The 262,500-nt window shown below is 43.9% G+C and overlaps 4 protein-coding genes across 7 annotated transcripts in view; 1 reads left to right on the top strand and 3 right to left on the bottom strand.

The window, feature by feature from the left end:
• The window catches only part of LOC121858887, a 167,203-nt gene extending 58,474 nt beyond the window's left edge, over window positions 1-108,729 (bottom strand). Inside the window, exons 1-2 of the mRNA XM_042355537.1 lie at window positions 108,677-108,729; window positions 106,009-106,064 (exon numbers count right to left, since the gene is read on the bottom strand). Coding sequence (XP_042211471.1) covers window positions 106,009-106,064; window positions 108,677-108,729 — 109 coding nt within the window. The remainder of the gene's footprint in view (window positions 1-106,008; window positions 106,065-108,676) is intronic.
• A 25,610-nt stretch (window positions 108,730-134,339) lies between these two features.
• LOC121858891 (protein dispatched homolog 1-like) lies at window positions 134,340-226,194 on the top strand. Of its 4 annotated transcripts, none has more exons than XM_042355543.1 (14): window positions 134,340-134,453; window positions 180,188-180,234; window positions 198,092-198,205; window positions 208,111-208,199; window positions 208,683-208,806; window positions 209,049-209,243; window positions 210,162-210,456; window positions 211,616-211,839; window positions 212,069-212,251; window positions 215,847-216,066; window positions 218,666-218,899; window positions 219,593-219,791; window positions 220,903-221,851; window positions 223,549-226,194. In XM_042355543.1, the coding sequence occupies exons 4-14, from the start codon at window positions 208,192-208,194 to the stop codon at window positions 224,743-224,745; spliced, it is 3,828 nt and encodes a 1,275-aa protein (XP_042211477.1). In that variant the 5' UTR covers window positions 134,340-134,453; window positions 180,188-180,234; window positions 198,092-198,205; window positions 208,111-208,191; the 3' UTR covers window positions 224,746-226,194. The 4 variants fall into 4 exon arrangements, with proteins under 4 accessions (XP_042211477.1, XP_042211479.1, XP_042211478.1 ...); XM_042355545.1 differs by lacking the exon at window positions 134,340-134,453 and adding an exon at window positions 159,283-159,443 and having other exon boundaries at window positions 215,889-216,066; XM_042355544.1 differs by lacking the exon at window positions 134,340-134,453 and adding an exon at window positions 159,283-159,443 and having other exon boundaries at window positions 215,865-216,066.
• Window positions 163,696-170,175, bottom strand: LOC121858886 (mucin-5AC-like). Its single transcript, XM_042355536.1, has 4 exons — window positions 170,080-170,175; window positions 166,787-169,081; window positions 165,074-166,652; window positions 163,696-163,754 (listed from the first exon to the last, which is right to left on the bottom strand). The coding sequence occupies exons 1-4, from the start codon at window positions 170,173-170,175 to the stop codon at window positions 163,696-163,698; spliced, it is 4,029 nt and encodes a 1,342-aa protein (XP_042211470.1).
• Window positions 226,195-230,750: 4,556 nt separating the features above from the next.
• Window positions 230,751-237,672, bottom strand: LOC121858890 (lipoyl synthase, mitochondrial-like). The gene is made up of 9 exons (XM_042355541.1): window positions 237,548-237,672; window positions 236,198-236,308; window positions 235,334-235,459; window positions 234,920-235,036; window positions 234,638-234,794; window positions 233,461-233,518; window positions 232,398-232,556; window positions 231,907-232,022; window positions 230,751-231,686 (listed from the first exon to the last, which is right to left on the bottom strand). The coding sequence occupies exons 1-9, from the start codon at window positions 237,638-237,640 to the stop codon at window positions 231,433-231,435; spliced, it is 1,191 nt and encodes a 396-aa protein (XP_042211475.1). The 5' UTR covers window positions 237,641-237,672; the 3' UTR covers window positions 230,751-231,432.
• Window positions 237,673-262,500: the final 24,828 nt, after the last annotated feature.

Below are 262,500 nucleotides of genomic sequence, written 5' to 3'. Positions count from 1 at the left end.
CTAATCCTCCCCTCAAGGCACTGTGCCACAAAGACTTCAACTCCACCCGGAAACATTCAACTGACTGACTGACTGACTGACAAACTAACTGACTGACTGACTGACTGACGTTAATGATACATAGAGTCGAGGATGTCATGTTATTGCTACAACATCTCGAGGTTAAACTTGAAGTATCATCTAAAGATTATCCCCCTCCCTCCCTCCCTCAGTTACTTCACTTGATTAAACACCTTCTGCTACCTGGTGGGAGAGAGGGGCGGGGCGGGGGGAGTGATTGGGTTATCGTTAAGGTGGTTTTAATCTTAAGGTGAAGACTTCCCTGGGACTATTCTCCTAAATGAGATAACCTTAACACCTTCTGGAACACCTGCCGGATTGAGTGAGGGTCAGGCTGGTCCACTTTACCATCTCTTCAAATATTAAGTAACTTCTTATAAGTAATTCACAACAGACCTACAGTCCTACTTTATCAACATTTGTAAGTACCCATTTCTCATCTCTCTGAAGTTTAACAATCAATAAAGTATTTATATTCCTGATACAACACTACAGCCTGCCGTCCAACGTCATCAATCCCACACATCTGTTACATGAACCCAGACACTCATTGGTCCCGGGAGAGGAAGCTACCACGCCTCCCCCACGACCAGAAAACAGAATCCCAAATTTTACACAAAGACCTTACTGAGGGAGGTACACTACTTGTAATGCATCTGTGTGGTGGTAACGTGTTTAGATGTGACAAATTTCTACTTTTAGCTATGCATTTTCTTAGAAAATGTAGATGTTCCTCCTAGAAGTAAATACATTTCCGTTTTCTTCTAATATATCATAAATTTGACGTCGACTATATATGTAAATGTATATACCTTTCGTCTTTTACCTGTACACGTGTAATATAGATAGAAAATAACAATGGACTTTACACGGACAGCACAGTCAACCAAACAATAAAACTATCCTGTGTAATCCTTCATCCAGGAGGGGACACACACACACACACACACACACACACATGGATGAACTGGGTCACGGGCGCTGCCTAGGGGTCGGAACAGAGTCAACAAGGCTCACAAGTGTCGTGTATGTGAGCAGGTAGCTACAGCGTACAGCCAGCCAGGTGTTGCTTGCTGCAGGGGATCCACATTAACCTTTGGAATCCACCTGACCCACCAGGTTAATTAATTCCAGGTTACCGCCTCTCCTAACACACTCCCAGCAATATACACAAGCGCCCACCTCCCCCCAGCAATATACACAAGCGCCCACCTCCCCCCCCAGCAATATACACAAGAGCCCACCTCCCCCAGCACACACAAGAGCCACCCCCCAGCAATATACACAAGAGCCCACCTCCCCCAGCAATATACACAAGAGCCCACCTCCCCAGCAGCAATATACACAAGAGCCACTTCTGGTAGCAATATACATAAGAGCCCACCTCTCTCAGCAATATACACAAGTGCCCACCTCCCCAGCAGCAACATACACAAGAGCCCACCTCCCCCCAGCAACATACACAAGAGCCCACCTTCCCCAGCATAATAAGAGCCCACTTCCAGTAATATAGTTGCCAATAAGAGCCCACTTCCCCAGTAATATATACACAAGAGCCCACTTCCAGCAATATACAATAAGAGCCCATAATTCTCCCCAGCAAGGAGCACACAAGAGCCCACCTTTCCCCAGTAATATAAAGAATAGCCACCCCCCAGCATAATATACACACAGGCGCCCACCCACCCCCAGCAATATAACGAGTCCCCCCCACCCCTCCTCTACGCCCACCTAACTGGGATAGCGTCCTTGGAGTGCAGGAAAAACATGCCTAAAAATAATCTGCTCTTCTGTAGCCGGGAAATTTGAATATTCCTCCTCCCCCTGACAGCTCCCCCTGACACAGCAACTGACATGTTTCCCGCGTATATCTCTTTACTTATGTATGTCTCTCACTTTAAAGATGAGAAAACTACATGAAATACTAAAACAATTCGATAATAATCTTCATGATGTTAGTAAAGCTTAAATGCATTACCCTTGCACCTGGTGACTGGCTGGCTGGCTGCAACACTCAACAGGATGACGAACGCAACAACAGGTATTTCCGAGCAGGTACACAAACACCTGTCACTGACCTCATATAATACAATCTCGAGTCTACGGTACAATTACATGACAAACTAACAGACATTAATTCATGCCACGTACACAGGAAAAAAGAGTAGCTTATATAATGTTTCTTGTCCAGTGTAGGAACAAAGTTTACGTGTTTAAAAGGCCGATGAAGCACAGATAGAGATAAAAACATTTCGTTCTTGTAATCTATTGTCTGTATAACCTGGGAAAAAACTCTCTCTCTCTCTCTCTCTCATGACAGTAGGGCCAAAACCTGAGATCTTGTCAATGGTGAGCGTCAGTCTTTTTTTTTCCTCTTCTCGTCTCCCTATTCTCTCCCTGTGTCGTCTCTCGTCTCTCTGGGGTCTTTCCATTCTCCTCCAAGCTCGTCTCGCATCTCTCAGGGGGGTCTTGACGACTGAGCTCTTCCTGGCTTCTGTCTCTGCACAAAGAGAAAGGAGGAGGAGAGGGAAAGGAGGAGGGGAGGGAGACGGGAAAGGGAGGGAGGGAGAGGGAGGGAGGAGGGTGGAGGGAGGGGAGGAGAGGAAAGGGGAGGGGAGGGGAGGGGAGGGGAGGGGAGGGAGAGAGGGCGTCACCGGAACCTAAATGAGTAAAATATTCAGCATCAATCGATCGTGCGACTCTGAATCCTTACGACCCCAGACTGAGTGATGCAGAGTCCTACCACTAAGAGAGGAATGCGGAAGTGTTGACCTGACCTAACTTAACCTAACCCAGGAATAAACCATTAGCGTTAAACACAAAACATGAGCCAATTGATACACTAATCATTTTTGTAAGGGTTAATGAACTTGTAGGATACGGCGTTTTAATTAATTCGTTACTAGTCAGGTAATGTCAGATTTTGGTGGTTCAACACTGGCTCGGCATAACTGAAAAGGGCAGCGGGGCAACCTGACTGTGAGCCCCGGGGGTGTGTGTGTGTGTGTGTGTGTGTGTGTGTGCCCACCCTAATTATAAGCATTACTCTGGTGCAAAATAAGTGTGAGTAATAAATTGAGGACATAATCATCTACTTGACATTTTTGGGGATTTTCCTACAAGTTGCTCATTTGCATTATTTCTCGGTGACAAAAATAATACAAATAGTTCAACGCACTAAATGGTTCTTAGGCTAATATACCTCCCCAGGCCATCCCGAGGGAGGGAGGAGGGTGTCAGTATGGGGCGTGGAGGATGGGGAGGTGGGGTACGAGCCTCACCTGGCCAACCCGTGACGAGGATGACATCAATACACGTACCACCTGCCGGTACTGTCAGCACGTTAGGAGACACCGATGACAGCCTTCAGCGTGTGAGAGAGAGAGAGAGAGGGAGAGAGAGAGAGAGAGTAGACACTCCCCCTGTCCTGACATTTACTGCTAAAAAATTAGTTGGCTCTCTCTCTCTCTCTCTCTCTCTCTCTCTCTCTCTCTCATCTTGTTTATGGAAGAACCTTTGTTGATAATACAAGACGCGGACGTCAACAGTTTTGCAAAGGGTGAAGGGGTGGCAGGGTAAAGGGGTAGGTGGGTGGGCGAAAGGGTAGGTGGTGGAAGGTTGCGATGTCAGCATCCGGAAGTCCAGCATGACACCCATCACGCAGGCTTCCATGTTGGCAACCTGCCCACATACATTGCTCCGCCCACACACGGAAATAACCAACCGTCCAACCATACACTCCCCAATCCCCAGCCGAGGTGATTCTATACCCCCCCCTCCCCAGGTAACTACACTAACTGTTAACGAAACTATATAGCAAGACAGATGCAGGTCTAATACTCATTGTCCTGTTGAATTGCGAAGTAAAAAAACAGGTCGTCTTCCCAGGGTGCCCTTATTACCTCATCAAATGTGTGTGTGTGTGTGGTGTGTGTGTGTGTGTGTGTGTGTGTGTCTTGGTAACAGCATACATCTACACCAGCCAAGACAAAGACCCCGGGTGCCCAATTTCTACACAGTACCAGTCCAGTAATTCGTTCCAGTGTCAACACAGGTGTGGTGATACGTCATACAGGTGAATTATATATCACAGGTGCAACAATATAGCCCCCACTAATTAAATGAACGCCAGTCCTATCACGCTCCAAATTGCCTTACGTCATAGTTTTTTGCAAATTTTGTCCAATATCTATTTCTACAAAACGTTCAACTAATTGTTCATTCCCCAATTAAATTATATTCTTAATTATCATATTAAACATTTCCCGTGTTGGCTATACTGAGTGTGGGACGTGACCGAGGGCGGGGTGTAGTGGGTGGAACAAGGGCGGGGTGTAGTGGGTGGAACAAGGGCGGGATGTAGTGAGAGAGAGTGTGTGTGTGTGTGTGTGTGTGTGTGTGTGTGTGTCATGTAAGGTGAAGGTGTGTCGTGTAGGTGGCAGATGGAAGTGACATTTAACTCTTTTTCACATTTGTTCAGTCGGAAAGTGATCACCACACTGCACCAGCGAACCCCCACCCCCCACACCTCACCCGACCTCAACCCACCCCCCACTCTGCTTCACCTCAATCCACCCCCACACCACCCCACCCCCCCCTGTCAATATGCATTCCCTCAACTTAACAATTCAGACTAACTTAAGGAACAACAACGACTACTACTACTACTACTACTACTACTATCGGGAGTCTATTCATAACCTCAGCCGATCAACATACCTGACTGACTGGACAACTGAAGGCGGAGATGAATTTCCAAGTGTATAAGGTGTGGACTTTCACTTACCTGGGCAATGAATCAGTAGAGTGAAGCCTAGAATATGATGTGGGAGGGTGAGTGGAAAGGGTGTGTGACAGGGTGAGGGATGGAAGGGAAAGAATGAAGGCTGCTGGACAAGAAGCTGGAGAAATAAATGCAAAGTGGAAAAGGAAGAGGCAGTGTGGGTGGGATGGAAGCACAGTGTGGATGGGATGGAAGCACAGTGTGGATGGGATGGAAGCACAGTGTGGATGGGATGGAAGCACAGTGTGGATGGGATGGAAGCACAGTGTGGATGGGATGGAAGCACAGTGTGGGTGGGATGGAAGTAAAATAAGCGGGATGGAGGCAGTGTGAGAGAGTGAAAGCAATGCGGGTGGGATGCAAGCAGTGTGGGCGGGTGGGCGGCTGGTGCTGCTTTAAGGCGAGACTCCCGGAGGTTCAACCCAACTGCTGCCTCCACCACAACACTGCTACTCTTGCCCGCCCTCCCTCCCTCCCTCACTCCACCATCCCCTCCTTCTCCTCAGTTACTAGCAACACTTCTTTCCTCCTCTCCCCCTTTTTTCCCTTTCCTCCTTCCTTCCTTCCTTCCCTCCCCCTTCTCTCTCTCTTCCCTTCCTTCCTTCCTCCACAAGTTCTCGCGACAATCATCTCCACCTTTTACCGCCGCCAGCACCACCATCTCTCCCCCACCCCCTCCATTATCACCACCACCTCCTCCTCCTCCTTTCATTCACTGGGTCCACCTCCCTCTTCCTGGTCTACTGTCGACATCCCTCCTTCCCTACCTACCTCTTAACCCACTGCCGACAGACCTGCCCAGGGGGACGGCCACACAGGTGACACTGTAACACACATCACTATCATCTCTTCTACAGTGTTGATAAGGACCCCTCTCCCGCCCCGCCCCGCCCCCAGTGTATAATTTATGCACATTCAAACTGCTTCCTCATCACTAAAGTTTTTTTTTTCTTTTCTTTGTTTTCCTTATAAAGTTATCAGTCTTCCTTGAGGCCTTTACTGTCTCCACACACACACACACACAGTAGGGTGGTGGGAGAGAGAGGATGAGACCACGGTACGTCCTTAAAGAGGTGTGTGTGTGTGTGCTCAACATTCCAGCCTAGGTCCTGTTCCCCTCTTCCTCCCACTCACCCTCCATCTCACCCAATCACTTCCCTCTCACCCACTCACTCCCCTCTCTCAACCCAATAACCCTGCTCCTCTAATCCAATCACCCTTACGACACACACACACACACACACACACACACACACACACACACACACTATCAGCGATGGGAAACTATTTACACAGATAATTACAAACAATTCACGAACAAACAAAAATAATCAAGAATAATACCAGCAGTTTTTTTATATATTTATTAACTATAAATTCTGGGCGTTGTAGTAATGCTCGGATGCTCATGAGTGTATACCGTATATCCGTGTATAAAATCCTGTATACATATCGTAATCGAGTATTTTTTGGGGGGTAGAAAGATTATTATTATGTTTTTGCTGTTATTATTATTATTATTACTATCATTATTATTTTCATTGTCATTTTAAACTTTTTTACTATTATTCCCCAAATGAGCCAACACACGTCACCAACCAGACTTATAAACACACCTTGAGGAGCCACGAGTGACGACAACAAAACCACAGGGACAGCAAACTTAGCACAGGGCAGCGAATATTGGACAAGAGAGAGACAAATTTACAGCATTGGGACCGGGAACATTGAACAGCAGGGAAGGTTAAAGTTTACAGCAAGGGGAGGGGAGATTAACAACAGATATAACAAAACTTAACAGCAACGGGGTGAGGGTGGGCAGAAATTTACACCCAGGAAACAGAAAATAACAGCATGGGGAGAGGGGGGGGGGGCAGCACAAATAACCACAACAGCAATAACAGCATCAAGACAGACAGACACTAGGAAGACTTTAATGGCTAGTATGGGCAAATTACCACCTCGTTTAATATAATGAAGGTCAGTCTGTCACCTTACCTCGACTACCATAGCCTGGAGAACACACCACCATCACCACGTAAACACAACTAACCTGAAATACAAGAAAAATCACATTATAAATAAACAAATCACATTACAAAGTTACTAATCAGTGTAAATAATAATAATAATAACAATTGGTGGTGTAATTAGTGACAAAGTACGTGAACGTATCGTGTATCGGTACCATTACACGATCGTTTAGTGGGATAATGGGGTAATTTAAGTCTCCATACGTCTCCCAGGATTAATACAGTGTCTTCCTCCTCCTTCTTCCTCCACTTCTTCCTCCTCCTCCTCCACCTCCTCCTTCTTCCTCCACTTCCTCCTGCTCCTCCATCTCCCCCTTCTTCCTCCTCCTCCTCCTCCTCACACATGACGACTGATTTTGGACCCCTGTCAAGTCAGCATCAGTGAGGTCCACATCACAAATTTATCTTACGAGAACTCATAAAAAAGGAGTTACGTCTCATCTTTACCTTTATTATGAGTAATGAAAAAATATGAGACAAATCCATTTTAATATTTTTGTTTTATTACTCGAGGATTATTTTTAAGTTCTCATGGAAATATATAATCAAGTACCTATCAAGGGGCTCTTATAAAGCATCTTATACATAGTAAATCAACGTACACATCAATGGAAGGAAGAGTTTCGTACTTGTCCGTGGCGAGGCGAGAGTGTGTGTGTGTGCACGTGTCTGAGCATGTGTAGCGACCACCTCACACCCGGCCATGTCCACTGGTGGCCTTGTATTGTTACCATGGTGATTATATTACTGTCCACCTCATTCACTAACTCAAAGGGGGGTGAGGGAGGGGTGACATTCCCCCCCCCCCCAGCAATTCCCCTGCCCTGGTCTCCCCTAATCCGTGCAATAAGGCAGCATCAGTAGGTAAGTAAAATGAGATTCCAAGAGAGAGAGAGAGAGAGTCGAAATTCTACTCGTTTACCACACTAATTACCTGTCAGTGGCGAATGGACGTCCAGAAACATCACCTGAAGATTAACCACCCTAACCTCACCTCACCTCCAATTAGTGTTGGGGTGGTTAATCTTCAGGTGAAATAAGCTAGGGTGGTCAGTCTTCAGGTGATGGGAATTAATTATAGTTTACTAATTAATCTAACTAGTGGGAGTGGTGGTGGAAATCCGGGAGTGGTGGTGGAAATCTACGAGCGACTCTTACCCAAATAACACGGGGACCTGCCTGCCTACCTGCCTGCCTGCCTCTGACCTAATTACCTTATAGAAATTAAGAGAGAAGGAAGTTGATAACAAGGAGGGAGGGAGGGAGGGAGCAAGGAGGACATGATAACGAGGTCGAGGAGGAAGAGGAGGAGGAAGAAGGAAGAGAAGTTAACAGAGGAGGAAGTTGATAACAAGGAGGAGGGAGGAAGGAAGAGAAGATAAAGCTGGAGAGGGAGAAGAAAAGATAAGGAGGAGTAGGAAGAAGGAAGAGAAGATAATAATGGAGGAGGAGGAAGGGGAAGGAGAAGAAGAAAAGATAAGAAGGAAGAGGGGGAAAAATAAGAGAAAAAGGAAGAGGAGGAAGAACGAAGAAAAGACAAAAATATGGAGGAGAAGGAAGAAGGAAGAGAAGATAATGATGAGGAAGAAGAAGAAGAGATAACAAGGAGGAGGAGAATATCAAGACTACACCAATTACATTTACCTGCTGCCGTAATTGAAGGAGACGAGGGGCGATAACAACAACAACAACAACTGGTCGAGTTTTAACCAGACTTAATGCCGTTAGCAGTGACCTAAATCAAGCTGGTCAAATCTTACAAGCTTAAAGCGGCGATGCTAAAACAATAATAATAATAAACTATAATAATAATAATAATAAATTGAAGGAAGAAGAACGATTGATGGAATAATAATAATAATGTGTAACCTCTCTGCAAACCATACAGAATTTCTTTCATATAATACCAAATATTTAGTTCATTTTGACTTTAAAAACAAACAGGTGACAGATTCTCATTTCCTGTAGTCTCTGGTGCAGATCAAACGACAAACACAGAAAAAATTGATTGATTTGTTTATCCGTAATACCCTGGAATGAGTGTGTGACCCCGTGACCTTTAGTATTGGGAAAGGTACATTATTTTTTCTGCCCTAGATATTAATTCCATAAACAACTCTAGTGAATGTCCCTGTTGCTAATCTGTATCTCGTGAATATATGGATGTTGGGGCGGGGTGGGGTGAGGGGGAGGGGGAGCTTGGTACACGACTCCCACCGACGTCTCATGGTATATCATTTAATTAAGAAGATTTATAATGACACTTCCTAACTTGTAAGATGACGATAAGGACGTCTTTAACAGTAAAACCTCCATTTAACGGATTATATAGAGGGAAGTCCGTTATATCGAGGTTTCACTATATATATATATATATATATATATATAAGTAGAGATGAATAATGAGGAACCAACGTGAAGGAAAACAATAACATCTTGACTAATACCTGTGTTGAACACGATCAGACGTGACAGGTAATTACTCTACTACACCATTCCAGTATTAACAACACTAAACCAATTAACCTAACTAACTCTCTTTGTTGCTTGGGCAGTTACAAATTACCTCACACGTCAAATACAAGTCTAATCATGTCTAATACAAGTCCAATCATGTTTAATACAAGTCTAATCACGTCTTTACAAGTCTCAATCATATATATATATATATATATATATATATATATATATATATATATATATATATATATATATATATATATATATATATATATATATATATATATACATATTTACCCCGGTATATATAAACTAGACAGTACATAAAGACACCATAAATTTTAATTGTCAGTACAGGTGAGCGCTTTCACACCTGAGAAATAATTAGATGAAAGTTGCCGCCACCAATAACACTTTACACACGATCCTGCTATGATAATTACCAACGATCATAAGTCTTTAGATTAATTTATATATATATATATATATATATATATATATATATATATATATATATATATATATATATATATATATATATATATATATATTTAGAGCGTTCGTGCATTAAAAACTGGATTAGATGCATGAAAAAATAATACCCTCCCAAGGCACTTATCGCAGTGTAGGGAGAGGAATGAGGGGAACTGAACGAACCATAAGCAATCAGGAGGACACACACACACACACACACCTTTGATCACCACCAAAGACCTTTTTTTTCCCCAAGACTTTAAGCATTTCACTTCACCCATCAAAACAACATCTAAAGCACTACTGTTTTTCTTACGACTACTGTGAACACTCTCTCTCTCTGTGTGTGTGTGTCGGCAGTCCTAAGGCTATAGTGTGACAGTAAACTGTGAGGGACGGTGTTGTGAGCGAGGTAGTGACAGGTTGGTGAGCTCAGCACACACGTTCTGCCCCAGAGAGAGAGAGAGAGAGAGAGAGAGAGCTGATGACCACGGCCCAAAATCTCCTCAGGTCCTCCCACGCATTTTCTTTCCAACACTCGTGGTGATCAATACTCACACACGCCCACGCCTACACACACGTACACGCCCACACGCCCGCCCGCACACACGCACGCACACAAAAGTGCCCGTACATACACACACACAAACTTGCACACAAACACACATTAAAACTCCTAACAAAACAAACAAACAAACGAATAAAAACAAACACACAGTCATATTAAGAAAGTAATGCACAGAGCAATGACAACCAACTATAAGTGTCAACCACCACCTATGTCAACCACCACCACCACCTGTGTCAACCAACCACCACCACCTGTGTCAACCACCACCACCTGTGTCAACCAAACCAACCACCACCACCTGTGTCAACCACCACCACCTGTGTCAACCAACCACCACCACCTGTGCTTCAACCACCACCACCATCTGTGCCCAACCAAATCCACTCTACCAATCTTGTGTCAACCCAACCACCACCTGTGTCAACCAACCACCACCACCACCTGTGTCAGAACCAACCACCACCACCTGTGTCAACCAACCACCACCACCAGGCCAACCAACAACCACCACCTGTGGCCAACCAACCACCACCTGTGTCAACCAACCACCACCACCTGTGTCAACCAACCACCACCACCACCTGTGCCAACCAACACCACACCACCAGGGCCAACCAACCACCAATACACCACCCGTGTCAACCAACCAACCACCACCACTCCAGGCCAATCCAACCAACCACCACCACCTGTGTGTCACCAACCAACCAACCACCACCACCTGTGTCAACCAACCAACCATACCACCAAATTGTGTCAACCAACCAACCACCACCACCTGCGGCCAACCAACAACCACCACCACCCAGGCCAACCAACAACCACACTCACCACCTGTGTCAACCAACCACCACCACCTGTGTCAACCAACAACCACCACCTGTGTCAACCAACCACCACCACCACCTGTGTCAACCAACCACCACACCACCTGTGCTGTCCAACCACCACCACCACCTGTGTCAACCAACCACCACCACCACCTGTGTCAACCAACCACCACCACCACTCCAAAGTCAACCAACCACCACCACCACCTGTGTCAACCAACCACCACCACCTGTGTCAACCAACCACCACCACCTGTGTCAACCAACCACCACTCACCACCTGTGTCAACCAACCACCACCACCTGTGTCAACCAACCACCACCACCTGTGTCAACCAACCACCACCACCTGTGTCAACCAACAACCACCACCTGTGTCAACCAACCACCACCACCTGTACCTCTATCTCAATTAACTACGTCACTAAGAGAAGATAGTAAACAAAGAGATGTGTCTAGTGTTAAAAGATACTAAAGAAGTTGAAGCGTTATAAACACCTGTGTGATTTAATTAACACAGGTAAGACTTCACACCGAGAGTTGTATCAGGTGAAAACTTCTCCCGGTAAGTTGTTGTTTTCTCTCTCTCTCTCTCTCTCTCCCCCGTTTAACATAGAGGGAAGGGGAGGAATAGCGACTAACTGAGGGTAGAGAAGAAGAGAGAAATCCCAACGCTGCCACCAACTAACACTCTCAATTACATTCTGTGAGTCACATTCCCACACAGACACATAAACAAACATTCCCACGACACTTCACTCGGCTCCGGCACCTCGGACTAGCGTGTGTGTCAGTACGTCTGAGCACCCCCTCCCCCCCACTGTGTAGCAGCTGCCCTCATTTTCTACTTACTATCATGCATTTTACTATCCTGCCACTGCCATCCTGCCTCTGGACAGCAGTACAGTATGGGTCCTCGATGAACCACACTTTTAATACCCCTATGCCTGTGAGTCAGTCTGTTTACTGTGTGTTGGGTGGAGAGAGAGAGAGAGAGAGAGAGAAAGGCCCAACACCGCAAGCTTTCAGGGCTATATCTTAAGAACCAAATTCAAACACTAAACGACATCAAGTAAGGTGGAGCACTACCCCCCCTTTTAGCGACACACTCACCCCCCTCATCCCCAGCAACACTTTTCGTCATCCTAACCCCGGCCCTCACCTACACCCAGGAACAAGTGTCAACTCGAACATGAAGTTGGATAGTTAACAAATGCTTACCCACTAACCTAACCGGGATATACTGTATATATAATTGACGTAATTTCACCACTATAAAACACACACACACACACACACACACACACACACTAAAATACTACCAGAAGAAGAACTAATTTCCCCCCTACCATCAGTTTAACGCGTCAGCAAGTACAGTACATTTCTAACACGGTTTTCACCTCCAGTTTACCTAACCTGCGGGGCATCACATCACGGTTGACGGCCGCCTACACCTGCTGGGTCTCGGGCGGGTGCTTAGACGTACGACCCGGGTAATATGAGGCTGTATGTTTGGTGGGTGATATCAGGGTGTGTCCGTGTGGTGGTCAGGAGAGTATACTGACTATACTGTAGCATATTCTAGGGAGCGAGGGACTCTTTTAGATTCATACACTGAGGGACACTGAACCGTCCTCCCATCTAACCATACGTCAGCCTTCCACTACACGTCCCCCCCCCCCTTCACCTATCCTCTTACAGTGATCAAGTGGATAGAGAAGTGATACACCAGAGTACAGCGGGAAGGTTCAGCTATTAATAACGGGGTGTGTGGCAGAGTAGTGTGTGATGGATGGCGGATGACTAGGGACAGAGAGGAGGCAGAGAGAGGATGGTGGGGGGACAGAGTAGTGTGATGGATGGTGGCGGATGACTAGGACAGGGAAGGGGTGGGCAGAGTAGTGTGTGATGGATGGTGGCGGATGACTAGGACAGGGAGGGGTGTGGCAGAGTAGTGTGTGATGGATGGTGGCGGATGACTAGGAACAGGGAGGGTGGCAGAGTAGTGTGTGATGGATGGCGGATGACTAGAACAGGAGGGGGCAGAGTAGTGTGTGATGGATGGTGATGACTAGGGGAGAGGAGGGGGGGAAGGTGATGAACTCGGAGGCACCCCCAAACTGTTTTAAGACTGACTGAGGACTGATCACCTCTTACCTGGCAGGTGTAAAAGAGGCTTAATCACAGGTGAGCCAGAGATAAGTTTCAAAAGCAGTGACATTACACCAGCGAAGGATTAGTTTAAGTGTTAAAAGTAGGGAAATAATAATAGACAGCTACCCTAACCTAACCCTGACTTAACCTATCCAAATAACAACTTCATCTATATTCACCCTAATATGTAATCTAGAACTTCCATAACAATGATTAAATGAAGTTATGTTTCTGTTCAATGACAAAACAAACATTATATAACAAAGGTAAGAACACGTTAATTAAATTGTCACTTCAAACATTTACTCATTCCAAATCTCTCTCTCTCTCACACACACACACACACACACACACACTAACACTAACACTTCATTTCCCTGCACTTGGTTATAAACTCGCGCTGGGGACAATTGAGAGAGAACCGGGAGAAAAATGAGACGAGAGAAACGGGAGAGAAGAAAAAAATGCAATAAACGAGCATCCAGAGAAACGTAGGTCAAGCGTGAGAGAGAGAGAGAGAGAGAGAGAGAGAGAGAGAGAGAGAGAATGAATTTATATTTTTCAACAATTTACAAAGACCATCATAAGAATTTAATACTTGGGTGTGGGCACTGACCCCTTAAGTGATCTGAGAGTGGGGGAGGGGTGGGAGGGGGGGGCAGAGGAGAGGAAAAGGAGGTGTTGGGGGGTGGGGGGTAGTTGTCTCCCTCATCTTCAAACTCGCCAAGTGAGAAGTAAATAACATGTGTTTTTACCAGGAGAAATTGTTGAACTCTTTTGGGAGGAAATATGAGGTAGGAGGGATGGAGAATTTTGTTGTCACGTTAAATAAAAATTTATTTGGTAGTTATATCATCTACATCAATAACCTATTTAAACATTATCCATCTAACTCAACCTGACCTGACATAACATAACCTAACCTGACATAACCTAACCTAACCTGACCTGACCTGACATGACATGACATAACCTAACCTGACATAACCTAACCTAACCTGACCTGACATAACATAACCTAACCTGACCTGACCTGACATAACCTAACCTAACCTGACCTGACCTGACATAACCTAACCTAACCTGACCTAATCCCAATCCAATCGAACCTAACCTATCCTATCCCAAGACACGCACAACAGCCTAAGACACAGATAACTTATCTAAGAAAAAAAACTAACTAATTAATTTGATAAGAGGAAGAAAAGATGTAGTGAGATAAGTAATAAGAAACGGAGAGAGAGAGAGAGGACGGCGCTCTCAATGAGGAAGGTGAGTTTAAGGACACAACAGATGCATAGGAAAGAACACTAAGGAACTAGACCCAAGGAAAGAGATTAATGGCGGAGGAATACACAAACACCCCCCGCCCCCATGAGCTGGAGATCACCTCCTCCCTTGAGCAAAGTTAAAACACGAATAAAATCCTATCCTCTTCACCCTACGAGCCGAGGCAAGGCGGGGGGGGAGGGGGGGCTGTATCCTCGGCGTTATAACAAAAACATGAATATACAGTTATCTTTCTTCACAGAGCCGCTCGAGTGCTTAGTAAATTAACAAGTGGTATATTACATAACCATTTGCAAGGGGGAAGGGCAAGAGGAGGGGGGGGGGTGTTCTTGGTCAGCCTCCGGGCATATGACAAAAGATCTCAGTATTTTAACCACGACGTTCATGTGTTTTTACTGGTCTTCTCGATAGTTTCTGGTTTATTCAGCAAACATGTTCTGCTTCCTGAGGGTTGGGTTGGATTAGACTGGGTTAGGTTAGGTTGGGTTATGACACTCTCTGGGATATCTTCCTGCACTGAGTTCTCACGGTTTTTTTGTACAGTCAATAATCCACATATGTTGAAACGAGGCCAGGGCGAACTAGTGTCAAAACAAAAACCCAACAACAATTACCGAGTTTAAACAGTAGCCTCGAGAACCATCGAGAGTATTATAACCGGTTAGTTATGGAGGCATAACTACACTCTGGTAATGAGATAAAACTTTACACACACTTATGATGACTGATGATATTTTGGTTCAAATATCTGGTCCCTGTCTTGTTAGTTCCTCAAATGGGGTTGTTGTTGTTGTAGTAGTAGTAATTAACGGTTTATTAACAAACACACAGTAAATAACATTAGTGGTGTGTGTAAGTGACTGACTAACGTACTGTGCCTATAAACAAGATCATAGGTTCCCCAGACACCTAAAGCCATCGTCATCATGCAAGGACACCCAGTCCCAACCATTGTAAAAATTATCAAATAACTCGTAATAAACCAGTGTATTCACTCCCAGTAAATACTACTTCTTGCACTGTCACTATGTTGAAATGCCCTGTAGTTTAAGCTTTTCCCCATCTAGTTATTATATATCTTATTTATATCACTTATGTTATTTGTAATTCGAAAAACATTCCCCAATTATGTAACTGTATATTTTCAGCCTTCTGGCTGCCAAGCTCTTTCAATAAACCGTTAATTATTATTATTATTATTATTATTATTATTATTATTATTACACACACACACACACACACACACACACACACACTTGGCTCTCACTGACCATCACCACGACCTCATATGCAAATTTGGTGAGAAGCTTCTGCACCATCCTCGACACCGGCTCCTACTACCACCCGAGATCCCTCGTCCGAGAATTGCTGTTCGACACCACAACCGCATCCACCCATACGTGCACGAACTGATCGCTATAAGAACAGCCCAGTCCCAACCATTGTAAAAATTATCAATATCTTGTAATCAACCAGTGTATTCACTCCCAGTCAATCTTACCTTTTGCACTGTCACTATGTTGAAATGCCCTGTAGTTTGAGCTTCTCCCCACCTAGTTATCATAGTTGTATCACTTATGTTACTTGTATATTATTTGTAAATCAAGAGACCCATTCCCCAATTATGTAACTATATTTTCAGCCTTCCGGCTGCCATGCTCTTTCAATAAACTTAATAATTATTATTATTATTACATACACACACACCTCCCTAAATCACTGTATAAAGGTTAATTTGTAGATCGTATTATGCGGGGTGGTGACACTAACGCTGCTGAGACTGTATTGTAAACATTACTTGGCTGGAGCCGACTCATGAGGTATAGTATGTCTGTCTGTCTGTCTGTCTGTCTGTCTGTCTGTCTCTCTCTCAAAGACTGACCCAGTTTTATATATCTCCAGCAAAACACTAACACGCCACCAGTAAATAATAAGTGCAAGATGAGATGTTAAGTGTGATTTGTTGGACAGCACTACACAGGGAGGAAGAGGAGGAGGAGGAGGAAGAAGAGGAGGAGGAGGAAGAAGAGGAGGAGGAGGAAAGCACTGTTACAGTTTTCAGAATTGTAAGCAACACACACTAACACTCGCCTTCCTTTCTCTCCCCTTTCTTTTTCACCTTGTCTCCTCCTTCCCTTACCTCCTCTCTCTCTCCTTTTCTTGCCTCCCTTCCTCCTCTTTCCCCTCCTTTTACCCCCATCTCCCCTAACCCCTAAAGGACCCACAGCCAGATGAAACCAAACTACAATAAACGACCACAGCATTTGACAGCGCCACGATAAAACACCCCGACACTGTTACGACTAGCGGGAGTATCAAGATTCATAAGATACCCCCAAGAAAACTCAGAGACGATAGAAAGAGGAAGATAAGAGGGACAGGAGGAGAGGAAGATAAGAAGGACAGGAGGAGGGATGGCAAAGGAAAAGGAGGGAGGATGTGAAGAAGAAGAGGAAGGGAGTGTGGAGGAGGAAGCAGGATGGAGGGAAGAGAGAGACGGAGGGAAGAAAATAGCTTGTAAGGGAAGCAGTATTGCCAAGGGCGGTATAAAGGGGAATGGAGGGGGAGTTAATAAGACATCACAGCAGAGGGGAGGGTGAAGGGGGTGTAGATGAGGAATAGGTTGGTAGTACTGGCCGACCCGGGAAGGAAGGAAGGAAGGAAGGAAGGGTTAAGGCGCAACCCAATATTAATAAAAATCAATGACCACCTCCGCCTTGAGCTTGTACACACACACACAAGTTAATGTCGGGTTTACATATTTAAATACTGATAAAACGATGGAATATGTCACCAGTTTTTTTTCCTAATTTGTTTTTTTACTGCGAGAGATTATTCCATTTTTTTCTTCAAGTTTCTCTTCCGGTCTTAATTATATTCCAGGAATGGGGTTATTTCTTCCACCAATTATATAGATTTACCTTAGTACCGCAGGTGAGTGGATATATGAAGTACCGCAGGTGAGTCACAGGGGCGCCACACTCCCTTACTGACCCACACACTACCGGCAGGGCCTTTCAACACTCCTATCGTGTTATCATACATAGTCCATACTGGGAGAGGGTGCAGTATGGGGCAGGGAAGAGGAGAGGAGAATAAAGAGCAAGGAGAAGGGAAGAGGAGTAGGAGTAAAGAGTCATTGAGGAATAAGGAAAGAAGAAAAGGTGGAGTAGGGAAGGAGTAGGCGGGAGGAGGAGGAGGACAAGGCGGCTGGTAAAATTTATGGGGGTGAAGACTTAAGGGGAAGAGAGGAGTCTCTCTCTCTCTCTCTCTCTCTCACGCACATAACCTACCCACATTGTCCTCTCCCTCCTTGACACGTGCCTCCCCCTCCTACGATATGGAACAGCCCATTATCGGAGCCAGGGGTAATAGCTTCCTCTCTTTACCCCTTCCTCCCCTTGTGTGGTTCTGTTCCCGTAGAGGCAGAAGGTCTGTTGGCGAGACTGACGGAACGCCCTTTCAAATGCATACTTAATAACGCCAGAAAAACACCCTTCCTGATTTCTCCCCTCCTCCTCCTCCTCCCCCCACAACAATTACTAATGTTTACATCTCCAAATAAGGTGTTTACATCAGGGGCGGGGCAGGGCGGGGCATGCAATGGAATGGGAGCTGTGTCCTATATTCTGGCACTATTATGTCCTAATATAAATAAGTCGATAAAGCATTACCTATATATTTATTGTGATGATCATTACTGTATAACTTTTATCATCGTGTTTATTATTTATTGTTGTCATCATTGTTATTATTTGGTTCCCCCGACTCACCATGAGAGACAAAACAGCCTTCAGCGGGCCAGAGCTCAGTCACCTGCAGCGAGCCAAGACAGGTACAAGCAATCATTATATACAGTATCCTCTCCCCCCCATGATAACCTCCCGAGGGGCTATAGTTTTTACACCTGAAACATCAATTAGTAAAGGTGTGTGTGTGTGTGTGTGAGGAGACAACCCCGGGTGCTACACGTGTATATCTCACGTCGGAAGTCATTTCATTCGGTTCAACTTTTCTAACTAAAACTATAAACAAATTACCGCCTCCGCCTCGTCGACACACTGAATGACGGCCCTAACACACGTTTACCCATTTCACTAAGTAGTTCATTTGTCACGTAGGAGATAATTACAGAAGTTGGGTATAGCATGCTTAGAGAGTGATTAATGATGCTGTTTATGCTGACTGGGTGGCATTAGTGGTGTAGAGGGGCGTGGTATGTGGTAGAGGGGCGTGGTATGTGGTGGTAGAGGGGCGTGGTATGTGGTGGTAGAGGGGCGTGGTATGTGGTGGTAGAGGGGCGTGGTATGTGGTGGTAGCGAGAGTATGAGAACACACCTCGTCCTGGCTTCTGGTCCCCACCCAGCCACCCACCCAGCGGCGACCCTCCGAGCGTGGAAGCAGCAGCAATACATTAACCACCTTCAGCTTCACACTACCTCAAGGTCGACCTCTTTACAACATTCCTGAGCTACCGCAAAATGTCGCAGTAACGGTGCTCCTGCTACTGCTAATACTCCAATATTTACCGTGTTCCTTCCTGCACCGCCGCCAAGCATGTAAACAAAACAAAACGCACAGAAAGCAAAAAAAAAAACTCCTATACTTAATTTTCTTCAACGTGTGCGTCCTACAAAACACGCCTTCCCGACATGCATCAGGATTATTAAGAAAGTTACTACAAACAGTCCTTCTCACCTGTCATTATCGTCTACAACACCTGACAACATCACAAGGTCTCGCCACTCCCTTAACCACTGACACACGAGAGAGAGAGAACGCTTGTATACACTGTCTTCACCTGTTGTGGGACACCTACCTGGGCACATCAACAGGTGAGTGTGGACAATGTTGCTGCTGTCATACAAGCATTCACCCAATCAACACACAACTTCTTTCTTTCTTCTCACAAACAATAGTCAAATTCTCTTCACTTCACGGACAATTACTATCTAACCCTTTAAGGAGACGATGTGGTTTAACCCTTTGAGGATCACGGCTTATATCCTCCTTGTTGACATGTCATATAAAGATTAAACCAACGTCCTTGAAATATATTATAGCTTAAACCATCGTCCTTAAGGGGATATAGCTTAAATCATCGTCCTTAGGGTTAAAACATCGTACTCGAGGGGTTATAGCTTAAACCATCGTCCTCAGAGGGTTAAACCATCGTCCTTAAGGGGATATAGCTTAAATCATCGTCCTCAGTGGATTAAACCATCGTCCTTGAGGGGTTATAAATTAAACCAACAACCTCAAAGTGTTATAATTTAATAACACGCTCGGGAATAATGTCGATTCCCCGCCGTTTTTATCAATTATAAAAAATATTACATTAATTACTGAAATTTCGTACTGCAGGTATAGCTAATGCCGTAGCATAAGTATTGTATCGCTGTACATCTTTCAACTGTCATTACCTCTGTCATCTGAGTAGACTTAGCTTAGTATATATTTCAAATGACATTTCTTTCGATTATTGATTGTTTGCCCGCAAAAAAGCCTTGTTTTAAATCTGGTTCACCACAGGATCTCAATGAAACTGTGTAGTATCCATTTCATAACTTATAATTCAAACATAAAGAAACATATGAATAAATAAAACATTATATATAAATTTCTATTTCCAATGCCTCACAGGGAATGTAAAATAAATAATGTCATTAAATAAACTTCATAGGACTGTTTCATTTATATAACTGCTCTTACACACACACACACACACACACACACACACACGCACACACACACATATATATATATATATTACAGGTAGCAGAGAACCGATGATTCTGCTTATTCCCACAGCGAATTAAAACAGCAGTTTGTGTTGCATGAAATCAGCGTCTTTAGAAAGAAGTCTGTTTAGCATCGGTTACACACAACTGGATTAATTACCCGAAATGGATTAAACGTTTGAAAATAACATTAGTATAAATTAATGACACAGGCAACCTCATACACAGCCTGCCCACAGCTGTGCCCGATGCATGGTGTTCTTTAACATACTTACCGATTTTTTCTTATGTTTAATTGTCTAAACATTAATTCATATAGGTTGGCCCATTGATCAATCCATTTTAAAATCAAATTAACAATACATACCTGCAGAAAGGTCTAATATAATACGAAACAACAAAGCCCAACCATTAATTAACGGGGAGCTAAGTAACCAATCACCGATCACTTCTACATTCATTCATAATATTTACTACGTACTATAGTAAACAAACGGCCTTGAGTTGCCAGCTGTCTCCAGCAGTGTTCGAAGAATCTTGAACGAGACTCCATATAACGTAGTACGGTGTCGCCTCTGAACTGACTAAAATCATCTGTCCTTAACCAAATAAAATATTAAAAATGGCGATTCTGTAGTGAAGAGGTTAATGTTGTGGAAAAATATAGTATGAAATATTTCAACTACCAAGACGAATCCCTTTTTAATTTTGTTTATTGTAGTTTATCTTGTGCTGCCTGTGTGTTGAGGACAATGTGTAGAAAATTGATCTGTAAATTTGTATGGCTTACACAGGAGTAGGATAGAGAAACAATTAACATATTTTATTATATTTTATTTAGTTTTTTACATATATAGACCTCACCCTCACCTCTCCCCTGTGAAGATGAGCTTGGCTTGAGGCAATTTTTTAGCCTTAAGCACCTGTGAGTATGACATCACAGGCCCATTTTCGGGTTTGGTTTGGGGTCCTTTTACGGCCTCAACCACCTTCGGCTTCTCTTGTGGTGTAGTTATAGGAGCGGGGTTTTCTGACACTGAACCACGATTTCCACGTTTCCGTGGAATCCTCTGGGGCTTTGGTGAGAGTTGGGGTCCTTTTACGGCCTCAACCACCTTAGGTTCCTCTTGTGTTGTGGTTTGAGGCTGTACTTTATCCTTAAGCACCTGAGAGTACGACATCACAGGCCCATTTTCGGGTTTGGTTTGGGGTCCTTTCATGGCCTCAACAACCTTAGGCTTCTCTTGTGGTGTAGTTATAGGAGCGGGGTTTTCTGACACTGAACCACGATTTCCACGTTTCCGTGGAATCCTCTGGGGCTTTGGTGAGAGTTGGGGTCCTTTTACGGCCTCAACCACCTTAGGCTTCTCTTGTGTTGTGGTTGGGGTCCTTTTATGGCCTCAACCACCTTAGGTTCCTCTTGTGTTGTGGTTTGAGGCTGTACTTTATCCTTAAGTACCTGTGGGTATGACATCACAGGCCCATTTTGTGGCTTGGGTTGGGGTTGTCTTGTAACCTGTGTTGGTTTGTTTCGCTCTTTCTCGTCAAGATCAACTAACTCGAGCCATGAGAGGCTCGAGTTAGCATAAGCGACAACGTCCAAAACTTCTGTATAAGTCATATTGTTCAAGTAATTTTTATTTTATAAAAACTGTTATACCGAAGTACATTACAGACTTTGCTCACCGAGCTTGAGGACATCATGAAAAAATATCGAGGTAAACGCGATTTTGTGACATAAAACCAAATAATGTAGGTTGGAACAGTGTAGTGTAGTGTAGAGGAGTAGTGCCGTGGTGAAGATACAGTATATAGTGATAGTAACGAACATAGAGTTTATAGTAACAGTAGTGAGGTACAGTATATAGTGATAGTAACGAACATAGGCTTACCAGGTGCTTGTAGTGAAGGTACAGGATATAGTGATATTAACGAACATAGAGTTATAAATGTGATAGTGAACATTATTATTATAGTAACAGTAATTAGACATTATTATTATGGTAACAGTGGTGAGACATTGTGTGTAAAGTGACAGTAGTGAACATTGTGTATAGTAAACAGTGAAATTGAACGTTGTGTATAGTAACAGTGAAATTGAACGTGTGTATCAATAACAGTAGTGAACATTGTGTATAGTAACAGTGAGTGAACATTGTGTATAGTAACAGTAGTAGACATTGTGTATAGTAACAGTAGTGAACATTGTGTATATTAACAGTAGTGAACATTGTATATAGTAACAGTAGTGAACATTGTGTATAGTAATAGTAGTGAACATTGTGTATAGTAACAGTAGTGAACATTGTGTATAGTAACAGTAGTGAACATTGTATATAGTAACAGTAGTGAACATTGTGTATAGTAACAGTAGTGAACATTGAGTATAGTAACAGTAGTGAACATTGTGTATAGTAACAGTAGTGAACATTGTGTATAGTAACAGTAGTGAACATTGTATAGTAACAGTAGTGAACAGTAACAGAAGTGAACATTGTGTATAGTAACAGTAGTGAACATTTTGTATAGTAACAGTAGTGAACATTGTGTAACAGTATGTGTGTATAGTAACAGTAGTGAACATTGTGTATAGTAACAGTAGTGAACATTGTGTATAGTAACAGTAGTGAACATTGTGTATAGTAACAGTAGTGAACATTGTGTATAGTAATAGTAGTGTAACATTGTGTATAGTAGTGTATTATAGTAACAGTAGTGAACATTGTGTATAGTAACAGTAGTGAACATTGTGTATAGTAACAGTAGTGAACATTGATTGTATAGTAACAGTAGTGAACATTGTGTATAGTAACAGTAGTGAACATTGTGTATAGTAACAGTAGTGTAGTATAGTAACAGTAGTGAACATTGTGTATAGTAACAGTAGTGAACATTGTGTATAGTAACAGTAGTAGTATAGTAACAGTAGTTGTGTATAGTAACAGTAGTGAACAATGTGTATAGTAACAGTAGTATTGTGTATAGTAACAATGTGTATAGTAACAGTAGTGAACACAGTAGTGTATAGTAACAGTAGTGAGCATTGTGTATAGTAACAGTAGTGAGCATTGTGTATAGTAACAGTAGTGAGCATTGTGTATAGTAACAGTACTGTTCACTACTGTTACTATCCATTTTAAAATCAAATTAACAGTACATACCTGCAGAAAGGTCTAATATAATACGAAACAACAAAGCCCAACCATTAATTAACGGGGAGCTAAGTAACCAATCACCGATCACTTCTACATTCATTCATAATATTTACTATTTAGTATAGTAAACAAACGGCCTTGAGTTGCCAGCTGTCTCCAGCAGTGTTCGAAGAATCTTGAACGAGACTGTCCAAGCGAGAAAAGAAAAAAAATATTGGTGGTTTTTTAAAGTGGTTTACATAAATAGCCAGGGGTGGGTGGGGAGGTAGGTGGGTGAAGGGTGGCCCAGATTAATATTTCCCCCAGGTAAGCACGTGGGGAGAGGGAGGGAAGGTACAGGTAATGAAGGAAGGACAGGTGTTAAAAGTGCATTGGATAGTGTCTGTACAGGTTTTTCGTGAGGTGAGGGGAGCTTATCTCTCTGCTTCCTCCCCAATATACTGAGGTAAAAACAGCGCCAGCCGCCAACCTCAACCAAGGACCCCCTCCCCTCCTTCTTCCACACACACACACACACACACACACACACACACACACACACACACACACACACACACACTTTAGACGAGTTACGAGTAGTATATGATGATAATACGTAAAAAAAACCACTAAACTTACATTATACGAATTACATCTTAGAGCAAATCGATCTTTAAATACTAACTGTCACGTTAATCACCACCAACCAGTTTATTTAGTCATTAGTGAGGTATACAGTCCAGGCATCATACAGCAAATTGTCTCTGTAGTTTTATAATAATGGTAAAACTTAAACGACAATTTACTCATATCAGGAGATTATTTTACATCCTGGACGATTATTAACTCTAATGTAATATTATTTTCGTATCATCACTATAATAAGTTTGTACTGGAGAGAGAGAGAGAGAGAGAGAGAGAGAGAGAGAGAGGATTCACTTTAACTGGATGAAAAAAACCGATAAAGTTAATGCAATGTTCTTTTAATCTTTATAAAATTAACAGTAACAATCGGGGACTTTTACACTAATTATATTAAGAGTTAACTTCTGCTGCCACCACCTACCGATTAATTACCCTCGACTGTACCTTCAGGAGCTCGTGTTGTGGTAGGTGGTGGTGGGTGTGGTGAGGTGGTGGTGGTGGTGGTGGTGGTGGTTGTGGTTGTGGTGGTTATAAATTAAAAGTCTCCGAATATAAGCTTTTTTTTCTGGTGTGTGTGTGTGTGTGTGTGTGTGTGTGTGTGTGTGTGTGAGCCTTCAGTATATATTCAGTAATCCATCTCATAGTGAATGTGCCATGCTCCTGACCCTGATCCATGCTCCTGACCCTGTGCCATACTCAAGAGGTTAAATCATCATACTCAAGAGGTTAAATCATCATACTCAAGGGGTTAAATCATCATACTCAAGGGGCTAAATCATCATACTCAAGGGGCTAAATCATCATACTCAAGGGGTTAAATCATCATACTCAAGGGTTAAATCATCATACTCAAGGGGCTAAATCATCATACTCAAGGGGTTAAATCATCATACTCAAGAGGTTAAATCATCATACTCAAGGGGCTACATCATCATACTCAAGGGTTTAACATCACAACAGGAGTTACTTATTCGTCTGAGTGTTAAACTTTGTCTCGAAATACTTCCAAGATCCTGTTATCAAATTACTCTTACTAAGTTGGGTGATGTACTAAGCCCTTGTGGACACGGACGTAGCACCAACCCAACTCAACCCAACCTAACCTAACCCAACTCAACCCAACCCAACCCAACCCAACCCAACCAGCCTCCTGCATATTCTCAAATCTGGTTCTCGTAAACACACAGTTGGGTTATTGTCTTGTAGTTCGTATAAAGATTTACTAAATATATATATATATATGTAGATGATCTTAAGACAGTGGTGATATTGTGTATGTGGTCTTGACTTTGTATCTTGAATCACACACACACACACACACACACACGGGCACCAGACTGAGGCGGATAACGGCAGAGACAGACAGACAGACAGAGACAGAGCTGCATGATGGGACGAGATGAGAGGAGGGGATGAACATGATGTAAGCTGCAAGAGGAACCAGCAAGCACCATGATGGAAGGGGTGGGGGAGAAGGAGGGGGAGGTGGGCGTAGGAGAGGTAGCTGGCATAACATGGGCGTAAGGTAAGGATGATTTATGTAAGAAACACTAAGGTAGGCTGTAGGTTAAGGTAGGCTGCAGGTTAAGGTAGGCTGCAGGTTAAAAGGTAAACAAGGTAAGATAAGACAGACTGAGTAGATTGAGAGGAAGAATCTGAGCCAGGGCAGGAAGGCAGGCTACAGTTTAATACTCTAGCGTGGGACATTACCATCACCAGGGGCGGGCGGGCAGGCAGGCACATACCTGTTCAACCGGTCCAATTTAAAGTAGTGAGGATGATGCCTTTTCCCAGGAGTGCCGCCCTTACTTAAACTTCAGGTATGCACAACATTCAACCTCCTCCCTCCCTCCTCCCAACCCCCCTCCCTCCTCAACCCCCCCCTCCTCCCCAACCCCCCGCTCACCTCATTATCAGGCCTGTGTCCACAAACTCAAACGTAACAGCGTGAGAAGAACGAGAAAATGGAAGTTTTTTTTTTAAGTTGACGGCACGTGAAGAATTTATTTAAACCTGAGAGTGGAGTGTATGATCTACATACATACACATGCATACTTTTACATACATACCTACATACATACATACATACATACATACATACATACATACATACATACATACAATAGGATGAGCGTCCGGTGCAACGAGTACGTCACTGGGCAAGCATGAACTCCGTGACCTAACAAAGGTTGGAACACACACAAACACACACACACACACACACACTAAAAAAAACCACTCGACATGTCTCCTGGGCGTCTTCATGCTCCGTGTACACGCTCATGTCCGGGTGTGTACATGACGACACAGACACAAATTATACCAACGCTTTGACCTGTCTTACAAGTTGCTAATGGCGAGGTTAGGTTAGGTGATCAAGGTAGCATTATCAGTCGGCGCTAAAACTGTAACTAATCTGGTCAACAGGGCAAGGGGGAGAAAGTGAGGATGGGAGAGAGAGGGTAAGGGGAAGGGAGAGGGGGAGTAGGGGGGAAGGAGAGGTAGGGGAAGGAGAAGGGGAGGAGAGGTGATGGGGAGAGGGGAGGAAGTGGGGGGGGTTGAATCTGAAAAGGGTGGGTGGAGGTGGGAAGGTAAACAGGTGGGGGGGAAGAAGAAGGAGGTGGGGAAGGAGAGGAGGAAGAGGAAGGGGTGGGTGGGTGGTGGGCATGTGGAGGTGACCTGCCCGTGACCCCGGCCACAGCTGGAGGAGGAAGGGCGGCCCGGGCGTTAACGGTTATACCGGCCGCTGGTCACACCACTTCGCCCTGCCCACACACACTACACCTGGCCAAAAAATCACCAATCAGTATCATCCCAACAAACACCTTAATTAACTCCTCCTACCTGTGTGACACCTGGATGATTGAAGCTTGACAACGGGGAACCAGGATAATGAAAGCTTGACAACGGGGAACCAGGATGATGAAAGCTTGACAACGGGGAACCAGGATGATGAAAGCTTGACAACAGGGAACCAGGATGATGAAAGCTTGACAACAGGGAACCAGGATGATAAAAGCTTGACAACAGGGAACCAGGATGATAAAAGCTTGACAACAGGGAGAACCGGAATGATGAAAGCTTGACAACAGGGAAAATGGATAATACACACACACTATATATACAACACAAACATACATACATACATACATACATACATACATACATACATACACACAACTAAAAAAAACGGAAGATCATACAACAAATATTAATAAGGAGATCAGGAATTAATGAATGTGTATATGTATCCATCAACAGCCATCACCACCACTGCACCACACCACCACCACCCCCGTCCCCAGCTGTGTAACCAAACCATCACCACATCTCCCATTAATTCCGAGGCCACTTACAGTATATTCCGGGTTACGTTACAGACACTTGAAGCTACTTAGGGCATAATTAGCACACTCATTGGTGGGCACATTGTTACGTGAGAGAGACAAGGTAAACTAAAACTCTTCACAAGTAACATGACACACACACACACACACACCTTCACATCTTGGTCTATAAACTATTCCAGATATTTACATTGGATTTATTTTGTTTTTTACTTTCACTGCAGAAGGACTAAGGCGTGTAACTGTCTGCCTGTCTGTCTGTCTCACAAAAACAAGCCCTCCGGTCAGTTCTCCACCGGGATCATCTTGCTTGTTCGATCAACCCCCCCCTCCCCTCCTCAGCATCGACAACGGGGCGGGGGATCAGATGGGTCAAAGCAGGTCGAAAGAACAAGTTAGCCAGAGGGAGGTCATTCGTGGTGGGGGGAGGGAGGAGGGAAGGGGATAACGGTGAGAGAAAGGAGTAAGAGGCATGGAGGAGAAGAGGAGACAAGGGAGAGGTCATGAGAGAGAGGGGGGGGTGGGGGTAACAGTAGAGTTTTAGTCGTGACTCAGTGAACTGAGACCAACTTTCATCGTCACTATCGCCTTCACACACACACACTGTTAAACATACAGGAAACGCGTTCTTCACTCATACACGGGGATCTAGACATCAGACATGCATCACGTAGAGGAGGAGGGAGGAGGGGAGGAGGGGGAGGGAGGGGGGAGGAGGAGGTGGTGGTGGTGGTGAATCCCAGGGAAGGAAGGAAGGAGGGGCGATAGAGGTGACAGAAGGAAAGTATTAACATAAATGTGTGTGTGTGTGTGTGTGTGTGTGTGTGTGCTTTTGACTGGACTCCTCTCTCCTGTGGGATGTTACCAATAATGGAGTACAGTTAAGATACACACCCCACACACACAGAAGCGAAGATGTTTGTGTTTCTCTCTTCCTGTCCACACTAATCACGTCCGTTCTGTGTGATTATTTTTATTCAATTACTTTCGCTATTATTATTTGGTGTATTTTTATTTTCCTCTTACAAGATTTAATTTAATTTATAACTTTTTCCTTTTGTATTTGGTTTCTGGATATAATTTACCTATTTTATTTACACCATTGAAAAATATATCAAATATTAAAACATTTTACTTAATTTTTTTAGTTTCAACTCCAGCCAGTGTCACAAGGTATTAGGTTGTTAGTGGATTAACAACCTGTGTATACTAACTCAATAACAAGCAATTAATACACGTTACGTCATTGATTCCGTAACAATAACAACAACACTACTACTACTACTACTACTACTACTACTAATAATAATAATAATAATAATAATAATAATAATAATAAACAGACGCAAAAATCCCAACCCACTTGAGCATTATGGGTCAGAGAGACAAGGCATTACCTGTCTTAAACACTCACCGACCTAACTAGCCATATTATAGAGTGCCTCAAGAAAGCATCAGGCACTCCAGGTATCTAAATAAACGTAAACTTTTAAGTGTCTCATGGTGTGCCAGAGTATACATGCGCGGTGTATACATGAAGATAAAGTATACACGCGTTCATACATACACAGGTAAGTTCCTCATTTGTCTCGTTGTATAATGAGCACTGCACTGTATAGTTTATTTGTCGGGATATACAACAACCCGGTCATGGCCTCACCTCTCGCACACTTAACACTGTCTCACCTGCCTCATTCACGACTCCTGTCACCACAACACTCCACACACCTCGGCCTCTTTCCGACACCTACACGAAGAACCATTTTCATACATACATACATACATACATACATACATACATTCATACATACATACATACACCTTTAAACATAACTGCCTTGACCTGTGGCCCTACAAACACGTCACACACAGGTCCTGAAACTAATCCAACTTTTACTATACGGTAGTTCAGTTACGAAACAGCGATAAATCAAACAAAATGAGACCTGCACATCGTAACGTGTATGTAAAACAAACTCTCTCTCTCTCTCTCTCTCTCTCCGTACTGCAGGGCCGCCGCCACCACCAACTGCTGGTCGTTAACTGGCTGCAGCATCTATCTAAAAACACACACACACACACACACACACACACACACAAAAGGCCACAACAATATAAACTCTTCTAATATTCTTTTTATCAATTAATTGCTTGCACACCTGCTTTACTAATTAACTCACCCAGTTACTACCCACCTGCTCCGCCGTGGGGGGGTTAGATGCATCAGTTGACGTACCTGTAGGAGAAAAACACACAAACGTTAGTGAAACAAGAACCATACGTGTTATAAACCGTATTAATAACCCTAATGAAATATACCTGTTTAAATATACATAGAAGAATAACAACAAACAATGGATAATAAACTAAAATTAACTTAAAGATAGAAATTAAAAAAAAACCAATAAGGTTTTAACACAAGCTGAACCCTTTAAAAACTGTCCCCCGTAAGTGCATCTGATAAAACACACTCAGAACTCGACTTTCCTACGGTATAATGTCGTGAGTGCGTCTACAGCTCTTATGAAAGTCACCAACCACTTCTCTCCTTCACCCACAACTTCACTACTTACAAATAACAAAAACATTATATAAATTCTCTCACTGTAGTTGATTCTCTTCCCTTAACAATAACGTCAAGTCACCATAGCTTTTGAAATATATTACGTAGTCTTGTCACCCTGATGAAAAATATACCAGTCTGAAATATATCAAGTCTCTCCGTCACACCGTCAAGCTAAGGCGTATCCCTATGAAAAATTACCAGTGACGTCATCTAAATCAATAACAACAAACAGTGACGTCACCTCATCGTAATACAACATCAAGCCTTATGGTGGTCACACACACACACACACACACACACACACACACACACGTAAATCATCACCATCATCGTATACAACACATTATTTAAGCACGTGTGTTACCTTGATAAAATAATACTGTACTATCGAGGTCACACACACTCCTGCATCGAATGAACCATTATTAACAACGCCTTCCTCAACACATACCGGCCCTCCCTCTACCCCCTCCCAGTAACAGCACTTGCCACAATCGTAACACCTGCCCTTTTTCACCACACATCCCCTCTAACCACAATCATTCACAACAACAACTACAAATGGTCTCGGGAATCCAAAAACAACACCCCCCCCACCACCCAGGTAATGATCTCAAATGGGCTCGGTGTATGTCAGGTCTCACACTACCTGCCAGGTGAGAGCCGGGGGGGGTGGGTGGTGTGGATTTGCATTCTGAAACTAAAACAGACAGGGAGAGTAATTGGGTGAGGCTTGTACATCGGCTCTAAGACTCCCCCTTGTGTGTGTGTGTGTGTGAATACTACTGTTATATCGGCACACACACACACACACAAGTACGTATCAAAAGGCATTTGTCTGACAGTTACCTAATTAGCCCACACGTTCTCTATGTACGGAGTTATTAATACAACAGCACCTTGCTCTGTACGCTTGGATGTATACATTAATTCAGTCCGACAGATCAACCAGTGAATATTAAACTTCAACCAACACTTACACACTCAGGTGACAGGTGCAATGAACACGAGTAAAAATAAACACAGGTGACACACACACACACACACGAGACTCCACACATGTACAGACGTTGATAATGGTGACTACACAACCCCAAGTTAGCTACAAGTCCCCCACACACACACAGAGCCAATACTGAAGCTTCCCACCGCGTCACTACTCGCTACTGTTAGCTGTTCACGCTGGGTTCTATTGTTGATTTGCGGTCAGACTCCAACAGTGGACCATTACTGTGTTAGTTGTCGTTAGTGCTGCTGCTAGATGGTCACTCCTGTCGTTAAGATCTAACAGCTTATTACCAGTTCAATGAGTTATCAACCATATTGCTCTCTCGTGTGTGTGTGTGTGAACTACTAGAAACATACTATTGACAGACAGTGTGTTGACCCCTGTCGTTGGTGTGCCCTGGAGGGTGTGTGTTGTGTGGACGCTATTGGCCTCAGGAGGACGCAGAGGTGAGAGAGAAGGGAGGGGGAAGAAGACACACATTCACTCCCCACATTCCCCTTAAACACCATGCTGAAGCTGGTAGTGGTAAGGCAGCCACCTGTTGTCTGACTCACCTGAATGCCCCCCCGTCTCCCCCCGACACACACTCACTCACTAGGTTGGCGTCAGTCAATGCTCGCCACCCTCATCTGTACACAATAAACCTCGCCTTCAGTACACAATTACCTACAACACTTCATCCTAAACGTCCCTCAGCATAACTTGTAAATAAACAGCTGATGTCTCTCCCAGGCGGTGAATTTAGTCAAGTTGAACACAAAGAACACTATCGATAAGATAATGATATCACATTATATCTATACACACAGCCTTCATATGTAAGCTATTCGGGGACATGACGGTATGATACAGTCAACATAATTATGATGGTGGTAGTAACTTACAGCTCAAACTCGGGGCTAAGAGAGGTCTATTGTGGAGGTCGAGGAAGAGGTAGGTGGAGGAAGAGGTAGGTGGAGGAAGAGGTAGGTGGAGGAAGAGGTAGGTCGAGGAAGAGGTAGGTCGAGGAAGAGGTAGGTCGAGGAAGAGGTAGGTCGAGGAAGAGGTAGGTCGAGGAAGAGGTAGGTCGAGGAAGAGGTAGGTCGAGGAAGAGGTAGGTCGAGGAGGAGCTGAGGCACAAAGACAATAAGACAAATTGATCATCGTTGACTGAGCATGGCCAGCTAACACACACACACACACTCGGTGAACATCTGGCTCAAGTTACCTGACAAACGTGACTACACCCCCCCCTCAACTAACACAAGACGCACCTCCACACCCACTTACACACAACTATAAATTACACCCCAGTTCCTTTGACTTCATGATGCACTTCAGATGTGTGTGTGTGTGTGTGTGGATGAGGTCTTTAATGTACACAGTCACTCTAGAATGATGTTTACATATTCGTCTCCATGCAGTGTACACACACACACACACACACACACACACACACACACACACACACACACTACAAAATAAAAGCCACATCTAAAATAATAACAACGTGCGTAAAAAAAAGTTGGGGTGAAAAAAGTACTGAACAAAATGTCAAAACAAACAATAAAATAATGGACTAACTAAAACCTTGTGGACTGAAATTTAGCGAGACATTATTATTGTTATTCCAGGTTATCAAACTAACCCGTAATTATCATAGTTATTTACGGAGTTTATTATATACATTATTTTTCATCACTACTTGATCAACCTGACGCTGCATCTCATTAGCACCGTCAACCATCTCATATTAAGCCCCCCCCCCGGCCACACACATCCACTACCTGTCCCTCTCCTCTTTCATCTCATTATCACGTTTTTATCCTCCTCCCTCCCCCTCCCCCCTCACACGCACAAGCTCCTTACTTCCCCTTGAAATACATAGATAAAACCTCACATCTCACCCCCAGAACCAAACACATCCTCCTCCTAAAGCCCTCACCCCTCACCTACGATCTCTCCTGTCTCCCCCCCTCATTCATCTCCCCATCACCCTCAACCCCATCACCACCAAGGCCCCCTCATCCTCACCCCTCACCTACGATCCTTCTCCTATATCTCGTCCCCTCACTCGGCATCACAGTTCCCCTCACCTGTTCACCATCCTCACCTTCCCCCCCCTGTCACATCACACCATCGTTATAACCTTTCACATTTAAGGCAAAGACCCATGTTCAAATATATACGAGGTGTTCAATATACTCTTTGTTCTAAGTCTTTGTCACAGATATCACTATTTTTCTAGTCTTTGTTATGGATGAAGGGCTTTTGTTAGACACTCTTTGTCACACACCTCTCTGTCACACCCTCTCTGTCACACACTCTCTTTGTCACACCCTCTCTGTCACACACCTTCTGTCACACCCTCTCTGTCACACACCTTCTGTCACACACTTTGTCACACCCTCTCTGTCACACACCTTCTGTCACACACTCTCTTTGTCACACTTATAAATGGACAAAATTCAGTATAAAAAGGTGTTTATATCCAGCTTTTGTTGCAGCAGTGGGCACCCTTCTGTTATTTTTCTTGACACGTTTTGTTAGACTTTTGTTAATAAAAGTTAAAAACCGGCTACAGTTTCCACGTATTTTATTCTGGTAGCGTAGCGGCGTCTCGTCACTAACTATCCAACAATGTGATCCAACGAGACCATCTACACTAACTATCCAACAATGTGATCCAACGAGACCATCTACATTCCCTCCAAAACTGCCATTACCCTCAACAAGGTACTTAACCGTGTCTGTCAATCACCCATCCCTCCCTGTGTGTGGACTCTCGCTCGATATCTCCACCAGCCATTGTTGACACACCGCATCTTCAACCTACAGTACACTAGCCGGGAGACGAGCTATCATTCAATTAACCCACGTAGCCACTCTCTCTCTCTCTCTCTCTCTCTCTCTCTCTCTCTCTCTCTCTCTCTCTCTCTCTCTCTCTCTCTCCTACCACCGTGAAGCAGAACTGTCCTACACACAGACAGCCGTGACCACAAACCAGCGTCCTCTCCTCATACACCACACGTGTTTTTATTTACCATTACACCACAGTTGCTCCCGGAAGACATATGTTTGGCCTGACAATGATATTAAGACCGTATGTATGAGGTGTCTCGCTGAGCTCTTAACCCCTCCCCTCACCCCCTCCCCTCCCCTCTCAAAAAAATAAAAGGTTTAAGATGTCGTCTAGTCAACAACACTCTAGAAAAACGAGTTGTGGTCTTAATGTCGGCAACAAGGCGTGAGAACCCAATCCTGTTTCAGTCCTGGCGCCGTATGTATGTATGTATGTATGTATGTGTATGTATGTATGTATGTATGTATGTATGTATACCAATGGCACAACACACTCCCAAAGGCACCCTTGTCACGTCCTCGTTGGCACTGATTATATTTACACCGCGTGAACACCAAATCACTCTGAACGGTATGGTACGCAGCCACCTCCCTCCTCCCCCGGCACCAAGGGAGAAGGAAAAAACCATCAGACCAGGTAAGGTGATTAAGACACTGGCACGATATAACACCTGAGCAGAGAGAGAGAGAGAGAGAGAGAGAGAGAGATATCATGCGTATGGGATGTACCATAACCAACTCTCTCTCTCTCTCTCTCTCTCATAACGACACCCACACCTGCCACACTCACACTACACTTAATAGCAACACACACACACACACACACACACACACACACACACACACACACAGGTGCTACACTGAAGGCTAACAAAGGACAGGAGTCAATGTGCTCACTTTAGCCGCTGTTGTCAAGGTGCAAGACGGAGGTGTGGAGGTGGTGGGTGTGGAAGGGGTGGTGGAATGTGGAGGTGGGGGAGTGTGGAAGGGGTGGGGGGAATGTGGAAGGGGGGAGGTGGAGTGTGGAAGTGGGGTGGTGATATATTGAAGGTGGAGAAAGAGTATAGAAGGGGATGTGGAGTATTGGAGTATAATGGGAGGGGAGGAGGAAGTATGGGGGGGGGAGGGAGTATGGAGGAGGAAGTGGAGTATGAAACGGGAGGTGGTGGAAGGTGAAAGGGGTGGCGTATGGAAAGCGGAGGAGTTGGAGTAATGGAGGTGGTAACAGGGAGTATTGGAGGAGTGAGAGCAGCAGGGCGATCAATGTACAGTAACGCTTCTATGACTACTGGTGGCGGTGGTGGGCGGCGTTATGTCTGGCTTCTTGCCGCCCACGCCCTCACCACCATCAAATACGCCATTTTCCTTCTCATTATCTCACATTGCCTCTCTCTCTTTTTTCCTTACATGGGCTGTGCATCTGTTGTCGGCATCTGCACCCGTGTTACTGTGTGTGGGTAGAGAAAGCAGTCACACACACAGTCAGTCAGTCAGTCACACACACACACACTAGGGTTGAATGGCTTGGCACCTTGACCTGGCTCCAAGTCGACCCTTGACGAGGAGGGCCAGATCCATAATGTAATGGGAGGGGAGGGGGGGGGTTCAAAAGTCCCTTCCCCCTTACATTCTCAAACACACATTCAGCTCCATTACGACATAACACGCAATACCACCACACCATCGGGAATATGTAACAGTAATATCTTCTGTAAATATATTCAAATGAGAATAAATGTACGGTCCATAAAATATAATCCTATTAATTTATGGTAGTAATTCTTTTAAGCTTCAAACGACCTTAATGAACACCAATGATCATTTTTGACCTAGTTTAAACCTGACCTAAACAAACCCACGGTCATCATCTCGCGGTAACAACTTACTAACCACAATGACCAGCTTGTGGGAGTTTCCAATGAGAAAATCAATCTTACACCTGCTGGGGAGGCAATGGTGTGTGCGTGTGTGACCCTGATGACTCACCTGTAACACCTGTAACCATCGAGGGCCAACACCTGTGCTCTCAAGGTCTGTCACGGCCCACTACTACTGCTGCTGTCTCAATCTGGGTCTAGTCCTTCTTACCTCCTTTATGTAAGTCTCTCTTTCTTTCTGTCCCTTTTCCCCGATAGATTACGCTCTCGATAGACAGACAGACAGGCGGCTATTATCTCAACAAACACACACACCTCTCTCCACCCACACACCGTAAGACTGCCGGCCACATTGGTAAAACACCGAGAACAAGTCAGAGAGAAAGAGGGGAGTCAGATGCAGCCGACACATTCATCTGATTCGAAAAGTTTGTGTCGTCTCTTTGACAAGTTACGGAAGCATCTTTTATCTCCTGATTGATGCTCCTACACCTACCCCTCCTTCCATCCATCCCACACACCACTCGTAGCGCCCACATACACCCTCCATCATCCCACACCCCCCTGTACCACCCCTCGTACCACCCACCCACTTATCCGTGACACCTGAAGCTCTCTCATCACCCGTCACAAGTGTCGTCATCATGTCGGAATGCCTCAGGACCTTAAGCACCAGCAAAGTCCACCTCGTGACCTCTCGCGATGAAGCCATGATTGTTGTGGTTACCCAAAATTAGTTCTTCTTGACGTAACGCGGCCTTGGATTTCCTCCACACTTGTGACGTGATTTGATTAAATGTTATTCCTTATGAAACTGTTTTTAAAAGTCATTCATTGTCCTACAGCGGTACTTGAGGCGTGTGTGTGAGAAAGAGAGGCTTTTATTATTTTGTCTTCCTCAATATTGGTGTAAACTTAATGATTTTTCTCAATTCAGATCCCTAACCTAGCTCGGTGGTTCAAACTCCTGTCAACATGTTGTGTACAGACGGTAAAAAAAAAAGCATAAACTACCTTACCACTCTTTGCCTGAAACAATATGACAACAGACGAAGGATTTTGATAACCCTACCGAGACAACAAGAATCGTATTGATCATTTCGAAATTCAATGGACATACCCGGGAGGATTTATTTTTTATTACACTCAAGAGCCTCACACAGTCTTCCTGCTGGTCATGGGATCTTGTCATGCATCCCCGATCAACAGCGTCACCAGCAAATCTATTGTAGTGATCCGGAGCAGCGATAAACTGGGCCACTATCCAACAAAGTTTAATTGAACTGCAGGAGGAATGTGGCCTCTCCTCCCCCCCTCTCCTCCAGGCTGCGTCCTTCCACTTCCAATAACACAGACACAATCACCGTCTGTATTGCCTTTGGCGAATAAAAAAAATTACAGTAACAGGATTCAATAACTTAAAATTCAATTCTTATTTTGATTGAATTTAAAACGAGGATTGAGTTAACAAAACACAGGTAAACATCTGGTAATTAGTAGTGAAATGATGAATAATATAACCGGTACTTAACAACATAGGTACACATTCAAACTCACATGTACAGTTGCCTCCACTTATACCTACTACAGTGGCTGGCGTGTTTTATGAGATGTGGCAACTCTGTAGGAATGTTTATTTAGCATATTTAATCCAGTTACTATTGTAAAGAAGTCTTAACCCGATGTAAACAAACACAGCATTGCCATATCTCCCAAAACACACGACCACACTGTACCAGATACAACTGAAGGCGACTCTACACAGCCAAAACAAACCTCAAAATCATTTAATATGAACCGTAAACAAACAAGTCTCCTCCACTCGTGTCTGTAACCCGAATAAAACATTTTAGTCACGCCACATTTTTCCCCTAATATTATATCATGTCCCCGAAAGTGGTACAAAAGTGCAGAGATAAATATTCATAAACACGAAAGTTGGGTTAAATATTACATGTAGCTCCAACACCCTCATGGAAAGTCTTTTATATGTGTTCAATGATTATATTAGCAATTCACTAAAATAACTCCTTAATCCCTTCCTCTATATTCAAACATTTTAAAATAATTTCTACAATATAATCTATACAAATAATCTAACAAAAAACATAAAATGACCCAACAAAAAATATATTACAATCTTCTAATAAAAAAAAATAAAAAATAAAAAATAAAAAAATAAATAAAAAAAATAAAAATAAATAGAAAATAATAAAAAAAAACCTAAAAAAAATAAATCGGCTTTAAATTTTCAGTCAAGATGTTGGAGTGTACTGTACATAACTTGGACCCCAGAAGCTGGTTGATGATGATGATATGTGACATCGAGAGCCCCCCCCCCCCTTCATATTAATTAGCACCTCACACCGGGACCCAGTGGAGGACTCTTAAGTACACTGGAGGTATCGAACGAGAGGTCCTGCCCTAGAGAAACCAGAAGAGGAGGAGAGAAGGAGGAGGAGAAGAGAGGGAGAGAGGAAGAGGATTACGTATATGATTGATGAGGTCCTCTTGAGAACGTCCAGTCAAGGTAAAGAAGTAGAAGAAGAACAAGAGAAGGAGAAAAGGGAGAAGAGGAGGAAGATGAAAGAGGAAAAGGAGAAGAGGAGGAAAATGGAGAAGAAAATGAGAAGAGGAGGAAAATGGAGAAGAGGAACAATATACAGAGAAGAAATAGGATATAGAAGAAGCGGTAGAAGATAGAGAAGAAAATCGAAGAGAAGAAAAAGAGGTAGACGAAAAGGAATAAAGGGGAAGAACAGAAGGATGAATAAAAGGAAAAGAGGAAGGAGAAAAATAAGAAAAAACTTACTCCTTGTCCTTGATCCTATTTAAATGTTAGCAGCGGTCACAACAACAACCACCACAACAACAACAACAACAACAACCACACATATACTCATCCACCACACTGTACAAGATCCTAACCTAAACCTAACCAAACACTCCTCAAAACCGTCAACTACCCAAACTTGATGACCATTAGGATTTTACCTGGACTAAACACCTGACAAATCAACATACTACCTGCAATTACCAAAGAATCCTTAAATAGAAGTGTTATTCCCGTCACGTTACAATGTTCTGTTACTCTCAAGTCTTCGTGTTACCTTCGTTACTAATACCTAGGTGAATAAATTACTATATAAACGAGAACAAAAAAATCGATACAACTCATAACTTATTCAAAACAAACTATTTTTTTCCCAGGATATAAATAATGGTTAAAAAATAATAGTAATAGTAAGTAATAGCAAGTGATAGTCTTAAGGTTTTTTTTACTAGCATATATAAATAGTCACGATTACTTTCATCTCCTGTGGTAATATCATGTACCCCTCCCCTCACCTTGACCCCTCCCCCACCATGACCCCCTTCCCTCCCCCCTTACCAGACCTGACATGACCTCTGTATCGGATTTCATTTTTTTCAAGCTTCGTGTTGCAGAGTTACAGGAATTACCCAAACAAGCGTGACTGACCCTAAACTGCTGCTCTGTTGCCTTCACGATGGGGAGGGAGAGAGGGAGGTAAGGAGGAGGAGGGAGGGAGGTAAGGAGGAGGAGGGAGGTAGGGAATGAGGAAGGTAGGAGGGGGTTAGAGGAGGTATGGAAGGAGGGAGGTAGGAGGAGGATAGGGGAGGGAAGGAAAGGGGGAGAAAGAGAGGGTTGGGTGGAGGATGGGGAAGAGAGGGCGGTAGGAAGGAGGGAAAGGGGAGGTAGGGAGAAGAGTGAAGGAGAGGAAAGGTGTGTGTGTGTGTGCCGAAATAAATTTAAGTAAAAACAAAAAGAAAGAATTTTTGTGGGGTCTCTCTCTCTCTCTCTCTCTCTCTCTCTCTCTCTCTCCACACACAGTTCCCCTCCTGTGACTTATCACCCTCTAAGTCACAGTGTGGTACCCCCGGGCCCAACTGGAGGTCCGTGTGTGGCTGTGGGGGTGAATGTGAGGTTTTGTTGGAGGAAAGTGAAATTTGGAGGAGACGAATGTGATTTTTCGAGGGAATGAAGTTTTGGGGAGATAAATATGAAGGTTTTGGGGTGAATGTGAAATCTTTGGTTGATGAATGTGAAGTTTAAAATGAATCAAGTTTTTAGCAGGTAAATGATGGATGGCTAGTTTACCTGTGACACACCTGTATGCATCTGTTTCCTTACCTGAACCACAAGTCCCTCTATCCTCCAACTAATTAAAACCAAAATGGTGTTAGAACTAAAGGTATCTATCTGTCTTACACCAAACACCCTGATATCAGATAAAGAGATAAGATAGATAACAGTGATCAGTTATCCCCCAGTACACCCCACCTCCCCTTAAGAGTTTTTGTTAGGTTATCATCTATCACCTCTCAAGATAACACAGGAATACAATAGTGGATTTGTTGACGGTTATCATGCATGGCCTACGTGGTGTGTACTGCCTGCTTTATAATACAGTTTTGTAGATTTTCACACCTATATACATACGCACATACATACATACATACATACATATATACATACATACATACATACATACATACATACATACATATATACATACATACATAACCATAAAATACGACAAACAGGGAAAAAAATATAAGAATATCTGGTTTAAAAAATTACATTATACAAGGGAAAAAAGTTTTATTAAATAACTAAAAATAAAATATGATAAACGGGAAAAAATTTAAATAAAATAACCGACAAACCTACGAAAATTCAGTTAAAAATAATAAAACCGTTATTATATTCTTACGTTAGACATATATTTTAAAACACTATATTTTCTCACATTCACACTAATACCTCAGTGTTTACCTTTCTCCAACCAGTAATTAACGCAAATATTGACAAAACTGCACACCTTAATAATGAAGCACAGTAACACAACAAAACTATATTGACTTATAAGAGTTTCAGTGAATATATATATACATCAGCCACCAACGTCTGTACTTTTTATAATTATTAGTTCATTTTTTTTTTCAAGAAACCTGAATCTTGAGTTCTGAGTTTCCCGTTGGCTGTGTGGAAGCTGTGTGTTGGGTCAGGATATTGTGTAATAATGTAATTGTTGGTTCGCCCTTGTCAGTCGCCACACACACACACACCCCCCCCACCCACCCAACAGCACCTTAAGTCTCTCTCTCTCTCTCTCTCTCTCTCTCTCTCTCTCTCTCTCTCTCTGGTTGAGTACGGCAACAAGATGGAGTAGAAAGAGGAGGCGGCTCAATAAACTAGAGAGAGAGGATTGAGAGGAGGAGGAGGAAAGAATAGGGAATGAGAGACGAGAGCTGGAACTTGAAAGACAGGAGGAGGAGGAAGGGGGCGTGTGGGATTGAGTGGCCCTGATCCAAAACCTTAAATATATGGGCTACCTTGATCAGGGCCATCACTTAGGGGGGGGAAGGAGGAGGAAGGGAGGGAATGGATTAGGGGAAGGGAGGAAAGAATGGAAAGGGGGAGAGAAGGGGAAGGGGCTCTTTCACTGGTTACTGCAAAAGGACACGTTCTGAGAAACCCTCCCCCCGGCAGATGTGTGAGGGTGTAAGGTCAACACAAAGATTCTGACGACTGTTCGTTGTGACGCACATCCTCTGTCCTAAATCTTCTCGGAGTTAGAGCGTTCTTATAAAGCTGTGATGTGACTATGGTTCTCCACGTCTATAGGCCCTGTTATGTGACTATGGACCCTATAAAAGCACATGCAAGTCGAGAGATTTCACCAATTAAACGTTCATATAACCTAGATGGCGCGAAGTGAATGAGGCGACAAGAGAATGGAATAAATAAAGAGAAGGGGACAACAAGAGATAATGAGACAAGACAATGGGGTAAATAGAGAATCGGATAAAAGAATGAGTCGACATGAAGAGAATGGGATAACTGCGTGATCGAGGAAGTCAACAAGAGCAGGAAGTCAATACAGGAACACCTACAGTAGATAGCTGCTGCCCCTCCTCCCTCTCCCTCTCGCTTACCCTACCCCTCCCTCTCGCTTACCCTCCCCTCCCCACTCTCTCGCTTACCCTCCCCGCCCTCTCGCTTACCCTCCCCTCCCCACTCTCTCGCTTACCCTCCCCGCCCTCTCGCTTACACTCCCCTCATAACAATTAAAATTTCAATCTCTTCGAACACATGTGGTGAGCCCTAGGGTGGAGTGAGCGCCAAAATTAAGCCCCGGAGTGGAGTGAGCACCTAGATTAAACCCTGGAGTGGAGTGAGTACCTAAATTAAGCCCAGGAGACGAGTGAGCCCCCAGGTAACGCACTATCATAAGCATCAGATCAGAAAGCGGCTCCAGACCTCGTGACCTCTCATACATCTTGACTCAAACATGAAATTAAAATAAAACTACCTCAGAATTTTGGCCCGACGTTCATGTACTATGGATTACTACATTCTCATACATTATATACATATCGAACAATGTATCACCTGAGGATTAGCCCCTTTGACCCGACCTGACCTGACCTGACCTAACCTGACCTGACCTAACCCGACCCAAGGTAGTGATAGGGTGGTTACTCTTAAGGTGAACTAAGCAAAGGGGGATATAAACAATTCTCATTAGTGGGATATTTTCACTATTATGTCAACTGATACAAGGCAGGTGTGAGGGAGCACGGCGCGACATACACGTGCAGGTACGGCCAGTGGGAGAGGTGTGGTGGCGTGCAGGAAGACACTAATTTGCTTGCAGGTAACAGCTAATCTATACCTGGTTCTATAGACCAGCTCGACCACACCACTATCGACCCCCCAGTGTGTGTGTGTGTGTGTGTGTGTCCTATCCTGCACCATCACCACCATAATCCCTCCCTTCCTTTACCCTCACCCTCCTCGAAACCCATCACTATCAACATTCCCCTCAACAAACATTCATCATTTTCATTCTTAAACACCACCACCACCACCACCCCTTCCCCTCACCAACTACCCCTTCCCCTCACCAACTACCCCTTCCCCTATTCAACCACCGCCCCCTCACCACATTCCCAAACTCTCCCCCATCACTACGCCCACACCACCCACCAACAACGACTTCCACTACCACCTACTCACTATCATCACCACAACACACCACCTTCACCCCCCCGCATCCTATATCTAAGGCGCCACACTCACCACCTACCACCCACTGTGTCAATGACCCCTACAGCGTGAGCCAGGAAGAAAAAAAGAACTAAAGCAGGTCATCGCTATTTTTGGGTCCGGTGACCTTCCACTACCTGAGGTAAAGGTCAATATAATCTTACTGTTCCAACTCTAAAAAAAAATCTAGCCCCAAGTTTTACCTGAATTCCTTGAGTACGATGGTTTAATCCCTTGAGTACGATGGTTTAATCCCTTGAGTACGATGGTTTAATCCCTTGAGTACGATGGTTTAATTCCTTGAGTACGATGGTTTAATCCCTTGAGTACGATGGTTTAATTCCTTGAGTACGATGGTTTAATCCCTTGAGTACGATGGTTTAATCCCTCGAGTACGATGGTTTAATCCCATGAGTACGATGACTTAATCCGCGCCGAGTACGATGGTTTAATCCCTTGAGTACGATGGTTTAATCCCTTGAGTACGATGGTTTAATCCCTTGAGTACGATGGTTTAATTCCTTGAGTACGATGGTTTAATCCCTTGAGTACGATGGTTTAATTCCTTGAGTACGATGGTTTAATCCCTTGAGTACGATGGTTTAATCCCTCGAGTACGATGGTTTAATCCCATGAGTACGATGACTTAATCCTTGGAGTTCGATGCTATTAACTCGAGTACAATGATTTAATCCCACGAGTACAGTAACTTTACCCATTGGGTATGATGACTTAATCCCTCGAGTACAATAACGTAATCCCTGAGTACGATAACTTAATCCTTTGATTCCTCGAGTACGTTGGACGTCTTTCTAAAGAGAGTTAGTCATCGTATTCCAAAACTTAGACATTTTGAAGTATAAAGTCATTATAACCAAAGGTACTCAATCGGCTAATGTAATCAATCGGCTAATGTAATTAATCGGCTAATGTACTCAGTAGGATAATGTACTCAAGGGGTTGGCATCGCACTTAAAGGGATTAAATTCGTTAGGAAACTTCGAGAAAAACAGTCTCGTAACATCAACTATTAGTACACACACACACACACACACACACACACACACTTTAGTTTCTTTCATCATAAATCAATTTCTCATCCAATCACCAAAATTCTTATAAAAAAAAATTGCATAAAAAAAATTCTTAAAGTGATGCTCCATCCCAGGAAGTTTACAAGATACGACACTGACTGACGGGAAGAACAGCGTAAAACTCAACACTGTAACAGGGTTTTAAGACAGAATCACCGAACAAAACCTTACGAAAACTACACAGGTGAACTAAACGAGAAAATTAATGTAGACAGTAGACCAGACAGACAGACAAGACGGGAAGAGAGAGAGAGGAGGAGAGGGGGGGACAGAACGCCCAAGTGCACGAGCAAAAACGCCAGCACAAGCGAACACGAGAGATAACCAACTCACTAACTAACTAGCCTTCAACATCCGGTTCGTTCACAACATTCCACTCCAAATTTTGCCTCATCACGTGTTACCTCCTCCCCCCTTCCCTCCGTCCCCCATCACCACCTTCCCTGTCCCCCATCACCCCCTCCTTCCCCCCTCACCACCCCCCTCCCTCCCTTTGATATTTTCGTACGCCAAGGCAGGTTTTAACACTGACATTATGATAACAACTTGTAATTTGCATTCTCATCGATTTCAGATATGAGAGAGAGACAGAGACAGAGACAGAGACAGAGAGAGAGAGAGAGAGAGAGAGAGAGAGATATGGACTTAGCAGAGTTGGGGTAAGGAAGGCGACGTTGAGGGCCGTGTGTGTGGCTGGCAGGAATAGCGACAAGACTCCCGACTTACACCGTCAGGCATCGATTCCATTTCTCGTAAATTTACTATTCCAAGACTCCCATCACCGGCCTCCCCCCCCCCTTCCTTTAAATTCAGTTCTTGCTTCTCTTCCCGATACCACGACCCGATAACGACCTCCCTGGTATCATTAACCTAACCTCCCCAAACCTCCGTGGTAACATTAACCTAACATAGTAACCCATCTTAACCTAACATTCACCACACACAATAATAATAATAATAATAATAATAATAATAATAATAATAAAAAGTTCCCAAATTTGGAAGCTCTACGCAGTTTAAAAAGATCAAATCATCCTTCAGGCGACACTATACTGCCAGTGTGGGGAGGGGGGGGGACACTACATCACACAGTATACTAGTTATGGTAATTATTTCCCAGGTACCACCAGCATTACCTCTCCAGCCACTATCAAGGTCATATCCTTACCTGCTCGCCTCCTCCCCTCAGGTCTACCCTCCCCCTCTCTCCCTCTCTCACCCCCTCCCTCCCTCCCTCTCGTATTTCAGGTGAACAGGATACACATTACAGCCTACACACTATTTATTTACCAGGTACATAAATAACAAATAAATAAATATATATATAAAGTAACCCCCATCCCAGGATTTCACCTTACGGGCTTAAATAGGGTCAGGCCAGGGGTTAAATAGGGTCAGGCCAGGGGTTAAATAGGGTCAGGCCAGGGCTTAAATAGGGCCAGGCCAGGGCTTAAATAGGGCCAGGCCAGGGCTTAAATAGGGCCAGGCCAGGGCTTAAATAGGGCCAGGCCAGGGCTTAAATTCGGAACTCACGCCAAGCCCCTGGAGACCACAGCTATCACATGACGAGGTATTCCACTGTCCAGACGTGACGAGGTGGGCGTGTGAGCAGGACAACCACGGGGGTATCTTGGTAACTTTTGTATCATACTCTCTCTCTCTCTCTCTCTCTCTCTCTCTCTCTCTCTCTCTCTCTCTCTCTCTCTCTCTCTCTCTCTCTCTCAACAATGGAGGATGAGGGCGGTCACTCTTATGTCTCCCCTTTGGAAACTTGACAATCTATTGATCAGCAGGTGACAGAGAGAGAGAGACAACCCCGGCACATCCCATCTTCTCTACAATCTTGCTACCTCCTTCCCTCCCTCCTTTCCAGTCCCCTCCACAATCTCCCTTCTTCCCTCCCATCTCCACCAACTCCCTCCCTCTCTCCCTTTCCACAATCCCCAACTTTCCTTCCTCACATCGACTTGAATATCCTTAAAAAGAGTTCACATATAACCTGTAAATCATTAAAAAATAAAAAAAAGCTTCATACATCTCTATTACATCCACTACCTTATAAAATTTACATCCGATATACCGAGAAACGAACACCGCCTCCCCAGCTGCTGTCAGGGAGCCACCACTACCATGTGCTTAGAAATATATCAAATCACTGAGTTGAATACATCATCCACCTGTATAATGTTGTCACTCTGAGGAAACCTATGATGGAGGGGGTGGGGTGGGGAGGAACAGGGTGGGGAGGGTGGGGAGGGGGAGGGGGTGGGGGTGTGGTGTGAAGTAGCGTTTATAACACCATTACCCAACTAAGTATATGGTGTAGCGAGGTGACAGCTGGTGCTAGATGGTCACCTGGCGATATCACCACCACTCAACTTACTAAAAATGGATCAAATGCGTAGGTGACTTGGGGGTTATTTTTGTACAGTTGCATTAATAAATACGCGTTAAGCATCTGGATCACCTGAAGAATACTCTCTCTCTCTCTCTCTCTCTCTCTCTCTCTCTCTCTCTCTCTCTCTCTCTTAGATAGAAACAATGAGAAGGAACAAGACTGACCACGGCCATACGTTGCATCAGCTCGGGGTGGTGAGATTAAGTCAGCCAGTGAGGATTGGTCAGATGTGGCGAGTGACGTAGTAGGAAAAAAAAATAAAACTGCATTCTGGTTTTAACCGAAATATCAAGTTTAAGTTAGTGGAATGGAAAGGGTTAGCTCAGGAACTTGTTGTTGTGGTGGTGGTGGTGATGGTGGTGGTGGTGATGATGATGGTGGTGGTGGTGATGATGATGATGGTGGTGGTGGTGGTGGTGATGGTGGTGGTGATGTGACGTCATGTGGTGGAGTTCCGTGTTGGTGGCGTCACGTGAGCGGCGTCCTCGACTGGCCTCGCTTTGAACTACTGAGAGGAGGTTTACACAACACACCTGAGCAACACCTGACGATTAAACACCCTCCCAACCTAACCTAACCTAACCTAACCCCTCTCGAAGTAGCAAAACCAACGCCCTAACCTAACCCAACCCCCCCAGGTAGGATTAAGGCATATTTAATCAGGTAAACATAAACTCGAGGGTGTCTAATCTTCAGGTGATCCCTAACCCCCCCCCCACCCCACTAAGTAAGACGACAGGCTTGTAGGTAGGGGGAGGGGGGAGGGGGGGTGAAGCCTTAGGAAAAGTCACACGAGATCTTCTCAATCACAAACAAGAAAAATAATTATAAAACTCGGACGTGAGGGAGTGACTTACAGGGAGAGTGACTTACAGGGAGACAATCACGCAATACACCTGCTGGGCCTTACCACACACACGAGTATTACACAACACGTGCATAAGGTCACTAGAATATTTGTTTGCATATCCTCTTCCTGGTCTTAAGTACACGCGAGAGAGAGAGAGAGAGAGAGAGAGGACCCGCCATGCAGTTCTCTCTCTCCTTTCTCATAGTTTGGGTGACATTCTCTCAACACCCTCCTCTATGCTTCATACATTAATGCTCACCACAGGACTTCTCCCAGCTTAAAAAAATTTGAGATGATACTACTACTACTACTACTACTACTACTACTACTACTACTACTACTACTACTACTAACCATGAGAAATAATTATCCTAAAGCACCTTCACCCTTACATATTGAATAACAATTGAAGAATAATAACAATAACAACAGACAGGTAATGTACACAAGAGCATTACACCCAATCACAAGCTTCGATTAGTACTGCAGGTGTAGGTGTGTGTGTGTGTGTGTGTGTGTGTGTGTGTGTGTGTGTGTGTGAACTGGATTACACTGGAGTCAGGTGCTTGCCTCATCAGCTGTGAACCACGGGAGGAGCAGGCAAGGAAGGTCATCTGGGAGGGGCTAGGTGGAGGTGTAGGTGACGGAGGAGAATAGGTTAGGTGGTGAAAGAGAGGATAGGTGTTGGTGGAGGATAGGTTAGGTGGTGAAGAAGGGAATAGGTCGTGGAGAGTAGAGAAGAAGAGGAGAGAAGAGAAAAGGGGGAGGGGAGGATATACTACAGCCCCTTCCCCCTCTCCTCTTTCCTCTTCCCCCCCCTCCCTTCCCCCTCACCTCAAGGTTACCCAACAGTTGCAGGTGACTTCTTCAACTCATCAATAACTCATCCGGAATCATCAGCATTATCATTCCCACAGCGTCATCCTTCGTTTATGCACACACACACACACTATGTTGTCGTGGGGAAGGTCTCGGTGTTTGGGGGAGAATTTGTGGTTAAAAATAGGGATGACGAGAGGAATTGGGGAGGGGTGGAGAAGGGGGGTGAAGGGAGGGGGAAGGAGAGAAGGAGGGAGGGGATAATGGAGTCAAGATGGGCTGGTGCAGGCGTGACGAGTCTTCCCAGGCAGTGGATCAACTTATAGGTGACCGGACCTGCACCACTATGACGCAACCACGCCAACCTGCACCACTATGACGCAACAACCACAACCTGCATCACTACCGCAACAACCACAACCACTTCTACCACCACCACTACTAATAGCTCCTCACCATTACTACCACCACTCCTACTTGCACCACCACCACTACCACCCCACAAGCCTATACCTGGTAACCTGTGATCTTTAATCGCTCTCAGGTGAATACAGAACACCCAGGGGACATACTGAGGCCAGGGGGATGGGAATGAGCGAACTCACTCACTCTCTCTCTCTCTCTAATGTACAGGTGGTGAGAGTGAGTGTGGGTGAATGACAGTGTGAGGTAGTGTGCAAGACAATGGGTAAGAGAGAGAGAGAGAGAGAGAGAGAGAGAGAGAGCATGTACAGTTAAAAGACAAAAATACAAATTCGGGATTAAAAAAAAAATTGGAAAACAAAATTTGTCCGGATATCCTGTTAACTAAATCTTCAGTATTACCTAAAACAACAAGATAAAGACCAGGAAGAGGGAGATAAGAGAGGATACAAAAATGAGGAGAGACAGAGGAATGACAATAAAAAACTAATAATAAAAAACAACTAATATTTTTCTTTCTTTTTTTTTCCAAAGATTTTTTCACCTTTAAAAATTTTTCAGATACCAGCGGATAAAAAAACATCGAACCTTTAGTTAATTTTAAAAGGGATTTGTATAATGAAATTTCTATAAACACTTAATATTTAATTTTATACCTATGGTCATAACATACCAGTACGTTAGGTTAGGTTAGGTTACGTTAGGTCCTGACCATCCTGGACAACACCAAACGTCGTACGTGAGAGTGAGAGAGAGAGAGACCAGCCTTATAGTGTAGTGACCTTGACAAATGAACGCCGCTATCACGTCACCAGGACCTTGGTTTATAACCCCCCACGTGTCCTAAACTCCTCCAAAAATAAGCTGGGTGAAATAGGCTGGGAGAAATAAGCTGGATGAAATATGCTGGGTAAAATAAGCTGAGTAAAATAAGCTGAGTAAAATAAGCCGGGTGAAATAAGCAGGGTAAAATACAGTAAGCTGAGTAAAATAAGCTGTTCGTAACCCCAACAGGCTAAGGGGGGGGGTATAACCTCCCAAAAGGCATCTTAACCCCGCTCGCCATTTCCCGTCCGAGTTAAGTCCAAGAGTTCAAGGACGACAAGGTTTATTAATCCCCTGGCGTTGACCTCTGACCCTTAAGATAGGTCAACATCCAACCCCCACCCCTTCTCCCTCTGTCCCAACCCACCACTTACCCCCTCTCCCAACCCACCACTTACCCCCTCTCCCAACCCACCAGTCACCCCCTCTCCCAACCCCACCCTCCCCTGTCTCCCAACCCACCACTCCCCCCCTCCCAACCCCCTCCACCCCTCTCCCCAACCCACCACTCACCCCCTCTCCCCTACCCCAACCCACCACCCACCCCTGTAAATGCACTTCCACATAACCCAGCCGCCCACCTTCTTAAACTTTGATCATTATAACTTGTCGCCCGCCGGTTCAGGAGCGCCAAGTGTACAGGGTGACCCAAAAACGGTGGTTACAATTTGGTGGTGGTGTTTTAATGCCGGCGCCTGAGAATCGTTCACGTGTTGACAGGATGCACAGGTAATGGGATAGGACACAGGTAATGGGGTAGAACACAGGCAATGGGATAGGACACAGGTAATGGGGTAGAACACAGGTAATGGGGTAGGACACAGGTAATGGGGTAGAACACAGGCAATGGGATAGGACACAGGTAATGGGGTAGAACACAGGTAATGGGGTAGAACACAGGTAATGCCAATAAAACACAGGTAAAAAGACCCTAAAATTGCAGCACTAATCACCCTCTAATGGTTAGGTAAACAAAAGTAAGAGTGGTTCAAACTTTTAATCACCAGCGCCAGGTAAGTTAACAAGCCCATTAAGAGCCTCACCTGTCTGATGAGAGACTTTACCTGAGGACTGTTCTTAACTATCCACTAACTCAGTATGATAGTATGATGGTAGAAATAAGCATTAAGACGAGGCACTTCACACACACACACACACACGAGGACACCTACCTCTAGTCTCGCCCTGTGATCTATAACACGACAGACATACAGACAGAGTCAGGGCCGGCCATCACCAAAAACATGTCCAGGAACCGCTAGCTAACTAAGTACACCCACCCACGGACACACCCACCCACACACACCCATCCACCTACCCACGGACACACCCACCCACCCCACCCAACCTGTGTCACCTTTAATCAACGTCTAGTAACCTCTACCTTTACCAAGACGTTACGTTAAGCTCCTCTGACCTACACTGGTTTGTTTACTCCTGAACTCTAGGTTAAAAAAAGACCCTCAGTAGTTCCCATCATCTTTCTCGAAACAAAATTTTACGTCCGTGTTAATTAAGAAACTACGACATATATATATATACAGGTGAGAAATATATACAGGTGAGAGTCGTATAAAAATAGGTTTAGGTTAGGTTGGGTTTAGGTTAGGTTAGCTTAGGTTGGGTTGGGTTTAGGTTGGGTTGGGTTTAGGTTAGGTTGGGTTTAGGTTAGGTTGGGTTTAGGTTAGCTTAAGTTAGCTTAGAGTTTAGGTTAGGTTAGGTTGGGTTTTAGAGTTGGGTTAGGTTTAAGAGACAGGTTTCTGATTGGGATTACAGAGTTGGGTTTAGGTTAAACCAGGTTGTATTTAGGTTAAACTTAGGTTGAGTTTAGGTTATTGGGTTAGATTTAGGTTAAAAGCAAGTTGGGTTTTAGGTTAATGGGTTGGGTTTAGGTAAGGTTAAACTTGGGTTGGGTTTAGGTTAGGTTGGGTTTAGGTTAGGTTGGTCCAGCTGTTGTGTGACGTGTACATTTAGTGGTGCGACCTTCGGCTGTTGGAGACTTACCACCTGATCACGACGTCACCCATCACCGCTGTCCACTGTACCGCCCGACACCGCCACCATTATCACCACCGCTAACACCAACCACACCCACAGCAGTCCTACCACCACCCACACTGGCCCACCCTTCTCCTATCACCACCACCCACACCTCCTACCCTCCCCTTTGAGATTGTCTATTAAACTCTCCCTAATTTACACATTCCAACTCTATTAACTCCTTAATTTACATATTCCAACTCTATTAACTCCTTAATTTACATATTCCAACTATTAACTCTCCCTAATTTACATATTCCAACTATTAACTCTCCCTAATTTACATATTCCAACTCTAAGATGTTGAAATTAATTACTTTTTTAAATTGTGTAAATCTTTAAGAATTAAATAAATAAATAAGACGAGAAATTAAAGGGACGTGTGTGTGTGTATGTATGTATGTATGTATGTATGTGTGTGTGTGTGTGTACTGTATTGATCCTGGGGAACTGTCGATGGAGGGGCACCATTTCACGCAATACCACCACCATAAACACTCACTATCACCACCATTAACCATCATCAACAATACTATCACCGCCATTGCCATCAACAGTTCCACTATCATCAGCACCATTACTACCACCAAAATCACCATCAATACTCCCACTACCACCAACACTATCACCAGCATCACCACCAAACACGGACTCCATTCTTCTGTGGTGTAATTTCCCAGTGTCCAGTTACCACTCCTGACGACACACAAGGTCAGCGAGGTGGAGCAGTGTTGACAGCTGTGGTATAGTGATCGGTAAGGCTGACACGAGTACCTAACATAACCCAACTTAACCTGACCTTACCTAACCCAACTTAACCTGACCTTACTCAAACTAACCTAATCCAACGTAACCTAACTCAACCTAACCTAACTTAGCTCAACCCAACCTAACTTAGCTCAACCCCAACTAACCTAACATAACCCAACTTCACCCAACCAACGAGTGCTAGACGAGATGCTCTGACAGTGAGTTGATTACAGAAACAGATTTCAGATTACAAACAAAAAACCTATTACAGTACAGACACACACACATATACGGAGGAACGTTGCCTCCCTCCTACACCAGGTGAAGTGAGAAGAGTTACCTCCCTTACCACTCCTCCAGCAGCCACTTACCTACCTCCTCCACCTGCCATCAACACCTGGCAGACACCCATCATGCGTACCTGAAGGGAGAGAGAGAAATGAGAATTAAACACAGGTGGAAAGTTACCTGATAAAAACACAATTAACCCAAGAAACTTTTATTAATTATTTCGTTTTGTTTTTGTTGATAAAATGAACACACAACATCGAGGGCTTGATTCAATGTGACTGAGTTTATCGAATTTCAAAGGTTTTTCTCCCGATTTTTCAACCCGATTTCAGTCAAATTCGTTCACTTCGGTCACAAATTAGGGAGATGGTTTGGGGTCACCTAGATATTTTAGTCAGTTCATGTTTATTTCACCTGATGATTAAACACCTTAACCTAACCTGACCTGACCTGACCTAACCTGACCTAACCTAACCTGCCATTGAAAGAGACAAGTTGTTGGTCCTTTGTGTGTGTGTGTGTTTATATGTGTATGCAAGTCCGTGTGTATGCATATCCGTGTATGTGTACATGTCATGTCCGTGTGAGGGAGTGGCGGTGTACATGCGGCAACAGACGCACAATACACAAGTGTTTAATTACACAACAGGTGGCGCCAACAGGCAAGTAAATGTTTTAACTGAGGGAAAAAATGGTATTAAAAATGTTCAACAAATAATGATGTGGGTGTGTGGAAGAGGAGGAGAAAGAATGAGGGGAAGAGGAGGAGGAGGAATAAAGGAAAGAGGAGGAGGAAGAAGAGGAGAAGGAGACAGAGGAAAAGCAGGAAGAGGAGGAGAGAGAGAACTTAATATAACCCCTGTGTGTACCTTCTGGTCAAATAGCCTCCCAAGCTTACAGTAGTATATACAAGGGGATAAACACACACACACACGCACACACACACACACACACACACACCTGAGACAAGATATTGGTACGTGACAACACAAAGAAGGAGTATTGAAGGTAAGGAAAGGTAATAGAGGGAGAAGAGGAGGAGGAGGAAGAGGCAAGGGAGAGGGGGAGGAGAGAGAGGCGAGAGGGAGGAGGAAGAGGCAAGGGAGGGAGGAGAAGGAGGCAGGAGGGGGAGGAGGAGGAAGAGGAAAGGGAGAGGAGGAGGGAGAAAGGCAATGAGAGGAGAGAAGTAGAGAAAGGGGAGGGAGGGAGGAGGAAGGAGCAAGAGAATGAGGAAGAGTGAAGAGGAGGAGTGAAGGGGAAGACGAAGAGGAAAGAGATGAAGCAATAAAAGGAGGAGAGGAGGAAGACGACTGCGGGAGAAGAGAATGGAGAGAAAGAGTCATATTATAGGTCAGAGGGCAGGAAGGACTGGTTAGCAGCGAGAAGGCAACAGGAGCAGGCAACAGATAACAGGCAACAGGAACAGGCAACAGGGACAGCAGAAAGGTAACAGAGGAACAACAGGAAGGCAACTGGAACAGGAAGGCAGTAGAACAGGCAAAAGAAGCAAACAGGCAGCAGTTAATGTCTTCTGGCGCGCGCGCACACACACACACACACAGGTAGATAAATGGAAGAGAACAATAAAAAATGAAGAAAGAAGCACAAGAAGAAGATGAGGACAAACGGTGTGAACACAAGGTGATGATACAATGAGGGAAGAGAAGGTAAACAACAGGTAAGAGAAGCTAATTACACACCTGTCCACCGTGTCGGGAGGGATTATGACGTCACTCTTAGGTTTAAATAGAGGGCCCTTTAATAAGAGAGAGAGAGAGAGAGAGAGAGAAAAAAGAGAAGGTGAGGGAGGGAGGGAGGGAGAGGAGGGAGGTGGTCGTGAAACAACATTGTGGCAACGGACTGGGTTACATATGTTTCCGGGTGAGGCGAGGTGAAGCAAGATGAGGTAAGGTGAGGAGTAGCGAGGTGAGGATGAGCACAGGAGGTCACACGCTCGATGGAACAGGTGCAGGGAAGGGAAAAGAGGAGACGGAGGAGAAAAAAAGGGTCAGAGGAAGGAATGGAGGGAGGTGGGAAAAGGAGAAGGAAAGAGCGAGGGGCTAAGGAAGTTAGGAAGGAGGGAGGGAATGAAGGACTGAGACACACACACACACACACAAATTTAAAACTTGATGGACGACTCCCACGACTTGTAACGCGGCGACTGTTACTAATGGTGGCTCTGAGCCTCTACCTACCACAGGCGACCTCCCACACACACACACCACCACAGGCGACCTCCCACCCCCTTTTCAGACAACCTCCCACGCCCTCCACCACAGACGACCTCCCACGCCCTCCACCACAGACGACCTCCCACGCCCTCCACCACAGACACCTCCCACATACCTCCACCTTCGTTTGGTCACGCGCAAATACCATCCCGAGTCAAGGTTTTACTGGCATTAAGGATCATCTAACTATTTGGTGACTCAGCCTTAACTAAGAGGCTGTCGTGTCGTGTCGTGTCTAAAGTCAATGTGTTGGCCAAGTCGCGTCGTGTAGGGTGGCTGGCTTTCCACAAACACCTATAACGACCTGACGTAGACGGAATTGAGTATCTGACCTTTAGACAACTTAAAAAAAAATCAACATTAAAAATCACAACACTCAGGTAATATTTAAACAGACGGATTTACACACACACACAACACACACACACACACATTATATACAGTTTAGAGGTACAACACGTCCAGTTTATAAACAGTGATACCAGAGTCATGTACAGACACGCACAGGTGGACAAACATCATCACCAACTCACCTGTACAGTGTTGCGTCATTATTAGTTACGGGGACACACCTTACATCAGCCCTGGGTGTATGAATTCAACCTTCCCGGACACGTATTACCTAACCTAGCTATTCCTGACACGTATAAAACCCGTGTGTGTGTGTGTGTGGTAGCGTGGGAGGTGAAGTGGCCACACACCCACCACAATGCCCTCACAGCCCTACAGGTCAAGGTGTGGTGAGACTATACACTATACCCACCACTTCCTCACTATCAACGATCCTGACAGAAGTTCCTATTCCTCCTCTCCTAGTTCTCCTCCTATCCCCTTCCACCTCTTCTTCCCCTCCTTGTCCTCCTCCCCCCCTCCTCTTCTCCCCCTCCTTGTCCTCATCCCCCACTCTTCTCCCCCTCCTTGTCCTCATCCTCCTCTTCTCATCATCTTCAATTTCCTTCAATTTATCCTGAGTTAGCCTTTGGTGTCTCGTTTCCATCCATCTCCTTCAGTAAGGTCGTCAACCTCACCGTGTCTTCGTTTCCACATAGTTAGCGAGACTCTTGGTGGGGGGACTCAGCCACCGCCCCAACAACCCACAATTAATTAAGTCACACAAAGAAGAAATTTACCACCGTCCTCTTGAATATTCCCAGTGACCTCTTTGTGACGGGTCTTGTTACAGAAAGAAACAGGTCTCTTTTTTACCAGTTTAGGACGATGAATATTGAAACCTGACGGATTTTATACTGAAAGTGTTACCGTGACTACATCTGGTTCACTTTGGTAAGCCTGAGTAGGTTAAAAGCTTCTATGTGTTCAATGAATGATGGTTAGGGAATAGTTCACTTACTACCCTAGTTATGGAACACAGACCTAAACACCCAATTCAATAATCGTCGTTAAGTCATAGTACTGATCAATGGTGTTAACTGGGTGCCTCTTTTCCCAAGCTCCCCCCCCACCCCTCCCACACACACAATGCCCCCAGACAGAAAAGCGAGGCAGGTAGGTGGGCTTGTCCCCAGAGACTACAAGGCAAGATTGTGGCAGTTCAGGGGTGGTGAAGAGGAGGAAGGTGGTGAGGAGAGACAGGTGAGGAAGGGAGAGGTCAGGGAAGGTGGTGGGTGAGGAAGGAGTGGGTTGAGGAGGGGGTTGGTGAGGGAGGGAGTATTGAGGGATGAGGTGAGGAAGGGTCAAGAGGGGGGGTGGGGGGAATCTCAATTAGACTCTAAACTTTTGTCCCTCAGCACACAGCAATTGGTGACCCGACTGTTTAACAAAATAATACCCCCTGAATGACCTAATATGAGAGGGGAGGTGGGGGAGGGTGGGTTAATGAAACAGGAAAGGAGGGAGGTGGAAAGGAGGTGGGAAGAAGAGAGAAGGAAGGAGGAGGAGGCGAGGAGGAAAAAAGGGGAAGGGAGGAGAAAAAGGGAGGAATGGGAAGGCTGGAAGGAGGGAGGAGGAGGAGGAGTTGATCCCATATAGGTCATGATAAATTTACACACACACACACACACACACACACACACACACACACACACACACACACACACACACACTTTATCCCACTTCTTACTCATATTAACAAACAAGCTCTGGTGGGGTAGTTACCGTCCCTAATTAAACTACTCTAATTAGCAGTTAGTGTCTCTTAGCAAGGTTGGTAATAAGTAGCTTAATTATTATAAAATGTTCTGAATACTTTCCACAAAACTATCTATATATTAGCTACATATATACCTCCACCACACCACCACCCACCTCATCCCCCACCTACCCACCCCAACTCCGGGTCTGGTCCAAAACTGCCACCAATTTTTTCTCCTTTGCGACACTAAACAAAATTTTACACCATGAAAGCCTAAGCAACAGTAGTGAGGATGACTGAATGTTCCTTGGTACCTGAGAGAGAGAGAGAGAGAGAGAGAGAGAGAGAGAGAGAGAGAGAGAGAGAGAGAGAGAGAAAATATACCAGGATATTTCTCCAAAACATCCAATAAATCATTAATTAAATATCATCCATTAACAAAATCCTCGAGTTTGTTCGTGTGTGTGTGTGTGTGTGTGTGTGTGTGTGTGTGTAATGTATGTGTGTGTGCTTGCGTCATTCTTGTTAAATTCAACTTTTTACATTTTACAGTGTTTCATTACCTCGTGTGACTTGTACGTACACACACACACACACACACAACACACACACACACACACACACACACACAACACACACACACCTCACCAAGACGTAAAGTGAGAAGAGGACAGAGGTTCAGTGGTTAGCAGCAGGTGAGTGAGGAAGACAGTGGTCGGTGTATAAGTGCGCTTTTGAAACACTATAGCAGCCACCACGAGATGACAGATCATATTATTCTCCACACTACCCTCCTTCCTTCTCCTACCTCCCCCTTTTCCTCTTCCTCAATCTCTCCCATCTTCTTCTCCCCCTATCTATTCAACCTTCTCAATCTACCTTCTTCCCTCTTATTTCGCCCTTCCTCCCTTTAACCGTCTCCTCCCTTTCATTCAATTTTCTTCCTCCACATCCTCCTCTTCCACCCCTTCTCTCAAGCCTCTCCTCTTCTCTATATTGTTCCTACCTCTTTATCACCTTAATTCTCGTCCTTCCTATCTTTATCCTTCTATTCTTACTCTATTGTGCTAACGTGAAGAAAGCAGGGAGTGAAATATCAGAAGCAGCGGTGAAGATGGTGGGAGAGTGGTGGGGGAGGGGGAGAGAAGAGGGAGAGGTGGTGAAGTGGTGGAGGAGGAGAGAGTGGTGAAGGGAGGAGGTGGTGAAGGGAGGGAGAGTAGTGAAGGGAGGGAGAGTGAGAAAGGGAAGAAAAGGGAGAATAGGAAGAATTGAAAAAAAGAGGGAAGGGGAGTGGAAACAAGCTCTCTACACTAGTCTATCCCACCTGATCCTCCACAAAGCCTGGCAGGGAGATAAGCGGCCGCAGCATCACCTGTCATCACCAGCCCTGCCAGGGAGAGAGAGAGAAGACTACTAAATACTCTCTCCACTCTCTCCCTCCTCCTGTCCTCTTCTCCCTTTACCTCTACCTTCCTCTCCTCCCTGCTACCCTCCTCTCCCTCCAGGTAGTATTCTAGACATCACACACACACACACACACACACACACACACACACACACACACACACACACACACACACACACACACACACTACAAATTCAGGTATTTAATTCATGTCATTTAAACGTTACATAATACAACTTTGGATTAACAAGACAAAACATAAATTATAACAAGTCTCATTATAAAAAAAAATACTCAAAGTTTTATACTAAAATACCAGAATTAACACAATACTTACAAATTAATACCCCCAAAAATATACTGATTAAATTATATCCTTTTTATACACGTTGTAAAAATGTATACACGGCAGCTAATTGTATATTCCTACGTGTATATCAATTCCTGTATACCAGGTTTAAAATTGTTTGGGTTCCTCAGAAAAACAGACAGGAGGAGGAGGAGGGGGAGGAGGAGGGAGGAGGAGGAGGAGGGAGGAGGAGGAGTAGTAGGAGGAGGAGGAGGAGGAGGAGGAGGAGGAGGGTGAGGAGGAGGGAGTAGGAGGAGGAGAGAGGAGGAGAATATGCTCACCCTGTGCCACTTGATCATATGACCTCCACCTGTTGTCAAGACGCCATCCCTCGCCGTCTTAAAAAAGGTCACCTGGTCGTATCCTACACCAAGGTCATCATCATCACCATCCTCATCACCAACGGCGTCTTCATCCTCATCACCATCCTCATCCTCATCACCAACGTCATTATAATCATCATAAAATAGGTCAACTTCCCAACAACCTAAGTCTCACCACCTCCATTGACCTACATTAAACAACTATTAGTATCATTAAACAACACACTCGCCGACCTCAAACTATCATCCCTGGCATGGTTCAGGTACATTTGGCTCCTGTATTGGCAAGCACACACACACACTGCCACCTGTAAGCCGACCCTCTCATGCGCCACCCTCTCATGCGCCGCCCCAGTCATGCACCGCCACCCCTCTCATGCGCCGCCCCAGTCATGCACCGCCACCCCTCTCATGCGCCGCCCCAGTCATGCACCGCCACCCCTCTCATGCACCGCCCCAGTCATGCACCGCCACCCCTCTCATGCGCCGCCCCAGTCATGCACCGCCACCCCTCTCATGCACCGCCCCAGTCATGCACCGCCACCCCTCTCATGCGCCGCCCCCAGTCATGCACCGCCACCCTCTCATGCGCCGCCCCAGTCATGCACCGCCACCCCTCTCATGCGCCGCCCCAGTCATGCACCACCGCCGGCAAGAACCTAGTCCTACACCCAGCAACATTGTTCGTATCCAGGAGAAGATCTTCATCCTATTACCAATTTGTATCGTGTATTCCTGTAACTTCAGGTTTATTAGCGACTTTAATGAGAGATTCACTTCACTACTGATACGATAAATTGTATTCTTATTCACAAAATAAATTAAATTATAATGAAGGGTTTTTAGAAATTAGTATAAACACATACACACGTCACCTGCCATGTGCCCTTCAGATGATATTAACACATTCTCCCCCACTCATTTCTGCTAACCCCACCTACCCACCTCACCATACGGGTAGGAGCTGCACACTGGCGCCCTACATCCAGTCAGTGTCCTTCACGTAAATAAAACAGGAGTCGCCTTCAGTCGTATTGTGTGTGAAAGATTTTATAGCCAGCCATGAAAGGGTGATGGCCGATGTCGAGGGGAGGGGGGGTGAGGGGAGGGGGGTAAGGGGAGGTGTGGAGAGGAGAGGGAGGTGTGGAGAGGAGAGGGAGGTGTGGAGAGAGGAGAGGGAGATGCGAAGAGAAGGGAGGAGTGGCAGAGTACCGAATGAAAAGGAACGGGGAGAGAGAGAGACAGGGGTGGCACATATCTTCCGATCTACACTTGAAGGGTAAAAAAAGAACTCAGAGAAGACGACCCCGTGTGTACCCAACAACCTTGTGTGTGTGTGGAGGGTCGCGGCCACACTGGGGGAAATCATTATAGCTTCTCAAGACGGGGGGGCGCCTGGGTCCGTCTCCATACCTCTCACCAACCCTTGTCACGACCACTAGCAAAGACGTCTTCCAGCACTCCTACTACTAACCACTACTATTATTACTACCACTACTACTAATAATAATAATGTGTGCAGACCCCAATTCACAGGAGCCAGGGATATTTACGTGGCATCCAGGGAGAAAAATAATTATAATCCTACGTGAGAATTCCGTAATAATGTTTGGTTTGCTGCGGTAATGTGAGAGAGAGAGAGAGAGAGAGAGAGAGAGAGACCCCCCTTCCCTAACGAGATGTAAATATTACCATCAAGTCATACGACCTTACCCACACCTGCAGTTCCTTCTCCCCCACCTTAGCCACACCTGCAGTTCCTTCTCCCCCACACACACACACCTTACCCACACCTACAGATCCCACACACACACACACACCTTACCCACGTACATAATGACAATAAACAATTACCCCAAATATTTATGTATTGACTCGGGTCTGTAAACCCAAACATAAAAAACACATCCTCACGCGAAAAGTCATTATAGGTCAAGTCAGGTCAGTAAATGGGAATATCGAGCGACCTAATGCAAAAAAAAAAAGGTCAGGTCTCCATTTTTGTTTACATTTCAAGGTCGTTGTTTACACTTCTGTAACCTCCGCCTTCACCCTCGTTCATTATGAGCAGCGAACGACTGTACAAATTACCTACCAAAAAAAGCAGCCGGGTGTGTGTTGTTAGGGGTTGGGTTGGGTTGGGTTGGGTTGGGTTGGGTTGGGTTGGGTTGGGTTGGGTTAGGCGAGGTTAGGTGTCAAGGGTTCTTTTTTTCGAAAACTTCTACCTTGTTAAACTCTCTTGAAAGTTAAATTACCAAGACGAGCATTACCAGCAGGTGCAACATGCCGCAGTTCTATTATTCAGGCGACTGCGGTGTTGTGTTCCGCCGCTGCCGCAGGTGTGAGGAATAAAAGGTCATCCTAGGTATAACACAGGTGACGCAATGGGGTACATGAAGATTAGACACCCCCTTGTTTTCACCTGATGATTAAACCCCTTAACGCTACTTAGAGGGGTCAGGTTAGGTTAAATTAGGCTGAGTTAGGGTGATTAATCTTCAGGTGAAATAAACTAAGGTGCCTAAACTTCAGGTGATCCAGTGGCAACACGAGTCACCGCACCCTTCCCATACTACACCTTAATTAAGCCTCCTACCTATAATTACGATACAAATTACCCGACAATTCCGTATCATAACTTAGGCTATAACAGGGGTCTGGCTCTGGGGAGGGTAAAGAGACTTTTTTTCCCAAACATTCGCAAATAATTTTTTCCCAAGTGAATTTCTTTATCAACTTTCAGCTCATTAAATATATCCTCACCCGACCTTAACCTAACCTTCCAATGATAAAAGTAAAGTTCTGATCAATTTACCGAGGTTAAATTACGGAGAATTTACCCCCCCTTCCTCAACCCTTACTGAGAGACCAGAATCCGCCGCCACCGCCAACCCCCCCCCCCAGTATCATCGCAAGTTCGTCATTGAGTAATACCAAATTGGGGAGACAGGTCCGTAGGTTTCAACACAGCCAGGCGTGTGCGTGTCTGTCTGTCTGTACTTACCCTTGGCAGCACTGGCTCTTCCGTGTGTGTGTGTGTGTGTGTGTGTGTGTGTGTGTGTGTCATGTAATTTCCGTGTTGATCTCCGTCACCTGTCATTAATACCTGGTTCACCTGTAATCACTCTACTCATCCTTATCATTCCACACCTCACTTCCGCAGTCATCATTCCTCTTCGGTAATTAATGCAGTGGTATCTTGGTAGGCTTACGACACACACACACACACACACACACACACACACACAAAGGTTCAGGTAAATCCAATGCAAATACGCCATCAAGGTTTACAGGACGACATTTAAACACCCCACCCCTCTACCCCCACCCCACCGTACCCCCCACCACCCTGTAACCCCCCCTCCCACCACCCTTGTACCCCACCACACCAGTCTTGCTTAACACAGTATCACCTCCCCTGATGCTTGTGATGTAACCTAGTGATAATGTTAACTCCTCTTGCTCAGTTCACTAGGCCACCCCCGACAACACCTGACCTGACCTGACCTGACCTGATATGTTCTGACAACTACACTAAAAAAAAGTAAAATAGATAAAAAAAGGAGAAATATATAGAAAGTAAACAACACCATGAACAAGACTTCCTATCGTTCCTATCCTCGCTATATAAACTGACCCTATGCATAACATACATCTTATAGTATTAGTACATTCTGGCCACTACTTTACCTTCCCTCATCTCCCTCTCACCCTACCCCACTCATCCCCCATCCCTTCACTCTCACTCCCTCCCCTCTCACCCTAACCCACAACCCTTCTATTCTACATCTATTCTCTATCCCCTTAATAATAAGACACTGGTTAATTACTATCCCCCACTCCACCGCTTGTGACACAGGTAGGTAAGTGGCCTTTTGAGTCTTACATCCAACACCTTGATTACCACACCTGCCACACCCAACACCACTTACCTGTTATGTACCTGTTCTGCCTCGTTCTAAATGACTGGCTTACTCTCTTTCATATTATAGGTCTCCGAATGTAATAATTCTTCCTCATGTAAAATAAATATACCTCCAATACTGTATATATCATTACTCAAATATATAAACTAGTAATATATACATTCATCAGTAATCAGTAATATATATGATAGTAATTTGTATACATATATATTATTTACCACCTACGACTGGTAAAGGGAGGGAGGGTAAGTAGGTAGGAAGCCAAGCAGGTAAGTAGGTAGGAAGCCAAGCAGGTAAGTAGGGAGGCAGGATACATCTTGGGTCTAACAGGGAACTACCCGCACCACCCTCTTGTGTTCCTCCTCATTTCCCCAGATTATCCCGGAGCTGGGGAGTAAAACCCTCGCCTGCCGCATCTTTACACAGCACCTAAGAACACAGCAGGAGGAGGAGATGGGTAGGGGGGGGGATGGAGGGTGGTGAAGGTGATGGGAGGGAGGGAGATGAGGGGAGGAAGAAGGAGGGGAGGAATGATTGGAGGGGGTGAAGAGCATGCTTATAAGATGGTGACACATTCAACACGGGGCACAAGATGCCAGGACACAGGTAAGGTACTAGGTAGGTACAGCAGGTGTCTGGGAACAACAGGAGACGAGTACAGTATTCACCTTTTTCGATTATTTCACCTGGGAATTGGGTTAGGCGAGAGTAAAGGCAAGGGGGGAGAACGAGAGCAGAGAAGAAAGGGAAGAGGAGAAGAGAGAATGGGAAGGAGGAGAGAGGAGAAAAAGGAAGGGAAGGAAAGGGGAGACTGGTGAAGGGCCAAGAATGACTGTTATTCCTCTTGTGTGTTGGTGTAACAGAGAAGCATTGGAGGCCAGTGCACCCTCCTCACCTCACCTCCCTACCCCCACACCCCCCACTCCCCCTCCCTACCCCCACACCCCCCCTCCCTCCCTCCTACTCTCTCCCTGACCCTCCTCCTCCCTCCCTACCCTCCCTCCCTCCCTCCCTCCCCACCCCCACATCCCCCCACCCTTCCCCACCCCCACATCCCCCCCACTCCCTCCCTACCCCCACATCCCCCCTCACCCCCCTCCCTACCCCCCACACCCCCACTCTCCCTCCTGACCCCTCACTCCTCCCTACCCCCACACCACACCCTCACCTCCCTCACTCCACCTCCTCCCTGACCCTCCTCCCTTTACCCCCCACATCCCTTCCTACCCCCACACCCCACCACAATGACTTACCAGGCTAACACTTTAACCCCTTACATAACGCAACACAATAATCATGTAGTGTTATCAGAGTAACACACAGGACGAACGAGACACTGTGTTGCACTATATCAGGAGGAAGGGAGATAAAATATTAAAATTGATCATTATTACAATAAGAGTCTCAAAATACTACTACTAATAATAATGATAATAGTAACAATAAAAATAATAATAATAACAGTAGTAGTAAAGTAATAATAATAATAATATATCGTTTAATTTTTGGCCAAACAATTAAAATAACAGTCACTGTTTATGTCAAAAAAAAGTGTTTAATTGGGGTTTTAAATCACTGTAGTTGTTTATGCTAGTTCCGTGTACACCCAGTCGTACCCTGTGACTGTATAGTAGTGGTGGTGGTGGTGGTGGTGGTGGTGGTGGTGGTGATGATGATAGTGGTGGTGATCGTCCTCCCGGATGATTCCCAAGAGTAGGTGGCTGTCCCTTGTAAGTGGTGTGATGGAGTAGGAGGACCTTGAGCGTGAGGTGTTAGGTGGAGGACGACCTTGGGAGCGAGTTAGCAGATAGGTGGAGGAGGACCTTCAGTAGTTGTAGGTAGGTAGGTAGGCAAGCTTGCAGGTATAGGTAGGTACAGTAGGTGTTCTGGACCATGAGTGAACAACCACCATCACCCACCCCCTCATCCTTCTCCACCACTACCCCTCCCCCCTCAACGGTTGAAGAGGATGGGTGACTGGGTGACCTTGGACACCATTCCTACCACACTGACCTGCACCACCCACCCACCACCTGTACACTCTGCTACTCCCTCAGGTAAGCCATCCTCCTGAAGGTGGTATAGTGACGCTGAGATTCTTCCTGAAGTTGCTGGCGTCACCTACCTACCACACACACACACACTACCACACCTGTTGACGTCATTATCCACCTATGATACAGCGGGGTACAGTAAGGGGTACAGAGCTTGACACATAAACACTACTATGTACGGGTTAGGTTATGAGCGACAATTTAATCAAAAGCTGAACAGATATTATTTACTTACCGTTGTTTCCGATACAAATTATATTAATAGGTGAAGGTACATTAGTTTTAATTTACCGTGATGGTTATATTAGGTGTAGATCAGTGAGTTTTACAGCGTGGTGCAGTGGATTTGTAATGGTGTTGTAATGGTGCTGTTGTGGTGTTATGACGCTGTTATGGTGTAAGAGTGCTATAATGGTGCTATGGTGCCGTAATGGTGTAATAGTGATGTAATGGTGCTGTTATGATGATGTAATGGTGTTAAGGTAGTTATGGTGTTATGGTACTATTATGACGCTGTTATGCTTGTTATTGTGCTGCCGTTATTAGGACAGACAGTGACATTTATTAACCTTGGTGTTTATACTGAAAATTATTAACTGTTAAGTGACTTACTTAACTCTTTTGTCCACTGGTTAAGAGTAAATGTCGGTTACTGTTAATATTGACAATGGTGATGTGTGGTGGTGTGTGGTGGTGGAGATGGTGGTGTGTGGTGTGGGAGATGGTAGAGTTAAAGGAGACGCATGGTAGAGATGCAGGTAAAGGGATAGGGATAAGGATGGTGGTGTATACAGAGACAGTGTGGTGACAGATGGTAGGCATGGTAGACAGGGTGTATAGGGTGATGGTGTATGGTGATGGTGGTGGCATAAAACATCAGCCTCACAGCAATGAACACTGAACCAGGAAAAGAGACACAGTTCGACATCATCACCCACCCAACCCATCAGTGAAGTAATTGGCACTACCCCCCCCTCCCCCCTCCTCCCCCCACTATAGCAAAATACTGATGATTGATGACAAGGGCCTCCATACACTCCATGTGATTAGACACTTCCTCTGCCTACACCTACCCTACCCTACCCTACCTTATCCTGCCCTAACAGCCCCTACAGCGCCCTTCCTAACCACAACTAATAGCTCTCATCCTCTTTCATCATTCACCAAAACAAACAAAACATATGAACCTTCAAACGAACAGTCACACACAACAAAAAAATATCTCTACCAAATTGCGTTGAAGAAATATGACACAACGGACGAAGGATTTTGACAACCCTACCGAGACAACAGGAGTCAGTGTTCATTCCGTAATTCATCGATCACCCCGAGTATAGATAGTTTTTTGAGTGACTGTAGCCGCAATATATACGTGTCTCCCTGTTGATGGCTTTATGTTAAGAGTTCAATTGTACCTTATTTCAAGACTCAAAGTTATTTAAAGGTTTCATGACCACAACTACCTGTCAATAGGGGCCACAACAACGATCTATATACAGTATAATTTAACCCATCTTATCCTATCTCATATATAGTATAGCACTTTAATGCCTATCACTTATTTTTTGGGGGGTTAATCTTTAAGTAAAATTAACGTTTTTTGTACTGTTAGGAACAATAATGCTTTTCTGGGTCTACACACACACACACACACACACACACACACACACACACACACACCATGTTAAATAATTTCCCACATACCCCTTCTCGACCACAGAACTGCTTGTAGGCCTACCCAACACGTGTCACATTTGGCCTTGGTATTTACACCCTCATCGTAGACTACACTTAAAAGAGACTTACACTTGTAGACTCGCCTTAGAACTGGACCTTTGCTGGTGTATAAAATCCCAGTTTATGTTAAGCAGCACGACAGTAAAACCTTCTTGTGAAAATATATAAGGTTAAATTGGATCACGTGAAGATTAGGCACACCTGTTTAATTCACCTGGTGGGATGGGCTTAGGTTAGGTTAGCTTTAAGTTAGGTTAGGTTACTCAACCCAGCGAAATAAACTGGGGTGACTAATCATCAAATAATCCAGTTACTTTGAAAATATACACAACAAAAACACTCCCGTTTCTTCCTTTTCTGATACAACACACACACACACACCAGCCTCTAAACACACACAGTAGCAGACAGGTACACACAACAGCTGTGGCCTTCATCATGTAACCTGTACGTACACCATTAACTCCCAAAAGCCGTCCACAATCATAACCGAGTCACCTAACCTAACCTAACCTAACCTAACCTAACCATACCAAACCTAACCCAACCCAACCCACCCCCGCCCCAGAAAGAATCTCCTGACCTTACGAGCTATGTTATGCACCCCAAAGGTTCAAGAGAGGTTATATTTCAATGTGTTTATCATTTTCGTGTTGTAGAAGTAAAAAATAAATATATAAATATATGTCTGAAGAGCTATATAATTCCCTCCTGAAGTAGTGGGAGGCGACGAAGGGTTCAAATCGTGACGGCCTTGGTACGAGCGAGGCGATGAAGGAAAACAGAAGAAAAAAGAATTACCATTTGATTCTCTCGAGTCTAGACGGTCATGTACACAGGATACAAAAACTTCTCTCTCACACTTCAGAGGAGGTTCTGGGTTAGTATGCTTCTAACAGCTGCTTAATTAACTCCTGGCAATAACGTGAGAGAAGTAATGTGATATGGCTGTGTTGTGAAGGGAGGGAATGAGAGAGGGAGAGAGAGAGATGGAGGGGAGGGAGGGGAAGAAGAGGGTGGGAGGGGAAGAAGAGGGTGGGAGGGGAAGAAGAGGGAGGGAGGGGAAGAAGAGGGACGGAGAAGTAAAGAGGGAAGGAAGTGTAGTAAGAACAGTGTAGTAGAGTGTCCCTCAGGTAGTCTTGTATGCCTGCTTTTGATCTCACCCCCCAACAAACACAAACAGGAGGATGGACAAACAAACACACAAGCACCACACACACACAGTCTCTCACACACACACACAGTCTCTCACACACACACACAACTAACTTACATCACCTTCACTCAACAACACAATACACATCCAATAAAAACGCCACGCCGCGTCTTCCATAACAGTTCTATTTTGGGACCCCTGTTGAGTGAGTGAGTGAGTGCGTGCGTGAGAGTGACAGAGTGAGTGTGTGTGTGTGTGTGTGTGTGTGTACCAAAACATTATCTAACCTTCACACAATCAAGTCATCTTACCTTTCATCTTTAAGTAGACACAGGTGAAAAAAAAATAATTAACAACGAGTTACCTCATAACCCTTTGAGCACCTGTGCCCCTCCATCCCTCCCCTCATCTTCTTTATTAGTCTAAGTACACTACAATCTACTACATGATGCTACAAGTACACTACAGGAAGCATTATGTGTACTAAAATATTTATAACCTGAGAGCTACGTTAATAATGATAGGTCAGGACTTTGGACACCCCCTCCCCCCAACCCTTACTCCCACCTTCACCCCCCACTTTTCCCCCACCTTCACCCCCCACTTTTCCCCCACCTTCACCCCCACAGGTTAATAGTATCCGTCACCCAGCTCTCCTCTCCCCCCACAATACGTAGACAGTAGCTAGCATCCACAGTTGTACCCCAGCTTACTGCCATCACCCATCACCCACCTCCCCTCCACAGTTGTATCTTCAGCCATCACCCACCATCACCCACCTCCCCTCCACAGTTGTACCCCAGCTTACTGCCATCACCCACCTCCCCTCCACAGTTGTACCCCAGCTTAGTGCCATCACCCTTCACCCACCTCCCCTCCGACAGCACCCCAGAAAGACCTCTGCTGTGGTAAACAACTCCAGGCTATACACAACACTCGGTCTTATAATCACAAACTTCGTTCTATTCCTCTCTTCAGGTTAGGTCAGGTTAGGTTAGGTCAGGTCAGGTTAGGTTAGGTCAGGTTACGTTACGTTACGTTAGGTTAGGTCAGGTCAGGTTAGGTCAGGTTACGTTAGGTTACGTTAGGTTAGGTCAGGTCAGGTTACGTTAGGTTAGGTCAGGTTAGGTCAGGTTACGTTAGGTCAGGTTAGGTCAGGTCAGGTTACGTTACGTTACGTTAGGTTAGGTCAGGTTACGTTAGGTTAGGTTACGTTAGGTCAGGTTAGGAAGACTTAACAACACACTACAGCTACTATGATCCTATGTTATGAACTATTAAGAACATTCATGACTCGATATGTCTAATCATTCAGTATGTATGTATGTATGTATGTATGTATGTATGTATGTATATGTGTGTGTGTGTGTGTGTGTATGTATATATGTATGTATGTATGTATGTATGTATGTATGTATATGTGTGTGTGTGTATGTGTGTATGTATGTATGTATGTATGTATGTATGTATATGTATGTATGTATGTATGTATATATATAAAAAGGGGGGGAAGATTTGGATGGGGAAAGCTGGAATGTTCCGACTGCCAGCAAGCAGACATCGACCAGTGACGCTGTCATTCCAAAGCAGCTAAATATTTCGCTACACTGAGGATGGGGTGAGGAGGGGGGTGAGGGGGCTGAGGGGGAGGTGAATCTGTGCACTACTAGGAGGGAGGAGGGGCTGAGGTGCGGGCTGGGAGAGTGAGGTGGAGGTAGGTGACCCATGCACTGTCATATATGTTAATATCAACAAGGTGTGTCAGCTTGTGTGCCGGGCCGCCAGGTGACCACTTTTTCTACCATTAATTTATCCCTAACCTAACCTAACCTAACCTAACCTAACCTAGACCGTGTAGGGAGGGCGGGGTCGTGTTAGGTGAAGAATGACGCCTTGGGAGGGGGGGGGGAGTTGTCAGCCAGAGGTCAAGGTCTACCTGTCAAGATATATACACAGGTAAGACATATGTTAATTAACTCTGGTCATGAACAAGAGGCTTCAATCACCTCACCTTTATTAACAAACCATAAATTTAATGTTTTTTTTTTCAGAAATTTTACTTATGTTTATGAAAAAAAAATTAAGAAAATCCCTGTGTAAATTTTCTTGTAATTACTAAACTCTTTATAGGTCATGTCTCAATGAACGTAAAAGAATCATTAAATCACCTACGACAAATTTACAACAAATTACCTCTGCTTATACACCTATCCAGTGAACTAATTACAAATGCTTTAATTACCTACAAGTTACCTTTGTTTATACCTCCTGGAAATAACGATAAACATAAACTTGAAATAAATGGGACTTATATATCGACCCTTTAATAACTTCCCTTTAAAGATCGTATTTGTTTATATAGAGGATTTAAATAAAAGAATCGGCCCTTTCCCAACACCCACTCCTCCGGTCAGCCCCCCCCCTCCCGCCTGGTCGATGGTCACCTCCACCGTCTCGGTTTTCCTTACTTAAATGGTGTGGGGGGGGGAGGTGATGAGGGAGAAAAGTGGTAGTGAGGGAGGAAAGTAGTGGTGGAGGGTACAGTGTGAGGGAGGGATGAAAGTGGAGGAGGTGGTAGAGGTGGTGTTGGGAATGGTTAGGTCATATGAATAGGACAATTTGGGCGTGATCTGATGGGCCGTGATTGGCAGTGGTGATGGTGCTGCTGTGTCTGTTCCCGCCCGCTCTCCCTCCCTCCCTCTCAATCAGACAGACAGACAGACACCGCCAGACCACCACCAGAATAGTAATAGTCGGTTGGCCAAAGAGAGAGAGAGAGGGGGGGAGGGCGTAATGCAGGAAGGTTGAAGGCTGGGATGAGATATGCCTGGCCTGTCTGTCTGCCTGACCTGTGTCTGTGTCTGCCATCACAAACCTTCCTCCCCCATCCACACACACCACTACATATACTGTACACACACACACACACACACACTAATCAGTATGCAGCCACCGTACACAGGTGAATCCTCAAGTCAAACATATACGGTAGACTGATCCACCAACAACAACACACACACACCAGGAGCAATGACGCACATACTGTACTACATACATACATACATACATCAGGACGAGCTATAACGCAATAAGTTGAGATCTGTTACACACACAAACGGATACACACACAGAAAAAAAAAACACACACACACACACACACACACAGGAAGACCACGAGACATTTAAACGCTTTAAAAATATAAAACCAGTGGAGGAGGAATGACGTCACCGAGAGAAGCCGAGAGAGAGGAGGAGGTGTTGTTGACGTCACAGGTGAGGGAGGGGAGGGAGCTTACCTGTTGGATTTATCATTATATCTTGGCTTCAATATTGACGAGAGATTTTAATTTTGACTTTTTTATAACAAATTTGGCTAAAATTCTGAAAACCATTTTGTAGTTTGTGTATTAAAATTCCTGGCGGTAAATTCCCAAGATCCATCAACCATTAATTCCCAAATACCGAGTTAATTCCCGACATTGACGTCATCAGACCTTTTAAACACCTTTACAGCGACGCACAAAGGTTAGGTTAGGTTATTATTAAATGTCACATAAAGTGGATCTGTTCAATTCTCTCTGTAACCTAACCTAACCTCCTCCCCCCCGGTACTAGGAGGTGAATACTGACGTGGTACTGCAGCAACATGAAGACCACAACCACCGCCAGCTTCACTAGCTCAGGTGACACAACCACGAACGACATCACCTGTACGTTGTCTAGTAGTCACCACACCTGTATTTCTTAATTAACCTGTCCAATACTGACCACACCTTTACCTATCACTCAACTAAACTGTCCAATACTGACCACACCTTTACCTATCACTCGACTAAACTGTCCAATACTGACCACACCTTTCCCTCACACTCCACTCAACTGTCCAATACTGACCACATCCTCACCTCGTTGCTCTAAATCAGTCAGGTGTCCGGTAGTGACCACACCTCTTGTCTGCCACACTAAAGGTCACCACGGAACAAGGACACAACACCAACCACCGGCCAAATAATAATAACCTTCCTTAATTAATGACACCATAAGGACCATTTAACACTGGTTTCCACCCGAAGATTAACCACCAAATGTCCTGGGAGGGGACTGGGATAGGGGTAGGAATAGAGACTGGGATAGGGACTGGGACGGGAATAGAGACTGGTATAGGGACTGGGACGGGAATAGGGACTGGGATAGGGACTGGAACGGGAATAGGGACTGGGATAGGGACTGGAACGGGAATAGAGACTGGGATAGGGACTAGGAAGAGGAGCGAGTGTCCTTGCCTGGCGCCACAAGGTCGGTCCCTCCCTCCCTCGACAGCAGCACCACCAGCAGCCCTTCAGCATATCAAAAGTGGTGGACCAGAGACACGCCAGGCAGAGGAGGAGGAGGACCATAAACAACAGGGAGGCGGAACTGCACCAGCCGCCGCCTCCTCCTCCTCCTCTCTCGTCCCAACCTAACCTCTCCTCTCGTCCTAACCCAACCCAACCCCTCCACTGACCAGAGGCGCTCATTGCTTCAGCCTCGCACTTGTCCTCTCTCCGGAGTCGACATACTTGAGTGTCTGCCAAGTGAACTTCCGTACAGGCGAGAGGAAAATCGTCCAACACCATAATAAAATATCCAACTAGAGTCGTCGTCTCCGGGCATTGGTCTTTCATTTCACACACACACACACACACACACACACACACACACACACACGTCCTTCGTAAACTGGGAATACCAAACTGTACAAGGTCAGTTTTACGTTTTTGTACACCTGACAAAAACGTGTTTATTTAGTTCAAAAGAAATATTACAAGCACCTTTTTTTAATGTGTGTGTGTGTGTACAGACCTACTATGGGCACAATGTAAAACGACACTTCTAATTCTCCTCCTGCACCCCCCTTCTTGAATACATTATCCCCCCCCCCCCCCCCTTAATGAACCGTGACTTAACCCCTCACACTCCACTACCAGACTGACGACGCCAATAACCTGTAGCTTACCTGGTGGGGTAAGAGGGGGTAGGGGTGGGGAGAGTGGTGGGGGAGAGATGAATGGGTGGGGAGGAAGAGGGGGTGGGGAGGGAGGGGTCAGCAACGCCCCCTCTCCGGCTGCGAGGACTAAACCCCATGAGTACGTTGCCTTAGCTAACCTTTTGAACACAATGGGTGACCTATACCTTGAGGACGTTGCTGACCCACTTGAGTACAGTTCGTTAACCCAGCGAGTACGATGACTCAACCCCACGAGTACGACGACTTAACCTCACGAGTACGATGACGTAACCCCACGAGTACGATGAGTTAAGCCCACGAGTACGATGACTTAAAACCCAAGAAATACGACATAACCCCACGAGTACGATGACTTAACCCCACGAGTACGATGACTGACCCCACGAGTACGATGACTTAACCCCACGAGTACGATGACTTAAACCCAAGAATACGATGACAACTTTACGAGTACGATGACTTAACCCCACGAGTACGATGACTTAACCCCACGAGTACGATGACTTAAACCCAAGAATACGATAACTTGACCCCACGAGTACGATGACAACCCCACTAGCACGATGACCAATTCCTCGAGTACAATGAGACTATTAACAGGTCATCACGCTACACGGAGTCTTTTTAGTGACAGAGAAACGAGACTGATAAGTTGAAATTACTCGACCCACATACCCTCAGGCAGACCGCTAGGAGTGTTAATATCTCTCTCTCTCCACACACACACACACACACACACACACACACACACTATGTACATATAACTATAACCTATTGTAATCTAACCTCCCAGTGCAGAAAGCCAACATTATAATCCTTGAATACTATATGGCCTTTTAAAACATATTACACTGTTCTATATCACAATTTAATTATATAACCCCAAGAACATAACACTGATAACATTATACATCACCATTTAATAACGATAACGTCTGGGGGTGTGTGTGGCGGGGGGGGGCGGAGGGGGGCTATTTATATGTTTATCGGGTCAGTATTGAACAAGTGATGAAAGAAACCGGTACAATTATATTCTTATTAAACTGCATAAGGTCAGGGTAGAAGACATTATTTTTTCTGGTGTGTGTGTGTGTGTCAGTGATGTAAACAAAAAGTTGCTGGTGGCTAACTAACTCAGATGATTCTAGTTACAATTAATCTAACGAGGTCATTAAGTGGTTGTGGCAGCCTTCAATTACTACCCAACAATGAATGACTTTCTCCATCGAGTACAGTTACATAAACAGCTTAACTTCCGTTCATTTGGTTCAATTTACTTCAGTTTGCTGTAAGAACGCCACACTTGAGTATAGATTATAACAGCCTATTGCACAGAGTTAACATTTCCTCCGTCGGTATGTTAGTGAGTCAGTCAGTGAGGGAAACTGCTTGTGGTGCTGAATGTTTGGTTAAGTGTGAGACATCAACAGTGGATGGCTAATTGATGTACCTGCAGCGTTATGGTGGTGGTGCCCCTCACACACACACACACACACACACAGCAGAAAAAAGCAGACTATGGGAGGAGGCAGAGCTGCAGACAGTGTTGGTAGCAAGTTACACAACCCGGCAACACATACCAGAGAGGCCAGGCAAGGTCGGCTACAACGCTGACCTGACCACTAACACACACACACACACACACACACACACACAGTTACTCCTGACCTCTAAGTAGCATCCTTCCGTTCAATCAAGAATCTGGAACATGCTCCATTATGGCCATTCAGCTGGCAATATTACACAATGCTCCGTGCTAAATGAAAGTGACGAGCATTCCCTGCGGGTGAGCGTGGCGTGGGTGGTGGAGGGTCGGGCTGACCTCGGAAGGTAAGGTCTGGCTGTCTGGCGAGTACACTTGCACCGACCACCCCATCCCGTGTTACCACCACCTGTCCAACTAGTACCCCTCCCCCTACCATAACACAGCCTAACACCAGTTAAAACACACAAACCAACACCTAACACACAGACGGGTTAACACTAATCGATATAACACCCCACCCCCACACCCAATTCAGGAGCTCTGTAACAATCCAACACCAACACGTCATTAGAGCGCCCGTGAGTCGTGAAGTTTCTGGAGTGAGGTAGGAAGGAGAGTAATCCAGACGGGTTAGGTTAGGTTTGACTACGGTGTCGAGAGGAGGTTTTGGGGAGGCTGAGGATTATGATAGAAGCTGTGTGTATTAGTATATAGGTGGGGAGATGACCAGGTGTATGGGGAGATGACCAAGTGTATGGGGAGATGACCAGGTGTGTGGGGGAGATGACCAGGTGTATGGGGGAGATGACCAGGTGTGTGGGGGAGATGACCAGGTGTGTGGGGGAGATGACCAGGTGTGTGTGGAGATGACCAGGTGTGTGTGAGATGACCAGGTGTGTGGGGGATGACCAGGTGTGTGGGGGAGATGACCAGGTGTGTGGGGGAGATGACCAGGTGTGTGGGGGAGATGACCAGGTGTATGGGGGAGATGACCAGGTGTGTGGGGGAGATGACCAGGTGTGTGTGGAGATGACCAGGTGTGTGTGAGATGACCAGGTGTGTGTGTGAGATGACCATGTGTGAGAGACCCAACTGTAGGGAGGTTGACTGCTGCTGGTGTGTGTGTGGCGTGAGGCTGGCAGGTGGGCCCGGGGTGAGCACGATCAGCGTAGCAGGTATACTCTCGAGACGAAACTAATTATCGGTACTATTATTTCTTTGTTTACACACGACCAGGAGGAAGACACTACACCTACACTTAACAAGATACACAGGAAATAATATATATACTGTACAGGTGTCTTAAATCATCCACAGGTTATGTATGGAGTGTAATTTATATTATTGTATGGCATAAAATGGATTAAATTGTAATTAAGGATTTCGGACCATTGACCTGTTATCGGATACTCCATAATAAATTACATATCTAGATCACCTGAAGAATCTCCACCCTAGTTTATTTCACCTTAAGACAAACCACCCTAATACTAACCTAACTCTAACCTAACCTAACACCCCCCCCCCCTCCAAATAACGTTACGGTAATGAATAAACAGATGGAACAAGCTATGATGGAAATTCGTCAGGTGGGCGATTCCAGTATGAATGAATGAATGAAAAATATCACCATGAGTAATATTCTCCAAGAGGAAAAAAATAAATGTGGTTGACAACTGAAAGTGAAAACTCTCTAGTGTGGACGTGTGAGCAATGACCACAGAAGGGCTCTCTCTCTCTCTCTCTCTCTCTCTCTCTCTCTCTCTCTCTCTCTCTCTCTCTCTCTGGCTGTGTTCTTGGAGCGTGTTTGGGTGACTAATGTAAAGTAACTAAAAAGTACAATAACAACAAAGTAACAATAATGTACAATACTAATAAAGTAACAACAATCCCAGCCACCAAGTACAATGAATTAGTCCAATGATTAGAGCTATCTTGCTGTCCTTAAGTACGATGATTTAACCCCTCTGAGTAAACACACACACACACAGACCTTCACCTTTGACCTCAAGCTTCACACACACACACACTAACCTTCACCTTTGACCTCAACCTTCAACCTACTTTCTCCAAAATTTAACAAGAGCGAAGGAGGAACATACCCGCGGCTGCACTGAAGCTCAATTGACGTATATATATATATAAAAATCAACAATAATTCACGTCACACACACAGACGGACAACACCGACCCGTAATGTTAATAAGGTCGTGTGTGTGTGTGTGTGTGTGTGTGTGTGTGTTTCTGTCTCTCGCACGCACATAAAGAACACAGAAAGGAACCTATACACACACAACTACTGAACACAAAACAACCTTCGCACTCCCTGTGCTGGGATCGAACGACAGACCTTTAGTATATGAACCGAGTACTGTATCCACTCAGGCACCGCACCACATAGGAATGCAAAAACTACATAAAATAATACTTGGAGAACCGATGCTCTTCCGTGTGTCACAACCATCATGTGTACACGAGAGAAAGTTACCAAGACACACACACATTCATCACCATCGGAAAACACCTGATCATCCAGAGTTGCAATCAATCAATCAGTAGTGTTGCAGGTTCGCCGGCATACAGCCACTACCTACCTGGCTGATTGGGTCGTCATCCAGGAAGCTTTTGACCGCAGGTAAAGAGCTTCCGGGGTAGAAAAGAAGCTCGTGAAACTTCAGCAGATTGGTTCAAAGTGGGTTAATGTGTACCTGTCGCTGTTAAGGGGTTATGGTGGCCTGGGGGTCAGGAAGGGGGTACAACTAACAGTATCCCCCCTCCCCCCTTGTGAAGATTATCATAAGTGAGAAGCTAAAATTACAAGAGACAAAGAACGAGAGAGAGGTAGGTGTGTGTGTGTGTGTGTAAGAACAACAGGAAAACGGCAACCCGATAAACAATACCTAGCAGACAACTAATACACACCCATAAAAAAAATATTAACTCTCCTCTTCTCCCTCAAACTCCAGCGTGCAAGTGCCTCATAAAACCCCCCATTTTGTGAGTGCACTTACCTCTCAAACCCCTTCCCCCTCCTCCCCGTATCCCACCCACCTTCCTTCCCTCCACCTCCCCACCACGCCAATCAATCCGCCCACTTCCGCCCTGAACAACACAAGAGGGATTTACACTTTAAAACCAGGTGATATTTGTGCCACTGCATCTGTTTTCAAGTGTCAAGTCGTCTTAGATACTGACGAAGGAGGAGCTTTCTTCTTTGTTTACCTTCTGGATTGTTTAAAGGGAAGATTGTTTATTACCTGAAGTGCAGAGTTCCCCCATAGTTCAAGGTGTGGTTCTCCTATATTGTTTCCCATTCTTTGTTGCATATTAATTTCTTTTCCTTAATTATTTGTTTCCTTCCCGTGTTATTTCCTTTCCTGTACCAACTCCTCCGTTCTATCATACACTCTTCCACTTTCCTGGACACTTCCTCTTGCTCATTAACTCTACTGCCATCACCAAACAAACACAATATCTCATACACACATGCAATCTTTCTCTCTCACACACACACACATGGTCTCACACACAATCCCCTCTCACGCATACACACCTGACACAACCCCCCCCCTCCCCCACACACACACCTGGGCATATCGACAACTCCCTTTAATAATCTTAAGACACCTGGCTCACACCTGGCCTGGCATAATGATAAGTACTAAACTACGTCACTTACCTTATCACACACACACACAACAACAAACGCTTACAAGGTCCCACCAAATCAGAAAGTAGGACGATTGGCCCAGGATAGTTGGGACCTAACCTAACCTAACTTAACATGACCTGACCTGACCTAGCCTAGCCTAACCTAATCTATTCTAATCTAACACTAAAAGCACTGTGACTAAAATACTGCACTTCTAAATATAAATGCTAAAAGCCTGATCCAGATTAGCGGATTAAGGCTTTTGGGGGAGGGAGGGAAGGTTGGTCGAAAGTCATGGCTCAAAACATTTACCTAATCCCTCCCCCTCTTTTGGTCCATGAACGTTTGGGGCCATGTGACGTTTGGGGGCCATAGAATGTTTGGGCCATGGGACGTTCGGGCCATGGGAAGTTTGGTTTTTGGCCAGGTGGTTAGGGCCTAATCTAACTTAACCATGGCTGAAAGGTCCGCTCATAGGGGACAAAACACACACACACACACACACACACACACACACACACACCTGATAAGTACCACCCCGGGCTTCTCTCATCTCTCCTTCCCTCCTCAGCCACAAGGTCATATCATTCACTTTATAAACATTGAACGAACGCACGACCACACACAAGCTCATAAACGCACACAACATGTATAAACACGTACATAAACACATGCATACACACACACACAAGTTATGACTAGCCCATGGTCTACAACTACATCAAGGTCATGCCAAAACACACACACACACACACACACACACCCAAACAAACACACACAGTGGACTTTATCTTGAATATTTTAAAGAGCAGCATCAAGCACTCTCTCTAATGACTGTTTTCCTTCCACCCAACACAGATAATAATACTTCCTTCCTCAACCAACAGAGGCGTGTCTCTTATCAAGCAAGTAGGCAACAAGAGAGAGAGAGATATGAGATGAAGAGAAGTAGAAGGATAGAAGAGAAGGTGACAAGAAGAAGGAGAGGAGGAAGTGTTGGTTTTGGGTAACGAGACTCGCCCCCCGCCAGTATAGGAACCGCGTGATAAGAACACCCTACCGCTTATGTATTCAAGAGGCAGGAAAGATGTACTCAAGTTACATTACAATTGATTTCTTACCCTTGACGAGGCACTACGCACTAATGAAGTCCCTCACACACACAACTAATGTTATATACTTAGCGAGAATAACCCAGCTGTTGTTGTAATTCTGGCACCCACCTGTACACCTAAAACTGGCACCCACCTGTACACCTAAGACTGGCACCCACCTGTACACCTAAGAGTGGCACCCACCTGTACACTTAAGGCAGGTAACATAACGGTTCTGATCCGAGACCACTTGTTCACACTGTCCCGCTGCCATTTACATGAAAAGCAAACTGGCTTCACTCAGGAACAACCTTGTCGCTTTGTCATTTTAGGAACGCGAGAAAAATACCCCGACTCACCTGAAGATTATCCACCCCAGCTTATTTTACCTGAAGATTATCCACCCCAGCTTATTTTACCTGAAGATTATCCACCCCAGCTTATTTTACCTGAAGATTATCCACCCCAGCTTATTTCACCTGAAGATTAACCACCCCAGCTTATTTCACCTGAAGATTATCCACCCGAGCTTATTTCACCTAAAAATTAACCACCATAACGCTAACCTAACCCCCCCTAGGTAGATCAGGGCGAGCTAATTAATCTCCAGGTGATCCAATTCTTTCCAGGTACGATCAACACCTCCAAGGACTGACTGCACGGTAACACTTCACAAACCTGTTATAAAGTGTTGCTATTTCACGCCCTCTCAAGCACCTGGAGGCCGTACATACCTGCAAGAAGAAAAACACATGTGAGGCATTGATCCATCTAGTTAATTATCTCATACAGACACCTGAGTAACACCTGGTTGATTTTGTTCAACACGTGGTTAATTTTGTTCAACACGTGGTTAGTTTTGTCCAACACATGGTTAATTTGGTTCAACACGTGGGTAATTTTATCCAACACGTGGAAAAATTTTGTTCAGCACGTGGTTTATTTTATCCAACACGTGGAAAAATTTTTGTCCAACACCTGATTAATATTGTCCAACACCTGATTAATTTTGTCCAACACGTGGCTAATTCTGTCCATAAACCACACACACACACACATTACTGACCCGACCTTACCAAAAATAGATTACTTCCAAGGTGACGGAAATTTGAGTCAGGTTCTAAAATAAAAAGACAAGGCGATAAACAAACACTTCAGTTGTTTCACTTAATGCCCCCACTTGTGACGACACAAAGGAGGGGTGATAGGGGTTGCGACGACTGGGGCGGATGATTGGGGGGGTTGCGGATGACGGGGAGTTGTTAAGACGACAAGGTGACGGGGAGAAATATGACGACAGGAAGGGGGGTAACAGACAGGGAGAATTATAACAGGGAGACAGGGAGAGTTAGAGGACCTTGGATGCATTGGTTAGGACCTCATGGCGAGGCGCATGACTGTGTGTCCAGTGGGTCAGGTGACATCCCCAGGGTCGATATATGGTACTGGGGCGAGGAGGAAGGGGAGAGGGGGGAGGAGGAGGAGGGGAGGAGAGAAGGGAGCGGGAGGAGGGAGGGGAGAGGAGGAGGAGAAGGGAGAGGGAAATCGTGTGGTGGATGAGACTGCAAAATGAGAAATGAGAGAGAGAGAGAGGAGAGAGAGAGAGAATACAACAAATCCCTAGAGTCACGGTAGAAAGTGAACGTCTCTTGTTTATGTCGAGGTAAAGAAAACGGAAAGTTGTTCAATTTCAGGTATAATGTATCATCACAGGTGCCGTTTAGAATGGGCGGCCCATGGCAAGGAGGGGAATGGGCGGGGTGTGGGTGAGGTAGGTTGGGGGTGGGGCCGGGGGAGGGGTAGAAAAGGAGAGTGTGTGAGAGGGAGGAGGGAGGGTTTAAGATAGGCATGGTTTGGTGACGTAGTAAACAGTGTGTGTGTGTGTGTGTGTGTGTGCGTGTGCGTGTTGGCTCAGCGCCCATCGTCCTGTGACTAACTCCTGACGTGTCTCCTAAGTTCCTCCAGGTGCTACAACAACCCTCCACCCCTCCCCACCCAACGACCACCGGAAAGACAACAGTTGACTACCACCAGGCCAACCAAATCAACCCGTGACGACCACCCACCCACCCACAGGAAGAGGATGTTGTCAAGAAGATGTGTAAACAAATTCTCCTGCGTGATATTAAACTTTCCCTCGTGAATGAGACACCAGGAGACAGCGTGATATGCCTCCTCCTCCTCCCTCACTAACTTCCGTCCAGGGTCGTGCTTTTGTCACCTCACGACCCACCACAGACACGACTACGACCACTACTTCTCTGACCACGACCACCGGCACCAGTAACATTACATACATACACACATACATACATAGATCTGCCCTCCACACACACACACACAGTAATGACGCAGCTTCATCGTTCTACTCCAGACACTCAATACCTTGTTCCACCACTACCTCTCATAACTGCCCAGGTAATAAAAATAGTTGAAAGTGATGCTGCTGCTGTTCACTCAAGCTACTTGGTAACACTACACCACCACTAGACGTTCTCTCCACACACACACAGAGAGGGAAGCTTGTAACAAAAAAATTAGAATCCCCAAAAGTTAACATGCCAAAGGTCCTCTGAATGGGATAATTCGCACATGAAATTATGACAGTGTACGTCTGAAAGTATCTCACACACACACACACACACACACTAAAAATGTTCCTCGATAACAGGTGAGGCTGGAGCGTAACTAACAACAGTCACTTATAGAAAACGAGACGAGGAACGCGGCTTTAAATGATAACGAAACTGTAACGAGATCCACCAAATACTTGAAGACTCTCTCTCTCTCTCTCTCTCTCTCTCTCTCTCTCTCTCTCTCTCTCTCTCTAATGGTAGAAAAAATTAACTTCGGTCTCAGAGTCACAGCACTTTATCCCATTAAGCATTACACGAGACTTCAATATCCACTTAAATCATCCACTTAGCACATCCACCATTACGCCAGTTCTACAATATCCACTTAAATCATCCACTTAGTACTTTCACAATAATTTCACCACCAACAACCAAAATACAAATAAACTCGGCAAGTGTAAAAGAGCTGTGGTTATTTTCAGTCCTAACCTGACACACACACACACTACCTCACCACAACACCTGGCGACTTGAGGTGAGGGGGACTGCCACCTTAAACCACCTGAGGACGATGATTTAACCCCTTGAGTACGATGATTTAACCCCTTGAGTACGATGATTTAACCCCTTGAGTACGATGATTTAACCCCTTGAGTACGATGATTTAACCCCTTGAGTACGATAATTTAACCCCTTGAGTACGATGATTTAACCCCTTGAGTACGATGATTTAACCCCTTGAGTACGATGATTTAACCCCTTGAGTACGATGATTTAACCCCTTGAATACGATAATTTAACCCCTTGAGTACGATGATTTAACCCCTTGAGTACGATAATTTAACCCCTTGAGTACGATGATTTAACCCGATCACTACCACCCTCCTTGTTTACTGGATCAAACAAACAATTAATATTACACTCGTTGTTTACACTGGGATAATAAGTAAACAATTATTACCCCACTATTTGTTTACATTTGGGATAAGTAAACACTGATATAAACAAAGATGAACGAGATTACCTATAAACAGACCCCCCCCCCCTCATCTCTCTCTTGTATAACAACCAGTACGCACCTAAGATTCCACACACAGACACACGTACGCACAGACACACACACGCACACTAACCCTCGTCCTTAACCACACAACACCGGCACCTTGACCACGGGACCACACTACTACACATCAATATCATCTAGATTTAACTGGACCATTCCGGAAGGTTTCATACCCCCCCCCCACACACACACACGCCATTACGCCCCCTTCAGTAGCTAGCAAGCCGGGTCACTGAGTCAGAGCCAAGGTATTTATATACTGGAGGCCCCAAACAGGTGTATGTATGCGTCTTTAAAATGTTAAGAAGTTGTAAATTATATGAATATTTTTGTCGGGGCTTCGGGTTTTGACCTCCCGAGAACGAGATGTTTAAACCAAATCATCATTATCATAAGAAGGTTTAAACCAATATATTCTAAGGGTTAAAACATCAAATTCGAAGGGTCAAATCCTCTTCCAATGTCTAAATCCCAATCTCCAAAGGGTTAAATTCTCACCTTAAAGGGTTAATATGCTATTAATTAAACCCTCGGTGTATTTACCAACTATAATGAAGGAACAGGTATATTTTTTCTTCGTGTGTGTGTGTGTGTGTGTGTGTAGTGAGGTGTGCAAGAGATGGGGTGAGGGGTGTGGAGGAAGTTGCCCCCAGGTCAGGCAGCCTTCCAGGTCATGGACAGCTGAGAAAGTGCTTAACCTCCGCGCCACCGTCACCACACCTAACCATCATCAAATATAATGTCTGTCTGATTGTCTATCTGTCCAAATATTGTAATAAATGTCTATCTGTCTGATTGTCTGTCCGTTCACATACTGAATTCTCTTAATGACTGCTGCGATCTGAGACCACCACCCACCAACCTAACCTAACCTAACCAAAACCTAACGAAACACCAACCTAATCCTACCTAATAGTCTTGGGGTGGTTAATCTATAGGTGTGAAATAAACTAGGAGAGGAGATTCTTCAGGTGAGTCTATACCATTAATTAATCAACAGGTAAATGGAAAATCTCTCTCTCTCTCATTGGACAACTTGAGTCATCAGGTTAAGGTGCAGTGAGCCATGACGCTAACGTAATCCACCCGTGGTCGCCTCAGCACCAACCACCGCACAACCTACAGCAACCACGTAGCCTCCAGCACCACGTAGCCTTCAGCAACCACGTAGCCTTCAGCAACCACGTAGCCTCCAGCACCACGTAGCCTTCAGCAACCACGTAGCCTTCAGCACCACGTAGCTCCACCACACCTGTCCCCCCATCACACCTGACCCCTCCACACCCGTCTCTACCCCACACCACCACACCCGTCTCCTCCCAACCACCGTCTACTCCCTCAAACGAGTCACAGCGATTTGGGTATACCGTCAGTGTTGGGTATACCGTCACAGTGTTGGCTATACCGTCACAGTGTTGGCTATACCGTCACACCAAGTTTACAATATAGATGACGAAGATCACCTAACCACACTTCACTCTTAACCACGATAAACAAAAAAACAACAAATTTACAAACAAACTCACCCCAAAATCCTTACTTGTTATGTTTAGGGGGGGGGAGGGGGGAAGGGGGGTGGAATGGTTAAACGAGAACAGAGATGAAGAGAGTAAACCTAACGGGTCATTCTGGAATAAACTGCCTTAAAACAGTTTCTGGCGGTGAGATAATTAAGACATGACTGCTTTAATGAAGAGAGCGAGGAATTTTTAACGTGTGGAGTGGGTGGGAGAGGGTGGGTGGGAGAGGTGTGGGGAGGTGTGTTGAGGGTGAGGTACAATGGGAAGGCAGATAGCGTTATGACGGAAAGGAAGGAGGGGAGGGGAAGGAGGGGAGGGGAAGGGAAGGAGGGAGGCGAGGGAGGGAAGTGCCCCAGCCGCTCTCACTTCCGGTCCCCCTCCACACACTTCCTCCCGGCCCACCACCGTGTCTTCGCTCCTCCTGTTCTTCTTCCTCTTCCTCCTGTTATCTCTTCCCTTCTCTTCAACTCCCATTTCCCTTTCCATCTCTAATTATTCTCTGTCCTTATTCTCTTTTTCTATCTCTTCTCGTCTTTCTCTACCTCACTCCTTTACCTCCTGATTATAAACAGCAAAATAAGTACCTCCGAAACCTCTCCAAGTCTGCATAACCTCCTCCTCGACCTCCAACCATAAAGCTCCATATACCTCTCATCATCACCTCCACCTCATCTCCTTATCCTCCACCTCCTCACCTTCACCTGATCCTCCACCTCATCCTTCACCTAATCCTCCTCACCTTCACTTTCTCCCCAACTCTACACCTTCACCCCCATCACCTTCCCTCCATGAAAAACTCACGAATCCTCCTCCTCCCCCCCCCCGGAACTAGCTCTTCACGCCAAGCCCTCACCACTCCCGTAAAAGCCTCCCACTCCTTATTACACGTTCTTCTCACGCCACCTTCCCCAACACCCGTTCACATTACGTTCTTTCAATAGAGAAAACGCCAACACAAATCAAACCTAATGAATAAGAAGTAGTTGATCAAAACCACCTATAAGGAGTAACCACCTTAGCCCACCTTACACAGACAGGTGAGAAGTGATTAGCTACCACCTTAAGATATGACTCGGTTACCTGAGACACCATACTCTCCCCCATATATATAAAAAAAGAACATAAATAAATAGAGAAGGTAAGGCGGCGGGGAAGGACGTGGTAGTAATCCTCAGCTTTGGTAACCCTGCACGTCCACCATACCTCCTCCGGCTCAGGGGTCTGATGGGGGCCACTGAAGGCTCCCTCTCCCCCCCACACCCTTCAGCTTCCTCCTTACACGCCACCTTAGCTATACCATTACCCACAAGTCATCCAACTATACCATTACCCACAAGTCATCCAACTATACCATTATCCACAAGTCATCCAACTATACCATTACCCACAAGTCATCCAACTATACCATTACCCACAACACCTTAACTTTCCTCTGTAGGGGAGTGGGGAGGGGGGGAGGAGGGTGGCGCACTAAATCCCAAATTAAGGCAATTTACCACGGAGTGAGACGGCTAAATCCTGGAGATAAGATTAAGCTCTCCCGCTCGGGAGTTTTATGCGACCCCGACGTACGCCAGGATGATGAACCGGACCCGACGTATGCCAGGATGATGAACCGGACCCGACCTATGCCAGGATGATGAACCGAGTTAAAATCCACCAGGGAATACCAGGAACTGAACCCTACCTCCCCCTCCGTCAGTCAGCGAGGTGAGGGAGGCAAGTGATGGATCAGTGCGGGAAGATAAACGACTTTGAGTTATTCTGTCCTAGTTATCCTGGCTGTCCCCTCTCCCCCTCCCCTCCCCGTCTCAGTCTCTCCCTCCCCCCTCCTTCTCCTCTCCCGCTCACTCACCTCTACCTCTTCCCCCTCCCTCCTCAGCCCACTCCTCTCTACCTCCTACCCCTCTCCCGTTTCCACTCTACCTCCCCCACCCTCACACACACCTGGTACACGAGTCAACTCCTTCCTCCCCCAGACCACTGTTGTCACCCAAACTACACCAGTGTCCCCCCACCACCACTTTAGTACTCTTGATATATAATTCAACACACACACACCGACCACAACCCGTGAGTCATAATGGTAGGTACATCAACATACCATTCATGACAGCTCTGGATTTTTTTTACACATATATAAACAGACACAAAAAACGTAAAACCACACTGATTCATCTATGTACACACACACACACAAGGTCAAGTGTACATAAAATAAACAGCACTTGTACACACGTCCCTTACAAATGAGCAATATTGTAATTATTATCCTACACTAAAATCAGTAGTACATTCAACACGTGTTATTATATATTGTTACGGTGCATCAACAGCGGCGGTAAACAACGGAAGGAAATTAAGGAGAAAGAAACTGAGCTCATAACATAATAACATTACTGGGGCGGGAGGAAGCACCGGTACACACGGGAGGGGGAGAGAGGGGGGAGGAGAGGAGGGGGAGATAGGATGAAACACGGGCTACCTCTAGTGAGTGACACACGCTGGGGAGTGTGTGTGTGTCGGTATGATCATGTAAAGTCCGTCGTTGTGATGATGGATGAGAGTTGGCTGTCTGTTTGAGAGGCTGGAGTGATGTTGGATGACTCTTGGATGTGGTGGATGATGAAGTGTGGGGTTTTCTGGATGTTTGAGGGAGTTAAAAGTTGAGAGTGTTGTGGGTCAGTCTAATACGTGGCTACATATCATGCGGGAGTGGGGGAGGAAGACCAGCCTGGTGGTGGTGGGTGACCGTGACGTCGTATAGTGACACTAGTGCACAGCTGGCGGTCCATCCTCACGCCCCCCCCCCCACCCACCCACCCACCCATTCCTCCTACCTCACAAACGACCCATCTAAGTCTCTCCCAAACCCATTCCTGGCACAGTAAACATCTACCACGACGTAGTTCTGGCATCCCACACCTCACTACCTAACCCAAAGTAAACTGAAACACCTGTTAACACCAGACACGTGATCAACACCTGTAATCCCTCTACTAACATCAGTACTACACACCTTTACGCCAACACCTTCCCCACGTATAAGTCACTCGCCTCCCCTACGACACACTGACCCACACACCTGACCCACCCACACACACACACACACACACACACACACACACACACACACGCGCGCGCGCGCGCGCGCGCGCATTCACTACCCCCTGCGTCATCTTACGCCCACTGATACTCCCCCCATGCGTTACACCAACCCACACCCATCTCCCACACACCATCAAACGCCCACACTCCCAATGCATCACACCAGCCCACACCAATTCCTGCACCCACCCACGAAAACCTTCACTCAAATTACCTCATCACCCTGACCTCATTAATACCTGGACTACACTCCTAACTGTCAAGGGAATTATGAACTTAATTAAAACAATTAATTACTCACACCCCCCCCACCTCCCTCCTTCCCCGAACAGGTCTTTTACTCGAGATAATAAAACTAATAGCTTATATAATTAGCTTCATTAATATACACAGCACTTAATTTTCTACCCTAATAAAGAGTAAAAGCAACACACACACTGGCGGGTCTTCTGTGTGTGTGTGTGTGTGTGTGTGTGTGTGTGTGTGTGTGTGTGTGTGTGTGTGTGTGTGTGTGTTAGAACTCCACCACAGGTATATAAGCTGTGTATTTTTAACTCCTTGTAAATTGTATCGTGTTTATTATTAGCAATGGTTACGGTGAATGCGGGAGGCTCCTAGCACGACTCTCTCTCACTCTCTCTCCCTCAGCCTCACCAACAACCCAGTACAGTCTCCCTACACCTGTACTACAAGACTGAAAATGAAGCAACGCACACACACACCTGTCACAACACTAACAGAGCCAGACTGATATACCAACACACACCACACCTGCACAATACACCTGTCGACACCCTCTACAACCTCCCCCCACAGTAACACCACCACCGAGAGTTCTCAAGGACAAGAGATACAGCTACAAGTGGTTCTGTAATGGCACGCATCAATAACTTCGTAACTGGCCGAGCGAGGACTTGGCACTCAATTTGGCACTGGCACAAGATGGCTCAGGAGTGCAACACAGAGGCCAAGAATGATGTCAATGTGAACTATGATTTACGCCAAGGAATTATATAATGTCAGCTGGTCGTGGATGGATTATGAATGAATGAATGAACACTACACCCCCCCTACACTACACCATCCCCAGAGTGTAAACAGATGGTGAAAGGTGACCTCTTGACGGGACATGTATTACCCTGAAGCAACCTAACCTAACCCTTCTGAAAACAGTACTCGATCCATACCCCTGAGAGACTGCCTCCCTAAGGATACTAACCTCCTAGGACTCCCATATATATCCTTTCCCAGACCCAAGGAGTTGAACCCTATGAACTTAAAGGCCCCTATCACACCTATCGTCGCCAAGGAGATAGGATAGAGGACCTCCATAATATAAACAAAACTGATACTTGCAGTTATTCGAGGATGAGTCATGGGCAGGTGTAGGTTAGGTTAGGTCAGGTCAGGTCAGGTCAGGTCACACACACACTCCTCCAGCCAACCAGTCTATTAGGTCAAACCGGCATACACCCTGACTGAACATAATGAACACTGGGGCATAAGAATAGCGACGGGGGAACACAGTGCCAACAATTCTACTTTCAATTTCATTAATCAACATCATTCACATTCTCCTGCAGCCACCACACCACACCCTCCTGACACTCACCACACCACACCCTCCTGACACTCACCACACCACACCCTCCTGACACTCACCACACCACACCCTCCTGACACTCACCACACATCACCACACCCTCCTGACACTCACCACACCACACCCTCCTCTGACACTCATCCATCACCACTGCCTCAAAAATTATCGTTATCTAGATTATAACAGTGATAATCCACTAACATCACCAACGATGCTTGACAAACACTATTATCCTTCCTTCCTTCCTTCCTTCCTTCCTTCCTTCCTTCCTTCCTTCCTTCCTTCCTCTCTCCTTCCTTCCTTCACAAACAAGTCAACACAACACCATTTACCACTTCAACATCACCTCCATATTACAACACACCTCAAGAACACAACAACACAACCCAATGCAACTCAACCTGGCACTCCCTTACAACCAACACAACAACAACATTCCCTTACAACCAACAACAACCAAAATCACACCACCGCGTCACAAGTGAATTGGCAAGGGAGGCAGCTCGACCAGCCCGTCCACACTATATACTTTCACTCTCTGTGGACCCAGTTGTCTTGGGTATTCCGTTACATGCACCTAACCTAACCTAACCTAACCTAACCTAACCCAACCCAACCCAACCCAACCTTGTATTATACCATCCAATCACCCTCAAACTCGACCCGAAACTACTACTAATGTATCTGATCAGGTCACCGTCGTCACCAGTCCTGTTATTAGGTCACCAAACACGACCGAGTCCCCCTCTCACCAAACACAGACTGTAGATCACCATGTCACAAGATACGAGCAGGTCATTATCCCGTCACCACCCAGCTCACCAGACACGACCAGATCACCATACTACCACTAGCTCACACACATTGGCTGTACTATACAAACAGAGAGAGAGAGAGAGAGAGAGAGAGAGAGAGAGAGAGAGAGATAACATGCCAATATCAGTGATCATACGACAGACAGATTAACCCAGTAATGTAAAGCCTGTCACTTCAGCACCCAGCCCCACTGCCAAAGGACCCACCTGGGGATAACACCTGATCTACAGTGACGTTGACGACATACCAATATTTTTTATCACGTAATCTATTGAAAAACTAGGCGTCTGTGTTTATCTTATCAGTGGGAGAGAGAGAGGAGGGGGGAGAGAGGGAGGAAGGGAGAGGGAGGATAGGAAAAGGGAAAAGAGAAGAGAGAGAGAGAGGATAAGGAAAGAGGGAGAGGGGGATATGGAGGGGATAGGGAGGGTATGGTGTGGTAGGGAGGGAATAGAGATGAAGAGAAAGAGAGGAAGGGGGAATTACTGACGTTCCTCCAATGGCTTCAGATAAGATTGTATTACATACCCCCCACCAGTTAAGTCGTCCTGAGAAGCTGGCACACGGAAGCCACACCCTCCTGGTCCTTATCAACAAAACAGCATCACAAGACGATATAGATTAAGATGGCAAACAAATAAATTACATTGTGAAATATATCATCTAATCAACCTAACCTATATCATAGTTTCACCCCCTTTAGATATATTTAATCCTCACCTCCACACATTTATACTCCATTTAAAATAGTTCTTCCATATTTACTCACTTATAACAACCATAAACTCACAAGTCATTCTGGTATTTCACATAAAGTTATTCCCTCATTCATTTCTAAACCACAACAGTTATGAATCCTACCTAAATTTCCCCCTGCCACTGAGCACATGTGACAGTATCCTTCTACTAAGTGTCCTAAGGTGATTGAGGTGTGGACGATGGGATGGGTGTACACAACAACATACATCTGAGGCCTAACATTAGACCACCTCTCCCTGCCCTACCTCTCTCTCTCCCTCCTACGGCCAAGAACTACTCAATATTACCAAACTGACTAAGAATGTGCCAAGTATACTGTACATCTTGGTGACTGTACTGCTGACTAACTGACTGACTGACTGACTGACACCACTATAATACCACCTCCTACACCACTATAATACCACCTCCAACACCACCACGAACAAACGCCCACACGGACAATCTTATCAGCACACCTCAATACCACCAGAAGTCAGCTCGTGGTAGACCTCAGCGTCCTTGCCACACACCGACCATTGTACCCCCACTAAGCACTCACCTGTACCCTGCCAATGAGACCATACCAATTAACGAGGACAGCAAAACTCAGGTAACCAGCAGTGATATTTAAGGGGATTGAATGGGGAGGGGGGGGAAGAAGAGGGTCGTGGGGGGCAGAGGGTCGTGGGGGGGAAGGGTATGAGGTCTAATGGTAGGGTTGAAGAGCATGATAGTTAATAAATAATAAACTAGATGGGCAAATGATGGTGATCGTCTCTCTCTCTCTCTCTCTCTGTGTGTGTGTGTGTGTGTGTGCAAATGCGTTTCTATTTCTGGGAATCGTCTCAGAGCTTGTGATATTAAGTGACGTGTGTGTGTGTATAAGTAATGAAGGATCCAACAACAATAATAATAATAACAAGAACCTCACAGCTGAAACAAACAAACAAACAAACAGAAAGACCAGTATCACTATCCCTCTCTCCCCTCTCCTTCCCACTTCCTCCTCCCTCTTCCCATCTCCCTCCTCCCTCTCCTTCCCACTTCCTCCCTCTCAACACCCAAACGGACAGTCCCAGAAGCGGTGTGTTGTGCAGACCAGAGTCACATAATAAAAACACCTTCCCCCAGATATTATGAAGGAACACGCTGCTGGCCTCAAGGTGAACGGGGAGAGAAGGAACACGGCCACTTAACACGTCACTTATGTACACTTAGTATTTTCGTTAAGGATCACTTATTGTACTTACACGCCATGTCACTTGAGTAAATGATGTCTTTTCATTATACATTACTTAAAAAAAATGATTTAACACCATTATAACGACATAACCTTTCGAGTAGAATGATTTGACGAATGAGTACAATGATTTAATCCCTGGAGTATAATGACCACCTAACAATGCAATACCACCACAACCACCTTGTAATATCATCATAATCACCTATGTCACATTTCACTTCCATTGGCTCCTCTATCGTCCTGGATAAAAAACAACAGTGGCTATGTAGTCCTGATCGCCTTAGCCCACAGACACACAAACACTTCAACTTCACTACATCTGAAACACCAACCAAAAAATGCGTGATAATGATCTATTGCCGCCAGCCTCGTCTGTAAAATGTCAAAAGCTACCGGACACACACACACACACACACACACACACACACACACACACATTGAGGTTAGGTTATGTCACGGGGACTCTCTCCGGCCTTCAGCCTAAAATGAACCGGGAGTATTGCCTTAATGTTAAAACCCACACGAAGAAAACAGTGACAATGCACATCACTGAACACTTAAATTATATAATGCACATCACTGATCACTTAAACTATAATGCACATCACTGACCACGTAAGTACAATGCATTTTTTGAAACTTCTAACAGTGAAAGCAAAACAATGACCACTAAATTATCCAATACACTTTAACATACGCTGGGAACCTTTATCAAACATCTCAAAAACATCTATACAAACATTAACCACAATACCACCATCAATCTAGACCCACACAATACAAAACTCAAAATACAATACAGAAGGAAAAACACGTTACAAAAAATACATGATCGTCTTTTTTATCACATTATGTAATCCACAATTTACACTAATAATAAAAAAAGTAATAATAATCTAACATAATTTCTTAGGTTTTGTCGAGTTCCTGAGCCAGACAGAGCCCACAAGAAGACCATTCCACCGAAGCGCCGCCCCCTCGCCCCCGCCCCCACCCACGCCTCCCTCGCCCCCGCCCACGCCTCCCCCATCGAGTGAGCCGACGGGTTATAAGAACTAGACCAGGAAGTGTGGGGGTGGATGATCTAATATCAGTCCGGGGATCTGCCAGGTGATGGGTGGACGGGATGCAAGACGAGAGGTGATGGGAGGAGGGGAAGGGAGGGGGTGGGAGGAGGGGAAGGGAGGGGTGGGAGGAGGGGAAGGGAGGGGTGGGAGAAGGGGAGGAGAAAAAGAAGAGGAGTGTGTGGGAAAACCAGAAAGGAGAGCGGGGGGAACTACGGGGAGGGTGAGTGGTGAGCCAGAGGAAGGGAAGGAGGGGAAAGAGTGGGAATCGAGGGGGAGAAGCGAAAGAAGAGGGGAAGGGTAAGGTGAGAGGGAGAGTCGAGGGGTGAGAAGGAAGGAACTAACACAGAGGTATCGATTCCTCCACTGACAATGACCCCCTAATTACCATAAAATAAACCACCGTGGCCGGATCATTAAATCTCTAATTGCCACAACCGCCATAGAAATGACCCATACACTACCATTAACCCCTATCAAATTACTCCCAAATCACCCCAGTATGAATTATAACCACAGGTACTATATTCTCGATAACTCGGACTCCAGTATGAAGTATAACAAGTACAATATTCTCGATAACTCGGTATATTCTCCATAACTCGGGCTATAATCACTCGCTTATTATCTGCTTCGTTAGGGAAAACCTTTGCGCCGTTGAGCCACTGACAGAGATAATTCCACAGACCCAAGTAAGAGGGGTGGATGCAGTCTATTTTTTTTTTTTTAGCTTCGTGTGTTAAATTAACTTCCCTCCTCTAACATATACATACATACATACATACATACATACATACATACATATAGTGTTTCGCGACCAAAAGTGATAAGGTGGGAAGATAAACGTTTACATACACACCACGACACCGGAAGGAAGCAAGCAAGCACACACACACACACACACACACACACACACACAACTCTGCAGTTATTTCAACATAGTTCAGGAGGGGGGGACGGCACGGCGACTGGGGACCACACCGCGACAGACAAGACCACACCGCGACAGACAAGACCACACCGCGACAGACAAGACACCGCGACAAGACCACACCGCGACAGACAAGACCACACCGCGACAGACAAGGCGACAGACAAGACCACATCGCGACAGACAAGACCACATCGCGACAGACAAGACCACACCGCGACAGACAAGACCACACCGCGACAAGACCACACCGCGACAGACAAGACCACACCGCGACAGACAAGACCACACCGCGACAGACAAGACCACAACTAAGAGGTAAACGAGGAGATTACATCGACTCGTAGACAAGCCGGGAGGTCACCGCTAAATCTCACACCACTGGAAAAAAAAAAAAAACCTCACAGTAACAGCAGGATGAGTCGCCACCATACTGTTCTATCTCACCATCTGGTAACGTGCCCGAGTGGCGTGGCAGATGACCCCTTCACCCACACCTGACACTTCCTCCAGGCACGGCACCGTTCATTCCCACAACATGATCCCAAGTTGTAAACATCATCCTTTAACGACGTGAACGACACTACTTACTATATTACATTGAGAGAGAGAGAGAGAGAGAGAGAGAGAGAGAGAGAGAGAGAGAGAGAGAGAGAGAGAGAGAGAGAGAGAGACTGTATTTATGATGGCGGTAATGTTAGTTCGTATTAGTGGTTTTATCATCAGGAATCAATGCAATAGATGTTTACTTGGGCTGGAACTAGTTGTGGTGGTGGTACTGGTGATGGTTATTGTGGTCATGTTATGATAATTTATACAGCCGACTTTCCGGTATAAGACAAAAGAGAAAGAAAAAAAAGAAACCAGTCAACATAACATCAGCGACATAAATACATAACACCGGTGTGACAGCCACTTCACCTCCGTCTGTCGGTGAAGGAGGACACCTCTTATCTGTCCGGGGATCACTGCCACCCCCCAACTACAATGACGGGAAGAGGACGGAGAACCATCCATCCTTTTCCAGGGTTATGGTGGGCTCCTCCTCTTGCTCCTCCCGCTGTGTGTACGCGTGTGTAATCACCGTGGAAGTTCATCATATAGGTGCAGTACATAACGCCAATGCTCCACTTGGGGTTCCGATTTCTCGACACTGAAATTTTTTTTACGACCGACCCTGATTATATCTTAACGTGCATGATCTATCTCTTCCTTCCCTCTCCTCTCTCCTTCCTTCCTTCATTTCCCTCCCTCTCTTCCTTCCTTCCTTGCTTGCTTTCCTTCCCACCCCTCCTTCGTTCCTTGATTTCTTTCCCAACCCTCCTTGATTCCCTGCTTTCCCTCCCCTCCCTCGACTCATTCCATCCTTCTTCTCCCTCCCACCCCTCCTTCCTCCCACCCCTGACAAAAACAGTAGCTACTCAAGACACACCAATTCACTGATACGATACAAGTTTAATAGCGACACGGGGTTCCTCAAGGTGTTAAGCTACGACCAGAAGCATTAACCCACCAGTGAGAACGAACACCTCTCAGGACACAGACCACGTGTAAACATTAACGTTATCAAGACGCAACAAAGATGGCGAATAATAACAAGAATACCTTTGTTACAAGAAAGCCTTTGATCTAAGAATGGATTTTTACATGTTTAAAAGTTAATACTGATAACAACGAACCGTCAGTGTAGTTACAGTATATCCACTTTATAATACTGTCTAGCGGTTATCAGGAGACAAGTAAGGGCATCAGGTGGGGGGGGGTCAAAGGTCATAGTTATGCAATATTTCAAATAATTTACACACACCTGAAGTACTTGCAAACGGTGAAAGAATTATTGCGTCTCACGGCCGTTAATCACACGAGAGAGAGAGAGAGAGAGAGAGAGAGAGAGATAAAAAATTCTATCCCAGCACAGGAAAGCCGTAGACACCAATAAAAAAAAGAGAGAATAAGAGATAAAAAGAGATGAGATAGAATATATATAGATAGAAGATAAAAAAGACAAAGAAACTCAAAACTTTCACCAAATAAATAACGATCTTTAGGATATGACACGAGCAAACTTTTTTTTTTCCAGGCAGCCATCCACGACTAAAGTAATGCTGCTAGCTTAACCAATACGGGGATGAAAGTTTCTAAAATGTATTAAACTCAATCTTCCAAAGTTACGTTTTCATGGCAAATGGTGAAAGTTTAAAAAAAAAAATATCCGTATAATATTTCCCTTTAAAAATTTCTACAGGGTGAAAGTGATAGATTGAACTGATGTGGATATTTTTAAGTGGTGTGGTGTGGTTTTATTGAACTTCTGTGGATATATTGAACTTCTGTGGATATATTGAACTGCTGTGGATATACTTTGAACTGGTGTGGATATATGAGTGGGTTTGCATGACCAGTAGTAGGTATTAGGCAGCTACCAAACAGGGAGGTACTACCGCCTGGGAAGATATTGGAAGCATAATGTATTGTCTAATGGTAGACCCTGCTGCTATATGGCATCACGAAAATTGTGACCAAGTCCCAGGTTGCTGATCTGACTTTCTGCCTCATTTACACACAATTGCAGGGTCTCAATTGTTTCTCTTACAATTGACAACACAACATACATACTGTATATTGTTTCTCACTCTTGATATTTTTTCATTTTTGCATTTCTTTATGGTTCTTTATTATTATTATTATTTTTTTTTATTATAAATTTTACTAATCTGAATTATTATTACTGTATTACTATTATTATTATTATTATTATTATTATTATTATTATTATTATTATTATTATTATTATTACATTTTCGGCCCCCAGGCCCCGATGTGGGTCAGTGACCTGTACCCGGGTGGGCTAATCCCCGTAAAAAAAAATAAATAAAAAAAATCCTATAGACCGGTCTGGGGTTGACTGGGGGTGGGTAGGGGGTGAGTGGGTGTGGCCCCCTCAGTGCCAACTTAAGCACTCTCTCCCTCCCCGCCACTCACCAAGGCATTTTGTCTGGCACTCCCCACCACAATCACACCCTCTCTCGTCTGGCACTCCCCACCACAATCACACCCTCTCTCGTCTGGCACTCCCCACCACAACCACACCCTCTCTCGTCTGGCACTCCCCATCAATCACCTCAGTGCCAGGAAGTGCCATTTGCCACTACCCCAATATATTTATACCAACACAAACATAAATAACCATCAATCATCCCCAACCAACCCCTCCCCCATACCCACTACCCCATCCCCCCACACTGTCTGCTGACCTAGTTTACTTCCCGTCGATGAAATGAAACGGAAAGACTTGCCGCCCCCTCTCCCCACCCCACCCCTACCCCTCCCTTGCATGACAAAACATTACCCCCAGTGCGTGTGTATATGTAACTGTCTAGGTCAGCCCCCCAGCCCTGCGTGTATCCAGACCCCGCCCACGCAACACGCCCCTTAATCACCAAACCAGGCCCCTCTACACACACAGGTCAATGGGGACGAAGAGAAAGAGGTGTTTTCTAAGGTAATGTCTCGGGTCGTCTTGGGTCATTTGTTCCGACTGTCTAGATGTAATTTTAAAAGTTTCCTCCATCTCGTTGTAAACAAACCTGCGAGGGAGTGTTTAGTCCTTAGAATATGGGGTTTGGGGTGGGGGGGGGAAGAGGGTAGGGTGGGGAGAGTTGGGAGGGGGGAGGGGGGAGGGAAGAGAGGGGGGGAGAGAAGGGAGGAGAGGGGGAAGAGAGGTAAGGGAGGAGGGGGAGGAGAGTAGGAGGAGTAAGGAGGGGGGAGTAGGAGGGAGAGTGAGGAGGGAGGAAGAATAAGGAAGGTAGGGAAGGAGAGTAGAGATTGGTAGGAAGGAGAGTAGGGAGGGAGAAAGGGGGGTGGGAGGAAGGAATGAAAGTGGGGAAGGAGATGGAGAGGTATATAGTGGTATGATTACGCAATAACCTTCCTTCCTTATTACAAGCAGACATGACTCAGCAAGAACACACACACACACACACACACACACACACACACACACACACACACACACACACACACACAATGAATGAATGACTCGGCTCAGCGATAACCAGACAGACAGAGAATGATCGACTCAGCGAAACAGACAGACAGGAGATTTGAAGTCGTCATATGAAAGGATCCTCGAGTAGACAGTCCTCCTCGTCCCTACACATTAGCCAGGACTGATAATGACTGACGAGGCTAATAACACATCACTATAAACGCCTGATGAACCCACGACTAATAATAATAATCAAAACATGGGGGGCAGGCAGGTGGAGGGGGCACAGAGGAGGTGTAAAACAAGTCGAGACGAGGCAGCGAGACGAGCTGAGACGAGGCAGTGAGACGCTGAGACAGCAAGACGAGCCGCAGCAAGACGAGCCGAGACGAGGCAGCAAGACGAGCCGAGACGAGGCAGCAAAACCAAACAAGATGAGACAGCAAGTGGAGGCGAGGCAACACTACGATGCAAGAACTGAGAAGAGGGACTTTGTGGTGTAATTCTTCTCGTCCTGCTGTGAACCGAGAGTGAAATAAGAAAACGAGGAGATTGGAGTAGATTAGCCAGATTAGGGGGAGGGAGAGGAGGGTAGGGAGAGGAGGGGTGGGGGAGGAGGGGTGGGGGAGGGGAAAGAAAGAAGGATAAGGAAATCAGACGATCAATAATGCAAGTGAAGCCTCAACTCCCTCCCCTAGGAACAGATTGCACCCCAGTCACCCTCACACCCCTTTTCTACTCCTTTCCTCTCCCCTCCACCTCCTCCTTCCAACCCCTCCCTTACCCCCCTCCCCCAATCACCAGTATGTGTCACCACTCATTCACAAACTCCTAGAACCGATCCTGACACAATGACATAACCCGGATGCACCCATTCTTAATTATTCATTTCCTTTTGTATGACTCGGAAATAATAAACGAGAGAGACAAAGAAAGTTAAAAGGAGATAGAGAATTAAAGAGAGCAAGAGAGTTAGAGAGTGAGTTAAAAAGTTAAAAGTGAAGTTATTAATAGAAATAGGGTGAGGCTGGTAAGGTAACTCAGGTGCTAAGACTTGGCAGGTAATGAAAGGTGAGGGAAACAGGTGAGAGCAGAAGGAGTCATGAGCGAAGAGGCAAGTGGGGGAGATGTGAGGCAAGGTATGAGGCAAGTGGTGAGATATGAAGCAAGGGGTTAACATGAGAAGCGAGTGGTCAAATGAGGCAAATGACAGGAAGCAAATACAGTACAATTGAGTGAAAGTGACCGGAGACGTGACAGTGACAAGAGACGTGACAGTATCATACATACAGTCCTTCTCACATCAGCTACTCTACTCATACAAAACTCCAACTCATTTCCTCACGAGACAAGAATAGATTGTCCGTTTAAATGTCTATAACACACACACACACACACACACACACACACACACACACGAGCCAGCCAACTTAAAAACAAACATACCCAGAGACAAGAATCAAAACATACCATCCAAATATAAACTAATCTAACACTGCACACTTTTCATTTCAATAAAAGATTTAAAATATTCAATATCCTCAAACTTAAAAAAAATAATAATAATTTCTCAAAAGATTATCAAAAATATTGCGTCACATTTCTATTCTTAGTTCAAAAGATAATAATAAAAATAACTCCACGACCTCTGACAAAACACTGATTCTAGACATGGCACTCAAAGACCTAGACGATGTGGGGAGACAAATGAACATACAGTCAAAAATTAACCCATTGGCCTTTCCCTCTGAACCACCAAGATCCAGACTCACGAATCCGAAGCATTTACGGTATTGAATAATGTCTCGGTCTACTGCTTCGGGTTCACGAGTTTGAATTTTCTCGGGGGTTCGGGAGAGGGAAAGGTGAATGGATTTTATAGTTAGTCGACTGTAAAATAAGATGGTTTAACTTCCTCTCCTCACCTTACCTCACCAGACATAACCAATGGAAAATACGAAGGAAAAAAAAAAGAGGGAGAAGAATTACAAAAGAAAAACATCAGTCGAGAACCTATCATGTATTAGCCTGACGAGAGAGTGAGTCCATCTGGAGGCACTTAATGATTCAGAGTCCAACAAGAGTCCACGTACTCAAAAGACTCTTAAAACAAATAGCCCTTGGTGTAAATTAGAACACACCTGAATAATTGACCTCTCACACGCACACACGACCAAGTGAGCGTATCTAGTTAAGGTTAGATTGTCTAGGCATAATTTGGATACTATTTGTGTATGTGTGCGTGTCTGTGTGTGTGCGTGTCTGTGTGTGTGTGCGTGTCTGTGTGTGTGTGTGTGTGTGTGTGTCGCCAGAGAAGTTTCCAGTCCACGAGGCTTCCCACCACCACCACTGTCTACACAAATTGGATCACCTAAAGCTTTGTCCCACCTCCTCCCCCAGCTTATTTCACCTGATGAATCCCCACCAGCTTATCTCACCTCGATTCCCCCCTCCCCAGCTTATCTCGCCTGAAGATTTGCACCACTCGACTCCCAGCTTATTCCACCTGCATAATCCCACTCCCCAGCTTATTTCAACTTAAGATTACTCAACCTAACCTAATCTTGAGGTGATTCCACAAGTTATGAGATTAAATAGACCACGAAATGTATTTATATTTCTCCCAAACAAACAGGAGAACACACACACACACACACACACACACACACACACACACACACACACACACACACACACACACACACACACACCTCAGAGAGAACTGTTGTTGTAAGACTTGAGAGATGAATACTGAGTGGTGGGAATGACCTGCTCTGGATGACGAGGTGGTGGTAGTGGTGGTGGTAGTTGTAGTGTGGTGGTGGTGTGGTGGTAGTGGTGTGGTGGGATTGGGGGGAACATACTGTGGTAGAGTGGAGGTGATAGGACCTGGGTGTGGCGTAAAGTGGTCCATCTGCATTAAGACGAGGCAGTTACATTAGTGGAGTTTCACGTGTGTGCGCTGAGGAGGAGGAGGACGGGAGGAGGGAGTGAGAGGGGATAAGAGGACGGGAGGAGGGGGACTAGGAGGAAGGGGTTCAGAGGGGAGGAAGGAGGAGAGGGGAGGAGGGAGGGAGGGAGGGGGGAGGAGGGAGGAAGGGGAGGGAGGAGGGAGGAGGGGGTTCAGAGGGAGGAGACACAGACAGGGGGGGAGCCATGCGGTAGTCGTCCATAATGCATGAAGGGTGAGGGAGGAGTTACGCCCCACCTAGTACTCAAAAAAAAAGCCCCTTTTACGCTGGCGACAACCCCCCACACCTCAAGTTCCTGTTCGTGATACTACTGGAGGTCACTTGGCTAAAGAACTTCACTACAGAGGCTAGATCGTGTGCTATTTGCCTATACCACCCTATAAAGGATAACATCTGTCGTTCTATACGCTAACATATGCCTCACAACAGTCAACACCTGCTAGGGAATTGTTACTCCCTCTGCGTGAATGGCCATGGCAAAACGATCATCAGGAATGACATCTGTCGTTCTCTAATGACATTTGTATGTGTATATATATATCGACATTTGTTGCCATGATGGGAGGCCATTTGTTCCAACACTGGCCAATATTTATCCTTTGTTGGTGTATGGGGATATATAGCTGGTAGAGGGGGTGGGGGAGGGGAGGAGGAGGCGGGGGAGAGAGGGGGATGAAGGGAGAGGGAAAGAGAAGGGAAGGGGGGAATGGGAGGAAAGAGATGAGGGAGGAAGAGAGGGAAAGGGAGGAAAGAGGAGGGGAAGGGGGGAAGGAGGGGGAAGAGGAGGGAAAGGGAGGAAGGAGGGGGAAGAGGAGGGAAAGGGAGGAAGGAAGGGGAAGAGGAGGGAAAGGGAGGAAAGAGGAGAGGGAAGAGGGGAAACGTGCTGTACTGGATGACCTGTGTGAACTATACGGCGATCTATCTACCTATCACTGAAGCTGGCACCTGTTAATTACTTCCTGACACCTTTCTTAATTACCTAACACTGAAGCTGTCACCTTTCTTCATTACCAACCATGAAAAGTACAACACATTACCTACAATTATTAAACCTGGGGCATTAATTAATCACCTATTACTAAACAAGGTACCTTAATAAATTATGAGACAACTACTACAATGCCGGAACCACATGCAAACGGCCCCCCACACCTGAGCCATTTACCTTGTGTAGTAGTGAACATGAATCTACCTACAGTGGACGTTAATTGCTCCTAACCAGCATCTGTTATTATAATGGAGGGAACATTTACTACTGCTCTGGGCTACACAAACGAGTAATTTACACTACCACACAGGAAATTTTGCCATTACTTTAAAAAACCCAATTAAATACCTCAACTTTCCGATGATTTCCAACAACAACGATAATATAATACTACTACTACTACTAATAATAATAATAACAATGATAAAAACAACAACAGAGCGTAAATAAACTAGGGAGCCTCTTGGTAACTTTTGGGAACCACTGACACAAACAGACTCATGGTAACAAGAAAATGATGTTTTACGCCGCCCGAAGATTTTACGGAGAACAGCTGATAAAAGATAAACACGTTAACGAGGGTTTGGTAATTTTCTCGAGGTTGGAGGATAAGAGGAGGAAGAGATGGAGGAGGAGAAGGTGGAGTAAGGGGAAGGTAGGAGGGGGTTGAAGACAAAGAAGGCGGTAAAAAGGGGGGAAAACGAAGAAGAGAAGGAAGATTAAGTAAGGGAAGAAGGGGAAGACGGAGAGGAGAACGGGAAAGACCAGTAGTAGTAGCAGGAGTGGTGTCGTGTGGGGGCTCGCCTTTGTACTGAACTACGAGAGAGAGAGAGAGAGAGAGAGAGAGAAGGAATGAAAGAATGGAAGGAACAGATCGCCTAATGACGCAACCCTCAGCCAATTCTCCCCCCCCCCCTATTCCTTTCTCCATGGAATAAACAAAAGAACCAGGATGAAAAGAGAAATAAGAACAAAGATAATAACGACAATACCCAAGAGAGAACAACAAAAACAATAACAAAAGAGTAAAGCAAATATGTAAAAATAAAAGTACTTTTTTTTCTCGCCTTTACAATATCACTATACTCGAGCAAGGTGTCAGGGCATGTCATTAGTGCCCAATATCAGGCTCGTGACGTTGAACTTTGACCTTTATAACACCTTAAATACACCTAACGGGAATAATCCACATAGTGGTACCTCTGTAATTAATCTCTCCAGGTGTACACAGATGACACACACACACGAGTACCTTAGCTTATCCACACCTGAAGATTAAATACCCTAACGTTACCTGGGGTTAGGTTAAGTTAAAAATAGATTAGGTTAGGTTAGGTTATCGTTTTCAATTATCAGATGAAATAAGCTGGGGCGTCTAATCTTCAGGTGATCTGTTTAACACACCACCTCGTTGACAGCTAGTATTAGCCAACGGAGATATGAAGATCATCTGATTGATAGAGAGGGGGTGAGGGGGAGGGGGTGAGAGGTGAGGGGAGCCTGGTATACCCAATGGGAGTACCATGGGGAGGGGGGTGGTGGGGGGTCACAGTTGATCAATACCCCGGCGGCCACACAACTCTGCAACCCATCTCTCAAACTAATATACATCTAGACGTCCACGCCTCCTCGCCCCCCCCCCACTAGCCCAACCACCACGCCACTAGGCTCAGCGGTAGGAGACAACAACAACAACAACAACTCACAAGATCACATTCGAGTTTCCACATACTTAATCCACATTCATAAACAAGAACATTACCCTTGGATGTTTAGGGTCACTGGGGACGTCCTCATACACCCACTAACTCTCAATAACAAGTAGTACATGTTATCAGTAAGTGGTGGTACAGCTAGGAAGAGTGAGTGAGTGTGTGAGTGAGTGAGTGAGTGAGTGAGTGTGTTTCGTCTAGTATTTTTCCTGGAAGAGGTCAGGTGAGGTGAGTTTTCCCAGCATCCTTCTCTCCTTCACGGCCCTGTCTCCCTCTCCCTCTTCTCTCCCTCTCCTCTCTTCCCACCACACCTCACCTCATTGGTCCCTCCCTGCCACTGATTCAATCGTACCACGTCAAACCTAGCCCCTCCGCACTGTCCCCCTTGATGCACCACACGCACACACACACACACACACACACACACGCACACACACTTTCACCATCTGTCTACACTTAATATCACCGCCGCCACCAACACCCCCCACATGGTCTAGGCACAAACATATGCAGCCCACCAGCGAGTTATTTGACCTTTGTGAAACGAGACCAAGTTGAAGTCTCCCCTATACCCGTACAGCAGTGGCCTGACCTTGTGTGACCTTTAGTTGTCCCGAGAGTGGTGACCTGTGACTCATGCCAACATCCTCCTACAGTATTTTTTTCTCTCCCTTACTGTCACCTCCCCCCCATGTCCCCATTTCTTGTCCTCCTTCCCCTTCCCATCCTTCCTCCTTCCCTCACAGCCTACCTACCTACCCACCTCCACACAAAAATAACCTCATGCTTAGAACTCCAGATTAAACAAACAAAACTCACTCTTCCTCACCTACCTACACACCCGGCACCCCCCCCCATCTCTCTCCTCACACGACCACCCACCTCCCTCACTACACGCGAACCCCTCCACCAGTTCCCCCATCTCAACACCCCCTTCTCACCTCTATTGAACCTTTCTTGATAATTCAAAACAAACATTTCTCCACCACACACACACACAGAACCACACACACACACACACAGAAATCCACACACACATAAATCCACACGTACGTTTCTTTCCACTGCACCAATCATCTCCCTTCCTTCACCCTCCTCTCCTTTCCCCCTTATAGTCACGGGATACCAACATTTCCCCTCTACCCTCCCTCCCTCCCTCCCTAGGCAGTTAAGCTCCCTCCATTGCCTTCATTATTACACTTCCCCTTCCCTCCATTGTTATACTTCCTTCCTCCCTTTCTTTCTTTCCTTCATTAAATTCTTCCTACCTCCACTGTCACAATCCCTCCACCCAGTCACACTCCCTCCCTCCACCGTCACATTCCCTCCCTCCTGTCACATTCCCTCCCTCCTGTCATTCCCTCCCTCCACCGTTCCCTCCCTCACATTCCTCCAGTCATAATCCCTCCCTCCTCCTGGGTTACCTGCAGTATGAGTCACGTTGCTGATTTTCTGAGCAGTGAGCGTTCAAGATATCTGCACCTCCTCCACGGAACACACACACCTCGCGCTTCCTACTTGATGATACACTGTCGCACGCAATTCTCTCTCAACACAAATAGGCCAGCTGTTACGAGACACCCCCCCCTCCTCCTCTTAAAGACTCCAAGCTGGGAAAGGTATTACAGAAAATTTTCATTCATCACTAATCAGAGGCGAAGACAATGGGGGGTTGATTTCCACCCACTAACTCTTACCTCATACTAATCAACCAGACATAAACACAATCATAATGGGTCGTTCATCTCGCCATTAGAAGCACCCCATACAAGTCGATTCAAACTAATCCAGCATACTAATATACCTTAACAATTCGCACTGCACTGATCTTATACCTCGACACGTGCAAGTCAACCCTCTCACACTGCACCTCAGCTGACTGACAACAAGCGTCATACTACACCCTCGACAGCTTCTCGTACTAATATTACCACCACTTACTATACTCACACTTGACACTGACCCTTGAAGCACCACCTTGAAACAAATCACAGTTGTCAGAAGCATCGAGTGAGATGTACGAACGTTAAGGTGAAGCAAGGCGGTCCCCCACCCCCTCCCCTATAAGGCAGGTGAAGGTGAACCCCTACCACTGTTTCTCTCTCCAAATTAGGTTACCTTTCTCGTCTCCCCTTCCCTCTCCCCTCACCATCCGTTCTCTACCTCCCTATGACATCATATTCACCTCCCCAATCTCCCCTCCCCTCCCCACCCTTGTCACACCGAGTTACTGAGTGCTTCTGGACGTAATGTGTCGGCGAAATCCTGATTCGTCACACCCACAACACAAGTTAAATGTGTCTGGCGATAATTGGTACACTTACAACACTCTTCTTTCAACACCTTTAAACTCCGTGTACATTGTTGTTCACACACACACCCTAGCACCAACACCCTAGTAAGCTATCCACACCTACACCCACCTTGAACACCAACACTCATGAAGACACTCCAAAACTCCTTCCGTTAACCTCATTGCACCGTTCATATCTCACACCATGCGACCCACACGCCCCCTGACAGCCTACAGTAACCCACACTCCATAACACCCCCTCCAACCCACACACAGATATCCACATCCATCACACACCTATTTATCCACACACCCATCTATTAATACACACAACACACCCCTTACACCCACAGTCCACACACTCAAGCAACATCCTGCCACACCTTACTTACACCCTTGTACCCGGGCGCACACACACACCTGCCTAGCTTGATGCGCGTCTATACTTGCAGGCAATGTTGACTTAACTTTACCTCCATACCCCCACTCTTACCTGTGCTCGAGAACCACAACGATGACACCTTGTTCATGAACTGCTTGAGGGAACACCTGAGGATTAGACACCCTAACTCATTTCACCCGAAAGATTAGCTAACCATCTTAACGCGACGTGAATAGGGTTAGGTTAGCATTAGGATGGTTAATCTTCAGGTGAAATAAGCGGAGGTGTCTTATTCTTCAGGTGAAAACAATCTGTGGTTATCTACTCTTCAGGTGAGCCATCAGAAGGTGTACCTGCGTCAAGCCACCAAGCTGGGGGGCGGTAGCTAACACCAAACACAGCTCACAGTTTGATAAGTGTTTGGGAGTTTTGTCATAACTTGAAACATCTTGCAACTACCGCACCCACAGCAGGCCCGGGTGGTGGTGCCTTCTGCTTCTTCTTCGTCGTCTTCTTTTTACTGTTGCTCCTTCTCTTCTCCTTCGTCTTCTTCTTACCGATCCTGCTGCTGCTGCTCCTCCTCCTCCTCCTATTCTTCCTATCGATGCTGCTGTTCCTACTCTTCGTCTTCTCCTTCCTCTTCTCCCCCAAAATTAATAACACAACCATCAATACTTCGAATTCAGGTCACAGCTCTATTCAGGACGTCACTAGATCAAGGACAGACATGAGGTCAGCTAGGATCTTCAATACCCAAGCCTCTGGTGTGACGAATAGAACGCACAGTTAAGTATTTATATTATTTCCTCTACTAATCAAAGTTTGTTTACATTTCTCGGGGCTACAACACACCGATAAGTAAACTACCAACATTCCTACAACAATCTCCGGCGACCCAGATGTTTATGACAGTTTACGAGGGTCGATGTTAATCCCCGCAATGTTTACCCGGGGATATATATATATACATTATACTGTATATGTTTGTTTGTCCACCATCACCACGACCCATATCTTCCACTGATCCTATAGCGATTTATCTTTCCAGTAACATCTCGAGATAACACACACACACACACACACACACACACACACACACACACACACACACACACACACACACACACACACACACACACACACACACACACATTCTCAAGCTTACTACCCACAACAACACTAAAAAATACATAAGTGGTTTATTAAAGAGTACAGGTGTAAACATATTAAGACAGGTGAGATGTTTACACCAAGCAGCACCCCGAACATCAACAGAGACACCCCCCCAGCCCCTCCCAGTTGAAGTCAAGGCCGGTGCTATTCCTAGTTACAAATCCGCCCACCAGCAAGCACTAATAATACCTACGTCATGCAGGGGCCAGTAAACTCCAAGGCACTCACGCATATGGTCTGGCTACCTCCTCCTCCTCCAAAGCATTCATATGACCCGACCTCCTACTCCAAGGCACCTTAGTCACTCGTATGACCTGGCTATCTCACCCCCCCCCTCCCCAAAATACCCACTGAAAAACCACCCCCTGTGAGGACTTGGCACCCCCTCTGAGGACTTGACACACCCCACCGAGGACTTGACACCCCCTCTGAGGACTTGACACCCGCAGCAAGGGCCAAGTCCAGCCGGCAGGAGGGAGGAACATTCAATTTGACCGTCGACTCAGGGTAAATGGTGGACCAAGTGCCCAACAAAATGACCCACAAGGAGAGGGATAAAAGGCATTATCCCCCTCCCCCCGACGCGGCCTGACCACCTAGGGGCGAGGGTCCTACCATGGGCCAATAGGACTCTCACCCTTATAAGACGGTATAGCATTATCAAACCCCGATTCTTGAAGGACTACTAGATCAAGGAGCCTCTGGGTGAGTGAATGCATGATGGAACGACGCTCTTTGAACATTTTTTTTAAAGAGTGCATTAGGATTAAGTTGAACACCCCGAGTGAATTATGGGTCAGATGTGAACAACATTTTGAGTGCACGGTAGAATACATTGACTGTGGAGTCGGAGATGAGCGCCATATTGAGTGCACGACAGAATAGTTTGTTGGGGGAAAGACGAACGCCAAATTGAGTGCACGACAGAACCGAGTGCATGATGAAACACCCTCGACTATATATTTTTCTAGAGTGCCTCATCATCATCACCAGAGTACAGGACGGAACATCTACGTCGCAATCTGATGCTCTCTTCCTGACCACCCGAGTGTAAAGCGGAACACCACAAGTGTACAGTGGAACGCTCCTTACCGGCCGGGTCTATGGCTGGACATTAAGACATACCAGTGTGATGTGGAGCAGGAATGACTTGACAAACGCAATCTTCTTCTCTTGCGTGTGTGCGTGAGAGAGAAAGTGTGCATTACTATGTATACGAGTATCTATGTGTATGTGTGTGACGGTGTTGTGTATGTATGTATGTATGTATGTATGTATGTATAAACAAAACTGAACTACCAACATATACGAATCGCAAACTTTCAATCAGGAAAAAAAAATGAAAGGGTCTTCACACGCGACTGAGTTACAAAGCCCACAAGTTAGTGATCTCAAACAACACACTTAACCGGGCCCTTGGATGGTTCTTGTGGCGTCCAGAGCCCGATCCAACACCGCCATCTTGAGTATGTACCCAGATCTACCCCACATATATCTTGAGGAACGTCGCCATCTTGAGGAACACCGCCATCTCGAGTATGTACCCAGACCCACCACACACATATCTTGAGGAACACCGCCATCTCGAGTATGTACCCAGACCCACCCCACACGTATCTTGAGGAACAACGCCGCCATCTTGAGGAACAACACCGCCATCTTGAGGAACATACATTAACCTCCCCTCCTCCCACACACAAAATGTCTCGGAAGCTTCATTGAAAAACCACCTTAACTCACCCCACAGTTGCCGAAAAGCGCAGCCATCTTAGTAATGTGTCCTGGATGAGACGTCTTGAAGGAGCCAACTGTGTTAAAGTATGTGGTTGGCTTTTACTTACAAGCCATAAGACATACAGGCCACGAGACATACAGGCCACGAGACATACAGGCCACGAGACATACAAGCCACGAGACATACAAGCCACGAGCCATACAAGCCACGAGACATACAAGCCACAAGCCACGAGAGCCATACAAGCCACGAGACATACAAGCCACGAGCCATACAAGCCACAGAGCCATACAAGCCACGAGCCATACAAGCCACGAGCCATACAAGCCACAGAGCCATACAAGCCACAGAGACATACAAGCCACGAGACATACAAATACGAAGCCACGCCATACAAGCCACAGACATACAAGCCACGAGACATACAAGCCACAAGACATACCAACACCTTTCTACTGTCATGGCGTCCTGTAAGATACGTAATTCTTAATAAAAAATATAAATCCATCTACTTACAACTTGCAGGATTTACATGGAGACTAATTACACACACACACACACACACACACACACACACACACACGTTTACTGCATCATAAACAGCCAAAAGTTCCGGGAAATATTTGCAACACTCGCTAGCAACAACAAATGCATAGAGATATTTATCAACATTCAATAGAAACAAATACACTATCAACAACAACAAACAAAAGAGACTCAGCATTACATAACTTCACACAACAAAAGACGTGAATAACAAACCCCTAACAAAGACAAAACTTGATGATACATAAAAGAAAACGAATAATAATCTAAAATAATAATAAATAAAACAGTAAGAATAACATCGTGCCATAAAGCGCTGGTATTTGTAGAAAGTCAAATCTTGCAGAAAATTATGCGCGTAGAACACAACAATGGGCTGACCACTGGCAATTTTATACAACCGATGTGGTGACGGACAAAAGAATTAAGACAAATGGTTGCGTGAGATGATGGTTTAGCGAGGAACACACACACACACACACACACACACACACACACACACACTCTCTTCATTTGCTTGACAACAAAATATCCGAGGTTGTATTTTCCTGCAGTTAAACTTTTCCTGGTTTTTGGTTGAGAAAGGGACAAGATAATACGTAAATAACAATAGATAGCTAAACAGTTATGACATTTTAGAGAAGTATACAGTGTGTGTGTGTGTGTAGCAACATGTCAGGGCGGTGTTACCATGCAAGATCAGCAACAATAGCACCACCAGCTTCTCGGGGTGTTAAAAGTTGGCAACACACACAGTACACCCCCAATTACCAACCAACCCTCCTCTCCTTTTCATCGTGACTCTCTGGCGTAATCACACTCCAACTCACCTTCAATCACCTTACTAAACGTACTATAAACTCCTGCATATCTAGCCCCCCCAACGAAGAAACACCTACAATACGTAAATACAGCACCCCCCCCCCATGTACGTGTCATCTCTCCGTTCATAACAAGTATTTATGTTATGTGTACGTCCGTGTGTACAAGAAAACGATCACCAGTTTATTCAGGCAATTGTACACAAGAGCCCATGTTGTATTTAAGAGTCTGTATCAATAGTTAGCGTCTGAACTCATCTTAAGCGAGTCCGTACTTAACCTGAGACCTTCCCTACAACTTAAGTGCCAGTACTCAGTAATTACCTTGAGTGACACGCTCTATTGATGACCTCACGCTATACTTGTTTACTTACGACAAACATTCACACGTGGAAATTTAAAGTATAAATGAAAAAATAAAAAAATACACTGATCAGGTCTTCTGTACTCAATCTTATCATAAGCTCCTTTGATACGTGATAATTTTCCTATTAAACCGCCTGATCGTTCCTGACCACAGAGTCCACACGGGGCGAGTTGGTGGACGGGTGGGAGGGAGACAGACCATGACTGTTTGTTGACTTTCTCGCCAGAACGAAAATCAAGGGATAAAACATGCCTAAAAATTTTATACTAAGAAATATTTCAATAGTAACTAGCTTAATAGTCTGCTACTGGGGATTAATCAGGTGTGAAGCATCATCATTAGTTTCCACCACAAAATAGTTTAGATTACTATTTTATACACATTGTTAAGCCTCTAATAATGATACAGTTTACTCAACCACTTAATTTTACTTAGACGAAAATGATTAATTACATAGAAGCGACATAGCTACCCCACTTTGACACTCTTCACATATTTACAAAACATTAAGGAGTTCAAAATACAACTTTCGACACACCTTCATAAGCGGTAACTTGGCCGAGATGAAGAAGATTAAAAAAATACATAACAGACGAAGAGAAAGGTGAAGTCAAGACAGGTTGGCGGGGGCATAATAATTCCTGCCGTAGAGAATAACACCTTTTGTAGTCCTCTATTAGTTAATGAAGCCTTATTAAAAGATACAAGACTAATATCATAAATTAAAACAAATACACAAAGATCATGTTAACAATGAAAGAAGAATTTATTTTTCTTATTAGTGTAACAATATAATTTCTCACGAGACATGGCCTCACCCCCACCATTATTTCTCGTGACGTCTAGGAATATCCCCCCCCCCTCCAAAGACAAATTTACATTCACACGACACCGAGAAACAGCTAAGCCAACACAGCCGGTGACAGGAACATTAGGCCCTGGTTCCCTCGACGCAGTCAGGGTGTAGGTAGACTTTAATGTATGCATACTGTCAACACTTACCATAGAGGAAGAATGTAGAGGGTCTTATAGAAGGGAGTATAGGGAGAGAAGGGGGGTTGTAGGTAGGTGGGAGGGGGAAGGGGCTGGCTCGAAGGGAGTCAAGGAAGGAAGCTGAGAGAAGGAAGTATAAGGAAAGGGGCTCGTAGAAAGGGAGTTCAGGGAGGAATGGGACTCGAAGGGAGCATAGGGAGGAAAGGGAGCCACGAAAAAGGGGTGGGGGAGGGTAGAGAGAGGAAAGACTACCACCGTCATCGCGCCGTTTGGTATACCGCCCACACACCGCGCCTCGCCTCGTCGCCAGCCAACCAAGTGACTCACACCAACACACATGGGGAAACACATCATCTACCAGTCTCCTATGTACCCACATCTACTCACTGGGAACTTACACATCACACACCAATCAAAAACTTATGACTCGTACAATTATCGCCACCACACATGACTTGGATAGACAGATGACCGCATAGTTACCACACACTATACTACGACACAGCCAGTCATTGACATCGAACTTCCTGATGTCTTTCTATATATATATTGCAAGCAGTCACTTACTTCCTTGAACCTTAAAAATAAGATTCACGCTTTGCAAATACCTCATGTCTTTGCTAACATATACAGTCCGTACTAAGCAAATTAAGTGAGGTCAGTTAAACCGCCAGATAGGTCGTGTCTGAGGGCCAGTAACCGAAAACCCTTCTCCCTAACGGATAGACTGTACCCGAATCATTAATACGTTATGTCACCTAAGTTTTCTGATACATATATGGTATTAACATTAATTCAAACAAATGCATATATTTTTTACCACCTCTCGACATCAATAAATAAATAACAATTACTGTAGTCTAAGAAAGCATTATTTTATGCTTTAAGACACAGTTAAACGAGTCTGCCTTCGTGTATAAATATTCTTACACCAAGAAAAGTAATACAACACATACATGGTGGCCGCGTCCTGTTGCAATTAAGGAGACAACATCTAAAATGAGCGACTACACCAGTGAAGTGGGCTATCACCACCCACCCACCACCTCCTCCCATCACGGCCTCCACACAAAAGTTTCCCAGGGGCGTCAATTAGCTGCACGGGATTGGTTCATTATAATCAGATTAAACTAAAATGAACCTCAACAAAAAAAATTTAAGCCGACTTTTGATTAGAGAGACAAGACAACTCTGAAAAAGGCCCAAAATTAGTCTCAGAGGCGCTGAAAAGAGCTTGAGGGAAAACTGGTTTCTTTTCTTTTTTCAGACAAATGTTTTAATCACAAAGTTGTGAGCAAGAAGACTGAGAGTTGCCTCAGTGCTCCAGACCAGTCCGGGGCGTGACAAACATTTTGGCTGCCGGCCAGAGACACAAGGGTTGAGGAGTAATCTTAATTTTACCAACAAATATAAAATAATATAATATTTTACTATTAAATTAAATGAGTTGTGTTGTTTAGTGACTCAAGATGCCAGGTGTATAACAAAACATTAAGGTATCAACCAATTAAAATGGTGATCATATTGAAGTTTTCCCCAGATCTGTGCTCCATCCTAATGAGTCATGACGTAGTTGTCCCAACTCCAAGAACCATGATCAAGCTGGACACACACACAGTAACCAAGTGTGCCTGCGTCACCCTTCCTTCCCTTGGTATTGCTGCCGAGGCAAAAGCGTTGGTGATGTCACTACTTCGTCACCCTTGACGTCATCGCTGTGACGTGTCGATGACGCTACACCCTAAGACCGCATCCGCCACCGCAGTTTTCCTGTTGTTTATTTGCTCGCCGTCAGGAGTGCTGCCAGCAATAGTTGTTAATGACCTCAAAATATAATTGAACGCGGGGCAACACCATTCATCGTGGAGGGAAAGATATAGGACCTATTGATCGCTGGCAGTCTGCCCAGTCACCCCCGCCGCTAGCTCTGGCTGGCGCTGGGTATGGAATTGTTGCCGCGGGCGTCTCCCTCCTGCAGCAGTAACAACGACCGTGACTCTTGGAGCGGACACCCGGATATCGATCTCAGCCCACCCACCAAACGTCACTCGTTCACAAACCGTGCCGACCAGACCTTCACCACACACACGGACGCCCTCAAGCCCAGGGCGAGGAGTGCACGTGTCCACAGTATACACCCAATAACCACACACACACCCCTGCAGCCTTACAATACCCACTGTAGCCGCCCATATCCACACACACACACACAAGCTTTCATTTTCAAAGTTCACGGGGGCCACAAGAATGTTGACCGGTGTAACATGGGCACGGTTAAACAGGTCGCTGGTCCCACTCCTTTGTTCCACCCATCCTGCACGAGACTCAGGCAGGTTAGGTTTGGTTAGGTGAGACTCAGGCAGGTTAGGTTAGGTCAGGTGACTCAGGCCGGTTATAACCCATAATACCCAACTGTAAAATCCGGATAACCATCTACAAAACGACAGATTACTAGACATCGACATAAACAAGATAACGATGCAATCTATCAACTGATTATATCATTATCATCTTTACGTTCAGTGACCGCATGTGTGACGTCAACCTCAGGTCACACTGGTGCGATAAATAATACCAGAGACCAACCTTGACAGTCCTTGTATTCCTAGACCTCACGAAAACCTTTTATTCCAGACTTGACAAACTAAGACCACTAAACTGCTGTTACTCGAGGCCCGTGTTGGAGGATTTACCCCCCCCCCCCAACTCCAGGAAGAGGGAGTTATAATTATGTACATTAACCTAATCTTCTCTAAATGGTTACCTAAATTAGCAGTTGGGGAAAGGAAGGCGGTCGAGTGCAGTACCGGCCATATTGTTTCCTTGTGTACTGAAGGGTTCTTATAGTGTGTTATAAGCCACTCTTTCCCTAATGGGTCGTTAAGGTCTAAGGGAGCCACTATGACGTCAGGTCGGAGAAAACCCGCGTTAATTAAGTCCTCCTCCAGGTAAGCTAGAGCAACTGGCCCCTACTTCACCTTCGTCAACCCACCAGGTAAACTTAACAAGAGCCACGAGAGGATCATCCCAGGTTCACATATCATCTCACAGGTCATGTTAATCACTTCAGCTCGGGAATATAATGACCAAGTTGAAGCTCAGAACCTGCCGCACTGTTTAAAAGTCCCCCGGGTTATAAATAAAAAAAATCCCATAGGAGAATTGTAAAGGCATTACATATACAATAGTACTCTTGAAAGTTTTCCTCTCTGTAAAACATTCAATTATTTTCCCCGTTGTGACCAAACAATAGTCAATCAACAAAAGCGAAATAATTAAACGGTTTCTTCCAATAAAATAATAAAGTATATTTCATTTTTTTCTAAGTTGATAACAATGGTGTATTGTGTGACCTCTCCTACGTTCTCTTTAATGCTGTTGACCCACCCAGAGGCACGTGACGTCAACAGGCACTGGTAGACGGCTGTGGTGAAGTGAAGGTTGGGGGGGAGACACCTGTACCCTGAGACCACGGCTGGATGACACCCCCCCACACACACACCCGCCATCACGCCTCGCTGGATGACCCCTCCACACCATCACGCCTCACTGGATGGCTCGCGGCCTGAAGAAGAGGAGGAGGGAGTCGATGGCTCTTGGGTTGGCTGGCCCTCGTAATCCAAGATAGGCGGGCGACCATTAAAACCAACCAGACGGGAATAGATTGAAGGTGACGAATATGTTGCCGCCATCACCACGACCACACCCAAGAAGTTATATTCAGATGACGAATATGTTGCTGCCATCACCACAACCACCCCCAAGAGTTATACACTACCAACCAACACAAGGTGACCAACAATACCTGGAGGGACATTACCTTCACCAATGCACAACACAACTGGAGGAACAGAAGCAAATGACACAGAACCCTTACAAGGAATCGAACCCGGGACCTAAAGCTTGTGAGGCGATTATCCTAACCACGGTACAACTATACCCAAACACACCATACATATACATACATTACTGCATCACCACTACCACCATAACCTCCGAGTGTTGAAGCACCTGTAAGCAAGACATCCCCAACAACCTTGACAAGTCCAGTCATCACCTGCACCACACAAGCTCTGACGTCATTAAAACAACTTTCCCATGAAGGAGGGGGAAACACTGGAGAGGAGGGGGAGGGAGCACGCACCATCCTAAAGTCTCGTATCCCCCCCCCCCACCCCCCTCTCTTACTACCCATTTTTGGTCTAGATGTTCATAATGGATTCTCCTTTTGCTTTCCATCCCGCCGACTCTCTCTCTCTCTCTCACAGTTTTTTTGTATTTATATCCATACATCCTCTTAGTAGGGCCCATCTCGACCCTCACCCCTAGGGAAAAATGCTAAAAAGGCATAAAAAAAAGTGCATAAAATAGCATTCCTCGCCCAGTCAGCCTCAGCTTGCACCCTGCCTCTCACTGCCTCCTACGCACGCCAACCACTTTCAAAACTCTCAGTCGAGGGTGAATGCTTTAATGCAAAATACACCCACACGCGTACAAACATGCATGGATAAACACTTGTAAATAAGCAAAAGTAAGCATGCAAACTTGTGTAAAGGCATGTGCATGAAAAAAAATTGTATAATAGCATGCAAATGAACACACACACAATGTAAACATGCAAGTACACACATACGTATACACTCATAGATGCACCAACAACACACACACACACTAACCTACATCCACAAATGACATAATATAAATGAACACCAACATTCAAACTACAGTTAATTTGCACGTTTACTTCCTTGTTGATGATGTCCAGTCTCCCACGTGTGTGTAACTAAGAGTCTCTCTCTCTCTCTCTCTCTCTCTCTCTCGACGCGAATATTTAACATCAAGTTCCTTTATTTTATGCGGCGTAACTCAGGCCGTTAAGTGACAATCGCTGCTTATTACACGTTCCATCTCCTACGGCCTGATATATCTACCTCTAATACTCCCACTTAAGTCTTCCCAGGTGAGTCACTTAACCCCTTCACTATGAGGCGACCCCGTACACAAGGGGTTAGTAGACTACCTCCCTTAAGCCAGCTAACTCTCCCTATTTCTAGCATGATGCTCTTGATAACACCTAAGATAACAGTTAACAGCCCCAGCATCCACCACACATCCCACCACACACTAAGTTAACAAGATACATTACATCAGTTATCCATGGTATCTAATGACTGATGATACCAACAAAAAACACATTCAAACGGACATATTTTTACCAACAAAGAAATTAAGCCATTGTTTTTAAGTCTTCTAGATCAAGGAACAGGAATAGAATGGCTAACCCTGTATGTATATTGATTAACACAATACAATAAAGCACGGAGGCTGTCACAACACAACCCCCATGAACGAATAACAGCAACAACCTGACACCCTCATTCCCTTCTCTCTCCTTTGTCTCGTGTCCACCAATTTTTTTTGTATGTAAAGCTGTGTACGTCAGTGAGGAGAGGAGAGAACTACTGTGGAAAATACCCGGCTCATGAAAACTGGTGCAACCGACCAAGTATTTCCGCGCCCCTCTGGGATTTACTGCATGAAAATAAATGTTAAGCCTCTCGGAAATATCTTTGTTCCACGAATTTAGAAACTTGATATATAAAAAGAAAACTACTTATTAAGAAGGAAAAAAGTCACCCTCAGACACTTGATCAATTCTTGGACCATGACACCACACAAATTGCTATTAGTAAAAATAAAAACAAAATAAGATACAATATATATTCAACAAACTGGTACACATACATATTGGATAAACTACACCAACTTGACCCCCAACTACCCCCCTACAACATACCAACAAGCAGGAACAGATGTATACCGTTGTTGGGGATAGAATTCCCTGGATACTCATGGTAGTATCTTGCAACTGATCTGTGGGAGTGTCGAACAGGTTTCTTACACATCTGAGTATTTTCCTGGAGTCATTTTTTGGTGTTTATTCTGGTGTAAGTCATAATGAAAGGCGTCGTTCAACATCTATTAACCAATCATATGTAATATCACCCACAAGTTGCCACCAGCTACATAAATTACAAAATGTCGAAGCAATATCAACTGTACAATACATAACCTATAGATTTCAAAATTAATATGAAAAGTATATATAAACAGTACAAAAAAAAATTATATATATATATATATAACACCACCAGGGCAAATTATTTCTGTCGGATTACTTTTTTTGTTAGTTTAAAGTTTACTGAGTAATGATTTCCAGTGACGTAACGTGGGAAAACTCCAAACGGTCCGTCCCCTCCAAGTTCCCGCCAAGTTACCTAAGAACGGAGATATTTTACCGTGAATTCTAACGTTCCCGGATAAATTAACAATAACACCCAAAGATATATTTAATACAGTAGCCAATTTAATGATAAAAAAGGGATAAACTGCAAAGGATATACTAATTATTTGAAGCTTCTAGAATTTCTTCCATACGCTGGAGACAATATTAGTTATGATGAGGCTGTGTGTGTGTGTGTGTGTGTGTGTGTGTGTGTGTGGATCCTAATAATAAGCGTTACTAAGATAATGGCTGACTACAAAACCAAAACAATTCTCCTGGTACAAGTTACTCCAAAATACAGGAAATTAACTTATCTAGAGAGTTTTTGTACTAGACTGTAATGAAGCTGTAACTATAGACTCTTGTTAATGTCGAAACAGGCAACGAGGAAAAAACATATCTCATGCAATTCCCTCCACCTACACTAACCACTTCAGTAGGAAAGGTCACCAAACATCACCTCGGGTATGTTTACAGGGACTCGACAGGTTTTATACAGTGAGGCAGCGTTATGTTTGTTTACACTCGGTAGAAGGAAACTAACAATAATCATACTATAGAATCAAACTAAAACAATATTAAAACAAATAACTCAATGGTAATAATTTGTGGAATGTTTTTATGATGAGCCCCTGTAAACGCACCAGTGAAGGGGACTGACTGTACCTCTTAACCGTTGATGGCTAATGTGTACTTTATCAACATGAAATACACTCTTAAAGACCATAGCTCAAGGGCGGTAATAACATAATACCATCAATAACTCAGGTGAAAGGGGTTTAGTGGCCTATGGTGCAGTTCAAGAATCAACACTGGTAGCAATATTGAGACACCATAGAAGGCTTCCGTATTTCGATTTGGTGACCCATGTGTGTTTCCGACTTTTTTTTTTACGTGTTTTGAATGATTTTGATCTTACCTAACCTACCCTAACCAAACTATCCTAACTTTACCAAACTACCCTGATCTAACCACACTAACCTAACCTAGCCACAGAACGCAGGAACTATTATCTAACCAAACATAAATTTCTAAGATTCACAGGACCGAAACGACAATAATACCGATTTTAATAGAAGTTTAACAATTCACCGATGGAGTTTTATTTGTAATTGGCACACACACACACCCAAACTAAGACGTTAATGGGCACAGTCGTAGAGAAGAACAAAGCTACCTCCATAATGTTTTAACAGGATAATTGATCACCACTGTAGTATTATGGGACACACACTTTTCTACAATAAAGTGAACAAATAGATAAATGGCCATCATTAATCAAGTTTTAAACCAGCCTTATGAAAAATTCAACCAGGACATTCATACATAGGTCTCCTTAAGTCAGTGGGAGTGCAACGGGTCCAGTGTTTGTTTCCCAGCAAGGGGGGGAGGGGGGAGTCCCCTCCTTGTACACCCCCTTACCCACTCGGCAATACAACTAAGCATTACAGAGAACACCTGCTCTGGGATATATTATACAATACCCTACTAGATATTAAATGCCATGAGTCAACATGATAACCTACACAGTACATACATATCATTTTCATTCGTTAATATCAATGAACACGCGGACACAGGTGCTGACGGAAGGTGTGCAGTAAAACAAACATGCTTTATGCTATGAACTCGAGACATAATCCAAGAAAAAATAGGTGTTTTTTTCGGCGTATCTCGTATGGTGGTGAGGGGGCAGTGGCAGGCCCGGCGGTCCTAGAAGGCAGGAGAGTGGGATAAAGGTGTTGGCCTTGACAACAGTAATAAATGTCGCTGACGTGGTGCCTCTTAACTACTAACTTTATCGCCCCAGGACCATCCCAAAACATTCTCTCATACCCCTCCTCATTCCTCACTACCAGTACCGTATGTCCATATTCTACTGGTTACTTTTCGGTAAAATTATTTCTGGTAGTCTCACCCCATCTTACGTGGATCGTTTGGTATTAAAAAGTTCATATTATGCGAATAATATATTTGACTTCCATCACAATTTACTACGTATAAAAGCTGGCCGTACTCTCTCTCAATGCTATTTCACTTCAAGTAGCAGTTAGTTTCAAACGATATTGCAGAACCTGCAACACTCAGCCGCCGTCAATAATTGGCGAGTATTGTGGGCACATCTACTGCCTCGCCTATAACAACGGCCGTCATCAATGGCAGCTTAACCGTCGGCCTTGACCGTCATGCCTTCAGTGGTCCAGCCCCGCGGGACAAAGCACACAGTTTTCAGGACACCCAACTTCCACCCTAATTCTCTGTACTGTAATGTTTATATAGACTTTATTTTCATGTTTCTTATGATAATACTTATAACTCAAGCGAAGTTTGGTGCGTGAGGGCTTGCAGCAACCAGGGATGCCAGATAGACACTGCCCCCCCCCCCCTCAACTACCCAATGCATCAGCCTGGGAACCACCAGCTGCCGCAGCCCCCGGATGCACCTAATCTACAACGATGGCACGTCCAAAACAATGACCGTGCATTCACTAAGTTACACTAACCATCAGACCTCAAGGGTTTTGTAACAACAACCAACTAACACCTACCAATCACGTCGATTAGAATAAGTCAAAATAGGAATGGATGTATTTTACTAAACTAGAGCTTCAAAGAAACGAAGATGAGGAAATATGATTATTTAACACTATCAGTACTACAGTAAGAGCATCAACAACGCTGCCTGAAACCTAAATTCCCTCGTGTGCCGACGAGAGTGAGATACACGTGTCAGGTAGTGGTGATACGTTATCGTGTTGCTGACAGTACAGGGTGCCCGGCCTGGACTCTCTAAACTTTATCTGGCTCTACAATCAGTTCCGTTTATCAACTCATAAAAGTCTGTGCAATGACTCGGGGGAACTGGTGTAGGTGCACGTCTCTTCTCGAGTCAAGTAGTATCGGGGCTGACACTACCAATGAAACCACGTCAGGAGTAACCATGATCGAGGTTGTTTTATAAGAGGCAACAATAACGCGACAAGAATCAGATATTAACTTAACCCACACAATCATGATGCGGCCGGGTCACAGGAATCGAGGCCACACACAGAAGACGAACTCGCAAACCTGTACAACAAACTTATGATACAACCACGTCACAGAAGACAGATACATATGAACCTACACAACAAACTTACAAGCACGTGGGAGTTGAAGAGGATGACCAGGCGACCTTGCCCAACCCACCTACCCACCATAACACAAGAGGCAACAATTTATCTAGTAACAACTTTTAGCAATACAAACTACTTTTATTTCATGAACAAAAGTAACTATACAAAATAAATATGCAAATATACACCGATAATCCTGCTTGCTTCAGAAAACTAGTACTTCTAACTAACGACGATACACCCACCCTAGGAGTTAAGATCATCATCAAGCCTGGTGGTGGTGTGAGTGAGCAAACATCCCAAGGTGGGTGTGACGTGTGAAGGATCCACAGCGCGTTCGTGGATTTGGTGGTACAGTATCGGACTATAGCAACAACCTATACTGTACTCTTACCGGTAGACGTGTCTTAAGTTAGCGAACAGAGCTGGTAAGAATTTATTTTTATAGATATTGCCTGTACTAATCTTTTAAATGGTATACAGTATACTATTTTAACTTAATAAAAATAGACGAGCTTCCAATACACGTTACTAAGCACCATAATATTCACTCAAAGATATATTTATACTAAAACTTGTCAACTCATCATCATCTTCACCCTTAGAGCAGAGGTGGTAGTGGCTAGCGAGGATAACCTAGAGGCGGTGGCGTAAGGCCTAAAAAGGTCCTTGAACAACACTCCTGACGGTCTTGTGCCACCCTCGACCACGTCACACAAAGAGAACTTCCTTTAATACTACACTTGACCCTCATCATACTCATGAGGAATATTCACGCTTAAAGAAAAAAAAAATAAACTGAGGGACCGTGAAAAATGGAGATAAAGGGAATGTGTGTAACATGATGGGGGTCACGATATCAACTTTTAAAGAAGCGCATTTTGTTTCCTAGCTGTCAATACACGCCTTCAGCTATCCACATTATGCCCGTGTAAAGATGACGTCTTGAGTCTGGCTAATGTGCTGTGTTGTCTAATTTTTTAATGCGGTATTTGCACATTCTTACGACTAACCATTTGTACCGACACATAATGCATAATAAAAGTGCGTACAAGAATTTCGTGTTAATAAATCTAGCATACGGAACTCGTGTCAAGGTTTTAGGTGTGCTGGCCAGCTAAAGACACGTGGGTAAACTTAAACGGTTAAGAGGTTACTGAATACGTCAAGCTGCTCAAATCTGCAACTAGATTACATAACCAAGATGAAGTTAACACCTTAAAACAGGTTATACTACTTAACTGATATCCTAATAACTCTTTTAAACTAATTATGGTACGGTACATGGAATCTTAAACACATTACGGGAAACGACATTATTCGAGTGAAAACTAGTACGAACCAAACACCCATTCATACCAAAGCAAATTCAAGACAGTAATATTAGAGATTAATAATAACTCGAAAATAAACGACTACATACCAGGATGTGGTCGATGACATTTAAAAAGTGACGAGTGAAGGAGGAGGGGCATAATGAAGAGGGAATGTGTGAACCCAGAGCAAGCGCCCGGTGGATCATATGACAAAGACGCCGACTCCCACCACCCCCACACAGCTCTCTCACAGGCGGCCGCTACCCCCAATATTACAATTATCTGTCCTTAAATGACGTTTTCCTAACAGCCGACAATCTCCCACTCCTAGCTGGTAGTTCCCTCAGTGTGACTTGAACGTGTGGTCAAGTCTTGGGCGGAACAATGCAATCAATCAGATTTAATTCTATACAAACTCATAAACAAGTTGTTCTTTTATAATGACCAGTGTGACAATATAATGAAGAAGGTAAACAACTTAAGTTTATTGCTACACGGACACAATATAATTTTATTCTCGATTTAGCCAGACTGTGTGTGTGTGTTCTTGAAGGCCCCGCCACATCAACAGTTTTCACAGGATACAAAACACAGAACAGAAATTCCTCATTCGTGATACATAATACTATCGCGTTCAACTCACCGTGTATCGATTCTGAACACACTTTAGGACTGTCTCAATTACATTTAATTGGCGTGTAATGTCCCCAAGATGACTCCAATGCAATCTGAATTGTCAGTAATGCCAAGCGCCTCCAATCTTAGGTGTGGTAACAGTGAGAGGTAGGAGGGCTGACATCTAGTCGTTATGTAATTATTCTTGTTAGTGTTCCCATTTCTTTTTTAATGTAAAGTCTTTGTAATACATTAACTTAACAACCCGCCCAACTAAACATATTTCACATCTCTGCCACAACGGAATTAAAAACTAAGTTATCTCTCGTCTGAATTATTTAGTTACGGGGAAACACATGTGCGATCCATCAAGGCTCCAGGTTCAGGAAATCACGGTCGAGTGGCTACATAGGGTAGACACTTGTACTCGAGGATGTATCTTGGCTGAAGTATAAACAAGCACATACACTCACTCCCAGAGACGTTTACATTTTGTGTCTATTCAGAGTCATCACAGCACACCAAATAAAACGTGGTGCCCTTTCCATGGTCTGAATTTTCAAACATTTCTCGAGTTATTTCTTAATAACCAAGGATGTGATACCGCATTTACGTTACTTTACCAAGTTACCAAACACAATATACAGATACCCTACAATTGCCTATGCCTTATACCGTACAAACACGTTTTTCATCTCCAATTAGAGAGAAAATTACTCGTATCTATAAATCTGGACCCTGCGTCTCACCCCACTAGCAGTAATGACTAGGCCTAACAGCAGTGTGTGGTTGGCCAGAAACCGGCAACGCCCACACAAGGAGAGGGATGGGCAGACCACGACCTGACGAGGCTACCAGAGGGGTTATTATGGTGGCTGTTGGGTCCACACACATCGTCACCACATTATTACTGACTGTAGCCTCTGTTACAACTGTTCCCCGTTATGCATATGTTCTCCACTATGTCTGGTTGTCGACTCGGAATACAGAAAAAATACTCATAATAATCAATTAAAATTCGCAATACAAACTATTAATCTAGAAAAAAAATAAGTTCCTAAAATTAAACACCAAAAGTAACATCAGGTCAACTTTTTTCTCTTACGTGATTTAAACAATTTATAGTTATTACCTAAGTGGCTCAAATACACTTCTACAATGCTTTTCTTAACAGTAAATGCATTAAAAGTCAGGGTGGGTTGTATACAGTGCTTCATATAAGAATAGAAATTATCTTGTTTCTCTGACGTACAGGCAACAACCACTCCTCTGTACCCCACAACCTCGTCACCGCCCGACTCTTACATCAATCAGTCACCGACACAAACACTAAAAAAAAATAAAACACGACTCCAGGAAACTTAAGAACATTGAACCCTAATGGTCCTTCCACACGAACCTCACTTTCCAGCGAGCAACAACCCTACTTGAACCTGTCACTTCAACAATTCACAAATCCCAGGTTAACATCGGCAGAAGAGTGAAGCCCTATTTGACCTTGACCCGTCATAGAAGGATGGTGCCGAGAGCGAAGAAGCCCCTCAGGCAAACCGACGTAAACAAACTCACCAGAACTCCTGGACGGAACCCAGTACAAACACGCTGCACTTTCTTTAATAAAACTGACGACATGTGACTTTTTTCTACTCGGGGGACTGATGGGCGATGTAACTGACTATATATTCTTACCTTATTTACCTAATGGCCACCTACTAGAGGTGGCCATGCAGAGGGAACGCCTGTGTAGGATTCCTTCATTGTTTTTTATAATTTTGTAAAGGACTATCTTGAAGCCCAGGACTGTTCTAAATTCCACAGCTTGGGCTTGTAAACCATTCCAACACAAGTCTGCCACCCTCTGTGCGGAAAAAGAATTTTCTTATACCCTGTACAGGTATTGGTTCAGCATGGTGGTGAGTGACGCCACAAGGAAAGGTCTCTGGTTTGTGTGTTTCATTCCTTTCAAGATTTTGAAAGTTTCAATGAGATTTACCCTATTGTGCCTTGCCTGAAGGTTGTTAGTCTTAAGGCCCTCAGTCTACAGTACAGTACTGGATAATCGAGATAATGTTCTATAATCATCTTCGTAGCTCTGTGCTGCACACTTGCACCTTATCTATAGATATTAAGATCACTAGAGGGAAGGGTTTCCATACCTTTACTGCATACAGTAATCCAGAATGGGACCTACTTGAGATTTTTACAGTTGAAGGAGCATTTTCCAATCTTTGTATTCAAAGGTATGCTTTAAAATCCTCAAATTTCAATTTGCTTTCCTTACTGCTGCCCCCACTTGTTGCACCACCTTCAGTGAATGATCTATCATAACGTCAAGATCTTTCTCCTTATCGATAGTATACATGAAAGTGTGTACATAATAGTTGTGCACATAATAGTTGTGCTCAGGATTGTTGTATCCTACACGTAGGGTCTTGCTTGGTTAGTACACTATGCATGGTTTAACTGTGTAATACAGAGGTGGCTGAACACCCTATACAGTACAGTATTTAGAGTATCGTATGTTCAATTGTACTGTAAACAGATGGGAATACAGTAGAGATCAAGGAAGTCCATACAGTACATGAAAAGTGTGACGTATGATGGAGTGGAATGATTACGGTAAGTTCAATTGTTGTCAAAAAGTAAAAGTTGCTGGCCGAGTGTGACATAAGTACAGTACAGTACCTTTATGGTATAACTAGGAGTTCCAGGACTTTAATAATCTGTTTATGAATATGCAACACAGTAAGTCCATTCAACATTAATTGTATCAATCAATACAGCTAAATTATGCAAATTACTCAATATACTCAAGCTAAGTAGTTAAACTAATTTACATTTGAGCCATGTTATGCAAAGAGCCAAGGGTTTAAGAGCTTTACAAACATTGAATATACAATTCCACTGCATTGACAAACCATGATTACCATATTCCTTGACAAGTGTCGGAACAGAAACCAAAAACTATGTCAAGATGTCGGTGTATAAGGAAGATGAAAATAAATACACGTGATCCAAGTATGTGTATACCTCAAGATTATCACTGTACGGAATATACGGTGAACAGTACATAATGATTTGAGGGGAGTGGGTAGATTTACTGGAGGTGTACAGTACAGATACCTGCTCATATTAAGCTTACTCAACATACTACATTGTATAATATTGGAAGATATTATGTAATCCCACATATAGTAGATCATAACACTAATTCCCATTGTAGAAAAAAAAAGACATAAGCAAGAGCACTGTATACAGTATTTTGACCATACCTGCAGTCCTTTTCAGCAGTGTGAAAGAACCGTAGATTGCAGTCAAAATATACAGTGCTACTGTATTTCACCACTTTTCTCTCTTTCAATGGGATTTAATGTATACCGATACTGTCAAATGCTCCTGTTTACAATTTTTTTCCTCAATGTAAAAGGATCCATCATAGACTGTCTTTATAATTTCAGTACAGTAGTGTAGACAGAAATAAATATTATACTGTATGTTACATTATACAGTATAATACTTGTTAGGTTTGGATTCCATGGACATGTAAAAAAAAACATTTAATCAATGAAATCGTATAAACCAGAATGATATGTAAAGCAATATGACATTTTCACTTTGGATCTCATTTTGTGAGAAAATTTTCAAATACCCTTCACATATATACAATACAGGTATCTATAAATTAATGAGTGCTTTCAGAAGGTATCTTTCTACAAAATGATCAACTGATCAAATAACTATGAAAAATAGAAGAAATATCACAATTTTAGTTATTTTCCTTACCTCTGACTCCATCAATGTGAACAAAATGCAGTATTTATGTCTCAACTTGTGTGTAAGGGTTCTCACAAGATATCCTTTTACAAAATTGATTTATATTTCCCTGTAACCATGGAGAAAATATGAGTGAGCATCATTATAAAATGTGATCAGATTCTCCGACAAAAAGAAAAAAAATGTACATTTAAGGCTGGGTATATGAAAGATCTATGGAAGGAAAAAGAATCGGCAAAATCAATACAGCTGTCACCCTCAGGAAAGACATGATAAACTATGCCAGATTATTACTGTACCTTGGGGAGTGATCTGTGAAGCCCCCGTCGAGAAGTCGCACCTTTGCAAAGAGCACCTGGTTGACATAGGGTACATGTTGCAGCTCCTCCACCCTCACATCCACCTGGAAGCGGTACTTCTTCTTGCGTACCATTAGCCCATTCATTCTGACGAGCTAGGCAAAAGTCTATGGCAACACTATACTGTACTGTAAATATATATACGTATATATATATAGACACTGACAGGAGGCACTTGTGCTCTTGCTCCCACTGTGACCAGCCAGGCAGTGACAATAGCCTGTCCTTTCCCACACCAAGGTTACTAGTACTGTACTACTGCTACACACAAATTACCACACTAGTGTACAGTAATCACCAGCTGTACTGATACGATTTGTTTGCTGCCATTGTAAGAATTATTATAAGAAATCAAGACTACCGTTATCTTTTTCAATATTTGTATTGGCAACTACAGTAAGGTTGATTTCTGGATCAAATTTCACTCGGGATTGAAAGAATTACCGAGACACTGATCACTAACGTAAGAGGTGCAACAAGTTCCCATTTTCTCAGGATCTTGCCGTAGATTTTCTGCAAAAATCCAGTTCTGAAATGGAGAAAATATGCTTTTTAGAAAACCCTAACAGAAGGATGTACTCTCACCACAAAAAGTTCTCTAACGCTTTAAGAATCATACAGTATGACAAAACGAAGGAGAAATCTGAACATGCAATCTCTGAGGAAGTTCTATTGAAATTAAATGACTTCTTTTCACTTGTAAATACAGTACTCGTACTATAAAGACGAGCGATAAATATTATTACAAAATATTCAGTCACTTCGCAATGAGGCATACCAACCATTCCAAGATGACCCGAGCCATAGTGCTCATTCCGAAATCTGTCGTGCCCAGCTGTTCAAGAACTTTTTGTAGTGAGTGTATGGTACTATACAGTACAGTAATACACCTATCTCAACCTAATCCTAAAATTTTAGGTACTGTATTCAATCTGAGAAATGATACTGTACAACGTTCATATGGAAAGCGAACTCACATAACATAATACATCATTCAAAGGCCTACAATAATTAGATGTGATAAAGAGTGTAATAACATGAATAAATGATTTATAATTCGCAACTTCCTAGATACCACTGTTCACTATGAGAAAAGAAAAACTTGCCTACTTTTAAATAGAAAAAAGATATTGGATAAAATTATTGTTTATTCTTGCACTGATAACCACGTTAGTTTAATTCTGAAAAAGATAAATAGATTGCGATGCATATATGTATCGCCTGATGATAGTACAGTACTGAACATACATAAAAATTTAATTCTTAAGCGATGGTCCCCAAGATAATCATGGTTAGATCCACAAAAGGTGTTGAAAGAGTGTGATCATGATAGATCAAAGCTGAACTTCTCATAAGAAACAAGAAGTTAGATAAGCTACTGAATTGTTAAACACGTCCAAAAATAACTTTTATCAGCATTTATAGGTATTAAGTCAGCCCAATGGTTTAGGGGCGCTGCTAAAGTTCACTCGTACTGTACTGTAGTCACTTTGAAACTACAAGACCTGTCAGATCATGAAGGTTTACCTTATTTACCTAATGGATACCCACTTGAGGTGGCCATGCCAAGGGAAGGAGGCCACTGGTCTGCATAGGATACAAATACTGTATACATAACTCTATTGTTTGTGATTATTTTGTCGAGGACTATTTTGAATCCCACTACTGTTGTCGATTCCACAGATTGGGCTAATGGACCATTCCATAGGTCTACCACCTTTAGTGTTAAAAATTATTTCCATATATAGGAATTGTACTGCATGATAGCTTAGCGAGCTTGTAGTTATGCCCCCTTGTGTTGGTGATGCGAGACATCTCAAAGAAATGTCTGGTTTACGTGTTCCATCCCTTTCAGGGTTTTGAACGTTTCAATGAGATCTGCCCCACTGTGCCTTATACTGTACTTGTTAAACATCTTTCTTTAAATTTATCGAGTATTTTTTTGTTATCCATCATTTATTTACTGTAATGTCGAGCATTCTTTTAAAATTGGTGTTCGTTTTGATTAACAAGAAATCGGACTAAATATCTTAGAATTCTAACTGAGAATAACGCAGGAGTATTAGTATCTGCTGTCTTTGTTTGTTGTTGCAGTACAGTGAAAAAGAATGTATAAGTAATATAAGTCATTAGCTTTTAACAACTACAGTACATATACATAATTAGTCCTCTGCTCTATAGTAAATAATAAGGAAGACTCCATATACTGTATAGTACTTAACATTGGTTTCTTATCTTTGAAGTTTTCAGAAAAAAATCCGTTTTAATGCACAGAATCCAAGTTCAGTAGAAAGTAAAGAAAAGTGACTGAATAAGCTACTCACATGCCTTTACAGAATGACAAAACCCACCACAGGAATTGATTTGGATATACGGTACAGATTAATACTTTGGACACGGTTTGATCCAGGTGATGACATTCACTTAAGGTTTTCTATTTAAAAATTATATAATACACAATTACTGATAAAATATATAAATATACACTACATGTAAAAAATATTAATGGTACAGTATACAAAATATGCTGGGAGAGGCTAATATCACTTGACTGATTTTTGCAGGAACAAAGCACTGAGTACAATATATTACTGCCAATATTGAGTACTGTATGTATTGGGAGCTACTATAGTATGCAGTCTACTGAGCTAGAGTTGGTCTACAGAGATATTTATACTGTAGCGTCTATTAATCCAACCTAACTTAATCTAATACAGTATACCTTGACCTAATCTAACTTAACCTAATCTATCTTCTAGGTTAGGTTAATGGATGCTACAGTGTAAATATTCCGGTAGACAACTCCAGCTCGGTAGACTGCATACTACAGTAGCAACCTGTATTGTATATGTTGCTTGGTGATTCATTCCTGCTATAACAAGACATAATTCACAAAAGCTTATTATTAATTTTTCGAATTGCCTGAAAGTCATGGCCTACTTGGATTCTATACATCAACCTAACACTTTAATAAAAAAGTAAAAAAAAATACCTCCATTTAACAGACTATAGTACAGTACAGTGCATCTTAAGACCTAACTTTATAAAAAAATCATCTTATTGAGGAATATGAGAATTAAATTCAACAAAGTAATTTTTTTTTTTACATCTATGTCAGATTATATGATAGCACAGTAAACAGTCGGAGATAACTGCAGTATTCCTAACATTTCCTCTGGAAGGCACTTTATGAAAGAAATCATTTGATAATGTCCTTCACAACAAAACGTTATCAGTATAGTTCTCTTTGAACCTGTGTTTCCTTTGGTACCATACAACCATCAGTCCAAATGAATCATATTCATTTATACTGTATATCTCTAACAACAGCTGTAAATGTTCTCAAGGCAATTGAAAACTAAATAAAAATGGAACGAGATAATAAATATATATACTGTACTGGGTATGATGGTTCTGTTTCCATAATCACCTCACATATATTACCTGTCTACTTTCCTGCAGGTTGTACACAGAGAAAAATGTGGGACGGAGAAAGATCATGATCAGAAAGTGCAAGGAATAAAGTAAGGGGGAGGAGGGTAGAGGATGTCCATATCAGTGATAGTTTAACAGTACCTAGTGTACCGTGGCCTGGGCAATATGAATACAAGCAGAGAAGTATATAACTGACTTACTCAACAAACGTAACCTAACTAGACTCAGTTACAACGTATATTTAACAGCAACTTCAGTCATAAGAATAGATCATTGTCCCTCCCACTAGATGAATACAGTTACAGTTATGTGTATAAAATGTGCAATTTCACCACAATAACTTGGAAACAAAGAATGGCGACCCTAATCTTAACCTATACTGAGGATTTTTTTTAACAATATTTGGTACAGTATAGGAGTGCTAATTTCTTGAATATAAATTTTTGTATGAATATTCACATTTAACCTCTATTTTGTTTTAGAAAAGCTATTATTTCCTGCTTATGGCAATAAATAAGAGACCTTTGGCATTCATCATAAAACTAAGCCTTAAATCAATGACACCTATAGGATAATGAAGCCAGGAAACTAAAATAAATTCACAATATATCTAACACACTATTTACAATAAATTAGCATCAATACAGAGTAGATGGATTTTTCAACAAATACAGTATTGTGGCTTAAAAGAACATGAGCTCTAAACTTTAAAAATATAATCCACACTAACAGATTCAAAACAGGTATACAGGACTCGAGTTATTTCTTGACAAAACTATCACAAGTACCTATAATGATGCCACATATACCTATACACAAAACTAAAAAGGGTATGTGATCCCTTTTGCCTTTGGTATAAGATGAAAGAACCCTGAAAATAAAATGGATTATCAACACACGTTTAAAATACACAGTGAAATGTATAATTCTTTCATTCAGTACACAGCAATACCTGTTAAATTATCTATAACAACCAGTCTCAATCTTAAAGTATCAAGTAATAGCCGATGACTGCTGTTCTTTACAAATGTGTCCGTTTCTCTCTCACCTGGAATAAGCACAAACTTAATGACTAAAGAGTGACAAGGCCTTTAGTTAGCTGTAAGAAGTGCCACTCCCACACCAAAGACAAAAAGTGTATGACTCGATTCTTGACGGTCTTGCTTGATCAGATGTGTGTAACCAGTTATTAAGTATAAAACAAGAGTAAAAGTAGTCTTCTGGCAATTCATGGTTTGTACATATTACATAAAAGAGTTCTATCGGTAGCAAGACGTCAAAAGATTACACAGCATAACAATTATTATTAACATGACACTCGATTGAAGACTTTTAACCACTGTTCATGTAGTCGATAATGATCTCAACCAGAATATTAAACTAAGCTTCTTGATACACAACCTGCTAAATAACACCACAGCATACTATTATGTTATTTATACTACTAAATCTTTTCTTTTCTCTCTAAATATTACAGAACAATAACCAGACAATCACCGCTGAAACTGTAAGCCTTAACATGCCTTACACGTTTACACACTGTACAATAGGCTTTAAGTGTTCTGAGTGGTACATATAATGACTCTGATAGTGCGAGAAATACTACATAAGGGAGAGGATAACCTTACCTGTGATTACGAACGGACATTCACTGCCACAGTTCCTCACAGACGACAACCACAACCTCACCTCACCTTCTTCACTGCCAGACTGACACAGAAGCAAAATAAAGAAAACTGCTAGTTGTCCTGCTAGCTTTCTTGCAATTGGTTGTTATTAGTAAAATCAACCAATGGGAAAGATCCTTATAAATGCCATCAGATTCGTGATCCGCATTTTGATTGGCGTAAGAGAAGTAAGTAACCAATCAGAGAGAGGGACTCAAATATGGTTTCATTAAGCGGGATTCTGCTCAATAAGCGCTACCCGCTAACATGGTCACCAGATGTATGATAACTGTGGTTTTGTTGCAGGGACCATATGAAATTTCGCTTCCTTTTTAAAATAATTAACTGCACAACAATAAAGGAAGCAATGCCAGGTTAAAATTTCTTAATATGAAGGCTCAATATTTGTCAGCTGAGGCTTAAAGGATCTTATAGTCAACCAACGCTCTATGACATTCTGATTACTCCTATTCGTTATGTTATACTCGGCCTTAACACAAGTCTAAAAGTCAAACACTATTTTTTCATGACAAGGTAATGTAATAATAATAATAATAATAATAATAATAATAATAATAACAATAATAATAATAATAATAATAATAATAACAATAACAATAATAATAATAATAACAATAACAATAATAATAATAACAATAACAATAATAATAATAATAACAATAACAATAATAATAATAATAATAATAACAATAACAATAACAATAATAATAATAACAATAACAATAATAATAATAATAATAACAATAACAATAACAATAATAATAATAATAACAATAATAATAATAATAATAATAACAATAAAAACAATAACAATAATAATAATAATAATAATAATAACAATAACAATAACAATAACAATAATAATAATAATAATAATAATAATAACAATAACAATAATAATAATAATAATAATAACAATAATAATAATAATAATAATAATAATAATAATAATAATAATAATAATAATAATAATAACAACAGTTTGACCCCCTATAAGGGCTCCATTGGACATGAGTTTGTAATGTCTTCCTTAGACTATCCTTGGTTGAGTTAACTTACTGTTTATCATTGTCACGCTGAAGTTATACTCTAATGTATTATTTTTAAAAAAAAGCATAAAGCTCTTTGGTATAATATCAGAAAACGGAATTAAAAGTCTTCCATAGAAAACTACGTATTAATGAGTAACTAAGTTAATTTAATAGTTTTACTATCAGTAGCTGGCTTAATATGTAGTTGGGTAGTTTGGACAGTTTTCCTAAATGAGCAATCAACCAGTTAAGAGGGATTTCACTGATATTTTGCTAATTATGGTCAATTAACATTCGTTTCTAGTTCTATATTTAATGAATATTTACACTTTTGTGTTTATTACTTGTTAGTTAATCGAAACCATGGCGAATTGAAGGTATAAGTTAACACTACCTATTAAAGAGACTGAATGATAATGGCAATGCTTGACTCACTTCCTTTGGAGAAACTATTGTTGCCTGTTTCTTAGAAGTTTGAAGTGATTTCCCTATATAATTTTTGTGCAATTAAAAAACAAGAGTACCAGGCTGATAGTTACAATAACAAAATTTATTAATATGTGCGAGATTTATTATGATCGTTCACTCCTAGTCATTAGGGAAATAAGGTATATCACCTTAGACTCTACAACGACAACTTACATGAAACAAACGACTGGTACAACTAGGCTGGTGAGTCTAGCGAGTTACGCTACCTAGTGCGGGCCAGCATGAGTTTTATGTTTTATATATCACAAAAGCTGCATTAGCTGTCATTTAAGTAAAATAACTTTATCATTCGTTAAGTGATAAAGTATTATGTAAACTTCTACATGGATTAAAAAAACTTAGAAATTACTCATTCAGAGCTTTGTTTATAAATTTGCTGTTCTGACAGTTTGTGGTGCGTAGGAACAATATTTAATAATGAATGTGCTCATGAGACAGAATTATCATATTATGAAAGCTACTATAGTAAATAAAATAATTTAACAAAATGCATGGAAATTATATAATGCATTGTACTGTAGTTCAATTTCAAGTGAAAAAACTACTTGACCATTTTTTTAATTTATAATTTCACTGTTGTTGCTGTTATTATTTCAATTGCGTTAATGTTAAATAAAAGAACATATGAACAAGAACAAAATAAATAAGTGTTGTCACATACTTAAATAATTGCAGGTTGTTTTCACCAAATGTTAGCGGCGGGGAGCTGTTGGGTCGATGGCAACGCTTTACGTTTGTTTACACCTGTGAGACAATAACACCTTACACCTTACCTCTCCTGGGACGCTCTCATCAAATACCACTGATTTAAAGTAAGTCTACAATAGAGGAGGGTCTGTTGTTTGTGCTTATCGTTTACTTTATATGCTGTGAGACAGAGTTGGTAGTTGTGAATTGGGGAAAAAACACCAATGGTAGTAATGTTTTTGTTGTGTCCTCGCCCTGTGGCCATAACAATGCTTGGAGTCACCTTCTGTCTTAAGTCCACTACAAGAGAATCGTAACCAGACTTAATTATATGCAAGTAAATATTGTTTGGGTTAAGTTACGCCTTTCTAAATATGTTGACAGTGTAGGTAATGATTTTCTTGATAAATATGAAGTTGAGGAGCTCAACTCTACGATAGTTCCGTAGTGGTATTGTAGACGTTTAACACTAGTTTATTTTTTTATATCTTTATAATAAGAATCGAACCTTTCTTTGCGAACTAAGAAAATTATTTAACAGGTTTGCAGCCCAAACTGGGCAGTCCACCACTCTTGTTCATAATTTTTTAATTTGGTCCACTATTTTACATGAAAATTGGCCATACTATGCAATTTATTTAACCTTTTATTACAGGCACTGAACTGTCTCGTGGATTAATAAGATAAAAACTATTGATCCTTAGAGGAAGGTATTTAACACAGTTTTACTGAAAAATTTACAAATCAGACCTTACCCAGATACCTCACAAGAGGTTATATGTTACATGTCAGTAGGTCATACATGGCAGCAGTGCATAGGAGTGTCAATTTGTATTTATTGTATCCTCTTCACCACTGATTTGCCCGTTAGCCACCTGGGCGATCTCTTACACACTGTTGGCAAGTATTGGGCATGTACTGGCTCTAAAATGTACCAGAACATGCACCTGTGCTGCTCATGTATGTCTCAAAATGAACTTATGCTCAGTGCCATCACAACACTTTCTGGCAGGTTATCCCTTTATTTAGATACCCAAACTAACCTTACCTAACCTAACCAATTCTCCGGATGGCTAAAACTAAAATAATACCATAGGGTGGACACCCACGAGCTCCAGATTTACAATTACTGCCAAGGAAGATGATGATTATCAGACCTTTTGAAATATAAAGTAGATTTTTCTGAAGTGATTCCTAAAACTGTTTTGAGTTTTCAATTTTGTTGTAGTGTATACTGTACAGTACAGTACTTACTTTGTTTTTAAGAATTTTATCACGGTCCTCGTCCAAGGAGAGCCTAATTATTGGTGTCTCAAAAGCGAACTCGCCACCTTTTCCCTTGCAGGCTGAAACCTGTAGAATGAGATGGTGGGGTGAGCCAAAGCATAACCTTCCTGGATAGTTTAAGGGTCAGAGTTGATGCATATTTCCTAAGCATGGTGGAATTACTCATTTTTTAACTTTAAACGCATTTTACTCGAAACATAGTTTTCGTGATTTCGCCTTTCCTTCTCGTGACACCTCATATATGAGCTAATTTTTTTATTGTCTCTGGAAGCCAGGAGAAAGGCAAGCCAATGGGAATCAATGTTAAATACTTGTATTTAAATACATAATGTATATTAATACTGTACACCAGTCACAAAAAGTTCTTGAACACTCTGAGCGTCATACAATATGACAAAACGAACGAGCAATCTGAACATTGCAACATACATATACAATATTATTATGAAATATTGAGTTACGTTGCAACCGGGTATACCAACCATTCTGAGATGACCCGAGCCATAGTGCTCATTCTGAAATCTGTCGTGCCCGGCTGTTCAAGAACTTTTTGTGGGAAGTGTACATATTGTCCTATTAAATAAAACACAACTACAGGTACACAGTAAAGATTCAATATCACAATTGTTGCTGTATTTGTGTGCAGACAGTGCCTGGGTGATGGAGCTGGTGTTCACAACTCCTTACTGTTATGAATAACAATGAGTGAAGTAACATAATGATGGAAAGGTTCTGCACACCTGTAGTGACATGATTATGATTTGTGCCATTATCAAAATATCGCCACTTTGAAATCTGTCTGATGGTTATAGTGCCTTTTATTAGAAAGAAAAGACAACATTAATAAATATATATACAGTATACAGGGGGGTCCCCGACCTACGAATGCCTGCCGATACGAACGAGGTTAAATTTATATTTTACTTCATTTACTGTATTTTGTCATTTATATCTTCTTTTGTCTTAAATTAAGCTAATTTAGATGTATATAAGGACTAGGCTATGATATAGTGGGATTTTAAACATTGTTCTGTAAGTATGGTATGTACATAGCATGTGTTCCGAGTTACATACATTTCTGACTTAAGAACGTCCTCAGGAACGGAACCCGTTCGTAACCCGGGGACCCCCTGTATATATTTTGGATCGGGTTTTGGAGGAACATGTAAAACAAAGATCTAGAATAATGACTTTTGTTATAGGTGAATTACTTTTTGTAATGTACCTGGCCAGACCTGTTGGTATGCTTCACCTGGTTAAAGTGTGCGTGTAGTCTGAAAACAGTCAGCATTGTACAGTACCTCCGCTCACTTTACTGTACTAGTTTAGCAATTTTTACAGGTAATTTATTGATCTTTCTGATTAGTATTAGCCAGTCTCGTAAAATAAAGGTAGGTGGGCATTTTACAGTACAGTAGTGTACTTGAAACTATCGAGTGGTAATATTATACAGTACATATTGTAAGTGATTAAATGCGTCAGTGAAGTGGTCCACATTCTAATAATAGCCCGTTAATTAATCCTGAATTAGTTCTGAGGAAATAGGAGATATAGTACTTAAGGATTATGAGGACCTTCACTTGGGTGTACCTTTTACCCACAGAAGGTGAAAATAACCCTATGCAGCTAAGGTGGCTAAGATTTTTTCTTGTAGGCCCACTGTATGAAGAGGGAGTTTGGATATTCATAACTTAGAATGTATAATATTTTGTTTCTTTCCCATTTTATAATGTACGTATTTCTTAAGCATAATTGAATCATTGTCCAGAGTGAGAATGGGTCGGTTTCAAGTCAGAAGTTTGGAATGGCTGAGTCCCAGATGAGTTATTAGTCGGTGAACAGTATGTTGTCGTCTTTTTTTTATTATTATTATTATTATTACAGTATTGTTTGTAATATCTTAGTTAATACAGTATCAACAGATGAGTTAAACTGGTTCTCATCTTCTCGGGAATATTTTGTTGGGAACTGTAAATAAACTGGTTTAGTTTGCATGCCTGGAGACCTTAGTTATTTAAGCACAAAAATATTTCAAATCAACCTGTTTTGTGGTTGTGATATTATTTTTTTTATAGTAAAGAAGTAAATTGTATGACGAGGAACAGACCCAGAGGTGTACTGTATGTGTTTTGGGGTTAAGTATTGAGGATGCAAAATATGCCACTGTTCAGGCTGTTCAGATTCCTTCCCCTCATCCCTTGAGTTAGTAAAATAGTTGGTGGATTGACCTTAGTATGTTAAGATGGTGGACTGGTTGGGTCAGACTCGTCTCTAACTGTATTTCCTTCCCCTAGAAGGCATATAATACCTTGCAAAAAAAAATCTCATTTGTGACTTACAGCATTATTGGGAAGGGAAAGGCAATTGGTACTATGTGTCCAACTAGATTGATTGATCCTAGATACATTATTTGGATCTACTGAAAACTCCCGATCAGGTTACCCTCTCATGAGAACCATCTACTTACAGGACTCTGACACAAGAAGGTATTTGAGGATCAGTTCTCCATACAAGGCTATCCCCTATACTACTACATGTACAGTAGATGGTTTGTGTAAATGTTGTATACAGGATTTCTCTCAGTGCTGTAATCAGTCATAATATTTTTTCATTTGCTTTATTATCATTATTAGTGAACTTTAGTATTCTCCTGTAGCACCACATTTGGAAGGCCTTTTAAGTCATCTTCTGACGTCTGCTGAAAGTGTCCACACTGTATCTCTTGATTACAGTATTTGTAATAAGAACAGTATCAGCTGCATTGCAAAAATTTGTAAATTACAGGTACTGTACTTTACTACCTACATTAAATTTTATCCCTTTATTGCTCCCGTTCTTACAACTATTCGTTACAACTTCTGATTCAGTGTTATATAATGTTGGTGAGAGTGTGTAGACTTGTTTAACTCCTTGTCATAACCCAAACCAACAACCATAGTAATTTTTTTATTCACCTAACTTGTCAGTTCTCCTAAATAAAAGAAAATGATTCTCACGTAGCTATTATTATTTAAGTGTCATCAATGATTTGTATACTTAATCCACAGCATTATCTAGTACCAGTAGATGGATTGAGAAATATCATCAGTGTAGTTCCTTTGGTTAAGCTGTAATTCCTGATACTGTACTGTGATTATTAATATCCACATTATGCAGTAGAGTATATCTCTTCTATGCTGCATTACTTGTGCAGTGAATTCAGTAATAAGAATTAATTTGTTTACATGGTGTCTGTATTTGTAAGTGTGCAGGTATTGGCACACCGTGTTTCCTTGGCCCACGCTGACTCAGGTCTGTCACAGGCATCTATACATTAATACTGCCTTCATTTCTGTGCATTTAAGTTTTTTTTTATTATAGTTTTGGCTGTATTTGTGGGTTCCTGTTTACCTGTATAGTACAGTGATTATTGAGTAAAGAATGTTTTACCCTGATGAACCACATTTGTCTGGTGATCATGATGTTAGTGAACCATATCCTGTCTGCATTAAAACACAATATACTGGAATAGTGAAGATATACAATTGTTATTATCTCAAAGTACAGTACTGTATTTGTACTTTCATTAACCTCTCTGCATACCTGACCACCTAACTTAGAAGTGCTGTCACTGATTTGAGTGAAGGTGAATTTATAAAACCAAAGACAATTTGTATGGACTATTTCTTTGTCTATCTATTAACCCAATCTATTTGTTATTCCATCTCCGTCCACCTTCCTCGATAATGTTATTTATGTGTTAGAATAGATTCGTTCTATTCCCTTTTTCTATAATAAGGGTTACTGTATCTCTCCTCCATGTGGGCCTCACACTCAGGTAAGAGCAGTGACGAGGTTGTCATAGGAAATATACCAGAAAGAGATGATAGGATTTCCTTCCATTAACATATTGACATAAAACGGCGAGACTGGTATTTTAAGCTCGAGAAAATTGGGGGGGGTGGGGGGGGGGTGTGAAAAGTAATGTTGATATCTGGGGCTTGGCTTTTTTAGCAGGTGATTGTCTGCCCCTTGTTTTAGATATGTGCTGGTAGTGACAGGTGGCTCATCTACCTGGGTCACACATATACACATCTACCTTCAGGATGGGCTCATGTGACCCTGAATTATGATCCATGTACAGTAGTTACTTGGCGTGATGTTCTGTGGGTTATTCACCATCTTCTCGTTATCACCAGTCATCAAGAGCACTTTCTGTTAAATAAGATGTACGGTAATTAAGTTTTTATTTCATTAATTGGCTGTTGTATTTACGTTATGTTTGCTTAATTGTTTGTCACAAGGCCTATAAATATATCTTAGTCTAACCTGACCTTACCTGACCTAACCTGACCTGACCTAACCTAACCTAACCTAACCTAAATATCTTGTTACTGTATTATGGTTATTGTTTGATTGTTATTCTTCTTTTATTAATTGGTCTTTTCATTTTACTATTTCTCATTATTAGTACAGTTTATATTACCATTCAGTTTATTTACCATCTTGTTATGCTGTTCACACATATTCTTTTATATAGTATTTTCTTTCATACAGGATTATTTTAGCATTACTGTACATCTCTTTATCTCTGAGTGGCTACCAGATATAATCTTTGTTTGGCAGCACTATACTATCACCTTTGTAAGCCTCTCAGAGATAAGAGAGTTGGTGCTTAAATACACCTGGTTTATTTGCGAGGATTGTATTAACGTCTTTCCATTCATTTGTACAACTTTCTCTTTACTATATAGATAAGGAATTGTTAGAAATGATGTAAAGATAACAAGGTGATATTACGTTTGATTAATGAAATTTGGAACTTAGAAATGACAAGGATTTTGGGTTTGGTTATTATCCTAGTTCACCCCAGATCCAAGTTCTTCACTGACATTGAAGAGTACATTGCTTACAAGATCATCGTTTCTGATCATAAAACATGGATGATTATTAAAGATTCATATGAGAGTACGTTATTATGGTATGTTAAGGAATTTAGCTAAAAATTAGTATGTTCGAGTACCCCCTTGACGTTGATGAGAGAGAATGGTGGGCCACGTTGATCAAAGAAAACGGCCGACATGGAGCATGACAACAAGTCAGTAGCTTATTGATCTCGCCTATCTGGGTCATTCAATCCATCAGGGATTTAACTTGAACCAGGATTTGTTTGATATTGTTTTCGTGCATAATTAATAATAATTATATTGAGATGTAGTGGAAGATCTGTCGGATATTATACTGTATTGTTATAACAAATAATTCATCCACCATGGGAATTCTGTGTTGGCAAGATGTTGCATCGTTAGGTAGTTCATTATAAAGAAGAAACAATTAACTTTGCTTTAACTCACAACAATAAGTGGATACAAGTGTCAGTATGAAGACTGCTGCATGTCACTAAACATGTCACCAGCTAACATGACTGATGATTTTAGAATGTTTTTTCTTCTTCAATATATTATAAGCTCATTTGTCAACTCGAGACAAATGGTAAGGGCTGTACTTTTTTACCTGTAAATATGTTGTAATGGTGTAACTGTTGGCTCTCTCCCAGAACCTACACATTATTACGTCATTTTATGCCACTAATAGTGTCTTGGCAGTTCATTCGTTCTGAAATTTGGCAGAAGTTGCAAATAATTATCATGATTTTCTTTCTCCTATGTTCACTCGACACACAGTATAATAACAGGTTTTAAGTAAAATCCCTGAGAGGATGATTAACATGTAATTCGGTATGCTCAGACTTTTAGTTAGAGACCGCGCGCCAAATAGTTATTTTGTAAGCAACAGATATTTTCGTCTTCTAAAAGATTTTTTTTACAAGACAATCTCCTTCGACCACCACATATATTTAATTAAAAGAAGTTTGATGAGGTAAGCTTTTTCCCCCCGCCTGTTAAAGCCTCGTTATTGAAACTCGTAAACAGTATCCTTTTGTTTCTCCTTTTTAATACACGCATAATAACTTTAAGGTTATAGATAGGAATCCCCATACATTTGGCACCTATTTTCCCTCAGACTACACTCATTACTACATAGTATTGTGCCTTACTGTTTGGGAGTAATTATATATGTCACTATTCTCCACACCCTTCAGAGCTAGACGCTAATTACACCAACCATAGCATGCAGTCCGGTGCTGTTCTGTGCAACTCTCCCCAGTCACCTGCCAAACCAATTTTTAAGGATCTAAGCATTAAACATTGTAAATACCTACATTTTAGTTAATATTGTAGTTAATGCTCTTATCTTTTGTGCTCATAATTATTATATACTGAATGTAGAATGCAGAGGCCCCCTGTGGGTGACGTGGACTACATTGTGCAATTACTGTATCGTGTGTTTGTTCCAGAGAGAATACGGTAATACATTGTGATCTGTGTAGCCTAGTCGTTTATATTACGCAGGAGGCACTACATTGTATCGAACGAAGGAGGGAGATTATCTTCCCTATAACTAATAGTAGAAATTATGTAAGAAATGACGCCCCAGAGAAAAGTAAGACTGTTGCGTATTGAAGTGGAGGTTTTAATGTGATTCACACCTTTTCATAGACGTTATCAGCCAGGCATCTACACCTTAGGGATCATATTGAACGAGCTGTAAATCAAACCAACCTCCTCTTACGATTATCTAATGTCTTACCTTAAGTTTCAGTATCGCTTGTTAATATCAAATTGTCTTGGATCATGTGATTAACCTTTGTGTGATGTAGGAAGCGGCCGGGGGGGAGGGAGGGTGATGTGGATCCTGGTGCATGGTGGTGAAGGTGGCGCGCGGGTCATGGTGGGTCGGTGTCATGGTGCCCGCCAGGTGTGTGTGTGTGTGTGTAACAGAGATGGGTGTGCAGTTGTTACTCAGTATTTGTAATTGTAGTGTTTTGTTGGATTTTGTGTGCATTATCTGTTGTTGTAATGTTATTTCGTTCTTAATAGCTTAAGTGGGTTAGATATTTATAATGTCTCTCCATATGAGCATTGTAAAACACACACACACACGGGAATTCACTTACAATTTAAATCTTCTAGCTGTTATATCGTTGTTCGTTATAATATTTCCTCGCATTACAAAGACATTACGTAATGAACCTGCACTGGTATATGACTCAGCCACACTCCGTCGTGCACAATCATATGACGGACCACGCAGCTCTCGCTCCACAGATCAATAATTGGCTTATTCCTTGAACTGTCTTATTCAGTGGCATGATTTGCACTGTTTACTCTTGTTTTCTTGTTTTGTTTACTCTCTCTCTCTCTGTTATTTGTATACGTGTTATTTAATTATTTATTGTTAATGAGAAATAATACACTTGGAATGAGTTAGTCTTATTAGATTGGTTTAATTGTATGTGTGTGAAATTGTATTAAGGTAGGTTGTTGTGTGGGATTGTAGAGTTCTTGTTATTTTCTACGGTTTTGGGAGAAGGTATTTTGTGCATAGGGGGGGTGAAGGTAGGAAAGGAGTAAGAGACCAATATTTCTAGATAAGTCTCACAGCTTTCTGGAGGTGAGCGGGTATTTTTTATGGATCAGTAATGATATTAGTTTACACCGTTCACCCACTTGGGCTATACTGCGGTTCAAGACTGTGGGCGGGGGGGGGTTGGTCTTCATGATGTACACAGCTCCTTCACATGACATCTTCACCATCAAGGCTGATTGAGGTGCCTGGGGGTCAAATGGGGCCTCCTAGCCTTACAGTAGTTTAGGTCAGGTTGGGTTCTATAGTGGACCAGGGGCCGACCTGACCTCTAACTTGGGGTAGATATATACATACACACACACCAGATGAAGACCTGTTTTAGTCTAGGATGGACGACCCCCAAGCGCTGTTTTTGGGCGGTGTGTCGTAACGTGAACACAAGACAGTTATAAAAGGTTGAGAAGAGTGATGATGTGTTTGGGGTGGGGGACGGGGGTTATTATGACCTCACTCTACGGATAATGGCTGGGGTGAAGACAGAAGCGATGGCGTGAAGCAAAGTAGTGGTAATAGCCGTGGCTGGGGGTGAAGCAAGGCGGTGGCGTGAAGCAAGGTGGTGATAATAGCCGTGGCTGGGGCGTGAAGCAAAGTAGTGATAATAGCCGTGGCTGGGGTGAAGCAGGGTGGTGATGATGTGGCGAGGAATACGGATGAGAGAATCAATGAGAGAGAGGAGGAGGGAGACCTACTTGCCAGCAGCCTAGACTATAGTGTGTTGCCTGTACTGCTTGGGTGTGTTGCCTGTACTGCTAGGGTGTGTTGCTTACTGCTGGGGTGTGTTGCCTGTACTGCTAGGGTGTGTTGCCTATACTGCTAGGGTGTGTTGCCAATACTGCTAGGGTGTGTTGCCTGTACTGCTAGGGTGTGTTGCCTGTTCTGCTAGGTGTGTTGCCTTTCTGCTGCTGGGGTGTGTTGCCTGTACTGCTAGGGTGTGTTGCCTGTCTGCTAGGGTGTGTTGCCTGTACTGCTAGGGTGTGTTGCCTGTACTGCTAGGGTGTGTTGCCTGTACTGCTAGGGTGTGTTGCCTGTACTGCTAGGGTGTGTTGCCTGTACTGCTAGGGTGTGTTGCCTGTACTGCTAGGGTGTGTTGCCTATACAGATATGCTGGTGACTGTACAGTTTTGAAATTAATTGGTTTTATACACGTTTGTAACTGGACTGTTAGAGTGAGTGACTGTAGGGTGAGTGACTGTAAGGTGGGTGACTGTAAGGTGGATGACTGTTGGGTGGGTGACTTAGGTGGATGACTGTAAGGCGGGTGACTGTAGGGTGGGTGATTGGATAGAATTCTCTAATGTACAATCAAAGACAAAAGTCGTGTCGCTGTTTTGTCCGAAGATTAAATATAACTCGTGTAACATTATGAGAGCCGCACCACAAGGCAGAACGCACCAAAAGTTTAGCTCTTCGGCATATGTTTTCACCAAATACCACGACACGACTTTTGTTTTTCATTGTACTCTCATGATTGGCCAAGCTAAGTCATAAGCTTTACTGTAGACTAAGCTTAAGGGCGGCCTTGTAGATTAAGCTTCTCTCTCCAGTTGTGTGTGTGTTGTGGTCTGCTTCACAAACTAAGGGTATTATCTAAGCATCTTTTTCTTTGAGTTTTCCTATAATTATCCTGAAATATATAAATTTACTTGTATTTAGTGAAAGTTTTGTATTATTGTGTTTCATATGTTTCAGTAATGTTGGTGTTGTGTGTTTGAAACGTGTTGTGTTGGTGTTTTGTACCGGTATTGTGCGTGTGAGGTGTTCTATACCGGTATTGCGTAGGGGGGTGTTTTAAATACCATGGAAATACGAAACGTTGTCACTTGTGTATTGTACGTGCCCTAAATTGCCTAGTGTTTTGCGAGCGTGTCAAAATCATTGGACGTGTTCATAGTCAAGCCAGCGTGACGTATAGCTATATAAATATGATCCTAATACAACACTGGAGGGATATAACAGTGGTTGACCTAATGGGGGGGGGGAGCGCTGGTCATATGGTCTGTTGGCTCTACACTCTCTCACACTGGACAGGTATAATACTTGGTTTTTATTACCATAATTTCCATTTATTTTACACTGGTAGATATATAGGTGGATAGAGAGATGGATAGATGGATATGTAAATGGATAGATAGACAAATAGAGAAATTGTTAGATAGCTACATAGATTTTAATTACCTAAGCGTCAACAGGTGTAGTCCCCGTTGCACACTACACCTGCACACTACACCTGCACACGGCGCCATTATACACCACACTAATACAGTCCCCAGGGTTTTATTTTGAAACGCTTATCCAAAAAAAAAAAAATAATGTGGATAATCTTCATTTTTTTGTTTTTGTAATTTGATTCGTTATAAATTTAGTGACCTTTAAGTTATGTACCGTTTGTTTGTTTGTGTGTTTGTGTATGGGAGTGTGTTGTTGAGTGGAGGTGTTTGTGGGTGTTGTGACGGTGTAAATACAAGGTTGTTGTTGTTGTTGTTGTTGTTAGTTTACACACATCAGTCATTAATACCACTCAGTTTATTCCTTAGCTAAAGGCTCTTATGACAAACAAATATAGTCTCTTGATGCACATACAGTTGTTAAGTACGGTAATTACCTTGTTGAACTATAGATTATCGCCTTTTATATAGTTCACCTGCCATTAACCTGAAGGAAAGGCAGACTGTGTGTGTGTGAGAGCCTGTGTGTATTGTGTGAATATCGAAGGTGTAATATGTGTGGAGGGTGTAATGGGTGTTGGTAAGTGTCGTTGTTAGGAGGGGGTGGGTGGTTGTAGAGAGAGAGAGAGCGTGTAGCCTAAGGGTCATTGTGTCTCGAAGGGGCTGGGTTGGGTGGTGGTGGTTGTTGTAGGGCCTGTTTGACATCGCTTCCTCCTTCTTCTTCTTCTTCTTCTCTTTTAATCCACCTCCCCCTTTATTTCCTCCTCCATTACCATCGTTCTTTCTCCTTTTCCTACTCTTCCTTTTCTTCCTTCATTCCTCCTTCTCTTCCAACTCTCCTCCATAACCAATCTTCCTCCTCCTCCTCCTCCTCCTTCGTCTATACCACAATAATAACACAACTTCAACACTTACCATCCCAGAAGCGTCTTATTGGGGTCTCTCTCTCTCTCTCTCTCTCTCTCTCTCTCTCTCTCTCTCTCTCTCTCTCTCGTTTCTTTCCATCTATTCCTTTATCTTCTTCTTCGTTACTCTCATCTCTCAATCGAAGTGAGAGTTAACATGGCAGTAATCCATTTCGAGTTTGGATTTCTTTCTTTCCTGGATTAAAGGTAAATCCTCTAAATCCATGTTATTGTTTATTGTAATTGGTGTTGATATAATGTAAGAATCAAGTTTCATTACGTAAGACATTGTGACTTTAACTTCGTAAGGGGTTCATTGGTTCGAGGGTTCAAAGTTTCAGGGTTTAAAGCTTCAGAGGTTCATGGTTTCAGATGTTCAAAGCTTCAGAGGTTCGAAGTTTCAGGATCCAAAGCTTCAGGGGTTTTATGGTTCAGAGCTTCAGAGGTTCAAAGCTTCAGAGCTTCAGAGGTTCAAAGCTTGAGGGGTCTGGTAGTGAATTTGGCCGTGGCTAAACAGAGGCTGAGAGTGTCATGGGGGCGGGTGGGGAGGTGTCACAGGGGGAGGGTGGGGGTGTCACAGGGGGAAGGGAGTGGGTGGGGATCATGGTGTCACAAGAGGGGGAAGGGGTGTCACTTGGCAGGTCGGTATTTAATCTTCGTCTCCGTTCCTCCATAATTCACTCAGTATGTTGACTCCTGAAATCCTCACGCCCTCTCTCGTACGTCATATCGAGGCGCGTAGATACCTTCCCCCTTTAACCACCCCTTACATCTTCCCCCTTCAACCACCCGTTTCATCTTCCCCCTTCCCCCTTCAACCACCCCTTTCATCTTCCCCCTTCCCCCTTCAACCACCCCTTTCATCTTCCTCCCTGCCCCCTTCAACCACCCCTCATTCTCTTCCTTCCCTTCCACCTTTTCCTCTCGCCTCTTCCACCCTTCCTCTTCTTCCCCCCTCCTTTCACCTCTCCCCCTCGTCTCTTTCATCACTCGGCTCTCTCCCTTCCCCATCCCATTTCCCCCTTCGACGTGGAATAGATACAACGCCCATTAATGCATCCTGTCTGTTCCTCCACCATCTTCTCTTTCATCTCCTCCTCCTTCTTCTCTTCTCATCCTCCCTCTCTGCTGACGCGTGAGGACCTCTATACAAACCCCGGCGTGTCCTCCGCTAGGGTCTTTGTGTTGACAACATGTGTTCCTGAGGCTGGCTTGCTAGAACTATGGGGGGGTGGTCATGGGTAGAGTACTAGAACTAGGAGGGGGAGGGGTAGTGTAAGTGATGGGGTACTAGAACTAGGAGGGGAGGGAGTAAGGGTGGCTCAGAGTGGGGGGTGCTAAATTGGGAGGGGGAGGGCGTAGTGTGGCCAAATTAAGGAGTACTAGAACTAGGAGGGGGGAGGGAGGCAGGCAGGTGGGGTACTAGAACTAGGGGGGAGGGAGTGAGTGTAGGAGGTGCTAGAACTAGGAGGGAGGGGTGGTGTGGGTGGGGGGTGCTAGAACTAGGAGGGTACTAGAACTAGGAGGGTGGTGTGGAGGGGGTGCACTAGAACTAGGAGGGGGAGGGTAGTGTGGGTGGGGTACTAGAACTAGGAGGGGGGAGGGGTAGTGTAGGTGGGGGTAGGTTACGGTAGATACGCCTTCTGTGTGTGTAAGCTAACGAGTTCTTGATGCGATGGGATAGTTTGATCATTTAGTTGGCTGGCGGCGTTCGCTAATTGGCTCGCCTTGAAAGATATTGACGAGCTGATGGCAAGTTTTGTATCAGCCATCGAGAGTGTTGATTGGCTGAGTTGTTGATGCCGCGATAATCTCTCTGTCTGATTGGCTCATCTGATTGTAACTATATTAACCGCTTTCTGATTGGCTAAACTGGTGTATAGTCCGTCAAAAATAAATATCTAATTGTCTTAAGCTCAGTGTGTGTGTGTGTACGTCTTTTCGGCTGTATCTCGGTGTACACAACTTAAGAACGGCTGTGATTGGCTGGATGATTTATGACGTCATCACTTCCCGCCATAGGAGACACCTCAACCTCTGTATATTATAGGTTTGTTATAATGAAGTCAGATTATCTTCTAAGTTCGCTATAAAGGAGTTAGATTTTTCCTTTAATTATTTCAGGTTCATGGAATTGATTTTGTCCCAGATTTTAAGTCGGTGTTGTGGTGGTGGGGGTGATGGTGGGGGTAGAGGGGTGATTGTAATGTTATGGGTTCAGGTCTTGTCAAGTGTAAATGTGTTTAGTGGGCAGTGTGTGTATGGGTGTAGATGTGTAGCGTAAACGAGTAATGTACAATGCACATAAGAGTGTAATAACCCTGACAGAGATCTTAAGGGGACCTGAAGAAGGGACAGAAGGTGGAGGACTTGAAACAGACCCCCTGAACTGTGGCCATTAGTGGTGTTGAGGCGGCCGCTAGAGACCCTTTACCATATCTTCCACTATACAGCCCAGCGCCAATATTGTCTGGGGGTAATGTCCAATTTGCCGCGCCATTTCTCACCTCTTGATTCGCTTCCTTGAGCTAAGAGGAGGAGGTGGTGTGGAAGTGGGGGGGTGTAGGGAGTAGTGTGTAGTGTGTGGGAGGGAGTGTAGTGTGTGGGAGAGGGTGTAGTGTGTGGGAGGGGGTGTAGTGTGTGGGGAAGGGTGTGAGTGTGTGGGAGGGGTGTAGTGTGTGGGGAGAGGGGTGGTGTGTGGGAAGGTGTAGTGTGGGAGAGTGTAGTGTGTGTGGGAGAGGGGTGTGGTGTGTGTGTGGGAGGGGGTGTAGTGTGTGGGGAGAGGGGTGTAGTGTGTGTGTGGGAGGGGGGTATAGTGTGGTGTGTTTGTGTGTAGGGGTGGTGTGTGTGTATTTGTGTAATAGTGAAGAGGGGTTTTGAGAGAGAGAGAGCAATATACGGAGCAGAATATAAGGTGTTACTCAATGTCTGTGCTCAGGTTTGATGAAGGAGGTAACCCATTGTATGCTGGTGAGACATGAATGTGTCTGTGTCACATATTGGGAATAACCCTACCGTGGTGATGGGCAGCGTTTGAGATGCATATTGTACAGGGTTAGTAGTGGTAATGGTGGTAGCAATTGGTAGAAGATGATGAATTATTATTATTGTGTGTGTGTGTGTGTGTGTGTGTGTGTGTGTGTGTGTGTGTGTGTGTGTGTGTGTGTGTGTGTGTGTGTGTGTGTGTATACAGTATAATGAGCAGACAAGACATCAGTTCGTATATCGATTTCTTTGGAGGTGGAAGACCGGGGGGAGTGCTTAATGAACCAACAGGTAAACATACGAGAATTAACAAAAAAACAGAGCAATTTTGAGGTGTGTCTTGTTGATATGGCTGTACAGTATGACTTTGGGGTTCTGACGAGGAATGAGGCGTGATGCTCTTAATCTCGGAGTGGAGGGGAGACCAGCAGGCACAGGTGAGGGGACATGTATAGATCAAGGGGGGGGGAGGGGGGAGGGAGAACACACCTGGGAGCGTCTTTAACACGCAGTAAAGGTGGTAGTGTGTGGAGATTGGCACTCTGCTCAACCGTGCCACTTGTGACCTACTGCAAACTGTCCCTTCCCTTTAAACCCCGCCAGCTGAGGGTTGGGGGAGAGGCACTTTCTCCCCCACTCTTCCTCCCACTTTCCCTCTACCTCCCTCCCTCCCTCCCTCCTTACCTTGTTTCTCCCTCTGACCCTCTTTACCCTTTCCCTTCCACCCTATCTTGTGTGTCTCTCTCTCTCTCTTCCCTCCCTCTCACTCCTCCCTCTCCCCCTCTCCCCCATTGCATTACCTCTGGCCAATAAGAAAATTAGTCTCTTTACACTGGTACACATGAGAGAGAGAGAGAGAGAGAGAGAGAGAGAGAGAGAGAGAGAGAGAGTATAATTTCTCTTAACATAATTTGTGGTCTTTTAACTGTATTATCTGTCGTTATCATCATCATCATCATCATCATCATTATAACTAAGAGAGGTCATTAGGCTCCCATATTACCGTTGTTGTTATTGGCTAATTTATGCTATATGTTATTGATAGTGTTGTATTAATGTTCTATACTGTAGTTGTAGTATTGTATGATGTTGTATTACTGTTATATGTTATTGATAGTGTTGTATTAATGTTCTATACTGTAGTTGTAGTATTGTATGATGTTGTATTACTGTTATATGTTATTGATAGTGTTGTATTAATGTTCTATACTGTAGTTGTAGTATTGTATGATGTTGTATTACTGTTATATGTTATTGATAGTGTTGTATTAATGTTCTATACTGTAGTTGTAGTAGTGTATGATGTTGTATTACTGTTATATGTTATTGATAGTGTTGTATTAATGTTCTATACTGTAGTTGTAGTATTGTATGATGTTGTATTACTGTTATATGTTATTGATAGTGTTGTATTAATGTTCTATACTGTAGTTGTAGTATTGTATGATGTTGTATTACTGTTATATGTTATTGATAGTGTTGTATTAATGTTCTATACTGTAGTTGTAGATGTTAAGGGTTGTGATATAGAGTTGTATGAGGTTGTTGTGTATTACTGTTGGATGTACCGGAGCGTGGCATGAATTTCCCCCACGCTGTTGACCCTGACATTGCCCAGGTGTATTTTGGGCTATCAAGGTCAAAGGTTAAGGTCGTTGGTTACTGGGCCAGCCGAGGTGTGTTTGGGGAATGCCGCCGCTAGGACTGAGTCACCTGATGATTAGACACCCCGGTTTATTTTACCTGTAGATTAGACATTTCAGTTTATTTCACCTGTAAATTAAACACCTCATCTCATTTCATCCGAAGATTAAACCTTTTACCTGGGGTGCTTAATCTTCAGGTAAAATAAACTTGGGAACTTAATATCGAGGTTATCCCAATTACACTTTATATATTAGACACATTTATCGATCTTACACAGCTAATTCAGTAAAATGTTCCATAAAGCCAGACGTACTGTACATGTTAACTATCAATTAGGAATAGCGCGTAGCCAGAGGGGACGACTTTATCTGCAGTCCCCCCTTACCCCTTGTGTGACGTAATGTGACGTCAGTCCTAACGTCATGGGGGTTTCGTGACGTCATTGTTACGCCTACTTGACTTGTCTGCTGGTTAGTTCCTTCCTCCCTCCTCCCCCTCTCCCTCCCCCACTCCCCCTCCCCTCCCCCACTCCCCCTGGCCTACTACAGTAAACTCCTGTTGGTGTAATTGAGTATTTTTGTGTGTTTCTGTTTGTGTTTTAGTAATTTTATTTTATATTTTATTAGAGTGTGTGTGTGTGTGTGTGTGTGTGTGTGTGTGTGTGTGTGTGTGTGTGTGTGTGTGTGTGTGTGTGTGTGTGTGTGTGTGTGTGTGTGTTAATACTTATATCCTAATGGACTAATTTATTTTGTTTTATAATGTCAGGAATTAATTACCTATTATGATTTATTTATATTTGTATTTTTTTTGTCTGGGGTACGAGAGAGAGAGAGAGGAGAGAGAGAGAGAGAGAGACAGAGAGAGAGAGACAGAGAGAGAGAGAGCCTTGCCATCAGTCCCATATACTTCCGTTTTCTGTAGGGAAGTGAGAGAGAGAGAGAGAGAGAGAGAGGAGACTGAAGTGAGGTTAGGTTAGGTTAGGTTAGGTTAAGTGAGGTTAGGTTAGGTTAGGTTAGGTTAAGTGAGGTTAGGTTAGGTTAGGTTAGGTTATAAGTAAACCCAAACAGTGAGATAACTTCCTCGCTGACTTAAGAGACTCGTGGTGTAGTGCCCTCCTCCTCCTCCTCCTCCTTCAGTGCATTATGAGGGTCGCCTTGAAGATGATAAAAGTATAATTTCTTTAGTGTATTGTTGTGCAAGGAAGGCCCGTCCTCCCTCGTGTGTGTGAGTGTAGTTGGTGCTGATGTGGGGTGTAAATATGCTGGTTGGTGTAAGTAATGGAAGACTTAGAGAAGAGGGGAGGATATGAAGGGCTTGTGTCTCAGGGGGCCGGGGTTTGGTTGAGGGTCATGTTGATGTAATATGTTTGTTTTCCCTTTAGTTCGTCTTGTAAGGTTTGTGTTTGTTTGGTTGTCTTCTGTAGTCCAGTTAGCCCTGAGGGAGGCTTGTTGTCATGTCCAGGCGTAGGACTAACGTCGGCTGGTGACTTAAGGACTTAATGTGAGGAGGACGGTGGTGAGGAACCGCTGCAGCTCGCGACATTGTTGGTGGTAATTTAATGGGAGAGACGTGGAGGCCATGAGAGCGTGGAGGGGCGGTACTGTTGAGTGAGGGGCACAGTAAGGTGTGGTGTGACGCGCGGCAGCCACCACAGGTGCTGCAGCTCACCACTCTAGGGTCTTTCATCCTGTCTCATCTGTTGCTTATTGAGAGGTGAGGCCGCTGGTCGTGGTAAGAGACCTCCATTTGTTAGCAGCTGCACCTGTGGGTCCTCCAGTGTTGAGTGAGGCAGACACGGCCTGTAGAAAATACGAAAGGCTCGAGAGGTGAATCCATGATATTTTCTGGTCCACACCCGTGATTCTGTGCCGTCATGCATATTGCATGGCGGCACTTTTTCAGCATCTCCCTCCCAGGGCGGCTCCTTGTGTCATCTCATTCCGCCGCCTCCCACACCACTCCACCATAAGTGATCCATTTTATTCTTATTTTAGAACTGTGTATTTAAAACCCCAGTGAATTGTGTGTGGTGGAAAGTGCCGCCCCGCGCCTCCTCTGTTGTCTTACTCCTTTACATCTCGACCTGGGTAGTGATGCTCCCGTCAAGAACGTCAGTAGTCATAGTGATCCACTTTAGATTTTCGTATACAAGTATTTATTGTCCATTCAGGTTCCCCGCCCAGAGAAGCTTTCCTCCCTTCCTCCGCTTCCTGCAACAGTTTTCTGGAAACCGAGAGCCTCTTGGGCCATGGGGGACAGAGAGCTGATTTTGCATTCTGCACTTGGTTGAGATGAATAAAAGTGTGAAGGAGAAGTTACTACACAAACAAGTGAGTCGTGTGTGTGTGTGTGTGGCTCCAGCATACACACTAAACTCGGCTGCCGTGTATGTTTATGTTAGTGAGACAACAGACGCTCAGCCACACACAAGACTAGGGGGGTGGGGGAGAACTAAACCGCCTGGATGTCCTCTCTCACCACCCTTTTCATCCCCTGAGAGACATAAAGGGTGTTGAGAACCTAACCTACCCTCCCCTGGCCGTGGTACTCAGACGCTGGACCAAGGAGCTGTTCTGGTCTTGGGTCTCTGGTCGATTCCATTAGTCTGGATCCCAACTTGTTTACATACACAGGTCACCCAACCCCGACCTAACCTGACCTGACCTAACCTAACCTAACCTAACCTAACCTAACCTAACCTAACCTAACCCAACCCAACCCAATGTAACGCAACCCCGACCTAACCTAACACTAACCTAACATAACCTAACACTAACCTAACCTAACACTAATCATCAGGTGAAGTAAACTAGGGGAGGGTTAACCTACAGGTGATCCTAATTAAAGTTAAATGATACTATTATCTATGAAATGAAAGTTACTCCGGCAGACACGTTCTGAACTAACCACCTGTCACCGATGTTGCGTTAAATTAATGGTCGGCGACGCCTCAACAGCCTCGTGAGGGAGTCGACTATTCTAAAATTAGAAAGTGAGGGAGGAAAAAAGTCGTGTGTGTGTGTGTGTGTGTGTGAGAGAGAGAGAGAGATAATTAGTTGCATTGTTGGTATAAGTGAGGAGTGCAGGTCACCACAGGCAGGCACACATACACCTCCCCCGCACACACACACACACCTTCCTCCCCCCACACACACACCTTCCTCCCCCACACACACACACACACACCTTTCCCCCCCCACACACACACACCTTCCCCCTCACACACACACACACACTTGACCACACACACCCCAACCTTTCTCCCTTCCTCCCCCTCGCCCTCCTCCTCCTCTCCTTCCCTTGTCCTCTTCCTCCCTTCCCACCCTCCCTCTTCCCGCCCTCCCACCTCCCTCTTCTCGCTCTCCTCCCTCCCTCTCCCGTCCTCTTCCCTCCTTTTCCCACCCTCCTCCCTCTCCTTCCGCCCTCCTTCCTCCTCTCCCGCTCTCCTCCCCCCTCTTCTCGCTCTCCTCCCGCACGCTGTAGGTATAAGTAAGTTAATAGCAAGTTTTAAGAGATTAAATAATAAAGTTATGAAGTTGTGTTTGGTGGAATGTGTTTGGGGGAAGTTTTGACACTAATGTGGTGATGGTGGTGATTGCTGTGTGGTGGTGATTGCGAAGGTGGTTGCGGTAGTGATTGCGAAGGTGGTTGCGGTGGTGGTTGCGGTAGTGATAGTGGTGATTGCTGTGTGGTGGTGATGGTGATAGTGTGGTTATGTGATTGCGGTAGTGATGGTGGTAATGACAGATGATGATGATTAAAGAAAGTGTGTGTGTGTGGTGAAGCAGTGTATGTATCGAGCGGTGGTAGGGAGGCTGGCGTTCTCAGCCCCCGTGCCTGCAGGCTGGCGGCTCCTGGCTAGTAGGGTTGGTGGGCGGCAGCTGGTGGTGGGTGATAGTGGGCGGTGGGTGACGGAGTGGTGTTTGACAAGAGGCAGTGGGTGATGGGTTGGTGGATGACAAGGGACGGTGGGTGACAGAGGGTGGTTGGGTGGGTGACAGAGGGTGGTTGGGAGTAGTAGCTGTCAGGAGTAGTAAGCGACAAGAGGCAGTGAGTGGTGAGGGGTGGTGACAGGGAGGGAGGTGGTTAATGGCGGGGAATGGGTGGCAGGAGGCAATGGGTGGTAGATGAGGATGGGTGGTAGAGGATGGTAGATGGTAGGAAGGGTACTGGGTGGCAGGAGGCGGTGGGCGGCATGTGGCGGGTGGCATAAGACGATGGGTACCAGCGGGTGGCAAATGGCAGGGGTATATTGGATAGCACAGAAACTGGTGGGTGGCAGAGGGTGGTGGGGGGCAGTGGGTGTCAGGTGTGTTGTGTGTCAGGTGTGTTGTGTGTCAGGTGTGTTATCTTCCTTTACCTCCTTCATCTTTCCTTCCTTCTACCTCCCCCCCCCCACTTTTCTTCTCTACACCTCCTCTTCTCCCTACCAGTCCCATGTTTATTCCATTATTTCTTCCAGTTTCTTCTCCATCTCCCACATTCCATTTATTCTCCCTTGTCTTGTTTATCATATCTCTCTCTCTCTCTCTGTTCCCCTCATCGTTCTTTGTTCTCAGTCAGTCGTGTGTGTGTGTGTGTGTGTGTGTGTGTGTGTCGTCAATGTTTTTGCTATTCCTTCTATCTTTTGTTCGTCTTGCCATTTTCTCTTCTTCTGTTTTGTTGTCACGTCTCTTAATCATTATCATCATCATCGTCGTCTTCATCTTTTTCTTTTGGTGGCTGCGTTAGTTAGCTCAATGACTGCCGTCCCTGACCTGACTGAAAATAATCATCGCGAGTGTGGGAGTTTCTCAAGGGCTGGCACTGTGAGTGTGTGTGTGGGTGTGTCTGTGTGTGTGTGTGTGTGTGTGTGTGAGTGTGTGTGGGTGTGTGTGTGTGTGTGTGTGTGTGTGTGTGTGTGTGTGTGTGTGTGACTTCATTTTAATTTACGGTATTGCGTTCGGTGTTTACATTTTTTTCGGAGTATCTAATTTAACCCAACCTAACCTAACCCAACCTAACCTAACCTCCAACCCAATTCTCAACCCTCAGATAGCTAGCATAAGGGTGGTTAATCTTCAGGTGGTCCATTTGCTTCCACCACCACCACCACAAAAAAAAAATCGATTCCAGACAAGCACTCAAGAACGCCACAACGAATTGACTTCAACTCCAGAACACACTTGACTTGGCATGTGATGGCGTTCTCTGTTGTGCTGCAGTTGTGTCGGCCTATTTTTAAGTATTAAAGGTCAAAGAGCATAAAGAGCTAGCACTGAGGGATCACACTTTCTTGCCTCCTAGACAGCTGGTACAAACTGCTATCTGAGGGTTGGCGACTACGACCCACTACGCCAAATTTTTTTCAGGGTGATAATAAATTCTTCCTGATTTTTTTTTTATATCTCTTTAGGGATTATAGGTATTAATTGTACTCCTCTAATCTAAGTCTCTAAGCCTTAACCCTGGTCTTCTTAATCTCAGTTTTAACCACGTGATCTGCGTTAGTAACCAGCAAATAGTAGGCGCGGGCCGGGGGTGCAACAACGAGCCGACGACTTGAACGGGCTGGGGGCGCGAGAAGGTAAACACAAAGGTAATTAACGAAGCTAAATGAGTCACGACAGTACACACACACACTACTGTCAACACACGCTTAGTATAGTGGTGAGACTAACTTAACCTAACCCTAACCAAACCTAACCTAACCTAACCCTAACCCTAACCCTAACCTAACCCTAACCAAACCTAACCTAACCAGACCAGACCAGGCTCACTCGCTGTTAAAATGTGTGCGAGAGGCAGCAGAGAGGCCAGAGCTGCCTCGTTCACTTTAAAGGTTTTTGGTGGTTCGTTAAGCGACGGTCAGAGGAGACATTGTGGCTTATCTTGTAGGACAGACCCTGGAGGCGAGATGGTGTGGACGTCTCTAGACTTAACTTACGTGTGTGTGTGTTTGTGTGTGTGACCGTGTTTGTGATTAATTATGTAACTGTGTATGTATATGACTGTATGAGTGACTGTATGTATGTACGTAGTTTTTGTCACCTCCCCGTCGTAGAGCTGAAGGTTACAAGACCCCTTAGCGTCACCTGGTGTGTGTTGGCTGCCGGTATATTCTGTTTCTCTATTTTATATAACTGATTTTTTTTCCATTATTTTCTTTCTTTTGTGGGGTTTTATTATATATCAATTTATATAACAAAGTTTATAGGTTTTTTTTTATAATTTATAGAACAATTTACATATATAATTTTATTTTTTTTTATACATGTTCAGTAAGGTGTTGTTTCAGGTAATCTGTTGTTTCTCTACGTGTTCTGTCTCAGTTAACTAGCAGGAGAGTGGTTGGACAGTAGTACCCGTCAGAATTTGTACTTTCTCTAGTGTGTGTGTGTGTGTGTGTGTGTGTGTGTGTGTGTGTGTGTGTGTGTGTGTGTGTGTGTGTGTGTGTGTAATAAGGCTCTCAACTCAGGGCTCTATTATACGTCAACATGGAGCTCTACCGTGTGTTTAGAATGAGTGTCTCTGGTTTAAGGGCCTCCATCACTGTCATTTATATAAGCCAGAGGGACTTTGGAAACTTGTGCTGGTCGTAAAATTATCATAATGAGTGTCTTGAGATTTTTTTTGTGTTGCGTTGTTTTGTTGTGTTGCGTGGGGGTGTCTTGAGTATTGCCTGGATGTATGTTGTGGTGTATGGATGTGTGTGTATGGATCTATGTAGGTGTGTATGGATGTATGTAGGTGGTGTATGGATGCATATGGTGGGTGTATGAGTATATATGGTAAGCACTGTGGTGGTGTATGATCATAAATGCTGACTACCTCCCATCACACACACACACGATACCTTGATGATGTATACACGGTCAGCTTTTTTTAACGTCATGAGGAGGATAATGAATAATCTGGTCAATACCTTGTCCTCGGTGTCTAGCTCTGGGGTTTGACTTTTGGGGGTCGGGCTCTGGGCTCTGGTGTCTGGCTCTGGGAAGATGGGTGAAGTTTTTTACCCCTCCTCGCTTTGCCTTGACTTGCTTCGTCTCTCCTCTTCCCTCCTCTGGTTATAGTGGTAGTTTAAAGGAAGTCAGGCGGATTTTAAGGTGTTATTAGGGAAGTCAGGTGGTTTTTAGGGAAGTCAGGTGGATTTAATGAAGTCAGGTGGTTTTAATGAAATCAGGTGGGTTTAGGGAAGTCAGGTGGCTTTAATGAAGTAAGGTGGCTTTAATGAAGTCAGGTGGCTTTAATGAAGTCAGGTGGCTTTAATGAAGTCAGGTGGATTTAATGAAGTCAGGTGGCTTTTATGAAGTCAGGTGGATTTAATGAAGTCAGGTGGATTTAATGAAGTCATGTGGATTTAATGAAGTCAGGTGGCTTTAATGAAGTCAGGTGGATTTAATAAATTCAGGTGGATTTAATGAAGTCAGGTGGATCTAATGAAGTCAGGTGGATTAGTCAGGTTATCAATACAAATTCTAACTAAAATATTTCTCAATTTTTTTCACAATTCTGTTTTTTTTTTCTAATATATTACGACGTGGTGCACCTGAGCTCCATAATGGCGCCTCAGGTGTGTGTGTGTGTGAGGAACGCCATCACACTCCGTTCATCTTGAGTGAATTATCTACGTCGCTTGTGAGGAACGGACGTATTAGGTTGTAGATCCGTCCGTTCGTCTTGGGTGTCCGTGTTGGGGTGTACGTGTGTTTGGGTGTACGTGTGTTTGGGGTGTACGTGTGTTTGGGGTGTACGTGTGTTTGGGTGTACGTGTGTTTGGGTGTCCGTGTGTTTGGGTGTCCGTGTGTTTGGGTGTACGTGTGTTTGGGGTGTACGTGTGTTTGGGTGTCCGTGTGTTTGGGTGTCCGTGTGTTTGGGTGTCCGTGTGTTATTCTGACGAAACTCCACCTGTATTTGTATCACCAATAGAGGAATCGCAGAACACCTTGGTCAAGTGTGTGTGTCAGTCAAAGGTCAAACTCACAGCAGCTAAAGGTCAGAGGTCAAATTTGTCGAAAGGGATATTCCGATTGGCTGATTATGTGGGTGTCGAGGCTATAGTCAAGTACTCCGACAGGTGTGTGTATGTGTCATAGGTGTAGGGATGTGGTGGAGTATTTGGAGTAATGGATGAAGTTTGGCTAAAATAGAAGGTTAAAAAGAGATATAATCCAGAATGGTTTACCTGTGAATCCATACCTGTAGTGAATTACCTGTGTATCCCTAGTTACCTGTGTGTGTGTGTGTGTGGGTGGGGGGGGGTTAGTTATGGTATATATTCACGTGTGGTGTTATAGTGAGCGTCTCTCTAGCGCAACCAGCCTCCCCCCCCCCCGAGTGGCTCTCTCTAGGGCGGTAGGGCGGTGCTCACGTGCTGCGCTCTCTCTCTTTCTTACACACTCTCTTTATCTCTCTCTCTCACTCTCTCTCTGTGTGCTGGGTGCGTGTGTGAGGCGGTGGTGGAGGTGGAGGGGGCTCACTTTGGCAGTGTGAGGCGTCGCTGGCGGCTGGGTGGTTGGTGTGTTGGTTCTGCTGGCGGTGAGTGGCTGCTGCTGCTGCTCTCAACACCCTCCATCACCACACGCACACACACACACACACACACACACCTGAGCCACTCACGCTCCTCGCCTCCGCCTCACCACCTCACGCCCTCCTCATAACACAGACACAGGTAAATAACATAGAGTATTCCCGTGATGTTTATATTAAGTGTTGATGTTTGTTTTACGCCGCGTGTGTGTGTCAGAGGTCATATTCCACGCCGGGTTGACCTCGTCGTTAGTACCTGTCCCCAAGTGAGGCCGCTGGGAGCAAGACCGGAAGTGAGGGAGATAGATCATTATTGACCTAACTTTATTTGGCAGTTGTCCCACCCGGCCCAAGGTCGAATCGCCGAGTATTGATCTCGTTTGGTTCGTGTTCTTTCAACAGGAAATTCAGAGCATGTTGTTGTTTTTGTTTGGGAAGGAGGAAAGTGAGGGGAAAACGACCCACCCAACCACGACACCCAGAGAAAATACGACGACGTGGTTATATTGCTGACATGAGTGACTGACCACGTAGCGTAATAACCTAACTAAGTCAGCCATACCACGAAAGAATATTGTGTTGTTGTAGTGGTGATAGTAGAGAATGGTAACGAGAGCAGTGTTAACAATAACAATAGTGGTTGTATAGTAGTAGGTGTAGTAATTGTACTTTTAGTTATATAAAGTGATGGTGGTGGTAGTAGTAGTAGTAGTAGTAGTAGTAGTAGTAGTAGTAGTAGCAGCAGCAGCAGTGATGATAGTTGTGATTTCAGTGATACTAATACTAGCTAAGATAATAGTAGTGGTAGTGGTGGTAATAGTAGCAGACTTTGTAACAATAGTACTTGTAGTAATAGTAGCAGTGCTGTAGTAGTCGTAGTAGCTGTAGTAGTAGAACAGGAAATGGTGTCAGTGGTGGTGATGTTGGTCAAGGTCGTGGTGGTGGTGGCTGGGGAACGAGTCGTAGTCGTAGTAGTAGTAGTAGTAGTAGTAGTAGTAGTAGTAGTAGTAATAATAGTGACAGTGCCATTAGTATTTTTTTTATGATTTTGTTGAGGACATCGCGGTGATAAACTAATGCTGATTGCAGTAGTGGTGGTAGTAGTGGTGTTGGTGGTAGTAGTAGTGTTGGTGGTAGTAGTGGTGTTGGTGGTAGTAGTGGTGTTGGTGGTAGTAGTGGTGTTGGTGGTAGTAGTAGTGATGTTGGTGGTAGTAGTAGTGTTGTTGGTGGTAGTAGTAGTGATGTTGGTGGTAGTAGTAGTGATATTGGTGGTAGTAGTGGTAGTGACGCATGTTATACTCCACCAACCAGTCAGCCATTTGCATACTCGTATCTTCCTGCTCTTCCTCCAGCTATTCCTCCTCCTGCTTCTCCTCCTCTGCTTCTCTTCCTCCTCTTCCTGCTTCTCCTGCCAGACCATCGTGTAGTGGCTCATGATCCTGGCGTTAAGAACCTTCAGCAACCTTGTCTTACGCTAGGAATCTCTCACCACCTTGGGGGGTAGGAGAGAGAGAGAGAGAGAGAGATCGTCATCCTCTGGTCTATTGTTGTGAGTTGAGTTATTATCAAGAGGCAGAGACAGTAGATTATGAGGTCAATTTCGATATATCGGATGGAAAATGATACAATTGTGAGTAGTTGTAGTAGTGGAGGGGTTGTGGGGGGGGGGTGATGGGTTATGGGAGTCAAGGTTACGGCAGGAGTGACATGAGGGACTTCCAAGGTGTTATGATCGCAGGTAAAGGATCTCCCTGTGGTGTTATGAGTGAGTGGTGTACGGAGGAAGGCCCTGTGACTCCTGCAGCTGTGTGTGTGTGTGTGTGTGTGTTTGATTGCGTGTGCGTGTGTGTAGGTGCGCACTTATGGTGGCGCATGGGGCGTAGGACTTGTGCCGGGGATGTGTGCGTGTGTGCGTGTGTGTGTAAATTATCTTACTACGGTATTGACCGCTCGTGCCCCTCCCCCACCTTCACCTCTCCCACCCCTCCCCCGAATCCTAGCGCCCCCCATCACCTCTACCCAGCCAAGCCCTTGTCCACCCTCCTACCCATCCTTCCCTCTCTGTACCCGCCTGCCTGCCTGCCTGCCTGCCTTCCATCCTACCATCCTGTAATCTATCCTACCATCAATCCATCCTACCATCAATCCATCCTACCATCCTGTAATCCATCCTACCATCAATCCATCCTGTAATCCATCCTACCATCAATCCTTCCATCCTTCGTCACCTCTCCTGGTTCCTCTCCATCATCGCCGTTGTCATGTTATCACAGGTCGTTCTCAGTATCTCTTCCTCCTTCATTCCTTCGCTTCCTTCATCTCCGCTCTTATCTGTCTTCTTCGCTTTCTTTATTACTCCATTTCCTCCTTCATTCCCCATTCCTTCACTGTCCCTCTTATCTCCCTCCTTCGCTTTTTTTTATTACTCTTATTCCTCCTCCTTCATTCCCTCCTTCCTTCACTTTCCCCTCTTTGGGCACAATATTTGGTACCTTCTAATTGGTAACAATGAATTAGTACTTCCTAATTGGTAAAAGTGATTGGTGCCACTTATTGGGCCTACTGATTGGAACTACTAATTAGTCCCATTGATTGGTACCTTCTAATTGGTCCCACTGATTGAGAACCACGTAAATGACCCCACTATTGGTCCCACTTATTAAGGTTTAAAGGACGACTCAAATAAGCTTTCCTTATTTACGTATTAAACACCTCCACTATTATCACGGATTCGTCTTATTCTCGACACACCACCCCTGGAGAGACGAACAGCAGGACGAAGAGGGAATGAAGGTTAGTGTAATCGTCCGTGTGTGTTTCCGTTCGTCCAGGATGTTGTGGTGGTGGTGGTGGTCATGTTCAATTGAAGAAATAACGCGATGGAGTGGAATTGAACTTGTGGGTATGTTAAATTCAGGAAGGTTCGTTGTTAGGGTGGTTCGTTATTAGGGTGGTTCGTTATTAGGGTGGTTCGTTATTGGGGTGGTTCGTTATTAGGGTGGTTCGTTATTAGGGTGGTTCGTTATTAGGGTGGTTCGTCATTGGGGTGGTTCGTTATCAGTCTGGGAAGGCTTAGGGTGTGAAGGGTCTGGGGTCTAGTGGGATCTGGAGGGGGGTCTGGGAAGGTCTGGGGTCTGGTGTCTGAGGGTCTGGGGGTCTAGTGGGGGTCTGGGGGTCTGGGAAGGTCTGGGGTCTGGTGTCTAAGAAGGTCTGGGGTCTGGTGTCTAAGAGGGTCTGGGGTCTAGTGGGGTCTGTATGTGGTCTGTCTTGAGTGTTACCTCATCATATGGTGGGCATGTGGTGGGTTTCAGATTCATGTGGTGTGTCTCAGATCATGTGGTGGGTCTCAGATTCATGTGGTGTGTCTCAGATCATGTGGTGGGTCTCAGATTCATGTGGTGTGTCTCAGATCATGTGGTGGGCATGTGGAGGGTCTCAGATTCATGTGGTGTGGCTCAGATCATATGGTGGGCATGTGGTGGGTCTCAGATTCATGTGGTGTGTCTCAGATCATGTGGTGGGTCTCAGATTCATGTGGTGTGTCTCAGATCGTGTGGTGGGTCTCAGATTCATGTGGTGTGTCTCAGATCATGTGGTGGGTCTCAGATTCATGTGGTGTGTCTCAGATCATGTGGTGGGTCTCAGATTCATGTGGTGTGTCTCAGATCGTGTGGTGGGCATGTGGAGGGTCTCAGAGGTGCTGGCTGGTGAAGGTGATGTTAACAGTCACTCAGATATATGTTTACATTTGTGTGTTTACTTCTCGTCTACCATTCGGGGAGGAGGGTAAGATATACAGTTGGGGACACGGCAGGGGGTTCTCGATCCCTTAAAAGAGGTTCTCGATCTCTTTAAGAGGTTCTCGATCCCTTAAAAGAGGTTCTCGATCTCTTTAAGAGGTTCTCGAGCCCTTAAAAGAGGTTCTCGATCTCTTTAAGAGGTTCTCGAGCCCTTAAAAGAGGTTCTCGATCTCTTTAAGAGGTTCTCGATCCCTTAAAAGAGGTTCTCGATCTCTTTAAGAGGTTCTCGAGCCCTTAAAAGAGGTTCTCGATCCCTTAAAAGAGGTTCTCGATCCCTTAAAAGAGGTTCTCGATCCCTTAAAAGAGGTTCTCGATCCCTAAAAGAGGTTCTCGATCCCTTAAAAGAGGTTCTCGATCCCTTTAAAAAGAGGTTCTCGATCTCTTACATGGGGTTCTCGAGCCCTTAAAAAGAGGTTCTCGATCCCTTAAAAGAGGCTCCCTGATCCCTTAAAAGAGTGTTGCCCCCGATCCTTAAAAAGAGGTTCTCGATCTCTTTAAGAGGCTCGAGCCCTTAAAAGAGGTTCTCGATCCCTTAAAAGAGGTTCTCGATCCCTTAAAAGAGGTTCTCGATCCCTTAAAAAGAGGTTCCGATCCCTAAAGAGTGTTCTCGATCCCTAAAAGAGGCTCTGATCCCTTAAAGAGGCTCCCGATCCCTAAAAGAGGTTCTTGAGCTCCTTAAAGAGGTTCTCGAACCCTTAAGGAGGTTCTCGATCCCTTAAAAGAGGTTCTCCCGATCCCTTAAAAGAGGTTCTTCGAGCCCTTAAAAGAGGTTCTCGAACCCTTAAGGAGGCTCTCGATCCCTTAAAAAAGAGGCTCTCGAGCCCTTAAAAGAGGTTCTCGAGCCCCAAGGAGGTTCTCGATTACTTTAAGAGGTTCCCGATCCCTTAAAAAGAGGTTCTCCGATCCCTAAAAGAGGTTCTCGGATCCCTTAAAGAGGTTCTCGATCCCTTAAAAGAGGTTCTCGATCCCTTTAAGAGGTTCTCGATCCCTTAAAAGAGGTTCTCGATCCCTTAAAGAGGTTCTCGAGCCCTTAAGGAGGTTCTCGACCCCTAAACAGGGTTCTTGAGCCCTTAAGGAGGGTTTCGATCCCTTTGGGGGAATAATACGCCCTCAGAGCCCTCGAGAACCACCAGACCAAAACATTCACTACCTGTAGGAGGCGACGAAGGAGGTAGAACTACCCCCATGAAGACTACAGGCAGGGGTGGGGGGAGGGGAGGTGGATTACGATACTCACCGAAGGAGGTATTGACCACTGAGTTATTGATGATGACCTGTATACGACCTGTTGTGGGAGGAGATAGTGAGTGACCTCGTGGCTCTGTTGACCTTGTGGTGAAGGGGGTGGGGGGCTAGTATTATTGATGACGTCACAAAGGTAGGGTTTATGACCACAGGGGAAGGAGTGGGAGAAGGAGGGAGGGGGAGAGGTGACTGACCTTGGGATAAAGGTTAGGTTAGGTTAGGTTAGGTTAGGTTAGGTTAGATTAGGTTAGGTTAGGTTAGGTTAGGTTAGGTTAGGTTAGGTTAGGTTGACAACACTGAACACTGACAATTCATGACGCACCTGACCACGCACCTTCTACCTGATGACCTTGGTGAGGTGTCGTGTAAAGGTCATCACACACACACTGTTATGATAAAGGGTGGCAGCATGTTGATGTTCTGTGTACTAGCATTCAGCAGCTAGTGAGTTATGCCATCCTTTTAATGCTAGCTAGTGGATATTATTAGTGTTGATTGTACAAGGGCTAGAGTACAAGATCTATCAGTGCAGGGGCGAGTGGATAAGGTCTAGTCTGCAAGTTCTAAGAGTACAAGGGCTAGAGTACAAGGTTTAAGAGTACAAGGACTAGTATGTACAGGGCTTATTGTACCAGGAGAGAAGGTATAACCATTCCTTCACCCAGTCTAGGAAGGGATTCGAACCCCGGAGACCGACGCTAGGTTGATGAGAAACACTTTGACTCACTGAGAACCATAGGAGTGAGTGCCTGAGGAGTGCCTTGAGTGAGTGTCTGAGGAGTGCCTTGAGGAAGTGCCTTGAGTGAAGTGCCTTTGAGAAGTGCCTTGAGGAGTTGCCTGAGTGAAGTGCCTTGGAGGAGGTCTTGGAGGAGTGCCTTGGAGTGAAGTGGCCTGAGTGAAGTGCCTTGAGGAAGTGCCTTGAGTGAGGTCTTGAGGAGTTGCCTTGAGTGAAGTGCCTGAGGAGTGTCTTGAGTGAGTGCCTTTGAGGAAGTGCTGCCTGAGTGAAGTGCCTTGAGTGAAGTGCCTTGAGGAGTGCTTGAGTGAGTGCCTGGAGGAGTTGCCGATGAAGTGCCTTGAGTGAGTGTCTTGAGGAGTGCCCTTGAGTGAGTGCCTTGAGGAAGTGCCTGAGGAAGTGCCTTGGAGTGAGGTCTTGAGGAAGTGCCTTGAGGAAGTGCCTGGTGAAGGCTTGAGTGAAGTGCCTGAGTGAAGTGCCTGAGTGGGCCTGGAGTGAAGCGTTTGAGTGAAGTGCCTGAGGAAGTGCCTGAGGAGGTTCTGGAGGAGTGCCTGAGGAGTTGCCTTGAGTGAAGTGCCTTGAGTGAGTGTCTTGAGTGAGTGCCTGAGGAGGCCTTGAGTGAAGTGCCTTGGAGGAAGTGCCTTGAGGAAGTGCCTTGAGTGAGTGCCTTGAGGAGGTCTTGGAGTGAGTGTCTTGAGTGAGTGCCTTGAGTGAGTGCCTTGAGTGAGTGTGCCTGAGGAGGGTCCTGAGTGAGTGCCTGGAGGAAGTGCCTTGAGTGAGGCCTTGAGTGAAGTGCCCGAGGAGTGCCTTGAGTGAGGTCTTGAGGAGTGTCTTGAGGAGTGCCTTGAGTGAGAGTGCCTGAGTGAGTGCCTGGAGGAGTGCCTGGAGGAGTGCCTGAGTGAGTGCCTTGAGGAGTGCCTTGAGGAGTGCCTTGAGGAAGTGCCTGGAGGAGTGCCTTGAGGAGTGCCTTGGAGTGAGTGCCTTGGAGTGAGTGCCGAGGAGTGTCTTGAGGAGTGTCTTGGAGGAGTGCCTTGGTGAGTGCCTTGAGTGAGTGCCTGAGTGAAGTGCCTTGGAGGAGTGGCCTTGGAGTGAGTGCCTTGGGGAGTGTCTTGGTGGAGTGCCTTGAGGAGTGCCTTGAGGAGTGCCCGAGGAGTGCCTTGAGGAGGCCTTGAGGAGTGCCTTGGTGAGTGCCTGAGAGTGCCTTGGTGAAGTGCCTGAGGAGTGCCTTGAGGAGTGCCTGGGTGAGTGCCTTGGTGAGTGCCGGAGGAGGTCTTGAGGAGGCCTTGAGGAGTGCCTTGAGGAGTGCCTTGAGTGAAGTGCCTTGAGGAGTGCCTTGAGGAGTGCCTTGAGTGAGTGTCTTGAGTGAGGTCTTGAGGAGTGCCTTGGTGAGTGCCTTGAGGAGTGCCTTGAGTGAGTGTCTTGAGGAGTGCCTTGAGTGAAGTGCCTTGAGGAGTGCCTTGAGTGAGTGCCTTGAGTGAGTGCCTTGAGGAAGTGCCTTGAGGAGTGCCTGAGTGAGTGTCTTGGTGGAGTGTCTTGAGTGAGTGCCTTGGAGTGAAGTGCCCTTGAGGAGTGCCTGAGGAGTGTCTGAGTGAGTGTCTTGAGGAGTGCCTTGGAGGAGTGCCTTGAGTGAGTGCCTTGAGTGAGGTCTTGAGTGAGTGCCTTGAGGAAGTGCCTTGAGGAGTGTCTTGAGTGAGGCCTGAGGAGTGCCTTGGAGTGAGTGTCTTGAGTGAGTGTCTTGAGGAGTGCCTTGAGAGTGCCTTGAGTGAGTGCCTTGAGGAGTGCCTTGAGTGAAGTGCCTTGAGGAGTGCCTTGAGGAGTGCCTTGGTGGAGTGCCTGGTGAGTGCCTGAGTGAAGTGCCTTGGGAGTGCCTGGAGGAGTGCCTTGAGGAAGTGCCTGAGTGAGTGCCTTGGTGAGGCCTGGAGGAGGCCTTGGTGAGTGCCTCCTGAGGAGGCCCTGAGTGAGTGCTCTGGAGGAGTGCCTTGAGTGAGTGCCTTGAGGAGGCCTTGGAGGAGTGCCTTGAGAAGTGCCTTGAGTGAGTGCCTTGGAGGAGTGCCCTGAGTGAGTGTCTTGGTGAGTGCCTGAGTGAGGGCCCTGGAGGAGTGCCTTGAGTGAGTGCCTTGAGTGAAGTGCCTTGGAGGAGGCCTTGAGTGAGTGTCTTGAGGAGTGCCCTGGAGGAAGTGCCTTGAGTGAGCGTGGGGGTGCCTGAGGAGTGCCGGGAGGTCCTGGAGGAGTGCCTGTGAGTGCCTTGAGGAGTGCCTTGGTGAGGCCTTGAGGAGTGCCTTGAGTGAAGGTGCCTTGAGTGAAGTGCCTTGAGTGAAGTGCCTGAGGAGTGCCTGAGTGAAGTGCCTTGAGTGGGGAGTGAGTGCCTTGAGGAAGTGCCTGGGAGGTCTTGAGGAGTGCCTGAGTGAGGTGCCTTGAGTGAGTGCCTGAGGAGTGCCTGAGGAGGCCTGAGTGAAGTGCCTTGAGTGAAGTGCCTTGAGTGAGTGCCTTGAGGGAGTGCCTTGGAGGAGTGCCTGAAGGAGTGCCTTGAGTGAAGTGCCTTGAGGAGTGTCTTGAGTGAGTGCCTGAGTGAAGGTGCCTTGAGTGAGTGCCTTGAGTGAGTGCCTTGAGGAAGTGCCTTGAGGAAGTGCCTGAGGAGGTCTGGTGAGCCTTGGTGAAGTGCCTTGAGGAGGTCTTGAATGAGTGCCTGAGGAGTGCCTTGAGGAGTGCCTGAGTGAAGTGCCTGAGTGAAGTGCCTTGAGTGAAGTGCCTTGAGTGAAGTGCCTTGGGGAAGTGCCTGAGGAAGTGCCTTGAGGAGTGCTGAGTGAGTGCCTTGGGGAGTGTCTTGAGTGAAGTGCCTTGAGGAAGTGCCTGAGGAGTGCCTTGGTGGTCTGAATGAGTGCCTTGAGGAGGTCTTATGAGTGCCTGAGGAAGGCCTTGAGTGAAGTGCCCTGAGTGAAGTGCCTTGAGGAAGTGCCTTGAGGAGTGTCTTGAGTGAGTGCCTATAAGTGCCTTGAGTGAAGTCTGCCTGGAGGAGGGTCTGAATGAGTGCCCGAGGAGTGCCTTGAGTGAGTGCCCTGAGGAGTGCCTGGTGAAGTGCCTTGGAGTGAAGTGCCTTGAGGAAGTGCCTGGAGGAGTGCCTGAGGAGTGCCTTGAGTGAAGTGCCTTGAGTGAAGTGCCTTGAGTGAAGTGCCTGGAGGAGTGCCTTGAGTGAAGTGCCTTGGAGTGAAGTGCCTTGAGGAAGTGCCTGGTGAGTGCCTGGAGGAAGTGCCTGGAGGAAGTGCCTTGGAGGAAGTGCCTTGAGTGAGTGCCTTGAGGAAGTGCCTTGAGGAAGTGCCTTGAGTGAAGTGCCTTGAGTGAGGCCGAGGAGTGCCTTGGAAGTGCCTTGAGTGAAGTGCCTGAGTGAAGTGCCTTGGAGTGAGTGCCTTGAGTGAAGTGCCTGAGTGAAGTGCCTTGAGGAAGTGCCTTGAGGAAGTGCCTTGAGGAAGTGCCTTGAGGAGTGCCTTGAGTGAAGTGCCTGAGTGAAGTGCCTTGAGTGAAGTGCCTTGAGTGAAGTGCCTTGGAGGAAGTGCCTTGAGGAAGTGCCCGAGTGAAGTGCCTTGAGTGGCCTTGGTGAGTGCCTTGAGTGAAGTGCCCTTGGTGAAGTGCCTGGAGTGATGCCTGGAGGAAGTGGCCTTGAGGAGGCCTGAGGAGGTCTTGAATGAGTGTCTTGAGTGAGTGCCTTGGAGGAAGTGCCTTGAGTGAAGTGCCTTGAGGAGTGCCTTGAGGAGTGCCTTGGAGGAGTGCCTTGAGGAGGTCTTGAGTGAGTGCCCTGAGTGAAGTGCCTGGAGGAGTGCCTGGAGGAGTGCCTTGGGGAGTGCCTGAGTGAGTGCCTGAGGAGTGGGTGAGGCCTTGAGGAAGTGCCTGGAGGAGTGCCTTGAGTGAGTGCCTTGGAGGAGTGCCTTGAGGAGGCCTGAGGAGGCCTTGAGGAGTGTCTTGAGGAGTGTCTGAGTGAGTGCCTTGAGGAGTGCCTTGAGTGAGTGCCTTGAGGAAGTGCCTGGAGGAGTGCCTGAGTGAGTGCCTTGGAGGAGTGCCTTGAGTGAAGTGCCTTGAGTGAGTGCCTGAGTGAGTGCCTTGAGGAGTGCCTGAGGAGTGCCTGGAGGAGTGCCTTGAGGAGTGCCTGAGTGAAGTGCCTGAGGAAGTGTCTTGAGGAGTGCCTTGAGTGAAGTGCCTGAGTGAGTGCCTTGGTGAGTGTCTTGAGGAGGCCTTGAGAAGTGCCTTGGGAGTGTCTTGAGTGAGTGCCTTGAGTGAGTGTCTGGAGGAGTGCCTTGGTGAGTCCTTGGAGGAGTGTCTTGAGGAGTGCCTTGAGTGAAGTGCCTTGAGTGAGTGCCTGAGTGGGTGCCTGGGAGTGTCTTGGAGGAGTGCCTGAGTGAGTGCCTTGGTGAGTGCCTTGAGTGAGTGTCTTGGTGAGTGCCTTGTGAGTGAGTGTCTTGAGTGAGTGCCTTGGTGAGTGCCTTGGTGAGTGCCTTGAGGTGAGTGCCTTGAGTGAGTGCCTTGGATCCTTGTGGAGTGTCTTGAGTGAGTGCCTTGGTGAGTGCCTTGAGTGAGTGCCTTGGTGAGTGCCTTGGTGGGTGTCTTGGTGAGTGCCTTGGTGGGTGCCTTGGTGAGTGTCTTGGTGAGTGCCTTGGAGTGAGTGCTTTGGTGAGTGTCTTGAGTGAGTGCCCTTGAGTGGGTGCCTTGGTGGAGTGCCTTGAGTGAGTGCCTTGGTGAGGTGTCTTGGTGGAGTGTCTTGGTGAGTGCCTTGGTGGAAGTGCCTTGGTGGAGTGCCTTGAGTGAAGTGCCTTGAGAATACTGGTTCCTGTCCTACTTCCGTCGGTCCGTTCTGTCCTTCATCGTCTCGGTCCGTTCCTATCATACGTCCGTCGGTAAGTTTCTGTCATACGTCCGTCGGTCCGTTCCTGTCATACGTCCGTCGGTCCGTTCCTGTCATACGTCCGTCGGTAAGTTTCTGTCATACGTCCGTCGGTCCGTTCCTGTCATACGTCCGTCGGTCCGTTCCTGTCGCCGTCCGTCGGTCCGTTCCTGTCATACGTCCGTCGGTCCGTTCCTGTCTCCGTCCGTCGGTAAGTTCCTGTCATACGTCCGTCGGTCCGTTCCTGTCATACCTTTCTTAATTGGTCACTTGTGCAGGGTCTTGTGTCCTTAGGTAAACAAGCAGAAGGGCCTGTTTATGTCGCCTTCAGAAGTAAACAACCACATAGGCAATTGGCACAGTGTCATGGGGGCGGCGGTTCGAGTTTGTAAGGAAGTTTTGTTTGCTTAAAATGGATAGAATAATGGAATGACGAGAGAGAGTGAGTTATAACTATTTACCTAATCATAAACTTTCACCCCAAGCCTTCCTCAACGTTACCAGAACCTGACCTAACCTAACCTGACCTGACCTGACCTGACCTGACCTGACCTTTTAACTGATTGAGAACAAAAGTTGTCTTACATGATCGTTGGCGTGGACCAATGAGAAATGACCACCGGGAACCAATCTTCAGCGACTACCGTGGACCAATGAGAAATGACCTTTTTAGTAGAAGTTATCCTACTACTGTAAAGGTTATATGATATAGCCAATTGAATATAGCATTTGTTTATTTTTTATAGTGTCATATATCGGTACTAAGTTATTGATTTCCGTCCGTCCGTCTCTGTCAGTCCGTCCACCCCTGTCCGTCCGTCCACCCCTGTCCGTCCGTCCGTCCACCCCTGTCCGTCCGTCCGTCCACCCCTGTCCGTCCGTCCACCCCTGTCCGTCCGTCCGCCCCTGTCCGTCCGTCCGCCCCTGTCCGTCTGCCCGTCCGCCCCTGTCCGTCCGCCCGTCCAGGAGTGTATTTAACGCTTCAAAAAACAAATCCTCTTAAGCCATTTAATTTAGTAAGTTGGTAACAGTGTCTGGCCACAGTCTACCTACCTGGTAACAGTGTCTGGCCACAGTCTACCTACCTGGTAACAGTGTCTGACCACAGTCTACCTACCTGGTAACAGTGTCTGCACAGTAACAGTGTCTGACCAGATCTACCTACCTGGTAACAGTGTCTGCACAGTCTACCTACCTGGTAACAGTGTCTGCACAGTCTACCTACCTGGTAACAGTGTCTGCACAGCAACAGTGTCTGTACAGTCTACCTACCTGGTAACAGTGTCTGGCCACAGTCTACCTACCTGGTAACAGTGTCTGCACAGTCTACCTACCTGGTAACGTGTCTGCACAGTACCTACCTGGTAACAGTGTCTGCACAGTCTACCTACCTGTAACAGTGTCTGCACAGTAACAGTGTCTGACCACAGTCCACCACTCCTGGTAACAGTGTCTGGCCACAGTCTATCTACCTGGTAACAGTGTCTGGCCACTGTCTACCTACCTGGTAACAGTGTTTGGCCACAGTCTACCTACCTGGTAACAGTGTCTGGCCACAGTCTACCTACCTGGTAACAGTGTCTGCACAGTCTACCTGGTAACAGTGTCTGCACAGTCTATCTACCTGGTAACAGTGTCTGGCCACTGTCTACCTGGTAACAGTGTTTGGCCACAGTCTACCTACCTGGTAACAGTGTCTGCACAGTCTACCTACCTGGTAACAGTGTCTGGCCACAGTCTACCTACCTGGTAACAGTGTCTGCACAGTCTCTACCTACCTGGTAATAGTGTCTGTACAGTCTACCTACCTGGTAACAGTGTCTGGCCACAGTCTACCTACGGTAACAGTTTCTGGCCACAGTCTACCTACCTGGTAATAGTGTCTGTACAGTCTACCTACGTCTTAACAGTGTCTGGCTGGTAACAGTGTCTGGCCACAGTCTACCTCGTCTTAACAGTGTCTGGACAGTTTAGTTAAGCGGGAACAGTTTCTGGCAACAGTCGGTGGTGAGACTTGAGGGTGGCAACAGTGGGTGGTGAGACTTGATGGTGGCAACAGTGGCTGACCACAGTAAGTTGTCTGTTTGCAAGAATCAATAGAGGAGATTCCTTTAAAGAGAACATGAGCACGTATGACTCGTGTGTGTGTGTGTGTGTGTGTGTGTGTGTGTGTGTGTGTGTGTCACCATCCAACACTTCACATAGTTAGTGTAGTTTTGTTTGTGTTGTTTTAGTGTTGTGTTGTAGTTGACCATTTTGTTTTGCGTTCGTGTTGTTTTGAACATTTTAGTGAACAGGTGCTCAATCCTCGCGCACCTCCCCCCCTCCCTCCGACCCTCCTTCCCTTCCTACCATCTCTCTCTCTCTCTCTCTCTCTTCCCTCTCTCTCTCTCTCTCTCTCTCTCTCTCTCTCTCTCACCTACATTTGAATTCCAGTCTTTGTTTACCTGTGAATATCTAGCCCTGTTAATTTGAGTTTAGGTTAGGTGGTACTAGGTTAAATCATTGTACTCAAGAGGGGGTTAATGTATCGTACTCAAGGGATTAACGTGGAGGCAAGTATGCAACAGCTGGTAGAAACAACCCTGGCTCGTTCTGAACAACAACAACAATAATAACCACGCCGGACTAGACCTGATGTAGGTTGAGACTTTTAAGGATAAACTCGTGTAAGTTTTCTCGTTTATGTACACAGGAAAGGGGAGGGGGACCAGTGTTGTTTGTGTTTATGGTGTGTTCGTAAGTCGGGTAAAACGAGTGGTGTGTGTTCGTAAGTCGGGTAAAACGAGTGGTGTGTGTTCGTAAGTCGGTAAAACGAGTGGTGTGTGTTCGTAAGTCGGGTAAAACGAGTGGCGTGTGTTCTAAAGGTAAAACGAGTGGTGTGTGTTCGTAAGTCGGGTAAAACGAGTGGTGTGTGTTCGTAAGTCGGGTTAAACGAGTGGTGTGTGTTCAAGTCGGGTTAAACGAGTGGTGTGTGTTCGTAAGTCGGTAAAACGAGTGGTGTGTTCGTAAGTCGGTAAACGAGGGTGTGTGTTCGTAAGTCGGGTTAAACGAGTGGTGTGATTGTACTCTGGTAAACTACTATTGTAAACTCACAATTTGTCTTTAAACAATGGGATTTGTAAACAGCGTCGGTAAACCAACCAATCTTACCTCTGTTGGCGAGGTGGTGAGAGGACAGGTGGTGTGAGGAGGACAGGTGGTGTGAGGGAGGACAGGTGTGGTGTGAGGGAGGACAGGTGGTGTGAGGGAGGACAGGTGTGATGGCAAGAACACCACTCCACCCCTTTAATAATGACGTCATTGTACCTCACCCACCCTTCCCCACTCCCACCCCTCCACCCCCCACCCCTCTTCACCCCCACACCTGTACCACACACCTAGGCATCACTTTCATGGCCAAACCTCTCATCAACAAAACGTGTAGAGACTAACTTGACAAAACTTGACAACAAAAAACTGAAGTCGAATCGTTAGGGTCTGGCTGGCCAAGGTGGGCCGCCTCCCTCCCTTCCTTCCTTCCTCCTCCTCCCCCCAAAAAAATCTTTCAGCAAGTGAGTCAGTGAGTGAATAAATGAGTGAGTGAATTGTGAGTGACTGGGCGATTGAAAGAATGAATGCGTGAGTGAAGCAGTGAGTGACAGGATTGGCATGAGTGAACTACTAACCTAACCTAACCATTTAGATGCTGTATAGTTGTCATGTTCTGTTCCTGGCAGTTGTTATGGACAGTTTTATGACCTAAACAATCCTCCTGTGTGTGTAGTACAGCGTGTGGGGAGAGATACGCAATTATCAGAGTTCACTGCTGTGTGTCGCAGTTACGGAGGCACTATTAAACCAGCCAGTCTCTCTCTCTCTCTCTCTCTCTCTCTCTCTCTCTCTCTCTCTCTCTCTCTCTCACAGCCAACACCTGCCACCACCTGCTGGTGCCACTAGGCCCCACAGCTGGCCAACAAAGGTCACTAAGGACTGTTTTGGGAGCTGGGGTGCAGTGTGCAGGCAGTGACACACACACACACACACACACACATATACATATGGAACAGTTTCTTGGACATGACCTCTTCTCTCTCCATTACACCCTATCTTCATCTCTCTCCTCCTCTCTCTCTCCACACCTCATTCTCTTTATCTCTCCTCCCTCTCTCTCTCTCACTGTCCCCTGCCTTCGTATCACTCTCTCTCCTCGCCCTTCCTATCCCTCTCTTTCTCTCTGTTCCTCGCACAAAAACTAGAACGCCCTGAGGTCCGGCAGGCCACACTACGCAGTGAGAGATGGGCGGGGGCAGGCTGGGGCGGGGATAGACTGGGGTGAGGGGTAGGCTGGGGTGGGGGTTGGGGTAAGCTTGGGCGGCGGCAGGTTGGGTTGGGTAGGTTTGGTTGGGGGCAGGCTAGGGTGAGGTAGACCTAGAAGGGGACAGGCAGGGGTGGGAGCAGGCAGGGGTGGGGGCAGGCAGGGGTGGGCGTAGGATGGGTAAGGAGGATTTTGCTAGGGGATTGGAACAGAGAGAAAGAGAGAGAGGCTAAACTCAGGTGAGAGAGGTCAGACACAGGTGAGACACACAGAGGCCAGACACAGGTGAGAGACAGAGAGGCCAGACACAGGTGAGACACAGAGGCCAGACACAGGTGAGACACACAGAGGTCAGACACAGGTGAGACACAAAGAGGCCAGACACAGGTGAGAGACAGAGAGGCCAGGCGCAGGTGAGACACAGAGAGGCCAGGCGCAGGTGAGACAGAAGCCAAACACAAATAAAACATAACTAATACCTCCAATTTTACCCTAGTTTACGATATATATTAAAGAAAACGGGAAACACATGATGAAAGAACTAACAGAAAACGATAATTATTTTTTTGGGGGGGTAACTCATGTGAAAATTTTAAGCGAAACTGTTGAGTTATGGCGTATGAAGCAGCTGTCGATTTAATGGAACTTAATGGCGTTGGGATATTTAAGTGCTGATGATGAGGACAGCTGTGGAGGAACCTTGGTATTGGTGCGGGGAAGGGGGGCATTATGGGTGGTGGGGAGAAAAGTTTAATGGGGGGGTAGGGATGGGGAGAGGGTGTTAGGGGGGAGTTGGATGATTGTGGGGTTGGGGAGAGGGGGAAGAGGGGATGATGAACCTTAGTGATGACATTACCTGGTGGTGTGTGTGTGTGTGTGTGTGTGTGTGTGTGTGTGTGTGTGTGTGTGGGAGAAGAGAATGGATGGGAGGGGGAAGGTAGGTGGTGGGAAAAGGAAAGGGGAGGCAGGTGATGGAGGGAGGAAGGGGAGAGGGGAGGGAGGAAGGAGAGAAAGAGGGAGGAGGAAGGGAGAGGGAGAGAGGCAGGAGGGAGAAGAGATACTTGGAGGGAGAGGGAGGTAGTGTGAGGGAGAGTAAGGGAGGAGAGGTCAAGGTGAGGATATCAGTAGTTGTGAGTGCACTCCCATCGGAGGTGTTGCGTGGCCGATGCTGCTAGGGTGGCGGCGCACAGGGGCGAGGCTGCTGCTGCTCCCCCTCCTCGCCCCCTCCCCTGGCCCTCTCCCCTGCCCCTCCCCGCCCTCTCCTCCCCACACCCCTTTCCTCCTCCCCATTCCTTCTCTCCCCCGTTTCCTCTCTCCCTTCTCCTCTTCCCTGCCTCTGCCTCAGGGTACAGCTTCCCCTCTCTTTATGAACACCTGTGACATGTTTTACTCTCTCTCTCTCACTTTTTTTCCTCTTCTCCCCTCTTCATCGTTCTCTCTTTGTCCTTTCCATCTGTTTCTCATTTACACACACACACACACACACACAGAATATAAAGCTACATCAACGCTCTCTCCACCCTGGAAATGCCATCCCTCAGTGACCTCCACCACCAAGCACTAGCAAGGTTTGGCAGTGGACTACTGCACCACCCTCGCCATCGCCACCTCCTGCCACCTGCAGCCCCCCACCCACCTCGCGCAGTCCGCCACTAAAACAAAATTCAGCCCATAAGAGCCCGCACTGATAGATATAAGAACAGCACCATCCCATCTATTGTTAAAATAATAAACAACTCCTGATTTATGTACTGTACAGCCCTGTAAATGTATTCAATGCATATTATATCATATTATTAAATCATATAAATCAAATGTAAATCTGTATATTTTCAGCCACCGGCTGCAACTCTATTAATAAACCGTTTATTATTATTATTATTATTATTAATATTATTATTATTATTATTATTATTATTATTATTATTATTATTATTATTATTATTATTATTATTATTACAACACACAGAAGGCAACAACTTATTTTGTATTTTTTTCCCTTATTAATTTTCTCAATCGAAGTGAAATTCCATCCAATATATTTTTTTTATAGAGAGAAAAAGTTGCAAAAATTATCTCATTAAAAACTTGTTGAAAAGTATTAGTAATTTTTAGACTTGGTTAGTTGTGGTATGTAACCTAATCTAACCTAGCCTTACGTAGTCTGACAACCTAATCGAACCTTGTAATAGTAGTAGTAGTTTTAGTGTTGTAGTCGTAGTATCAGCAAAAATAGTTGCAATAGTTGTAGTAGTATCACCACCACACCACCATCACCACCACACCACCATCACCACCACACCACCATCATACAAGACCCAGAAATCGAGAATCCTTCCTTCCACCGCTGTTTACCTGAAGGTGTTGTGATTGTCTCTCTCTCTCTCTCTCTCTCTCTCTCTCTCTCTCTTTCTCTCCCCAAAGAATGATCCAATTCGAGTCTCTGTGCTGTTTTACCTCCACTATGTCCACCATCTTTAGGATTAATGAGGCAGTTAGATGCTTACGTGGCAGACTTAACTAGTGAATGTGTAAGCGTTTTGGTCCAGTTAAAAGGCAGCAATTTTTTTATAGCTAGTTTGATACCTTGACTGGCTAATTGGAGGTTACAGGCGATAAAACCTACCAGGGGAGGGGTGTGTGGGGGAGGGGAGGGGTGTGTGGGGAGGAGGGAGTGTGTGGGGAGAGGGGAGGGTGTGGGAGAGAGGGTGTGTGTGAAGGAGGTGTGTGTGGAGGGGGGTGTGTGAGAGGGGGGGGTGTGTGTGAGAGGGAGGGGTGTGTGGGGAGAGGGAGGGGTGTGTGGGGAGGGGGAGGGGTGTGTGGGAGAGGGAGGGGTGTGTCTGTCTGTCTGGCTCTTCAGTGGAGGTTCTATATACCCCTACAGGTGTTTTAGAGGTGTTGGTTATATATGAAATACCTGTTGTAATACCTGTTCCTCCCATTCTACAGGTGTTAAATAAGCACATTTCCCCCCCCCCTCCCTCCGCCCCTTAGCTAAGCACGCATGGCCTCTACTCATCGTCAAAAGAACCAAACAAAAAGATACCAGACAGAGATAACCTAACCTAACCAAACCTGACCCGACCTGACCTAACCAAACCTGACCCGACCTGACCTAACTTAACCTAACCTGACCTAACCTAACCTTCAGGATTTTCTAGGGTGTAATAAGAGGAGCGACTTACGCCTTCTGTGACTCCTGCAGGGTCACTTAAGTTCCTGTTTAGTGTTGTACTCTTGTGGTTAGGTTTGGTTTGGTTAGGTTAGGTTAGGTTAGGTTAGGTTAGGTTAGGTTAGGTTAGGTTAGGTATGCGTTTGGTTAGGTTATGTTAAATGATGTATAATTTAGTCACATCATCAACGTCGTCTTTCGTGTGTGTGTGTGTGTGTGTGTGTGTGTGTGGTTATTTTAAAACACTAACATCCTCGCTCTAAGAGAGGTCGTAGAGTCGTCTTTAGCTGAAGAGAAGGAGTAAGTGGCGTAGTGGGAGGAGGAGGAAGAGGGTGAAGACGAATAGGAGGAGGAGCTGGAGGAAGAAGAGGATGAGTAGGAAGATGATTAAGAGAAGGAAGAGGGTGGTGGTGATGAAGAAATTCTTGACTGGGAGTAATGAACCGGCAACCACTGGACCAGCATCTTAAGATTGATGCCCTCACTCTTTCTCTCTCTCTTTCTTTGTTTCTTTTTGTATCTCTCTCTCTCTCTCTCTCTCTCTCTCTCTCTCTCTCTATACAAGTGATCCTACAGGGTGATCCGTATAAGCAGGTGATTTTTTCCGCCTTCAGAGTGATGCAAATATACAGGGTGACCCAAGTATACGAATAAAGCAAACGCTGTAAACGTGTTGGTAGTGTAAATATGTAGACAGAAACATAGGAAAAAAGGCAGAAAAAGTGTTAGTACATGATAGTGTGTGTGTGTGTGTGTGTGTGTGATCGGCAGGCCAGACAAAGTAATGGCGGGAGAGAGGGAGGGAGGGATGGCATGGCGGGGACTCGGGAGTGTGTTCATTTAATCAGTTTCTGGCCAGCGTAGAGTGAGGTAGCCATGGCCTTACTGTAATGTCCAGATCTAGCGAATCATGATAATAATCCGTTACAAGGGGGACGGGGGGGGACGGGGGGCTGTTTGTTCATTACTCTTGAATATAAATGGTGGAATGTGCTGGGCTGACATGAACAGAGGCGTGATGTTTGATGGATGGCTCAGTGCGATTGGGTGTTTCAGGAGCGGAGTGGTACTGGTATTGGTGACGTCACATGCATAATATCCTAAATAGTAATAATAATAACAATACTCTTAATAAATTCAATAATAATAATAATGTGTCAAAATGAGATAGAATACAGTGAGTTAAAGTCTACGGACATACCTACCCATGTTTCACTACTAAACCTTATTGACCCAAAAGGAAAATTTTTAAATATTCCTCCTAATTGATCATTTAAGGCGTAAAAATAACTAATTAATTAAAAAAAAAAAAATAAACGAAAAAATTAAACTGAAAAACTAAACCACACGAAATTGAATATATAAAGACTCTTACCTTAAATGTTTACTTAGTGTTTGGAGATACACTGTGTTCTATAATGATTCTGTGTTTTGTTCACTAATATGTACTGTGATGTGTTTGTTGATGTTTGTGTTATGTCCTTCCTTTTCCTTCCTCCTCCTCCTCCTCCTCCTCCTCCTCCTCCTCCTCCTCCTCCCTCCCTCCCTCCTCCCCTCCCTCCCTCCCTCCCTCCCTCCTCACTCTCTCCTCCCCCTTAATACTGCATTATACTCCCCCTAAAGTAAGGTATATATAGGTATTCATTGCCTGATAGCCTTAAGAGACGGTAGAGAGCGGATAATACCCTCTAGTTGGCTTACTATGGAACAGCTGGTTTACTACGGAACAGCTGGCTTCCTCTCCGTCCCCCCTCCCCCCTCCCCCTGGTCCCTCCCCCTGGTCCCCCCCTGACTCTCTCTGTTGCTGTGGTAATGTTTCCTTCCTTCCTTCCTTCCTCTTCCTCCCTCCCTCCCTCCCTCCCTCCCTCCTCCCCTTTTTCCTTCCCTTCCTTTCCATCCCTCCTCCCCCTCCTTCCTTCCTTGCTCCCTCCCCTGGCATGAGGGCAAGGTATGAGGAGGTGAGGTGTAAGGCAGACGTAGGTGTGTGTGTGTGTGTGTGTGTGTGTGTGTGTGTGAGAGGGGAACGCCGCTACCTGGTAATTCCCTGATATGTGTGTGGTGACTGGGGCTATAGTTCCGTTGGGAGGGTGTGAGCTAGCTTTCCCCTTCCCTCCCTCCCTCCCTTGCGATCGATACCATCTCACCCGCCTCTCTTCCTCCTTCCTCCTCTTCCTTCCTCCTTTCTTCCTCTACTTCCTGTTCCTGTTTCTCCCTCTTATTGTTCTTCTTCTTTTCTTGTTTTTTTATTGTTGTTGTTATTGTTCTTCGGGCTCCTACCAGTGAGAGAACACTCACCACTCACCACTCACCACCACGCACTCTTGTCCTCCTCCTCGGGGTTTATACCAGAGAAACACACTCAATCACTCACTTCCTAATACACGCACTCACTCACGCACGCAACTAAGATTATATTCTGACATGTGGGTTTCAGGAGTAGATTAATTAGTGTGTGTGTGTGTGTGTGTGTGTGTGTGTGTGTGTGTCACGGATAGGCGATGATGTTAACGCCAGCACGGGAGATAATTCGCTCGGTACCGGATTATTTTGACCACAGGGAGTCGATAATGCGGTACCAAACCCGTGTGAATTTAATGTAATAAAAGTTGACCTCATGTGAATAAAAGTTGACCTCGTGTGTCCAGGGTCATGAGAGAGAGAGAGAGAGAGAGAGAGAGAGAGGTCATATCTACTTGAAATTGGGAAGAGGGTGTTCTCTCTCATTCATCAGACCTAAACACTAACTCACATTTTTTTCTTCATTTACAGAACAGTTAAAGCCTAAAAAAAAGGAATCGAAGATCTTCATAGGACTGGTAAGTAGACTGTTAATCTGTACAGTTTGTTGTGATCGTTACCAGTCTATAGAACCAGTCACATCAGTACAGTCAGTTGTGTATATTACCAGCCCACCAGTTAGTTCCAAGTAGACCAGACTTCATGTTCTCAAACAAAAAAATCAAAACAATAAAAACAAAAAAGTAAAATCAAAACTCTTTAACTTTTTGGTGAGTTTGGGTTAAAACTCATTGACTCCACGAGAACAAAGAGGAAGCAGCTGCTGGTTCATCTGCTGTGTGATTGAGGTTATGACACTATGTGGGTGGCGGGGGACTGGGAAGATGGGGCTAGTTGCAGGGGCTGGGTAAGGAACGGGTGTGGGAACTGGGTGGGGACTGAATAGGAACTGGGTGCTTGTGTAAAAAGTTAACGCAATAATTGTCTTGGGATAAGTTTCTTGTATAACTTTGACATGTCATCTGGTTACTAATTAAAACTTTATGTAGAGAGTTGCATATTACTTTGACAATATTTTTTTTACCTGATATTATTATTAGGTGAAACTTTGAACCGTATTATTGAAGGTTTGTCACGTAATTAAGATAAGTTTGTTTCTATGGTTGACCTGTAAATTAGTCCCCCCTCTCCTCCTCCTCACTCAGTCATAAACCAGGTGACAGGTAGACCAACAGGGGAGTAGCTAATTAAGATGGCCGTACAGGTGTGGTGTGTGTTAGGTAATGTCTTAGGAAGCGAAGATGTATATATTATGTATATTTTGTCAGCTGGGCGTTACTACCTCCTCTCCTTATTCTTCTTCCTTCTTCTCCTCTTCCTTCTTCTTCTTCTTCCTCTTCCTTCTTCTCCTCCTCCTCCTCCTCCTCCTCCTCCTCCTCCTCCTCCTCCTCCTCCTGCCTCTCACTTCCGGGAAAGGATTTAGACAGATTATTGGATTATGGTGATTATTAGTCGTATTTCTTTCTTTTGATAATCTTGTCGCTTATTGGTCAGGGTTTGGTGGTTTACGTTAGGTTTGGTTAGATTAGGTTAGGTTAGGTTTTGGTTGGGTTACGTTAGGTTTGGTTTGTTAGAGTTTGGTTTGGTTTAGTTAGAGTTTCTTGGTTTTTGTTGTAGAGGAGGTTGTTGTGGTTGAAGATTGTGTTAGGTTGGTTGGTGTTGTGATGATGGTGTTGTAGGTTAATGGTGTTGCAGGTTGATGGTGTTGTGAGTTTGTTGCTCGCAGGTGTTAAGAGTAAGCCATTTTAAACACTGATGGGTTCTAGTAATTTTTTCCTGTTTCTCCTCCCCTCTCCTAAGCACGATATCTGGCTCTCTGGAAACCTCTGTCAAGTTAATGTAACGAACCTTCCCTGCCTGATGAAGCTCCTGGAGTGTGTTGGTGAGTGTGTTGGTGAGGGTGTTGGTGAGTGTGTTGGTGAGGGTGTTGGTGAGGGTGTTGGTGAGGGTGTTGGTGAGGGTGGTGGTGATGGTGAGTGTACAATCAGTGGTGATAGTGTAAGTGTTGTGAAGCAAGTGTACTGTAGGTGGCCGTAGATCAAGTCATCGTCCTCAAAGGGTTCAATCATCGTCCTCAATGGGTTCAATCATCGTCCTCAAAGGGTTAAATCATTGTCCTCAAAGGGTTCAATCATCGTCCTCAAAGGGTTAAATCATCGTCCTCAAAGGGTTAAATCATCGTCCTCAAAGGGTTAAATCATCGTCATCAAGGGTTAAATCATCGTCCTCAAAGGGTTAAATCATCGTCCTCAGGGTTAAATCATCGTCTTCAAAGGGTTAAATCATCGTCCTCAAAGGGTTAAATCATCGTCCTCAAAGGGTTAAATCATCGTCCAGAAGGGTTCAATCATCGTCCCAATGGGTTCAATCATCGTCCTCAAAGGTTCAATCATCGTCCTCGGGTTAAATCATCGTCCTCAAAGGGTTAAATCATCGTCCTCAAAGGGTTAAATCATCGTCCTCAAAGGGTTAAATCATCGTCCTCAAAGGGTTAAATCATCGTCCAGAAGGGATTACTAAACAGTACGGGATGCTCTGTGGCAGCTTCACCTGTATGGCTTCACTAATTATTACCTGAGAGTCCAATTAGTAACTTTGAATGTCATTATATACTGTGTACGTGGTGTTAATATACTGTGTACGTGGTGTTAATATACTGTGTACGTGGTGTTAATATACTGTGTACGTGGTGTTAATATACTGTGTACGTGGTGTTAATATATTGTGAGTGGTGTTAATATATTGTGTACGTGGTGTTAATATACTGTGTACGTGGGGTTAATATACTGTGTACGTGGTGTTAATATACTGTGTACGTGGTGTTAATATACTGTGTACGTGGTGTTAATATACTGTGTACGGGGGTTAATATACTGTGTACGTGGTGTTAATATACTGTACGTGGGGTTAATATACTGTGTACGTGGTGTTAATATATTGTACGTGTGTTAATATACTGTACGTGGTGTTAATATACTATGTACGTGGTGTTAATATACTGTGTACGTGGTGTTAATATACTGTGTACGTGGTGTTAATATACTGTGTACGTGGTGTTAATATATTGTGTACGTGGTGTTAATATACTGTGTACGTGGTGTTAATATACTATGTACGTGGTGTATTGTGTACGTGGTGTTAATATACTGTGTACGTGGTGTTAATATACTGTACGTGGTGTTAATATACTGTGACGTGGTGTTAATATACTGTGTACGTGGTGTTAATATATGTGTACGTGGTGTTAATATATTGTGTACGTGGTGTTAATATACTATGTACGTGGTGTTAATATACTGTGTATGGGTTAATATACTGTGTACGTGGTGTTAATATACTGTACGTGGTGTTAATATACTGCATGGTGTTAATATACGTGTACGTGGTGTTAATATACGTTACGTGGGTTAATATACTGTGTACGGTGTTAATATACTGTGCATGGGTTAATATACTGTACGTGGTGTTAATATATTGTGTACGTGTGTTCATATACTGTGTACGTGGTGTTAATATACTGTGTACGTGGTGTTAATATACTGTGTACGTGGTGTTAATATACTGTGTACGTGGTGTTAATATACTATGTACGTGGTGTTAATATACTGTAGTGGTGTTAATATACTGTGTACGTGGTGTTAATATACTGTGTCGTGGTAAATATGTACGTGGTGTTAATATACTGTGTACGTGGTGTATATACGTACGTGTTAATATACTGTGTACGTGGTGTTAATATACTGTGTACGTGGTGTTAATATACTGTGTACGTGGTGTTAATATACTGTGTACGTGGGGTATAGTCGTGAGTTTATGGTATGGGAAGTATACAGTTTATCAGGTAAGAGTGATATTGTGTAGATAGTTAAGGTCATCTATTGGGAACAGGTGAGAGAGAGAGAGAGAGAGAGAGAGAGAGACCACAATTGCCTACACGCACATAGCACAGTAACTTCCCCCCCCCAATTCTAAGAGTCCCTAGAGAGCATATAGAGCACCGTACAGAGCGCTCTAACAGGATGTACCCCGCGCTCACAAGATGATACTGGTGGTGGTAGTGGTGATAGTGGTAATGATGGTAGTAGTAGTAGTAGTAGGAGGATGGTGCTAGTGGTATAAGTGTGTCGCAGGTGTGTGGTGGAGCGTCACTCACAACACCTCCACCATTGTCTCGTTGTGGTGGTGGTGAAACACTTGGGGAGGGAAGTAATGATAGTGGCGGCGGTGGGTGGTAGTGGCGGTGGGTGGTGGCGGTGGGTGGTCGTGGTGGCGGTGGGTGGTAGTGGCGGTGGGTGGTCGTGGGCGGTGGGTGGTAGTGGCGGTGGGTGGTAGTGGCGGTGGTGGTAGTGGCGGTGGGTGGTAGTGGCAGGGTGGTGTGGTGGTGGTGGTGGCAGGCACTGTGCTCAGCTTGAAGATGTCTGGTTGTGTGGAGGGTCCCCTAGGCTGCCTCCTCCTCCGTCCTCCTCACCTGTTCCTACCACCTGCTACTTTATTCCTCGCTTCACCTGCCCTTCATCTTACTGATTAGCTTGTCTCTCTAACCCGTGGATTATCTGCTTCTCTCTGTCTACCTCTGTTACCTCACCTAAGATTGGGAGGGAGAGAGAGAGGAAAGGAGAGGGAAGGGAAAGGGAGAGGAAGAGAAAAGGAGGGAAGGATTTGTTCAATTTATAGGTACAGTGCTTCATGCATGGTTGGAGGGTAGAGGTCAAATGTTATGAGGTTTGGTTAGTTAGGTTAAGTGAAAGTTCATTTACAACGAGTTATGGGAATTTGTTTATTTTAAGGGGGAGGCTGGTTTGTTATGAGACGGGTGGGGGGTCTGTTGTGGTTTGTGTGGTTGTGGTGGGGGAATAGTGGTAGGTGAGGTTGGTGGTTGTGGTGGAAGGTAGTGGTAGGCAGTTTGTGGTATTGGATAGCTAAGGGATAATGGTTGGTGGTAGTTGTAGTAGATGTGGTGGTTGATGGTTGTGGTAGGTGGATGATGGTAGATGGTTGTGGTAGGTGGATGATGGTGACTGGTTGTGGTAGGTGGATGATGGTAGATGGTTGTGGTAGGTGGATGATGGTAGATGGTTGTGGTAGGTGGATGATGGTAGATGGTTGTGGATGATAGTAGATGGTTGTGGTTAGAGGTAGTGGAGGATGTATATTAATTACAACTGACAGGTATAATAACAGGTAGGCGTGGTTAATGTCCCTGGTTGACGTGGAGCAGTGACGTGGTTATGGTGGTCTTGGGCGTGGTCTTGGATATATCACCTGTGGTCTTGGATATATCACCTGTTTTCGCTAATTAGCTAAAAATATCGACCTTTTTCTTTCCTATTTCTCTATATTATTTTATTCTTGGTTTGAAATATTACGATTTTTTATCTAGTCTATATTGTTTAATATTCTTACGTTTTAACCCTTTGATGATGGTTTAACCCTTTTGATATAATAATTTAACCCTTTGAGGATGATGGTTTAACCCTTTGATGATGGTTTAACCCTTTTGATATAATAATTTAACCCTTTGAGGACGACGGTTTAGCCCTTTGATATAATAATTTAAACCTTTGAGGACGACGGTTTAGCCTTTTAAGACATTTAATGAAGACGATGGTTTAACCCTTTGATGATGATGACCTAACCCCTTACGATGACTTAACCCTTAGACGATTATTTAACCCTTCACTACTCAAAGGTTAAAATAAGCATCGTCTCATTTGCATACAAGAACATTTCACATTATCTCAAATGCATCACTGTTAGGGAAGAATGGCACACTTGTTTACTGGACAGAGATGAATTGACGTAAAGTGCTTGATGCTATGAAGTCCAATTAGAATAGTTATGCACACCTGATCGAAGAGATGAGGCGGTATAATACAACATTGACGTAACTAACAACTTGACAGGGAACACAGAGAGACGAGTGGACCAAAGACCTGGACCCCTAGCGTGACCTCATATGACCTGGTTAGTTCCTGGACCCACTGATGTAACCTTACCTGACCTGGGTTAGTTCCAGGACCCAAACGTAACTTCACCTGATTTGATCTAGTTCCTGGAGCCCATACGTGACCTCATCTGACCTGGCTTAGTTCAGGTCCCCAAACGTAACTTCACCTGATTTGACCTAGTTTCTGACCCGCTGATGTGATCTCTGTGAGCTGTTATTGGCTTCCTGTTCCCTATATAATGTATAGGGACAGATGTGGGGGGGGGATTGAGGGGATGTCTGAGAAGAGGGTAGGGAGAGGGGAGGCTAGAGAGGGAAAGAGGGAGGGAGGAGAGATGGAGGAAAGCTATGAAAGGAGAGGAAGGGAGAGGGAAGAGGTGGGGAGAGGAGAGGGAGGATGAGAGGGGAGAGAGAGAGGAAAGTATGGGGCATGAGGGGTAAATATTGAAGACTTGATCCAGTTTATGTAGACTGTCTTAAAAAAATATTCCCGTTATGTATGTATGTATGTATGTATGTATGTATGTATGTATGTATGTATGTATGTATGTCTAGGGGGGAGGGATAGTGAAGGACATTTAAAGTGTAGGAACATCTTGTCAAGGATTTGGGCCAAGTGTGGTGGTGGCTCCTTCAAGAAACTGTAACGTCATCTAGGTCTGGAACTCTCCGGGAACTCTACGCATCGGACACTCAAGAGCCGTCAGGAACTCTCTGGAAACTCTACGTATCGGACACTCAAGAGCCCCAGGAACTCTCTGGAAACTCTACGTATCGGACACTCAAGAGCCGCCAGAACTCTCTGGAAACTCTACGTATCGGACACTCAAGAGCCGCAGGAACTCTTGGAAACTCTACACGGACACTCAAGAGCCGCCAGAACTCTCTGAAACTCCACATATCGACACTCAAGAGCCGCCAGGAACTCTGAAACCCCACGCATCGGACACTAAGAGCCGATAAATTGTGGGCAGAGTTTAAGGTGATTTAGAGGAAGGATCGGAGGAGGAGGAGGAGGAAGGGAGGGAAGTAGGAGGAAGGGAGGGGAGGAGGAGGAGGAGGAGGAGGAGGAGGAGGAGTCGTAAGAGGAGGGACGAGGAGGACAAGTAGGAAGATAAGGAGGAGGAAGAGGAACAAGGAGGAGGAAGACAAGGAGGAGGAAGACAAGGAGGAGGAGGAGGAAGAACAGGGAGGAGGGAGAGTCTAGAATTTTTAGAGACAATAGAAGATATACGAGGCCCTCCTTCCCCCTACCTACCCCTCCCCTTCTCCCTACCCCCTCCCCTCCTCCCCTTCTCCCTACCCCCTCCCCTTCTCCCTACCCCCTATCCCCCTCCTTCCCTTCCAGAAACTTGATCAGGTCATAGTTTGATCACGTTAAGGGGGTCTAGGAATCTAATTATCTGGGATTATCTTCTAGATTATTCTCTCTCTCTCTCTCTCTCTCTCTCTCTCTCTCTCTACTTGAAGCTGTGTGTGTGTGTGTTCTTCGAGTCACACGAAGCGAAATAACAAAACAATAGTGTAACACCTGTCGTGTTCTCGGTACTAATTGATTGAATGACTCAGGTAAATATACAACACCCAGGTACACCTCGCGACGGGGCAGGGCGGGGCGGAGCGGAGCGGGGTGGGGTGGGGTGGGGTTAGGGGGGAGGGGTGGGACTTTAAACCAATCATCCTCTAGGGGTTAAACCATTAGCTGCCACAAAATAATTAAACTATTATTCTTAAGGTGTATTATTAAACCATTATCCTCAAAGGGTGGGACCAGACAGGGACTTCGTAGGGGAGTAAGGGAGAGTATTACAAAGGGAGGAGAGTAAGGGAGGAAGGACAGTTCGTAAGGTTAAGGGTGAGGGAGGAGACGAGAATGAGGGAGATTATAAGAGAAAGAAGGGAGCAATTGAGGGAGGTTAAGGGAGGGAGGAAAGTGAGGGAGATTATTAGAGAAAGAAGGGAGTAAGGGAGGGAGCAAAGTAAGGGAGATTATTAGAGAAAGAAGGGAGTAATTGAGAAAGGTTAATAAACGGAGGGAAGTGAGGGATTTAAGGGAGAGAGGGAGGATTTATCGGTCACTTGCCTTTAAATCCAGGGAGATTGAAACCTGCCGAGGAAGTCCTGTTTGTCTCATATTGTGGTTAATCCGGCTTAGTGAGAGGGGCGAGTGAAAGGGTCGGGAGGGAGGGGTGAGAGGGATGGGAGGGGTGGAAGCGAGTGAGAGGGGCTGCAGGGAGAGGTTGGAGTGGGATGGGCGGTTTGGGGCAGTGAGAGGGGTGAGTATGAGGGACAATAGGGAGGTGCCACGGTAGGGGGGTGCCAGTAGGGAGGTGCCATGGTAGGGGGTGCCAGTATGGAGGTGCCACGGTAGGGGGTGCCACGGTGCAGCAAAGAGGAGGTGCCACGTAGGGGGTGCCAGGAGGTGCCACGGTAGGTGCCAGTAGGGAGGTGCCACGGTAGGGGGGGTGCCAGCATGGAGGTGCCACGGTAGGGGTGCCAGTAGAGGTGCAGGGTGCCAGTAGGAGGTGCTAGTAGGGGAAGCAGAGAGAGAGAGAGAGAGAGAGAGAGAGAGAGAGAGAGAGAGAGAGAGAGAGAGAGAGAGAGAGAGAGAGAAACAAAATGAAAAGCACAAAAAAGAATCGAAGAGAAGAGGAAAGGAGGAATAAATGAGGGTAATAAAAGAGGCAAGAGGAAGTGAGGAGAATATTTAAGAAGGAAAGGTTTTAGAGAGAGGAAGGAAAGAGAGAGAGAGGTCTTGGTGGCTCGCTGTCGACTCTAAATCTGACTTAACTGAGAAGAGACTTAAGTGAGGAGAGGAGAGAGGAGGGAGGAGTAGATCTCAGAGGATTATGAAGGAAGAGATCGACAAGTGCAGGAGATTCTCGTTAACTGGTTCCGTATGAATTGAGTGAACCTAACTAACCCATCAAGTTCTCAGTAAGTAAAGGTTCTCTCTCAGGACTGAGATGCTATCACTTGACCTAAATACATGTTCTGTTTTCATCAAAGGTCAACCCTTCCATACACACACCTGACCTTCTCATGTGACCTAGTAACTGCCCCACCACAACCTGACCTTGACCCACCTCATGACCTAGTGCCCTCACCACATTACTTCTGACCTCCCACCACACCGGACAACATCCAGCACACCCAACAAAGTTTCCTGTTGCCCACTCTGCATAAGTGGTTCTTCAGTAGTCAAGATGTTGTGTAGCGTGAAAGGTTAGGTTAGGTTAGGTTAGGTTAGAGTGATAAGCTTGAGGGTGCTAATCTGAAGGTGTTCCCTCAACAATTATGAAGTGGTGTCGTTTTTTAGGTCAACTTTTCTCACCTGACCAGCAACACCCTAATTAGTTTACCTGTGTTAGGGATTTATCATGAATACACAGGCAGGTGATCTAAGCCTATGTCTTTCTTCCTGAGATAGATAGGTTAGGTTAGGATACGTTAGGTTAGATGAGGATAGATCAGGTTAGAGAGGGTTCAGTAGCTCACCTCTGCCCCTAGCGCCACCACCTCCAGTATAAGGGGCCTAGTGATAGATGGGGCCAGCTGGACCACGTGGCCCACACTGTGTACCTCGACTCGTAAATTCTTCCCTGGGGCCATTACACCAAGCTCTCCCAGGCGCCATTAACACACGTCTGGCGGTGGTGTAGTACTGTGGGTGTTAGGTGACGTGCTCTCTCTCTCTCTCTCTCTCTCTCTCTCTCTCTCTCTCTCTCTCTCTCTCTCTGTAGATCCTCCTGATGCTGCTTCACACCTCACACTCCAACCTCCCATACACCTCATACTCTAATCCTCCTCCTCCCACTCTCCCACCCTCCCACCTCCTCCCCCACCTCCTACCTCCCCACCCTCCCTCCCCCCCCACCTCCCACATCTCCCCCACCCCTCCCACCTCCCTCCCCTCTCACCTCCCAAAAGCCCACCACCATTAGTAATTAAAGGTGTTGGTGACGGATGGGGGACTGAACCCAAGTAAGATTAATTATAAAACAATAAGTGATCACGTAGAAGATTACCCACCCCTCCCTCCTCCTCTCTCTCCCATGTTAGGTTAGGAAGATTAGGGTTAAGGTTAGGTCAGGTCAGGTGGTCAATCTTAAAGTGAAATAAACTAAGGGGACAAAGTGATTCTACACAATCTTGGAATGAATAAATACAGTAACTGTTGAGTCTACATTAAAGGTCAGCTACGTACACTATAGGGTATGAAGGGCAAACTGATGGGTTAGGTTAGCTAGTAGGGTTGCTAGGTTAGGTTAGGTTAGGCTGGGCTGGGGTTGGGTTGCTGTTAGGTTAGGTTGTGGGTTAGGTTAGTTGGGTTGGGTTAGGATAGGTAGGGTTGGGTTGGTGAGGAGTAAGAGAGACCCGCGCCGCCAGGCCACATAATAGCCCCCCCATCAACTAAATATAGCTCCTGTTGCTTCTCTGACGCAGGGAGTTACTGCTAGGCTGTCAAATAAATATTGAAGAGGAGGCAGACACGAGTTAGACCATCTGGGAGATGCCACCATCACCCAGCTACAGACACACACTCCTCTCTCTCTCTCTCTCTCTCTCTCTCTGCGGTGTTAGAGGAGGACGTTTTTGTTTATCTGCCTCAGACCACTATGCTACCCACCTTTTGTTTATTACAGGTAGACGGTGCACCTGTCTTGCCCTGACTGAAGGTAAGGTTTCCGCCGCTGCGTCTTCGTGTACTGTTTTATCTTCTACCTCCTCCTCCTCTTAAGGCCTTTCTTTTCTATTCCTCTTCCTCTTTCTTTGTCATTTCTCTCTCCTCTTCTTTCTAACCTTCAGTGCTCTTCTTCCCCACTCCCCACCTCACTCCTTCACCTCCCCTCCCCTCCCCACTCCCCACCTCCCCACTCCCTTCCCCACTCCCTCCCACCCTTCCCCTCCACTTCCCTCCCACCACTCCACTCCCCACCCACCCACTTGTCATTATTAGCTGTGGTGGGGGCATTGCTGGCTGTCACTGATAGACAAGGTGGCGGCAACTGTGTTTGATATTGTGAATAATAATTATGGTGGTGTGTCAGAGATAGGGTGGTGGTGAGTGGTGGTGGTTGGGGTGACAGGTAGTAGTAGGGGTGATGGATGTGGTAGTAAGGGTGGTAGATGGTGGAGATGTGTGTGGTAGGGGGTCTCACTTTACCAATCATGGATAACACTGTGCCTCACTGTGTGTGTGTGTGTGTGTGTGTGTGTGTGTGGGTGTATTTGTATGGGTTCTTGATGGTCCTTATTGATGCTTAGGAGGACTCAAGGTGGGATGGTGTTTACATGGTTTATATAAACACACACACACACACACACACACACACACACACACGACTCTCTACTGCTCCCCCAAAATTCTCCAGGTTTGATGACGTCAACTGTACTTCCCCCCCTCTCCCCCCTCTCCCTACCTTTCTCCCCACCCTCCCCCCTCCCTGTCTCACCACCTCCCCCTCTCCTCTTCCTTCTCCTCACCACCTCCCTCTCCCTTCCTTCCTCACCACCCTCTCCCCTTCCTTCTCCTCAACTCTCCCCTTCCTTCTCCTCACCATCCTCTCCCTTCTTCTCCTCACCACCCCTCCCCTCTCCCCCTACCAGTTGATGTGTAGCAATTTATGTCATTCCCATTATTACAAGCATCTCTTTGTTATGGCGCTGGTAGTGGTGTTGAGGCGAGAGGCAGTATAGAAGTTGTGATGGGCGTGATGGTGGTGGGCGTGATGGTGGTGGGCGTGATGAAGTGAAACCTGGAGTCAAATTTTTACCTGGTGGGCCGCGGTCGCCAACCCTCAGACTCTAAACACAGAAGGGGCAGTAATGGTTTTCCCTCACCTAATTAGAAACTATCCTCGTAAGGGCCTGAGACTATCCTCATAAGGGCCTCACAGACTATCCTCATAAGGGCCTCACAGACTATCCTCATAAGGGCCTCACAGACTATCCTCATAAGGGCCTGAGACTATCCTCATAAGGGCCTCACAGACTATCCTCATAAGGGCCTCACAGACTATCCTCGTAAGGGCCTCACAGACTATCCTCATAAGGGCCTCACAGACTATCCTCATAAGGGCCTCACAGACTATTCCTCATAAGGGCCTCACAGACTATCCTCATAAGGGCCTCACAGACTATTCTCATAAGGGCCTCACAGACTATCCTCATAAGGGCCTCACAGACTATCCTCATAAGGGCCTCTCTTAACCCTCTGTTGATATCCACTTGTAATTTTAAACCAAGTCAACACAGTGTTATATTTTTGCTTTAGTTTTTAGTTAATGCAGTATAGGTCTTTGGTATATAATTGTCATGAGTGTATGTGTGAGTGTATGTTATGTATGAGTGTATGTGTGAGTGTATGTGTGAGTGTATGTTATGTGTGAGTGTATGTGTGAGTGTATATGTGAGTGTATGTTATGTGTGAGTGTATGTTATGTATGAGTGTATGTGTGAGTGTATGTTATGTATGAGTGTATGTGTGAGTGTATGTTATGTATGAGTGTATGTGTGAGTGTATGTTATGTATGAGTGTATGAGTGTATGTGTGAGTGTATGTTATGTGTATTCTCTCTTCTCTTCTCTTCTACGAATGATTATGGAGGAGGAGAATGGATTACACCTGTCCATCACCGGTAATGTTGGTATTGTTTGTATTATAGTAATTAGTGAAAGCGTTGAGGTGTGTGTGATTAATGATGATGGTCAGGGTGGGTCAGGGGTCAGGGGGGAGGCGCGTGACCCAGACAGCTCTCAGGGGTAGATCAGGTCGTCCTAGGTCACGTCACACATCCCTCTCTCCTCTCCTGTTGTAAGGGAGGGAGTGGGGTAGGGAGACCACAGTTTGAAGATGTGTGGACGTTGAGGTGAGGGAAGGAGGGGAGGAGGGGAGGGGGACGGGACGAGTTAATGGGAGGAGAGGGGGGGGGGGAGTGGGGATGGGTAGGGAGAGTTGGGGAAATGAAATGGGGTGAGAGGGAGGGGGGGGGGGGTGAGGAAGATGGGAACTGGGAAACAATGGAAGAAGAAGAATCATTGCAGTGTTTACAATATCAGTGGTGGTGGTGGCGGCTGTTGTGGTGGTGGTGGCTGTTGTGGTGGTGGTGGTTGTTGTTGTGGTGGTGGTGGTGGTGGTGGTGGTGGTGATGATGGTTGTGGTGGTGGTGGTGGTTGTTGTGGTGGTGGTGGTGATGGTTGTATGGTGGTGGATGTTTAGGCAGGACTCACCACCAGAAAGGCTTAGGTTGGAGTTGAGATGAAGGGGGGCTGAGGGGATACGGAGGGACTATTCTAGAACCCTCCTCGTTCCTCCTGGTGGTAACAATAGACACGAACCTTTCATTGCTCTCTCGTGTGTGTGTGTGTGTGTGTGTGTGGCTTCAGGTGGTAGTTTACATACACACATACATCCTGGTTAACGACCAATTCACCTGACGATTGACGAGCCATCTGGTGGTCATAAGGGTGAACTAATGATGTTTATACTCGAGGGATTTAAAAGGAACAGACGGGCGGACGGGAGAGACGGGGTAGGACAGACAGACAGACAGACAGTATCACACACCCGGATATAATGCAGGACATAACACATATATTGTAATGATATGCTGGAAAATACCTTGAGGTGAATGTTTGGTGTTGATGGTGTGGTGGTGGTAACGATATGGTGGCGTTAGCTAATGGTGTTGATGGTGTGGTGGTGGTAACGATATGGTGGCGTTAGCTAATGGGTGTTGATGGTGTGGTGGTGGTAACGATATGGTGGCGTTAGCTAATGGTGTTGATGGTGTGGTGGTGGTAACGATATGGTGGCGTTAGCTAATGGTGTTGATGGTGTGGTGGTGGTAACGATATGGTGGCGTTAGCTAATGGTGTTGATGGTGTGGTGGTTGTAACGATATGGTGGCGTTAGCTAATGGTGTTGATGGTGTGGTGGTGGGAACGATATGGTGGCGTTAGCTAATGGTGTTGATGGTGTGGTGGTGGGAACGATATGGTGGCGTTAGCTAATGGTGTTGATGGTGTGGTGGTGGGAACGATATGGTGGCGTTAGCTAATGGTGTTGATGGTGTTGCTTTTGTTTTGGCGGAATTGTGTTTGTCATCACCTAATTGTTATTGTTTACACATCGTTAAGAGAACACCTGGTTACAACTCTCCAGGTGTTTAATTGAACCCACTAAGTTCAGGGATGATTTGATAACACAACTCTTATGTTAATATTTTTAGTTCGTGTGAAATCTGTTTATTATGACAACACTGACTCCCCCCCCACTCTCTCTCTCTCTCTCTCTCTCTCTCTCTCCCTCTCTCCCTCATCATCACCACCGCCACCATCACCACCATCTCCACCATCTCCACCACTCCAGGTATGAAGAGTTGGTGAAGGTGCCACAACTTAGACCAGGTTATTTATGACCCAACACGGTGTTGAGAGACGCGCAAATTGCTAGAGTTTGAAGGAGAATAATGAAAGTGTGTGTGTGTGTGTGTGTGTGTGTGTGTGTGTGCGTGTGCGTGTGTGTGTGTGTGTGTGTGCAATAGGTCTGGTGAGGCTGGTTATAAGGGTCGCTGGTGAGCCCTGATGAATTTTAAGGTTCGTGTGTGAGGTAAGGGCTGGTGGGGCTTATCCCTGTGTGACCTGGTGGACCCTGTCTGTGTGGAGTGGATGTGGAGCTTTGTGGGGTGGATGTTGAACGGATGTGAAGTGGATGCAGAAGTCAGAGAGTGAATAAGACGAGATGGAACCACAAAACCAAGATATCTCGAAAGAATTTAAGAACTTATGGACGAAACAACAGGTGGAGTGGAGTAATGAGGTGTGGAGGAGGCTGGATGTGGATATATGCCCAGAAGTCGATATTGGAGTGAGGTGGATGAAAAGAGAGAGAGAGAGAGAGAGAGAGAGAGAGAGAGAGAGAGAGAGAGAGAGAGAGAGAGAGAGAGAGAGAGAGAGATTTAAATTTTGATTTTTTGAAGGGGTGTGAGTTTGTAGTGATTGTGTTAGTGAATGATCTAGTTGAGGATGTCAGGTGAAGGCTTACCTGAGGCTCCGGGCCAACAGGTGACTCTCACAGGTGACTCGCTCAGCCTAACGTAATTTTATGTTGGTGTGTCACATGTTTTTGTTTGTTTATTATTTGATTTATGAGAGTTACTTATGTTATATAAGGGCCTGTTGTCTTATAGGAAGATTCAGTGTGTGTGAGAGAGAGAACAGTGTTTTACCTGGCGGACTTACCTGTGTGGGAGGGTGTTGCTATCAGCGGGGAGATGGGAGGTGGTGATGGTGAGGGCGTGGGTGGTTGGTGGTGGCGTGGGTGGTGTTGGGGTCGTGGGTGGTGCTGGTGGGTGTACTGCATTCCCCACAACGCAGTACAGTACAGAGTGTATGTGTGGGGGGTTTGGGGGGGGGGGCAATGCTACCAAGGCAACCAAGTGTGTTGCCACTGGTAACCAGGATCCCGGCCATAAAAACTGCACCAACATCAGCAGTCAACAGCGTTTGGCCTTCCTGTGCTCAATGTAGTGACGAGTTTGTGCATGGAGAGAATATAAGCCAGACGGACGTTCGCCAGTGTCTCTATGCGGTGGTTCTTTGGGATGTTAGTACGCCAGACGGACGTTCGCCAGTGTCTACGTGTGGTGGTACTCTGGAATGTTAGTACTACAGGCAGACAGTATTATTGGTTTGTACTTTCTGATGGAGGTGACACAGATACTGCCCAGGCAAACAATGAGTGTGTTTTATAATGGAAAAAGATTGAGTGTGTGAGTGTGGTGTGGGTGTGTTGAGGAGGAAGAGGAGAAGAGAAGAGAGGAAGAGGAGAAGGAGCAGTAAAAGGAGGAGGAGGAGGAGGGAGAGCATTGTAGGTTAGCCCAGGTGAGGTTTAGACCAAGTTGGGACATGTCAGGTTTACTCAGGTGATGATTAAATGATAAACAGAGGGTTGACGGCCCCTGAGATTCTTACTGCGAGTCTTGTTGTAGGACTGTAGGATTCACCTCAGGACTGTAGGATTCACCTCAGGACTGTAGGATTCATCTCAGGAGTGTAGGATTCATCTCAGGAGTGTAGGATTCATCTCAGGAGTGTAGGATTCACCTCAGGACTGTAGGATTCACCTCAGGAGTGTAGGATTCATCTCAGGACTGTAGGATTCACCTCAGGAGTGTAGGATTCACCTCAGGAGTGTAGGATTCATCTCAGGAGTGTAGGATTCATCTCAGGAGTGTAGGATTCATCTCAGGAGTGTAGGATTCACCTCAGGAGTGTAGGATTCACCTCAGGACTGTAGGATTCATCTCAGGACTGTAGGATTCATCTCAGGTTGTAGTGGTGCTTAGTGGTTGTGGCAATGGTAGTAGTTGTGGTAGAGGTGGTGGTGGTAGCTGTATGGTGGCGCTTAGTGTTTGTGGTATTAGTGGTTGTGGTAATGGTAGTAGTTGTGGTAGAGGTGGTGGTGGTAGTCGTATGGTGGCGCTAGTGTTTGTGGTAGTACTAGTGGTTGTGCTAGTGGTGGTACTGGTGTTAGTGGTGGTGGTGGTAGTCGTATGGTGGTACTAGTGTTTGTGGTAGTACTAGTGGCGGTGCTAGTGGTGGTACTGGTGTTAGTGGTGGTAGAATGTATGGTACTAGTGTTTTGTGGGTACTAGTGGTCAGCGCTAGTGGTGGTGGTACTGTGTTAGTGGTAGGTGGTAGTCGCATGGTGGTACTAGTGTTTGCAGTACTAGTGTATTGTGCTAGTGGTGGTACTGGTGTTAGTGGTGGTGGTGGTAGTCGTATGGTGGGTACTAGTGTTTTGTAGTACTAGTGGTTGTGGTAGTGGTGCACTGGTGTTAGTGGTGGTGGTAGTCATGGTGGGTACTAGTGTTTGTGGTAGTACTAGTGGCTGGTAGTGGTGGTACTGGTGTTAGTGGTGGTGGTGGTGGTCGTATGGTGGCAATTTAGTGGTTGTGGTAGTACTAGTGGTTGTGCTAGTGGTGGTACTGGTGTTAGTGGTGGTGGTGGTAGTCGTCGTATGGTGGTACTAGTGGTTGTGGTGGTACTAGGGTTGTGCTAGTGGTGGTACTGGTGTTAGTGGGGGTGGTGGTAGTCGTATGGTGGTACTAGTGGTTGTGGTAGTAGTGGTGGTAGTCGTCGTTGTGTCTGGTGGAGAAGGCCGCTGCACTCGAGTGAATAATTTCTGATTTTCAGGACGGTGAAACTGCATGTATGTATGTATGTATGTATGTATGTTTGTATGTATGTATGTGTGTGTTATGATAGTTATTATGTACACATTTCACCTCCTTAAGTTTCCCATTCTTGTTCCAACTAGATAAAAAAATCTCCAATAAAATTCACAAACGAAAAAAAAATAATTGAAATATAAACAAAATGAAATGTAAAAAATTGAAAAAAATAATTAAAAATGTATTGATATAGAAATGAACTAAAGGAACACCATATGACTGTAGGTTTGGTGACGTGTGTGTGTGTGTGTGTGTGTGTGTGTGGCTGAGCTGTAGTGAACATCTTAACGAGGGTAGTTTATTAGACTGGGGATCATCTTCACTACCCGTCGCCTCCCTCAGAAGAACCAGTCCAAATCCCCCAAACCACAAAACATTAAATACTGAGTCAATCTGGGGCCTGGGGCGGTGTAGGAGACATCGATGGGGTCCTGGTAGAGGTGTAGCTTGACCTGAGGACGACCTTTGGGTGGCTGTATACCTCTGGCTGACGCTGCCCCTAACCCTCTCCCCCTCCCCTCCCCCCCTCTCATCCTTTCAGCCCTCTCTTCCCTCTCTCTCTCTCTCACTTATCTTCTTATCGCATATTTTTCTATTCTTCACATAACCCACAGGTGTCCATGGGCGCACACGACACACACACACACACACACATGACAGTCCTCTTTCTTCCACCAGGTGTCAGGGTCCGCTTAATACAGGCCTCTGACAGCAGTGTGTGTGTGTGTGTCATTGTTATCATAAAGTTCTTTCTCCCTCCCCCAATTCTTGCTAATGAGAAAAGGAAAGACAACTTTTAGGAAACACGTCCCTTTGCTCACACTCTATGCAAAGCTAAACCTCAACAGCTAACTTACCAAAAACAGACCTACTATACCTGACCTGCCAAGCTAACCTAACCAAACCACCAGTAGGAAGTTTAGGCTCAGGCAGGGTGAAGATGGCGTTGGAAATCAATAGGTAGATGACTTTCTTGTGGGTGGGGGTGTTGTGTGGGTTATGGGGGTGGGTGGGGGTGTTGTGTGGGTTATGGGGTGGGTGGCGGATGGGTGTGTTAGTTAGTATACAGGAGTGAACACCATTTGTTTATTAAAATATATCAAACCACAGGCCATATAACAAACTGCAGTGGCTCTAAAATAACCCCCTGGAGGAATCTTATCAACATATCTACCTTTTCTTTACCAGATCCTGCAGGTAGCCAACGCCAAGCAACACAGCTCCACGGTAGTTACATCAAGCAGACGTATATATATATTTACTAAGCAAGGATACATTACTGAACACACCGCTATAGCACAGGTAAGTCACTTCATGTTTAAAAAAAAAAGGTAGAAATTGATTTTTTTTTATGATTTTTTTTATGATTTTTTTAAGTTGAAATATTAATGTTTTTGTTGTTTATTTAATATTCCTGAATGTTTATGAGTTTCTGTTATGGTTGTCCAGACATATTGGCATTGTGGACAGGGGTAATCAACCCATTATATCAGTTTCTTATTATAATTGATGCTCTAATCTGTGAAGAAGTTGATGTGGTGTGTGGCATGTTGTTGTCATCCAGTATACGAGTCTGATTTAACGGCGTCACTGTGTACGGGTTATGTGAACGATATATCCAGGTTGCGTTTATTAGTATATTAGTTTAATGGCGCTACTTTATTTAGGGAGGGGTGAAGCTTTTATTTCGTCTTTTATATCTTCTTCCTCTTTTCGTCATCACACACACACACACACACACACACACACTAAGCTTATGTTGTAGCCCGGGACAGACGTGCATCTTTAAGCTCTACCTCCACCAGAAGCTTTATTTTCAAGTCGCAGTGACCTCATTTCAGCAAAGCCTCGTACGACCTAAACTCCTGCCTCCTCCTCCTCCTCCTTCAGCTGTACTTGAGAAGGTTTGTGTCGTGTCCTGTCATGTCGTGTGGCAAGCAAGGAGGGCGTGATGAAGTAGTGGTCCGCTTCTTCTCCTCATGCCCCGCCTCCTCCTGCCCTGGTCCGCTCCGTCTCTGCCTTCCCATGACCAGTTCCCCAGACCTGCTCCTGGTCCGGGCCCGCCCTGGTCCACCCTGCCCTGCCTCCCTCCTGCCCCGGTCCACCCAAGGTCTCTGCTCCTCCTGCCCCGGTCCACCTGCAGTTCTGCCTCCTCCCTGCCCCGGTCCACCTGCCCTGCCTCCCTCCTGCCTCGGTCCACTCCACGGTCCGCCTGCCCCGGCTGGTCCACCTGCCTTGCCTCCCTCCTGCCCTGGTCCACCTGCCCTTGCCTCCCTCCTGTCTCGGTCCAGACCCTGGTTCTTGCTCCTCCTCCTGTCTTCGGTCCGACCCGGGTTCTGCCTCCTCCTGTCTCCCTGGTCCACCTGCCCTGGCTCTCCTCCTGCCCTGGTCCACCTGTCTTGGCCTCCTCCTGCCCTGGTCCACCTTGCCCTGCCTCCTCCCTGCCCCGGTCCACCTGCCCTGCTCTCCTCCTGCCCTGGTCCACCTGCCCCTGCCTCCTGCCCCGGTCCACCTGGCCCTGCCTCCTCCTTGCCCTGGTCCACCTGCCTTGGCTCCTCCTCCTGCCCCGGTCCACCTGGGTTCTTGCCTCCCTCCTGCCCTTTTGGTCCACCTGCCCTGCCTCCCTCCTCCTGCCCCGGTCCACCCAAGGTTCTGCCTCCTCCCCCGTCCCGGTCCACCTGTCTCTGCTCCCTCCCGCCCCGGTCCACCTGCCCTGCCTCCTCCCTGCCCTCGGTCCACCCGTCTCTGGTCCGCCCGCCCCGGTCCACCTGCCCTGCCTCCCTCCTGCCCCGGTCCACCCAAGTTCCTGCCTCCTCCTGCCCTGGTCCACACCTGGGGTCTCTGCCTCCTCCTGCCTCGGTCCACCTGCCCTGGTCCGCCCGCCCCGGTCCACCTGCCTTGCCTCCTCCTGCCCTGGTCCACCTGCTCCCTGCCTCCTCCTGCCCCTGGTCCACCTGTCTCTGGTCCACCTGCCTTGCCTCCCTCCTGCCTCGGTCCACCTGCCTCTGGTCTCAAATCACTTACTATTTAGTAGATAAATTCTGGATTTCGTTGATGGACCTTAGTGTGTGTGTGTGTGTGTGTGTGTGTTTGTGTTTTGACAGTAATGGCCCCTTATTATGCCAGAAGCCACGACTGAGGAACATAATTATCATCTTCAGATTAGCCATTTGTTTGTTTTAAATAAATTAGTAGAAAAAAAAATTACCTACAGTGGTTAGAGGTTGTAAATACTTTCTCTACTAATACGATTTTTATTTATTTTTTATATTATTTTGCTGTTAATTATTCTTGATGTCATACCCGTGATGTGAGCCAATTAGTGAGTTGTCACAGGTGATGTTTCGGCCCAGGTGAGTTTGTGACGTGAATAAACACACAACAGCAGAAGTTAATTACGTGTTACCTTCACCAGAAACAAACAGTGATATAGTGTTGTCTAAAACATTATTATGGTGTTCGATATATATTTTTTTCTCTTTATTTTTATGTTAATTTTCAGTTTTTTTTTCCTGTCTTATATTCTTCCTTGTTATTCATTTTCCTCTTTTTGGTCCTCCTCCTCTTGGTCTTCCTCCTCCTCTTGGTCTTCCTTCTCCTCTTCGTCTTCCTTCTCCTCCTCTTCTTCCTCCTCCTCTTGGTCTTCCTCCTCCTCCTCTTGGTCTTCCTTCTCCTCTTCGTCTTCCTTCTCCTCTTGGTCTTCCTCCTCTTGGTCTTCCTCCTCTTGGTTTTCCTCCTCCTCCTCTTGGTCTTCCTCCTCCTCCTCTTGGTCTTCCTCCTCCTCTTGGTCTTCCTTCTCCTCTTCGTCTTCTCCTCCTCCTCTTGGTTTTCTTCCTCCTCCCTCCTCTTGGTCTTCCCTCTCCTCCCTCTTGGTCTTCCTCCTCCCTCTTGGTCTTCCTCCTCCTCTTGGTCTTCCCTCCTCCTCCTCTTGGTCTTCCTTCTCCTCCTCTTGGTCTTCCTTTCTCCTTCGTCTTTCTCCTTCTCCTTGTCTCCTTTCTCCCTCTTCGTCTTCTCCTCCTCTTGGTCTTCCTCCTCCTCCTCTTGGTCTTCCTCCTCCTCCTCTTGGTCTTCCTCACAAAGGCTTCATGGCAGGTTTTCCTCCCCACTTGAAGTTTGTGTTTACAGAGTCACTTGATGTTGGTGTACAGAGTCACGTGATGTTTGTGTTTACAGAACCACTTAAAGACTTAATTGTAAAAAAAAACACATCCTAAGAATCTGAAACATAGTGAAGAAATAGACTAGATATTGACAAATGAATAAAAGATGGAATTCAGTCTGTCGTTCTGACTCTGTGACCTGGGGGTGGCTTAAACATCAAGGGATTCTTATAAAACACTTCTACACTACAAAGCTCCCTTCCTTGGCTGAGCTGTTTTTTTTTTATTCTACAAAACCCTGACTGGTGGAAGCCTGGGGGGGATGTTTGTTGCTAAGGTTTTGAAGTTTGTTGTTTTTATTTGTGTGTGTGTGTGTGTGTGTGTATATGTTTGGTTGTGTGTGTATGTGTTTATAGTATGTGTATGTTTGTGACTCAGTTTATTGTCGGTGTGTGTGTGTCTGTCTCTGTCTGTGTGTGTGTGTCTGTGTGTGTCTGTGTCTGTCTGTGTGTGTCTGTTAACCCTCTCTTCCTCCTCTTGGTCTAGGGAAAGAGAGACATACCGACCTGCCACACCAAACTGGAAGCCACAGAGGGTGATTGTAATATATGTCCCTCTTACTTAATGAAGCTGAACACATAAAGAGGAAACATTATACCCCGTAGGATGAGAGACCAAGACCCATTAGTGAAATTTATAACGCCTTATCTTAACCTTTTGAGTCTTGGAGGGTTAAAAATGTCGTCATAAAAGTGTTAAAATGTCGTCCTCAAAGGGTTAAAACGTCGTCCTCAAAGGGTTAAAAAGTCGTCTTCAAAGGGTTAAAACGTCATCCTCAAAGGGTTAAAAAGTCGTCCTCAAAGGGTTTAAATGTCGTCCTCAAAGGGTTGAAACGTCGTCCTCAAAGGGTTTAAATGTCGTCCTCAAAGGGTTAAAACGTCGGCCTCAAAGGGTTAAAACGTCGTCCTCAAAGAGTTAAAACGTCGTCTCCTGCTGGTTTAAATGTCGTCCTCAAAGGGTTGAAACGTCGGCCTCAAAGGGTTAAAACGTCGTCCTCAAAGAGTTAAAACGTCGTCCTCAAAGGGTTTAAATGTCGTCCTCAAAGGGTTAAAACGTCGTCCTCAAAGGGTTAAAACGTCGTCCTCAAAGGGTTTAAATGTCGTCCTCAAAGGGTTGAAATGTCGTCCTCAAAGGGTTGAAACAATCATCCTCTCTCTCTCCCTCCCCTTCCTTCATTCCTTTCTATGTACACACACACACACTATGTATTTGTATATATTTATAGAAATCTGCATTACATATATCAACATTATATATATATATATATATATATATATATATCTTGATAAAATCACACGGGAAAATGGAAACAACGGAGTACCTTAGCTTTCGTCTTTATTCAAGACATCTTCAGAGGCAACTGAATTACATGGACAGAGAGAGGCTTAAATATACAGGGTGACCTAAAAACATGAGGTCATGTCATAATGATGACATCCACTAATCCCCACACCAACACAACCGTAGAGGAGCTTAAGAGAAGGGTGGTGACGTGACTAGACAGGTCAGGTCAGAAAAAAGGGACCCACAAAATAACTGTCATACATCAAGATCAAAGGTTTTCAAAGCAGTTTTAACCTTGGGCCACTGACAAATAAATTTATGTAACATATTATCAGTTTTGAACTGACCATCACTAAGGTTTATTGATTTTAATTCCTTAATCAAACTAGCTTCAACCAGAAGTCTTTCTGTGACTCAAGATGATTTGAATACTTCTAAGCTTTTTTCCCAAGCAATGGGGTGATTATTATTCCTAACATGAACGAACAAGGCACTGCTTTCAGATGCAGTTCTGATATTATACTTATGTTGTTTGATTCTGAGCTGCAGTGTTTTTCCTATCTGACCTACATAATTACAATTACATTGGCTACATGGAATACAATAAACACTTCCATTTACATTCAAACTTGGGCTATTCCTTATTAACATATTGGTAATGGTTGAGTCATACTTGAAAACAACATTAATATTTAGAAGCTTGAGGGACCGAACTAAAGGGACAAATTCATCACATTAGGGCAGAGTCAAAATATTCTTAAGTGTAGGAACTTGTCTGGTTACAGAGGAATGAAAGGATTTTTTAGCCCTTTTAAAGCAAATGTAATTGTAATATATATATAAATATATATATATATATATATATATATATATATATATATATATATATATATATATATATATATATATATATATATATATATATATATATATATATATATATATATATATATAGAATTAAAGCTAAAGGTCTGGTCTGGTTAGGTTGGGTTGGGTTGGGTTAGCTTAGGTTAAAGGTTGGGTTAGTTTAGTTGTTAGTGTTTAATCTTAAGGCGAAATAACCTGGGGGGGTTAATCCTCAGGTGATCCGTGGAGGGTAATGTGTCATCCAGGTTGGAGGTAAGATTCCAATAACACGTCCAGGGGGTGACAGAGAGGTGGTGGACGCCAAGGCTGGACTATCAGAGAGTGATGGATGCCGGATAGCCTTGACATACATTCATTTATTCATGACAGGCTGACATGACACCCAACTAACTCGGTCATGGCTGCCTATGAATAACTATGGGGATATTTACTGAGAGTGAGGTGTGTGTGTGTGTGTGTGTGGGGGTGTGGCCCCAGGGAGGAAGGGATGTGGTGGTGCTGATACAACACGATATATTGTACACCAGAGTCATATCTTATTATCTGGGGCAGGAGGAGGAGGGGCAGGAGGAGGCTGTGGTGGAGGAGGAGGCTGTGGTGGAGTGAGGAGGCTGTGGTGGAGTGAGGAGGTACTGGTGGAGGAAGAGGTGGTGGTCGTGGTGGTGGAGGTCCAGTAGTGACTCCAGCAGTAATGGGGACCTTCCCTCCTGGACCCACTAAAAGCTCTCTCGTGAACTCAAGACTCGTTTAACTCCTCACATGGTTCTTAAGGCCTCCCCCCCCCTCATCACCTAAACACACTCTACGGAGATTAAAGGAGTTTGTCATGATCCTAAACACACTCTACGGAGATTAAAAGAGTTTGTCACGACCCTAAACACACTCTACGGAGATTTAAAGAGTTTGGCATGACCCTAAGCACACTCTACGGAGATTAAAAGAGTTTGTCAGGACTGTCAACACCATGGCACTACCAGTAAGGCTCCTCACACTTAAGTTGTCTCCTCATGATGCACCATTGACCCTGGGTTGGTGGACTGGTGTGGCACTGGGCCTAGGTCAGTTTGGAGCAGGTATTGTCTTTTTTTATTTAGTTATTTTTTCTCTTCTATGACCTGACGACCCAAAACCTCGCTGCCAATGAACCAGGTCACTTTAGTCCAGCTCCAGGGAGTATTCTCGGATGAACACGGAATCTCCTTATGGTCGAGTCTCTCCTGCAAAACACCCGACATTTCAAAGCTGAAATGAAAAGAATCAGTATGACCTAAAAGTGGGCCCCATCGGCTTTAATGGCCAGTTGGGGGAGCAGTGTGGTTATAGTATACTGCAGACTTGAGCCTCCGGTATACAAGGAGACAGTGTGGCTGGTATGGCATCCGACTGATAATTCTCTTCCCATGCTGTAAAATTAGGTTAGGTTTGGTACCCATTCTCAGCTGGGTCGACTGGGGGCGCCTCACTCAATGGCTAACTGAGGTACTCGGACCCTTGACTGTTGGGTCAGGAGGCGAGGGCTGTATCCACTTGGCCGCCACGTCCCTTTATGACATAAACTGCCTCTTAAAATATCAAGTGTCTCTCACACACACACACACACCAGTAAAATAAATCATACCTTGATGTTTAGTGTCAAAATTTACCCTGAACTTAAGACTCAGTACTGTACCTCAAAACTCCCGTAGAAGATGTGAAGCAGCTCCTGTATTATAAAACCTACCTCGGCCCGGGACGCAAGACAACTCTCTCTCTCTCTCTCTCTCTCTGCGTGTGTGTGTATTTTTTTCTTGTGAATTCCTGTAGAAGACACGAGGCCTTCTACAAGTACTAGGCAGGTAGGTGGGTCTGGTTCATCATCCAAAAAAGTGTTGGTGTGGAGGGTGAGGTAGGAGGATGAGGTTGAAGGGTGAGGATAGAGGTTGATGGATGAGGGATAAGGGTAGAGGATGAGGGGTGAGGGTAGAGGAGGTTGAAGGGTGAGGAAGGTATGTGACTAGCAGAGCACCTTCGCATTGATCCACAGTCTGCGTTCTGCCCTCACACTCGACTTCCTCCTCCTCCTCATACTGCTAGTTCCTCCTCCTCATACTGCTAGTTCCTCCTCCTCATACTGCTAGTTCCTCCTCCTCATACTGCTAGTTCCCTCTCCTCATACTGCTAGCTCCTCCTCCTCATACTGCTAGTTCCTCCTCCTCATACTGCTTACACTATTGTTGGTGGTGTCTGTGATGGTAGCTTTGGGTATGGGGTGATGGTAGTGATGGTGATGGTAGTATTGGTATGGTGGTGATGGCATTGGGTATGATGGTGTTTATAGTGTTGGCGATGGTGTGATGGTGACACTGATAATGGTGATGCAATTTTGATAACCTCATTGTACAGTATATGCCATTTGTCAGCATAGGTCAATTATATATTTTTTTTAGGCCTTTGGATTACATGATTACATTTTCGACTGTTTGATTTATTAATTAGTATTATTATTATTGTTTTTTACATCAGTGTCACACAATTCTAGTTATGTTTTTTCATAGGGCCATTGTATTAAGAATTTTTTATGTGTTCTCTTTATTAATTATATCAGTCAATAAACCAACAGAATGTGCGAGGCTAGTCCATGTACCTGATGACCCTTTGATCTTTGTGTCAGGTTATAAAGAACTTCGGGCATTTGAACTATGATATTATTATTATTTTCAGTGGAGGGGTTTTTATCAGGGACGTAAATTTACTAAGGCGACCTTTGACCTAACACCGAGATTGGATCACTGCCACTGGTGAAAATAACTTCTCCGGGGCAACGCAGACGAATTCGCTTTCCTGCTCCGCTGTATCACATTACCAGGCGTTTGGATTCGCGAGGATTCTATTCGTTGATTTTGTCTCCTAACTGATGCCAAGTAAATGTATGTAATGATGGACTCCCGGTTTCATTTTGAAGCCAGTTTGGATGTTTCTTTTGTGTTTGGGTTTCAAGTCAGTCCGATAGGAAAACTCAACGGTGCTACTTTACCGTGCCATCTACCCGGTACATAGATATCTTCAGTGTAACCTAACCTAACCGCACACTATAGTAGCGCCAACTCAACTGAGAATTTGGCTCCATGTTATTTATTTATTTTTTATGAAGAAGGTTATAAGGTCTAGGGGTACATAGTATATTATAGAAGTAATAGTATATATGTTTTATTTAAGCTTTACACAATGAACGTTTTACCAGCCATATGAAAACCTTTCCTGGATGATCAACTGACCTATTGAGATATTTTTTTCCGTTGACCCCCTTAATGGCGCTGTTCGATATACGGCCATCCTCACACTGATGCCGCCATAACCAATTTACGATAATCTTTATTAATTAGGATAACAGATGTTCGTTGGCTGTTGATATAAACTATGATTTCTCTCAGGATCCTTTGATGTGCTCATTATCCAGATTGTAAAGGACAGTCAGTCGGGAAAGTTAATTTGACTGTGTGTGCAGTGTGTGTGTATAGTTGTGTGTGCCTGTGTTGTATATATTGTATGTGTATATTTTATAAGAGTGTATCATAATTGTATGCATGCATGTGTGTTGTACAGTACAGGTGTATACATTTTATATACATTTTACACATGTGCATGTTGTGTGTGTGTTAGTACAACTTTACTACCTTGAAATTATTTGAAGACAAACTTTCTTCACTGGATAGATTAAAAAACTAGGACAATTTGTAGCCTCGTGTGTTTTCATATACGAACCAGGTTATTTTCAGCAATATTTCCTCTCAAGCAACATAACGTGGAAACTTGTTAAGTCGCGTAATAAGTTACATTATATTGTTTGCTTTATGTTTCATTTGTTCCTATTATTTGTCTAGATAACTTCCATGTAAGTTTGTTTATCATGAGACATGTTGAAATTGTGCCCCAGTGTGTGTGGCTGGTGTTATATTTGTTTCCAGTAAATATTGGATTATAATTCTTGGTGTTAGTCCACTGCCCACCGTATCATCCCACTTGGACAATTCCCATATGGACGATTAAGTAAAGTTATGTTTAATCACATAAAACAGATAATTGTCCAGATGGGAATCGTCCAAGTGGGATGTAATCCTGGCCTCTCCTGACCAGACTGTCATTGAGACCTCTTAAAGTATGGTTTAATACAGCAAAAGTTCAATTCTTAAGTACATTATTTCAGAATGTACAGGTGCTCCTCTACCTACAAATACATTATGTTCCTGAGGCTTGTTCATAAGTCCAACTTTTCTTTTGTAAATACCGAACATTGTAAAAAACGAAAAAAAAATGGATGTTTAGTACAGCTTTACCCTGCAATACAGTCCTAGAACCTGGCTCACTCTTGTCCTCTTTGGTAATGTATAGCAGGTTTTATCTGGAGTTTTCTTCAATATAATCCAGTCTCATCCACATTAAACACCTGTTCTGGAAGGTGACCCCCCTCAGTGATGATGTTTCTATCTCTGAAAGTTGGTAAGTAGAGGAGCACCTTTAATTATGATATGGGTATATCCTCTTATAATAAATATGCATTTTTCTTATCTTAAGACCTTCATATTCTGAGCTAAGAGCTGAATTGACAAGGCTGTAGGCTTTTCTATTGTTCATTTTACTCATATCATATGATCTTTTAATTGTTGCTGCAGGTGATAAGTAGAGGCCAGCCAGGTAGGCTATCCTGAAAACTAAAGGTGACTCGTGGCTTAGAACTCCTCTGTTATAATTGGTCGCTGTTTCAACAACACTAAACTTAGCCTCAACCTCGTGCATCAGCTCACTCATAACACACATTAATTTTTGGATCATCTCTTCCATTTCTGTTTTAATGTGTGAACTTAAAATTAAGGTTATGATATAATAATTTTATAAGTTATGTTGGTGTTTGTGTTTCAGGAGCGGGTGTGAGCGTGTGTTGCGGGAGGCGGGAGTGTGGGCCATCATGCAAGCTCCGATCAACCATCACTTCCTCCCAACATGATCTGGTTAGATTTACAACACATTGTGTACATTATTGATTTTTTTACTTGTCTGCCTTTACAAACACACAATTTTGTATTTTTTCTGCAAAGTATTTCACATGGTTATTTTTGTTTCTCCAAGAGCGGGAATTCTCAGAGATCAACACAGAATAGTTATTATTCTTTAAATAATCAAAATACTGTACTGTATAAATATGATAAATTAAATACTGAAGAACTGTAGTGATTCTTCAGGAGAGCCCAGGACTCGGTTACAAGCTTCCAGTGAACAGACTATGGAAGCAGATCACTAATCTACCTAACTTGAATTAATTGAAGCATAATTCACTTTTATTACCTGTATGATATTAAACATCTGAAATGAAAAAGAAAAAATTTTACCTTATGTGAACTAATTTTCATTCACGTACGTATAACAATAAAGGCAAAACATAATGTGTTATCGTCTCTTTATTATGAATACTGTAATAGTGTTTACTTGAACAGGTATGCTCGTCTGCTGTGTCATCACCCGTACGCGGTGCTGAGCAGTGTAGTAGTGGTTGTGGTGACGTGTCTGGTCCTCTCCCTCACAGCCCGACCACTCCCGGCCTTCACAGACCCATCCCTGGTTAGTCTCCTTTCATACACTTCCTTCTCTTGAATATTAATTAGTATTAACCTCTATTCATTAATCAGGTTGTGTGTAATTGGTTGTACAGGTATCTGAATTTTGTTAAGATACTTTTAAATGTATTTGATAAAACTGAAATATTAATAAACTTGATTAAATAAAAGTTTGGTGCTTGTGAACATGTTAGTACTGTATGTATTTATGTGAAACTAAGACCTCTTGTTCTGGTTTGTGTTTAGGGGTTTGAGTCAAGAGGAACAGTAATCAGCCAGCGTGCAGTAGCTTGGGAGAACCTCTTGGATGCTTCTCGTCCCAGTGGACCTCTTGGCGTCAACCCTCTTAGTGATCCAAACTTTAAAGATCGACTTAACTCAGGAAATGATGGAGAGAAGGAAACAGATGGGGATGACAAGCCTCCGGTACACACACACAAAGTAAGCCATACCCAATTTATGTCAGTGTCACTAATCTGTTTGAAAGTAACAGTAATGTACAAATTAATACCAAATGAAAGGTTCTGTAAGATTTCCTCAAGGTCTTACATGTCTTCTGTTACTTTATGAATTTTTTTTCCGAATAGGTTTTGCCCTTAATGTTTTGGTTAAATCATTTATTGGTCGTCTATGAACCTCAGATATATATGATAGGTCCTTTTTCCCCCTTGGCCCAAAGAACCATAATACTTCGCCTCACTTTCATTTTGTTGTACAGAACTGAAATATATTTTATGACAAACAATGTACTTGACAGCTGATGATAAGGAACATGACTATAAAGAGATAGAGTATAGATGTAAATAGTGTCAGACAGAGTTTGTTTTGGTGATGTACTGTAGACATATAGAGAGAATGGGTAAATGGTATAGTACTGTAATGGTAGGAAAAAGATGGGAATACCAAGCAGGTGAAAGGACAGGAAAGACCCATGTGTGTGTGTGTCTGTCTGTCTGTCTGTTTGTGTGTGTGAGAATATCTGAAAACCATGGGGTCAAGTAAGTTTTGGGGATGGATGTGCTGCTCATGGGTTGATACAGTACTAAGGTGCATGAAATAACAGGGATGAACTAGATGAATATTTTTGGACCTTTTTATGGAAGTGGATCACTAAATCAGAATACCGTACAGCACTTAAGAGAATGAACGTCAGCAAATGGAGGGTGAGTGTTTGTGTGTGTGGTTGAATATTGCCACTCTAGATCATAGTGGTAAAAGGCTAGCTAGATTGAAGATGATATTTTTCAGAAACTGTATTTTTTTTTTTTTTAAGTTTTTAGTGAAGCCATGTCAGTGGTGTAGAGCTCCAATAATACATCTGTAACTTGGACACCTGTTTTAATATTGATGACGTTGCAGGTCTGTATTGAGATGACACCTAATGGTCCGGTTCAGGTGTTTGACAACTGTAGCAGCAGCACGGGACAAAACGCCAGTGACGTGCGAGAATTAGAGGAGACGCCTATTTTTGCCTTGAAGGTTCTTGTGGACATGGCTGAGAGAAATGATGAGAGAGGAGAGAACCCTTCAGAGTACAACTTAGAGAATGAATGGGATCAAGAACACAAGATCCATAACCATGAGAATGAACACGATGATCAGCTCCATAACCACGACCATATCGGAGAGGACGGCTTCTTCTGTAACCCAGTTGGTGAGTCGTCTCTGCTCTTAGTATGGGTTTGATTAATGTCTTGATTATATTCTAAGAGCTACGCTTAGAAGTACAGTAATTGGAAAAATACCCTTAGAAATGATCACGGTTTCCCCCATATAATTACGAGAACCTAGATTGAAGGGGAGGTAAATTAGGATTGGGTGGATAATGTGAGTGTTTATGTCTTTATGTGGAGGGAGGGGTATAAGGTACAGTATATAAGGAGTGAGGCAAGACAGGTCAGGTCAGAGGCAGATGGAAAGTGGATGAAGCAGTTTAGCAGAGGGAGACAATGTAAGAACTTAAATGATTTTTGGGGAGTTTGTTGTAATGTGGTGAGATGAGAGAAAGTCAAACCTGGTTGGAAAGGCAAATGTTATTGAGATATTACCATAAAAATTTTTATGGTCTAGAGAAAGTATATGATAGAAAGACAATGTGGGAGGCATTAAAATTATTCAAGGCAAATGGGAAGTTGTTAAATTTGTCCAGAGTTTTTATAGGGAGAGTGAATGTATGAGACAAGAGTTTACTAAGAAATGGAAGACTTGTTCTCAGTAAAATTGGAGAGTGAATGTATGGTAAAGTGATGAACTGAATCACAAAATAGTGAAGGGAAAGAAGGTAATACTGTAGTTGCATTGAGAAATGTTTGGAGAGAAAGAACCTTATCACTGGAGGCAAGGTTGGGGGGTTGGTTGTACAGAATAGGGAAGCTGATGAACCTTGGCATATGAAGAGTGATAAGGCTGCAGAGAGTAAGAAACATTGATTCAAGGAAATGTTAAAGTAAAAGAAGTATTAAAGATGTTGACTATTGAGAGACTGAGGTGTCTTGTTCGTGTTTCTCAGTGCAAGTAAGTGGCAGTCTCACTTATATGGTAGCCATAAGAGTAGATGTTTCATGTATATTTGTCTGGAATTTTTAAGACTTGAAGAACGTTGAGTTTTTGGGGAAGATTCTATTTTAGAATCTTCCCGGAGAGGGACCGTATTGTTTTCACCCTCATTGCAAATTTTTTCGTATGGATTTTAATAAGATAGTCTACAGTGTATAACATATATAATGATCCTTAAACTTAACTGAACACTTTTAATAAACTTGTTAATGTTTGTCGTTTTAGATCATCTTTAAACATTCATTTGATTATTGCAGTTCCTGAGTATGGGCACATGGTTATCAAGAGCACAGTACCACGAGATTCATTACTGACTTTAAAGTACTTGCAAGCAATATGTCAACTGGATGACCGATTACGTTCTCCAGCTGAATTTAAACCCATATGTGAAACCTGGTCCCCTGGTCGCTGCTGTCCTTCCTGGACACTTCCAAACTATGTTGCATTTCTTTCTAACCGTACATCTTGTCACCACATAAAGGTAAGACCCAGAATACTGTATGTTGTATGCACTCTTGAGGATGTTCACTTAATACAGTAATGTACTAAAAAAGAATTTCAGATTATGCTGTAAAATAATAAAATGAGATCTCAGTACTGTATTATAATCTTGTTCTGTAATTTTGATTGTCAATGAATGTACATGTCATATGCTGTATATTATATATTGACTTAGTGGAAATTCATAGATAATTTGGTTTGCAAAACAGCTAGAAGATGTCATCAACGTTCATCGTCTGTTGCGAAGATGTGCTCGCTATTTAGACTTACAACTGGAGGGAGGCTGCCATGGCCATATAGGGTGTCGGCGTGTTCCTCAAGTGTGCCTGCAGCATGATGCTGTCTACACTATACTTCATTATTTGGTTGATGCTGCATTCCTGAATCCGGAGGTATTGACATGGTTATTTATATATATATATATATATATATATATATATATATATATATATATATATATATATATATATATATATATATATATATATATATATATATATATATATATAAATAAAATTTATTTTACATGCATGTTCACTAAGTGACTTAAATATGAAAATGCATGAATGTCATCAAGTAACAACATACATTACAGTACTAATAATAACTTGTAGTTTTATTTGAATGAATGAGATTGTAATTTATACTTTGCATGCACTGTACAGTACTATTTTGTAGTTAAAATTCACTTAGATTTATTCAGTCCTATAGGTAGGATAAATGATGAGCAGCAGAATGGTGAGTGAGGTGGGTGTGGTGAAAGACGGCCAAGACGTGTGCAAGATGAAAAGATTTGAGATTGCCAAGCTTGTTCTGCACTTCCTACCATACACATATGTAATAAGAAATATACAGCACTGTATAGGTATAGACCCTAAAATCCAGAACTCATTGGACCAAGAACCAAACCGAATAATGAGTGTTGCAAAGCTAATTAGATTTTTTCATATTTATTAGGACAAGTAATTAACAAAAGTTCAAATTTTTTACCTTAGATCCTTAATCAGTATGTTGAGGACTACCTACTGTATACTGAGGTGCTGAGCAAATTTTAACTTTTTATCCCAAACTGTGAGCATAACTATAGGAAAAACACAGCAATGTATGGACATTCAAAACTCACACATATTATTTTATAAAAGCAATTGATTTAAACATACAACAAATTCAAATGACTTTATCCAAATCATGACCAGGGAGAAGTTTAACCCCCTTGGCATTTTTGTGGCTCTAAATTACTGTTTCTTTGAAAATTGGAACTTAATGTGTTTAACTACCATCTTAGGAGGCTTGGGTCTCAGGTACCAGCTATGATGGAAGGGTTGATGATTGTAAAGGTCTAATTTATGACCTGAGAGTAATGAAGATATGACCTGCAACTTCCTTCTATACTTAGTATGAGGAGTGTAACTTGTCCACTGAGGTAGTGACTTGTTGTCTGTGGTTTTAGGAGTTTGAAGCATGAGGCACGATTCACAAAATTTTATTCCAAAGGCTTGCTTGTGCACTATCACCTTATGTAAATGGTGAGAGCTGGATTAATGCAGCTGACTCAACATTACCGCTGTCATGCAGCTTTGATGGCTCTGCAGGAATCATCAAGTGAACTTATGGCAGTCTCACAGATCACTCCTCCATCCCTCCCCTCACAACCAAAAGGAATCACACCACGCATCATTCCGTTTTCTGAGTTTTGTATGTAAATTGCATAAAGAAAATACAGCAAGATTAATATTAGCTGGCTTTTGAATTCTTTCTTTGCTTTTGCATGTTTTAAGTGTATTGAAATATATAGAGGAACAAAGGTGACTATATTTTCTCACATATACTGTGGAGACTGATTTGAATGGGATAGATGAAGATTCTTATAATTTATCAACAGGCCTGTGTGACTCCCATTGAGAACATACACATTGCAGAAAAAATTCCTTGAACATTTAACAGTATCTAGCATTTACTTATGGTTCATATATATGATTGGTTTATATCTAATAATGCAGCTTTTCATCCTATATTATGTCAGAACCACAATATGAAAAAAAAAGTAACACCTTAATACAAAGAAAAGATCCAAGAAAATATGTTAAGATTTCAATTCCCTTCACTTACTGATCCTCAAGTGCTTACATGCCATATACTGCCAAGTGTCCAGTGAATTTTGTCTTCAACAGCACCTTCCTCTTATCACACACACACTGGTTAAAGCAAGCCACGTGGCAGTTATGGTAGATCCTATTACAATATTATATAACGGTGTACTCTCCTTCTTTATTCTCATTGCTTAAGATAAAGGGATAGAAAAACAGAAAAAACAGGTTATCAGTTATAGCCAGAACTGCCAGATGAGAAGAATAGGGTAAAATAAGGTATGGTATTCACATTTATTAGTTGCTATTACTGTAGTTTAGTTCAGTAGCCTCGTTCTTGTTGATTTAACTTACAAATGTTGGTGATTGTATAATATATCTGAGCAAAGGAATAAGAAATAAAAACCCTCACTGAAATAGATGAATGAGGTACAGTATGGCTTTTACATGGATATGAAGTTTAATTACATTTTCTAGATCCTTTGTATAAACTTAAAAAAACTAAGCAGACTCACACTCATAGTAAGTCCCATCCATTTCAAGGGACTTTGATTTGTAGGACTTAATGTGTATAATCCTTACACATATCACTCGTGTCTGCAGTGTGAGACCATGACATACAGTGGAAAGGACCAGAATATTCCCTAAGGTAGTTTTGAAATATCTCACTATGGGGAAATTACAATGAGTAAAAAAGGCATTTAAGTAATATGTACAGTACAGTCCTGTAGACATTGTCAGTCTCATTAAGTATACCTTATAATGTTGGTACATATTGATTAATTGGTGTAAGCTTGTTTTTTGTAATTTATTTTGGTAATTACCTGCAGTTCATTATTTCTTACATTTTTTTTCATGATTTTTGTATAGATTCCTGAGACATTTCAATAATCAGACTTGTTGGAAAAAAGAAAGGTGAAAGTCATGTTTTTAAAAGTCTTTCCTCTCCTGTATTGTAATGAAATTAAGTCATGAACCTAGTTCCCACTACCCATCTCTTAGAGCTATCGTCCAATGTGTCTTAGCTCTTAAATGGTAGCCAACATCACTTGGTTTTAGCTGTAGTTTTTGTGCATATGGGGGCAGATTAGTGAATCCTTACGCACTATTTAAGGGTTAAGATAACTGAAACTCAAGAATGTGTCAAGATCTTAAGGAAGATTAGGCAGTGTAATGGGACTGCCCAAGGACATGCAACTGCCTGTTCTTATATGTGTTGATAGGGTTTGTACCAGTTATTGCATTTACTTTTTAAATGAATACTACCTGTTTTGTTGAGTAAGAAACAAAAGATTCCTCCTTACTTTAAACACCATCTCTTGTCTTGTTTTCCTTACTTTATTTTCTCTTGTACAGATAGACTAAATTTTCTGTAGCTGTCCTTTTTGATACATAACCTTTTCTCTTACCATATTACAGTAGTTTAGACCATCTGTAAGAGCCTAATGAACTTGGAATCAATTTTCAACAAATATTTTGGGCTTAACCCTGTGAATGCTTCAAGTTATAGGCAAGTCTGAAATGTTTAGGGAAGCTGTACACTCAACAGTCAGGCTTTGTTTGTAAATGGAATATCGATTTCAGCATTCAGATATTAATATGAAATTAAAAGAAGCCACACTAGCCTTCATATACCTATGTTAGTCTACCATAGCTCTTTATTTACTTAATGAACTGTGAGAGATTGGCACAAATATATGAAATTTTGTTTGGTATCTTTTAGTTTCATAATAATATTTGAACATTGAGAGGAATACTCTATTGGCACACAAAACCTGGTTATAGAAGGTGATGGGGGAACTCCACAGAGGTTCCATGTAGAAACTACCATTGCTTTGTTGAATGTAGAAGTAAAGTCTGTAGTTAAGCACCAGCACTGCCCTCACTAGGGGCACTGTAGTTTGCCCATTGGTTGCAGGTACCAGACCCTGATCATCCACAGCCTTTCAAGCACTCTGAGCCACACCACAAACACCAGAAGCAGAAGCTCCAGCAACGCCTCAGTTTGACAGCTGTGTTCGTGCCCGTGGCTCGTAGTTCTGACGCACTCCCTTATTTTGAAGCTTTACAAAAGCTTGACCTCACTGTAGACAATGTGACAGTAGCAGCAATGGACTTGGGTATGTGTAGAGTTTTCTCATTTTGCTATTTACAGTCTTAAGCTATATTTTATATGGTAATTTTTTACAGATTAATTAGTTTTATTTTTCAGCTGCATGTGTTAATACAGTATGTAGTTTCCTCTCGGTAAACTAAATCACTGTGACCTACTTTTGGGTAAATAGACATCATGGTAATTATCACAGGCAACTTTGGTTCTACACTAAAACAGCAAACTACTGTACAGTCATCAGGTTTCATGTGTATCACCATCTAATGATAATTATTAGTCACCTACCTGAAAATGAGGTCACTGTGACACATCTTTATGGAAATACTGTACTGTACTGTACAGGTCATATGAAGTTTGACAGTTGATTATGGTTCTGCCGTAATGCAACATGAATGACTTTTGACACTTCTCTGAAAACTGTAAATATGAATAACTTTTTATGCAGCATAGTACAAGATCTAAAGTTTATAAAGAACATCATATAATGATACCTGTGAGGAGTCAAATTCACCAAAACTAAGTTACTGTGATTTAATTTCTGGGAAATATAGAGCACTAAAGTTTGAGGCTCAACTACAGTAATGCATTATGTTACAGTTTGATGGTTATGAGCATCTTCTACTTAATCATCACCTGAAAACTAGATCATTGTGACATACTTTTTAGGTGATATACTTTATGTATACAGTAGTTTATAGCCAGCTGTGGTTCTGATAATACATGTAAAGGATCATCTTGTGCCACCAAGTTATCTCCCTGAAAACTAGTCATTGTGATCTACTTTTTATGCAACAAACCAATAACTAAACCTACTTTTTTAAAAATATAAGTGATTTTAATTTTTATGTCCTCTCAATACACACTGATGCCATCACCCAACTTTACATGAATAATTTATTCGTCACACTTAGTCAGCTTCCTGAGAGACGACACATGTTGAACCCGCTGCACCTGTAGGCAAACTTTGTGGTCTTCCAACAATCCTAAAGTATAAGAGTAAGCTGTAGCTTTTGTGAAGCTTCTCAGGTAAAAGTTACCTACTTCTCAAAACAATTTTATTTTTGAGGTGCAGTATTTATAGTTATAAGTGAAGGAGATATCAAATAACTTTAAAAAATAAACCTCACTTTATGTTTTTTAATGGTTAGCAAAGTTTGTGTAGTATGATCTTCATCTCATTAAGACACTGAGTTAAGATGTTTGTTTGTATAAGTTGAAGCAGCAAGAAAGAACTTAGCCAATAAGTGCTTAAGGCTGAGAATTTCATGCAAGTTCCTAGTGATTTTTTACTGAGAAGAAATACAGGGAGGAGGGAAAATAATTTGACCGTGATATCCGTACTCATCAGTTTTGATTATGTTGCCATTTTGGAGGATGCTGAACACAGGCAAACATTAGCTGAATGTGTAGCCTGACATTTCCAATAAGATGTTTTTTAAGTTTTGTACACCACCATACTATTACCATACTAAAATGTTACAGGAATACAGTGTTTATGGTTAATTGCATATTGAGTAGGTGTTTTGATAGAATAAAACAGACTACTTTACTGTACTTGAATTCTTAATTGTAGTCACTAGCAACCACAGGGTACATCATTTTTACTGCAGATACCTAAATTTACCTTTGCTAGAGCTCTTCCCTCAAAGACCTTCCAGACATTTTATCTGTATTTTTATCTCTGCATGTAACAGAGTGGCCCAGAATGTCAATAAAGTACCCACTATTTTTAAAATGATTAAATTCATCTTGTGATTGGTGGGATGCTCTTGAAGAAATTAAAATTGCAGTGTAAAAGGTTCATGTTTATATTTCAAAGTTTGTTACCTTTACTGTAACTTGCCCAAAGTAGATTGTTTTATTGATGTTTTGTACCAGTGGCTGAAGTACAGTACCTGAACTTGTTACCTAGTGACAGTATTGTATATCATGATGGCTGGTGTCTCAGGCTTGTGGAAATTTTTTTTTCTGGGATCCAGGTACATAATTTATTATCTTTAAGGTAGGTCTCTCCTTCAGGCCCATTAATCCTGGCATAACTGAATTTCAACTGAGTGTAAGGTAGAGTATTTATCTTAAGACTACCTAAACTGTTGAATCTCATCTGTTCCTACAAAATGTTATAAAGAGGTGCGTGCGTGCATGCTTGGGGATATAACTGGTCACAGTGGACACCAGGTCAGTACCCCTCACTGACAGTCTAATAAATTTAATTGGAAACACTGAAAGTATGTCCAAAATGCATACATCAATCTATCAACCAGCTGACTGATCATTCTTACCTTTACAACTACAACAGAACTTGTAGCTACTGCTTATGCCACTTTCAGTAGTTCAATCCATAACAAGTACAATGCTATGAATGTTCAGTTTTCTTCCCAATTAGTCAAAAAATGGAGATGATAAGGTTGCATAATTATCACACTTCTGGAGGCTGAAACAAGAGATACAACTGATTCCGTGTTTTGAAATCCAAGTTCATTGAGGAATTACAGTGAAGTTAAAAGTTGTAGTGTTAGAATAGCATTTGTTTTCAGTAAGATCTATATTACAGTAGAATGTTATAATTATATTTCTCATCAATTTTTTTTCTCCCTTAAACCCAGGTCTGAAGTACACACTGTTTGACAAACTGCTAATGAGCAACTCATTCCTGCTGGGTGTTGGTGGTGGTGTAGTGGTGCTGCTCATGTGGTGCTACACCGGATCACTCTTCATCACTGTGGTCACCATCACCACCGTCGCCTGTGCCCTCGTCATTGCATACTTTATGTATATATTCATTTATGAGATAACTTTCTTCCCATACATGAATATACTTACTACTGTTATTGCAATAGGTAAGAAAACTTACATAAGAGATATTACCCCTAAAAAATAATAATATTATATAAACAAGATACTGTACTGTACTGTTTCTTACTTATTTAATAAGTTGCATAAAATATGAACACCAGCTATTACTTCCTGTCACCTTTATTGAATATTAAGATATGAAATTAATTAACTGACCTTTAGAACCACCTTCATTTAAGTTTATTTTCAAATATTAATAAAATTGAAAATCTTCACTGCAGTCAGTAATTTAGTACTACAGTATACAGTTCTAAGTTCTTGAGTAGGATGATGCAACTAACTTTTCTCCTTAATGAAGTTACATTATACTCTTTTGATTTTAACAACACATGTAACCAAAACATGTTGCTCTTACATCGAGGAGGAGCATATCAGTGTTTGGGGTACTGTAGTGGGTTAGGAGACTCTTGTTAAATGCAAAATTTAAGATATCATTAAGCAATAGTTCTATAATGCATTGTTAAAGAGCCATCAGTGGGCGTTGACAGCCATATCTTCTTGCCAGCATTTTTCTCAGAACATGAAAATTACTACACAGTTCAGGTTGAATATTTCTTTTGAGAATTCACTGTTCGAGTTGCATCATCTTTTCTTAGCTCTGTTTTTACTCCTCTATCAATAACAAAATCTTGCTGTTCATTAAATCTCTATATTTGTTTCATTATTTGTTCTTCCAGGAATAGGAGCGGATGATACATTTGTTTACTGCCGGGTGTGGACTTTAGCCAAACAAGATAAAAATTCAGGAACCATGGTGAAGCTGGTGGCAGATGCCCTTCATCACGCTGCAGCCTCTATCATCGTCACCTCCCTGACAACTGCTGCAGCTTTCTTTGCCTCTTGTGTATCACATATCACAGCCATACGTTGCTTCAGGTGAGCCTCCTTGAGAATACACAGCTATAAACTTAAAATTATTAGAATTACCACAGTATTAAAAGAAAATTGTGTCCATGTATTACCTTTCAATTACAAATTTTCATTACCAGTACATTACTAAGAATAAGTTTGTGCACAAAATCTTTGAATACTTAATTGTTTAGTACTGCAGTTTTGGGGGCATACAGGAGTGCTCAAATCATTTGTATTCAAGAGGTCCTGTTCTTGATTTGTAGTCATAGCTTTTCTCTTTGCTGTTTATACACAATTCCTCAGAAATTGAATCTTTCCATTTTTTGGTGCATATTTCCAGAAAATATATACAGCACATTTCTGGCATAAAAGAGAAATGTATATATTTGATTGATAATAATTTTAGCCTTTTCTCCACTACTGTCCGAGGCAGGTGACTTGTAGTCCAGACACACACATATTGTACAGTACATAGAGCTATGGCAATATCTGATTAAAAGCCATTTTCTGTGCTTTGCCTTTGAGTATGCAAATGCACATACACACTGCAGGTCAGCTTCCTTGCCAACTTATTTCTCCTGAGCACTAAACACAGGAACTATTCTTCAGGTCAAATCAAAATGTATCGCACCCGGCACTGTTCTCTTGGCATTGCTTATAAACTCTCATACACTTGAGTGGAAGAGGCACAAGCAGTTACTTAGTGAGAGACTTTGAATGTACTGCAGTATCTAATTCAGGGACTCCTATGTCACATATTTTGTATACAAAACTCTGCTTGCTGTTGTTAATATTCAGTCACATGGCAGTGCCTTTCATTGGCTAGGGTCTTCAAGCACAGAATACAAAGTCAATTTCTCCACCACTTATCAACAACTTAAGAAATTTGGAAAAGATATTTTGGTCTTGAGCTGCTCATGGAAGTGGAACCACGAGAGAAGTAGAGAACTTTTCTTTCAAGTAGTGATGTTATTTCTCACTCGCTACATTTTCTTATAACCTTACTGATAGGGCCACCACACATTTTTCATCTTTAATAATGCTAATAGGAAAAAACCTCAACCAATTTTTACTTCAAATCTGAATGAGCTTCATTAAGAATGAAAGGAAGAAGTAACACTATTTTTCTTTTCAGTATATTTGCTGGAACTGTAGTTCTAGCCAACCTGATGCTTATGCTGACGTGGGTACCAGCATGTGTTGTGGTGGCTGAACGGTGGGGAGCTTCCACATGCTGTCTTTGTGTCCCTCCTGTACCTGTATATGCTCCCCACCTGCCCCCACGTTGCTCTGTGGTGTGTGCCCTGCCCCTCAGATTTTGCTACTTTTGTACCGAGTCTGCAAAAGTGTTCTTCGAGAAGATGCTCCCGTGGGTGATAGTGAAGCCCCGCTACTTGTGGATTTTACTGCTGGGGTCTGTGGCAGCCTATAGTGCTGTTGTTGTATTCTACTTCCCAGGTCTGAAGCTTCCAGATTCTCAAGAGTTTCAGCTTTTTTCAAGAGATCATGTGTTTGAACAATATGATTTGGAGTACAAATACAAATTTTGGTTTGAAAGGAACTTGAGAAGCGATATTGTGAATCGATTACCAGTTCGTATAGTTTGGGGAATAAAACCAGTGGATAATGGGGACTACCTCAACCCTGCTTCAAAAGGAACATTAGAATTTGATGATAATTTTGATGTAGCTCAACCAGAATCTCAGGAATGGCTGTTAAACTTCTGCCGTGATCTTCGAAACCAAACCTTCTACATGTCTACTCTGGGTCCTCTACTTCCACATTGTTTCATTGAAACATTTAAAGCTTGGATGAATAGAAGATGCATAGATCCTGTAACAGGTGTTAATCGAGAACCTTGCTGTGAAACTTCTGAGTTTCCCTTTTCCGAAGATGTGTTTAATCACTGCATACACAAGGGCATCAAGAAACTGTACGAGACACCACGAGAGTATTTCACTCCTGGAGTGGCTGGTCCCAAATTCAGTAGAAAAACTGGAAAAATTTTGGCTGTTGTAGTGGAATATGATAGCAACATTTTATGGTCTCTCTCCTATGATGATATGCAAGTCTTTTTTAATCAGGTAAGAAAACTTCTTGTTGATGTACAAATACAGCTAAGTGACTACTGTACAGTATGAGATATATGTACTTTTTATAATAATGAAATAATTATTCCTGCTACTATTCCAGAGATCTTCCTCACCTTGAACTCCATTCTGTCCCTATACCAAATGATGGTTTCTGACTCTCTGGCTTCTGTTACATCTTTACTGTTTACCTTTTAACTTTGCCTTCAGAAAACAGATACCTTTGATCTTCAAAACACTAATGGATGGATTAGGTATTTATTTACGGCCGTGTGTAGTAAGGATTTGTGGTCAAAGTTTTTCAGGTATTATCAGTCAGGATATTGGAAGAGGTTGCAGCCTTAAGGGGTTTGTGTAAATTTTAAATTGCGAATATACATTAGAAAAAACAGGGTTAGGTTCCAAGTTAACACTGAGATTGCCCATTACTGTATTCTTTATCATCTATAAAATTTATAATAGCTTTAATTTATAGCATCATCTAGATTTATAATGACATTTTCTCTGAATATGTGCAGTATTGTTGCCCCACTACCACCACCAACTGCTCTCTCTGGTCTGCAGTCATTTGTGTTCATGTTCACAGTCTGTTCTGTGTAGTATTGTGCATAAATGTATATTCAAGAGAGGTTGTTAACGTTAAAAATATAAATTAAATATTATTGTATACACGGAATAAAAAAAGCTTAACCCCCAGGTACTGTCGCCTGGGAAGGTATTGGAAGCATATTGTGTTGTCTAATGGTAGACCCTGCTGCTATATGGCATCACAAAAATTGTGACCAAGTCCCAGGTTGCTGATCTGACTTTGTGCCTCATTTACACACAATTGCAGGGTCTCAATTGTTTCTCTTACTTGGACAACACAACATACATAATGTGTATCGTTTCTCACTCTTGATTTATTTTTTCGTTTTTGTATTTATTTATGGTTATTATTATTATTATTATTATTATTTTATTTGTATTTGTATTAATTTGCTATTAATTTTATTAATTGTTGTAATAATAATAATAATAGATATTATTATTATTATTATTATTATTATTAATATTACAGTATTATTATTATTATTATTATTATTATTATTATTATAATGTAATAATAATAACAATATGTATATTTTCCCCAGGCCCTGATGTGGGTCAGTGACCTGTGCCCGGGTGGGCTAATGCCTGTTAAAAAAAAAAAAAAAAAAAGCCTTTTGCAGTGAAGGTGGCAGAGCAGAGGTGGTGGTGTGTCATTCCCTCTCATTAAAGGCACCAAATTCCTCAGCTTCCCGACAGATCTTATAAAGATTATCACAAATATTATAGAATATATTTGATACACAACCAGAAACAGAAAAAAACCAATCATTAAAGTAACAGTGATGTGACATCAGAAGCCTTGTGTTGTCTGTTGATCACTCCTTGGTGTAGTGTCACATCCTGGGAGAACATAATTATGTTTCTTCAAGTTAGTTTTGTCATGTTTTCATTTATTTATCTCATATATTATTTTGTAAATATTTGTTACTATAACAAGGCCCCAAGAAATGTTTTTAAGAAAATACTATATATAATTGGAATCCCTGGTTTTACACCAGTTGCAATTATTCAGTCTTTGTGTATATGATTGTACTGTATTATCCAATTTTGTCTTTCTTTAATACAAGAAATTATATATACAGTATTATGTTTCATTGCAGGTGGACACATGGGTGAGAGATCAGATGAAGGAAGCACCAAAAGGGATGAAGGGAGGCTGGTTCACCTCATACCTAAGCTTCTTTGATGTACAGAAATCTTTATCTGTAGGAACAGGAATAGCTGTTGCTGTTGCTGTGGGAGTCAGCCTAGCTGTGCTAGTGGTGACTACCCTTAATGTAGTTGTGAGTCTGCTGGCAGTCTTAAGTGTAGGTGCCGTTATTTTAGTGACATTAGCTGCATTAGTGTTATTAGGGTGGCATCTCAATGTTCTGGAGAGTGTAACAGTGAGTGTAGCCATAGGATTAGCAGTAGATCTAACATTGCATTATGGTGTTGCCTACCGATTGTCCCCAGAGGCCGAGCGTGAAGCTGCTGTGTCTTGGGCTGTGGCCCGTCTAGGTAGCCCAGTATTTATGGCTGCTGCTACTTCCCTTGCAGCTGGGATTGCAATGTTACCAGCTAAAGTTTTGGCATATGTTCACATTGGTACTTTTCTTACTGTAATAACTATGGCATCATACATCTATGCCACTTTGTTTTACCTTCCCCTGTTGCGTATATTTGGCCCGGAGTCAGGGTGTGGACAGCTCTCTTATCCACAATTACAGTGCTGTACTTGTTGCAGTCAAGGCCCTCAGCCTCACGTGGACAAGACAGTATATCAACAGGCTTTTATGAGTGAGTCTACTCTGTCCACATCAAGTACATCCTGTCCAGCACCTCAGACTCATCCTTTATCAGACACACATGAACTTGAACCTTTGACTGCAATGCGATTAGCTGGGCGAGGTGGAACTCACTCTCGTGCCGTCCACAACCCTACCAGACACAAGGTTGGTTTAGTTGAACCTCCACCCATATCAGACATTCCCAATAATCATGTAGCAGCTCATAATGAAGCAGGAATTGTCTCAGGGACAGGTCGTGCGACTAGATCGGGGTCTTTATCATCATCAGTGTATGTACGGGACCATGCAACATTTGTCCCAAGGAAGGTCTCTCTGCCTTCGCCTGGAGGTGCTGTGAGTGAGGGGGGAGAACCCTCTCCTAGACACAGCGTAGCCCCAGCTTCTTCAGCTACAACAATCTTATATTCTGAACCAGACACAGATTCTGGGCAACAAACCCAGCAACCTCCAGAAGGAAATATCACCCAGGCAGTTCTCACTCCAGAGAATGGAACGTTGGTCATCTAAGATGCTGTGGAACAAACGTGTGGCTGTGACTGATAATGTGTAGCACCCTCTTGTGTGATGATACTGATGGTGCTATAGTGAAGCTACCATAGAGTATCTGTAATTGTGATAATATATTGCTCATTTCTCTTATGTTTTATGTAATAGATATTTCATTTGTCAGTCATTTGTAAGATAACAGTAAAGGTAGCTGATGAGTGTCATTGTCTGTGCTGTATCACAGTGTTTTTATGAAGATCAATTATTTAATACCTGTACAGGTGTACCATAGTTACCATGAAATGTGAATTAGTTATCCTTTGTGTGATGGTTCCCTTTTTTTTGTTATGTTGTTAGAAGAGAAAGATTGGCAAGGCTTGTAAGTTACGGAGATTCAGTACCATTCCCACGTTGAACAGGTAAATTTTGATGTATTTGATATGTAGTTAAAGAAATGTACAGTATAATAAAAAAACAAGTACTTAACCTAAACTTATTTTGTGGTCTTCTTTAAAAATAAATTGTAGTCAAGGTTCCTGGGGAATCTGTAATATTAAAAGTAAATTATATATTTGTGAGCCACAGCAACATAGAAGAGGTGACTGGAGAAGTGTTTACATGAAGCATTACATGAAACAGTAGGGAGGTATAAAGGAGCTGTAGAGGGTGACTTACAGAGTGTCTCCAGCATGAACACCAAGAATGTGACTTCCATATTTTTAAGGTGAATGATTACTTGATGAATCTTCACACTACCTTAATATATCAGTCGGCATAAAGATGGTGATTGTTTTTCGACTGTTGGAAAAATGTACTTGCTGGTATGTGCTTGAGAGTAAAACAACTATAATGACTTGTTGTCTTTAGGATATCTTTTAAAACTGAGATTATTGATTTGGAATACATGTAACCTAAGATGTCTATGTTTCTCATAAAGATATATGTAATCAGTATTGATACAAAATTAATAGATGCCAGAAATTAAACATGACCATTGATCTTAATGATAATATAAGACCTGCAAGACTCAGATTCCCTATTTCAAAATATTTACCCAAATTTCTGGTAATTCCATTGACACTTACAGAAGTATGTATTACTAAGTTTAAAAAGAATAATAATTGACCCCCCAAAAACAAAACAAAAAAAGTGAAAAACTTCTCTCTTAAGGTCTGATACATTTGTTTATGAAAATAAGGGCCCAATTATTATTTTATGGTAGTATTTACTTTTTATTATGTTTAACTATTACAGATAGGTTTGTTCTTTACATTAATCTTTTAATTTACATAATTATGTGCCTAATACTTATATAGTTTTGTCAGCCAGTCTGTATCAGTTATACAATTGCTCGGCCACAAAAATATGAACTCATATGGTTTCTTATTTTATATCAGTCTTAGAATTATCTGAACCATATTTATGTAAGTAAAAGCCACATGGAAATAAAATGTAATATATTTTCCTACATTAAGCATAAGTTATTTCCTAGCACTGTGGGTTATCATGCACTGACCTGGGATACAGCCAATAACCCCATCAAGTTCATTGTGACAGGTTGGTAACAATGTCGGGGGTTTTCTTGGTCAGGTTACAGAAATTAATGAAAAATAAAGACTTTTATCTTCACATTTTCATGTCATTTTGAAATATGTACCGGTACTGTAAAAAAACAAGTTGCAGGTGTGTGCATGGAAACCTCTCCTGATTTGTATCATCTTTCTGAGTATCTTGACTCAAGCTCTGATAAGATAACAGTCCTTGAGCTGAATTATGTGATCTCCAGAAGAACCTAATGATAACTTAAGGAAATTAGCCCGAGTTGAGGCCTAAGCAAGAGAGAGAATAATCCAGGAGTTATGAAAAATAAGGAAGCTGCTGCCACCATAAACAAACCTTCTAGGAATAAACTTTTCTAGCCCAATACAATGAACTTTATCAACGGATGCTGGGGCCTTGTAACAATCTGTAAGGTAAAAAAAATTAACCCTATAACAGAAGAGCTACAGGACACTGCATCCCAGAAGAGCACGAGAAATAAGACAATAAGGATTTTGGACAAAACTGGACTGCAGGAAATCCTCTAACAAAAACATCCATCTCACAAAACTTGCATGAAGTAGACAGGAGCACAGTACACAACTCTTCCAACCACCAACTCTGTCCTGAAAATTTTGCTGCAGTTGACCCTTGTAGAGCTTACATATAACTTTATATAAACTTTGTAAGGAATGTAAATTGTTAATAGGAATTGTTTGTACTGTATTTGTGAAAAAAAGAGACCCTTTTTACAGGACAAAAGAGATGGTAAAATTCCAGAATCCTAAATTTCTCAATACAGTACATTCAAACTTAAAAAAAATCATCTTTTCTCATTGTAGCCACCTCACGCTTGTTTTTATTTCTACAATAAGTAAAGATGATTGAGTCAGTGCCTTTAATTTTGTCTGTCTTCCTCTTAACCTTTAAACTGTGGCCAATGTCATTAAACACACACACTCTCCGCTGAGACATTTAAATGTGTATGGTGTTTTCCCGCTTTGTTTTAGATCTAAGAGTGGGCAAGTGAGCAGCAGCATCCTCAGTAAGCCTTTGCCAAGCTTGAAGAGTGGAACTTCTGTCTCATGGTTCAGGAGGTGAAGAAGGGGATGGAAGTGATTCTCTGAACACTATTGCATGTTATTATAATGGAATTATGCATGGAGAAAAACATCCACCAGATGAGTCATGGTAAGTAAATATTTATTTCTGTGTTTTGTTATTCTACATTTACTATTTTTATATGATTTCATAAAAAAATAAAATTATTTTTGGGGAATCTAAAAAAATTAATGGTGCATACGAAAAAGCATTCACCAAAAGAGTTGTACGGTAGTAAAGATTTTGTTTCCAAGTTCTACTCTCCTACATGCTTGTCTATAATTTCATACAATATTTTTTCCTGGCAATTAAAAAAAATTGTGCGTACATGAGCCTCTCAATATACATGATAATTACGTTCTTGAATATGGTCGTGTAAATAAAGAACACGTAAATTAAACAATGTATGTACAGTAGTAGGGACTAAGGGGTTTTGTTATTAATAAGACAGTACCTAATATAGCAGTGATAAACTACAGTATACACGTACCAGGCAATATAAAATATTCTGGGCCTTTCATAGTATCACAAGCATGCTGACGGGAACATTTTCATGAGTTTGGTGTTTGATCCATCTGCTCAACATTTCATTCCATTTTTATCATCTTAAATAGGGAGGTGGTCTGAAAGCATCACCTTCATTAAAGCAAAATATTGTAAATAGAGAGATCATAAATTAAGGTTTACCTGTATGTACTGTACTGTATTCAGTAACCCATAAAGAATATCTATACTGTACTGTACTTTAGGTCACTTAAAACTTTCTAATTGAGATGGGACTACAACTATTCAAAAAAATAAAAATTAGATCATACTCTACAGTACATGAAGAAGATAAAATGTAAGTTTAATATGGATATATGGTAATGCAACTGATACCAGTACTGTACAGAGTAAGAGGTGACTAGATTACTTCAATTATATTGGTGACTGGAAAAACTAATACAGATCAGAAAAAATAATATAACAGATGGCAAAAGAGTTACAAAATAATAATTATAATGTTTTAACCCCCAACTATAAAGATAAGATAGTGAGTGATACACTGTTCAGAGAAAAACATTTTGTACTCCCCAACATCCACCGAGTATCTCGTAACATGGTGACAGGCAGAAGAGACAGAGGGTAAAGAAAAATTTAATTTATAACTTGTTTTTTGCAGAATCATCTTGGTGTGTTTCACCTTAGTGGGCCAAGCAGTAGTGTAGTTCTTTACGTGATATGCATAAGTCCAGTGTTCGTTGTGTGAATAACCGTTTTCTTCACATATGCACGACCAAGCATCGCTGCGAACTCTCCACTTTTAAGTCCAGTTATCTCACTCTTGGTTTGTAGATTAAACATTACTTTTTCTCTTCCGGGGGTGTCTTCACTTACAGGAGAACCTGTAGGAGGTTTGACAGATACCAGCAGACCAAAATAAAATCCAAACACTGAGTAATCAACATTACTGTGCACCATGAGTGTGATGTCACTTGCCCACCCAATTTAGTATCAATTATTGTTGAGGAAGGGAAGTAGGATCTGGACACATGATCCAGAGGCCTTTGTCAAAAATATAACTTAGGTACTCAATTAATGTAAGTACTGTACTGTATTAACAAATGGCCTAGAGACAATGATGGATATTATCACACACTGCTACGTTTTATAATAAACACCTTTGTAAATAAATTGTGAAAATTAATATGAAAATCTTTAATATTTCAAATACATTTCCAGTGTTAGATAGTAAAAATGGACACGTGTCGCTTCACATGAACTGCACTCATGATTTTAAACCATAAGCTCATCTATAAGGTAGTGGAAACTTCTGCTTGATATTTTTTCTTTGTTTTTGGTGTAGATTATTGGGATTTATTGGGGTGTCTGTCTTAGAATGAACTCTTAGGCAAGGAAGATTTCATGATAAACATTTTGGGAGAGAAAGGTACAGTGCTGTTTATACTTGGGGTGTTAAGTGCATCATTCACTGGTTTCACTGTACAGTACACATCAGTTTATAATCCATAAAATAAATTTGAGACCATTGTAATACCTGTACTACCTCGAGGAATATTTTAGATAAACAAAATATATACAGTAGAATGTCGATTTAAAGCAATTCAATTTAAGATAATTGATTTAAAGCGACACCCACAATTAAGGACAATGTTTTAATTTAAAGCGAATCTTTTCTATTTTGCGCGAGTCAATCTGGCGCAGCATATTTTAAAATTCGCATCTTATGTTTCTCTGGGCACGCTACACTGTCCTAAGAGCAAAGCTGTACTGTACTTGTACTCAAAATACTGTAATGTACTAAATGATTACTAAAATTTTTGTCTAGTGCAAACTATAGCATGTTTATATTCAAATTAATCACTATCTTATAAGAATTCCAGTAATGTAAATTGTATTCTCCCCGGTCACTTCTGTGACATTTTATAAACAAAAACAAAAACTCAATCTAAAGGACATAAACAAACAAATAAATACTTCACTAGACCTTCAGCGCCAACTGTCAGACGTGTCACTGTCGCCTTCCCCCTCCCCCTATCTTCCCAGCCAGGGTTGGGTGGTTATAGGCTTACAGTTTTTAACTTATATAATATCACAGACTAAAGCTAGGAGAATATAATTTGCATTACTAGAATCCTTGTGAGACAGCGCATAATTTGAATATAAACGTCATATATTTGGCACAAGAGATAAAATTTTTAGCCCTTTGCAATAACATTAATTAGAACATGTCAACATGTCAGTTCAGTGACATTTTATAAGAGAAAAACTTAGTTACTCTAAAGGACAGAAAAATAAATAAGCACCAGACCTTGGCATCAACTGTCAATCATATCACCTCCCCTCTCCTCCCCCCCTCCATCTTCCCATCAGTTGATCGCTAGTAAACAGACCATTTCATGTCCCATAATTTTAGCTGTGTGATTTATGAGTGTTTGTTTTAACATAATACTGTACTATAAAAAACAATGTTTTGTTTATTCTAGGAGATGGGCTGAGGTGCATCTGGGTAGACTCACAGTCTTTTTATATTTTGTGTGTCTTTCAAGTACCAAACTAAATTATTTCATTGAAACAACACTTCGATTTAGTGCGAATTTGGTTTAAAGCGACCTCTCTTGGAACGTATCTCGTGTTATATCGATGTTCTAATGTAATTTGCAGTAAAAGGAACTTTCCACAATCTCTAATAAATTGCTGTCCCTTAAACTGTACTATAGTTTTAATAAATGAGGTTCTATTGTACTTGAAGGGGAGGGGAAGGTAATGGTATTCTTTGTGGCAAGACTGTAATTATAATCTAAATGAAAAATTATATACAGTTCAAAATAATATAAGTTTTAGTAATGAAAGTAATCCTCAACAGTTGGTACAGAAAGAGTTAATAATACTTCTTATTTATTTATATTTTTCTTTCATAGGTACATAGACATTATATATATTTTTTTTAATGTGATACTGTGCACATACATTTTGTAGGAGGAAAACTGTAGAATATAACCCAGAAGTAATGTACTAACCCCTGTACAGTACTGTTAAACTACTGACAGACTCCTCACTTAACCTTCCATCTATGTTGGAGTGACTGATGGAGCAGAGGCAAAGTTCACTGCTCTGGAGAACTAAACTGTAACTAAGAGACTCACTCCTGGCTCACCACAACACACAGTCATTGCCAAGAACTAACTGGACAAAAAGTTGGCGAAAGAGAATATTAGTGTCCAGTGATATTAGGTTCCCATGAAAGGCGATTTATTAAATTCCTAAATTATTAACAGTCAAGTGTTATGATATCCATTTTACATATGTCTATACAGCATGTGCTTATTTAAACTTATATTAGTGTACATTATATACAGAATTAGACTTTAAAATATCAAACATATATTAATAAACCCTACAGCTCATTTTAATTCTTACTGAAGCATAGGATACCTAACTGCTTGTGTTGGAAACTGATTTAGAAGATTTTTCTGATATATGCCAATAACTGTAGTTTTTATTATTATATTAAATTTTGAAATATTAGCATCCGATATAAAATAAAATTGTACCCGATTAATGAAGTCAATCAGTCGATACTTTGAGACTTTTCTCTTGTTTTCTCTGCGTAAGAAGATTTTTTAAGAAGAATTCACCAGCTTTGTATGAGGACCGCACTAATGGTCCACTTGCAGTGTACACAAAGCCTAAACTCTTTCCAACTTCCTCCCAATGTTGGTATTTATCCGGTGTAACATATTCTGTCACTCTTAGATGTCGCTTGGTTGGCTGCATATACTGTCCAAGAGTTACACACTCCACCCCTGCAGTACGTAAATCTGCAGAATAAAAGACACTATAATTACAAGACTGTATTTGTTAATGGCAAGAGGACGTTCCCTTAATCTTGAAGGAAAAATTTATGTAACTGGCGTGAGATGTGTGATGTTGTAGGGCAAAAGGATGATATAATAATATACAGAACAAATTTAATAAACAGACCAGAACGACATTTAAAGAGAGACATTATAAATATCAACACCTCAACCATTAACTTACCCTTCATTGTCTGCAGAATTTCATCGTCAGTTTCACCAAGACCCAACATTATAGATGATTTAGTCACCAAGTCTGCTTTTACTGTTTTAGCATGTTCTAAAACTCCCATAGATTGCCTGAAAGAACATATTTAATCATCTTTAGTCACATATGCAATTGAAAACAAGGAAAAAGATAGTTCAATCTCTTAATACTGAACACACTGATATTTCTCAAGACTCTGTTTGGGTCGTGATCCTGATGGTGATCAAGGAAGAAGACCAAGTGAGCTGGGTAAGAAATGCTCTCCCTGAGAAACACAAATAAATACTTTGAGAGCAACCTTAAGTATTGCCTGAAGTGATACCTCTTGTGTTGCTAAATTTTCTTCATTCAAGTACATCCAAGATTAAAGATCAATTAAAATAAAGGTTAAAAGTTGGAACGGAGATAAAAACTTTACCCAAAAAATGTAGTACCGTACATGAGGAGCTGAAGATTGTACAAGTTACCTGTATTTTGCTCTGGGATCACGTACACGAGGAGTCAGGGCTTCCACCGTCTCGATATTGTGAGCAAATACATCCAAGTTAGAATTAGAAATTGTTGCTACACAATCTTTGTCTCCTCGGAAGTCTGGAACAAGACACTCCACCAAGATGGAAGAGTTCCTGTAAAAAAAATAGAACATGATAAATACTTTAAGATTTATTGTAGAGTACATAAAATTATCCTTGAGAATCTACGATGTTGTTCAAAGGGTATTACAAAATAATATCATTTGCGGTAGTTCATTACACTTGGTACTCTACCTTGTCCCAATAAAGGGCTGACAGGTATTTTATGATAGTACAATAAGTCAAACTACCATAGATGCTTTGGCTTTACAATTTGGTTAATGACTTTAAAATTACAGATGTATCTTTTGGTATAGTACAGCGATTCATTTACGTGTTGAACAGTGAAGAGGATAAAATGCAGTGTTTGGAGATTAATAAATCTCGGTAGGTGATTGGATTATTTAAATGAATTGAAATACTGATGCCATATTAATCTATTGTTTAATTACAGTTCCAGTTCCTGTCAAAATTGGTGCAGTTAAGGTTAAAAATGTCAAAAGTTCACAACTAGGCATAAGCCTCCTTCTGCAAAAGGAATGTCAAAATTAAGTGAAGTACAAATCCCTTTTTAGGTAATGGAGTGGAAACTTTAGCTTGAAGAAAATTTGGTTTCAGGAGTTTTCTTCAACTTACTTCAATACAGGGAAACCACTTTTAATATTTTATTTGGCTAATGCCAGACAATTTTAATCAGCTCATAGTGGAACTCATACACAAGGGGTTAGAAGATAAATCACTTCTAAATTTCTTCGTAAAAGGGGTTACCTATTCTGACTTGGGGATTAATTCACTCTCCTTGTCTGTCTTACGAAAAATAAGCTTTCATAACTGATTAGCGGTCGGTTGTGGTACATGTAGTAATCAAATGGCGTAAGTTCTTCAATGATCCCAGGTGAGATATATGATATACGAGGATCAAATTTCTGTCGGCAACACAAGGTTTACAGTTACTTACTGTCTCTTCAGCTCGTTCACTGTTTCTGCGAAGTGCGAGGAACCTCCATCTGGTATATCTGTAGACAAAAACAACATCAAATGTCTATGTGTATCAATGAAATGCAATACTGTACCTGTAATAGAAGCCTGAACATATTATAAAAAAATCACCCTAAGACCAATGAACCTGTGAATCCGATACATCAAACAGTGCACCCAACAATGTGTGATGTCTCGGATTCACAGTTTCGCGAGTCTCAGGGTTCATGAATGGGACAGAGGACTGACAGGACTTTTCTGTGGCTTTACAGTTCAATAATCTAATTTGGTTGGACATTTTAAAAAATATATCATATGAAAATGTATAAGACAGTCCATATTAACATTCTATAACTCTGTTTTCGGACACTTACCGGTATATTATTTTGTATCACGGGTAAATGACTGAAGACAGTGTTAGAAGTACAGTATTATCACACACTATCATGAGACTAGTATATAAAGATCAAAATGATTTAATTGCCAACTATCTCTCTCTGTTTCTTCATCCACAAAACTGTAATCCTATTCAATATGGCATTAGTCTCAAATACAGTAAAGCTAAATTGTACTCCTTATGAAATGTCTTACTTAAGTTTCTTTAATTCTGCTTCCCTTTCTATTACAGTGCAGGTACGTACTACTCCATTTCACCCTCGGCATGTATTTTCTCACCTCTGGTATTTCCAACTTTTAAGACTGTAAAAGACTAAACATACTTTTCACAACAAATTAGAAAGGACTTGATCTTCCCAGGGATATAACATTGTTATAGCTGAGGTGTGCTTCTGATTGTAACATTTTATAATGAGTCAACTTGGAAAATTTACTTATTATGTACAGAACAGTACAGTACTATTTATATATCTGAGTACAAAGTATTTTGAAGTGTATATCTATAATTAAATAAACTGTACTGTACAGTATATACCTTTCAGGTTATTAAGGTCGTACTGTAATATTAAATTATTATACAGGGGATATAAACAAACACACACACATATTGATCTAATGGCACCTCTTTTTCCAGTTGTAAACTGTAATTATAATATTATACCTCAAGTTGAGAAGCCCAGATTAGACTTCACTTTACATTTAGATGCTAATTACTGTATTTGATTATGCCAATATTATAAAAAATAAAATAAACAATTTACCATCTCGATCTACAGAAGTAAGAACAACATAGTTGAGTCCCCATTTGGCAATGGCTGTGGCAGTATTAACAGGCTCCTCAGGGTCCAAAGGTGGAGGCTTGCGAGCAGTCTTTACTGAACAGAACCGACAACCTCTGGTGCAGGTGTCTCCCATGAGCTGTGAAACACAATACTGTACAGTAAACATTATATAATTATTTTTGTAATTATGGTTATACCCAGGTACAGTACAGAGAGGGAGGCAAGATAATTCTAATCCAATATACTGTAGTCTGCACCTACCATTATTGTTGCAGTAGCAACATTGTCTTCATTGCCTCCCCAACATTCACCAATATTTGGACATCGAGCCTCTTCACACACTGTGTGGAGGTTGAGCCCACGAAGGTCAGCTTTTAACTGCCATGAAAAGAAACAAAATCACTTAATACCAAATGGTACAAGAGTGATAAGGGGAAACACAGTATTGTTAGTTATTGTGAGTTTATTAAATGAAGATATGCCAGACTCCAATACTGGAAGTTACTAATCTTAAAAGACAAACTTGAGACACATCTCATGATACAAAATAATGAACAAAGTTACTATTTAACATTAGAATTAACTACAATAAACATCTGCTAACAGACATTAAACTGCCTTTTACATGGAACACATACATTAGTGATAATAACGCTCTTGGATTATATTTCTTACCTTATTATAGTTTTTCCCCAAAGGGATTTCACGTTTGAGCCAAGGAGGAAGCCTCAGACGGTCTGTTTCTCCCTTTCCTCGCTTCAGCTTCCCAGTGTAATCTGACCAAGTCATATCCTTTGTGACCTGTAGAGACAATTTTGGGTTTAATACTTCCAGCTACAAGACAAAAGACTGTTTGTTCTGGCCACCATATAATATAACAAGAGGGACCACAAGAACAAAATAAAACCAGTGAATTTTTACCCAGGTGTTTATCCAGTAATATCTAACAACACTATCATCTCTGCTTATTTAATTCCTGCTCAAAAACATAAAGAATGGTTTGAGTCACCTGGCAATGGAGTGCACCAGAAAAATGGCTTTGCGGTTACTCAACATTTGAGTCAAAATATGTCAAGTGTTAGTTAAGAATTTGTACTGTCAATAAAAAAGTATCGACCACCCTGCAGTACATAACAGTATGAAGCATCGTGCGAATACTGTAAAAGTATAACTGTTGTTTCTGCCGTCAGTTGGTCGGTATCACTCGTTTTCTATTCCACCAACTTTGGGATGGTTTACTTATTTTACTTCCACCAACTTTGGGATGGTTGGTACTTATTTTACTGACAGAACATCAGCCCAAAATACCTTAAAATGAGTCACTTGTCTAAGATGTGAAAATACTGCAAGACTTCCTGGTTAAATTAACTACAATCTCCAAAGACAGTATAGTACTGTGAGGTTCTTACAATTTAAATATTTTTTTTTTACCTTCCGAGGTACAGTAATTTAATATACAATACCTGCACTTACTACTGTATCTATATATTAATTCAGCAAAAAAAATCAAGTTTGTAATATAAATCAAATTAATATAACCTCTCCTGATATAAAGTCTTCCAGCGAAGGTCCTTCAGCCACCTTCTCTTTTTTACCATTTGGCAGACTACTGGTTTGTCTGGTGATGCCCATCTGGGTCGGAGCAAGAACCTGAAAACAGAACAATAATATATTAAAACTTGATAAACAGTAAACTCTTCAATAATACAGTTTAGTTTGCTACACTTAACACACTGGAATAGATCATGGACCCACAAATTCATTTTTAAGAAACTATAAGCTAAGATAATTCTGTTGGGTGTGTCATGGATCATACCACAATTATTTACTCTGGTGGTAGATGGAGCCCACAATATTTCTCCAGCATCTGTGAGATCTTATTTTATATTCTTTATTTTTCATCCATAAAATTTAAATTTAAACATATACAAGTACTACTGTACCTGTTAATGTTAATTCTATATAAATGAAAGTTTTTATAATTAGTACAAAAGTTGTGTCAAAATACTGTATTACAAAATGGATATATCAATTTACAGTACAGTACAGTATGTTGCTTTTATATCAATGTAAAGGAACTATTGTAATTCTTCCACTTTTATCTGCATATTTTAATGGTAAGAAAGAAACTTTGGGCAATACATTACAACAGCACATGTTATTATGAGCCACTTTAGGAACAAATTATATTGTATAAAATTTGTTTCTTATCTGTCAAATACTAATATGGGTGCGGAGGAACAGCAGGTTAATATTTAGTTTTTATCCCAATAGGTATTTCATATTTTTTACCTTCCAACTTTTTTGTCCTGAAGACCAACCTTGATCAACCTGCCGTTATCAGCCGTTTACATGACCGCTAAGAGACAAATGCCTCTTAAACATTAACACTCGTTCTGTAATGGCAATATTGTCCAGGATGGCGCTTCACACCTACCTAACCTAACCTAACCTACCAATCCTAAGACGGAAACACATTAATTTAGGTTAGGTAGGTTACTTGATCACAGTTGTTACTAACAGTTCACATGGAAAGTTCATTGGGTAGGTTGCTCAGTGCTAGAATTCCTTAGTTGACAAGTTCATCAACAGTGTAACTCTAAACATGGCAAAGCAGTTGACCATGACTAAATCCTCCAAATGTTTACTGATATTTGAAAGGGAAGTAACAAGTTCTCCATGGATATTTTTTGTTGTATATTATTACCACATTTTTTCCTTAAGTTGTTCCTTCTCACGACTCAGAGTAGTGTATTATTATCCAACCACTGGCTCAGTAGTGTAGGAGTAGCACTGTACCATAATGACACAGTTCTCAAGGCTATTAGGACAACAAGCAAGAGTTCCAGGGTTCAATAAATATCCATACCATAAAAACATGATACTAACTTTACACAGTCGTACATTCTGCCACGACATAGCTTGACACCACTGTACAAGGTGGTGTGTAAACCCTGGTAACAACCTTAACCTAGCTGCCATTATGGGTCTCCTTCACTCCTCCTGAACTACACAAACACAATAAACTAACTAAACCCAGAGGATAGTCTTATTTTCATCATTTACTCCCTGAATATAATTTTCTTAGATGTGTTAGCAACTCGATAATTCAAAATAAGGTTTTAAATTTTATTGTGGAGGTGTAAGATAAAGGTAATATAGGGTATAATAAAAATAACTCGGTAAGACATATGTAGTTTCCATTTGTGTTGAAGTCTTATATATTTAGTTTCCAGAATAGAATGAAGAGAATTCTACTGAAAATTGTCGTAGGTATTATAAAAGTTATAAAACATTCCACCAAAAAAGGTTTAAAGTTAAAAATTATGTGTATTTTTGTTTAGTGATTTTTTGTATTTCAGAAGGATTTGTTTTGGTAAGGGAGCGCGAGGTTAAACAAAAGTAGAGTGTGCACGACGCAATATACTGTACTATAATATTTTGCCTAAGGATTTGTAAAATTCTTGGACACAGTATTCACAAACGTAAATTTCAGATTTGAAAATCAATGATCCCCAATCTTCTACTTAGGAGTGCAGGCGTTGTTGCTGTACATCGAAAATGTTTTTATCCTAAATTATTTTGTAAGACTATCCTGCAGAGCGCGAGTTAAATTATGTATTTAATATGAAAGAAACTCGTTATTGCACTTAACTATACTGTAATTATTACACTATATTATTACATACATTCTTGGGCACCTAAACTAACTACAGTAGTTTAGTTGCTCCTTATCTCGTGAATGGCCCCTGTTGACCCAAGGAATTGTAAGCTACAGTTTTTCCCGAGATTATCTTCCTTATAAAATATATCTCCAACATTACAACCTTTGCCACTGCTCACCAAATTTTTAAATATTTAATAAGATTCATTGAAAGCAGCCATTTTCAATTGGAATAAATTTAATTTTATTAATATAAATTAATATTTGAATGTACTCATACCAGAATAAATACTGCAAAATAAAAAAGAACAATCTGTTAAGTTCATATTACAGTACGATACTAAAGTCAGTCAGCCCCTGAAACATTCCGTCATTTATTAAGGACAACAGGAGCCAGCCATGCCAAACCTGACCTAACGAGCTACAAATAGTGTTTACGGTAGTTAGGTTTGCTTCTTTGAGTCCCCCGTTGTGAGAGAAGAGGACTTGAGATACTTTACACCACCACAATACGAGGGATGTCAGCTGCTACTAGAGGTAAGGACAAAAATATTTATACTAAAACTAATATGACTAGTTTAGCTCTGCAAGGATGGTTGACAGTTAGACTATTATGCGGTAAAATTGCCGTAGATTGTACAACTCTTACTTCCAAAAAATTAGGGGTTAGCATTTTTCTGTACTTGAGGCTATGAACACTAGTAGGTTTAGTAACTATATATACTCTACATCTAACTGAGTGATGTTATTTGAGGTGCTCGTAATATTGTGTCAACTGCCCCACCCCATTGTCCCTCTGAAGTATAAATTAGACAGTTGTAAACGTTCTAATCTCTCGGTAAGGTTAGGTTTGGTGATAAAGCTGCAGTGGTAACATTTCCTTGCCCGTGACTTCCGCAAAATGGTCAGTGTGGTAAAAATAACTTAAACAAGAGAGTTAAATAGTTAATTTTACAGACTATATGACCCATCCACACGTAACAGTTGTAATGTTTAAGTAAAAAATCTTGTGAATTTTATGTCGTTAAGGTAAACTATTCGACATCTCCTTCAACTTTGTAAATACTGAGAATAATGACTGATTTTTTTTTTGGTGGGGGAGGTTATTCTTATTCGTGTCATTTTTTTTTCTGTCGTGTTTCTCGGCTAGATCATGGAGGTACCTCAACCCAGATAAACACACCTTGGAAATCTGTACACACTGTCCTCTATTATTTTGAGGTGATACTGACCCCAGGAAAAGGTCACAGGTCAGGGTCACAGGTTTAAAAGTCATTCGGCCGCGGTGTACAGGATGCAAACTTCATCTCTTGGATGGACAACCTGCGGCTTTAACTTGTATTCAATATTCCGTCACGTGGGGCGCCTTCCTCTCAGTGTTCACCCCCACTGATTGTTTTAGATCGTTTCCGTAATTGTACTGACACTAAACAGAATTTTAATTAGGGAGTTTTTCACATTTAAATATTAGTATTTTTTGGGGGGGGAGGGGTAGGTAAGCTGTGAACCTTTTAACACGTTTATCTCAATGCGTTTCATAACCTTAAGCTGAATTTTGACACGCCTCCCCCCACTTAAATGAAAATCTGTGTATCCGTATTTATTATTATTTTGTTTTGTTTCCCCATGACCCGGTTGTTTGGTTACATATTTTACACACTGCTTACCTGGGGATGTGTTGGTGAGGTGTACTGTAGAGCCTGGGAGGGTGTGGTGCTTCTTCCTTGACCCTGGTGAGACCCTTGTCCGTGTTTGGTTCCCTCTCCGTCCTTGGTAAGTTTAGATCTTTTGCACGGTATTGAGGTCATGTGTGTTTTATTTAAGCATTTTTTATAAGATTCTTTCACATTAGATGATTAGTTTACTCAAGACCAATCGTGTTCAGTAGCATGTTCTGTTCCATTCGACATTTCTATACTGCATATCCTTTGTGCTTTATTTTCATTTGATAAAACACTTAGCTTAGACACGGCACCTTTTAGTGTCCAGAAAAGTTGTTGTTTAGTCTTTGTTACTTGCGTGGTAAATAAGTCGAGAAAGGTTCAGTTAAGCACGACTCCCCTCACGCACCAGGCACTGAGAGACAGGTAAGTATATACGGCACACGGCGTAAAATGATGACACTGTAATATTTATTATGCACTTATACCATGCGAAGGAAAAACCACAATGTGTCTTAATCCTTGTTGAAAGTGAAGCCACCAACGTCTTGTGTCTAACTTGACGTCTTTTGTTGAATTTATTTATTTATTTGTTTTTTTAATAAAGGAGGACAGGTAAGATTGTTGGGTCCTGGTGGTGGGAGACACAGACAGGTACTTAGTGTGAGGGCAGAAGCAGCTCTTGATTTTGCCAGGGGGGAGATAAATGTGTTGATTTATATGACGATAAACTTTATTACTTGCTTTGAAAATGTTGTTTCCTTCCGGGACTGTCGTAACTTACGGCTCGTGTGATAGCGAGTTGCTTCTTTAAAATGTCTTCATTCTTGGTGTAGGTCGTGCTGGTGGTGGTGTAGGTCGTGCTGGTGGTGGTGTAGGTCGTGGTGTTGTTGCTGTGGGTGGTGGTGGTGTAGATCGTGCTGGTGGTGGTGTAGATCGTGCTGGTGGTGGTGTAGGTAGTGCTGGTGTTGCTGTGGGTGGTGGTGGTGTAGATCGTGGTGGGGTGGTGTAGATCGTGCTGGTGGTGTGTAGGTCATGGTGGTGTAAGTTGTGGGTGGTATTAGTGTAAGTTGTGGCGGTGCTGGTGTAGGCGGTGGTGGTGGTGTCACAAGATGGTGGTGATGGTGATGGAGTTAGTGTTGGGGGTTGTATGACAAGACATGGGGGAGTTTGTTGGCCAGGAGTTTGAGGAGGGCGAGGAGGGAGGCTCCAGTAAGTGCCCCCACCACACCACCCACCTCCGACACAACACCCGCCACACTATGCACAGGAACCTCCCTGAACACGTCGTGGCGGTCAGAGCTCATCACCAGCACTATGTTTTGGGTTTCTCGTTCTGGTGTTGTGCTGACTACCCTTGGGATAACCCTCGTTGACACTATGTAGCTGGTACTCTGGCAGTCAAGTGGACACGTAGACTCACACGTTTCACTCACAGAATAATAATTATGGACTGTGTTTTTCAGCTTGTCGAGATACTTTGGGAAATGTTTGTAAGATGTGGCATTACATGTTGGTAATAATGGGTGATCTATGAAAGGCAGTACGCAGTTGTATTCGGTAGCAATGCTGTCCAGGATACAGCTCTGGGTACAGTCATGGTGTGACTTTAATGTCCTTCTTGCATAATGATTATCTGGAAGCCTCAGGAAATCTGTTTTATCTGCCGTTATAATTATGTCTTCCTGGTATGTATCATGAGGAATTTCCACGTTAAACAGATCGTCGTTGAATATGGGTGTGTCGTACCGGGAATGGACCTTTATAAAATGTCTCTGACCAAGGTCGCTGCCACTGAACACCATATTCTGTATGAGTTCATCTACAGAAGGAAAATAGAGGAAGTCTTCGGTTACAACTTGCGTAATTTTCACCAAGGAAACATCCACCTGTGAGAGCCGCCTGTCACGTGGAGGCGAGAAGGTAAAGCAGCGATTAAGTGAGGTGACCAGAGGGCGCCAGTGAGAGCTGGTGGACCCCACCTCTTGCCTCACACCATCCAAAGTAACGGAGTCTACCAGGTCGGCCAGATCCCACCCTGCCGTCTCCCACACAAACCTCATGGACTGGTTCTCTAAACCAGGAAGAGTATTCATGATATTTTTTACTGTGCTTAAAGAGGTATCACAAGTATAATATGAGAAGAATGCGTTTCGGGTACAATATTCCTCAACATTGATGTGTAGGCCGAGATGAGATAAGCGAGACATATTGAACGGGGGCCACCTGCACACAGTGATGGCTGGGAAATCGTGGCCTGTTGTGACCTCTTCCTTGTAACTATTATAAGTGGTTTTACTGACATACATCTCTTGTAATCGTGTGATGAGAAGTACTGTGACAGCATCTAGAGCAACAAGCAACCAGCACAGGGTTATCAATCTGACGCCATGAGACTTGGCGCCTCTGTCCTGCCCTCGTCTGATGACAGAGGAGGTAGTTGGTCGAAACAAGACTTCGGCAGCCCATGTAACCAGATCGAGGACACTGCAGCCCAGATACAGGCCCAGAATACCCCCCAGCTCGGAGAGGAAAGAGAGTGTTGTTGACAAAGGTTGTTCTGACAGGTGCAGATGGGAAGTTGTCGGCTGCCACACCTTAATATCCGAGTCCTTATCACGGTATTTTCTATGATTCTGGTGCCTAACGATGTAGTAAACGCTCTCACACTCACTTGGGCAAGATTCTTGACACCTCCCGCTAAATTTAGCAGTCGGTGCTAGATAGTCATTCTTGACGGATGATTCGTACTGCTCTTGGTCACTACATAAGGGCACATCAGTAAGGTTAAGGTAAGGCAGTCGACACCCCACATCTCGTGCTGCAGCCTCTAGCAGACACAGGTGGAGGCAGCGAGTCCTGGAGAATGGCGGGTCCTTACAAGGTTTGACTGGGGTAGAGAGGCGGCGTACTGTTATAGCTCGAACCTCAAGGACTAGTTTCGAGGCGGCACTTAAGATGCCGGTGATGCCCGTGTCTTCTAACAACACTGGAATCGCGTGTTGTGGGTGGATAAAGACACGCCTGCGGCACTCTGGGTGTTGGAAGGCCATGCTTATGGCAGTATCACCAAACCCCGTTTTACATTGTCTTATTTGGGAAGTGGTCTGTACTGTAAGAGAATTGTAATGGGATGATTGGAAACTGAAACACATTCCTGAAGTAGTCAAGCTTTCTTTAACTTGCCCAATGTTTTCGTTTTTGTCAAACTCGAATTTCTGGACGAACTGATCTAGAGAAAACGTGGCATTGGCCCAAATGTCTTTAAGTGATATCCCTGAGTCCCACACCCCCGGCAGCCCCTTCAGCAGGTGAGAAACAAGGTCTTCGTATTCACAATACATTTTTTCGGAACAGATCCCCTCGGGAATGGATTCTTTCTTAATCTGAAGACCAAGACGTGACAGAGCCTTCATATCAAAGCTAACATCAAGACACAGTGTTATCCCTGGAGACGGTGGTGCTATGTTGTTTAGGCTGACCACCGAGACTGTATGATACTGCAGATGAGTGTTGAAGAGAAGTGCCGCGTTCACCACAAACAGCACCACGCAAATACTTACTCCCGTCACCAGCCAGCCTCGATATTCACATTCGTTGGATGGTGTTCCTGGGGATTCTGGATAAGATTTCGCGGTCTTGGGATTTATATGTGATCTCGCTAGCAGGGTCTTGTGTCGGAGCCTCTTTAGGACGGAGAGAAAGTTAGGTAGGGCGCGCCATAGTGTCAAGAGGCTGAAACCGAAGCAGAATCCAAGGCTGCCTCCGAGGTCAGCCAGAAACGCAGTCATTTTGCCCACCTGTTTCTCCTCCACCGACTCAACATACGGGGTGGACGACTTGATGATGAGAGTGTTTGCCTGTAGTTTTTCTCTGAATGAATACATTTGTTGCTCGTTTGTTATGAAAGTATACTTGGTCGTTCTGCATGGTGTCTTGCACTGCTGAGAGCAATTCCGTAACTCTCTGAAGCCATCGGAGGTGTGTAACGACTCGATAAGTGCACGTCTGTACGGTATGTATATATCCGCACAGAACTTTCCTCTGTGCAGGTTAGCATATTCAGAGAAGGGGACGCAGTTGTGTGATTTTCCAATGTATTTTTCATAACAGAGCGTCACACACACGGAGGCGCTGTAGTGAGGATCAGAGTTACAATGACTGGACTCCAACAAGTTGATCCGTCGCTGAGTCACCATAGTCGTCATCTGATAGTAATGGAAGCTGGCGGGGAAAAGAATGACAGCCTCGGGGTTGCTGAAGGTCGGTGGCTCGTCGGGGGAGTGAAGAGCTACTAGTGTGTTCGCAAAAATGTCCGAAGCTGAAAATTTTAACTTTTCTATTGAACAAGATGTGTTACACAACTGACCTAATTCTTCACAGTTGGTGAACACATTCTTCTTGTAATAAGGTGACATAATGAAGTAGAGTGAACATGGTACCTGAGAGCGGATCTTGACAGTGATGGGGAAAGCCAGATCTCCCTCTCTCGGAATGGGTGGTGTCAGGGTCCAACAAGGTCCCATAGACGTCATGGAGACTTTCCAAAAGGGGTGATGGTCTCCCCGATGGTCTCCGTGCACTACCTTAACGCCGTGGATCTGAGTGACGAGAACGAGGTGGTGGAGAGGGAGGATCGACCTCTGCCACAACTCCTGTGCAGTCACCTTATCGGCCACACCTTCTAACTTCAGGAGAAGACTGATACATTCATCCTTAGTCTGGCAGGCCGTGGCGTTCATGCCCAACTGTAGGAGCAACGGAGTCGGGAAGGGTGATGCCGGGCAGACGGTGATGGCTGGGTAGCCGGGCGGTGCAGCATCCTCGATGGTGAAAGAGGCAGCTGTAGGGTGTGACCACAGCTGCTGCACGTGTCTGAACCCATAAAACACCATCAGCGCCACCAGTGAGAGTTTTAACACGTTGACGCCAGCTTGATACAGCCTCGCCTTCGTCAAGTGGCTCTCAGCCGAAGAGCCTGACATCATCAAGGCCTTCAATAACAAGTATTTTCCTACATATATTCCTGTAGCATCAGTGTCAGTTTTAAACAGAAAAAACTCACAGTTCGGAGTTAAATAGTAGTTATTTTATCAGCAGCAGCAGGCGGGCGTGGCGTCAGGGTGCAGATCACTAGTACGTCTGAGGAACACCGAGCACTACATCACCCTCCTCAACACCACGTCCTCGTCACCCCACTGGCTCATTATCCCATATTGTGTCATCTGTAGAGACCTTGTTAGCGGTCCTTAACGAAGGGATATAGAAAAAGAGCCCCAGCGTAAAATAGATAGTTGGTGGATAAAATTCTTGTTTTCCGATATGAAGTGACAATCAGGCGAGGCGAGAGTTTTGATAATATGTTGTTTGTGTTCATTAAATTCCACTATCGACCAGCACACAGTTTGATCATCGTTAATGGTGTGTTCTCTTGGTCCCTGTGTGTGAAGAGGTAGTACAACACCGCTTAATGTAATCCTAACATCCAAATATCGTCTCCTCATTACAAATATTGTTTGGTGTGGATGTGACAAGGGCTACTATAGTTAAAAAAAAACCTCCAGCTATTCATGCATGCAGGTTGTATTAAAAAATGATGCAATATAAACAGCATAGCCTTGAACCTGTAGATAATATTTAATGATTGCTATTTTAAAGTTATCCCCCACATAACAACCTTACCTTACCTTACCTTACCTTACTGTATAATACATGTCGACAGGTAGTCTCCCAAGTTGAAATCTATATAATGATTTACACAAGTTCTTTCGGGGCACAAGGCTTGGGTCAGGGGGTCATAGCTTGGGGCAGGGGTCACGGCTTGGGTCAGGTCACAAGATTCATTAGGGGTGCTGGTGGTAGAGTGGTACCGCTCTTGCCTTCGCAAGCGAGATGTCACGGGTTCGATTCCCGGGCCGGTGGAAGTTGTTTGGACATACTTCCTAGCCCCCATTAGTCCCTGTTCACCTAGCAGTAAAGTAGGTACCTGGTGTAAGTCGAAAGTTGCGAATTCGTATTCAGGGACAAGTTGTTGGAGCTTCCAATAACTTGATTACATAAACCATTGACTCTTCAGGCTTCTATGCCCTTGACTCTTCAGGCTTCTACGCCCTTAACTCATGAGACATAAAGGCAAGCATGAACTTAGCATGCTTCCCTGTTGGGCACTGTAAACGCTTCTGCGCTTCACCTTGCAAAAGGATGTAGGGGAGTGCCCAGTAAAAAAAAAAAAGAAGTAAATTTTGTGGTATTTACTGCAATTTTTCCTCCACCCACCACCACCAATAATAATAATAGTAATATTATTAATGATATAGTCATAATTAAACATGTACTCATTAGTCTCCACTATACTATTAGATAACATGAAAGTATATTACCGGCACTAATTTATTACAAGGAAGCGTTGTCATATGTCCTGATATGGCATTACCTGTCGCTCACGGAGACAGCCTACACACACACACACACACACACACACACACACACACACACACACCAATCACCGCCGTCTCCCAGTTTATTGTCCCAGCTTCGCACTCTATCAACGTCTTCATTTATTTATTAATTACTTGTTTATTCATTTATTTACCCGTGTCTGAAATAGAAGCTAACGACATGCAGTTGACGACAGAGAACCAGTGATGCAGGCGAATGAGAATTGGATGATGTGACAAAACATTAAGTGGTTTGTGGTAGGTCGTGTGTGTGTGTGTGTGTGTGCGTGTGTGTGTGTGTGTGTGTGTGTGTGTGTGATCCAGGAATAACCCAAGAAGACCGGACGACTCACTAACTGCACTGGCTAATCACTACCCCGAAATACGATGCACAAATCGATTAACATCCAGGTTCCCAATTACTGCTGGGTAAACAGAGGCAAATGGTGTAAAAAAAACTTGCCCATAGTTTCATCCTGCTCGGGGGATCGAACCTCGGGCATTACTATATACCACTCCACTGGCACCATACATATCAGTAGTAGTTCTCCTTAGATAATACCAGTTGACTATACCATCTTGTCGTGGTATTTTACACACTCATTTAATCTGTTGACAGTAAGGAAGAGCTTTAGGATATCTATATGGCTTTCTTAGTTTTTACTGCTTCCACTTGACTACCACACACCTGCCTCTCATACCAACCCAACCCACACTACAGCAACCCACCACCAGCCCACTTGACCCACTCGGTCTTGTTTACTTTGAGGTTGTTGTTATTGTTCTATCTTTTTCTTTGATAACAATCACGTGTTTATGTTTACGTTTCATAACTCATGTGTTTGGATTTTGTTTGTTTCTCATAAGTCACGTGTTTGGAATTTATGTATGAATGTTTGTTTTTTTTATTATTTTTTGTCTTGGAGTTGAACACAGTCTTACGGGTTAAGTCTTACAAATATCTCTTCCTTCCTTCATTCGTCCCCCCCCTCCCTCCCTCCCTCCCTCCCCCCCCTCCCTCCCTTCACTACATTCCGTGACTTCAAAACAAATCATTCCCGAGTTGTTGCATTTTTAGTCGACTTGCATGTGAGTAAGTAAACACTCTCCCCGATAAATCCCACCTTAATGCTCACTAATTATTTTAGGTCCGTTTCCTCCCATCATAATAACGTACTGCGCTAAATATATTCCACCAATTAAATCTTAAATAGGTAAGAATTGGGTTATTTTTAGCCTTTCTATATCAGGTAAGAGGAGTGATTTGTTTATGAAGTTTACGCGTTTCAGATACAGGATTCAGTGTTACATTACCCGTGGGCTGTGTGTGTGTGTGTGTGTGTGTGTGTGTGTGTGTGTGTAAATGTGTTTTTAATGGAAGAGAAGACATTTATTAATATTTCAAGTGAAGTTTCTATAAATAAATTTTTCTGTTATGGATAAAAAAATATATATAATGAGATTGTTTTTTTTTATTTCATGTTTATTGGTATAGGGATTTCATATATTAGGTTTATGTAGTCGATATAAATTGTTTGAGTTTTGGTGTAATCATTAGGTTTTACGTGTTCTTAGGAGTGGTAGGGTAGGGTAGGCCTTCTCTAACTACCATCTTAGTGTGTTCTGTGTGTGCCTCTTCCCGTCTCTTCCTTCCCGTCTCTCTCCTCCCGTTAACAGCACAGTTCTTTATATTATATCATTCACAATAAACTACAGCATTTTAAACGTTGTTGCGGTAGTTGGGGTTGAAAGCTAAACATCTTCTGATTAAATGAACAAGAAGGGTTCAGGTACTTGAACTGAAAACGTTGTAAGAGCGGCAACTTGAAAGATAACCATTTTTTTAAAAGTTTAGGGTAAAGTTATATGGGTAAATGTGACACAGTTTCTATGATTTACTACACCTTAGGTCTCTATTCTGTTTTTGACGTCTGTATTACAAACTCTTTCATTGATAAGGGATCTTGATATCGCGTGAAGGGAAAACACATTTTTAACTTTTGGTGGTTTTGTGACGTTTGACATATGATAGAAACGTTTGTGTCAAGTTTATTTGTTATTTTTACATACAGTGATGTCATTTCGAGGGTTCAGTCAAGTGTAGTATGATGGCAAGTGGTCAAAGTGGTGAGAAAAACGCCGCCAAGTATGTAGCCGTTTTCTCTCTACTCTCCGGGAAGGTTCGTACGCGCCTGGCAGCTATCTATGGCGCTGCTGACGTCATCTCACGAAAATCAATACGGCAGTTAGGATTCAGGTGCAGTCTGGGTCCGTAAGTCGGGTGAGGCGCGTTCTAGGTACAGCGGTCAGTGAAATGGGCTATTTAGATGGTAATAACGTGATTAGTTAACTACCAGCCAGTGTGGGGGCGAGGCTGAGAGAGAGTGGTCAGTGACAAGACGCGCGAAAGAGTCGGGTGTGATCGTCGCCAGGATGTCACAGGAATGGAAGCAAGGTAAGACTTGAACATCAGCTGAGTGTGCCAGAGGAATCATGAATGAAAATAGATAGATTCTACCCTCGGTGTTACTGTTGCTCCTTGAACCACTGTGGTCCTCGAGATGATGACACAAGGAATAGCGGGTGGTGTCACACAGTGGGTGGTGAAAAGAGGGGCGGTGTAATGCCACGGGCGAGGGATGGCCACGGATCTACCCTGGTGGTGGTGGTAGTGGGTGTGGGCGGTCCTGCTTCCCGACACGGATGCCTAGTGACGTCATCAAACACGGGGATGCTGTGTGTGTGTGTGTGTGTGTGTGTGTGTGTGTGTGTGTAACATGTCGCCCGCCCACGATTCACAGTACACACCCTAAACACACATTACACCCTGTTAAAACATCCTAGACACATAAACTACACCCTCCTCACACACCCAGACACACTCTACACCCTCCTCACACACCCAGACACACTCTACACCTCCCCACACACCCCAGACACTCTACACCCTCCTCACACACCCAGACACACTCTCACACCCTCCCTCCACACACACCCAGACACACTCTACACCCTCCTCACACACCCAGACCCCTCTTACCTCACCTCACACACCCCAACCCCTCCCCCTCTCACACACACACCCAACACACTCCACCACCCTCCTCCACACACACCCAGACACACTCTACACCCTCCTCACACACCCAGACACACTCTACCCTCTCCCACACACACCCCAGACTCCCCTCCACACCCCCTCCTCACACCTGACACACTTCCACCCTCCTGACACCTACACCTCTCACACACCTGACACACTCTACACCCTCCTCACACACCCAGACACACTCTACACCCTCCTCACAACCCAGACACACTCTACACCCTCCTCACACACCCAGACACACACTCTACACCCTCCTCCCACACCCCTGACACCTCTACACCTCCTCACACACCCAGACACCTCTACCCTCCTCACACACCCAGACACACTCTACACCTCCTCACACACCCTGACACACTACACCCTCCTCACACACCCAGACACACTCTACACCCCTCCTCACACACACACCCAGCACACCCTCCTCCTCACACCCAGACACACCACACACCCTCCTCCCCACACACCCAGACACACTCTACACCCTCTCACACACCCAGACACACTCTACCTCCTCCCCAACACTCCACACCCCTCTCCCACACACCCAGACACCTCCCCTCCTCACACACCTGACACTCTACACCTCCTCACACCTAACTCCACCCTCCTCACACCCCAGACACACTCTACACCTCCTCCCAGACACTCTACACCCTCCTCAGACACACTCTACCCCTCCTAACACACCCTGACACACTCTACACCTCCTCCCCCAGACACACTCTACACCTCCTCACACCCTGACCCACTCTCCCCCTCCTACACCTCCTCCCCACACCCCAGACACACTCTACCCCTCCTCACACACACTCTTCTACCTCCCTCTACCTCCTCAGACACTCCCCTCCTCCCCACACACACCTGACCTCCCCACACCCCTCCTCACACACCTCTACCCTCCTCACACACCCAGACACACTCTACACCTCCTCCCCCAGCACCTACACACACCCTCTCCCCACACACCCCTGACACACTCTACCCCTCCTCCCCCCTGACACACTCTCCCTCTCCCCAAACCACTCTACACCCTCCTCCACACCCAGACACACCTACACACCTCCTCACACCCTGACCTCTACACCCTCCTCCCACACACCTGACACACTCCCACCTCCTCCCTACCTCTACCTCCTTACACACACACCTCCTCCCAAACCACACTACACACCCTCCTCCCCACACCCCAACATTCTACCTCCTCACACACAACACACTCTACACCTCCTCCCTCACCTCCCCACACACCCAGCACACTCTCCCCAGACACACTCACCCCTCCTCCCCCAGCCACCCCTACACACCCCTCCTCCACCCCTGACCTACACCTCCTCCCCTCCCTCCTCCCCTCTACACCTCCTACACCTCCTCCACACCCTGACACCTCCACCCTCCTAACACCCCTGACACCTCCTCCCTCTACACCTCCCTACATACTTCCTACACCTCCTCCCTCTACACCCTCTGACACACCTCCTCCACACCACTCTACCCACCTCTACACACCCTACCTCTACCTCCTCACACCTCCACCTCCTTCACCCAGACACACTCCTCCTCCCCCCCTCCACCCTCACACACCTCCTCCACACACCCTGACACACTCCCTACACCCTCCTCCACACCTGACACCTCTACCCTCTCACACCTGACACCTCCTCCTTACCCACCTCCTCACACAGACACACTACCTCCTCCCACACATTCTACACCTCCTCCACACTGACACCTCTACCCTCCTCCCCACCTCTACCCCCTCCCCACACACCCAGACACACTCTCCCTCCTCCCCTACACTCTACCCCTCCTCACACCCCACACACCTCCTCCCACACCTACACCCCCTCCCCCACACACTCTACCTCCTCCCCACACCCTGACACACTACACACCCTCCTCACACTCTGCCACCCTAGCTCTACCCTCACCCTCCTCACACACCCTGACACACTCCTACCCTCCTCCACCACCCTACACCTCCTCCCACACCTGCCTACCTCCTAACACCCCCTGACACACCTCCTCCCCACACACCTCACACCTCCCTAACACCCTCCTACCCCCCCTCACACACCTACACCTCCTCACCCACCTCTACACACTCTACACCTCCCTCCTCACACACCTCTCTACCTCCTCCCCAGACACACTCTACACCTCCCTTCCCTCCTCACACAACACACTCTACCCCTACACACCTCCACCTCCTCACACCCCAGACCCCACCTCCTACCTCCACACACCCAGACACACACCCCACCTACATACACCTCCTCACACACCACCCCACACACCTCCTCACACCTGACACACTCTACCCCTCCCCCACCCACCCACGACACCTACACCTCTCCCCTGACACACTCTCCCTGCCTACACCTACACCCTCCTCACACCTGACACCCCACACCCTCCTACACACCTCCTCCCACACCCCTACACACCTCCTCACACACCTGACCTACACCCTCCTAACACCCCCACACACCCTACACACCTCCTCTCCCTACACCCTCCTACACACCCTACCCTCCTCCCCCTACACACACCTCCTCACACCCCTGACACACTCTACCCTCCTCCACACAGACACCTCTACACCCTCCTACCCCAACCTCCTCACACACCTATTTACACACTCTCCCCTACACCTCCTCCCCACACACCCTGACACACCTCTAACACCTACACTCCTCACACCTACCTCTACACCTCCATACCTCCTCCACACACACTCCTCCCTGCCTCCTCCCCCCTCACCTCCTCCCCCAGACACACCTACCCTACACCCTCCTCCACCCTATTGCGTGAGACCAGTTTAAGATGTTGAATATTATGTTGAGAATTACCTCAGAATTGCATACACACACGCACACATACGCACACGCCTACATACATGCACACGCATATATACATACATGCATGCATATACACGCACACATACACACACGCACATACATACACTCATACGCACACATACACTGTATAAACACACGCACACATACACACACGCAAACACATTCTTACAGACACACTTATCACACACACACATACGCACACATGCATGCCACACACATGTGCACATATAGGCCTACACACGCACACATACACACACGCAAACACACATTCTTATACACACAATTATCACACAAATATCATGCATACACCCACCCCCCCCCCACCCACCCACCCACCCACCACCCTAGTACATTACCTACCCAGACACACAGCAGTATATGTACACGTCAGTACATCACCAAATAAATACACCTAATTTATACATATGCACTTACACACACACACACACACACACACACACACACACACACACACACACACACACACACACACACACACACTCCCTCCACTCCTGTACCCCACCTCAAGACCTCCACCTCCTTCCCATTCCTTCATCTACTCTGAGCAACTCTCTCTCTCTCTCTCTCTCTCTCTCTCTCTCTCTCTCTCCTCTCTCTCCAACAGGTGTGTTCGCCCTCTCACCTGCCCACTCCATCACTGTGAAGGAGGTGTGTGTGTGTGTGTGTGGTGGGTGAGGCCGGGGAACCCACTACCCACCCTCCACCCACCGTCTACCCACCCTCTACCCACCCTACCCACCTAACCCACCCCAACCCACCTCTTTCTCCAGTCTGACACATCTCATGTCTTGCTATGAAAGAATGTAACCCACTGTCTTTCTTTGATCATCTCTGTCTGTCTGCTGTCTGTCTGTCTTTTAGCCTGTTGTCTGTTTCTGTCTGTATGTCTCTATCTGTCTATCTATGTGTTTCTGTCTATGAATCTGTCTTTTGTCTCCTGTCTACAGTATATACCTCTCAGTCTTTCAATCCATCTCTCTCTTTGTCTCTCTGTCTATCTCTCTCAGTCCTTCAATGTATATCTTTATCTCTGTCTCTCTGTCTCACCCACTGCTGTACATGTCTCCAATCACATATGTCACCTTATATACATATGAACTCAGCAAAACAAATTACACTCAGTGCCTCTTTGTTAATTTGTATTCTTTACTTATTTCTGGACGTATCCCACCACTCATGTAACACCTCTGACACAGCAGTTCTTACAGAGGTTGGTTGTTGATTCTTACCTGGCCAATTCTTACAAAAGCCAGTTGTTGTTCTTCTGGTTATTCTTGGATTTATTCTTACAACATACCTGGCCCAGTTCTTACCTCAGAGTTGGCCCAGTTCTTACAACAATTCCTGGATTCTTACCTGGTAGTTCACCTGGTATGTTGTTCCGGCATGCCACCTCAGATTCTTACCGGAATCTTCCGGTTTACTGACCAGTCTTCCTGGTTGATTCTTACAAAGTTTGATTCTTACTCTGGTTGATACCTCAGTGATTCTTGGTAATTCTTACCTGGTGGTATTCTTACAGTATTCTTACCTGGTGATTCTTTACCTGGTATTCTTGGATTCTTGTCTCTTGTTCTGTGTTCTGGTGTTCTTACCTGGTGATCCTTGGTGTTCTTACCTGGTGATTCTTACCTCTGGTGTTCTTACTGTTGTTGCCTGGTGATTCTTTGCTCAGTTGATTTTACACTCAATAGTTCTTACCTGGTGATTTTGCCTGTGATTCTTACACAGGCCATTCTTACCTGGTGATTCTTACAAAGCAGTTCTTACCTCAGGCCAGTTCTTCCAGGCCAATTCTTACAAAGTGGTTCTAACCAATTCTTGGTAATTCTTGTTTTTACCTATACCCCCCAGTAGTTCTACCTCATTCTTACCTGGTAATTCTTACAGGTGATTCTTACCTGGTGATTCTTGTTCTTTGAGTTGTTCTTACCTGGTTGATTCTTACCTGGTGATTCTTACCTGGTATTCTTATGAGGTTGATTCTTACCAATTCACTAAGGCAATTCCCACCTCAGAATTCTGCCAATTCTTACAAACATCATCCCTTATATTCCTTCTACCTTCTATACCTGTATCATCATTTCTTACTTATTCTCATCATTTTTATGTTTTCATTTTCTTCTATATTTTCTTTTTTTTATTTGTCTTATTTTCCTCGTCTCTATTTTGTCTTTTGTACTCTTATCCCTTTGTCTTATCTCTGTTTTGCTTCATTGGTCACCTCTTGCTTGTCTTGTGTTACTGATCAGTTGCCTTTGGGTTGCCAGCATGCCAACTCACTGTTGGTTTGTGTTGGGTTGGGTTGAAGGTAGGCCATTGCTTACATTGGTAGGTTGGTTCATTAGGTAGTATTATGACATTATTCTTCTTACTTCTGCTTAATCTCAGTGGTTATTATTCTGTTTGTCCCTCTCTCTCTCTCTCTCTCTCTCTCTCTCTCTCTCTTTGTAACCTCTCCCACATTACCTCACTCTCTCTCTTCGACCTCTCCCTTCTCTCCTCCCTCCCTCTCGACCTCTCCTTCCCTCTCTTCCTTGGCCTCCAGTTACCTCCCTCCTTTTATGCCAAGTGCTTATTCTCTTCCCTTCTTATTTCTCTCTCTCTCTCTCTCTCTCTCTCTCTCTCTCTCTCTCTCTCTCTCTCTCTCTCTCTCCTTGTCCTTCTTCCATATTGCGTTCCATTGTAGTACTTCCTCCCTCGGCCACCCCATCAGGCCACCCATTCGGCCACCCCATCAGGCCACCATTCTACCACCCACTCTATGTGTCGACTCCCTTCCTGCTTCATCAATCACACGGCCACCCATCAGTGTTTGCTTCTCTCCTCCCTCCTTCCTTCCTTCCCTCCCCTCTCACCCATCCCACCCTTAAGTGATCCTTTTCCATCCCTGTCCATCCCACCAGCCACCCACTCGGTCTCCCACCCGGCCCAGTCTCCAGTGATCGCCCCCCCCTCTCCCTCATCCGCACCATCTGGTCATCCCCGGCCACCCACCCAACCACTGATCGCCTTTCTCCTCGCCTTTCCACCCCTGCCCGGCCTCCCCAGCACCCACCCACCCACCCGGCCACCACCTGCCACCTAACCCACCCACCTGGCCACCACCCAGCCCACCCACCCGGCCACCACCCACACCACCCAGTGATCGCCTCCTCCTGGCCAAACTTGCCCCACACATTATCCTCGGCAAAATTTCAATACAACTTGTCCCACAAATCACCTTCTCTGCTCCTTCCCTCCCTTAGCCCGGCCTCTCTCTCTCTCTCTCTCTCTCCCTCTCTCTCTCTCTCTCTCTCTCTCTCTCTCAGCCGCGTCATTTATCAACTAGTTATTATCCCCGGCATATTTTTTCAGTAAGTGCGGTTGTTTTGTCTGTAAAATTGTGACTTGTGTTCCAACTTTTTTATTTTTTTATCGAACAGCGCCACTTTATCCGAATTTTTCTTTGAACTGTGATTCTTTATCTGAATTTTCTCCAAAACATTGACTCTTTATCCGAATTTTCTCCTAAACAGTGACTCTCAATCCGAATTTATTTTAAACACCGGCACTTTATCCGAATTTTCTTCCCCAAATGTTTTCTGTCCAAGATAAATGTAATTTTCTCGGTCATTTTACGAACACATTTGCGTATCGATAATTTGTTTGTTTGTTTACATGTTGTGACAGGTAGGGATTTATTCTCACTCCTTCTTCCCTTCTTTTCCTCTCCATCCTGTCTCCCATTCCCTACTCTCTCCTCTATCTCCCTTTCTCTCCCCTTTCTTCTCCCTTTCTCTCTCCTCTCCCCCTTTCTTCTCCCTTTCTCTCTCCTATCTCCCCCTCTCTCCTCTCCCCCTTTCTCTCTCCTCTCCCCCTTTCTTCTCCCTTTCTCTCTCCTCTCTCCCCTTTCTTCTTCCTTTCTCTCTCCTCTCTCCCCTTTCTTCTCCCTTTCTCTCCTCTCTCTCCCCCTTTCTTCTCCCCTTTTCTCTCCCTCCTTCCCTCCCTCCCCTCTCCCCTCCTTCATCCTACCTTCCTCCTCTCCCCTCTGCCTCCTTTTCCCTCCTCTTCTCTCCTCCACTTTTCTCCATCCACCGTCCTCCTCTCTCTCTCCCCTCTCCTCCTCTCCCCCCCTTCCCCCCCTTTCAGCCGTTTGGGGAATCGATCACCTTGGCTGCGATTTCGTGTTTGTGCAGGTATGATTCTCCTGTTCTGTTAGGAGCTGCCTGACTCATCCAAACTTAATATTGATGTTTATTTTTTTTTTCTCCTTAGGTGCCCCTGCCACCCCACCCCTACCCCGCCGCTCCTGCCACCCCTCCCTGCCACCCTCCCTACCACCCTCCCTGCCACCCCTCCCCTTCCCTCTTCCTCCGCCAGTCGCCCACTCCCTCCTTGCTTGGGTTTCCTGTTTCCTAAGTCCTGCCTCCTTCCTCCCTCTCTTCTTCCTCTTCCTCCTCCTCGTCTTCCTCCTCCCTCTCTTCTTCCTCCTCCTTCACTACCTCTTAGGTCGTGCAAGAGGCGAGACAATGACGCAATAACACCAACCCTTCCTTGTTGTGCTGCTGCTGCCAACACCTGCCATCACCTGACAACACCTACCATCACCTACCAACGCCTGCCATCACCTACCAATGCCTGACAACACCTGCCATCAACTGCCATCATCTGATAACACCTGCCATCATCTTTTGACACCTGCCAACACCTGTGGTCATGTCCTTCCAATTTGCTGATCACTTTACCTGACTACGCCAGAGAGAGAGAGAGAGAGACAGACAGACAGACAGACAGACAGACAGAGAGAGAGAGAGAGAGAGAGAGAGGGTTAAAACACAGAGATGGAAAGAGAAAGAGACGTGAAAGAGATAGGAGTGAGAAATATACAATCACTTGACCGTCACTCATCAGTGTACCTGCCACTCATCCGTCACTCCTCCAGAGGGAGGGGGGAGTGTTGTGTTCCGGGTTATGTAGTATTGTCAGGACCTATTTTGGGGTTAAATTGGAGTAGTTATTATTAATTGTTCGTGTTATTGAAAAGGTTATTGTTGTTATTGATATTATTTTTATTATTATTATTTTTTTATGATTGGCGATGTGGAAACTGGTGTGTGTGTGTGTGTGTGTGTGTGTGTGTGTGTGTGTGTGTGTGTGTGTGTGTGTGTGTGTGTGTGTGTGTGTGTGTGTGTGTGTGTGTGTGTGTGTGTGTGTGTGTGTGTGGTCGCCTCATGGAACCTGTGAAAACTCTCAACTTACAGAAATAGTTTATCGTAGAAAGTTGTCATGCGGACGTTAACAACAAAGATCCCGGACGAGTTTAATAACCAGCCTCTCTCTCTCTCTCTCTCTCTCGTGGGGGAGGGCGGGGGAAGGTCGCTACAGTCTGTAATGTTGCTGGGATGCGGTATGTGGTTGGTACTGGTATGGTTGATGGTGGTGATGTGGTTGGTGGTGGTGGTGGTATGGTCTTTGGTGATGTGGTTGGTACTGGTATGGTTGATGGTGGTGATGTGGTTAGTGTTCGTATGGTTTATGATGGAGTGGTTGGTTGTTGCTTGGTTGATAGTTTCACGGCTGGTAGTGACACTGTGCCACGGGTCATTAGTACCATCACTATGGCACTCTGGCACGGCTTAGTACTGGCACTCCCTGACCTCTTGAAAAAAATAATCAATGGCAATTCGGTCTTCATCTCATCAACACGTGAATGCCTTCTCAAAACACGGTTCTTTCACCATACAAAAAATGATGGAAAAAAAATTCAATCTTTAATTATATTTTTTTTGAGAGGGAGGAGGGCGGGAGGAGGGGTTGACGGGAGGAGAGGGTTAGGGGGGGTGGACGGGAGGAGAATTTTAATCACGGCTATCGCATATTTTCTACAGGTTAACTCACTTACCTTATAATTGAGTATCTGTATTGGGGTGTAATTTTGAGTGTTATTGGAATGTTATTGGAGTGTAATTTGAGTATAATGTTATGTGTAATTTTGAGTGTATTTCGAGTGTAATTTGAGTGTTATTTTTAGTGTAATTTGGAGTTTAATTTGTAGTGCAATTGGAGTGTTATTTTGAGTGTAATTTTGAGCATAATTTCAATGTAATTCTGAGTAATAATTCTGTTATTTAGAAATGTAATTGCGGATTATTTCCTTTGGTAGTGGGACAGAGTAACACCTTTGAGTACGTTGTCGTAATCTCTCTTGAGTACGAGGACTTCAACCACCCCCTCCCCCCTTTGAGTATAGCTGCATCGTACTCAAGGGGTCAAGACACTGTACTCGGAGATGTCATAGCACTCAAGAGGTTAATTAATTATTCCTATATTATATAATAAATATTAATAAATCTCAGGTGTAATTGTAATGTTATTGAATGTTATTTTAGGTGATTTAACTAAAGGTGATTTATTATTGTTATTTTATTATTATTTTTTATTTTTTATTGTTATTAATTTTATTATTATTATTATTATTATTATTATTATTATTATTATTATTATTATATATATTTAAATAATTTGTTTTTTGCGATTCAACTTGTGTGGAATTAGCGAGTAAATTTGAAGGGAAAATTCGCGTAGTTTATGTATGTCAGGATGCAAAGGGAGTTTATTTACGGGTTGTTGTTTCCTCAATGCAAAACTGAATACCGATTATATAACTGTTGTGTTGTTGTTTGGTGTGGTTGTTGTTGTGGTTGTTGTCGTGGTTGTTGTTGTTGTTAATGTTATGAATGAATGAAGTTTTTAGATCAGTGTTTAGTTGTATATATAATTTTTTATTGTTTAATTTGCCCAGTAATGTCGGTTTAGAGGTGTTTATAAAGTCCCTTGATGTTTGTGTTTATAAAGTCCCTTAATGTTTGTGTTTATAAAGTCCCTTGATGTTTGTGTTTATAAAGTCCCTTGATGTTTGTGTTTATAAAGTCCCTTGATGTTTGTGTTTATAAAGTCCCTTGATGTTTGTGTTTATAAAGTCCCTTGATGTTTGTGTTTATAAAGTCAACACAAACATCAAGGCACTTTGTAAACACCGTGTACAGTGTAGTGTTACGTCTTATACTTGGACACATAATATCAAGATTTTACTGGAGGCATCTTTTTTCAAACCAATTCTCTCTCTCTCTCTCATTATTATTATTTTTGAATATTGGAAACGTTAGGTAGGAAAATACGACGAAAGATATGTAATGATTTAGATCATAATTTTGTTTTGTTTTGGTGAGGCTGAACGACCTTGTAACAGGGGGAGGGGGGGGTGTAGTTCAGCAGGTGAGGGTAGTAGCCCATTAGATAAGGGGTGGCCAAACAGGTGGTGAGGGTGGCCCAGGAAGTGAAGGTGGCTAGTCGTCCCAGAGGTCAACGAGAGGCCACACACACACACACACACACACACACACACACACACACACACACACACACACACACACACACACACACACACACACACACACACACTCTCTTTTTACTGCACGGCTGGAGGTCTCTCTAATTCTTTATGACGACCGTCCATAAGCCTATAATGGATCTGTCTCTCACGCCGTCCACACTCGCCCCTGAACAGGAAGGTGATGCAACAGTCGCTCAAAAAAGTATCTGAAAAATATTGTTCATGAAAATATAACACATCGGGTGTATGTCTGGGGGCAATGGTAGGGGGACCAGGTGTAAAGGTGGTAGCCCTGCATGCCTCAATGGTAGGGGACCAGGAGTAAAGGTGGTAGCCCTGCATGCCTCAATGGTAGGGGACCAGGAGTAAAGGTGGTAGCCCTGCATGCCTCAATGGTAGGGGACCAGGAGTAAAGGTGGTAGCCCTGCATGCCTCAATGGTAGGGGGACCCCAGGGAGTGCGTGTAGCCCTGTGCTGCCCTTAGTAGGGACCAGGAGTAAAGGTGGTAGCCCTGCATGCTTCAGTGGTAGGGGACCAGAGCAAGGTGGTAGCCCTTGCATGCCCCAATGTAGGGAACCAGGTGCGTGCAGTCCTGCATGCCCCAGTGGTAGGGAACCAGGAGTAAGGTGGTAGCCCCGCATGCCCCAGTGGTGGGACCAGGGGTGTGTAGTCCTGCATGCCCAGTGGTGGGGGACCAGGAGGCAAAGGTGGTAGCCCTGCATGCCTCAATGGTAGGGGAACCAGGTGTAAGGTGGTGTCCTGCATGCCCCAGTGGTAGGAACCAGGAGTAAAGGCAGGTTCTTGCATGCCCCAGTGCGGTAGGACCAGGAGGGAAGGCAGCCCCTGCATTCAATGGTAATCAGGTGTGTGCGGGGTAGTCCTGCATGCCCCCAACAATGTAGGGGACCAGGAGTAAAGGTGGTAGCCCTGCACGCCCCAGTGGTAGGGGGACCAGGAGAAGGTGGTGGCCCTGCATGCTCCAGTGGTAGGGGGACCAGGAGTAAAGGTGGTAGCCCTGCATGCCCTCAATGGTAGGGGAACCAGGAGAAGGTGGTAGCCCCTGCATGCCTCAATGGTAGGACCAGGGTGTAGTGGCAGTCCCCTGCATGCCTCAATGGTAGGGGACCAGGAGTAAAGGGGGTAGCCCTGCATGCCTCAATGGTAGGGGACCAGGTGTAAAGGTGGTAGCCCTGCATGCCTCAATGGTAGGGGACCAGGAGTAAAGGGGGTAGCCCTGCATGCCTCAATGGTAGGGGACCAGGTGTAAAGGTGGTAGCCCTGCATGCCTCAATGGTAGGGGACCAGGAGTAAAGGTGGTAGCCCTGCATGCCTCAGTGGTTGCCAAGTAATATATAAGACGTTTCCTGCTGTTTGTCATAACCTGTTTCATATGAATATAATTAATATGGTTATTTTATTAGGAAATGACTGTCTAAAAACACATTATCATATCAGACACGTACCGTAAACAATATGTGTGTGGTAATGTTTAAATGTTTCTCGCCTCAACAACAACTAAATACATATATTGACTGAATCCATACATAGCATTTGGTATGCATACATGTATTATATGTTTATGTTATATTATTTAGTAAGGTAAACAGTAATGACATCCCACGTTTATTGAATTGTATTGAATGATCCTGGGTGTGTGTTAAATTACATGGTATAACATCACTACACACTGTTCGGTCACTATCTAGTTTATGCTAACATTGTTTGAGGTCATGGCAACTCTACCCTGTCGTCAATACTGTGTTTCACATAGTATGGTGATTATACTGCTTTCATGCAGCTGTGACTATAATGCAGTGTTTACAGTTTACATGTCGATGGATATTTGTAATTGTAAAGATAAATTGCCCTGGTCATATGTGGGTTGTGGCACTTAGGCCTACTCACCGGTTGTGGCACTTAGGCCTACTCACCCAGACAACAGCGGCTGTATTGTTCGCTTTGACATCCATCGGACTCCACTTTTCAGATACTTTTTTGAGCGATTCTACCTCTTTTCTGCCCCAGATTTTCCTCCTCCCCCTCTTTTCTGCCCCAGACTTTCCTCCTCCCCCTCTTTTCTGCCCCAGACTTTCCTCCTCCTCTCTTTTCTGCCCTAGACTTTCCTCCTCCCCTCTTTTCTGCCCCAGACTTTCCTCCTCCCCCTCTTTTCTGCCCCAGACTTTCCTCCTCCCCTCTTTCTGCCCCAGACTTTCCTCCTCCCCTCTTTCTGCCCCTAGACTTTCTCCCTCCCCCCTCTTTTCTGCCAACTCCTCCTCCCCTCTTTTCTGCCCCAGACTTTCCTCCTCCCCTCTTTTTTTGCTTTAGACTTTCACCCTGCTCATGTCTCCACTGCCCGGGCATAATGTCTGTATATTTTTTCCCTTTAGAGATGAGAAGTTATTTCTCCCAAAGCGTGATGTCGGTTGTATTTCTTCCCTTTAGAGTTAGGGGTTTTTTCCCTGACTCGTGGTGGTGGTGGTGGTGGTGGTGGTGGTGGTGGTGGTGGTGGTGGTGGTGGTGTGGCCCGCAACGTGCATGGCAGAAGAGTTGAGACACCAGGCGAGGTGGGAGGAGGGGGGGGTGGGGGGAGGGAAGAAGAAAGGGTGTTGAGGAGCACTCGTGGCCACAAGAGGAGGACGATATGGCTACACTACCTGGAGAGTATAGAGAGCCGCCACGAGTACACTTGATGATCGAGTCTTGATGACGTGGAG

This window comes from Homarus americanus, unplaced genomic scaffold (genome assembly GCF_018991925.1).
Source record: "Homarus americanus isolate GMGI-L3 unplaced genomic scaffold, GMGI_Hamer_2.0 scaffold22960, whole genome shotgun sequence".
Taxonomy (NCBI): Eukaryota; Metazoa; Arthropoda; class Malacostraca; order Decapoda; family Nephropidae; genus Homarus; species Homarus americanus.
This window is presented reverse-complemented; position numbering and strand designations above follow the sequence as displayed.

Bases quoted from the DNA above. Each gene is read 5' to 3' on its own strand.
- LOC121858886 (XM_042355536.1), bottom strand. From the start codon at position 170,175: ATGACAGGAACTTACCGACGGACGGAGACAGGAACGGACCGACGGACG. The intron at 169,082-170,079 runs GTATGACAGGAA...CACTTCCTCAAG, and splicing joins ACAGGAACGGACCGACGGAC to GCACTCACTCAAGGCACTCC. The intron at 166,653-166,786 runs GCACTCCTCAGG...GACACTCCTCAG, and splicing joins CTCAAGACACTCACTCCAAG to GCACTCCTCAAGGGCACTTC.
- LOC121858891 (XM_042355543.1), top strand. The intron at 210,457-211,615 runs GTGAGTCGTCTC...TGATTATTGCAG, and splicing joins CTTCTTCTGTAACCCAGTTG to TTCCTGAGTATGGGCACATG. The intron at 216,067-218,665 runs GTATGTGTAGAG...CCTTAAACCCAG, and splicing joins AGTAGCAGCAATGGACTTGG to GTCTGAAGTACACACTGTTT.
- LOC121858890 (XM_042355541.1), bottom strand. From the start codon at position 237,640: ATGGCAGCTAGGTTAAGGTTGTTACCAGGGTTTACACACCACCTTGTA. The intron at 235,460-236,197 runs GTTATATTAATT...TTGTCTCTACAG, and splicing joins AAGACTTTATATCAGGAGAG to GTCACAAAGGATATGACTTG. The intron at 234,795-234,919 runs GTAGGTGCAGAC...TGTGTTTCACAG, and splicing joins TTGCTACTGCAACAATAATG to CTCATGGGAGACACCTGCAC.